The 214,373-nt window shown below is 31.0% G+C and overlaps 34 protein-coding genes and 1 non-coding gene across 58 annotated transcripts in view; 17 read left to right on the forward strand and 18 right to left on the reverse strand.

Annotated features, from left to right (window-relative positions):
* The window catches only part of LOC112718045 (flavin-containing monooxygenase FMO GS-OX-like 2), a 4,766-nt gene extending 1,325 nt beyond the window's left edge, over window positions 1–3,441 (forward strand). Inside the window, exons 2-7 of the mRNA XM_025769953.2 lie at window positions 756–826; window positions 1,180–1,329; window positions 1,422–1,504; window positions 1,927–2,062; window positions 2,630–2,803; window positions 3,111–3,441. Of these exons, the coding sequence (XP_025625738.2) occupies window positions 756–826; window positions 1,180–1,329; window positions 1,422–1,504; window positions 1,927–2,062; window positions 2,630–2,803; window positions 3,111–3,296 (800 nt within the window). The 3' untranslated portion in view covers window positions 3,297–3,441. The remainder of the gene's footprint in view (window positions 1–755; window positions 827–1,179; window positions 1,330–1,421; window positions 1,505–1,926; window positions 2,063–2,629; window positions 2,804–3,110) is intronic.
* A 248-nt stretch (window positions 3,442–3,689) lies between these two features.
* On the reverse strand, window positions 3,690–10,457 carry LOC112717007 (CSC1-like protein At3g54510). Its single transcript, XM_025769097.3, has 10 exons — window positions 10,046–10,457; window positions 9,174–9,314; window positions 8,535–8,598; window positions 8,129–8,341; window positions 7,097–7,291; window positions 6,643–6,941; window positions 5,629–5,908; window positions 5,026–5,304; window positions 4,363–4,596; window positions 3,690–4,174 (listed from the first exon to the last, which is right to left on the reverse strand). The coding sequence occupies exons 1-10, from the start codon at window positions 10,315–10,317 to the stop codon at window positions 4,025–4,027; spliced, it is 2,127 nt and encodes a 708-aa protein (XP_025624882.1). The 5' UTR covers window positions 10,318–10,457; the 3' UTR covers window positions 3,690–4,024.
* Window positions 10,458–11,172: 715 nt separating this feature from the next.
* On the reverse strand, window positions 11,173–15,674 carry LOC112717009 (uncharacterized). Of its 5 annotated transcripts, none has more exons than XM_025769098.3 (5): window positions 15,340–15,650; window positions 15,022–15,140; window positions 12,492–13,732; window positions 12,246–12,362; window positions 11,173–12,159 (listed from the first exon to the last, which is right to left on the reverse strand). In XM_025769098.3, the coding sequence occupies exons 3-5, from the start codon at window positions 13,689–13,691 to the stop codon at window positions 11,404–11,406; spliced, it is 2,073 nt and encodes a 690-aa protein (XP_025624883.1). In that variant the 5' UTR covers window positions 13,692–13,732; window positions 15,022–15,140; window positions 15,340–15,650; the 3' UTR covers window positions 11,173–11,403. The 5 variants fall into 5 exon arrangements, with proteins under 5 accessions (XP_025624883.1, XP_025624884.1, XP_072061843.1 ...); XM_025769099.3 differs by having other exon boundaries at window positions 15,047–15,140; window positions 15,340–15,601; XM_072205742.1 differs by having other exon boundaries at window positions 15,053–15,140; window positions 15,340–15,593.
* A 1,200-nt stretch (window positions 15,675–16,874) lies between these two features.
* Window positions 16,875–21,633, forward strand: LOC112717010 ((+)-borneol dehydrogenase 2). The gene is made up of 2 exons (XM_025769101.3): window positions 16,875–17,066; window positions 20,343–21,633. Exons 1-2 carry the CDS (start codon window positions 17,014–17,016, stop codon window positions 21,142–21,144), a joined length of 855 nt encoding a protein of 284 aa, XP_025624886.1. The 5' UTR covers window positions 16,875–17,013; the 3' UTR covers window positions 21,145–21,633.
* Window positions 21,634–23,518: 1,885 nt separating this feature from the next.
* Window positions 23,519–26,364, forward strand: LOC112717011 (protein TIC 20-IV, chloroplastic). The gene is made up of 4 exons (XM_025769102.3): window positions 23,519–23,651; window positions 24,353–24,460; window positions 25,077–25,156; window positions 25,492–26,364. Exons 2-4 carry the CDS (start codon window positions 24,384–24,386, stop codon window positions 26,205–26,207), a joined length of 873 nt encoding a protein of 290 aa, XP_025624887.1. The 5' UTR covers window positions 23,519–23,651; window positions 24,353–24,383; the 3' UTR covers window positions 26,208–26,364.
* A 4,585-nt stretch (window positions 26,365–30,949) lies between these two features.
* On the reverse strand, window positions 30,950–31,780 carry LOC112718046 (uncharacterized). The gene has a single exon (XM_025769954.1). The coding sequence runs from the start codon at window positions 31,778–31,780 to the stop codon at window positions 30,950–30,952; it is 831 nt and encodes a 276-aa protein (XP_025625739.1).
* Window positions 31,781–33,048: 1,268 nt separating this feature from the next.
* On the forward strand, window positions 33,049–36,526 carry LOC112717012 (uncharacterized). Of its 2 annotated transcripts, XM_025769104.3 has the most exons (5): window positions 33,241–33,348; window positions 33,555–33,625; window positions 34,225–34,512; window positions 35,439–35,702; window positions 36,017–36,526. In XM_025769104.3, exons 3-5 carry the CDS (start codon window positions 34,270–34,272, stop codon window positions 36,347–36,349), a joined length of 840 nt encoding a protein of 279 aa, XP_025624889.1. In that variant the 5' UTR covers window positions 33,241–33,348; window positions 33,555–33,625; window positions 34,225–34,269; the 3' UTR covers window positions 36,350–36,526. The 2 variants fall into 2 exon arrangements, with proteins under 2 accessions (XP_025624888.1, XP_025624889.1); XM_025769103.3 differs by lacking the exon at window positions 33,555–33,625 and having other exon boundaries at window positions 33,049–33,348.
* A 9,251-nt stretch (window positions 36,527–45,777) lies between these two features.
* LOC112717015 (uncharacterized) lies at window positions 45,778–48,717 on the forward strand. Of its 3 annotated transcripts, none has more exons than XM_072205563.1 (6): window positions 45,780–45,909; window positions 46,556–46,674; window positions 46,790–47,259; window positions 47,800–47,883; window positions 47,967–48,056; window positions 48,273–48,717. In XM_072205563.1, the coding sequence occupies exons 3-6, from the start codon at window positions 46,855–46,857 to the stop codon at window positions 48,537–48,539; spliced, it is 846 nt and encodes a 281-aa protein (XP_072061664.1). In that variant the 5' UTR covers window positions 45,780–45,909; window positions 46,556–46,674; window positions 46,790–46,854; the 3' UTR covers window positions 48,540–48,717. The 3 variants fall into 3 exon arrangements, with proteins under 3 accessions (XP_025624891.1, XP_072061664.1, XP_025624892.1); XM_025769107.3 differs by having other exon boundaries at window positions 46,556–46,667; XM_025769106.3 differs by lacking the exon at window positions 46,556–46,674 and having other exon boundaries at window positions 45,778–45,909.
* Window positions 48,718–51,283: 2,566 nt separating this feature from the next.
* Window positions 51,284–53,078, forward strand: LOC112717016 (MLP-like protein 43). The gene is made up of 2 exons (XM_025769109.3): window positions 51,284–51,554; window positions 52,584–53,078. Exons 1-2 carry the CDS (start codon window positions 51,368–51,370, stop codon window positions 52,859–52,861), a joined length of 465 nt encoding a protein of 154 aa, XP_025624894.1. The 5' UTR covers window positions 51,284–51,367; the 3' UTR covers window positions 52,862–53,078.
* A 7,550-nt stretch (window positions 53,079–60,628) lies between these two features.
* On the forward strand, window positions 60,629–65,408 carry LOC112717017 (quinolinate phosphoribosyltransferase [decarboxylating] 1a). 8 transcript variants are annotated; one of them, XR_003811901.2, is made up of 13 exons: window positions 60,629–61,136; window positions 61,309–61,344; window positions 61,539–61,681; window positions 61,874–62,007; window positions 62,093–62,156; window positions 62,257–62,339; window positions 62,630–62,713; window positions 62,807–62,959; window positions 63,239–63,415; window positions 63,908–63,975; window positions 64,075–64,313; window positions 64,525–64,600; window positions 65,053–65,408. XR_003811901.2 is itself a non-coding variant. In XM_025769110.2 (11 exons), the coding sequence occupies exons 1-11, from the start codon at window positions 61,063–61,065 to the stop codon at window positions 64,169–64,171; spliced, it is 1,113 nt and encodes a 370-aa protein (XP_025624895.1). In that variant the 5' UTR covers window positions 60,629–61,062; the 3' UTR covers window positions 64,172–64,615. The 8 variants fall into 8 exon arrangements, 1 of the variants encoding a protein (XP_025624895.1); XR_011867000.1 differs by having other exon boundaries at window positions 64,525–64,593; XR_011867002.1 differs by having other exon boundaries at window positions 64,525–64,593; window positions 65,086–65,408.
* A 1,291-nt stretch (window positions 65,409–66,699) lies between these two features.
* LOC112717018 (uncharacterized protein At1g66480) lies at window positions 66,700–70,537 on the reverse strand. The gene is made up of 2 exons (XM_025769111.3): window positions 69,751–70,537; window positions 66,700–67,002 (listed from the first exon to the last, which is right to left on the reverse strand). Exons 1-2 carry the CDS (start codon window positions 70,399–70,401, stop codon window positions 66,943–66,945), a joined length of 711 nt encoding a protein of 236 aa, XP_025624896.1. The 5' UTR covers window positions 70,402–70,537; the 3' UTR covers window positions 66,700–66,942.
* A 3,452-nt stretch (window positions 70,538–73,989) lies between these two features.
* On the reverse strand, window positions 73,990–79,919 carry LOC112717019 (cationic amino acid transporter 1). Its single transcript, XM_025769112.2, has 4 exons — window positions 79,781–79,919; window positions 79,169–79,572; window positions 77,260–77,965; window positions 73,990–75,003 (listed from the first exon to the last, which is right to left on the reverse strand). The coding sequence occupies exons 2-4, from the start codon at window positions 79,569–79,571 to the stop codon at window positions 74,313–74,315; spliced, it is 1,800 nt and encodes a 599-aa protein (XP_025624897.1). The 5' UTR covers window position 79,572; window positions 79,781–79,919; the 3' UTR covers window positions 73,990–74,312.
* Window positions 79,920–80,652: 733 nt separating this feature from the next.
* LOC112717021 (T-complex protein 1 subunit theta) lies at window positions 80,653–86,545 on the reverse strand. The gene is made up of 13 exons (XM_025769113.3): window positions 86,120–86,545; window positions 85,773–86,035; window positions 85,077–85,223; window positions 84,823–84,984; window positions 84,109–84,186; window positions 83,532–83,665; window positions 83,317–83,389; window positions 83,004–83,081; window positions 82,732–82,854; window positions 82,552–82,646; window positions 81,833–82,042; window positions 81,582–81,639; window positions 80,653–80,923 (listed from the first exon to the last, which is right to left on the reverse strand). Exons 1-13 carry the CDS (start codon window positions 86,271–86,273, stop codon window positions 80,855–80,857), a joined length of 1,644 nt encoding a protein of 547 aa, XP_025624898.1. The 5' UTR covers window positions 86,274–86,545; the 3' UTR covers window positions 80,653–80,854.
* A 594-nt stretch (window positions 86,546–87,139) lies between these two features.
* Window positions 87,140–93,088, reverse strand: LOC112717022 (aladin). 4 transcript variants are annotated; one of them, XM_025769114.3, is made up of 14 exons: window positions 92,801–93,088; window positions 92,649–92,704; window positions 92,333–92,557; window positions 92,109–92,223; window positions 91,684–91,783; window positions 91,407–91,586; window positions 90,815–90,873; window positions 90,133–90,220; window positions 89,968–90,043; window positions 89,480–89,579; window positions 88,314–88,365; window positions 88,075–88,215; window positions 87,866–87,953; window positions 87,140–87,515 (listed from the first exon to the last, which is right to left on the reverse strand). In XM_025769114.3, exons 1-14 carry the CDS (start codon window positions 92,856–92,858, stop codon window positions 87,453–87,455), a joined length of 1,401 nt encoding a protein of 466 aa, XP_025624899.1. In that variant the 5' UTR covers window positions 92,859–93,088; the 3' UTR covers window positions 87,140–87,452. The 4 variants fall into 4 exon arrangements, with proteins under 4 accessions (XP_025624899.1, XP_025624900.1, XP_072061846.1 ...); XM_025769115.3 differs by having other exon boundaries at window positions 88,075–88,212; window positions 92,801–93,080; XM_072205745.1 differs by having other exon boundaries at window positions 88,075–88,212; window positions 90,815–90,870; window positions 91,404–91,586; window positions 92,801–93,080.
* Window positions 93,089–98,822: 5,734 nt separating this feature from the next.
* LOC112717023 (protein sym-1) lies at window positions 98,823–104,767 on the forward strand. 3 transcript variants are annotated; one of them, XM_025769118.2, is made up of 8 exons: window positions 98,832–99,198; window positions 99,871–99,958; window positions 100,197–100,291; window positions 100,416–100,488; window positions 100,605–100,697; window positions 100,810–100,896; window positions 101,916–101,996; window positions 104,348–104,767. In XM_025769118.2, the coding sequence occupies exons 1-7, from the start codon at window positions 98,885–98,887 to the stop codon at window positions 101,994–101,996; spliced, it is 831 nt and encodes a 276-aa protein (XP_025624903.1). In that variant the 5' UTR covers window positions 98,832–98,884; the 3' UTR covers window positions 104,348–104,767. The 3 variants fall into 3 exon arrangements, with proteins under 3 accessions (XP_025624901.1, XP_025624903.1, XP_025624902.1); XM_025769117.3 differs by lacking the exon at window positions 104,348–104,767 and adding an exon at window positions 102,713–103,016; XM_025769116.2 differs by lacking the exon at window positions 104,348–104,767 and having other exon boundaries at window positions 98,823–99,198; window positions 101,916–102,187.
* LOC112718382 (toll/interleukin-1 receptor-like protein) lies at window positions 104,295–108,046 on the forward strand. The gene is made up of 3 exons (XM_072204343.1): window positions 104,295–104,767; window positions 106,495–106,692; window positions 107,803–108,046. The coding sequence occupies exons 1-3, from the start codon at window positions 104,295–104,297 to the stop codon at window positions 107,897–107,899; spliced, it is 768 nt and encodes a 255-aa protein (XP_072060444.1). The 3' UTR covers window positions 107,900–108,046.
* A 718-nt stretch (window positions 108,047–108,764) lies between these two features.
* Window positions 108,765–112,153, forward strand: LOC112717024 (binding partner of ACD11 1). Of its 2 annotated transcripts, XM_025769119.3 has the most exons (6): window positions 108,765–109,020; window positions 110,094–110,177; window positions 110,437–110,540; window positions 110,641–110,716; window positions 110,932–111,015; window positions 111,261–112,153. In XM_025769119.3, exons 1-6 carry the CDS (start codon window positions 109,015–109,017, stop codon window positions 111,828–111,830), a joined length of 924 nt encoding a protein of 307 aa, XP_025624904.1. In that variant the 5' UTR covers window positions 108,765–109,014; the 3' UTR covers window positions 111,831–112,153. The 2 variants fall into 2 exon arrangements, with proteins under 2 accessions (XP_025624904.1, XP_072061665.1); XM_072205564.1 differs by lacking the exon at window positions 108,765–109,020 and having other exon boundaries at window positions 110,088–110,177.
* Window positions 112,154–112,521: 368 nt separating this feature from the next.
* On the reverse strand, window positions 112,522–118,529 carry LOC112717026 (cyclin-SDS-like). The gene is made up of 8 exons (XM_072204344.1): window positions 117,325–118,529; window positions 116,936–117,177; window positions 116,810–116,816; window positions 115,024–115,211; window positions 114,214–114,342; window positions 113,696–113,873; window positions 113,064–113,108; window positions 112,522–112,874 (listed from the first exon to the last, which is right to left on the reverse strand). Exons 1-8 carry the CDS (start codon window positions 118,408–118,410, stop codon window positions 112,845–112,847), a joined length of 1,905 nt encoding a protein of 634 aa, XP_072060445.1. The 5' UTR covers window positions 118,411–118,529; the 3' UTR covers window positions 112,522–112,844.
* Window positions 118,530–119,344: 815 nt separating this feature from the next.
* LOC112717027 (G-type lectin S-receptor-like serine/threonine-protein kinase At1g34300) lies at window positions 119,345–122,859 on the reverse strand. The gene is made up of 3 exons (XM_025769121.2): window positions 121,625–122,859; window positions 120,697–121,341; window positions 119,345–120,464 (listed from the first exon to the last, which is right to left on the reverse strand). Exons 1-3 carry the CDS (start codon window positions 122,443–122,445, stop codon window positions 119,504–119,506), a joined length of 2,427 nt encoding a protein of 808 aa, XP_025624906.1. The 5' UTR covers window positions 122,446–122,859; the 3' UTR covers window positions 119,345–119,503.
* A 3,188-nt stretch (window positions 122,860–126,047) lies between these two features.
* On the forward strand, window positions 126,048–126,523 carry LOC140175781 (uncharacterized mitochondrial protein AtMg00820-like). The gene is made up of 2 exons (XM_072204345.1): window positions 126,048–126,417; window positions 126,510–126,523. The coding sequence occupies exons 1-2, from the start codon at window positions 126,048–126,050 to the stop codon at window positions 126,521–126,523; spliced, it is 384 nt and encodes a 127-aa protein (XP_072060446.1).
* A 4,022-nt stretch (window positions 126,524–130,545) lies between these two features.
* LOC112717028 (receptor protein kinase TMK1) lies at window positions 130,546–134,719 on the reverse strand. The gene is made up of 2 exons (XM_025769122.3): window positions 132,122–134,719; window positions 130,546–131,346 (listed from the first exon to the last, which is right to left on the reverse strand). Exons 1-2 carry the CDS (start codon window positions 134,361–134,363, stop codon window positions 130,802–130,804), a joined length of 2,787 nt encoding a protein of 928 aa, XP_025624907.1. The 5' UTR covers window positions 134,364–134,719; the 3' UTR covers window positions 130,546–130,801.
* A 10,384-nt stretch (window positions 134,720–145,103) lies between these two features.
* LOC112718051 (probable pectinesterase 29) lies at window positions 145,104–149,140 on the forward strand. The gene is made up of 5 exons (XM_025769959.1): window positions 145,104–145,363; window positions 145,531–145,690; window positions 147,241–147,447; window positions 148,197–148,444; window positions 148,981–149,140. Exons 1-5 carry the CDS (start codon window positions 145,104–145,106, stop codon window positions 149,138–149,140), a joined length of 1,035 nt encoding a protein of 344 aa, XP_025625744.1.
* A 3,549-nt stretch (window positions 149,141–152,689) lies between these two features.
* Window positions 152,690–157,906, forward strand: LOC112717029 (probable copper-transporting ATPase HMA5). The gene is made up of 6 exons (XM_025769124.3): window positions 152,690–153,198; window positions 153,588–154,982; window positions 155,092–155,346; window positions 155,729–155,851; window positions 156,039–156,515; window positions 157,086–157,906. The coding sequence occupies exons 1-6, from the start codon at window positions 152,914–152,916 to the stop codon at window positions 157,527–157,529; spliced, it is 2,979 nt and encodes a 992-aa protein (XP_025624909.1). The 5' UTR covers window positions 152,690–152,913; the 3' UTR covers window positions 157,530–157,906.
* Window positions 157,907–159,085: 1,179 nt separating this feature from the next.
* Window positions 159,086–160,562, forward strand: LOC112717030 (small ribosomal subunit protein uS4y). Its single transcript, XM_025769125.3, has 3 exons — window positions 159,086–159,227; window positions 159,318–159,699; window positions 160,175–160,562. Exons 1-3 carry the CDS (start codon window positions 159,200–159,202, stop codon window positions 160,356–160,358), a joined length of 594 nt encoding a protein of 197 aa, XP_025624910.1. The 5' UTR covers window positions 159,086–159,199; the 3' UTR covers window positions 160,359–160,562.
* Window positions 160,563–160,829: 267 nt separating this feature from the next.
* LOC112718053 (wax ester synthase/diacylglycerol acyltransferase 4-like) lies at window positions 160,830–164,759 on the reverse strand. Its single transcript, XM_072205746.1, has 5 exons — window positions 164,564–164,759; window positions 163,652–164,209; window positions 162,410–162,763; window positions 161,376–161,513; window positions 160,830–161,148 (listed from the first exon to the last, which is right to left on the reverse strand). Exons 1-5 carry the CDS (start codon window positions 164,747–164,749, stop codon window positions 161,005–161,007), a joined length of 1,380 nt encoding a protein of 459 aa, XP_072061847.1. The 5' UTR covers window positions 164,750–164,759; the 3' UTR covers window positions 160,830–161,004.
* A 4,525-nt stretch (window positions 164,760–169,284) lies between these two features.
* On the reverse strand, window positions 169,285–173,855 carry LOC112718054 (wax ester synthase/diacylglycerol acyltransferase 4-like). The gene is made up of 5 exons (XM_072205747.1): window positions 173,276–173,855; window positions 172,361–172,918; window positions 171,503–171,856; window positions 170,166–170,303; window positions 169,285–169,483 (listed from the first exon to the last, which is right to left on the reverse strand). Exons 1-5 carry the CDS (start codon window positions 173,459–173,461, stop codon window positions 169,340–169,342), a joined length of 1,380 nt encoding a protein of 459 aa, XP_072061848.1. The 5' UTR covers window positions 173,462–173,855; the 3' UTR covers window positions 169,285–169,339.
* Window positions 173,856–175,682: 1,827 nt separating this feature from the next.
* Window positions 175,683–178,330, reverse strand: LOC112718055 (probable pectinesterase 29). The gene is made up of 6 exons (XM_025769962.2): window positions 178,192–178,330; window positions 177,607–177,854; window positions 176,906–177,065; window positions 176,609–176,815; window positions 176,053–176,300; window positions 175,683–175,869 (listed from the first exon to the last, which is right to left on the reverse strand). Exons 1-6 carry the CDS (start codon window positions 178,216–178,218, stop codon window positions 175,689–175,691), a joined length of 1,071 nt encoding a protein of 356 aa, XP_025625747.2. The 5' UTR covers window positions 178,219–178,330; the 3' UTR covers window positions 175,683–175,688.
* A 4,025-nt stretch (window positions 178,331–182,355) lies between these two features.
* On the forward strand, window positions 182,356–186,351 carry LOC112717032 (wax ester synthase/diacylglycerol acyltransferase 4). 2 transcript variants are annotated; one of them, XM_072205748.1, is made up of 5 exons: window positions 182,356–182,565; window positions 184,338–184,895; window positions 185,001–185,354; window positions 185,612–185,749; window positions 185,921–186,351. In XM_072205748.1, the coding sequence occupies exons 1-5, from the start codon at window positions 182,380–182,382 to the stop codon at window positions 185,999–186,001; spliced, it is 1,317 nt and encodes a 438-aa protein (XP_072061849.1). In that variant the 5' UTR covers window positions 182,356–182,379; the 3' UTR covers window positions 186,002–186,351. The 2 variants fall into 2 exon arrangements, with proteins under 2 accessions (XP_072061849.1, XP_025624911.1); XM_025769126.3 differs by having other exon boundaries at window positions 185,940–186,351.
* A 182-nt stretch (window positions 186,352–186,533) lies between these two features.
* On the reverse strand, window positions 186,534–188,067 carry LOC112717034 (small ribosomal subunit protein uS4y). The gene is made up of 3 exons (XM_025769127.3): window positions 187,938–188,067; window positions 187,468–187,849; window positions 186,534–186,922 (listed from the first exon to the last, which is right to left on the reverse strand). Exons 1-3 carry the CDS (start codon window positions 187,963–187,965, stop codon window positions 186,739–186,741), a joined length of 594 nt encoding a protein of 197 aa, XP_025624912.1. The 5' UTR covers window positions 187,966–188,067; the 3' UTR covers window positions 186,534–186,738.
* Window positions 188,068–188,949: 882 nt separating this feature from the next.
* Window positions 188,950–190,734, reverse strand: LOC112717035 (F-box protein At5g49610). Its single transcript, XM_025769128.3, has 2 exons — window positions 190,583–190,734; window positions 188,950–190,258 (listed from the first exon to the last, which is right to left on the reverse strand). Exons 1-2 carry the CDS (start codon window positions 190,586–190,588, stop codon window positions 189,050–189,052), a joined length of 1,215 nt encoding a protein of 404 aa, XP_025624913.1. The 5' UTR covers window positions 190,589–190,734; the 3' UTR covers window positions 188,950–189,049.
* Window positions 190,735–191,305: 571 nt separating this feature from the next.
* Window positions 191,306–192,967, forward strand: LOC112717038 (CST complex subunit STN1-like). Its single transcript, XM_025769131.3, has 2 exons — window positions 191,306–191,423; window positions 191,605–192,967. The coding sequence occupies exon 2, from the start codon at window positions 192,315–192,317 to the stop codon at window positions 192,861–192,863; it is 549 nt and encodes a 182-aa protein (XP_025624916.2). The 5' UTR covers window positions 191,306–191,423; window positions 191,605–192,314; the 3' UTR covers window positions 192,864–192,967.
* Window positions 192,968–193,158: 191 nt separating this feature from the next.
* LOC112717036 (GTP-binding protein ERG) lies at window positions 193,159–197,783 on the reverse strand. The gene is made up of 8 exons (XM_072205749.1): window positions 197,059–197,783; window positions 196,063–196,152; window positions 195,727–195,872; window positions 195,086–195,244; window positions 194,889–194,959; window positions 194,536–194,639; window positions 193,992–194,131; window positions 193,159–193,684 (listed from the first exon to the last, which is right to left on the reverse strand). Exons 1-8 carry the CDS (start codon window positions 197,527–197,529, stop codon window positions 193,600–193,602), a joined length of 1,266 nt encoding a protein of 421 aa, XP_072061850.1. The 5' UTR covers window positions 197,530–197,783; the 3' UTR covers window positions 193,159–193,599.
* Window positions 197,784–199,307: 1,524 nt separating this feature from the next.
* LOC112717039 (pentatricopeptide repeat-containing protein At1g31430) lies at window positions 199,308–202,393 on the reverse strand. Of its 3 annotated transcripts, none has more exons than XM_025769133.3 (3): window positions 202,266–202,393; window positions 201,931–202,107; window positions 199,308–201,509 (listed from the first exon to the last, which is right to left on the reverse strand). In XM_025769133.3, the coding sequence occupies exon 3, from the start codon at window positions 201,477–201,479 to the stop codon at window positions 199,641–199,643; it is 1,839 nt and encodes a 612-aa protein (XP_025624918.1). In that variant the 5' UTR covers window positions 201,480–201,509; window positions 201,931–202,107; window positions 202,266–202,393; the 3' UTR covers window positions 199,308–199,640. The 3 variants fall into 3 exon arrangements, with proteins under 3 accessions (XP_025624918.1, XP_025624919.1, XP_025624917.1); XM_025769134.3 differs by having other exon boundaries at window positions 201,931–202,102; window positions 202,266–202,347; XM_025769132.3 differs by lacking the exon at window positions 202,266–202,393 and having other exon boundaries at window positions 201,931–202,202.
* A 46-nt stretch (window positions 202,394–202,439) lies between these two features.
* Window positions 202,440–202,511, forward strand: TRNAD-GUC (transfer RNA aspartic acid (anticodon GUC)). Its single transcript has one exon. It is a non-coding gene; the product is annotated as a tRNA-Asp (tRNA).
* A 149-nt stretch (window positions 202,512–202,660) lies between these two features.
* Window positions 202,661–209,035, reverse strand: LOC112717041 (uncharacterized). The gene is made up of 14 exons (XM_025769135.3): window positions 208,667–209,035; window positions 208,505–208,567; window positions 207,309–207,743; window positions 206,822–206,893; window positions 206,538–206,663; window positions 206,202–206,414; window positions 205,940–205,987; window positions 204,928–205,089; window positions 204,507–204,668; window positions 204,163–204,253; window positions 203,944–204,062; window positions 203,774–203,818; window positions 203,286–203,637; window positions 202,661–203,121 (listed from the first exon to the last, which is right to left on the reverse strand). The coding sequence occupies exons 1-13, from the start codon at window positions 208,982–208,984 to the stop codon at window positions 203,404–203,406; spliced, it is 2,088 nt and encodes a 695-aa protein (XP_025624920.1). The 5' UTR covers window positions 208,985–209,035; the 3' UTR covers window positions 202,661–203,121; window positions 203,286–203,403.
* Between the last annotated feature and the right edge of the window lie 5,338 nt (window positions 209,036–214,373).

A 214,373-nucleotide genomic window follows, 5' to 3' on the forward strand; every position in this document is an offset into this window, starting at 1 on the left:
ATGTATGTGTATATAAATACATGTATTATTTAATTTATTTTTATTATATATTTTATATTAATAGTTCATTTTAGTATACACCTAACATAGTTAAAAAATAATATGTAAAGTGCTTTTGAATTCGTAATATCTAAATTAAAATAAATTTTTTTATTAGTCAAATTATATATTTTATCACAAAATAATATTACTTTACTTCATATGAGAATCCAATATTTTTATGTAAAAAGCAAAAGATTATTTTCATTATTTTCTGACTTTAGATGTTTTTACAAAGTATTTTTTATATCTTTATGAGTTTAATTTTGTGTACCTCCAATATAAAGCTATTTTATACATATATTTAATTATTTATTATTATATAAATAACTGTTTTTATTTACTACTTAAACAATTATAAAAAAATAGTAAATTTAATTGAATAATAGTACAAACTATTATATACTATATCAAATGTATCAAATTTTAACTTATTTAAAAACAAAATGAAAACTTTTGCTACACACTTACATTACAATATGTTCTAGCCTTCTACCCTAGCTAGTTATATAATTTTCTATTTTTTGACACTATAATCCAATTGACACTTATCTTTATACTACTACTCTCGAAATAATAAGTAACATTTGAATTGATAAACAAAAGATGAATCATTTTATGAATTTTTTCAACTTGATTTTGAGCAATGGGTGCACCAATGTCTCCACATACTTATAAGATTCATCATTGGTTCCTCATTTTGTATTGTGCTGCAGGGATTGAAAAATGGCCTGGATATCAGATACATAGTCACAACTACAGAGTACCCGAAACATTTCGAGATAAGGTAGTGTTCTAAGAATCATTAAAAAACACTTCTTTTTTCATTTCCCTGTGTGCACTACAAATTTTTTAATTAGTGACAACCCTTAACCAACTTGGGTTGGTCGAGTGGTCTGCTAGGTCATCGGCTTAAGCAAGTGTTAGGATTTCGAATCCTAATTTGTGCATGTAGCAACTTATTGGACAGTGACAAACCCTTAAATGGTACTCATATCCGCGACGGATTAGTCCTTGGCCTGACGGGTTAGGGACCGTAAACAACCAAAAAAAAATTAGTGACAACCCTTCAAATTCTAAGTGATAGTTTTGCATCAAAGCAAATGAGTGCTGAATATTGGTATTTGGCCCTTAACACAGGTAGTAGTTATAATTGGATTTGCAGCTAGTGCTTTTGACATCTCAAGAGATGTTGCAAAAGTAGCTAAAGAGGTTCATGTAGCATCTAGAAGTTCAGAAGTTATGGTTATGAAAGTGCCAAATCATGATAACATATGGCAGCATAAAATGGTACGCTAAAAACATGTCTTGTCTTATTGATTTCTGTTTTTATTTTCTATTTGCATTTCCAGTATTTTCTTACTTGAATAATCTAATTGCAGGTAAAATATGTAACCGAAGAGAGTTTGGTAGCATTTGAGGATGGATCCTCTATTCATGCAGATGTTATGTTCTACTGCACCGGGTTTGTGTTATGATTTTTTTGAAGGATGCTTATCTTGTTAGTTTTGTGTTTTCAAGAAAATCTTTCAACTCTAAAACTTGTCCTGTTTGAAACACTGTTTATTGTTTAAGGTAGTTGTTCTGGAAAACAAGGAAAAAAATCTTAAAAATGGATCACAGTTTTCAATCTTAGCATTGTTTTGGAACAATACTCCAAGCTTTTTTGCTATTTTTTTTTTGTTTTTTATATTGTTTATGTTTCCATTACAGCTGTATTGAATTATAACTTTTAGAATCTAATTTGGTGACTGATGAATGAAATGGAATAGTTAATGGATTATACAAGCATGATGAATTATACTCCAACTATCTTTTGAGTGATGAATTATAACTCCTTTTATTGTTTGTGTTTTCATTCTCGAAGTTAATGCATGATTTTGACAGATACACGTATCACTTTCCATTTCTTGAAACAAATGGAATAGTTACCATTGAAGATAATCGTGTTGGACCATTATACAAGCATGTATTCCCTCCTTCATTGGCTCCCTCCCTCTCTTTTATCGGTCTAACTGAGAAGGTAACTGGTAACTAGTTTTCTTGTGTTGCAAGCTATCATGGTAACTGAGAATAGTCACCAATTTCTCATGATAATAGGTTGCCTTTGCAAATTGGTATCTCATAAAAGGAAAGGGAGAGGAGAGAATGATTTCACTGTTCAAACACTTTCCTTCTCTCTCTTTTCCTAAAAAAATGTGATTAAACGACTATGTTACACTATCAGTATACTAAAATTGAACTTTCTTTTTGAATTTAATCTTGATATATTGTCAGTGTAAAGCAGTATTACACATGCATTCAATTATGTAACAAGCCAACAAAAAAAAATACTTTTTATATTAACTGCGTAAATAGTTATCCGAAAAAACAGATGTAATGGAATGATTGAATAAAACGTTTTACACCAAATTGAACTCTAATTTTTTAATCAAATGTTGTTTTATTGTTTGTACATCATTTTAATTTTGAAGATTAAAGAAATAACCAATAAGCAATCTGTGTGTTATGAGTCTTACCAAATTTAGTGTGCTTAAAAATGTACCATAACTGTACTTCTAAATTCTGTTGAGCTTGGATGTGGTTTCAGGATATCATCTTCCAAATGACGGATTTACAATGCAAGTGGGTAGCTCGTGTTTTATCTGGGAAAGTTCAGTTACCATCTGAAAAGGAAATGATGGCTTCTGTTGAAGAATACTATCAACAGATGGAGAAAAATGGGTATCCCAAGCACACCACTCATCACTTGCATTTCAAAGAGGTTTTTCTCTTTCTCTTGATCTTGATCTTGTTTCTCTGTGACAGTCCCAAAATCATTAAATCCCATATAGATTATAGATTCTCTGTGACATCTATTGTTGGTCTTTTGAAAACTAATGAAGAGTGATTTTGGCATATATTGGTCTAGAATAATTTTATCACCCATCATTTCTCTTTATCATAATGAATTAAATGCTAATGTCACTTTATGATATATGGATAACAATCCACCTAAATGTTCCGTATGAATAAATGATGAAAATTAAGGTATGATTTCCCTTTACCCATTTGCATTTTGCACCATGTAGGTTGAGTACTGCAATTGGCTAGCTGCAGAAGCAGGATTGCCTCCTGTGGAGGATTGGAAGGAGAGAATGTATGTAGAGAGCATTAAAAGTGTATTCAGCATGAAAGACAATTACAGAGACCAATGGGATGATGCTTATTGGGATGCAATCATAAAAGAGGCTTCTCTTTCAAAATGCAGAATCTAGCAGTTCTACTGTTAAGTATTTAGTGCCATTTTTTGAATGTAAGCGAAAGAACATAATCTGTGCCATCTTGATATTGGCCAATATATATATATATATATATATATATATATATATATATATATATATATATATATATATATATATAATTGAATATTATATTCCTCATCTTATTCTCTAATAAAAATTTGGAAAATGTACTTTTTTGCTTATTTAGTTACCAAAATGTTCAGCAAATAATTATACTTGAAGAGATAAATGGCAATCATCATTACCCCAAAATTATTTTGGCAAGCACTTAAGACTTGTGGTCTTGTGGAAAGCACAGTTGGATTGCACAAGCCACTGCATGTGAATGTGAAAGTCAAATGCATAAATAAATAAAATGGAAGATCATCCAAAAGAAAAAACTAGCTAATGTATTGATTATATTCTCGCAGTGAATGAGTAACAGGGGATGCTTCCTGCTAGTTTATACATTCCTTTGATACATCCTTACTACAAGGGTATGTTTAGTTGGGGATAACAATGGGATGGAAATTTCCATAGATGAATTTGACATGTAAAACAAAGCTCATCAATGAAATTTCCTCCCAACCAAAACATACAGTGAATATATCCAATCATATATCTCTCTGTTGGTGTCATAAACCTTATGACTCGTGAGGATGTATCTTGCCTACAGAAAAAGCTTATAGTTTTTTTTACCAGATCAATGAAGCAATCTAAAATCATGGAGAAACTAATGGTGTGGAGCTAGATTCTGATGCCGTAAAATTCACTGGTCGTAGGCCTGGTGGACAGTATGCATTAAATGCGTTCTCATAGTGGAACATCAACTGGCCACTATTCTCATCAAGTTCATCGTTTTCAACAGCATCCTAGTGGTAGAAGTAAATACAGCCTTGGTAAGATATTGCACAGATATGTAACAGAGAAGACAGCAGATGGTAAATCCATCACACTCTACTTTGTAAACATTTACCACCATGTGTTTCTCACTCACTGCATGCATCCATTAAGTCCTTAGAATGAGAACAGATAATATGTTTCTAGCTGTTGAGCTCACCTTGAGAGAATAATGGTGAAAGGAAGGGAGAAATCGCATCTTGCAATACTCATTAAACATCAGAGTGAACAGAAGAAGTGGAATCGATGCTATAGAAGCGGCTGGCTTTGACTTCAGTCCAAATATACCAATCATGGTAATCTGCATGAGAATGATTGCCAGGAGAATATAGTGATGAATGTATGGCCAATATTGTCCGCATGTTTCATATGTTGTTTCATATACATCTTGAATCTGCAAAGTAAAACAACATTAGTAAAATGTACAAATGAGCAATGCCTGGTGGATACTATATATATTTTCATTGGAATTTGTCCATTCCCAAACATGAAATGGTGAAAATACCAAAAGAAGAAACATTGATGTACATCATTCATCCAACATCTCAAACTTTGGTTTAGGAAAAAGGGGAGCCAGATAGACCACACATTCTTATAGGGAGGGGAAAAAACAAAGATAAAGCAGTTTCATTGCTTTTCAGTAGAAAACTTCATTGATGAATAGAGTATAACTATGCTTTAAATCAAAAGGACAAGAAAAGAAATCATAAATAGAAAACAGTGGAAGCAGCTTTTCCACAAAAGGTATCAACTATCAAACCTTCCTATGTTTTCATATTCATGCCAAATAGCATTTTTCTAATAAAGATGCTGAGAAACTCACCTGGTTGATATAAACAACATAGCCTAGACAAAAGTAAACGATAAGAAATGGGAGCAACAATGGTGCCACCACTGCATACACTATCCCAATTAGTACTGAGAGAGAGACCAAAGGGATGATTCTGAAGTAGGGCAATGAATAGAGATAAGGATTTTGTTCTCGTTGATAGCCACGTGTACAAGATCTTAAAGTATCCCAAATCAGTAAGCCAGGCTGGAGAAGTTCCAAGGAAAACCCTGACAAACCATCTGTTAAGATGTATGTCACAAAGAAATCAGCCTGGAACAAACAGCAGAAGTCAAAATCATTACCAGGTTCATCAAAATAAAAATAGGAAAAAAAAAAAAAAAACAAAGCCTTGTCCCACTCCACAGATTCAGCTAAATTGATCCAAGTCAAATGACATCATTCTGCCCTATCACTAATTATATATAAAATGATATAGAAAGTAAAAGCTAATTCTTGAAAGTGTAGTGTCTAGTGTGCCAAATATGCGAAATTCTTTATAGCTTCCAGATTCCTATAAAATATTATCAAAGAAAGATATACAACCAAGAAACATACAGAGATCATGTCAGCACTAACAAAATGAAAACATCGTACTTGGGCAGCGACAGCTCTGGCAAGATGACTAGGAAGATCTTTAGGGTGACTGAGAAATAGTCCAATTTCATCAAGAAGTGATCCTGATAACACACTGAGGAAGAACACATTTCCAACAAGAAAGTAGAAGACCATGTTGCAGGCTTTGATCTCCTCCTTGCTTTTTGAAATACATCCAGATACTTTAGCCATAGCAAACATCGCAAATGGCACAATATATATGAATACTTTGAGTACGACACTTGGAAGATATCCTGTCAATATGGAGCTTACTCCTGGTCTAAAGAATGAACAGTATGTCAGAAAAAAGATAAGTAATTAAACACTTTATATTCTGTACTAGATAATGATTAATTAATTACTAATAATGAAGCTTTCAGTCTTTCTAACATGTCTTTCAAGCGGTGCTTTAGTTACATATTGAATCTGGATTTTTATGATTTGTATCTCTACAGATTTTGGAAGCATTTAGCAAAGAGTAATGCCATGAATCAATATGAAACTTGACAGAACTCAACCAAAATTTCTCAAGATTCAAATATGTTGTTGGATAAGCCAAAACTAGTTAGGACAATTCTCTGTAGATCGTAGATTAAAAAAAAAAGTAAACAAGAAAATGAAGTAAACTTGAACATTTAAAATAAAAAAGTGATCAGCATATTAATGCAACAAAAACGGAGGAATTAAGAGGTAGAAGTTCCACTATTTATTTTAGAGGTTATCCAATTCAACTGTGGGGTCAATAATTCAAAGAAACTTAATTCTCCATTGCTAAGACCTAGTACATAAAAATATGTTCAATATCCATACCTCACCTATCTCATTACAGAGAATCATAGAATTTCTCTATTGTCATAACTGCTTTTGAAATTGCTGAAAATATGGTGAATGGAGGAAAAAAATTGCATGCAATAGGATGATCACTGACATTTAACTAACTGGAAACAGAAGTATGACCCAATCACTTGTAGTTATTAATTATAGAAGTGGCAGGCATAACTGTAAGATTCTCACATCAACTGCATAACCATGGCTGGAGGAAACCATTTCTTCAGCTTCTCATATTTGGCTATTCCTTGAACAGCAGTAACTGGTATGGCAAAGAAAACCGTAAGCAGTGATGCTGCGATAAGAACGCCAAGTCTATAAAGTGGCACTGCTCTGTACGATATTCTCAGATTTCTCCATGAAACATCCCTTGGTTCTGGGGCCTTTTCAGTAATCCAGAGAAGTGGATGTGAATGCTGTTGCAACTCAGCTGCAGTAGCAGCACCCGAACGGGACTTGAATGTAACAAAAGCAGCTGGCAACTCCTAATACATTAGATAAAGCGTGGTAATTGGTCCATTTGTTACCATTTTTATAGAAATAAATAGCCAAAGACATCTGCTCAAAATAATATTCATAAGACTTTGTTTTATATGAACATCAATTAAAGCTTTTCAAACAACTATAATTAAACACATACCTTTTTCTTGATCATGTCTTTGCATTGCATCTTGGGAATCGTGTGACAAAGAGCTTGAAGCTTTTCCTCAAGCAAATCTACTTTTGAAGTCTCTTGTTGTAATGCATCCAAGAGGGGCAACTTATTCTTAGGTTTCTTGGCCATGGAAGTCTCTTTCGAATCCTCTATTTGCCTTGCAAGAGATTTTGCCTGGTTCTACATTTGATAATATCTGTGAGAGGATCCATTGCGAGCTACAGAAATATAAACTAAATTTGTATTCTTTGATGCATTTATGAATATAATAAAAAGAAATTAATTCTGCCATGACTCCAAAAAAGTAGGATACTTTTTTTCCTCATCTTAAACTCGGGTCTATTAAATCTGAAAAATGCTTTCAGGACAATGAATACATTTTATCTCATATAAATATACCATTAGAAAGTTGTAGTAGCCGTTAAAAAAATATGCAACTAAAAAATATAAGAAAATCATAAATAAGATGATTAAACATCAATGCAAATTTGCTTTATGCTAAATACAGGATATAATACTACGTTTAGCATCAACAAATTCCATTTTGGCACCTTTGAACTCAGTAGCCAAATATAAATACTTGCTGTTTTACTAAATTCAAACATGGATTTTGTTTGAAAAAGCTGCTAACCTGTTCCAAGTTATATAAATAGAACTTCAATCATATGAATGTCAAGGGAAGTTTGATTGGAAAACTATCTATCAATGCCATTTTAGCTGCCTATATGCTTAAAGTCAAAATTGAAAGGGAAACAGTCCAGAAGAATTTCAAACTGTTCAGAATTATTGTATTCTACACATTTCCATCCAATATTAAATATGACTAGGATATAAGAGCATCTCATCATTGACAAAATTGTTATCCAATTTTCAAAATTAGCATGCAGAGATTGACTACACTCTCATAAGTCTCATTGCACACCAAATTATACTATGATGATAATTCTGAGTTGTAGTGGGATAGCACATGATGTTTTGTGAAGGGGTATATCTCTCAGAAGTGCAAATAGCTCTTACCACCAGCTCCTGAAGATCTTGAGTGCCATACACCATTTGATGAGAATAGTAAGTACTTGGATAGTGTTTGGAGAAGAAATGATCGACAGAACAGTCACGAGCCTGGTGTTCTGTGCAAAATGGAATTTCACGAACTATGATAGTAAATTGGTCAGGTCTATGTTTTATATTTTGAAGTTGCTGAATCCTTTGAATCAAAATGTCATCAAATTCCTGGAGATGGAATAATGCATAAAAGTAATATCAATATTATATTGAATAAATTTACTAAACAATATGGCTATTCCAATACTTTAAGATCAACTGCACTTCTCTTTGATAATTATTGTTTGTAAGAAGCAATTAATGCTTCCAACAAATGTGTTTTGACAACACTGCAAAAGATATCAAGCTGTGAGAAATTCACCTTATACAGCAGGTACATCCCATAGAAAGATATAAAACACAAGCATGAAAAATGCACCCAAAGCCTGTTAAAAAAAATCATGAAAAGAGATCAGTTTAAAGGCATTGTATATTAATAAGAGCAAGACGGAAATATTAAAAATCTGTAATAGAATTGCTAATATAATGACTCATTGCCTTATGTGGGAACTCATAAGAAGGTATACACAAAGAGACATATATAAAATGAAGCAATAAGTGAGAATTATCTATCTTAATAAGGCATTTCTCCTACACATTCATCAAAGCATGAATGGCAGAGTTACAGATTAGGGTAACTTGATGAATATATTTCATTTTCAGGTAAAAATTAAGTTCAAAAAATGGTTCATTGAGTCAAATGCAATTTGCATTAGCAATCTTCGAATGCTCTATATTCATCATCATTATTATCTTCTCTTCTACAGACCCACGTATATTCTAACAACTGTGATCTGACTTCATTAAAATAAACATGAGTTGAGCACTATTCTCTGCATTAACATAGACAAATAATTACTATGCCCATTTTCCAGAAACAAAGTATCAATGTTTCAGACAAAATATCTTTTTTTTTAAAAAAAAGGTAGCTTATGTGAGGAAGATTCCAGGACAGTCTCACCTTTCAGAACCTCTGCTGACATTAGATATTGTAAACAAATCCGTTGTATAGTAACTGTTATCCGAGGGCTCCTTTTCACCATAATTGATAGGGAGAAGTACCACCAACCCAACAAGAGAACATACTGAAAAGAATTTAATACTGCAAAGTGCAAACCCCCAAGAAAAGTATTAAAATTCAGTCATATATTTTAGGGGGACAAAAGATGGAAATTTGGCGGGAGAGCTGCATGCTACATACAAAATGGTTGAAGCTCAAACTCATTGGATGTTTCATGACCCCACTTAAAGTAAAAAATTTAAAGCAAGTCTTAAGAGTAAGTTTACTTCCATGCTTATGATTAGTCCATGTCATGAGTCTTTGACTACTCTTCTCCTTTTTACCTCTACTTTTCTTTCTTCGACAATTCATTCATGTCTCAATACTTGCTGAAAATGGAGTCTTGTTATACTGATTGGACTAAGAAAAAAGTTCCATTTGAGACTATCTAGTATTGTTGGATTACAATTGAGTGTGTCAATCTCATATACTTCTTTGACTACTGCTTAATTACAAATAAAACATACGTCTTCGACAAACTGAAACTGAAGAATGAACAAGCATAATTACCCTATAGATTTGTGATCTTTCAGCAAACACCATAAACCATATCAACTTTTGTCTTAATCTTAACATCAAATAGCCAAATAAACTCGTCCTCAAAATAACAAATCCATCAATTCAAATTTACTGAATTTTTAACGTATCACTTTATCCAAATTCCCAGTCATTATGAACCAGAGCAAGTAACAACAAATTAGCAATAACATCTAACTTCAACAAAATTCTACACTGCTAATCATTTTGAGCGAGCGAGTGAGTGAGTTAGTTACCCGAACTTGAAGAGCCTGAGGATGTCGAGAGCGTCGAGGCCGTGATTGGAGAGGATCTGGTCCTCGGTGAGGCGGAAGGCGCGTGAAACCCAGGAAACAGAAGGGAGGAAGCGGCGGGAGTGGAGAGGGAGGTTTTGGCGGCGAGAGAGAGTGCGAGCGTAGTAAATTGAAGAATTTGAAGGCTGTTTCTTGAGAACGGAGAAGACTGAAATGATTATGATTGCTAACCCTATGTTTATTCCAGCAGAAGCCAATAGACTGTGAGGGTTCATTCTCGAAGGAAGAAGAAGAAGGAGGAGGAGGAGGAGGAGGACGATGTGGCACCTTACGCGGTTATATATGAATAAGGTGGTTACGTACGTGGCAGCTTATGGCGCCATTTCAGTGTGACACTTAAACTGTTATTTGAAGTAACTGCTAATTGCGGTGTTCTACACTCTCTTTCCATTACTCTGTCTTCTTTTGCATCCATGCAAAAGGAACGTGTAATCCCCATATTTATGACACGTGGAATTTTCAAGTGTCCGTAATATTAGAACTTCGGTAATAAAATTCACGATAAAAAGAAAAATTATTTGTATTTAATTTTGATGTAAAATTAAAATTTTATGTAAAATTAAAAAAGTAAATTAAGTATATAAAATATAAAATTTTAACAAGATTTAAATTGTAAATTCATCAGATTTAATATAAATTTTGTAAAACTAATTTATTTATTTAAAATTATAATATCAACAAATTTTAAAAATTAAATTGAAATTCTAACTACTAAGCTGATATAATAATTTCATCAAATTCAAGCATTCAAACCATTTTTGAAATAATGAATATGTCTATTAATATATTTTGTCTTATGTCGATGAAAATTCTCATTCATACTCTATTATTATTATTATCTGTAATAGCATCACCAAGGTGAGTTCTTCAATTCCCATTTTCCGATTAGAACTGCGTTATGGATGTCATAATATTATTCTAAACAGAGCAGCTTCATAATATTATTCAAAATCAGGCAGGATATCGCACTTAAAGTTTAGCCACATGTAAACATAGCAGCAGAAACTAACTGATAATAAACAAACCATTGTACCAGCATATTAAAATTAGAAATGAACAACAAATTATGATTAAGTTAAAACAACAGCTAATGGTGCCTGCTCCTTGAATTGTCATCAACAATTTCAATTTTGTTCATTTTACAGCTTTCAAATCCCAGACAGAATGTAGAATGCTTTTCTGCAGAAGTTCCACAGAAAAGCAAGTACCATCCAGCATCCATACAAGTTATTAAAGGTGAGGCACTAGATTGGAAGATAATCTTAAGAGTAACATGAGAGTAACATGAGACATTGTTGACTTCAGCGGAGTGAATATGAAGTGCCAGCAAAAGAATAACGAGATGAAACTGGCACAGATGCGGATTCCAAATTCTCTCGGCGGTATTGCTGCATCCGTTCATATTCAGACAAGGCATCGGCGGCAGAATATGTTGAGTAATGCCTGTCATGGACTGTCTCCCTCCTCTGCAAGTCATCAGTCCCAGTCCCAATCAAAGTCCGTCCCCCAACCACATAAGAGCTTCTAGGGATGTCTTCCCTACCTAAAGGTGGCAAATATGGATCTCTTGGTGAACCACCATAGCGATACGCATAATAAGGATCCTCTTTACGATCAGAAATTGCACTGCGATAATAAGGATCTTCAACGCGTGAAGGGACGTTTTCAATGTAGATAGGATCTGGGTGAAGATGGTCCCTCTCATAATCTCTCTTGTAAGGAGGTTCCAGTATAGGGTTAACAAGGGAAGCTGAGGCCACAGACCTTACATCTCCTTGGAGACCATAGGCTCGATAACTCTTCTCTGTAAGAAAGAGATCGCGTGGAATTTCCTCTCGGTGTTCAACTCGAGAATCCCTCTCATGAGGCAGCACATTGTATCTGTTCATATTACTAATGGTATACGGATCCCCAGCAGCACTTTCCCTGTGCCGATGGTACGCCCTACCAACATCGCGATCATCCACATCTCGAATCCTTGCTTTTGGAGGGGAGCGGACTGGCTGTAAGGTTGAACGAGCTTCTACTGTTCGGAAGAGTTCAGTAAGCTTCCTAACCTGAAACAGAACACTTGAATATTATTTAGGACAAATCACTAAAGAAATTGACAAATAGCTGACCGGAAGCAATATGTTATTCTGACTTGTCTGATAGTAAGCTCGGTTTTGAACTTGTTCTTTTCATTGTAATTTTCCTTGATAGCCTTTCTGAAAATGTTCTCTGGTAGCGGGAAACAATCACGAGAAACGGTGAATCGCACCTGAAGACCTCACAACCATCAGCACATAACCCATGAGAGACAAAGATTAGGGCAAGATATAAAAAACTGAAAATCGGATCAAATAAAAGACAATATTGGGACAAACAAAAAAGAAAGAGAGCAAATAACCTGAGCAGGAAAGTTACCACCGAAAGCTCGGGGTTCAAGTTTCATACCACCAGAAGATGAAGCTTTGTAAATCCCATACAGCAGCTTCAGATCAAAATCATAAAGAAAAAGCTTCATCCCAGGCTTGACTCCTAAAACAACATCCTTTTTGCCAGCTGGGACACCCATTACATGATATCGGAAACAATCAGGTTTTGTCTTTCCACTGCACATGAAGATGACACCACCAAGTTTTTCTCTTTTCTTCTCACTTGATCTGGTATTTTCCATGCCACCATGCTTATCTTTATTTGCTCTACTCTTAGAACCCTTGTCTGCCCCTCTATGCTTCTCTTTATTATTCTGTTTTGGCTCACTCTTATTTGACTCAACGATCTTACTTCTTTCAGCTTCATGCTTCTTCTCAATAGGACCTTTGTCACTAGTCCTCTTATTTGGACTTTCTTTCTCTTCACTCTTTTCAACCTCCAAATTCTTCCCTTTAGGTTGCTCATCGGTCTTTCCAACTACCTTCTTGTTCTTCTTCCACTTTCTATCTTTACCATGAATCTGTTGTAAACCGTTTTCCTTAACATTTTTAGATTTCTTAACAATTTTAGCTTTGGCCTTCAATGATCGTGGAGTATTCTTGTCACTTGGCTCTGGTTGAATAGATCCTTGAGGATCTTGCTGATGAGATCCTTGAGGATCTTGCTGACTAGATCCTTGAGGATCTTGCTGACTAGATCCTTGAGGATCTTGCTGACTGGCTCCATCAAGCTCCAATTTAGTAGATCCTTCAGCATCTGGTTTATTAGATCCTTCAACAGGAACTGTCTTATTCTTGCCATCATTTTGCAAGGACTTATTTCCATTTGCCTTTACTTTAGCAGTGTTAACTGATTTCTTGCGGATTCTTTTGACCTTCAACACTCGTTTAGTTTTTTTCTTACCCAACTCTCCTTGACTAGATCCTTTCGGCTCTGGTGCATTAGATCCTTGCAGCTCTGGTTGACTGGATCCCTCAGTCACCAGTTGACCGGATCCATCAGGCTCCAGCTTACCAGATCCTTCTGTCTCTCGTTTATTATATCCTTCAGTCTCTGGTTTATTGGATCCTTCAGGAGGACTTGTCTCATTGCTACTATCTTTTTCTGATGACTGAGGATTTGAAGGCACTTCGAGGGAATTCTCAGTTCCCTTGCTGTCTTCCTGCTCCATATTTATACGTCTCCGCACACAAATTTTAAGAGGAAATGTTACTGCAATCAGCAAGCATGGAATTGGATCAGTTGTTTGAAAAATTGCTTTTTCTTACAACAATGTCATACAGCTCAAATCTTGTCTAGAGAATTTCATCAGATGTTTGAATCAGTTGCACAGCATGGAATTGGATCTAAGCAACCATCGTACCACAAAATGGAAAAAGAAGAAGAAAAGAAACTTATGGTGGTGACGAAATTTTCAATTAATTTAGAAAGACATCTAGCCACAGTTAAGCATAATTCAAATGAAGCCAAAACACCTGAAACTTCAAAGATTGTAAAGTTTTAACAGATTAAGGTTTCATAATAGGATTTCAGCAACAAAATCGCATTATACTCTAACCATAATCTGAGGAAAAATAATTTTCTGGAACCTTTGTTTTCTGATCAGTGAATTTTGGTTTAGACTTGCATCATTTCATACATAATTACGTAAAGATATTGACTTTCAGCAATAACAATATTACGTTCCACACCAAAGGTGATGGATACATGCAAATACCTTTAATTCAAACATATTCTCGGCACTCAAAAATTAGTGGTAACATAAGACATATTCATCATTCATAATACAAAAAACCATAGGTTAAAGACAATCACCAGTAATCAAACAGAGGTGATAGAAGCAGGCAAGCAGGACTTCAAACATGCCATAATAGTAAATAGCAATAGTCTAATATGTAACAAACATAATATTTGAATAGATCAATGTGACAAAGAACACAACAAATCCACTAACTAATGAAGGATAGCGAATTTTTTCTTTTTTCATTCTCTGATGGAATAAAAAAGCAAATGATTCACATTATCACAATCTCGGTTGATGCACAGAGCACACTAGGCTGAGCCGAATGGTCTGAAACTCAAGGGAACGAGGAAAGTGTTAACACGAAGGATGACAATCCATTGTGCAAAATGGTGTTTGTTGATTGTGAAGGAGGTGACTAAAGGTTAAAGGTTAACCTAATGTAACCGTAGCATAAGAGAATTGAACAGCAGAGAACTGCAAATAGAGGCTTTGGCTGCCACAAACCGGCAGCTTAGCTATAGCCAAAGAATGCTGCAGCTCCCAATATATGCAGCAAACCAGATAATGCAATCGACATGATTCTATTCAATGGACAACAGGATTAAACTTCTAGAACAGTTTGGATCCACAAAAAAGGTGAAAAACTGCAAATATTATCCTAAGAATGGGTGTCCATAACATGGATTTTGGTCCAGCTCAGAGTCAATTCAATGATACACCAAAGAGAATGCAAAGCAAAGTCCCCAATTCCATTTACCCAACTATGAATTAGCAATCACTACCACTACCGAATGAGCCCCTCACTCCACCCGATGTCTTTTTGGGATAAATTCCGAGTCTTTGCCAGCTGTGTGAACTCTTCTTAGCAATCACTACCTGAAGGCAAAAGAACCATGAAATGATTCGCCATAAACTAGCATCAAGTCATAACAAGAGTACAAACATCAACCTTTAGTCATAAACACGAACAATTACAACCATCGCAGAAGCTGAATTCCAATAAGATTAAAAATAACAAAAGTAAATTAGAAAAAAAAAACACCAATCCCGAATAAAATTAAAAATTAGAGAATACCAGAAAATGTGCTTTATTGAAAAGAGTGTCCGGCGAGAGCGATTGAGTGAGGGAGAGGGTCCGATTATGGAATTAGGGTTCGAGATAGGGTCATTACGGTGTCATATTGGGGACGCACACAGCGAGAAACACGAAGCAGTAAACAAAAAAAAAATGGGGAGAAAAATAAAAACAAAATACACGAAGGAGAGAGAGAGAGAGAGAGTGACGCAGAATGGAGATAAGTGCCTTAGATTGAGTGCCTGTTTTTCACTGATACGCTGTTCTTTTTCTTTATTTTTGTTTTAGTTTTATTTTCTTTTCAATTTTCTAGAAATTTTATTTTGATGTTAGATAAAAATAAATCGGCTTTAAATAATTTAAATTGTTCGAATGGTCAATTCACTCGTTTACTTAAATAAAAATCAGAAATTCAAATTATATTTTATACATACAAAAATTTATTAATAAACAACAAATCTTAGATATGTAACGAATTAATTTTTGATTTGTCATGTTAGAATAACAAAAAAAATCGGCTTTCTTACATGGATATTAAATCTGGACCGGTAGCTAACCTGTCCAAACTCCAAAGTCCAAACTACGGAGCAGGTGCAATAGTTCTTGATAAATAGTATTAGAGAAAGTAAATATAATTAACTTTTAGTTAATTAATATTAATTAATTTTTTTTTAATTTTAAAATTTATTATTTTGTAAAATATTTAAGATTTAAAATTAATAATTTATTTTAAAATTTAAAAATTATTATAAACAAAATAACAGTAAAAAAAACTGGTTAATATTAATTGAAAAGTTGGTTCTATAATATTATTGCATGCAGAAAATTGGACAAGCTAGATCTGTGTTTTTTTTTATCTATTAAATTTTTACAAAATTTTGAAAATTAAAAAACTGAAAATAAAAACATATATTAAATGAGATTTCTAATTTTTTGATCAGTGATTGTACTGATTTATTTTTAAATTGTTGTTACTTTTATTACCTACAAAAATAAAAAATATTATATATATAAAAAAATTAAGAAAAAAAGATAAATAGGTCATTGGTTTTTCGGCTTACGTACATTTAAATTCTCGAAAATTTAAAAATATATTTAAATTTCTGACTTTTTTAAAATCTAGATGCATCAGTCCTTCTATTCACTTGAATATGTCAGATCCAACGGAAAAATAAAACGTAACTTCTGTTGTAGTGACGTGATCGATATACAGGTACACACATAAAAGAGTTTTTAAAATGGGACAAATTAGATCGAGGGATCGATACGTTCAAATTTTAGAAAAAATTAAAAACTTAAATGTATTTTCAAATTTTTGAGAATTTAAATGTTTGTGAGCCAAAAAGTTAAGGACGTATTTATTTTTTTTTTCTAATTAATTATATTTATTTATATATAAATACATATACTATTTAATTTATATTCGGTGTGTATTTTATATTATAATATATATTTTATATAAATGAATAAGTGAATTACAGCCAAGGATTCCACTGTGAGAAATAAAGAAGTAAGTATTAGAGTAGAAACAAAACATCGTATTCCTATGCATTATTGCTGGACCCAAAACACTATTCTATTTTGTTTATAAAGCTAAAATAATGGAGACCACATGAATTGCATATGGAATATTGAAGGAGAGAGAGAGAGAAAGAAAGAACTTCACTCAACAACATGTCTTCCTCCATCAATAATCATCATCTTCAACCTTCTCTTCCTTCACAAAGGTAATACACTCTTTATATTCTTCATTTATTCCAATCTCTGTTGCTTTGGGTTTTTGGATCTAATTTAACCTAATTATTCTCATTTTATTTATTTATTTTGATGTCATGTCATGCCATCTTATTCTTGTGTCAGGTAGAACTAGCTTATCCTGCTTCTGCCTGTAGATTTTTTTTTTTTGTTGGAAGATTATTAGCAATCTTAATAAAAATTTGTAAAAAAAAGATTTAGGTACATATATACATGAGTTTATCTTAGCTGGTCTTGTGTTTTTTTTCTGCTGCTGGATTTGGTTTGAAATCTTAATTCTTAATTTGTTTGGGTAGTTCAGATTGCTTTTAGTTAAATTAGTTGTTCTAATGAAGCTATGTAAAACTCATTAGTCAGCAAAAATTTCAAATTATTAAGGGAAAAAAACGCTATTTGTTGCAAACTAGAAAATCTAGATAAGGAAAAGATTAAGGTCCAATTTGGATAAACAATTGAATTAAGCTATGTTTGAAAAAAATAGTTTAAACAATAAATAATTATATTAAAAGTAGTTTATAAATAAATTATTTTATATTTAGATTTTTAGTTTTAAAAGTACTTATTTTATATAAATGTGGCAAAAAGTAGTAGTATTATGAGAGAAGTTATTTTTTTTATTTTTCTATAAACTCCTAAATAATTTTCTAAAAAGCTGCAATTTGATTTTAAAAATTACACCAAACATTAATATTACTAGTTTTTATAAGTGAAAAACTCAAAAAAAATATTTTTAAAATTTTCCAAATCAACCTAAATAACACAAAATAATATGGAAGTTTATAGAAAAGGGACACAAATTTTATTATGGCTCAACTCATAGCATTTAGAAAAAATGGTAGAAAGGTTTGACTTATATGGAATTATGTTCATAGGCAAAATTATAATCACAAAAATCACAATCAAATATTTCATTGTAAACATATGAATGATAGGCAAAATAATGAATAGTAATTCAATTTCAAACTATATATCATTAATTTTTTTTATTATTATTTTAGGTATACATTAAAATTAACTATTAGTATACAATACACATTAAAATATAAAATACACATTAAAAATAAATTAAATTATATACATTTATACAAAAATATATAATAATTAATTTTAATGTACAAATAATATTTTTAATTTTTTTTCCAAGGAAGACTCAAAGTCATAACACTATTCAAATTCACTTACTAAATACAAATGTACTTATGTAAAGGAAGAGTGTGTTGGTGGAGTTGTCCTCAAAAAATGAGCATGACCACATGATCATGTGCTTGTTCACATTCACCATTGATTTTATATTTCTAAAAGAACAACATGATAAAAAGATAAGAAACTATAGAGACGTAAGAATAGGAGTTTTTCCTTTTTTTTTTAGCACAATTAATATATGTTCCTAAAATATTTGTAATTACTTATTTAATTTTTATATAAATTTTGTTAATATTTGCCTTAAAAACATATATTAAAGTTATTTTTAATAAAAAATTTTACTCTAAAAGATATTTAATAAATATATTATAAAAACTTTTTTAATTAATCATTTCAATATATATCTAGCCTTAAAACACATGGTAATAAGCAAATCATTTTACATATATATAAAAACATAAACGTCTATAGTTACTACTCAAACATGCATTAAATGTGCCATAGAAGTAAAAAACTTGTTTGAATGAACTTTTATGAAAATCTTTTTTTAAGTTATTTTTTAATTAAAAAAATAATTTTATGTTTAAATATAACAATATAAATATTTTTTATTTATTTATTAGGTTAAAAGTATACCTTTTAAAGTAAAAAATATTTTTTTCAAATATGTAAATTATAATTTTTAAAAAAAGATTTTTTTATTTTTTTAGTATTTTTATTTTTACTATTAAGCCAAAAATACTAAAAAATAAAAAAAATAGATTTTTTTTAACTTAATAACATCTAAACAAACTTATAAATAATTCCGAAGAGATAATTTGTAATTTTTACCAACACTACTTAATTTTTTACAATCTCTCACCACAAAGACATATAAATTAAACAGTGAGAAAAAAAATAAAATATAAAATCCACATTCTTTCATCTCCCATAGTTGTTTCCATCGAAAATTAGACATGGCATTTTGTTTATAGAACTTCATGTTCCTAATATTTCACAACACAATAAATACGATTATGACGTGTTTTTTTTTTTTTTCTACACATATTTCTTCAAAGTTCAAACTTCAATGGTTTAATTTTTTCTCCCCTTCAATAAATAGAGAGTGCACCGAATGGATCAAGCAATGAGTTCCATCACTTGTTGCACAAAATGTCAAATTGCATTCATTTAATTCATTTATTATTATTTATTTATTTTTGTTATCATTCTTTTTCATAGTCGCACGTTTTCAAAGTTAATTAATTTAGAATTTAAGACATATTTATACTAGAAAATTAGAAATTCGTTGATATGAATTAAAGGTTTGGCTAACTTATATTTTACAGACACATGATAAAATTATAAATTAATTTTTTTTATTAAAAATATAAAAATTTAAATTTTTTTGTATTTTTTTAAAATGATATTTAAAATATTTTATTAATAATACCCTTAACATATATGTTTACGAACATGTTAGGTAAATTCATGTATTATTCTATCAATTTTAATTTGTTAACTTATAATTTGCTAAATGATAGAAATATATTAATCATTATCTTTGATGAGGAAAATTCACCAACAATTGTTATTAATATTTATGCTATGGAGCTTGTTATTGTGAAGTAATATTTTTATAATTAATGATAAAATGTCATAATAAACTAATAATAAAAAGTTGCAAATAGTGAATTATTCTTGAATTGGTCGAATTTATTTAAAATATATATTATTAAAAATATTATTTTCATTAGTCAAATTATATTATTTCAATCGTGTATTATTATATTATCAAACAGTAAATAATTTTCAAATTTTAATTAAAAAAATCATATTGTACCATAATCCTGATACCATGTTAAAAACAAGAGACTAAATTAGAAAAAAAAAATTGTATATTATTGAGTATATTCAAGTTGTCTGAAATGATACAATATAAAAATATATTTATAGGTGTTAAAAGAATCATAATAATAAAAATGTAATATTCTATAATAAATATTCAGATATACTAAATAATTCTAATTGATCATAATTAATCCTAATTATATTCTAACACGTATAAAGCACATAGATTTGACATTTCCTTGTTATTTTACTAAATTAAATTCTCTTCTCTCAAGGTTATTAGGCAAAGTAGCACTGGTTACCGGTGGAGCCTGTGGCATTGGAGAAAGCATCACACGCATTTTTCACATCCATGGTGCAAAAATTTGCATAGCTGATATTCAAGATGATATTGGAAAAAAGGTTTGTGAATCCCTTGGTGGTGAAGAAAATGTTTGTTTCTTCCATTGTGACGTGGCATCGGAGGATGACGTCAGCCGTGCGATCGACTTCACCGTCGTGAAATTCGGTACTGTTGACATTGTAGTCAACAATGCCGGAATTTCAGGCTCGCCTTGTCCCGATATCCGCCATGCAGATTTATCAGAATTCGAGAAAGTATTCAACATTAACGTAAAAGGAGTATTCCATGGAATGAAACACGCCGCTAGAATAATGATCCCGCGAAAAACGGGATCAATTATTTCTCTAGCGAGCGTGTCTAGTACTACAGGGGGCCTAGGGCCTCATGCATACACGGGCTCAAAACACGCAGTTTTGGGCCTTACAAAAAACGTTGCGGCCGAATTAGGAAAATTTGGAATAAGAGTGAATTGTGTGTCGCCGTATGGCGTTCTTACAGATCTAGCTCTAGCTCACTTGCCGGAGGAGGAGCGAACGGAGGATGCTAAAACCGGTTTTTGCGCATTTGTTGCGAAAAATGCTAACTTACAAGGAGTGGAATTTACCAAAGATGATGTAGCTAATGCTGTACTCTTCTTGGCTAGTGATGAAGCAAAATATATAAGTGGAGCTAATTTGATGCTTGATGGAGGCTTTACTAGTGTAAATCACTCTCTCAAAGTGTTTAGAAGTTAATATGCTTCACATGTAGTTGTTTTTGTGTGAAATTGTTTGTTGAGAACCGTTAGATAATAATTTAGTCAAACATGTTAAATTATTTAACGATTTTTAACTATCAACTTTATATGAAAATAATTATGCGTGAGTCTTCACTATGTTGTAAACATAGCTATATGCAATGGCAAATGACTCACACAGGTGTAACTGATTTCATACGAAATTGATAACTAAAATTCGTTAAATAATAATTTAGTCAAATATATTAAAGTATCTAACAATTTTCAACTAACAACTTCATATTAAAATAACTGCATATAAATTTTTGCATATAAATTTTTACCTTACATGGCATTTGTTTTTTCCCCTAAAATTTCATGTTTGAATTTCTTTTTGTGCACAAGAAAAAACATGACATTTGTGTTCGAGTATATTTTTAACTAATTAGTTGTTGTATGTAATGATTTAATTGAGATTTTCTAATTGAAGTTACTTATTTTATTCAAATACATAAACTTAAACTTTTTTTTTTGGAATTATTTCGTAAATATTATACCTTTTAAAGAAGGGAAAAATTCAGATGAAGTCGACTTCACGTGAAGTTGATACTTGAGAACCATTAGATGATTTAATTGATTTGACTAAATTTTCATCTAACGACTTTTAGATATCAACTTTACGTACACCTAATAGTTTTCACCTTTAAAAAATTACTTTCTAACTCATTTATATAACTCTATTATAACAGTGTAAAAGTCAATATCAAGCTCTTGCTAATTGTTTTACGTTAGAATACTAGCAACAAATTTAATCCAAATAAATATGGTATTGATTATTAAAATATATTTGTCATTTATGTTTAAATTATATTTTTGAGCCATTTGAATAAACTTCTATGACAGAGGTAGAAATTTTCTAACAAATATAATTTTTATTTTTAATACTCGAATTTTAGATGACTAATTCAAAGACTTGTTTTTTCTCAAATATGTTGGAATAGTTTTTGTATTCAAAACTAAAGGAGAAGGTGATAAGCCATAAGGCAACGCCACAAGCACATGTTTTTAATATTAGTAAACACCATTTGATGATGTCTAAAGTTGTTTTTGCTTGCAATACAACTTTAAATATGAGAAAATGATAATAGATACATGATATTTTATTTCGTAAACATTTAAGTATTTGAAAATTAAATAATATATTTAAGTTTTTTATTTTCTTAAAATTTAAACATTTAAATCTCTCCATTCATTTGGATTGTAAAATTAATGAAAAAATTTGATGTAAACACCATTTTACAGATGTGATCATTACAGTATATGACGTGAATGGTTTAAAAAAAGTCCCTAAACACTAAAATGCCATAATAGTCACATTTGCAAAACAGTGTTTTTTCGTTATATTTCATAAGTTCATATGAAAAGAGAAATTTAGGTATCAAAATTTTGAGAATATTAAGAATTTAAATATATTTTTTTATTTTAAAAAATTTAAATATTTATGAAATAAACTAAGATTTATTTGTCCTTTTTTCTTTAAATATTGACTTTTGTTATATATAGAAAATTATTCGATTAATTATTTTTTTACAAAAACAAAAACTTTGATTTAAAGAAATAGAAATTTAAACTGCACTTATGTATTGTGAAAAAAAAAACATAACATTTATATCTGAAAAGACAAATAAATTTATTTATGTTGGACTATAAAACAAGAGACGAAAAATATTAAAAAATTATTAAAATTTATTATTTTTAATAATTATTTTTAGTTATTAATTTAGTTTTTTTAGTTTAATAATTTAATAATATATTTTATCTTATATTTTTTAAATATTGATAGTTAATAATGACAAAAACAATAAATTATAATACTCCTATAGCATTTTTCACAAAAAAAGGTATACTTTTCAATTACATTAAAATCAAAGATAAAACAAATTTACATAATCTTAAAATGTAGAATCAAAGATAAATTTAAGTTTTTTTTAATTTTTAAAAATAAAAAATACTATTTATATACTAAAATTAATCATTATATATTTTATTTAACTTATTTTTAATGTATATTTTATATAATAAAAAACTTTTTTTTTCTTCTTCGAATAAATTTAAACTCTTTTTAGCAAAACTAATTAACATATATTAAATAAATAAATAACACATATATATAATATTTTTTTATTGTTTACGATATCTTTGACTTAACAAGTTAAAAATTAATTTGTTAATTACTTACTTAAGCCGATAAATAAATTGACTATTCGGCCAGATTTGCCGGCTATGTATCATTATTCTTTCAAGAGAAAATAAATAATTTTTTATTTGTTTGATGGAAGAGTGTAGAAAAAAAAGGTAAAGGTGGTTTGAATGTTTGACTATCCAGATTTTTTTTTTACCAAAGTCCGAACCCGGCCCATTACTGAAAGAGCTTCTTCTCTCTCACTTTATCGTTTTCGTTTCTTTAATCTCTTCCTTCAATTTCCGCTTCCTCTTCTTCTTTCTTCAAACTACCATTACACCAAGGTTTTCTTCTTTCTTTCTTTCTTTCCTTTTTTTACCTTCATAGAAATTTCTCTGCTTCTTGTTTATTGTCTTCATTAGTTAAAATTGTATCGTTGTTTGTTTTTTATTCGTTTTCATCTTCTATATTCTTTATCTGATGCTATCAATTGTAGAAATTTGTTTATCAATGATCAAGGCTTTGATTGCTCCGAATTGTTTTGTTCATTTTACTGATGAATATTTCATTTTTCATAATGTATTTTTTGAGCGAACATTTTGTTTGACGTGCAATTTTACCCGATACAATTTGAGGAATTGCAAATTTATTCGGGTAAGGGTTTGAAGGGAAAGTGTAGGGTTAAGGTTGTGGAAGAAATTGCATAGGTATCATAGAAACAAGGAGCACCATTGCTCAGCTTGTGCCTTGCCTTGGAAAAGAAAATGAAAAGAAAATTTGCAATTAGGTGTAGATATGTTGCTGTAAATATAATGCTATGTGATTGATTGACTTCTTGTTATGCAGAAATTGAAAACGGTTTGTGTTTTCTATTTTACTTTTGTGAAATTTTCAATTTTCTCTTATATATGTGTGTGCTCCTACTCTTATCTTATCTGTGCAACATAGCTTTTAACCCTGTCAATCCGAATTATGAACTTGCTGATAAAGTGAGCTAGGCTGTATCTAGTTCCAGCTCATAATCCATGGTGGTATGTTTTGATAGGTTCTCCTCATCTTGGTAGATACAAAAGGATATGGCACCTCAATTGGTTGCAGCCTCCTGTGGCTTATCTTCTTCACATCTTTGCCATCCTCATGTTCCTCCTATCAGGTATTCCCTTTCCTTCTCCGAAATCCACAGTATCCCCTTGGTGTATTTCTTTTTTAATTACAACAAATCACTATTATTGTTTTTGATGTTTTGTTTGATGATGTTGTTTGTATGTGTCTTTTTTTTTTAAAAAAGTTTAATGGTGTCTTTGGCAATTCTCATGTTTCAAAATCCAATGGAGATAAATCTTTATTGATGAACAACTTTGGAAATAGATTTTTTTAGGAAGTAAAAGGAATTCGATTTCCTAGCCTGAGATATGCCAAATAAAAAGAAACATATCCCAACTTAGTTGCCTCTTCCCGCAGCCACCTATGTATCTGAAAGTCTTGTTCTATCACCATGCCTAACATCAGGAGAACATAGGTTGAGGCTTTGAGTAGATGGGTTTTATTTATCGTTGATGTCATGGAACTTAAAACATATTGGGTTATACTAAGTCCATCTCATTTGCCAGCACTTCTATTGATACTACGGGGCCAAAGGCCTACTATCTCCACGATAAGATAAATTGGTCCTGCCCAGGGTTTTTTGCTCTGATCAGCTAGTAATTAGTATTTAAAAATTCTTCACTGTTTTTGTATGCAAAATTCATGGTTTTGTTGGTTCTATCCAGGAGTAGAGTTTTGAGTCCAAAAGGCACTGCTATCAACTTGAAAAAGAGTCATGGCATGTCTCTTCCAGCCATTTCTTTGGGTAAGTGAGCGCTTCTGTACCCAGCTTTCCTGGTATTTGTTGTGATGTTATGTTTGAACCCAATAATATCAATTCAATGAAATATTACATCTTGTCTAGCTATAGCAACAGTGATATGGGAGGACTTCTGTAACTTCACATTGGTTTTGGCTTAATTAATTATTGCAGGAGCCTTATTATGGTGCAACATTCATTTATCTCAATGTTAAATAATAAATACATAATAGAGGATGTTGGTCTGAAAGTGGTAGTTCTATCACGCGCCTGTGTTTAGTCGCAGATTTGCAATGCTTCTAAAAATACTGAGTATTAAAAATCCCTACTTTTGATTTCAGGAAGAACATATATCCCATTGTTGACTGCTGTTCCAAGGAAAACAGATAAGCCATCACTGATTGCTGCTTTGGGAAAAACATATGCCGCACTGACAGCTGATTCATCCACATATTTTTCCGGTGACCGAGATCATCTCACACTCAAAACTCCTACATCTCGTGGATCCAATTCGAAGATCCGTGGTCAAGCATACATATATCATTCTTCTGGCTTTCGAATCCCTGCAAATGCAGAGAAGCCAGAATGGTGGTGGAGGACACTATGTTGTATTCCCTATCTAATTGCATTGCAGATGTCTGCAACTGGGTTTTATCTTGAACCTTTACTCGAAAAATTCCCACTTTTCCAAAATCTGATCTACTATATCCCCGGAGCCGTCAACAGACTACCAACCTGGTTCCCCATACTCTATTGCTATTTGGCCATCATTGGAGTTGTAAAGAACAGTAGATTTCCCCTTCTCTTCAGGTACCATGTAATGATGGGAATGCTACTCGAAATCGCGCAGCAGATATTCTGGGTCACGTGCAATTTCGTGCCACTTATACACTTCAAAGGGACACTTGGTATGTATTATTGGGGTGGTGTGGCTTTGGCATATATTCTCATATTGGGAGAGTGTATAAGGTGTGCACTTCTGGGTACCTTTGTGAAGATCCCTGTTATTAGTGAATCAGCATTCATTCATTCTCTATATGGTTTAGGATTAAGGTAGTGTTGTGAGTGATCAAGAAAGAGAGAGCATAATGTACTTGTATGTGGATTTTGCAGCTGAAAGCAAGGATGTTATGGTTGGTTTGACTTTCTTCCATTACAGTTACAATATGAATGGTCAAATAGATGAGGGGCTATATATTCTTTCTGATAGAGAATCCAGTTTTCTCTTGTTTTTCTTGCTCTGAGGGACAAGCTCACAAGCCTTTCTTCCCCCTCATTTGAATTTAAATTGAACCTAAATTCAGTTTAGATAAATGATAAGAATATAAGATACCTTAAATGAAGTTGAATGATTGAATTGGCTTGTAAATACATGCTGCTTTGTGCACGTTTCTATTATGGTAATTTCCATATATTTTGGGTGCGTTCGTGAAACTTCATTAAATTAAATTTACCTTAATAATTGTTTATTTGTAGAATTATTTTTGTATAATCAATTAAGAATAAATAATTCTTGTTCAGGTGGTAAGAAAGCAAGTTACTTTGGTATAGTAAAACTACTAAACAAGAAATAAAATATTTTTGTAAATACTAGTGTATTAATTAACAGGTATAATGTATCTGTTAATTTATTATTTTATTTATTAATTTTTATTAAAATAATCTATATATGATAAGGCAAAATGAGAAATACTTTAAATTATAATTGTAATGGAGTGTAGTTTTAGTTTAGGAACAAAAAGGTTGTGTACTAAAATCTTTTTAATTTTCATTGTTAGTATATATATACGACTAAGTGTATTTAATAATTCTTTTTGTATATTTTTAAATTATCTTTCATTTTTATTGTTTTATTTTTCATAAACTTTTTATTAAGAATGATTTGGAAATAACATAAAATAAAAAAGTGAAATTATTAATTAAGGAACGACAAAATTATTCTCCTAATAATTATTAGGGAAAAAGACAGATAAGTCTCTGACTTTTTAAGTTTTTGACAAATACATCCCTGACAAAATTTAAATACAAAAAAGTCCCTGACTTTAACAAACGGAAGACAATTTAGTCATTCCGTCTATTTTCCTCTCACACATCAAACGGAATTGGCTGACATGGCTGTAACGGTGTCCAGGTGTCCGTTACGGTGCCACGCTGGAAGGGAAAAAAAGTTCGAAGGACAAATAGGTCCTTACAGATCAAAACGATGTCGTTTTCATAAGGTAACCCTAATGAGATATAAACTGGGTTTTCTGAAGTAACATACGCAACGGTTGTTCAGATTTGTTCATGGTGGTGTTGCTTAAATTGATGGCAAGTGATGGAAGCTCATCAATCAAGAGACAATGCGGAGGTGGTGGCAGACGACAGGAAGGCTCGATTGTAAATGCTGCTCCATGTTCAGTTCAAGCTGGGGATGAGAAAGATTGCATCGCTCCAAAATGCTTCTGCGGGATGTATGCGATATTTTACATGTCGAAGACAAATACCAACCCAAACAGACTATTCTTCGGATGCCCATTCTTCAAGGTAAGCTCACAATTTTTCATGTATATTGATGAAGTTGAGAGTTTTTTTTTACCAACATATTTTCATACTATCTGAATTGATTTAGGTGAAACAATCATATTGTAAATTCTTTGTGTGGGTTGATGACCATATTGGAAGAATTGGGTGCATGGAGCCAACAAAGGAATTGGGTAACAATCAGAGCTTAAATGTTGAAGAACATTTTGGGAAGATAGAATTGGAGAACAAAATGGCTGATCTAGAGCAAAGGATAATTTACCTAGAGAACAGGAAAAGCAGTAACTTTTGGGTCATAGTACTAAGCTTGATTGTTGTAGTTGTTGGTCTTTGTTTATTTAGGGTATGAAAAATATAAAAAAAATGTGGATTGTAATAAATTATATCTGTTAACTATTTTAGCTAATATAAATGAAAGAAAGAAGATTTTAATTATCCATATCTTGTTGGCTTGATATAGATATAGAATGCGTGTAACATACATGTTTACATGCAAGAGATGAACCTAAACCAGAAACAAGTCATATATAATTCATTCAATCAACAATAATTCATTCATTGAACATAAACCATAATATAGGAATATTGTCATACCACAACATAATAACATCTAGGATAAGTAACTGTAGCAGATATATCAGCCCTCGGATTCCAAAATACTAACTCATAAGCAACTAAATTGGCTAAAAGAAAGTTTGCCAATATGTATTACAACCAACTATTGCAGCAAAAAACTAATTTTTGTTTCCAAAATAAGTCAGGAACAAGCACGTCACTTTTTCTAGTTCTTGAAGCCTGGATTTGGTATAAACTTGAATGGTCCTATTGTGGCAGAACTTGTTGCTGCTAGTGTCTCCTTTGATACTCCTCCACTCAATGTTGTTGTCACACTTGTTGAAGTTGGTGGAGCAACTTGAGTCTGAGTTGTAGTTGGTGCAGGTGGCCTTTTGATTGGTTGCTTTGGCCTAAATTTAGCTGGTGTTTTGGAATGAGTATGTTTTGTTGTCTTGATTGGTGCTTGGCTTAATGGTGCTGCATTTGCTGGAGTGTCCTGTGCTTGTTCAGCTGGAGCTGCCTGTTGTGTATTCTGGCCAGCCTACAACATTTATAATGAAGACACATAAGTCCTTTAACATTTATAATGAAGACACATAAATCCTTTAACTTTTATAATGAAGACACATAAATCCCTTAAATTTTGTATTGAAGACACATAAATCCTTCATCATTCATAGCACGGACAACTAAATCCTCACGTGCTTTGTTACCTCAAGCTCTGGAGCAGATTGGGATAATGGAAGTTCCACTAGTGCTTCACTGCTTGAGCTCTGGTGCTTTGGTTTCCTGGTTTTAGGCTTCCAGTTAGGATTAGATGGTGCTCCCTTGCACGTCTTGTAGTTGTGACCCTTCTCGCCGCACTTGCTACATGTTATGCGAAATGTTTTTCTTACCTTGTCCCCTTGGATCAAATCCTCTATTGGATCCTTCTTTCTTTTATGCACCTTTGGCCTACCAATGGGCCTCTTGATGGGTGGAGGATTTGGCTTGATATAACCTGTTCTATGCCAATATTCTTCACTGGGAACTGGTTGGATTGAGTGTGCATAAGTCAGATGGATGGACTCCATGCAAAGCCATTTGTGCACATAATCTTCTGGTTTGTCATGCTTCTTCCTAATAGCAGCAATCACATGAACACAAGGCATTCCTATAATTCCAAAATCACATAAGCAATCTAGAATACATTACTCAACAAAACAAGTTTTTAATCAAAGAGTAAGTAAGTCAACCTGTTAGTTGCCACATGTTGCATGAACAGGTATGCTTCATCAAATCAACATCAACTCTTGATGTCTTGCGACTCACTTCAAACCGCTTCCTCTCGTTGTCACATGTCCATTCTGCATTCCATCTGTTGCTGGGCTTAATCAATCGGCCAAGTTTTTTGGCTGTACGGGAGCAAGCTTTCCAGGATAATCTGATAGTAGAGTGATATGCTTCGTCATTCTCCTCATGACATAACAGCGCAACTCTTCACACATTGTAAGAATAGGCTTCACTCTGTACTTTCCTATTTTGGCATTCCAGGATTCACACATATTATTTGTCAAAGAATCAACCTTGGGGCCATGGTTAAGGTAAGCCTTCACCCACACCCGAGGATCAAATCTTGTAAGATACTCCCATGCCTCTTCATTAATCTTCTTAAGCTTTTTCATAGTCTCTACAAACTCAGGAGGGGTTGAACAACTTGCACACTCCCAAACCGCATCTCTGACTTGCAGATCCTTAAATCGGTTGATGAAGTTTTTCCACATATGCATCACACAATTACGATGTGGTGCCTCGGGCATCACCTCTTTCATTGCTTCAAGAAGGCCCTAAAAGTAGTAGAATATCATCTCAAAATAAACAAAAAAGCATTAAAAAGTGTGATGTAATCCACATAATGTTAACTAATAAAATACACCAACTTCAACGATAGTGTACAAGGGTATATCAGCAACTGAAAAAATTTTGACAGCAACCCCTGCCTTGGCTAATGAGAGTAAAAGCTTGTTCATTGATTTAAAAACCTTCTAACACATTAGCAAAAGCAATTCACATATGTACAGGTCTAATATAATAAACATTCATCCAAAGACTTTGATAGAACGAACATGGCACTGTCATATGAAGACACTCCTCAATCCAAATTAAAGATTAGCACCAACTATTTAACTAGTTGTAGCTAAAAATTTGGTGTAAGTCTCACTAACTCAAATTTATAAATTTTTGAAAAATTAAATCAAATGCATAAATAAACTAATGTTAATAAACAAATGCTAACTAATGTTGACTAATAAAACTTGAACAAATGCATAAATAAACTAATGTTAATAAATAAATGCTAACTAATGTTGACTAATAAAACTAATGTCAGTTCAGTGCATAAATAAACTAATGTTAATTAAATCTGACACATACCCCTGTTAACTAATATTGGCTAATGTTAACTAATGTTAACTAACGTTAACTAATATTGGCTAATGCTAACTAATGTTAACTAATGTGATAAAACTTAAAGATTGCAATTTAGTAAAAAAAGTTAAAAATAGAACAACACTTAATTTCTGCATAATTTTATAAACCAAAAGTCTCATAATAGAAGCATAATGAACTAGATTTCAGAACATAAAGATAAATAAATATATTACTAACTTTTTGTTGATCTGACATAAAGTTCCATCCATGCACACTTGCATTCCCAAGATCTTCTTGTAAGAGAGTTAAAAATCATTTCCATGACTCCTTTGTTTCTGATCCGACAACAGCATAAGCAATGGTATAGAAATGATTATTGGCATCTTGGGCAATCGCTGAAAGTAACTGTCCACCAAAGTACCCCTTAAGAAAGCATCCGTCCAAATATATTAGAGGTCTACAGCCACTCTTGAAACCTTTTTTGCATGCATCCAGGCATATATATATCATATCAAACACTGGTAGGGATTGTGGAATTGGTATCACTTCTAAGAGTGCAGTAGATCCAGGGTTGCTGCGTAAGAGTTCAAATAGATAATCCCTCGGCTTTCCATATTGCTCACTCTCGCTTTCGACAATTCTGTCTCTTGCCTCCTTTAGTGCCCTGTAAACCATCTTATCATTAGGATGTATCCCAAACTCATCTTTCAGAAAATCACTAGCCTCCTTCCTAGTCATCTGAAGATGGATACCTAGCCTTTTTTCAATTTTGTTGCTCAGCCAGTGTTGGTCAGTAGCATTACTCCCCATGTCCCTTGCACATGTAGGCTCAGATTTAAAAGTCTTAACCTGGAAGCACCTAAGAGAATTATTGTAGGATACATGTACAACCCATGGACATTCTTCTCCTTTGCAGCCTACCCGAACCCTTTCTTTATCATTTTTAATCCATTGAAGCTGCCTACCCTCAGATATGAACAAGTCCTTTACCACTTCTTTAAAATCATCAAGAGTTACAAACTTGGTACCTACTTCAAAGTGGCCTTCTCCAAATCCATACTCATCATTGAACTCAGGCCAGTGTTGCTTTCCAGGTTCTTCATCAGAGGAAACAGGGGTATGCATACTTCTCTTGTAAGTCATACTTCTCTTCTTTTTGGTACAGCCACTTTTTTTCCCTTGTAAGTCATACTTCTCTTCTTTTTGGTACGTTTCTCTTCTCCACTGCTATTCTCATCATCACTATCATTATACTCTGGAGGTGGAGGTTTGTAAGGTTCATCCTCCGTGCTCTCGTAGCCGTCATCAGAGGAGGATGTCATCAGATTATCACAGATGTCATCTAGTTCTATGGACTCAACATTCCCAGTTCCTGCATTCCCGCCTCCTGCTTCTTCTACATACTCAGGTTCATTGACAACATGATCAAAGTAAACATGGAACTCATCTTTTTCTTCATTCCTAATCAAATTGTCACACAATTCACGAATCCCATTATCCCTGTTAAACGATGAAACCCAGATTCTATATCACTGGCTGTACTATCAAACCAGTATATTGCCTTGTAGTCAGGATATCCTAAACCCTCATACAACTTCATCAAATCACCAAAGTTGATAAAATCTATGTCCATCTCTGGAAATTTTTCTACTATCTCATTCACATAAACAAGTCCCCCATCACCATTCCTCACAAACTTTCCTCCATGGTGAAAAACAGGAATTACATATCTATCAGTCATCTGTCATTTTCAAACAAAAACAAAATCAACCCACAATGCATAGAACCTTGAAAAACTTTCAAATGAAGACAAAATAACTTTTTTCAAATATATTGAAACAGAAAGCAACCATAGCAGAATGCATTTGCATGCATCACACCATACACTAAATGGAACCCTAATGCGAATGTGATCATGAACGTTGTGGACTTGCTTACCTTGATTGATGATTGAACTTCTTCAGCATACGAACTAAGTCTCTCCTACTCCACCTTCTTCGATGACGCTTCAGTTTCGAGCCAGAGGGAAGGAAGCTCTGGCTTCATGAAGGGGTCAGGGCAGTATATGGTAATTTCTGTGTTGGCAAAGGATTTTTATTAATAATGGGTTACCTTACTAAAACGACGTCGTTTTGATCTGTAAAGATCTATTTGTCCTTCGAACTTTTTTTCCCTTCTAGCGTGGCACTGTAACGGACACCTGGACACCGTTACAGCCACGTCAGCCAGTTCCGTTTGATGTATGAGAGGAAAATAGACGGAAGGACTAAATTGTCCTCCGTTTATTAAAGTCAAGGACTTTTTTGTATTTAAATTTTGTCAGGGATGTATTTGTCAAAAACTTCATGAATATGTTAAATTGACTACTCTAAAATTTTGTTTATATATGAATTTGTCAATAAATATTGTGTAACTTGCAATTTAGGTACTTGTAAATAGAATTTTAAATTGAGACTTGAGAATATCTAAATTAAAATTCCGATCTAATTCTTAAAACTTTTTTATATCACAATTTTAAAAGTTAAATAATTTATAAAATTTTTAATAAATCAGACGATTTTAATATTAAAATCTTATTATAATTTAATATTTTATATAGTTAATTTATTTTTTCAAACCCTTATCCGAGTGACTCACTCTCTCTGTCTTCCATGGCGGAGAAGAACAGTGAGAATTAGAACTAACCAACGAGGGGGAAAACACATGCAATGGTACACTTCCTTATCCTTCAGCTTCTACTTCTCTTTCCATATTATCGTATATGTTCAAGGCGCAATTCCATTTTTTGTTTTTTGTTTTTTAGTTTTCTTTCTAATACGTTTAATAATTTCCTTGCAATGAATGCTGCGTTTTGGATTAACATTTTATCCACTTTTTTTTGTTTGGTTAAAATTCACTTCCAATGGTTATTCTGTAGAAACTTGGTAGCTGCAATAGTGCATTTGCATTGAGGGGATTTTCAAACTCTGTCTGTATTTGGGAATTAGGGTATGCGCCTTTTGTTGATTGTTCGTTTGTTTTTTTGGTTCGTTGAATTGAATATTGAAGTTTGGATGGATAAAGTATTTGTTAAGCCATGAATTTTGCCTCTTATTTTTCTATTTATTTTTATTTGTTACACTTGCGGTACATAGCCGGTCCCAAGCTCAGGATAAAGGATGGTGGTTGTGTTAGGTTTTCGACAACCAACATAAAAATATAGTCGAATCCCCATGACATGAGTCAGTGCCTGCATTGAAAGAACAAGCTGCACATAGTGGGGTTTTGAGTGACATATGGGTTCTGAATATTTCAATCTTCTAACTCATTTAGATCCTAACTGTGGAACTTTTTTCTATCTCTAATAAATGATTGTTTTTCCCTTGTTTTCTGAGTTTCTTTGTCATTGGAGTTGAAATGTTGAGTGTGGCTGCATTTTGTTTTTAAATTACTGAAGAACATAATCCTTGTGAGTTGTGATATGTTGTCGACTGTCGAGCCTTTTGTTGAGCACGGTCTGAAATTGGCGTGCTTGTATGTACTCTAGTTTGTAGATTTTTGGAGATATGAAACAATCTGACTTGAAGCTTTGTTATGGGAAATGCTAGATTGTAATGTTTGCAGGATAGGGAAGCTGATCCATTTGCGAAAAAATGAGTACTGCACAAGTTACTGCATGCTTTCCTGGGATTTATGTGAAAAATGCATCTCGGTTGCACCAGCTTCATCCTAAACCATGTGTTTTACGGATGAGTCTTGATCCTTGCTCTAGCATATCGCTGAGCCTAAGACCAGAGACTTCATTTGGCTTGAAATATTGGTCAAACTCAAAATCTCGGCAACCTCTTCATATTTGCTTTGCCGGTGGAGAAGGAATGATGCAAAATACTGATGAGGTAATGCACCCTTTTTGGACCTGTTTTTTGAGTTGAATTCAATATGTTATTGCCTGATGAGTGTTTGCAGTAAGCACACTTATAGTTCTTAAATGAAACTCAAATGATAGGGTACCTGATCATTTTGACAAAGACAAATGCACTCTAGTTAATGTATAAGCTCAACATTGCAAATTTGAGGATGCTGCATTGGCTGAGTGGATACACTAGATAGGATAGGTTTAGTAACTAATGCATTAGTGAGAAAGTTGAGATGGCTCTCAAATGTGAAAAGATATAGCATCTAATGTGAAAAAATGTTAAAATATTAGCATAGGTGATTTGGTCATGTTATGAGAAAACCTAGAGAAGCCCTAGTGACAATAGTATATGAAATAAGCTCAATAGACGAACCCATTAAATGTGGCTCAAGTTTTAGTGGCTTGTCTATACTTATAGTACGGTGTGCAGTGTTTGATCAATGTAGCTGATTCTACTTAGTTACTAATGTTTGAGTTGTTGGTTGTTTGGTATTTGGTTTGCTTATTTATCTGTTAAAGTCATTTGTTTTCTGGGCTTGGGTGATCCTATCTCCTTGTGTTATTATTTGGATTTGATTCGTGGATTATCAATCACAGAATATCACAGGCTATAGTTCTCCAGGGGATTAATTGTTAATTTGTTATAACTAGACTAAAAACTGTGGGCATCATGAATGATGAGTCTCAGATTCAGAAGTCATTGTACCAAACATAAGTTTAGCAGTAGTAGATTGAGTAAGTATAATAGGAGCAGCAGTTTTCTGTATCATACTACAAATCTAGCAGGGTGCATTGTTACAAAGTTTTATGTGACATAAGTCTCCTTCAAAGTAATGGAGAACTGCACTTTATTTATATATTTCTTCATGTCGACATTTTACTGATACAATCAATTAATGCAATTAGAGTTCCCCTTGGAAATCTCTTGAGAAAGCTATGGAAAGATTTAAGGGACAGTCAGAGTCGATTGAGGATGTGTTGCGACAACAACTTAACAAAGGAGAATACTACGATGGTGGGGACGGTGGAGCAAAGCCACCAGGAGGAGAAGGAGGAGGAGGTGGTGGCAGTCCGGGTGACTCTGATGGACCAGAAGATGGAAGCTCCGAGGAGGGAACGTTGGGTGATAGTATTGAGTTTGTTTTGGCAACATTTGGCTTTATATTTATGGTACCCTCTCTTTCCATTCATGTGTGAATCTGGTTGAGTACACATAAGTATGTCACTCTCACTACTTTCAAGCTTTCTTAATTATCTTTGAAACTATGAATCGGGAAAACTAAAGTAGAAATGTTCTAAGTAGAAGTAGCTAAACATAATATGGTAATAATGGATATGTTCTTAAGTTAATGGTAATATGTTCTAAATTTAGTATTCCTTGTAATCTAAATTTATTGCTGAAATCGTTAATTGATAGAATATATGCTGTTCTTCATTTCTTAATATTTATGCTTTAACTTTTCTTTTCCTTTTTCTGTTTGCAGTACATTTATATCCTCGCTGGCGCAGAACTCACGAAGCTAGCTAGAGACTATATAAAGTATTTATTCGGCAGAAAGCCTAGTGTTCGACTGAGGAACGCCATGGAAGACTGGGGGGAACTCTACCAGAGCCTGACACAAAAGGTAGACGTTGACGAGTATTGGTTGGAAAAGACTATTCTGGATACCCCAACGATGTGGCACGACCCTGATGATTACCGAGAAGCAATTGACAATTACTTGAGGGAACATCCAGAGGTTAATGTTTATGATTCAGATGATTCAGATGATGATGATGTTAATGAAGCTGGTGATGATAAAGAAGAATCAGATTAGATTATTTATCATCACATATCATGAAAGGATTTCTGGAAATTGTACTATTATGTCTTTGTAGTGTGATGCCCCATTGTTTTTGGCACAAAGCATAATGGAGTCAGGACACAAGTTATGAAATAGTGTAGTTTCTTGTGGTAAGATTATTCAAGTTATTTGCACAGCTCTTGTAAACAACTTAAAAGGTCTGTTTGGTTGTTTTTATTTTCATTGAGAAAAGGACAAATAGGTCTTTGACTTTTTGCCCTGCAGATATTTTCGTCCTTGACCATTAAAAAATACTTTTAAGTCCCTGACCTTCACAAAACTTGGACGGATTAGTTCCTGACGGAGGCATTTGGACGGATCAGTCCCTGACGGAGACATTTAGACGGAGGGACTGATCTGTCCAAATTTTGTAAAGGTCAGGGACTTAAAAGTATTTTTCAATGGTCAGGGACGAAAATGTCCACAGGACAAAAGGTTAGGGACCTATTTGTCCTTTTCTCTTATTTTTTTAAGATTTTAAGGAAAAGTGAAAATAAAAGGAAAAACAAAAAATAGAATTGTATGGTTTTCAATTTTTTTTTACACAATTTTAAAATGAAAAATATTGAAAATAAAATTACAAATCAAATGGTCCTTAAGTTTTTTTTTTTTAAACAAATTGTTTAGATATATGAAACTTTTTTCTTAGAAATCAAAATAACCACTGCTGAAAATAGTTGTCTTCTTTAGAAAAAAAAAAAAAAAAAGAGAATTGTATTGACTGTAAAATGCAATTTATTCTTTTGAGATAATTAAAAGACGAACTACTTTTTATAGCACATGACAAATCATGACTAATACCTTGGAAGATAAGAACATACAAATGGTTGGAACAAATGGAGGTCAAGTTTGATTCCACAAGCATCTTTTATCTAGAATTTAATTTTCCTTGCATTAAAGAACTACTACATAAAGTAAAGGTCTTATGCACCGTTACATAAAAAATAAAATAGTCCAAGCAAGGTTGTGAAAGGTCCATGGTAGGTCCCATTTTGTGACACCAAAGTTGATCTTCTTGGTAGGTCACTTATAATTGACATATTTCATCTCATTCAACTCTTTCACGTCACGCTTCAATTATTTTGGCTACTCCATTTTATACTCACGATAAGAATAAATAAGAATTTGACAAAGTGAATTTTAAAATATTAATTAAAATAAGAAGAATTTGAAGTGTTAAGATCAAGATCATACTAAAATCTATAACAATACAAGAGAATGACATAAAAATCAATAAGAAAATTCTATGATATCTAATGAAGCTCAATATTTCTCTCTTGAATACTATATTTTATGTTTTTAGTATTTTTTTTTTGTCTACGGTCCTATAACCCAATAGATCAAGGACTAATTTGTCGTGGATCTAAACTCTATTTAAAAGTTTGTCATTAGATGCATACATAAAACGAAATTTAAATTACCGACACTTATTTAAACAGACAATTGAATTGATATTTCAACTAATTTAAGTTGGTTATTATTTTATTTTATTTTATTTTGGTTGCCAACAGTATCTCCCAACCTAATAGGTCAAGGACTAATTCGTTGCAGATTAGAGCTCTATTTAAAGGGATGCCGCTGGCCAATGAGTTGCTGCATGTATAAGGCAGAATTTGAACCCCAACACTTATTTAAGCGGACGAATGAGCTGACCACTCGGCCAAAATGATAAGCACTCACTATAATATATGGAGATGAGCCCAAGCTTAATGGTCTTGTCTACTTGACCCACTATAATATATGGCCACACCTAGCTTGAGTAGCATTATCATGAGAAAATGTGGACCCAATAAGAGATAGAAACGTATTTTTCTTTGCTTAAATGAAGACATAAATGAGAAAACAAACTCCCTTAGGTTGTGGTGGATCATCACTCCACTTATACATTCTTGTATATTTTACTATCATAACATAAATTGCAATAATTCAACATATATATATATAGTAGTATTAACTATGTGGAGATGAGCTTTTATTGCAATTGCTCAAATTGCATGCACAATTTACCTACTTTCTATGAACCTTGAATTAGTGAATTTATTATATATCTTTCAATCATATTCTAAAAGTGATTACAACTATATATATAATTATTAAAAAATTGTTTTTATATAAAATTAATAATTAAAAATTATTTAATAATAATTTATTCAAATAATTTATATAATTTTATTGATATAACATTTTTTTAAATCAAACATATATACCCTACTACTTTTTATCTTTTATCTTTATGGCCCAATCCGCCGATTCAACGGCTTTTAACTTTTTGAGAAATTACGTGCAAACTTGATGTTAAAGTACAAAATAAATATACATAAGAAAAGTACAAAAGAATCCAGAAATTCATCACTTTCTTCTTTGGAATTCTTACATAATAATATGAGAAAGCATAGAAATTAAGAACACTACTTGCAAATTGCAAATTTACTATTACAAGATTTCTATATTATTGTTGTTGAACAAATTCAGTTTGGGATCACAAACAATTTTATTAAAGGAATTGAAGATCAAGACAACATGTGTGACCACTAATTTATTTCTCTATCTATAGCAATTTTGGTAAAATCTTGTCCTTATTAACAACCACCATAATACAAAGAAAAATTTTATCTATAAATTAAAATACATTGAGAAATTTAATTTAAAAGTTACCTACCTTAATATAATTACCGTCGGATTAACCAGATCGATTGGTCAAATTCTTTTATCAAAAAGTTGACTTTTTGATAATTTGACTTGGCTCGACTCAACTCGAATTATTGTACCCAAAAGCGCAGAAGATCAAGAAGCCACACAATAATTGTAAGAAAAGATTGAAATCATGGGTATAAGCTCCATTGAAATTCTCATCAACCGGGTACAAGTTCCCGGGTGGACCGGTCATGTATACATATGGTGATGATGGTGAGGAAGGTGTTGATGGTGAATATGGTGGTGGAGGACAATTCTGGGAAGGTGGTTTCTTCGGCGCAGGCGGCGGCGGCGGAGGGTATACTGGCGGCGGTGGTGGAGGGGATGGATATACTATCGGCGGCGGCAGCGACGGCGGCGACGGATTTTCACATGGTGTGCATTTTTGTTGACCATTTGAGGTCTCATCAAGGTTTCTTGATTCCAAAGCTTTGACTTTTAGTATTGGAGAAGTGACACAAAGCAAAAGGATCAAATTGATGAGAAGAATCAATAGTTGTGGCGGTTTTGTTTGGTGAATGGTTTTTGTAAGAATTGACATGTTTATTAGTTATGGTGAGTGATGAAGAATTGGGAAGTATGCAAATGTAAAGTGAAGTGTTGGGTTTGAGTTTTATGTGGGATTATAGATAGATGGGTTTGGAGATGATGGGGATAAAGTATATTTGAATTCTTTGTTGTTAGGTGCATGTATTGGATTGGGAAATGTAAAGTGTAAACTATGGGTAAAAGGGGTGCTTTATTAGTTGCTACCTTGGGAGGAAAATTTGAGTGATTTTTTAATAAAAAATATTATTTATATACTAAAATCATTTATATGTATGAAATGTTTGGTAACTAAAGAAAATTAATCAAAAACAGTTATAATTTGTCTTATTTATCATTCATTAATTGTTACGATAATTAATAAATACTAAATAAGCTAAGTTCCGGATGTTTTTTTGTCTTCCTAACATTACCGGTACGTATAAATGTATATATTATTTAACTTATTTTTAATATATATTTTATATTTTAATATGTATTTTATACTAATAACTGATTTTAATGTACACGTAACATGATTATTTTTTTAATTTTATTATTAAAAGTTTAACTAATTTAGATGAAAGAATTGTGATTGTAAAATGTTGAGACAAAAAGTATTTGTTTTCTGATTGAATATTAGTTATATATATATATATATATATATATATATTTGTTCTTTTATATACAAATATTTTTTTATCATATAAGATTTGAGTGTTTAAATTAATTTGATATTCATCAAATATTTAATTTTTCAATTAAATCCAACTCCTATTTGATTTGTGTTTTTATTTTTATTTTTATTTTTAACAAAATTTTGTAAGAATATAAAAAGTAAAAATAATAAAATTTTATTTTCTAATTTTTATCTCATATTTTTTCCTTTTTTTATAAAAGATATGATAAAAATATAAATTAATTTAATACTCATCAATTGTTAAAATTTCCAATGAATCTAACCTCCTTAGACATTCTTTTATACATTGGATGATTTTGTCTAATAAGCTAAGCTTACTTAAGTATGAGTTTTGAGTTGGTTTATTGTTTATATTTAAAATTATTATCTAATAAATTATTATTCATGGTTAAAAAAATAGTAGTTCATTACTTTATATTTTTTTATATTGAGTTGGCTCATTATACTTTAAATCTTTAATATTAGATATTTGATGGAATTTAAATTATGAATTTATGATGAGTCAATTTTGTGCTTATGGTCGCTTCTAGGAGTGATCTAACTAGTGGAATAAAGGGCTTCAATTAGCATGTGGCCATGTATATTGTGGGCCCCACCATGCTTCTATAATCTATACACATCCTTCTTTGATTCTGCCTAATTTTGTTGAGATTAAATTAAATTAAATTAATGCTCACTTGCACATGGAAGTTTCTTCTTATAATCTACCTCCTTCTAGAGAAGAAATTAAAGTGGTAATAATATGATTTATTTAGCCTTATAAAAGTTTAGGTACATGCCTTTTACAAATAAAAAAAAAATATTTTTAAAATTCTTATAATTTTTGTCTAGATAACGGACTTATTTAGCATTTTTATTTTTTATTTTTTTATTATTTTTTTAGAATATAATTAGGATCAATTAGTATTATTTAATATATCTGAATATTTATTATAAGAGATTACGTCTTTATTATTACGATTCTCTTAGTACCTATAAATACTCGTTCTATATTGTATTATTTTAGCAGACAATTTGAATACACTCAATAATATACAAATTTTTTCTCCAATTTAATCTTTTGTTTCTAACATGACATCAGAGTCATTGTATCATCTTTGAAGAGGATATGTTGTTTTTTTGCAGTGAAATTATCGTAGTTTTTACTTTTTTTTTATGTCATTTTTTTGTCACTCTTTTGATGTTTTTTCACCTTATCGACTAGTCTATTTTTTTTGTTTTGTGTTGTTTTTAGTCGAATGGTTAAACACCATTGTCATCCGCTGCTTACCTATTCTCATAAAAAAATTATATAGTTTTCGCTCTCTTTTGTCAGTTCCGTCTGTATTCTCTCGTGTAGTTACATCGAGTTCCATCGATTTGAATATTTAGATACATATTGTAAAATTGATCTATATAATATTATAGAGTTGTTTGTTTAAGAAGGAGGAACTAATTTATAAAAGCTTTTTGTTTAATTTATCTCTAAATTTGATTTCTTCATGTGGTGTATGTGAATGATGGAGCTTAATTTGTAAAGTTTTGAAGCAAACTAATAAATATTATTAGAAATTTTATATTTTATATTCTTGAAGCTTCACATGATGAAATCTTCTTGAATGGGTTGTGCATGTTACCACATGATTTGCGGGTAAAATTATAATAAAAAAAAACCGATCATTGACCATAGTATCCCAAAAATTCAATAACTTTTTCTTAATCTTTCATTATCAAATCAAAATTTTCTCCATAACTTTTGAGTGGTATTTGAAATGCAAGGTCTATGGTATATGACTATATTATGATATGTTGGCACCAATTAAATACAACAAATTAATACTGGTCCACATGGATATAAATAGCCAAAAAAAAAAGAAAAAGAAAATTGAAAGCAACAATTTCTAGGTATGGGGTTTTTAGCTTGTAACAAATACATCAATATCCATACGAGTTAAATCTTAATTTGATTACTAAAATTTGGTTAGATGTTTAGAATAATTTTCATAATTTTGTTGATTTCAATTAAAATTCTCAAATTTATAATCGTAACGTTGATTTGCTTTTGTGATCATTTCTGTCATTAAAATGCTGATCTGACACAATCGTATAATTAGTGGACACTATTTAAACGACGACACATTAGTTTCGCGTCCAAACCCTTTAGAAATCACATGGTGAAAGAATTTTCTTAATTTTTTACAACTTATGATCGTCGTAGTAAAAAAACAGTTTTAACCCACAAAAAATTGAAATGATGCGTTTTTTGAAAAATTTGGACACAAAACCAATACGCCATCGTTTAAGTAATGTCCACTGTGTTATGCAATTGCGTCAGATCAGTATTCCGATGACAGAGATGATCGCATGAGCAAGTCGAAGCCACAATTATAAATTTGGAAATTCTAATTGGGACCAACAAAATTATAAAGGTCATTCTTAGCATCAGACTAAATTTTAGAGACCAAATTGAGATTTAACTCATATTTATACATGTATTTTTTTTATTATAATAATAGTAGTAGATAGAATTGACGTGTAATTAAGATGGATGCTATTTAAGTAGCTATAAATTGGAACAAACACACACACGTTGAAGCTTAACAACTCCATTTCTAGACACCTTTCTTTTTTTATGAAAATAAAATAAAATAAAATAATCATAGAGGGGCAAAGTGGTCATTATGCACACTATTTGTTTGGATCTTTTTTGAGTCATCAAATTAAAGTCACACTCACACCGCACTTATTGATTTTGTTTTGTTCTTCCTTTCAATCTTATCCTTTGAGAAATGTTATATTATTATTATTATTATTATTATTATTATTATTATTATTATTATTATTATTATTATTATTACACGGAAACTATACTACTCTACTATCCAAAAAAATATAAATTGTGTAAGTATAGTGCTATTTTGACATAGAAAATTTATTTGGCTAGTAAAAACAGTGTCTTTAAGTTGCTACTAATTAGTGTATATATATTAAAGGTTATAAAATCTCAGTTTTTAAATATTTAGAATAGTTTTTATAAAATTTTGTAAAATATAAAAAAGCACATACACTATTGTTATGTTCCATTTTAATTCTCATTACATATATGTTTTGTTTTATTTGTTTGTAAATCGGCGGCTATATAAATGGTTCTAACCTATCATAATTTATGAGTATTAACAAATGTATATAAATTGTGACAAATAAATTACTATGGTTTATTTTTTGGTGACTAATTACTATGGTTTATGATTCAACAAATTTGATTTCAATAAATCTTTAACTAACTTTTTAATATTTCAGTAGTTAATGGTTTAACAATTCAACAACTAAAAATAATTCTGCGGGATAATTCTAATCCCATTTCATTTTTTTATTAAGGTGGTGACTTCTGTCTCCATTCCCATAAAAATAAAATTCTCTATCTATCTTAAAATTTTTATTTTCATATGGGTAATATTATAATAAAGAATGAAATTATAGTGAAGATTATTTTTTTAATAAAAAAATCCATCAAAAATATATATCAATTGCAAATTGCAATGCATATATTTTTATAAATTTAATAAAAATTTTCACTCTTGACCTCTTCAAAAAAAAAAAAAAAAATCTCTTTTCATATACCTCACAAGTGTCCAATTTGCAACCCTTATAATATAAAACTTTGGTAATAAATTATGAATTTAATTTTATATATCAACAGTATAAAAAAAGTTATATATAAATAATTATTAGTTATATATTAACATATCAGTAAAAATAATTAATTATTTTTAAACTTGCTAGTGTAAAAATTATCTAAAAATCTAACTGAATAATAGTATAAAATTCTTTATATTATTAATATATTAAAATTAAATTTATAAATGATATACAAATTAATAAATTTTTTTTGTAATAAATATTTATAAAAACTTTTTTATGCAAAATAATAATTAAAAATTATTATAAAACTTAATATATTTAACTAAACTAATTAATGTATATATATTAACCTCTTCATTATCATATTCATATAAAAATATTTTTACCTAAATAATCATTATTTTTTTAGAAGAAAACAAAATAAGTTTTTATTTTTTTTTAATTCGAAGACATATAAATTTTTGAATAATTAAAAATACAAAAATATTTTAATTTTTTTAAATACAAGATATTTAAATCTTTTCGTATAAAATATATAAGAATAAATCGATTTTTCAAAAGAATTTAAATATCTTAAAATTTAAAAAATAAAAAATATTTTTATATTTTTAATTAATCAATAATTTATTTATTTTTGAGATAAGAAGCCACCAATCTACTTATTTTTTAATTTTTTTTTAAGTTACACATGGTTGATAGAGTGCATTAATTATTTTGTAAAGCCCTGTCCAGCAGGGATGAGAGAATCAGCTTAGAATAAAGAAAAAGAAAGAAAAAAGAAAAGTAGAAAGTTGATGAAAAGGTATCTGGAGTGGGAATGGCTCCATGATTAAGACACAATGGAATTTGGAAACATCCACCCTTCCATTTTGCAGCTTACGTGTTGGATCCACAACCTTTGATCATCATTTTCATTTCATTTCTCAACAATCATCTTCTCTTCTCTTCAACCATCCTACAAACAAAGACTTCTAAAATAAATGTTACACTCTTTTATTTGGTTCCATCTAAAAAGGAATAAAAAATGGTTTACTATATGAAAGTGGTAGCAGCCCATGCTTCTTAGCTTAAAATAAAATCAATCCTACAATTAGTAATATTGGTTTCTATCATGGTGAAAATTCAGGTCAATTTTACGTAAAATTGATAGTTGAGAGTCGTTAGATGATTTGACTAAATTTTCATCTAACGATTCTCAGCTATCATCTTCACGAAAAGTCAACTGCACCTGAATTTTCATCTTCTATCATTCTCTTATTTATTATCAGTAATATTTGTCTGTAATATTATTTTTTCTAATTTCATATATTTAAATTTTTAATGCATGTGAGTAATATTTAATTTTATGATTAATATGTGTTTATGGATATTTATAAGAAAAAAGTTTAAACATCCACTAAAATTTATTATTTTTTACTAATATTTTTAGTTATTAGTCTAATTTTTAAGTATAATAATCCAGTAGTATATATTTAGTCTATATTTTTAAATATTATTAACTAACTGATAATTAAAAATAATAAATTCTGTTAGTTTTTTAATATTTTTTATTTATAATTATGTTAAATGTTATGTGATATTAATTAAATTAAAATTTAAAAAATTATATAAGTTGATCTAGCAAGACTGAAATCAACATCTTAATTAAGGATTTAAGGTATCCTATGATGAATCAATAGGCAATATTCACAAGAATTTTTTTAGGTCATGACAATATTCACAAGGAAGTTTTTTTTTGGTCATGACAATATTCACAAGGTTACAGAAATACAAATCAATGGGCTTTGGTTAACTAATAATTTGTTTTTGGGCCGAAAGGCCCATCGGCCCAAATTTAAAGAAAGTGGAGATTACGGCCCAAGAGGGTTTTTGTCGAAACCTCTCTTCTCTTCCATTTCTCAGCCTTAAGCCTGCTCTTCGTGCCTTCGTCTCTCGCCGCTCACCGTCGTCCAACCGCCACACCTTCCTCACCGTCGCCGTTTTTGTCTGACAGGTGCGCCATGGTTTTCCATTTTTTTTGCTTTGATTTAACTGTGAAATGTGAATTATGGATTAAAGAAGAAAAAAAAAACTGAGATTGTGACTATTCAATATTTGCGTCTGTGACTGTTTATTTGGGAGCGATGGTTGTGTGAAGGTTGCACTCTTATTAATTATTTTGGCTTGATGCTAGTTTGTTAACATCATTTCATGGATCTTTTGGTTTGAGGTAGTGAGTAGTGACTTCTAATTCATAGTTTGGTGAATTGAATTGGGGGCTTTGCTCTGCATTCTCTCCATTCGTATTATTGCATTGGTGCCAAATCTTTTTTGTTCTTCTATGGTGTATACATTGCATTTGTGCTAGGATTTATGTAAAAACAATACTGAGCTCCCTTCTTTATAATTCAAAGCAGCACAAAAATGCTATGTACACCAAAAAAATCCACCATTATGTATTTGTGTATAAATACATGTGCTGTTTAACTTATTTTTAATGTGTATTTTGTATTTCAACATGGATCCTATACGGATGGCGGATTTGGTGACTGATTTTTAGTGTATAGGTAGCATAGTTGCAAATAGAAAATATGTATTTGTTACTTCCAATCTGTGTTCTGTTAGGTGTAATTCTAAAGCTTTTTTTTTCCTTCAATTAGGGGATTTGAATTTAGAAATACTTCAATTTGGATTGGAACTGTTGGATTCTACTTGATGTTGGTTTCGTGAAGTTGCTGTGTGCGCTAAAGTTTGTTCAGTGTTGGAAGTGTGGTGTGTGGTATTATGGTTATGTTTCTATTATGATGGAATTCATTCTCATGCTTGAAAACATAAGTGGCGTTGTTCATTTGATTTTCTGACATCATCTTTTGTTCTGTTTTGCTTGATCTTAGGTTAGAAGTAGTTACCGCCCGAATTGTCACTCTTTTCGTGGGTGAAAGATTAGAGGAAAAAAAAGATGCTCAGAAGAAGGCTCTCTGTTCTCTCGACATCAATTATCAGAAGCTCAGTTTGGGGCAAACCTAGTCCCACTTGTCCATTGGTCCAATATCCTCATCCCTCAAAGCTCCTTCAATATTCCAAGTCTCATGCAACAGTTTACCCCAAAGTACGCCCAGAATTTCAAGGTTTTAGAGCCTACAGTCTTCTAGCCTTGAATGATCTGAGAGATAATGTGCCGAGAAAACAGAAGACAAGAAAGGGCCGTGGGATTGGGTCTGGAAAGGGAAAGACTGCTGGGAGGGGTCATAAGGGTCAGAGAGCCAGAAAAGGATCGAAATTAGGTTTTGAAGGAGGTCAAACTCCACTTCGTCGAAGAATGCCCAAACGTGGTTTCAAGAACCCATTTAGTTTCACTTTTCAGGTATATTTTCTTGTTTGTATATGTTTTCTCTTTTTGTCTGATACTAATACTACAAAGAATAGGAATTCTAACTATAAAGATTGCATCTGCTGCACCCAGATAATTTCTTTTGTTTAGGTATTTTAATTGGATTGGATTGTCAGTGCAACTGGGAAAGTTTCTCCACTTGATGAACTATCGAGGGAAAGTGAAGTTTTTTGCTGCACATGACTATTTCAAATGCTTATTTTGGGTAGTAATCGTTTATATGCTATTGTTGAAAAGAAACAGGTCTAACCAACATTTAGTTCCCTCTGGTTGATATATTTCAGCCATGGATTTACAAGCAGCAGCTTCGTCAATTGATTTCTATATGCATATTTCAATTCTGTAACTTCTGTTATTTAGATGTCTTAATATGTTTTATTCGATGGTGAAAACATGACCATGGGTTCAGCTTGTATTATTGAACCTCTGCTTTGTTTCAATCCGTACCATTTCTTTCTCAATCTATAAGCTATCTACAACCTATATTCTTACCCTTTATTTCTTTTATTACAGCCAGTAGGTTTGGGAAAAATTGCGAAGCTTATAAATGCAGGGAAGATAGATTCTTCTGAATTGATTACAATGAAAACACTCAAGGTTTTTTTACTGTTACCTCGCTTCAAGTAGATGTTCTTTGCTTCATGTGTTTCCCCTTAATCTGGTCGCTATTGTTACCATAGGATACAGGAGCAATTGGGAAGCAAATAAAAGATGGAGTAAGATTGATGGGGCGTGGCGCTGATCAGATCAAGTGGCCAATTCATCTAGAGGTAGAGTCTGATTTGGATGTTTTATAAGTGTTTCGAGGATCTTAATCATGCATTTTTATTATCAACTAGTTAGAATTAACATTCTATTATCTCTATTTCTTTTTCCCTGTTCTTCTTAATGCCATAACTCTAGTTGGGGTTTGATTTTTTAATACTCAAGTTGCAAATTTATTAGATATAGAACAAGTGGTTGTTTTTAACATAATGAGTTTGCAGGTATCAAGGGTTACCGTGAGGGCTAAGGAAGCAGTTGAAGCAGCTGGTGGTTCTGTAAGAAGAGTGTATTATAACAAGCTGGGCTTGCGGGCACTGCTGAAGCCGGAGTGGTTCGAAAAGAAGGGAAGGTTGCTGCCAAAAGCAGCTAGACCTCCGCCGAAACTGAAGGATAAAGTCGATAGCATTGGCCGGTTGCCAGCGCCGACTAAACCGATCCCGTTTTTAGTTGAAGGTAGCAATGATATTACACCTCCTCAGCTTAGTTAAACTGAGATCATGGCATTATTTGTAGAATTTTTAGCTAATTCAGAACGAGAGATAAATGAATTTCCATTGGAAAAAAATGGAATGAGAAATTTTCTTGTGATTTGTTTTTTCTTTTTGTATCAATTTTGTTTTAAGGAACTGAGATTGGTTACCTAAGAGAGCCTTGTTTTGATGTGTATGTGGATAGGATCTTTGCTTAATTCAGTCGATTAGGGACCTAAACCTTGATTAAGTGTACCAATTACACGAATTGATTTTCCATTCCATTAACCATAGGTCAACTTAAAAGGTTGACTTTTTACCAAAATACTTTTTAGGGTTTTAACCTTATGAAGCCAAGAATAACATCTATAGGAGTGGATTTTTATTCACTTGTTTTTCAGTGCCAATTTAATTACCTGTTTTACCGAGTAAATTAGAGACTACAAACAAGAACTTTGATGCGTGCTTTCGATCATATTTTGAATTTCAAAAATGTTATAAATTATGCATTAAAAATTAGTCCTAGTTATTGTATATTTGTTTATAAATATATTTTTATTTTATATATTCCTAATATGTATTTTATATTTTAAAATGTTCGAGATAGATAGTTAATTTAGTGTCTAATATTTGTTAAATTTGTAGTACTATTAACAGAGAGTGATTTTTGAGCTGTCTTAGTAAGTTTTTATTTTTTCATGAAATTATACAATTTATAATCATTCTTAATTTCAAAGAATATTGTTTAATTTGTTTACGCTAAAACAATTTCGTCAATCACATAAATATACAAGAAAACATAAATGGTCACAGAATTTTTATTATTTTTCTTTTTGTTGTTTACAGTATCTCTCAATTCAATAAGTCAAAGACTAATTTGTCGTAGATCTCTGGCTAATGAATTACAACATGTATAAGACGGAATTCAAACTCCACACTTATTTAAGTAGACGATTGAGCTGACTACTTGATCAACCTAAATTAGTTTTCTAAATCCTATTGATTACAAGAAAATCAGATTTTGCCACGTAGAGAATCTTGAAGAGGTAAGATTTTGTATCCGAATCTCATTCATTCTAATTCCAACGGATTGAAAGATTTGAAGACAGCTCAGAATCCACACGATTGCATTATTGATAGTCACTTGAGACAGCAAAATCAAATTCCATTAGTCTTTTAAGAAAGTTCCAATTATCTCTACTCATGTCATTTTTCTTCCTGTGTACCAAATTTTCGAACCATGCAAAACACGTTTAAAAGCTTTTATATATTACTATTAAGGGGAAAATTTTTTGACTATATGTGCCAAAAAAATTAACTATTTAAAATAGTTTTTATATTCATATTTATCATCAAACTTTATAAATAATATAATTAAATTAGATTTATATTTATAATAAAATTTTACAAATAATACAAGTCAAATTTGATTTACATTTATAATCAAAATAAAAAAAAAATAAAATGATAACTTATTTTTTTAAGAATTTGATTATTTGTATACAAAAATTTAAAATTTTATATCTTTTTGATAAAAAATTTTCAATTGACAACTTTAACATATTTTTTCATATATTTATATATATTAAGATATAACACACTACTCTTTTGAAATAAATGATATTATCATATTATATATTAGGTAGATTCTAGTATATTTATACTTTTGATAGTTATACTGGTTATATAAATGTTGTCAAAATTAAAAATATTTTTTTAAATATTTTTAAATAATAAAAAATATTATTTTAATTTTAAGACACTTTTTAAAATGCCATATATAATCACCCTAGTTACTATAGCATAAATATACTAGAATGCACCTATATATTATCATCACATACTATACAGTTTTTAATAATAGCTACGATGGATAGACATTGACACGGATATGGAACACGACATGATATGGGATATGTCAACACATGAATTTTAAAATTTTATAAAATACGGGATATACATATATATAAAATATAAATTATTTTTTAGATAAATCGTAATGGTTTTTTGATATTTTATTGATATTAATATTAAAATATATATTAATTTTTTAATTTTTTAATGTATTATTTTAATTATATAAAGTATTTAAAATATTTTTTATTTTAATAAATAATAATATATACTATTTCTAAATTTATGTTAACAATATACGTTAAAAATAAGGTTGGACACGCTTACACGTGATGATATTTAGCGTGTTTGGAGAAGAGTTCTTATTTTTTATTAAGATATGGTTGGACACAACAAACACGCGTATCAAACGAGTGTCGATGAGTATTGTATTTAAAATGTGTCCAACACGTAGACACGATAATTTAACGAAGTGTCTGTACTTTATAGAATAATAGTAAACATATTTTTCTTAGATATAAATGATTAATACACTCAGCTCATGGATTATGTATTGTGCAAATAAAATAACTCTTTTCAATTTTCATTGATCCCGCGAAGAACCTTAAATAACTATTTTTGTAGCAATACCATGTAATCAAATAAGTGCTGGTACAACACTATATTCATATTTTAATACCAATGCAAAATCTTAGGATTTGGAAATTGGATTCTTTTATGCTAATTAATTAGCTGTCAACTTTTAAGTCATTTTCTCATTCTATAATTTTATTTGTCCATACATTACACAATATAATTAATAATAATATAACGACAATAATAATAACCTACTATTTGATAGAGTAGTTGAACAAGCAATAATAAAGTCAAATAATCCATAGTAGTTCTCTCTATATATAAGGGTAAGCATGCATTTCCTAATTGTGTCACATAATATACATATATAAAAGTCTCCTTATAAATTTGTTAATTACTATTAATTATTATTAGCCATGAGTCTAAGTGGGAAAGTGGAGAGTGAAATAGAGATTGAAGCAAATGCTTCTGAATTCTACAAAGTTTTCAGAAAGCAACTTTATGACATACCAAAGATCTCTTCAGACAAGGTTCATGGAGCTCAAGTGCATCAAGGAGACTGGGAGAATCTTGGTTCTGTCAAGCACTGGGATTATACGATAGGTAATAAGGTTTTTTCTTTTATTTTTTTTTCTTATAAGTTTGCCTGAAAATTATTCCAAGCTAGTGTATACAATTTTATTTTGGAGCAGTTATTTAACCGTCGCTATTTGTTTTGGTGACAGTTAAAAACCGTCGCTATCTAGTTCTAAAACCGTCGCAATATATCCGAATTTTTGTTTAGCATGTATATACATAAAGTTAGGGTTAAGACTACTACATACCAAAATTCATGCAAAACCCTAAATATCCCTGCAAATTTTGTATCTGATAAATTCGTTTTTCATAAACTTTTATTATATTTGATTATTCTTTAATAATTTAAATTGTCGACAAAATAGGTTTTTTCAGGATTTGAAAATAATAGATTTATCTCTCGTCATTGTCTTATTAGATAAATTTGTCTATCATTACTTAAAAAATAGATATATCATATTTTGATCGATTATGTAATTATAAAAAAAGTAATTAATCTTGTAGTCTAATTATTTTGAACGGTGAAAAAATCTATTATCATTTCAAATTCTAGTAATATATATTATGTCCAATGATTTGCATGATTAAAGATTTTAAATATTTTTCAAAAGAAATAGAAGATTATCCTACACAAAATTATTAAATACCCAATAACTTGGGGGTTTATTGAATTAACCACCATAATCATAAATAAATGAATAAATGCTCTTTCCGTTCTTAACCATTTGTTTGATGTCCAAATCGGTTCCTATCTACTTTGATATATGTACGTTTCATTCCCTATCTACTTTGAGTAAATACCCTTTTTCGGTCCCTAACTAGGGACTAGAACGTACATATATCAAAGTAGATAGAAACCGATTTAGGTTTTTAGATTTTTTAAGAGGTGAAAAATCTATCAGACAAATGGTTAGTGACCGAAAACGACATTTACTTTAAATAAATTAGTACTAAAACAAAACAAAGAGTAGTATTAAAATTTTAATTTAATTTTTTTTTTTGGGGTCATGGCTTATATTATTTCCTATAATGAAATAAAATGATTGGATCCTACAGAAGGAAAGAAAACAAGTGCAAAGGAAAAGATTGAAGCCATAGATGATGAGAACAAGACAATCACATATAGCCTCTTTGGTGAAAAAATCAGTAATGATTACAAGACTTTCAAGGGCACCATAAAAGTTTCAGATAAGGGAAGTGGTGGTGGAATTGTGAAATGGATCTTTGAATATGAAAAGCATAAGGAGAATATCACTGCTGCTTCTCCTCAATCTTATTTGGACTTTGCTATTAAGGTCACTCAAGACATTGATGCTCATCTTATCAAGCCATAATTAATTAATTAATTATGATGTGTAATTGGATATTGAAGTGTGTGTTTTGGCTTAAATTAATGAATAATGGTGCTTGTATATGTAATGTGTGTAATAATAAGAATAATCATAGTAATGTGTGTGTGTATAATAAAAATAATTAATGGTACTTAGTGTTTGCTTGTAAAAAATATATATTTATTTGCCTTAAATCTAAATAAGAGACTCGTTTTGTTGAGTTTTTTTTTTTTTGTTATTTCTCTTTTGGTCTCCATGCATATTTGTAATAAGTAAAAATTTAAAAAGCTCTTAAATCAGTTCAAATTTTTAAAAAGAATGGTATCATAATAAACATATTTAAAAAACTTCCGACCTAAAATGAGAATTGTTTATAGATTTTTAACAACTAAAATAGCTAAAACTAATAAGATGCAATTAGGATTCAAAAAATTTTGTACCTCACTGTTACTAAATTACCACCGCTCCAATTCAAATTGGTGCTTTGGAAACTCTTATTTAATTTGAAATTAAAAAGTAAAAAAATAGAAAAAAAGTATTTTGGAAAAAAAAAAAGAGTGATTCTAGTTATAATAAAATCATAGATACCACACAACATATCCACCTATTTACCAAATTTTTTCTCCTAAATTGCACTTGGTAAGATTTGAGGATATTTCCTATTGGCCCATTTTATAGAGTTTCAAGGCCCATGTTCCAAGTTTTGGGCCAGCCCAAAGCGTTTCAAGGCCCATATTCCCGTCACAGCAGTCAGTTCTCTCCGCCGGCGTGGCCTCTCCTAGCTGACTTTTGCGTGCTCTACTTCATCTCGCTGCTCTTCTTGTGCTTAACTTTGAACCGGTTCGCTAATGAGCCATAGTTCACACGGCATTCCGTCCCCTCTCCATTTCAAAGATTTCGGGTTTGAGTCCTACCAGCTGCAACTGAGAAGAAAAAATTAGTAAGTATGTAAGGAGTGTGTGAGTGTGTAGTGTGTACCTAGATGTATTGTGTACTTAGAATTGGAAAAAAAAAACTTTGAACCGGTTCCAAATTCCAACCTGTTTAAAACCCGGTTTAACTATAAATCCAACCAGAAAAAACAAAACCATCTCCTTTTCAATTTCAGAATCCCCAAAAGTCCAAAACCAAGTTGCTTCGCTTTTTTTCTCCTCTCTCAGTCTCTACTTTCATTCAATCAAGATAAGTCGGTAAAAAGTGGGGAATAAAGCAATAATAATAGCCTACTAGTTGATACAATACTTGATACTTTTTGTTAGTGTTGCAAGTGTGAGGAGTGTTAAAATTAGTCCCACATCAAAAAAAGCATGGAAGAGTAAGGAGTTTATAAGATAAGAGACCTATTAATTTGACACCTTAAGATTTTGAGTTGGATGTAGTGTATTTTCATTTTATGTTCTCTTGCTTAATTCCTCTCCAAAGTTAACACTTCTCTCTCTATATATATATTGAGGAAGCAACTTTATGAGGTAGCTCAAGTGCATCAAGGAGACTGGCAAAACGTTGGTTCTGTCCAGCACTGGGATTATACCATAGGTAACCATTTTTTTTAAACATTATATTATGCAACTTAATTTATTAACATTGTCATATAATTAAGTTAATTGATTATTCGACAAAGTCAATCACTAAATTCAATTAAATATATATTATTTAATTTATTTTTAATATGTATTTATATTTATATTTTATAGGGTAAAGTATACTTTTTATCCCTAAAGTTTGGCAAAAGTTTCAAAAATACCCCTAAGTTTTATTTTGTTTTAATTTTATCCCAAAAGTTTTCGATTTGCATCAAATATACCATCGACAACTAAATTTTCAAAAAAATTTAAGACCAATCTAACAATAATGCATGAAAATTATGCTTAATTTGCTTGTATTGATGGTTGTTCTTATGAAATTGTTATTGAATTGGTCTTAAATTTTTTGAAAAATTAGCCGTCAGGAGTATATTTGATGCAAATCGAAAACTTTTGGGACAAAGTTAAAACAAAATAAAACTTAGGGATATTTTTAAAATTTTTGTCAAATTTTAAGAACAAAAAATATATTTCACCCTATTTTATATTAGTGGTTTATGATTTTACACTTAACATACTTGTTCGAAGTTAGTAGTTTGTATATACAGTTTGGGGGGAGGGGTGTTTTAAACTACTGCTTAACAAAATTCATGCAAATGAGTAAAGAGTAAAACCCTAATTACTTATCCATATAAATTTTGCGTTTTCTAATTAGAATTTGATTCAAATATTAGAGACTAAAATAGTACTTTATCTAATTTTTTTAGATTTAAAAATAATATATTCATCCCTTATTAATATCTGATTGATAAAAATTTAAATCTTTTAAAGTAAAAAAGTTAATAAAGTAATAATGTGATAAATAAGTAATTATTATTAAATTTATAATTATTATAAAATATCTGTCTCACTATCTTAATTTAAGAGTAATTATTTATTTATTATTATTAAAAAACATAGATATATAAATCTTTTGATCGATTTATTTATAAAAAAACTAATTAGTCTCACTACAACATAATTATTTATTTATAAAAGAAGTAAATAAAAGATCTTGTTACTATAATCTCTTTTGATGGTGGAAAAAATTAATCATTATAAATTCTAACTAACTATATATTTTGTTTAATGATTCGAATGATTTAAAATTTTAGAAATATTTTTCTAAAAAAATGTATTATATATCCTACAAAATTATTATTAGATACCCAATAACTTGGGGGGTTTGACAGCCATAATCATAATAAATTAGTACTAATTAAAACAAAAACATTGAGACTAATTACATTTTAATCTTTAATTTTGTCCTGGCTAGCTTATGTTATTTGACATAATGAAAAATACAATAATTGGAACCTGCAGAAGGGAAGAAAACAAGTGCAAAGGACAAAATTGAAGCCATTGATGATGAGAACAAGACAATCACTTATAGCCTCTTTGGTGAAGAAATCAGTAATGATTACAAGACTTTTAAGGGTACCATAAAAGTTTCAGATAAGGGAAGTGGTGGTGGAATTGTGAAATGGACCTTTGAATATGAAAAGAATAAGAAGAATATGAGTGCTGCTTCTCCTCAATCTTATTTGGACTTTGCTATTAAGGTCACTCGAGACATTGATGCTCATGTTTCCAAATGCCTTAGCCATAATTAATTAATTAAGATGGATATTCAAGTGTGTGTTTTGGCTTAAATTAATAAATAATGGTGCTTGTATATATTTAATGCATGGGCATAATAATAATAATAATAATAATAATAATAATAATAATAATAATAATAATAATAATGTGTGTTTGCTAAGTTACTCTATCTATTGCACACAATAAAAATAATTAATGGTACTTAGTGTGGGTTGTAAAATATGTGTGTGTATGTATTTGCTTTAAGTCTAAATAAGAGAACTCGATTGTTCTGCTTTATTTTAATTTCTCTTTTGCTCTTCATGCATATTGATATATACTACTATAGTACAAAGAATTATTTAGTGTTTATTTTGTTAATGTTGCAAATGTGAGGAGCTATTGAAGTTAGTCTCACATCAAAGAAAACAAGAAAGAGTGACGAATTTATAAGATGAGAAACCCATTAACTTAACACCTTAAAGTTTTGAATTAGATGTGGTATCTTCTCATCTTATGTTATCTCATTTGATTTCTCTTTGAAATCTCTCCGGTGGTCGAGAGCTCCTTATAAAAAATAGGGCATTAGAATTGATACTTAAGTTTAAGGGTATGTAATTGAATAGATTTATGTTTGCATGAGGTATATATGCAAAAAAAAAAAAATATGTGTCACGTTTTCACTTTTTTTTTTAAACTTTATATTTAATTAAAGTTTATTATTTTATTATCATAAAATAGTGTATGGACTCTATTTAAAATACGAGTCATATTACATATTGTAATAATAGAGTGATAAATCCTAAATATAGTACATACAATTTTATGTACTAAACAATATTGTGATGGTTTAAAATAGTTACTAAAATATAAAAAAAATTGTCATAAAATTTAGTAATTTAATGACGGTTTCAAATCATTACAAAATATAATATAAAAAACACTTTAATAAATAATAAGTGTTAAAAATTAGTAACGATCTTATACTTTAAAATAATCACAAACAATTTAATAACGCTTTTTATTATCAGTGATCCAAAATTGTCATTATGTTACTTGGCAACTCTTAAATTTGTAATTTTCTTTTAATACCACGAAAAAATTTAATGACAGTTAAAATCGTCGTCAAATAGTAAAAGAAAGCATCGCAAAAATGTTGTTTTATTGTAACGAAAGATATGTTTTTAAGAATAGGAGATTTAGTTTAGTATATATATAGAAAAACTATTTTCATTTCAAGCTTATATAGAAGATAATAAATAAGCTCCTTTTTTTATTTTGGCCATGGCCCATGGGGATAATTATTAAGGTTTTGAAAGGATGGATATATAATAATGCACCCTAGCTAGACTCAAAAAGCCCATGAATAATAGGTACATGAGATAGGGTAAATTAGGACTTTTTTTTGGACTAAGGTAAATTAGGACTTTAAACAAGGATTTGTCATTGTGAATTAAATTTTGTAAAAATGATCCAATAGTATGTCAATTATTCAAAAGAATTGTGGCGTTTGGTATCTGGGCTTCAAAATATTCCTGTACCATCATACAATAAAAGCTTGGATGATAAAAGTTATCCAAGAAAAAAAAAAAATGTTCGTATATTTTTGTGTACATTTCTTCTCTGTTCTTTATTTTTATTTTTTTGATTTAGTTAACATGTGCTTTTATAATACATGTTAAAATTATTAATTAAAAAATTTATTATAAAAAATTGTGTAAAGTTTGATTTTTATATAATTATTGTACATCTATTAAAATAAGACATTTAAAATTTTCTATTAACAGTGATCTTAACAATCGTCTTAAATCTTTTTTTTATGATATATAAAATTGGGAACAGAGTTAAAATTTTTGTTTGGAAGAGACCAACATAAAAAAAAATATAATCAGATAATAGGTCAAAACATAAAAAAAAAGAAATCATAAAAATAAAAAAACTTTACATGTAATTCTTATATGTTTTATGACATTCATTGTTTGACATGTTAGTAATATAAAAAATCAATAAATTCACATTGCTAATATATCAAATAATGAATGACATAGATTAAACGACTTGATTTACTTTTAGAGTGTATAAGAATTTTTTTTAAGAAAATAAATTTTTCATTAATTTTTACTTCTTATTAATTATTTTTAATAATAAAAATAGAATGCATAAAAAAATACATATACAAAGTTTGATACGATGCAGGCAACATATCATCCAAATTCCAAAGTTTGATCAATGTAACATCCAAGTATTTAATCTTTGAACAAATACCACAACCTATTACAACTAAAAAAATTAACATATGCTTAATAAGCTGATTATTTTCCCTTAAATTAACATATATGATCTAAGAAATAAAGGGGAAGAAATAGTAAAATTATTTTTGGTATTTTTTGTTTTCATTTCATTTGTACTTTTTTTTCTTACAAAATTCTGAATATAAAAAACGGTGGAAACTCAAGTGCAGTCGACTACACATAAAGTTGATAACTAAGAGTCGTTAGATGATTTGACTGATTTAATTAAATTTTCATCTAACGGCTCTCAACTATCAACTTCACGTGAAGTCGACTGCACCTGAATTTTTACCGTAAAAAACACATAACAAATAAATTCTTACATTCCACACAGATATATGTTTCCACATCTTTGATAAGATGCTATGGACAAATAATATAGTAATCATTTGGAAAAGAAGCAGCTTCAACATTATTGTATTTGTAAGGACCAAGCTTATTGTGGCATGCTGAAGGTCCTGATGGTGGAACTGGCCCTTTTGGTAATTGACTTTCAAATGTGTATTTAAAGTTCCTTAAGTCTCTAATGGACTCGCCTCTTGAAATCATTCCCATCACCACTACAACAACAAGAACAACCAAACCGAATCGCGGCATGATTGTCTTCTGGGCCTGCAAGAAGAAGATTGAACGTGCTTTCTGTGTTTCAAACGCTAAATCAAACACACTCTTAGACTTTTCTATCTAGTGACGAATGAATATTCTACTGTGTACTAAAAAAAATTAGAGAAGACAACAATTAAAGCTATGAATGATTTTATGATGAATGTTGTTAGAATGAATGTTTGATTGTATATATATTGTTTTGATGATGAGTGACCATGAAAGTAGGGCATTGACTTTTTTTGCATCCATCAAAGAAAATGTGAATGATGCTTCATATTTTCAACTCACATGATGTATGAATTAGATAATATATGTAAAACATTAAAAGCTACTTTGTGTATAGTGGGAATTAATTAGCATCTTTTGATGAACAAGGTGTTTGAAAAATGTTGGTTCCATCTTTTATGAGTTATTTTTATTTTTATTTTTATTTTTTTATCACGGTATCCTCCAATTTGACCGTTAAGAACTAATTTGTCGCGGATCTGAGCTCCATTTAAGGGTCTGTTGTTGGCCAATGGATTGCTGCATGCACAAGGCAGGATTCGAACTTCCGACACTTACTTAAACGAGCGAGTGAACTAACCACTCGACCAATCCAAGTTGGTTATCTTTCATGAGTTGAATATATGAATTGGAGCAGCCAGCCAATTTAGACACAACATAGTAAGAACAAACAAAATGGGATTTTTTGAATCTTAGGGAAGAAGTCCACCAAATTATACATTTTTATTATTATGGGGCATTGAAAATTTTAATACTTTAATCATTGAACCTTGTTGGTTATGTCCAACTCTATGACTTTCTCTATTAAGTGTAATATTAAGTTGATCGGCATCTTTTAGTACATTATTAGATGAAGTTTGAACACGTAGACTTTATTATACATATATTATCTACACTTTTTTAAGTATGTTTTGATCATTATTTAAGAAAATTTTACTTTTTTTTAATCCACAAAAATGTTATTGAAAGATTAAAAAAAGTAAATTAAAATAGTTACTAAAATAAAAAATTTCTTAAATTTTTTTTAAATATTTAAATTTTATTTTATTTACAGAGTTGACAATTCTCAATAATATGTGTGTGAATTTGGATTCAATTGTGAAACATAAATAATGAAAAAAAATTGCATACCATAAAGAGTAATAACTGAAAAAATTTTATATTTCTTTTTTTTTGTGATAAAAATATTCTACATATTTTTTTATGGTATCGCTTAATTTGATAAGTTAAAGATTAATTTGTTGTGGATCAGAGTTTTATTTGAGAGTTTTTCACTGACCAATAAATTATTGCATACCTATAATGTACGAACACTGAGACGGACACAATACAACACAACACGGGATACACCAACACGCAAATTTTAAAATCTTATAAAATACGAAAACACGTGTACATATAAAATATAAAGTATTTTTTAGATAAATTGTAATAATATTTTGATATTTTATTGATATTAAAATATAAATTAATTTATTTAATTATTTTTAATATCTTATTTTAATTATATCAAGTATTTAAAATATTTTTTATTTTAATAAATAATAATATATACTATATCTAAATTTATTTCAAGAATATATGTTAAGAATAAAACTAGATATACTGACATGTGGCAATTTTAGGGGTCTAATATTAACTATGCCCATATTTAACGAAATCCCCCGTTAGGCCCATTTTGTAGAATTTTGGTGATTTAAGGCCCATATTCCCAGTATTGGGCCAGCCCAAAACGATGGTGTCCAAAAAAAAAAACGTCAGCGCCACTTCTCTGGTGGCCTCACACCAGTCAGTTCTCTCCGCCGTTCCCCTCTGCAGCGTTCGCCTCCTGCTCTCCCTGCTCTTCTTGTGCTTAACTTTGAACCGGTTCGAACCTGTTTTAAACCGGTTATAACAAAACCCGATTTGAATAACTCGAACCAGGACTTCTGGTTTTATTTCTCAGAAAAACCACTTCCTTTTCGTTAGGCGCGTCACTGCAACTTCGTGAACCTTATTCAATTTCAGAATCCCCAAAACCAACTTGCTTCGCTTTTTTGCTTCTCTCTCCTTTTTCAACGAAGATAAGTCGGTGAAAATTGAGGAATAAAGCAAAAAATTCTGAACTCTAATTGATTGATTCCCTCAAAGTTGAAGCAACTCAACGTTTTTCGAATTTATGGCTATGAACTCCAGATTGAGTTGCTTGCCACAAGCTTTTCACATCACAAGGTCTTCTAAGCCTTTCCTCAGGTCTTTAACTTCGAACTCTCACTTTTCTTTGGCTTCGTAAGCATCGGTTCAAGTGTTTATTTCATTTACTTAAATGTGTGAGAAAAATTAAATTTAATTAAATCATTTAGTTTTTGCAATGTTTCTGATATACAAAGCATTCTAACAATGTTGTAATTTGAATCTCATGCAGCTTCTCAGTTAAACTCCAAGGACAATCAGAAGTCAGGTATTTTTAGTTTCAACTCATTCATGATTCTCTGACAGTTATGTCAATAATTTACATTAACTAGTCTGAATTATGAATTGTTGTTCTTTAATTTAATTTTAGCATGTTGGAGAAAGAACTTAAGGTTAATAATAGTTCTGTATTTTTTTTTTCTGGTTAATTTTGTGTTGTATTGTATTGTTTTGCAATTGCAGGAGGGTTGTGAAAATGTCTGCTACAGAAACCACAAACTCTAGGATATCGTACGAGTCCTTTGCAATAAAGCCTCCTTCACACCCAACGTATGATTTGAAGGGCATTATCAAGTTAGCCCTTGCAGAAGATGCCGGAGATCGAGGTTTATGCCTGAACTTTTGCTTCTCTAAGTTTTGTTGTACTAGCTGTCTTTTTCTTACTGTAGTGCACTCTGAGCAAAAAGATTTGGTTTTCTCTTGTTGAGCTTATCTAGATAAACGAATGTAAATAGTAGTGATATTTTGATACATGTAGTGCATATGTAACTTTTAATAATAGAGGTCTTTTACTGTAGGTGATATAACGTGCATGGCCACCATTCCATTTGACATGGAGGTTGAAGCTTATTTTTTGGCAAAGGAGGATGGCATCATCGCAGGGATTGCACTTGCAGAGATGATATTTTATGAAGTTGATCCTTCCTTGAAGGTATGAAAGCAATGAACAGATTTCCTTTACCGTATGCATCGTTAATACTTGGCTGAGTTGTTGTATAATTACTTTCAAATATCAGGTGGAGTGGTCTAAAAAGGATGGCGATGATATACATAAAGGTGTACAGTTCGGAAAAGTTCATGGTAAGATAGTGACATAATTAAGCAAGGGGGAAAAGTACATCATTTATTTGTGAATGATTTCTTGAAAGTCTGCTATCAATCCTCAGTAATTTAAGTGTAGGACGGGCACATAACATTGTTGTGGCCGAGAGGGTAGTGCTAAACTTTATGCAGAGGATGAGTGGCATTGCAACTTTAACAAAGGTAGGATTGTTTTTTCAATTCCGTTTTTTTTGCCACCAGATTGTTATGGAATTAGTTAGCTGGCTTTAACTCCCGCTTTTAAAAGACCCCTATTCCCTGGAATGTTATTTATGTCAATTACAGGCAATGTGGGGAATATTCGATCAAAATTGTCAATTGGCTGATGTTATTTGATTTAATTTCTTAAGCTGGATTACTAGAGTTTGTGTTATCCTAATGGTCAGTAAAAAATTATCATATTATCCTAGTTATATTTCTAACTTCATTACATATTTCATGTTCTTTCACAGGCAATGGCTGATGCAGCATACCCTGCATATATGTTGGAGACTAGAAAAACTGCTCCATGTTTACGTTTATTGGATAAGTGGGCGGTCTGGACTTTCAATCACTTCCTTTCTGTTATTAATGGGCATTTGTACTTTGACAAATAATTTTTATAAAGGAGTGTACATCTGTTTCTATAGGTATTAATTGGTGGAGGTCGGAATCATAGGATGGGTTTGTTCGATATGGTGATGATAAAAGATAATCATATATCAGCAGCTGGAGGTGTTTCAAATGCCCTTGAAGCTGTTGACCTGTATTTAGAGCAAAGAAACCTAAAAGTGGAGGTTGAGGTAGTTGTGGTCTGATTCATTTTTTTTTTTATATATGCAGTTCTTTTTCTTGTTATCAGAAACATTTTGGTCTTCAATCAACTTTTTAAAGCTAATGATAATTGTGATGCCTGCCAAATGCCACGCACTAACTGACTTGTGTTTGCAGTTAATGTGATTTAGAGCTATTAACCATTTGCGTAAATAGAACATGTACTGGTAGTAACTATGCAGCATGTAATAGAGGACAAAATCTGGTTGAGACCATGGTTTTTGATATGTTTGTTTCATTTCTACCAGGTTGAGACCAGAACTCTTGAGGAAGTTAAAGAAGTATTACATTATGCTTCCCAAACGAACACCTCTTTGACCCGGATAATGTTGGATAATATGGTTTTACCTCTACCGAACGGGGATGTGGACATATCAATGCTGAAAGAAGCTGTGCAGTTAGTCAATGGAAAATTTGAGACTGAGGTATTCATGACTAAAATTTGTTTAGTTCAATCATGCCATATGTTTTGAATTATTTTTTAAATAAATGCTTTAGAATATTTGCTACTGATTTACTATTTTTTATATATGAATGGTTTACTTGTTCTGTTTGAGAAACTAGCTTATCTTCTCAATCATTTATTCTTGAAAGAGGTGGATGTAAAATTCAAAATTGTCGAACAGTGTGTAAGTTTTGGGTCCAATGTTTTACACGTTATGTATTGAGGTCACTATTTTCCAATGAACATGAAGCATGATATTAAAGATTGGTGGTGTAATGGTTTTGTTGTGGTCAGTTTGGTACTGGTGGAGGTTATCATATTCTGTTAAGGCGAATACCATTTTTTGTTTGGACTTGTTAGCTTTGCATTCATTATTGTAGATAATAGTAAATTGTGGCCATTGATGTGGATATCTTGGAATTGTTCCTTCAAGTTCACAACTAGCATGCTGTTTTCCTTTTTATAATGGCAGGCATCAGGCAATGTTACTCTTGATACCGTACATAAAATCGGACAAAGTGGAGTAACCTACATTTCCAGGTAAAATTATGTTTTGCGTCGCTCCGTATTAATATCCTTCTGTCTCTTCCTGCATTGTTATATGTGCACTAATGAAAATTTGTGTGTCCTGCTTTGCAGCGGTTCGCTGACTCATTCTGTGAAGGCACTTGACATCTCCCTCAAGATTGATACTGAATTGGCACTCAAAGTCGGAAGGCGTACCGGACGAGCCTGATTATCCCTACCTAAAAAATAATAATGTCCAAGCACTCAAATCCTTTCTTCTAGTTGGTGCTTACTATGCTGCATTTTAAAACTCAAATCAAACATATAAAGCAGTTCCAGAATGGTTGGATGATAGAATTATAATCTAAAGAGTAAGCTCTCACTATCAGATTAATATGTTGTTTAAGGTTCTAGAGTAATAAAGTAATAATGTGAATTCTTTTACTAGCTTAGTCTAGCAAAATTGTATAGATTAAGCTTATTACAGATTGAAGGTTTTTTCCTTTTCTACATAGGCGTTGGTCAAATAATGCCATATGCTGAAGTTCATTTTATCTTCTGATTTTGTTTTCCCTTTTATAGTTGAAAAATGGTAGCTAGCAAGGGAAAATCTTGTCCAAGAAAAGCTTCATTTGCACAGTATATCTAATGGTATAAGGTCAATTTATTATAAGCTTCATTTACATACACATTGCATTGGTGCCTATATAACAAAAACTATCGCCTGTTATTTTAAGTAATAGTGCAGCCATCTAGGATCAAATGTATGTATCATCATCATCATCATCATCATCATCCTTCTAAATGGATAAGCCAATCCTAAATAGCATCTTTAGATTAAACGACTGGCTATGTTTTCTTGATAATGTGGACTAATGAACTAACCATAATAGTGGCTTGCTTATTATATAGGGGAGTTTGTTTGATCCTTAGCCTCTTAGCCTTAGGGAATCTATTCAACACTTGTTGGTTGCTAAATTGTTTTTATTTGTGTTTTTTTAAAATGTTTTTTAGGCTCATAGGGCCATTGATTGAAAAAGTTAAACCCCATCAAATAATTGTGTTATTTTATAGTATATTTTATTTACTTTATTTCTCCTTCTTAAATAGTGTTTGTGGCTGTTTTGGCTGCCAACTCTTCAGCTAATAAGGACCTCGTTGATATATGATTTCAAATGTGGTGAGAGTGATCATGACCTGCTACCATCTATGACCTTTCGATCGATCAAGAATTATTCAGAAAATAAGTAGATAATCGTGTTTATTTTATCTTCTATTTGTTGCTAATCCTAGATGCCAAGTTCAAGTTTTTAATATTCATAGGAAACAACAACAATTTTTATGGCAATCATGGTTCGTAATACTAAAAATCGATTATCAATTGGCCACCACTTATAGGAATTTCATTTGAAATCTTATGAAAAATATTTGTTGTATTATTATAAATAAATTTGATTATTCATTTATTGTAATTTTGATTATTTTACTGGTTTATTATTTAGTTAAAAAAATATGTGAATTGATATATAAATATATAATAATCAGTGATTAATTTAGTAGTTAATTTTTTTTTATTTTTATATATATAAATTTTGTATTTAACTTTATCTCCCACTTTCAAACATTTTCTATAAGCAATTTATTTCTAGCTTTACTATTTTTATTAATAATAATATTGGATATATAAATACTCAGCCATGTTGAAAATGACCTACTTCTTGTCATAAATCAAATGATTCGGAAACAATAAAAATATTTTGTGGATTATTTATTAAGTTTTATACATCAGACTGAGCCGATCAAGATATATTTTTATTATTATGAGTCGCATTTCACCTGATGATGATAAAAAAAAAAGTGCATAAACTAGGTATATAAAACAGTTTACATTTATTTCTAGAGTTCCTACTAAATCAGTATTTAAAAAATTTAGATACTAAAAAAATAATCTTAAAAGATATTAATTACAAAAAACGTTTGATAAATTTTAAAATTTAACAAGTGTGAGCTTCCGTTTGTTAGAGTTTATTTTCAATAAGCATAATACTAAAACGACGATCAAAATTACACGATCTTACTAATTCTAAACCTAAATTAGTTATGTGACATTTTAAATTAATTTTTCAATAATTGAGTTAGAAATAAAAACCCTAGATCAATTGACTCATATCTTAAATATTCATTGATTAACATAACTAGTAATGTTTAAAATATAAGTCAATTGATTTGAGACTTTTATTTTTAATTCAACCATCGTAAAAATTAATTTAAAAAATATCACATAAGTAATTTTTGTGGCCACCTATCAAAAATGGGCTCCAATAAAGGATGAACATGTTTGTCAATTTTAAAATTTTTTAAGAATTTTTTTATCGTTAACATCTTTTAAGATTGTTTTTATTTGCGTTTAAATTTTCCGGATACTGATTTAGTAGTAAACTCCTATTTTTATTATAAGTATTATACTTAAATATAGGAAGTTAAATTTTACTAATTTGAATAAAAACTCTACAATTATTATTATTATTATTATTATTATTATTATTATTATTATTACTTTTTGATAATAATTTAATTTTAATATACTATTAATATAAAATAGTTTTACATGTACATTTAATTATATAATATCACATCACATTAATAAAAAAATTATTTTTTACATTAATCAACTAATAGCATGAATTATTATTAAAAAATATGATTGAACGATTATGTAAAAATATTTTATGCCGTCAATACATTAAAATTAAACTCTTTCCATAATAGCTTTCTATCATGCATTATAAATTTATAATATTATATATTGTTTTCTTCGGAATAATATACATATTATATTTTTATCACTTCATTATATATAACGCTGTTGAACGAAACCATTATAGGTTTACAGTTATTGATGACAACTATAAGGGTTCCATACACACATAAAAACTAATACAAAAACGCCCTTTTATATATATATATAACTAATTAAACTCCTTCATTCACCTTTTTCAGCTATGAAGCCACTGCTAGTGGAGTCCTTGCTTCACTGATTGGCATGAAACTCACTCTTTTCTGCAAGTGTTGTTAATCCAAAGAAAAAGGAAAATTAGTGCTTACAAACTTTATATTATTATATTTTAAGCATTCATATAAATCTAGTTTAATGTTATTAGACACAAAGTCGTTAGATAATGCATCCAATTGTTCCTAAAAGAATATAGTTTCTTCTAACAACTTCTTCATAAATTAATGGTTATAGCTATATAGATTCTCATCACGTACAAAAGATTGTAGTTTTTTTCTTTTAAGATGCTTTGCTTTAAGTAATGTGAAGGATAATCATTATTTAGAGCAGAACCAACAAAAATTGAAAAGGACATTGTAACAGGGCTCGAATCTTAATGGCGTAATTAATTCATTTGAATTGAATAATTGATTAATATGAATTATTGTTTAAATAGTTAGTCTTTATAATTTTTCTAAATTTGTAATTAATTTTTTATAATTTTTTAATTAAGTTTTTATATTATTTTTAATTTTATAATTAGATTATTACCAGGTTAAAAATATTCGAGTTAATGGAATATTTCTCTACAAAATGAAGGTATTTGCAATTAAGAATCTAATTAGATATTTATTCATTTGTATTTTAAGAAAAATATTATGTTAATTTTAACGCTTTTAACATAAAAATAATCTAATTATAAAAGTAAAAACAGTATAAGAACCTAATTAAAAAATATATATCAAGATCTAATTATAAATTTTCTAAAATAATAGTAACTGATGGAGTGATAGATTAAATGAAGGGTTTAATTTGAATGGTTATTGATGCAATGTAAAACAGTGAAGGATAAGATCTACATACAAGCTACTTAATTACTTACAATTAAAAAAAATTAAAGAATAATTGAATTGTAATGTTAAAAAATGGTTGATCTTGTTTGATTCAAATAAACTATTCTTTAAAAATAAACTAAATCTTTAAGTTGAATCCTAAGGTAATTTTTAGAAATAGAAATTGAAATTAGAAATGTATTTAATGATCTAATATTAAAATTAAAATTTTAGTCTCGTAGCATAATATTTTAACTTTTTTAGTATTTTTAGAAACTAAAGATACAGATAATTAAAATTTTAAAAAATAGAGACTAAAATTTTTATAATATTTTTTAAAAATATTTTTATTTAATTTTTTAAATTTTAAATTTATCTCTCGGTCTTTATATTTATCTTAGATCAAATATGATACTAAAATATAACTCAATTAAATATATTTTACAACAAATACAATATAAAAACTTAATTTAATCTATATCTTCTAATTTCAGTCTCAATTTCTGTCTCTCAATAATATAACATGTGTGGTGAAAATTAAAATGCAGTCAACTTCACATGAATTTGATAGTTGAGAGCTGTTAGATGAAAATTTAGTCAAATCAATCAAATCATCTAACAGCTCTCAGTTATCAACTTCAGGTGAAGTTAGCTCAGTTCACCAACATGTGTTAGTCGTTAAACCTGCATCTTCATGTGAAGATGACTAGTCTTCACGTGAGTTATTCCCATATGTAACATTATAATAGTGCAAATTATTATTGATTGACGATGAATAATAATATTAAGTAATTTTTTGTCGTGTTACTTAGGAAAATACAATTCGTTTTGAAATTTTGCTAAAACAAGAGAGACCTATATAAGTACCTAACCCTCTTACCAAACGAGCTTATTAGGATAAATAATAATGTTTAAGAAGAAAAAGAAAGTACACTACTATCATCTACGATACGTGCTATTCAGTATGCACACTCCTCTTAGGAAATAATTTATTATTGTTATACTCATAAACTACTAAAAAAATTAGGACTCCCTTGTTTAATAATTACTATAATTTTGATTAATAATCAAAGTTATTGCTGGCTAATTAAAATTAGACATAACATGAATGATAGCATGAGATAATAATAAATTTGTGCACTGTGTTTTCACTTCTCACTAACTCATCAATTTATTAGTCTCTAAATTAGTGAAACTAAATTGATTGTTATCTCCATTATTAATAACTTAGATCATTCATTCAAAAGTCACATTTTATGAGTAGTAATCTTGCCAACTTTTTTTTATCTTTACTTTTACCTTAAGAGTTTAATTACTTTAAGTATAAAATTTTTTCATCAAACGTATCAAACAACTCATATATGTATGTATACCAAACATAAAACTCAAGGTGGAAACTCAGGTGCATCGACTTCACGTGAAGTTGATAGTTGAGAGCCGTTAGATGATTTGAGTGATTTGACTAAATTTTCATCTAACCGCTCTCAACCATCAACTTCACGCAAAGTCGATTGCAGCTAAATTTTCACCAAAATTCAAATATCATTTCTACTTCTAAGACATGGTGAATCAACATGCATACACATTTTTCAATGACAACAAAAGTGGTTATTATTGTATGTCTTAGCTATATATAAATCAATAAATATAAAGATAATTCTTAATATTTGCAAAAAGAGAAAAGTCATATCTACTTTTACTTTTTTATTACTATCTTTCAGAAGGAGAATTGATGATAGGTATACTCACCTTCAAAATGATAAGTAATCACACACATGCATTAACAAATTGTTGAGTAAATTACAAAAATCTTATCAACATTTTTATGTATTAATGAATTTTGTCATTAATTCTTATAAAACAAGAACACCAATTTTAAGTAATATTCATTAAGAAAGTAAGTAAGTAAATATTAAGATATAGAAAGAAAAAACCAATGTTAAATTTTATGATTATTAGTTTAGTATAAAGTATAAACCGTACCTGCTGACGTGTCTTTGGATTGTCACCAACTCTGTTTCTTGCAACCTTCCAACGAACATGGTGGTCCAACATCATCACTTCCTCATCATTTTCCTCAATAATCTCATCTATGTTTTTGTTCTTGTTGATGTCACCATTGCCAATGCACAAACCCATGATCCTCTCTCCTGCTTCTACCTCATCTTTGCTCTCTTTGATAAGCTTCTCCACCTCTGCCTTTGGGAGCCTCAGCTTTAGCCTCAAAGGCTGCAATTGTGATTGTGGCTGTGACTGTGGCTGTGGCTGTGATATTATTTTGGTCTGTTTCATGATCGTGAGATCAGAAGCAGACCTTCTAGAAAGAGCTAGGCTTTCTAGCCTGTCCCTTGCACTCATGTTGATGACTCCAGAGCGCACCCTTCTAGGTGCTACTGAGGACTCCTTTGGAAGTTCGACCAAGAAATACAGTCTTTTCGGCTGTAATTCTTGGTTTGCTTCCAAAGGCTTCGCCCTTACGCCGTAATGCTTTACTGCCTCTGACTCAAGAAGAACAAGACCTGCAGGGTGGTTCTTAAGAACTTCACTTGCTCTCACCGGTGCCTTGATCTTGAAGGTTTCTCCATCAATTTTCATCACCTTTGTGGTTTTCTTCCCACCCAAGCTATTTCCCATTGTTGAATTTTGTGTTTGTGTTTGGGTTTGGATTTTTTTCAGCAATGATGAGAGTTTGTGACTGAGGCACTCCCAAAGAGCAAGCAAAGTTGGTCTTTAAGGGTTGATAATATAATGATTATGATGATCTAATAAAAAAAATGATTATGATAATCATACTATTCCTACATACTATTACTGCCACTAATAATAATAATAATACAACAACAATATTATTTTTATATTTAAATCATTGATTAATGTCTATATTTTAGATAACGGATGCTAATAATAATGATTAGCAGGTTATTATTTTTAATTTAAACTATTGATATAAAATATAAAAAATATTTAAAAATGAGTCATATCTAGTTCAAATTTAATACAAAAATATGCTAGATAAATAAAAATAGATAAAAATCACAATCTAGCTAATGGTTGTAGATAAGATAGATCGATGAAAGTGAGAAATTTATTTAGATGCATAATAATAATAATAATAATAATAATAATAATAATAATAATAATAATAATAATAAGGTAAAGACTCACATGCAATTGTCTGAAGTTGATAATTGAAAAGAATTGATAGACAATAATTTAATCAGACTTATAAAATTATCACATAATTTTTAAATATTAACTTTATACGAAGATAACTACGTATAAATTTTTACTTAATAATAATAACCAAATTTCTATTTGTTCCCGAGAATGCTCACAAGACACCAAAAGGTGTAGGGTTTCACGTGAGAAATGGTGGTTGTGAGATAATGACATTGTTGTGTTGTGAGGATGGTTGTGGATTTTGGGATCATTAATTAGTCAAGAAAGAAGGCACACTTTAATTTGAAAATAGGACAAAGTTTTTGACAACACGTACCGGTACATAAATCTCCAAACTAAGTTGAATTTCATCAATTAATTAATGTTTTATAAAGAAGAGGAAGAAAATAAAATATTGCTATAGTATAGTGCTGTATTTAGGGGACTTGTCTTTGCTTATTTGTTTCTGTTTTTCAACCACCATGCCATCATCTTCAACGTCAAGCCCCAGTTGGTAGATTTTAATAACAAGATATAAATATTTTAGAGAAATCATATACATAGAGAATCCAAAAATTATCAAGTATAAATATAGACATTATTTTTAAATTAATTCACATGCAAAACTACTCTAATTTGTTCTCTTCTTTTATTTTTGTTTTTCTAATTTGTTCTTTTTTTTTAAGTCATAACTCGATTTGATCAATTACTTAAGACAAAAATAATTCGATTTTTATTATATATAATCAGTAATAATTTATCTTTTTTACTTTGATTCTGAGTTTGTAACTGTCGAGCTTAATGATCGATAAGAAAAAAGGAATTTAATCGTTTCAAGAATTGAAATATATATCCGACAAAATTACCACAAAAAAGTATAAATAACTTATATAAATATGTATTAATTTATGAGAGTCACTCAAATAAAGACATTTAAAATGTCACGTTTAAAACGTATTTTTTAAAAATATTTTTTAATAATTAAAATTTAACATATATAATTGATTAAATCGTATTATTTTAATTAAAATTAGAGTTTTTAAAATTAATATAAAAATTAATATATATTTCCGGTTTAATTTTAATAAAAATAGTATAATTTAATTGATTATATATTTTAAATTTTAATTCTTAAAAAATATTTAAAAAAACTATTTTAACATCTTTATGTGAGTAACTCCTTTAATTTATATATAAGATAAAAATAGAACAACTAACATTATTTTCTTAATTTAAAAAGGTTGGTTTGGTTTTTGTCATGTCTTCAAAGATGTGTGACTAACGGTAATCACGGCGCGGATTAAAGGGTTGATCAAGTATTTATTATGTCAAAGTTTGGCATTTATTGTGTGGATTATGTGAGTTGATGATGATTTTGACTTTTCCTTGTAAGGTGTATATGGAACAAGAACTCTCTATTCCCCCATCAAGTCCATCTTTTGGGTAGTTAAAAAGCTATTAACAGAGTTGTTGAAAAGTGATTTATTTCTTAGCTTCAAATAATTATTTCATTATTTGGTCCACTAATTTGTACCCATATATATTAATTAATTAATTCTTCCAATAAAGAATAATAATAGAATATGTGCTGAAGTTGTTTGTGTTGTTATTGGTTATTTTCTTCAAAGCCCATAAAGGTGGAGACTATATAGTCAACAAATGTGAAATGTATGAAGTTTAATTTAATGAGAGGTTAAAGTCCAAAACTATAGTCCAAAATGACAATAGGATGATCCAATAATTAGAAGTGGTAGCATGTCAAAATTGATGCTGTAGAAAAGAGGTTAATTTTTCTTGTTTTCTCACTCTGTTTGAAGTTATGTCTGATTATTCCATGAATGATTAATGCATGGCCATAATAATTGATGTTACATGAATTTAATTCGTCGGCGGAAGCTTATTACAAAAGGAACAAATTGCCCTCCATGGCCACAAAATCAGAAAGAAGAAAAAATGACAAATCGATCCCTGATTTTTGAGTTTGCAGACATTTAAGTTTTTAAAAATTTAAAAATATATTTAAGCTTTTAACTTTTTTCAAAATCTAGACACATCGATCTCTGATAAGGGTGTTAAAATTTTTCGAAGTGCAGAGATCCTGCGAGGACTATCCCAAATGAGGACTCGAAGGCGAGAAATTTTTTCCGTGGGGATAGGGATGGATACTAAAATCCTCCCGAGACAGGCACGAGACCCGAGTGGGGATCCTCGTCCCGTCCCCGATAATTCCCCGAATTCTTGAGTTTATTTAAATACCCTGAATTTATTTCTAATATAGAGACTTTTTAGTGATTTCACCTATTGAAAATCCTAACCCTACCTTATTGAATGCCTTCCATTCTCTCTTGCTATTCCATTTAGCGCCGTTTGAAGCCCCAACTCTCCAGAAAAGTTTAAAACTCCCAATCTCCCATAGTTGTGTCCACAGTCATAGCCATAGCAACATACTCCCTCGTCAGTCGTTACCGGCCACTTTTCCTGTTTAATGCTTACCCCCTTATGGACTATGATTTGTTAGGTTGTATTTCTGGACTTATAATTTTGGATAAGATATGTTTGTAATAATTTTTTGTAATTTGTTTTTTTTTTTACTATAATTATCATATAAATGTTCAACATAGGAAGATAGAGAATGAGGCCTCGCGGAGAATGTGAGAAATGGGAATGAAGACGATTATCCCCCATGACGGAGATCAGGCGAGAATGGAGATCAATTTTGGGAGCGAAAATAGAGAGCAAAGAGACATCCCCGTCTCCGCCCCCGCCCCGCTCCATTGACATCCATAATCTCTGAGTCTAACTTGTCACATTTTAAAAATTCTCACATGTTTACATCCGTAATAATCATGTCAGTATAATTGAAAACTGAGTTTCATCAGCACCTGCAGAAAAATTGAATCGCACTCCAAAAAGCACTAGAATTTAGTTTTAAAACTCACTTAACATAAAGTATAAAACTCAAACTTCATATAATTAGTGACAAAACAAAACCTAGTCCTTATTTCAGAGCAAATACATACAAGGTGAAAATCAGGTAGAGTTAATTTTACCTGAAGTTAATAGTTGAGAGCCGTTAAATGATTTGACTAATTTGATTAAATTTTTCTTCAACAACTTTAAGTTATCAATTTCAGTTGAAATTGACTGCACTTGAATTTCCACCAACATACAAAGTGAATAATAAACAAGAAACTATTACATACATTATCATCACATATCATTCATTATTCATTTAAGGTGAAAACTTAAGTGTAGTCGAATTCACGTGAAATTGATAGTTGAGAGTCGTTAGATGATTTGAGTGATTTGACTAAATTTTCATCTAACCGCTCTCAACCATCAACTTCACGTGAAGTCGACTGCAGCTGAGTTTTCACCTTTGTTGTTTAATTTCCACTACTTTGTGGCAATGCTAGAACACCATTATTTTGATTTTCTTCATCCAAATTCAATTGGTTCTCCTTCTCCTTATTATTATTATGATCACGTAGCTTTGCAATGTCATAAGAAGCATGCAATCCCACAAGCAAGTAATACACAACCAAAATCAGAGTCCAATATCCAAATCTCTTAAACGAAGCCACATCCAAAGAACCAAGAAGGAAAATGTTGATTCCAACAGAAGCTGATGGCAACAATGGAACCCATGGAACACCCCAAATCTTTGCCTTCTTTGCAATGGGAACCAAGATCCAAATCCCCATTGTTCCAACCAACCAGAGAGGAAACGTTATGGCATAACCAAACCACCCTTCAGTGCGAGTCCAGTAAACCGCAGAGGCAACAGAGGAACCCACAATGAGACTAATGCAGACACAGAATTTTGCCACGTCGGATTTCTTCGTGGCTCCGTCGGCGTAGTGGCGGCGAACCAAGAGGGCTATTGCCACCAGAGAGAAGAGGAAGAGAGTTGAGATTGAGAGGAGGTTTGCGAGGACATCGAGGCTTGTGAAGAAGGCGATAATGGCGGTGGCGAAAAGCATGATGGTTGTTGCATTGATTGGTGTCCCGGTTCTGGGATTCACCCGAGCCAACCATGATGGTAACAAATGAGATCTTGCAATGTGTGTGAGGTACCTGATGATGACAAAGAAAGGATACTGTAAATTTGATGATGTAGTAATAAAATGTAACATGCATGCAAAAACAAGTAATTTAATGAGTTCTAACACATTGGAAAAACTATTATTACAAAGCTAGTTATTACTAGTGAAAATTCGCATGTTATTATTTCTTATGTGAAGTTGATACTGGATAACTTTTAGATAATTTAATTAATGAAAAGTATACCTAAATAATGAAAATATTAAATAATGTGAATAATGGATATATGATTGTTTAATTCAATAGGTATTTAGATGATTATGTTTATTATTTTTAATTGGATGGTTATTTTTTTATTCGATTTATTCATGTACAGTTAATAATGGCTGGATGTTCAATTCAGTACGTGTGCAGATGATTATTCTAATGTTAATAAGGTTTATAAAATAATTTAAGGGTGAAATATTTTTTTTACTTTATTAGATCAATTCTAGAGTCCATTATTCACATTATTTATAAAAGTCATTGTCTACCTAATAAAACCTTCCGTTTATATTTTATAAAACTCTTTTTCCGTTTTGGCCTCTTGACTTGATATTATATTTTTTTATCAATATGTAATTAACACTTAGGTTGTATTTGTTTATAAGGACAGAATATTAAGACAGAAATATATGAGACATAAACAGAAATATTATGTATAGAGATAATGAACTAATGTATTTTGTATTCATCCTGACATGAAGAACACAGAAACACTAACAAATATCACAATTTATTTATTATATTTTTTTTATTATTCTTGTTAATTTTTTATAATTATGTTTTTCTTCTCAAATTTTTTGGATAAAAAAAATAAAAATAAATTAAATTTTTATAGTTTGTTCTAGTTTATCATCAAACTAAATATAAGAACATAAAATTTTATATTTCTATTTTTTATATCTTATTTTCAATGTCTTATTTTATCCTATTTTCAGAAACAAATACAACCTTAAAAATACCCTCAAGACTTCGAACACCAATACAATCAGAGAAAACAATAGCCTAAGAAAAAAAAATTCAAGCACAAATTACAGTTATTACAATTATTATTCATATAAAAATATATTTTCATATAAATAATAGTTAAAATTTTTTAGATTATTTCACATATTTAATTAAATTATTTAATATAATACTTGCACTATCATTGATATAAAAATATCTTTATGTTAAAAATAATAATTAATAATATGTAAATAATTTAATATATTTAACTAAATTTTTTAATATAATGTGTTCTAAAAGAGGAAGACTCAATGATTATTCCTTCTACGGAATAAAAAATAAAGATTTTAGTAAATAAAAATTCAATCAAAACTTCTTTTAAGAAATGTGTAAAATTCGTTCATTTCTCAAGAACAATAATTAAGAAACCCATACAGCTATTTGGATTTAGAACCTACATACTGATGTTTATGATTTTGATAGCTATACTAGTAATTTATTTAGAAAGATTTTTCCACAAATATTTAGTGTCCATTTCAATTAACTCTTGGTAATCTCTTTTTTTTTTAGCTATCATCTTTAAATGAAAACATATTTATATATATAAGTAGATGAAAACACATATTTGCAAGTATATATGTAGAAACAAATAAATTTTTGCTGCACAATAATAAATTGGGAGCCACTTAGATAAATACGTTAAAAATGTCGTTTTATAAAGATGTTATTTAATAATTAAAATTTAATACATATAATTGATTAAATCGTATTATTTTTATCAAAATTAGGTTAGATAAATTGATTTGACAGACAAATCGTGAATCAAATCTTGAACTAGTCTAAATTAATATTATTTTTAATAGAAAATAACTATAATACCCTATTATAAAAAATGATTAAAATACTTTTATTATATATATTAATTTTGAGAATTTTAAATTTTAGTCTTTTATTTTTTTATGTAGGGTTAGAATTTAGAATTTTTAAAATTAATATATATATATATATATATAATAAGAGTATTTTAATTATTCTCTATAATAAAAAATAATATTAATTTAGATCAATTCAAAATTTAATTCACTATTTTTTCGGTTAAATCAATTTATCTAGTTTAATTTTGATAAAAATAACATAATTTAATTAATTATATATGTTAATTTTTAATTATTAAAAAATATTTAAAAAAAACGGTTCTAAGTATCTTTATTTGAGTGACTCCTAATAAATTAGGATATGAAAAGTAAAAGATTTTTTCATTTTTTGTAAGTAGAGAAATGAGAGTATCCATAAGAGTACCTTGCTTGTCCCACAGCACCAACAAGAAGAACACTGGTCATCCCTTTCAAGGCTCCAAGGGCAACAATGTACTTTCCCCATCTCAGCCCCGCCGCTTCGAACGCCACGGAAAACGCAGCGTTCTCATCAACTTTGCTATAGTTCTGCATCAGGCACAGTGTAACCGCCATCATGCAGTATATCAATGTCGTCATCACCATGGATCCAATTAGCCCAATCGGTATGTCCCTTCCTGGATTCTTCGTTTCCTCCGCCATGGTGGAAACGGCGTCGAATCCCACATAAGCGAAGAACAAAACCGCCGCGGATTGGAAGATGCCGCGAGCTCCGAAAGGGGCAAAATCGGAATAATTTTTTGCATCGGCTTTGGTCAAGCCTGCAACTATGATGAAGAGAATGACGATGACGTGGACGAAGGAGGCGATGTAGTTTAAGCGGGAAGATGCCTTGGTGCTCAAGATTGCGAAGATGGAGACGGCGATGAGGACGAGAACGGCGAGAGGGTCGAGCTGGTTGTAGTTGTGAGGGAGGGTTTTGACTTGGATGAGGAACTTGTCGGAATCTTGGTTGCATAGGGTGGCGAAGTAAGATGTCCAGGAGCGCGCCACGGCGGCGCCGCCGATCACATATTCAAGGAGGATGTTTCCGGCTGCTATGAAGGATATGAAGTCGCCAAGCTCTACTCTCAGGTATGCAAAGGAACCACCTGATGATAATTAAGGAACCAAATTAGAATGGAAAAGTATAAGTAGATAATAAAAATATTAACTAATGTAAATAATAAATATATGAGATGTTCATTTCACTAGATATACATATGGTTATTCTAATACTAAAATTTAAATAGATAATTTAAAGGTGTAGTGTATTTTTATTTAATTGGTAATTCAGAAAAGTCATAGGTTACCTAGCATGAATTTAATCAAAATATTAGAATATGTTTAATTAGGATAAAAGTGAGTGCAAATTTTTTGTGAAAAATAATTTATTAAGAGAATGAATGAATTTTTATTTAAATTTAGAAATTAATTTTAATAATAAAAAAACAAATTTTTATTCGATTAAATTTATGTTTATAGACTTTAGATAATTATTTAAGTATGAGTTTGATTTGAAAAGTAATCATTTTTATAGGCATGACAATATTGTTTAAAATTTTCTTACATTAGCTTTAATTATTTTGTTGGTCCTTTACGAAATTTTTAATTAGGTCTTTATATTTTTTTATCTTTTAGTTGGGTCCTGCACCAATTTTTTTTTCAATTGAGTTTCTATACTTTTTTTTTTTATTGAGTTTCTGCACAAATTTTTTTTTAGTTGGGTCCCTATATAATTAAGTCAATTACTACTAAAAAGGATCTAATTGAAAAAAAAATTGGTGCAGAAACCCAATTAAAAGGAAAAAAATATAAAAACCTAATTGAAAATTTCGCAAAATTATAGGGATCAACAGAGTAATCAAACCTATAGATAAAACATAAATTGAGAGGGTTTTAGTCTATAATTTATTTTTTTTTCCCTAAGATATTCCTCTTCAAATATTATATGGAATTCATTAAAAACTTTTTTTATTTTTAAACTTGACTCAAAATCATTCACTAAAAAAATAAAAAATTTACGGTGCTTTTAAGTTTAATTTGGATGTTCTTAGTTATTTATAAAGCATTATTAGCTGCTAGAACACTCTAATAGCCAAAAGAAGTTGAATAATATATAAAATCACATTCAAACAACATTGTTGTTAACCTAAAAAGAAATATAACAATAAGAATTGCCTTTAGACCTTTAAATATTCTTTCTTTGTTCTATTTTTTGGATACCATCTCTTTAATTTTGTTCCCAACATGCTGAATTGTAAGCTAATATCAAATAAGAAAATTCCTTTTGTATCCTAATAATAGAAGCTTACCTGCGACAGGAATTTCAACAGCAAATTCAGTGTAGCATAAGACAGACAACATGGCTGAAATGCCAGAGATAACATAGGACAACACAACAGCGGGGCCCACATGGTTCTTAACCTCAAGCCCTGTTAGCACAAAGATTCCTGACCCAATCACACTTCCCATTCCGAACCACATCAGGTCCCACCAAGATAGTGTTCTCTTCATCTCATGCTGGCTCTGTTTCTTTGCCTCAACTAACTCCACTTCATCCATGGACCGAGCCATGACCCGGTTCACTAATCTTGATGGGGTGTTCATGATTGCTCTTCCGTAGTTGTAAAAACTCTCAAATGACTCTAGCTTTATTGAAGGAGGACCATGATTTTCTGCTGCTGACCTTGAGTTATTGTTTACGTTTTCATCCATACTAATTGAGACATGATCCAAAGTTTAGAAAAAAAAAAAAGTTCTCATGCAATGGATATTATTATTACGAATTCTAAGAATTTTTCTACAGACTACTATGTGATACAAAAAATATTTCTAATTTATGAACCTACCAACCCGTTTTTCAGCCTAACAACCTAATATAAAGTAGCAAAACATACTAATAAACATAAGCATATATTATTTACCTCTTTATTATGCGACTTTGCACCAAAAGATGAAAGCCCCAACAGGCCACAACCTTTGATCTATTTGGATTGAAGAAATGGAGAAGGCAAACCAAAATTTTTATTTCTGTTTTTTTCACTTCATTCAATGTAGAACTGCAAATACATTAAAGAGGAATGCTCTATTGTCCGGCAATAAGAAACTAACAAACAAAGGGACGACAACAATTTCTTATGCATTTATTATACAATTGGCAACAAAGTGCACATCGACACAAAATAAGCATTCGTCAAAGTGAAAGGAATATTCTGGCGCATTCCATAAACGTAGAGCCAAAGGGGATGCAACATAAATTTGATAATTTTCAATCCAAGTCCGAATGAAAACACTAGCTTGAGGAATAATAAAATTTTGTAGTTTAAAACAGAATGAATGAGCTGCCAAGATACTTATGAAATGGACATTTAGAAAATGAAAGCAATTAATCAGAAAGCGTCTGTTTTAGTTGCAAATTAATATGGGTCCTTTTCTTGTGTTCGTCACTCTTCAGACTTACAGGTAATATTTTGTTTTATAATTGATGGAGTATTGTGAAACCAGTTCTTAAATTGAGATTTTAAAAGGAGCAATGAGATTTTCGGAGCCAAATCCTAAATTAAGTTCATTCCAAAATTTTATTTGATGAAATATATATAAAAGAGAGGCTCTAGTCTTTGATGCTCCAAGTAAATTATTCAGGTTTTGCAAGTTATGAGGGAAAAACAAATGTGGATAAGGTTGACAATGATGCTTAGCATAGCATGCAAAAAATAATGTAACTAATTAAGATCAAATACGTCCCACAAAGCACAAAGCAATAATGCTCACAGCAAGAAAACGAAACAACACCATCTGACAGTAAGAACTAAATTTACAGAACCCCATTTCTTGTAAGCTTGTATTGTATTCCTTAGACAATCAAAATTCAAAATTTGTAACATCCCATTACTGACATCAGAAGAAAACAAGATGCCCTATAATCCAAGCTGCCAAGGAAATCATGTCACAATGAAACACAAAATGGATCAAAGAAACATAGTCAAATTCTCATTAATTTAATCATCATCCATGCCAGCAGCAGGTTGCTCTCTCCTTGGTCCACCAGCTGGTTTTGCCATAATGATCTAAAAACATCAAAAGATTCAGTCTCCATAAATTTTCGGCTAGAGAAAAAGGGATGGAACATACATATTCACATAAAATTGTTGATAAATTGCAATCTGGAACAATCAACAGTCATAATGGATTGGAGTAACTACAGTATTTTACTTCCAATTAACTACTTAGAACTAAATATTCATGTTTAATGACAGTGTAAAATTCTTGAAAACAAACAAGTTTCTGGGCTAAAATATCTGTGCACGGAAGCAGTGATCCTTAGGGCCTTGAAGAGACTACAGATAGCTCCAAATCTCAAATTACTAGATCCCAATTCCCATTTGGCAAAACAATATCAACACACATACTCTTTGGAATCCACATCATCAATGATACTGAGCCAGATTTTTTAAGATAGATCATGCTTCATAATATACTCTCATCAACTATCATTAAAAGAGAAAAATTGAATTAAATTGATTGTACATAATTACCAGTGTTAACTGTTCTCATCTTCCTATATTTACTCTCACTCCATTTATTTTTTTTCATTCATTTAATAGGGTTACAAGTAGAAAAATATAGTTGATATTGCCTAAGTTTTCTAAATAAACACTTAATTTGTGCTGCAGGGGTTTAAGGTGGCAAACTGAAACCAACAGAAAACTGAATATAACTTATTACCTGATCCACCCGTAGTACAGTGCATGCAGCATCAGCAGCGTATTTAAGAGCAAAGAACCTGAGCAGCCAAAAAAAATGATGAATTTTTTCCTCCAAATGGTAGAAGATAAATTCAAGTCTAATTCAACATCAAGTCTAAGCAGTTCAAAGAAAGCTACATCAATTAACCCTTCATACCATTTTTCACAATTTTACATTAAAAAATTTAAGGTTTATAATGAAGAAAAGATGCATGTCAGGAAGAAACTTACTTAGTCACATGTAGATCCCAAACCCCTATGGTTGACACATCCTTACAAACACCCTCTTCCAGATCAATGCCAACTTTGGTATTTCCTGAGGCATGTTCCGCATACAGAGAAGATATGATCTCCATTGCATTTAGCCCAGCATTCTCAGACAAAGTTCTTGGAACCATTTCAAAACTTTCAGCAAATTTTGCTATGGCGTACTGATCCAATCTGCAAAGCCATTTTGCAAATGTTTATCCCATCCGTAATACAATTACCGAATAAGCATCACATTACACAAAGAAAACAAGTCTTGAAGCATTGAGATGGAGGCTATTTCTCCCGAGCATTAAATAAACAAATAATGGAATCCTTTGACTATTAATCAGGTCTGAATTTCCAAACATTTACATCCGAAGTCACAACTCAATTGATTATTAAAACATCTAGTGATAAGATGACCCAACATAAAAACTGCAGCATATACATGATCAGAAGTTACTTTTGTAACAAAAGATACACAGGACAAGACAAGATAAAAGAATCTACCAATAACATGTTTAAGTCAAAAGATCAAAGTGCAAGTAACAAGACAGATTGAAACTCAAAAATGTAGATTGAATGCATGTTGAAGCATGTCACTTGTTAAACAGCGGAATTAATAGCAGCACATTGATGAATCCACAAAATGCAAACCCATGTCCTACATATTTAAGACATAAGAGGAAAACATAAGATACCCTGTCTCCTTGAAAGAAAATTCCTTCACCCTTTTAGCCAATTCAATTTCAGTTGCTGCAGCTCCAGGTACAGTTCGGCTATCCCTGCACATGGCCTGACAAATAATTGCACAAAAATCCCAACTTTAAACAAGAATGATGGGATTCAACTTAGGATTGTATGCAGCATCCAGAAAATACCTTGTAAGTGTTCACCCCATCATCAACTGCTCTTTCGAGATCATCTAGAATACTGTCGGTACTGCCTCGTAAAACAACAGTGGCCACAGAATTTCCACCCTCTTCGTTTTTCACTATGGTTACCTACATACCATGGTAAGAGAAAGGGTAAAATCAGAAATTTGGAAAGGGGGGGGGGGGTAAAAGAGGCAACAAAAAAAGCTTATACAGAGAAACATAAGCAAGAAAAGGCAAACATGACAATTCAGAATGCAAACAATTCCTTCACATACCCTGACACCACCAATTTCCTCAACTGAAACAGAATCAACATATCCAAGATCATCTGGGTTTGGTTGCCCAAGTTTTAACTGTTGCAGGTAAACAGAATGGGTTAGAAAGACTATGCAAAAGCTTTTTTCTTTTCGTTGTTTTTGCTCTTGCATACAGGAACTCTCATCTTTTTTTTTTCCTTGTGTAATTCTTATGTATGTCTTAATGATATTCTCTTTTTTTATCAAAAATAAATATATGAATGTAAAGAAAAATTTCGGCCATAAAATAATCAAAAGCTTCTCTCTACATAGCCAAGGAAAGAATACATACCATTGCAACAGCACCCGTTGTCCGGCAAAATCGACGTAGCTCAAACTTAGAACTGATTTTCAAAACCATGAGCCTATAGATCAAGAATTTATAGTTAGAAAACAATCTACACTTGGCATGATTTCAAATTGATGCAATCACAAAGTTCTTATTTTTTTTATGAATCAAAACATGAAACAACTTAAAAAACTAAAAGAGGATATGTCTTGACACACTTATAACGCTCACAAAAATGCAAAGCCATCTCTCCTACTGATCCTCCACTGACAACCACTTTGGCACCAGACTCTGCAACCGCCTTAATGAGCTCCTCTACTTTGGCCTCTTCAGTTTTTGAATAATTTTCCAGCTATGAAAATCAAAATGAAGATAACAAATCTGATTAGCAAAAGAATCAAGCACAGAATTCATATCTACAAATAAAAATGCAAATCACAAGAAAATTGTCATGAAGCATATTTATGATAAGAAACTTTTGTACATCCAATTTAAATACATCGACATCAGGTGATTAATGAAGACATTGCCTTAACCAGCAAGAAAGAGTTAAAAAGTTGAAGACAAAAGTAGTTAGAATATAATTTCCAAAGAAAAGCTCCGACAACAAAAACAGCAAAAGAACATCATCCGCTGCTTTGGTAAATTTACAGGAAATAGCCATTATGCAAAGTACGGCAAAACCCAACATTAGTTTATATATAGTTTTTATCATAACACAAATAAAGAATTAAATACTGCAACCCCACAAAAATGAGAAATGATGTTCAGCAAAAAATAGTCACTTTGACAAACCTGCTCTGCTGTATGTATGAGGACAGTTCCTTTGGTTTCGGTTGCAGATGTATCAACACCACCAGCAAAGACAGCAACCTATAACAGCAATGACATGAGAGATCAGCACTTATGTAAGAATTGAGTCAATAGCATATTGATGCTATATTAGGGAAGACAAAAACAACTTTATGTAGATTTCCTAGAAAATTGGATCAAAATTGCATATCCTTCGTGATGATGGGATATTTGCATAATATATATATAGCATAATTAGAAAACGAGTGTGCAAGAGAATGATTCTTCTTTGAAACTACTTGAGAGCTTAAAAAATGAACAATAATGTGCCAACATGCAAGATAGAAACATAATTATACATTTATACTACAGCAGCAGTGAAGAGTGAGTTCAATACATCTCAAAATCCAGCATGCCTTGCAATAAAATATTTGGCTTTTCATGGGCAGTATGTTAGTATGTATATATATTTGTTGTTTGTTTTCATGTACTTTACTGATTATTGATTGCTTTTCTAGTACAAGTTTCAGCTGGGACAATGTCTTAGCCTCTTAGGTTCATAAGATAGACAAAAACAAAAGGAACAGTCTCCATATTAGACAAAAAATTGAATATATATATATATATATATATATATATATATATATATATATATATATATATATATTACATAATCCACTCTTAAACTGTAAGTCCCAAAACGCATGGAACACTAACCTTTGCCTTCTCGATTCGCTTTATGGTCCCAACGGTATCACTTTTCAAAACCATTCCCCGAACAACAGTACTATTATGCAAGCCCCCTCCGAGTAGCTTTGCAACACGGACGTTGTCCACATTAAAGTTCGCAGGATTTTTGGGACACACTTGTATACATGCCTACATTTTCCAATTAGAAATCAGAATTCCGAGCGTCATGCAAATAAAAACATTGTGTCATAGTAAAAGAAAGGTAATCAAGATATACTCACATCAGCAACAAGCGAGCATATAGTGTCTTCCTGACCAAATTGCTTGCTAGCAACAGCTGCTCTCATTCTAGAAATAACTTGCTCCTTATCACGGACATCCATAGTCTCCGAACCCTTCTCGACCAATTCATCCAATATTTCAATAGTCTGAAATAGCATAGCATTTAGAAATGAGTCAGTTAACGGCCTCACAAGAGCAAAGTAGGGATTTGTGGAGTGTTTGCATGGATCAAAATAAGAGATCTCCATCAACTCATCATGTTTCTATTCAAACCATTATCAAGTTTCATAAACATTTAACAACTCGCTCAATTTAGAAACAAAGAAGGTTATACCAATGCTGTCCATCCAAATCCCAAATACGCCCTACAAGGGATATGACAGCACACTAAGACAGTGATACTAGGGTCCTTCCTTCTAAGATGAACACTTAGGCAGCGAATATTTCAGTGCCATCCATTGCGTCTCTCTATGTCTATGTCTCTCTCTAATGCAATCAAACATGATGTTGCCTTCACGTGAAGATGATAACTATCAAATCTAACTGTTTTCAACTTCACGCGACGTGAGTTTCCACCTCAAACATATGTATCCTACAGCATCCATGTATTTTGCGTCTATAGACACTAACCAAACACAACCTAATCTCTCCCTCTCTCTTCTCTCACTCTCTCGTCAGAGAAATAAGAGACAAACCTTATTAATTGCTTTCGTATATCCACTGATGATCTCGCTCGGGTGCAGACCCATCCGAATAAGTTCCTCAGCGCCCTGCAGGATCTCGCCGGCAAAGGAAATCGTCAAATTGGCACCGTCACCGATCTCCTCCTGCTGAGCCTTCCCAGCCAAAACCAAAACCTTAGCAGCAGGATGCTGGACCTCAAGCTCGTTGACAATGGTGGCCGCATCGTTAGTGACAAAGAGCTTGTCCAAATGATTTATAACCATCTTATTCATACCTAAAGAAACAAGACACAAAACATGGATGTAATGGAAGCGAATCTGAAGAAAATGAACAAGTTAGAAGCGGTTAGAGAGGTTACCGTTAGGGCCGAGGGAGGTGCGGGTGATGGTGGAGAGCTGCTTGCAGGCGTCGATGTTCTTGAGGACGGCTTCGTCGAGGCCGGAGAGGTGCTTGTGACCTTCCTTCAGCATCGACTGAATGCCGTACGGCTGAATGTTGAAACCCGGCGCCATTGTTTCTTGCTTGCGAGTGAGAGTGTGAGAGTGTTTAAAACCCTAAACCCGTGAAATGGTGGCAACTTCTCTTTTTCTCTGGATTTCAATTTTAAGCGCAAGGCAACCCAGAAAGCCCTAGAGAGAACTTGGAACTAAATAAAAATCAAATGAGTGGAAAAGCTACTTTGTTGCTTACAAATGAATACTTAGAAAAAAAGATTATATATAATATATCATGGTAATAAAGAGAAAATAAATGCAAAAATACTATATGTACGGAAAATTTGAGTATTGAGTCACTGTATATTTTTGTATGTAAATATATATTGTTTAGAGGAGGTATAGTTTAAATGGCATAATCTTTTTATACTTACTTATAAATTTCAGATTCAAGTATATATATATATATATATATATATATATATATATATATATATATATATTGTGTAATTTATTTTTATATATTTTATATTTATTTTTGTATTACTTATTTTCTATCACTGTCATTCTAAATTTTGGTATCTGTAACCATTTTAAAATATATGTTTATTCCTTAAGAAAATTGAAAATATTGATTTTGTAATTATAGATATTTTCTTTTTCTAAGATTTTACTTCCTATCGCCTACGTTTAATGTTGAGTTATGAGTTATGACGTTGTAAAATTTTATATAGATTTATAAAATTTCAAAAGATATTCGTAAGGACAAATTAAATAAAAATTTTAAAAATATAAATCATCAGAGTTTGAAGGCATAAGTGCATAACATTGTCTTAATGGCTTTAGCAGATATAGCCCTAGATATTTTAATGATTGATCTTGAAATTTGTATCGTCATAAATTGAGGAGTAAGACATGCAAAAAATGATTATAAGTTCCGGGAATAAACAAGACCTCATATTCATATTCATCATCATTCATCATAATATAATGTGTTTTTTCATGGTTGCTAAGCTTACACTTCCAATTTTTTACCTGTGGTTGATATACATCAGAATTATCAACTAAATCGCCAAACAAATACACCACTACTCCACTGGCCTTCTCTTTTGCTACTATTTAAACACTGAAGAAGGATAGTTGCATTGCATTTAAAAAATACCAAAACATTGAACAAATGAACTTGACATCAAAGTCAGCTTCTTGCTCTTGCTCCAAAATTTGTATACAGCCGCCGGAGGATTACAGAATTTCTCTTCACGGAAGCATATGAGAGCGAAATAGCAGAGGATAAGTGCAACAAAATCCAGTGCTCCAACACTGCAAAACAAAAAGTAAGAAAAGGGAAAGAATCTCAGATTTTTGCGGAAAGAAATTATGCAAGCATAGGGAATCTAAGACCTGTACAATTGAAACCATGCACTGTACTGGAGAATTTTCAATGATTCAATATTTCAATTGGATGCTCATTGTATTTGCACCATTAATATGATATCACCGCCACGAACAAATGCTCCTTGAATATAAGTTATAATATTATATTATATAAATATAGCACATGAACATGAACGAACAAAAACCTTTTCCTACTGAGCAGACTCTTATATAGAATATTGGTTTCAAAAGCACAGATGGAAACAAAAGCGCAGCAAAATTCAAAGCATACTTACCACAGAAAGCAATGGTCCCTGCTTAAACTTCCCATGAAATGAAAAAGAAATTGGTCTTGGATTTTCTCCAGGTCCCCTTATAAATCCACTAACATGTACAATGGGAAATCAATAAATTAAGCATCCAAATATATATATATATATATATATATATAACAATTGACAATTTGACATGCAAGTAATTGGAGCATAATGAAGCATGAACTCACATTAATGATGTAGATATAAGAGGAGTCCTTCTAGTATCATATATGGCAATCAGACCCCTGTAAATATCCTCTCCGTCTTTAAATGACAAAGCTAATCGCTCCCCAGAATCATCCCATGCTATCTTTTCAATTCCCTTACTTCTTGAGATAAATATAAGATAACCAACATAAGGCTTTAGGACCAAATCACAACCATAAAAAAAATATTATTGAAATAAATAAATAAAATTCATCTATACCTTCTTATCAATGATAATATCTCTGGCAAATCTACAGGTAACAAATGCGCATCTGGAAAAGGCCAATAATAGTTAGCTCTCAATATATCAAATATATGTCAGGGAAATAAAATAAAACAACATTTTACAATTATGCTTATAGATTGATGCTATGAATAAACAAGGCAACCATGATTTGAGGTTAGAAGACACTGAATCACAACCACCAATGTCTAAATATTTCATTGCATGTACTTCCAACAAAAAATAACATTGATGGCATGCTACATGCAAATTACTTAATATCCTCAACTCCTTGCAATACAGTTTCTGGAATGGCTGCAAGTGGCTTCCTAGGCTCATTGTAGTGATGTAACATGAACAACATAAAACTTTCACTCTTTTATCGAGGCTAATGCAAGACCAGGATAATATATTTTGCTTTTAACTTTTCTACTACATGTATCCCTAAGTATACAACAGTATAAATCACCGTCTCCAATATCACCAATCTTCTAATTCCATCAACTTACTAAAAAGTGCCTGTTGAGAAATGTAAATGTGTTTAGCGAAAAATTAAGTATACATTACATGTAATGCAGCCAAAGTAGAGAGCATGTGTTTCGTCTTAGACATATTTTAACATGATTGATGTTTGGAAGCATTGATATTCCTTAAATAAACAGACATCTTGGTAATTGGGATATGAATATATCAAATACACTTGCCATAGTCAATACTTAAACTTAAGGAATCCAATGCTCTGCATAACTTGTCTATAAATATGGTTTGCTTTAAGGAGAAATAGTGATGTTTCATCCATTTAGCCACCCCTACCTACAGTGAATTAGATAATGTTGTGTGTTATAAAACATTGACTGAAGGGGATTCTCGCCAGTCACTCATTAAGATATCAATAACTTCCACCAAAAGATGTGTTAGATTCATGTACAGAGCCAAAGTTATTGAGGTCTAAAAATATAATGCATAATGTTTTCCCTCTTTATCTTTCTTTACGCTTTTCCATCTATTCCTTAAACTTCAATGCCACACATATCAATTTTCCCAGTATTAATTAAGCATGGTAATCCAGCCTAGCTGAACAAAACTTAGTAATTGTTGGTGTAACATGGAAAAATACATATAACTGAATTAACATAAAAACTTTTAAAGCCAAGGTCAGATACCTAAGGAGGGAGGCTTTGATGCAAAGTGAACAGATCCCAAAGTCGAGGAATCAGAAAATGCAAGCAGTATCATTCGCCCATCTGGATCCCATGTTGCACCCTGATTTTATATAGTAAAAAAATGACCATCAGCCTAATAACACAAGCATGTACAATATTAAATGGGGGAGGAAATTTAGATGGGGCTGCAATACCCTGAAAGTTTAGATGTCAGTTGTATTCCTTTTTGTTTTGGGCTCTGCCCTCTTTATGTACCCAAAAAAAAAAGTGGGGCGGAAAAAAAGGTCATTATAGAAGGCCTGAAGTTTCATGAGCACCAAGTGAAGGCTTTATATTTTATACAGTTGAAGATAATTCATTTTACAGTGTCTATATATTTTTTCAACACTTCAATTGGCCAACACACAAAGAAAGGTTAGCAACCATATGCTGCATCACAGCACACGAGTCATTATAGAGCATCAAAACATTAATTTATAATTCCATACCTTGACAAAACCACTAGTTGATGACCATTGTTCTGATGTCCAGGTATTTGTTTCCCAAAGATAAAATGTGCCATCACTGTGCAAGAACATAATAATGAGGTTATGAAGCTATGATCAATAAAAGTTCCAGAGTGTAAAGAAGACACGTTTAGTTTGTTCCACTACAATTTTGATGCAAAGAAGTAATCTCCAGTAGGTGACCACTTCAACGTTGATATGCCTCCTAATCCCCGACGAATTGGCGTCCCCATACCTACAAATAATATGGAGAATAACTAAATCAGAAAGCAGAGACAAACTTTCATGTGTGAGGTTTTTATACCTCTCATAATGACAATCAAAATACAGATTAAAGGTTAAACTAGTTTTGGTCCCAACATTACATACATACGTTTTTTGGCTTGTCTCTAATCCCTATACTAAATAAAAGTTTAAGTCCCCATAAGCTGAATAAATTTTGGTTTACATCTCTTTATGCTAAAAGATATTTTCTACAAGTCCCTTTAGTGAACAGGAAAGTGGTTTGGTGAATATTAGTTCACTAAGGTGTTGAACAGTATTCTTTTTTATAACTGTGGAGCAAGCTTCATTTATGGTTTACCAGGTTCAATCTTCTGTAATAGTAATGTGATGTTCAGGTCACAAGTCTTACAGAAAAATATATGAAGTTTACAGTATGCTTTATATCACCTTAAAATAGAGAAACAATTTAGGAAGAAGATGAAAAAGAAAATTTATTGAATGACTTTTTAAGCTTATTTGGCACAATATTAATAGATCACCATGCTTAAAGTATGCTTCAAGGTAAAACATTAGGCAACCTAAGGAGGCAAAAATTTTCACGCACCTTGAGCAACATCCCACACAGTGAATGCGGAGCTCTCATATGAAGCAGAAGCTAAGTATGTGAATATAGGTTAAGTAACAAATGGTCAAGTACAAATAATTTTAAATAAAATTTATTGAAAAGGGAAAATTCTGTTCAAATTGGTCATGAATAAACATTGTTTGTACTAAATAATACAGTTCTATAGATGTCCAAAACATCTGAAAACTTATATAACAAGCGAATTAAGGCTGTTAACTCACAAGTTCAAGTAAAACTGGAAAAAAGTGAACTGAACAGCATTTCTTGCAAAAAGTTACACGAGAAAAGTCATAATCATATGTGGGTTTGTTTCTGATTTTCAAAAATTTACTTTATACCTTGAATTTTTTTTCCGCATAGTTGAAAAGGCCGAAAACTAGCTTTTCTTACAAGGTATTCTAGTTAGGTTTTTTTATTCTAATTATTTTATAAAATTTGAGCAAGTATTAAGTGAAAAGTAATTATGTCTATAAACTGAAGTGATTTTCCATCCCCCCAAAAAAAAAAAAGATTGAAACAAACACTTTGAAAAACCTGTGGCAAAAACTTTTTAATATTATTTTGAGGATATCTTCCATCTGGACTCCAAGTAAGTGCGCTAACATGTTCATCATTCTGACTGCGAAGAAAATCAACCAAGATATACCGGATTCCTGAGCCTCTAGACAAACTTCCCAAAAATGAAACAGTGCCGGATCTGACAGATGCTGCATTTCCAGGATAAGAAGCTGCCCAAATGCATATCCCACTCCTGCAACAGTGATTCCAGTAAGCAAGAAAGAACATTTTGTATCAATTGGCATTGTAGAGTAGACACCATAATAAACATGTATAAGACAGAGTCTCACTTGCAACCAACAGCTAGCATCCTTCCACCATTGGGCCTCCACTCTAGTACTCTAACATCTCTCTGTGATTCGTTGGTCAAGATAGTTGGCTCCTTCCCCTCTACTCACAATGTCAAAATCACCACAATTTATCATCAAAAGAAAATTTCCATCATAACAAACATCTTAATGTGATTACAATAACAACAAAAATAAGCTACTAACAGAATCAATGCATCAGCTATATTTAGCAACTAAAACAAGTTGCAAACAGTATAAAGTACATTTGTTTGTGGATATTATCTTTCTTTAACAGGAAAACGCCATTCTTCAAATAGAAAAGCACTTCTTAAGTTGGTATAAGCATGTTTGCATAAGCTTCTTAAAATATAGGCAAGTAGATAGTGAAATTGCTTCCGCATTCATGATCATGTTAAATTAAGCACCTGAATCTTCATAATCGCGGATGATGACCTGTGTCCGCCCTGATATAAACGCAACTATATGCTTATTCAGGTGCCAGCTCACTCCTTTTAGATCAACCTCTGGCAACAAATGCACCTAACATTGCATGGAATTCACATCACAACTCAGTCTAATGAATTATCCAAACAAGCAACACGGGACAAATCAGAGCTCGAAAATTGAATCGAAAAAATCAAGAACATACATCATTAGGGTAAAATAGGCGTCTGAGACACCCGCTTACAAAGCCTTCCAAGACTGCCACAAGACTTTTCTTCTGAACAACCTCAACTGCCATTGCCGCCGCCGCCGCCGCTGCCGGTGTTCCTTCTTGTTCGCCAGTATCACTTTCTAGAGGCGGCGGAGAAGGGGATGGCGACCTCTCCAGCTCCTGCTCCAACTGAAATGGCACAGGGCTGAACACCATTCCCTAATAATACCCGAAAAAATATAATCAAATAAAGTTAAATTAAATCCAAGTAAAATGGAATGTGGAAGGAGTGTAAATGATTGGGGATTACAAGAATCTTTCCATAGGTTGCATTGGCTCGGTCGTCGGAGAGTTCGTTGGCGGTAACTACACATTTGAAAAGCAAAATTCATTCATTCATTCAATCACAGTTTTAAACACATATACAGAGAGAGAGAGAGAGAGAGAAAGAGAGAGAGTAACTGAGTTCACGGTTGACTTCGCAGATTGTGACGGAACCAAGAGGAGGGAAGGAAGCCATGGCTGCGATGTAGGGTTTTAGAAAGAATAAGTTAGGAAAGCTTCTGAATGAGAGAATCGAATGGATTAATGGTTGCACCGTTGCGGTGGCAGATGTGGCCGTCTGGATGAGTGGTCTCGCGTTACGACTTATTCCGGCGACTTCGAATGCAACTTCACAGCTTCCGCGAGCTGCGGCGGTGGCTGGTGGTGTTTTGAGTGTGATTGTTTGAGAGCCAGAGTTTTAACTTTAAAATGGGTTTTCAAATATTAAGTTTTAAATCCTTCAACTTTTACGAAATTGCAATCCAAACCCTAACTCATTAACAAATGACAAAACGAGTACAACTAGAGCTGAAAATGAATCAAATCAGCTTGAGGGACTTGTTAACTCACTCAATAGTCAATAAGCTGAGGTTGTGAGCATGATAGTCAAATTTGAGTTCATATATTAAATAAATTGAGTTTGAATTTACATCCTACCAATTCATTAGCTTGTTCGATTATAGATGACTATGACTAGCTTAGTTAGTGATGACTATGAGTAGTTAGGAATGGACATACCAATAAAAAAATTGACAATTGTCGTAGTTTAAAGTAGATTATATTTTCAATTATAAAGCTAAGTCTGGTTATTATTAATTCAATAGAGATAATTAAAAATATTTTGCCATAGAAAAAATTTAAAAAAGACATAAGACTATAATTATAGAAAAAATTTAAAAAGGATATAAGACTAGAATTATTTTTTTGTTTGTTTAGGCGCTATTATTTTAATAAAAAAAGATTTTTTAATAAAATATTTTATTTTTTAGCGTGTTTGTCAAATTTCTAATAGTAGAAGTAAAAATACTAAAAAAATAAAAAAAATATCTTTTTTAAGAATATGTAATTTATATCTGTTGAGTTAAAAAATTAACTAAATTAATTAGTAATGACAAACATTATTTTTGGGTAAAATAAATAATTAGTATTGATGAGTATATGTTGTTAATTATTCATTGATGCAAGCCAAAACCAAAATAAAAGCAAGTAGCCCAAACTGAATGGAATCAAGATACAAGGCTGGCGGGCTATAAAGCAATGAAAGCCCAAAAGAAAAACAAAGAAAGAAGACAGATGGGCCAAACGGGTTGCTTAATGGATATCCGATCCAAACCCAAGTTGATTTCAAATCCTTCCAACTTGATCTCACTTCCAAAGCAACGTCCCTCTTTTCCTCTGTTTTAGTTAAAGCACAGAATTCAGAAAAAAGTAAGAAAGAGAGCTTAGATCCTAAGCTAGCCATGAAAGAAGAAGGAAAGAGAAGGTTAAGCAAATAAGGGTAAGGTCTAATCAACCATTTCAAACCATATCAAGAAAAGATCAGAAGGTTAAAGGTAGGGGTGTAATCGGCTCGGTTCGGTTCGGTTTTGGACCGAAAACCAACCGAACCGACCTGATCGGTTCTTCAAAGAGACCAACCGTTCGGTTGGCTGCAGTTTGAGCAACCGAACCGAACCGAACCGAACCAACAGCGATTTGGTTCGGTCGATTTTTTCGGTTTTTTTACACCTACTTATCTGAATTTAAAATGCCATAAAATAAAATTTAAAACCTTCAATAAACTAGAAAAACAAGAATTTATCACATCCAAATCCAATACAAATTCAACTTAATTAAACATAAAACAAAGACAATTAAAAATGTCTAGCAAAACAACAAGGTTAAAGGGTAAATGTGTAAAAATAAGGTTTCTTAACCAATATTTTGGTTCGGTTCGATTTTTACTGAGCCAACCGAAAACCGAACCGAACCGATCGGTTTAATTCGAAAAAACAAAAAAACCAATTTTTTCGGTTTTCCTTTCGGTTGTTGTAAATTTCGGTTCGGTTTTGCGGTAAAATTCGGTCCGGTTCGGTAACTTACACCCCTAGTTAAAGGTAACCAATTTTCTCATACATGCAATACAATTTCTTTTCTTCATCTTCAACTATCTGCCACTCCATTTTGAGCTATACGGAAAAGAAGATTTATGTTCCTCATTGTTGTATATCTACGGTCACAAGTGATACTTGGAGACCAAGTTCTGTTTCAATGGTCAAGATCTGAGTTTACCATTGAAGAAATCTTTTTCTGTTGATAATGTGGCTTTCGGTCAAGATAAGAAGTCAGAAACAAAGTTTCCATTGTGAGGATTAATGAGAAAAAGTGAGACAGTGGATTGGTGAAGCTCAAGGCTCAAGAAGTTGACCTAGGAAGAGCAACCAAGCAACATTCAAGTAGATAAAAGAGGTTTGCTGTTCATTCAGAAGCCAATGAGAGAAAACCAGAGTTTGGTGAGTTGTGTAAAGAAGTTCCTCTACTTGGATAATGCTTTCTTTCAAAGAAGCATTCGGCCAATATTGAATAACTGAATTTGAGGTTTGCAACTCTGGTTTATCACATAGCAAAGAGGCTGTTGATGAAGTCAATCTCCTTCATGTTTTACAGATTGTAATGTACTTTTCTATGTTTATCTTTCTGTAATTTCTTGTATGAAAATACATATTGAGAGAGTTCAAGTAAAAGTCATGAGTGGAAAAAAAGTTGAGTGATACACTTGAGAGAAAAGCCTATAGTTATTTTCAGATTTCTTTAGTATGCCTGTGTCTTGTATCTTGTACCTGTAAGGTATCACTTTCTTAGTTGGGTTAGCACTAAGAGTGAAGAGTTAGGTATTAACATAGCCAATGTCAAGTTAGGTTAGAACTTGAGTGTGAAAGGATTGTATAGTGAAATTGGTGTATGTAATACTTTTAACTATAGTAGAAATTCCTCCATTGTTGTAGAGGAGACTGGACGTAGGTTGCATTGCACAAGGCAACCGAACCAGGATATATGCTGATGTTAGCTTTTCTCTTCTCTACTATGTTCTGTTTTCTGATATTCATGAGACAAAAATAAATTATCTCATAAATTTTTGCTGCTGAGTACAAATAGAATCAAAATTAAAAGTTTGTTTAAAAGGGTCATAACAGCAACAGAAAAGGAAGGCATAGTTAATGACATGAAAATCTGAAACCCTTTATTATTAGTGAAATATAATTAACCATTTGAAATGGCATTGTACTCGGACTAGAGAAGAGATCATCGCTTAGAAAGGAAGCAGAATACTAACAAATTCCAGGATTAGAGTATAATTAGGTGACAGAAATAGAGAAAGAAGAAATGAAGAGACAATCAGAAGGAGACTATGAAGCACTACGAGCTAATCTGATGGGTGATTAAAAATATCTACCGTGGATGTTTAGAAATTTTACTGCGTTTTGAGAAATAGAAATAGCAAAATTCTTTGAGATCCAATGATTTTGTGGGAATTATTTCGAATGGAGATATGACTGTGGTAAAAATTTTTTGTGGGAATGAGAATGGAGAAAAATTCCCCATATGCAAATGCGAAGACTCGAGCGGGGATTTCCGCTCCATTTCCACTAATCTCCAAAATTTATAAATATACTTAATTGTCATTAGTAGTTTATTTTTCATATATGTTTTTTTTGTCATTTTACATGCTATATATTCTAAATTTTTAATCCTCATTTGCATAACTCTTTTTCAATTCAGAGATTCCTAACGTTATTCATACTCCATCTAATCTCTCTGCAGCTACCTCCCCGCTACTCTCTCTTCTCACCGAACTGTCACCTCTTACCACGTCGTCAATCCTCATCGTGTTGTTCTTTCTGTTCACGGCGTTCTTTATCTTCTTCGAAGACGCATTCGTTCTCCTCTCCGCAATTCTATCGTTGTATTCATTCTCCTTTTTGCTGTCGGTCTCCCACCTCATTTCTTGCTCTGTGCTCTGTCTCTCTGTCGCATCTCCCATCGCAACAGTTCAAAAGAAGTCATTGTCTGATGTTTAATATTTTTGTATAAAATTTTGTTATTTTTATATAGGATGGAGACTTACAATTTTACTTTTATAAAAATAATGATCAATTAGAATTATTGAAAAAATAGAGAATAGAACCTTGTGAAAATGGAGCCCAACAAAAAATGAGAAGAGGGATAATATTTTCCTACCATAAAGATCAGTGATGGAGACGGTAAACAAATATTGTAATATGTCATGATATCATATTTATTCATAATATTATACAATTCAGATTTGTTATACATTTAAGTAATATTGTCATTTAAGTCCAACCAAGTAGACTCAACACCAACAAAAACAACTCTCATTAAAGAGCATCATTACACTCACACACACCATTTATGTTATCGTCGTCGTCTTCTTCTTCACATTCCTCCTCCTCTTACTTTTTCTCTTTCTCCTTCTCCTTGTGCTCTTTCTCTTTCTCATTCTCCTTCTCCTTTTCCATTTCCTTCTCGTTTTCTTTTTTCTTCTTCGCGTCTTTTTTTTTATTGTCATTCTTTTGTTACTGCTGTATGTTATTGCGGTAGAAAGTGAAGAAAAAAGAGGAGAAATAATTTTACATTGTGCACCTTAATTCACTTAGAAATAAACCGAAATTACATAATGATTGCCATAAAATTAATTAAAAAATGAACCGAAATTACATAATGATTGCGACACATAAATTCAGTTCGAAAATAAGCACACAAACAAGACGATAACGATAACAACGATATGTAAGAAGAAGAAGAAGAAGACGAACCTGCATGTGCGAATTTGAAAGAAGAGTAAGGAAGAAGAAGAAGAAGTGCTTGTTTGGACGCCATTAAATCGATAAAAAATATATTTTTTTTTATTTTTTAGTGTGTTTATCAAATTTCTAATAATAAAAGTAAAAGCACTCGAAAAATAAAAACAAACATCTTTTTTGAGAAGTTACAATTTATATTTTTTTAAAGATATTTTTTCTTTAAAAATATTTTCACATAATAAATGAACAAAAAATACTTTTATCTTATTTTACCCAAACATAATTGATAGATAATTTTTTTTACATGAAATATCCAAACATAAAATTACTTTTACTTTTATAAAATATTTAAAAAAAAATATCATTTAAATTTTTTTCAAAAATCAAGCCCAAATAAGCCCGAAGAAAAAAAAAATAACGCATGCGTGAATTTGAAATAAGAAAAAGAAGAAGCAGTAACGCGTAATGCAGGGAAGAAGAAAAAAGAAATGTGTAATCTAAAATTACTTGAATGAACTTAAATGTTAAATTATTGGATGCGAAAAATAATTCCATATTTATATAATAATTCATCGAGAATGAGTCTTTTAATTTTTTTTGTTTAATTTATTTGTGAAGTATAATTTTTTATCATTTAATATTTTTTATTCCATTTAAAAAATATACAATGAAAAATAATTACACTTAAGGAAGGAAAAGAAAATGAGAATCCATACCCTTTTTGGTGAACCACCTCCAATGAATGTCTGTAAAGTGAATTGTGATGTAAACGTTTTTGAAAATGAACAATTAGCTGGTTTTGGATGTATTATTAGAGATAGCATGAGAATTTGGATAAAAGGTTGTTTTGCCAATATACCTCTTTCTAGTGTTCTTTGCTGTGAGCTTTATGCTATTTGGAGAGGATTTGTTATGGCTTGGGATTGCGAGTGCAAATAGGTCATATGTGAAACTGATAATCTTGATGCATTTCTTCTTGTTTCGCGAGGCACAATCAGCATGATTAGGAATGACTCTGATTTTCTTGACAAAATCAAAGAGATGCTCCAGCACACAATTGGACAGCTACTTTAGTGCTCATCCAACGAACATCAAACAGAACGACTGATTTAATGGCTAAGACTGCTGTTTTAAACAAGCAGGTGTATCTAGAGTGGTTACTGCCTCCTAATAATTTAGATATTATTATTAGAGAAGAGTACTACTCTTTTTCTTAGGTATTTTTGTTTGTGTCAGTCACAAAAAAATACCTTTTTGATGAGACTCAACTTAGGCTCATCTCAGCTCAGCTCAGCTCAGCTCTCGGCTTACTCATTCGTGAATCAGTGACAGTGTCCAGTGTGTTGTGTTATAAATATAAGAGGAAACGCAGCAAAACCCGCTAAAAGTCTAAAACCGTGTCTCCGAGGGGCGTTGAAAAATGGCGTCAATGGCACACAAGTCGCTGCTCTTGAGGCGTGCCTTCACCACTCTCTCATCTCGACCGCCACAACCACCTCCTCTTCCTTCTCGAATATTCCTTCAACCAACCCAATCTCTCACCTCCACCTGCTCCCTCCCTCACTTCAAACCTCAATTCCGCTTCTGCACTTCTCCCCTCTCTGCGTTACCCGACAACGCTTCCGGCGGACCACGTGGCCCTCGCGGCCCCAATTCCGGCTCCGGCGGAGGTGGCGGAGGAGGAGAAGGAGGAGAAGGAGCAGGTGGTGAAGATAAGTGGTCCTTCTTGTCATGGTAAATCAAACACGAGGATCGTTATTCTTTGCCTAGTTAATTTTTTCTCTGAAATGTTTTTGTTTGTAACTTCTGGATTGGATTAGTTTCTTCTTTCTAGAGATGAAAAAAGAGGAGAAGAAGAAGAAGAAGATTTTGATTCTAAACTGTTTTGGATGCAAAACAAGTTAAACAAAATATGAACTGAGTGACTGAAAATTGGAACGAATTGCAGTTCAGAATATTGACTTGACTGATAATTGTTATCGTAGTGTGGTAGTGGATTTTATTTCATTTTATTTTTCATGTTCATGAATTTATGCTAGTTGGTAGCGTGGATGTATGGTCTTCATGATTAGTGACTGTGGCTTCATCTTTTAAATTTATATATAGATAGCTACTACATTGTTAGTGTTTTGATTGTATTAGATAGCTTGAGTGTAGTAGATTAAGAAATGCATATTTCATGTTCATTAGGGGATCTAACAGAGAAAATATGAATCTTATCCCGCTCTGTATTGGGCATAAATTGTTAAAATTATTGTCATTTACATTTATAAGGTTAATTACATCAGTTGAATAATAAAAGAAGTTTCGGAATATTGCCACCCTTTCCTAAGTAGCTTTATTCTTGGTGTTTCGGCATATACAGATCTTGGTCGTTTCACAAATTCTAACATGACTTTGGCACAGGTATTTGGCTCTTCTTGAAAAATACCCTGTTGCAGTAAAAGCTATAACATCTGCAATTTTGACATTAATTGGAGATTTGATTTGCCAGGTAAATATACAACAATGTTCATCTGCATTTGCTCAAACCTTTTGTGAAATTGATGAGATATATAAGATAAGTTATCAGAATTCAAAGCATGTGATTAAGCTCGAATTCACGTAATCCTAATGCATGATAGGTGACAACATTGTTAAAGTATTAGAAAAAGCAAAAGAAATCCCTAATTTACTTTTTGAAATCTCGTAATCTATGTACTGTCTAAATATATTCATTTTATTTGCTGCAGCTTGTAATAGACCAATCGCAGTCTATAGACTTGAAGAGGACATTCACTTTCACTCTGCTTGGTTTTATCTTAGTAGGTCCAACACTGCATTTCTGGTAATGTTATCATGCCCAAAATTCGACTCTCTCCTTAAAGTCTTTTGAATGTGATGATTTTTTAAATAATGCTCAGAAATAACAATTCATCATTCTTTCTGGACATTTGCTGTGAGATCTTTAGGTACTTGTATCTGAGTAAACTGGTTACACTACCTGGAGCATCAGGTGTACTATTGCGGCTTGTAATTGATCAGGTGGGATATTTCCATTAGTGCCCCCAACCTACTGTCTATTACGACTTTGTATCAAATGTTAACTATTTTGCTCAATTCGCTATTTTAATTTTGAGCTTGGTGAAATATGATTGCAGTTCTTATTTGCTCCCACATTTATTGGGGTTTTCTTAGCTACATTGGTGACACTTGAGGGAGGGCCATCACAAGCTGTACCCAAACTTAAACAGGTGCTGTTATTGGTTTTTACTTGAATATTCGTGGAAAAAACATGTATACAAAGAGGTGTATTTCATTGTTATTTTGAATAGTGCTTACTCGTCCTCGAATTTCATGCTGCAGGAGTGGTTTTCATCTGTTGTGGCAAATTGGCAATTATGGATACCTTTTCAATTTCTCAACTTCAGTTTTGTTCCACAGCAATTCCAGGTTAGGCTTACAAACCAGACCATATATGCAAATTGAGATTTTGACAATTTGTTCATCACTTTGAAACGTGTTAGAGTTAACAATATAGGCAACCAGCCGATGAATGCTAGTTTTCTACCCTTTTTTCCCTTCAACTTCAGTTGAATGCATCATCCTTTTTTGTTTAGTCAATTGCATCGAATAAATATCGGGATTCTCAGAATAGGTATTTTCTAGCCATTTGACATGCCGAACTCACATCCTTTACCCTTTTATTCGCTGAACAATAATATACAATTGTACATGAGAAACACAGGCATAGATCAAACTTTTTGTCCTTTTATTAGTTGAACAGTAATAGACAATAGTACATGAGGAAGACATGTTTGTTTTACATTTCTTTCTTCATATCTTGCAACATGTTTGGATATTTGGGATGCATCTTGTTGGTCCCTTCATTTTAAAAGTATTCTGGTAAGACTGGAATCAGAAAATAAGAGGAAACTGAATAAATTTTGTTTATTCTTATCATCTCTCCTCACACAATCCACTAACAACATGCCAACTGAATTTCCCTCCTCCACTCTGTAGCTTCTATTCTGACCTTTCTGTTATTTCAGTATGGTACTGATTTCAATTGAACTTAAGCTGGCTCAATACTCCTTTCATGTATAAAACAATTCTGCCTTAATAATGGCTTTGTATCAAGTATACACATGACTTGATATCCCATTTGTCATTTTCAAAGTTTGCATTTGAATTTTGTGTCAATGGTTTGTGTATTTCTCTCTCAGAAATAGTATCCAAATGCAGTCTAAGCGAGTAGATGGCATGTTAGTCATATTCCAATATTTACTGTGTGAACTTGGAATTATTTTCGAAGTAGGCCCATTGAGAAGTTATCATGTGTGTGAATGGAGTTATCAAAGGCATTTTCTAGTCTTCCATATATCTATAATTTTCTTCAGTGTTCTTCTCTCTAGTCCTCCATTTTCTAGTGATACTGCTGAGTTTAAAGAAACTTGTGGAAATAATTTCAGGTTCTTGCTGCTAATGTTGTATCTTTGGTATGGAACGTTATTCTCTCATTTAAGGCACACAAAGAAGTTCCTACAAAATAGGTAAGTTTAAGAATGCAAAGGACCTAAATGTAACTGCCTTTATTATACTTAGGAGCTCAAAATTCAAATGCATATGAGCATGACTGCGTGAATGTTACTGTAAACAAGCATGTTCCATAAACTCGAATTTAGATCGTTTGTAATCTGATTATTGCCATATTCAATGCTAGATTTACAACGTACTACCTCAATCATAGGATTTGTTTATTTATTCATTTTTTAAGGTTTGTTACTCATGTTGCATTTTTATATTAAGAATTAATTTTAACCAACCAAAAATATTTCTATCACTAATTGTGTGCTAATGTGTTATTTTAAAACTTTTATTAAATTGTAATTTATTTATCTACTTAATTAAATTTTAGTAATGTGAAATATTATTTATATCACTCAATAATAATAATAATAATAATAATAATAATAATAATAATAATAATAATAATAATAATAATAGTTTCACTTTATATTGAATTACTTTCTAAATAAAGATTTCAATTAATTTTACATTTCATCAAAAATACTTTATTAGTAAATGCTCTCTTGTTATAAGAAAAAATAATTAAAACATGATTTTGTTAAAACAGTTTTAGATTTCTACTATGTAATGTATATGTTTATTATTGTTTGTGTTTTAAATTTAATTATTATGATTATGGACAATTTTAAATTGTAAATTATCATTTGTATATTTATTTTTGTATGTATTGGGAGAATAGTTTGATATATGTGGGGATCATTCCAATTCGAGAAGGTGACAAAATAATTCAACTCCGTGCAATTGACGGCTGTGGGAGGAATGATCTAAGTTATCCATACCATATAATATATTATAAGATGCCAAAATATGAGACAATTGTTGTTAATAATTATAATTATAGTAATCATTACAAACATGGCTACTTTGGCAGTTTGGCTATCGGGTTTTAATGTTTGATAACAAATTTAACTGTTTTTCAAGCATCATTAATTCTTATCTGAAGAAAAATGACATAAGAATGAATTATTACTATTACCATCTTATACTGCCATCTTGACGAAATGAAGTATTGTAACTTACATGCGTTTTCTTTTCTAGAATATATTTGATAAAAAACAAGAAACAAAATAGATGACAAAATGCACTTTTGTTAAATTTCTGCCGACTTTTTATACGTTATAAACATTTCCTGGAAATTTTCCAAGAAACTGATCCGCCGGCAAAACTTATGTAGTTATGTGAGAACTACTGCTATGTTTTTAATTCTCATATTATTTGTATATTATATTGAATGCATGTTTCAGAAAAAAAAAATCAATAATTTTGGAAAAAGTAATAAAAATATTAAACTCACTCTGAATATTTGAATATTCTTTAAGATTGATTTTGTCTTTTAGGTAGCATACAAAAGCTAGCGAAACTAGAAATATAATAGAATAAAATATTAAGTAAATGGCTAGAACCAGTTTCTGTCTCTAAGACAACAAAAGAAAATGTTTATTTATCTTAATCTTCGTTAACAAATAGGTTTTTAAGAAATACTATACATATACTAAAAGTTAACTACTAAATTAATTATTATATATTATTTATATATAATTATACATATTATTTTACATAACTTTAATATATATTTTATACAAATAATTAATTTAATAATTAATTTTTGTATATAGGTTGAATAACTATAAATTTTTATATACAACTATTTTAAATATATATTAAAATTAATTATTAGTATAAAATATATATATTAAAATATAAAATATTTATTAAAAATTAATTAAACAACACATATTTTTATATACAAATATATGATAACTAATTTTGATATACTAATAATATTTTTTTTAGATAACACCTGGCTTATATATATCAATATTTATATCTAAATACATAGTTAAGAATAAAGTAGAAATTCACATAAATTATTCTTATATAAAATTAATAGTTAAAAAATTATTAAATAATAATTTAATCAAACTATTTAAATCATCTAATCATATTTAACTACAAACTTCATATGAAAATAACTTTCTCCGAGTTTTCACTTAAGAATAAATAAGAATTTACTCTTATGTAGACGGCCATAAGAGTTCAACTTAGGCCGAATAATTAGCTAGTAGCTACAAGATATATATATTTTTCACACTCACTCAAACTCACCTTAAGAAACGTTCCTCAAATCAACATATATTTCCAGGTTTTCTAACACTCAAGACTCTCACACACACCTTAAAAGTGAAGAAACCTTCCTCTCATAAACACAGTATACAAAAATGTGTAACTTATGTTCTCGTCTTTCTCTTTTTATCACTGCCATGGCCACAACCGCCACTAATAACACTGATGAAAATTATGATGTGTTCCTTAGCTTTGGTGGCGACACTCGCTACAATTTTTCTAGTCACCTTCTTGGGGCAATCAAAAGGCAACATGTTAATACCTACGTTGATTTCAATCTGGAAAGAGGCAGTGAGATCTCATCGGCACTTGTTTCCGCAATCCGAAAAGCCCCGGTTGCGGTCGTCATTCTAACGGACCACACAGCTTCGTCCAAGTGGTGCTTGGACGAAGCTACGGAGATAATGGAATGCAAGAGGACAAGAAATCAGATTGTGCTTCCAATATTTTATCATCTGGACCCCTCTGATGTTAGGAATCAAAGTGGATGTTATGGTGTGGCTTTTGAAGAGCATATGAAAAAGGAGGACTGCATTGAAAAAGTTCCAACATGGAGGGAGGCCTTGAAACAAATGGCCAACCTGTCAGGTTGGCACTGCGTCGCCAACATGTAAGTGTTAAAAGGACTTGAACTCACGAACTCCAAGTGAGTATAGAAAGATTATGTTATATAGAAAGATTATGTTATTTGAGTTATGTAAGTATTAGATTTTTTAAAATGTTTGATAATAAAAAAAAAATTTAGTAAGTAGATAATGACTTTTGTGAATAATTTAAACAATGTGCTCTAAAATTGATTCAATAAAGTAAAAACATATTACACCTCAACTTACTCATTTAAATCTTAATATTATAATAACTATCTGCACACCTAGTAAATTAAACATTCGATATATCCATGGTTCACATTATTTAATATTTTCATTGTCTACCTATGTTTTTTTTAAAAAATAGTCAAAAATAAAATAAGTTTTGGTTGTATTTTTTTTCACTCTAACACTATTGTTAAATTTATTTGACTACTAACTTATAGATTTTGGTTATTACTTGCGATAATAATAGTGAAATAATTTGAATGTTTGACTATAATTTTTATGTGAATTTTACCGAACTTTTTATAAAATAATATGTAATTTATTTTTCGTGATATTTTAATCTTATTACTAACTATATTAGTAAATTGAGTTGTTTAATTAATATTTAACTATAATAAAATCAGTTTTGACTAATTTATTGTTCAAAATAAATCATTGAATAATTTTTAAAAGTATTAACAAACAAATCCTTCTCCATCTCCCTCTCCCAAATCTTTATCTCCGTCGTTGAACAAAACAATTAAACAAAAAAGAAGAAAACTCTTAATGAGTTCTTTCTTCTACTAGTTCAGGTTCAATAACTCCCTTCTTCTCATGGTTTTCACTCCATTTTAAGGGAGAGAGTATATAATCAGATTTGGTGGAAAATAAAATTTTTTTGTGCAATAATAAAGAAGATTTAGAATACGGGTTTTGTTTATTAATGTTTTTAAAAATTATATAATGATCTATTTTGACAATAAATTAATTACAATGCAAATTGACTCTATGATGATTAAAATTTGAATTCTGATTAAATTTAAGCAACTCAAGTTATTAGTATAGTTAAAAACCAAATTAAAATATCCACTAATTAAAATTTGACACATCATAAAAAAATAAATCATATATTATTTTTATATCAAAACAATATGTCATGTGAATAGCATAAACGTTTTTTCATGTTAAAATAATAGTTAAAATGTAAATATATATTATATTAAATAATTCAGTTAAATACCGTTTAATGATTTCCTGGACAACCTTTATAGGAAGCTAAGAGATTATTAAGTGATTAATCACTGTAATATTTATATATGTGTAACCATTTTATTTAACAATATAATTAATATGAATAAGTTAGAATTAGCATACAGTTAACATGAAACAAATAATCTAGCCACTAATTGTCAAGAAAATATTTGATTATGTTACATTACTAGTAAATCAAAATAAAATTGGCTTTAAAATGTCAAACTATATGTAAGATTCACATTTCATATTATTTTACCATTCAAACTAAAGATCAAATATTTTTTCCGGTAAAGATTAAAATCGTAATATGGACTTTCAAGGTAAATTATACCATAATTTTGAAGTTAAGAAATAAACATTAGTAACTCTTATTTTGATAATGATACTTGTTTTTAAGTCAAACAAAAAAAAAAACAGTTCTTTTTAAATTCATACAAATAAACAATAAAAAATATCTTCTGACCAATATTTTGGGTTCATATTTCCTTATGTTGGGTCCATGTGACAGGAATGAATATGAACTGGTTGAGAATATTGCTGAAGATGTGAGAAAGATAGTCCACAGTAACTGTTTGAATGTAAACAGAGCAAAAGACGAATTTGAAAGACAAAAGGACATGCTTCGACAGCTTTACAAGAAAAATCAAATAACTTCGGATCAAACTTTACAAGTATGGGAGATGGCAAAAATTGCAAACTTGACCAAGTAAGTTATAATTTACTAATTTGTTCTATATAATCAGAAGAATAAAGTATTATTTCGATTCTCAACGTTTCGGTCGAATATTAATTTGGTTTTAAACATTTCAAACGTTCTATTTTAATCTCAAAAATTTTCTAACGTCATATTTCAATCCTAAAAAAGTTTTAAGTGGGTTTAATATTGTCCCACTATTAAATTTGACACAAACAATTTACATTGAAAAACTAATAGTATTCGATTTCAATATATAAGTAAAATTAATCTATTAACAATCACTAATATATAAAATTTTTCTTTGATTTTGAAGTGCTAATGATTGATTGTTATGATTTAGAGTTTTATATAAAAAATTTGAGGAAAAAGTGTTACAAGAAGGTTTTGGTTATGTTTTTCTACCACATGGAAGAAGATATAACCTAACTAATGACGTTATTAATTTATATGTCACTCATTCTGATCAAATTGTGAAAGAATAGAAAAAGAAAAAAAATTATTGATTGTTGATTAATTGAATTGTATTAAATTATAAATTATGAAGGTAAAACTAAATATATATAGAGCATTGGCCTAAGAAAAATAAAAACAAATAAAGATAAGATAAGAACAATTAACGATAAGATAAAATAATAAAGACTAAAATTGTAACTGAATTTATATATTCTGTTAGGTTGAATTTGTGGGTTACGAGACTTCTTTATTGTTGTCATGTGTTAAGGTGAAAGAATATTTTAATACATTTCGTTAACTATTAGTGTCAATTTTAAGGATAGAATAATGTTAAACTTATTTAAAATTTTTTACAACAAAAATAAAACGAATAAAACGCTAGGGACCAAATTAAAATTTAGCCTTGAGAATCAAAATAATACTTTATCCTAATAAGAATTGAAGAGAGATTTAATGTATAATAATTTTTCTTTGTTCTTAAAATATTTTTTTTATCGTACATAATTTATATAAAAATGTATATTTAACTATGTCTAAGATTTAAATTTAAGACTTCTTTATACCTAATTCAATATTTCAACTTGTGTTTTTCCTCTTTAGAATTTAGAATTTTCTTTGGTCATTTTTTACTTGTTGATGTAAATCAAATTTGCAAATTTTAAGCAGGGACATTGGAAAGGCTTCAAAGCTGAGTGAAGAGATCAAGAAGGTCATTGAAGAGGGAAAAACTAGTAGGAAAGTGATGTTAGTCCAAAATAAATAAGCATTTTTGTATGAGAAATTCTTATATAAGCTTGTACTCTCATTTGAGGGTAGGGGATTAATTGGCACATTGATTACATTTACAATTATCTGTGAAATACTTTTTCATAATTTCTTTGTGTTTAGAGTAAATTGACTAAATTCTCAATTCAATTCTTATACATTTTCGATTCTAAAAAAGAAAGAGATATTGCAATATATATGGATACTATAAAATGGATTGATCTTTTTGTTAAACTATTTCGTCCAACAATAATTAAATAAATTCTGAATGAATATAAACAAATTTTTGTTTTATTTTTTTTTTAACAGAAACAATTTTTTGTTAAACAAATCTCTTATTTATTCCGTTTTTTTTGGGTCTGGAACTCTTATTTATTTTCGTTAAAACATTATCTAACGACTATCAACTATCAACTTTACTTGAAATTAACTACACGTCTGCACCTAAATTTCTACAACTATTAATCATATTTGTTCTTTGTATTATTATTTACTATATTGGTGTAATATTATGTGTATAAAATTATTTTGTATTACATCAAAATTAAATTTTTTATTATTTAAATATTAAAAAATAATTTTATAATTTTATAAATTATTTAATTTATTTATTTTTTGATAATAATAATTTATTCCAAACATATAAAAATTAATTATTTTTATTTTGCATATGAAAACTGCTTTATTGTTATGTTTAATTGTTTATAAGCCTAAAGAAAATGAAAAAGAGGAGTGCTAGTTAACAAATTTTGTGTAACTATAAATTAGTTATTATTAATATTTTTAATTATAAAATTATATTTAATAATATAAGATTGTTCATTTTTTTTTTTGATTAAATACCGACAAATTTTAATAAAAATACCGACGTCTAAACTTTCTATACAGAGAAAAACTGCCGCTAAAAAGAAGAGAAATGGTGGCAATAACAAGATTGACGTCATGACAGTTAGTTCTAACTTCTAACGCGATATCGTGCTGGATCAGCCCGGTTTCGTTATTACGAAACTACCCCTCTGCCATTTTCATCTACCTTCCTCCCCGGCATTGCTCTCACCATTGTTTCACAAACCAAAAGAAGAAACAAGATACGAAGGCTTTGTATCGTCCGAAATGTCGGTGAGTTTCAAACTTTTTCTCAGATCTGCTTCGTTTCGTGGCACATTTTCCCTTTCAATTTTATGTACCAGTAATTTTGCTTAACATTGCTCGTTGAACTTTTCAGATCCTATATGGATCTCTTCTCTTGTTGTTATATTTGTTTGCGGTGCATTGTGTTGTTTGTGCTTGGAATTTGGATGCAGAGAAAACAGAAAAGACGTAAGAAAATCGATGTGATTTTGTTGTATGGGAATGAGGAACTAAAAATGTTGTAATAACTTGCAATGTCTTTGTTAATTATCCTTCAAAAAACTGTGTTAAACCGTTTGATATACACTTTTTTTTCTTTTGAATATGTAAGTGCTACTTTGGATCTTAAATGTTCACCAGTGACATGTTCGGTTTGTTTGCAAGTTTCAAAGAGGATAGAACATTGAAGGGAGTATTTACTGCAATGGTTGAGTATAGGCAACTCTATTGTTAGTAAGTTTTAGCAGTAGGGATTAGTCTGGCAATCCTAGGATCGTAGTAGCTAGAATCTCGAGTTAGCTCTTAAAATCTTTTGATATTAGGATTTTCAATGAGTCAACCGATTCTACAAAATTTCAACTCGATCGAACGATTTTTTCGTATTTAACACACATAATTATTCTTTCCAAAAATGTGGTTCTAAACCTGCTGTTGTTTTGTGATTCCTTCTGGGTATCTCACATCTATTGGTGGTACATGATTGTTCTTCTCTCATTGAAATTATTCATTTTGAGGACTTTTTATTTGGGCAATGCTCACTAGTGGTTGTAATTTGTAAAGTCATGAAATTGCATTAGTTAAATTAATGATGAATGATGACAAGGCCTCATGCAAAAGGGACATTCTGTTGCTGATATTGTGTCTTGGTAACTTGAGATAAAATTTCCTCTTGGCTTCATGACTCTTGTTCTGTTGCTTTGTCTTCTGAGCTGATAAAGCTTGTTTTCTGTTTGACTAGATTGTGCTACATTATATCCATTTGAGCATGTAATGTTTCTTTAGCTCCTAATTTTTGTGGAGCATCGTCCTAAAAGTATTTCAATTTAAAATTTCACATGCAGGCCCCTGTGGACCATACCAATGAAAAAGTTGAAGCGGTTCCCTCCTCTACATCTCCACATAATTGGAGTCCTCATTTTTCAAACGTGAGTACGAAATTTTCACATAGCAATTTTGTTAGCATCAAAATTGTAGAATACATAATCTTGTATCAAATAGCAGTTTTGTTTTGCAAATTGTATTTCTGGTCATTATAATATTGGTTTCTTAGGGTAATCCTTGCAAACATTTCCTGTTTATGCCCCACTATCCTTTTATATTTTGGCTGTGCCAATTTTTTTGTTGGATTTCAATTATCCCTTGTTGCAGTAATTTCCAAGTTCACTCCATTTTGCCTTATTACAGGTACGAACAGTTAAGGTTAGCAACATATCACTAACTACTAGCACAAAGGATATAGGAGAATTCTTCTCATTTTCAGGTGAAATTCAATATATAGAGATGCAAAGGTGAGAGTACTTCTAATGCAGAATTTTGTTCATTTCTTATGATTTTCAATGTTTAAACTTGTCCACTAAGTGTCACTCTTACCTTTGATGATCACTGCAGGGAAAATGATCATACCCAGGTTGCTTATGTTACCTTTATGGAGACACAGGGAGCAGAAACAGCAGTTCTCTTGACGGTATGTTTATATCAAAATGACTTTCATATTGAAAACATAACAATACATTTCATAATTACGTTTATGTGTGAGTTGAACCATTTCCCAATTAATACTTTCCTATTTAATCACTAAAGCTCATGAAAGATAAGATAAGATACGATAAAATGAAACAGGTACTTGTAATTGATTTTCTTTGCCTAAATCATGCACTTATTCTCCTGTTTCTAGTATAGGGTTCCAAGATTGGTGATCTATATGTCACAATCACACCGGTGGAAAACTATCAGCTGCCCCCTGAAGCTCTTACCTCAACTGTGGTAAGTACTTAATTTTCTAAGTTACTTTATTGTGTGATTGAAGTAATGGTGCATCTTGTGCTGCTACAAGTATTTTTATGTAATCAAATGCACGAAATATGAACACTTTTGCTTAACATATGTTTGTGCCATCTGCCAAAAGATAGCACTGTCAAAATAACATGCTAAGTGTTTGTAAACTTTTTCCTTACTGATAAACTCTCAAGTATCATGAAGTTTCTAATGTACAATGCTCTTCTCAACAGACAGACCAAACTCCTACCACAGTTATGAAGGCTGAAGACGTGATGAGCACGATGCTTGCCAAGGGCTTCATCTTAGGAAAGGATGCAATCACGAAGGCAAAAGCCTTCGATGAACGTCATAACTTGTCCTCAAATGCTTCTTCCACTGTTGCTTCCATTGATCGTAAGATTGGTCTAAGTGATAAATTAAGCATTGGAACAGCTATTGTAAATGAAAAGATGAGAGATCTGGACGAAAGATATCGCGTCTCTGAAAAGACAAAGTCTGCTTATGCTGTTGCTGAGCAAAAGGCTAGTGTTGCTGGATCTGCTATCATGAGCAACCATTATGTATTAACTGGAGCTTCATGGTTCTCAAGTGCCTTTTCTGCTATAGCCAAGGCAGCAGAGGATGTTAGCACAAAGACCAAAGAGAAGGTTGAGCAAGCCGAGGTGCAAAAGAAAGAAGCCATTATCAATGAAAGGAAAGGAACTGTTGATGAATTTGCAAAGATGCACTTGGAGTCGGATGCTGGCCCTGCAATAGTTCCTGTTAATTCTGGTGATGACAGTAAGCACAGGGTTCTATAATATGAGCTGATTCACAATGCCTTACCTTCACACGAGTCACACGACCACAGTTGGATTGATCTAGCACAGTTATATATTGTCAGTCTTCAATGCAAGTCTGTTGTATGATGATAAGTCTTGTTGATTGTTTTTATTGATGTAAAGGCTTATCTGATAGATGTCATTCTTAAATATGATCGATATTCATAATAAATGATTAAGTGTTACTATCTTTGGATTGTTTCTCAATTCATTTCTCCTCTGTGATTTTGGTGAGGGTTTAATGTAAACATTATCATCACTTCATCAATATAATTCTTCTCAGAACGTTAGCATTTTACGAAGACAGATAGTTTTACTTTTAGTGTGTATCTTACTGTTCTCTTTTTCCTTTTAATCCCAGGAGAGAAAAGGACGGATAATGTATATCACACATTTGACTGTCTTAAATACATTGGGCAGGTTTTAAGTCAAATTACATGTTCCTATTGGCAGCTGGTGATATCTTAAACAATGGAAGAAATTCACTTTGATGTTCCTCTCTTCATTTACCTCATTTTGGAGACAGTAGTGCTTTACTGGAATTACTGCAGTGTAATTAAAATTCAAGTGAACATATAAAATATTGCAAAGGAAGCGGCAAAAAAGTCAATCTTCTCTTATAAAAGAATGGTCCAGTGGTTCATTGGTTCTATAATGCAAGGAGATAAACTTCTGTATAACTGTAATATATCTTTTAAGCCATCAATAGTTAGGAGCAGGGTATTCTCTCCCGTTGCTAGGTTTTCACAGCTTAAAAAAAAATGTGTGTATGATTTGTCATTACACCTATTAGCACTTTTGAACAATCAATATAGTTACATGGGAAAAATAATGGAGTTCCCTTCCTCTCAGGTAGGGATACAAATGAATTTATTTAATACTGATTAAGAATCAACCCGGTATCTGAATGCCATTTTTCTTCAGATGGGTAGGGAACAATCGTAAAAAACTGAATTGTTCAGCAGATGTTGCTCCATGCCAGTTAGAATGTTGTCATAGATAGCGTATTAACCACTGTAGGCTCTGTAGAGAAGTGAAGATAACACTAAGTTTCTTGTTAAGGACATCAAGGAATACCAAAAAATCAACAATAGGAGAAATCAAATGTTAGTAAATGAAATTATTAATTTCAAACTGATTGCTGTCTGGGCTTAATTTCTTGCCATATGAAATTAAGTGACTAACAGAATATAACAAACCGGGTTACCATACCTGCATGCATTCGTGCAAATTCTCATCTTTTGATCTTACGTGGATCTGCAAAATCATAAGAATAATTACTTACATGACATTCTATTCACAATTTCTCTACTTGATGGCGGCTTCTATGGAAAACAATACAGCCAAAAGAAAAGATGAAACATTTAACTTTCACAAATAATAATAATAAATAAATAAATTTTGCGAGTTAACGATTTGGAAGTCAAAGGAGATAGGGAAATAAATTCAGATACACTCCTAGTCCTTCTCTTTCTTTCCAGAATTTTGACTCAACATACACCCTGAACTAAAATTATGAAAAGCAAAATATATATGATTCCGAATTCAACCAGCAAAACCAAATCAAATTGAAACGAAAATATAATGACAAAAAAAGTATAAAAACCAAATTACAAATTTATATAGATTGTAAAGACTATACTGTAAACCGCTAAAAGAAAAATGACCAAATAAAACAGGAATTCATGATAGCGTATCTGCCCTTAGCATATATGTATAAAATTAAACATGCCGTGTGGCATATACGATATAACGTTAAAAACTTAAAATTCATTCGGCGACTATATTGACGCATTAAAGATTCAAATAAAGAAAGCCTAGAGTTCTGTAGCAATAGTGATTACCCCTATGACTGTGTGGAAGGCATTTTGATCCACTTCGAGACAAGCCAGGATTACAATTGCTGCAGCAACTGTTGAGGGCCAGTAGCATAGCTGCTCCTCAGCTGATAGTACCAGAACTGCCAGCGACTTGACCCTCCTCTCCACAGCTGCATTAGCTTTAGCAGCTTTTAAGTAGAACCTGTAGAATTTAACAACCTTGGGTAAAATAACTATGATAAACGACCAAGTGGAACTCTAGTCTCTATTTCCTTCTGAAGTTGCTGGGAGTTACAATTTTTAAGACGGTGTAAGTTCTTAGGACCAATATTTGCAGCTTTATTGGTGAATAATACACTAAAAGGAAACAGAAAAGAATTGGAGTTATAATTACATATGCATAATGTTTCACGGAAATTTTCTTCATTTTTGGCTTTGTTCAAACCCTGAAACTAATAATCTCCAAATTATTTTAACTTTTATACAAAATAGTATATAATACACCTGCTGTGATAATATAAAGAAAAAGTTATATGTTTTACCACAAGAAATTGTAGATGGTCGGAATGAAACACTGGAACTTAAGCACTTCCTGCACCACCCATTCCATAGCAACCACCTCGCATCTACTGTACACATTACTTCCAATATAAAAATTCTTTTGCTCCACTCTGTAATGTCCACACAAAGTTGAAGTTATCATTGTAGACTAGAAACGGAACAAAAGACTTCGCAGTTAAATGAACTCAAGGACAGGCTAGCCAAAAGGAAAAGAATAAAAAAAAAAGTAATTTGAGCAGGAGAAACTAATGGGTTGCAATCTGCTTGAAGAGGAGACACATCAATCACGACTAACCCTGCTGATGTAGCAGAGCCAAGCTACTGAGCTAGTGTCTGTTATCTATATCCGTTCCAATTTGAGCCAACTAATTAATCCAGTTTAGTTTCCATTAAATTTTTTGTGTGGAATACTATACTCATATCATGTAGTCATATATTACAAATAATTATTAGCTTGGTATAGAACAAAGTATGCAATCGAATATTTGATCTAGGACAAGAAAGAATTCCCGTATATTCTTCGATAATAGTACTATCATGACTAAATTATTCAAAATTATGACACAGTTCATGATTTGTGATAGTATTAATGCATACACTTAAAAATTATATTGAAAATTTATGTAGTTTTGCTCATGTAATTTAAAAAAGAAAATGTGACGAAAACTATTATACTGGATTAAATCCTGGTTCAATCACTTCACCTGCGTGCAGCTCAGAAACAGTCACAGAGACAAATTAACACGACTCGTGTCCCCAGAAAGAAAATAGAAAAGGACTCAATGATGAACCTGCTATATTGCTGGTTTTCTTCAATCCTCGTGGCTAACGTGAGGCAAGCGATCCCAACAATCTGAAGGTTTCTCTTGACTTTAAAATATCCTTTGCTTAAGAAACGGTCAAGGAGGCTGACTCCAAGAAACATCGTCTCTTGCCGAAGCTGTTTTCGATAAGATTGCTGCCCATTTATGGAAAATTTCTTAGTTAACGTATTTCAAACAAAATGAACCAGCAATTCAAAGCCCAACAACGTTTCCATAAAGCTATGCTTTTTGGTTTTTTTTTTCTATCCATATAGAGTAAACTCTTTAGAGTGCCAAGTATGAAGAAAATTAAGTGTTCTCAATCTTCTCTAACACAACAATTCCAGTAACCACTTTTGTTCTCTCTCAATCTTCTCTAACAGAACAATTCTTTAACCCCATTATTCTTTTTTTTTTTGTGAGCCAAAAATTAATTACACAAAAAATATATTATTACATTTATAAAGTAATAAATAGTTAAATACCTAAAATACAAAAAGCACCAATAAATATTTAAAATGCATTCACGATAATAATAATAACAACGACAATCTTACATGTACACTAATAAATAACACATGTATTTATATATAAGTATACCTATTTTTGTAATAATAATAATAATAATAATAAACTTGTTTTCTACTATAAAATTTCTATCGCTATTCTTTTGGTCACAAAAGAAATTGCATAATTTTTGTAGTTTACAAGCACACATGCACTATCATCTTTTTTTTCTTTTTTATCATTTTAACTAATTTTTTTTATAAATATAAATATATCTAAATGTAAATTCATAATATTAACTTAAAAAAAATACAATTTGAAGCGCTAGTAAATAATTTATATATTTATACATATATAATGAACATAATATTTTATATCTATTTTATATATATCCACAGACCATATAATAAGAAATGACTTTTGTAAAATTATTATTTTTCTAAATTAATATCTATACGGCTATACCAATATATTATCGAACTTGGTAATTTTCATAGAGGGATGACGCATGTTAAATGTAGTAACTCCATTCATAAATAATAACTAGTTACACTATTTTTCAATTATGTATCATTATTATATCATACAAATTAAAATATGTATGAACTTAAACTCAATAATAAAATGATATAATTAAATTATGGTGACGCCAAATTATAATTCATTTACAATTTTTTTTTTCAATGCGTTTTCAACTTTTTCAGTACTATTAATTCTTCTCTCTTTCTCTTCTTCTTGACCTAATAACGCCTTTGGGTCGATTACTAGCTAGCTAGAGTTTGACCGTTAAGGAAGTACGGTTGCTCCTGCTATATATACGGTTGATATTTCTACTTCAACAACCATATATAGCCATAGCTACAAGCTAAACGCAAAACTGTCTTAGGAGTTGGAAGAACCCAAACCGCCCACATGCATGCACGAATACGAGAAAAGTGGATGCATGCATTAAACCAGAATCTGACGTGTCACGAGACGATTGGATTATACTGATGCGGTTCTCCAATGCTCTTACCGTGCAGAATGTTCACTCTAACTGAATCAAGTTTAGAGTCTTCACCTTTCCATCGTGTTCTTTAATTTTTCGCAACCGAAAATACAGTGTAACAAAATAAAAAGCACGACAGAAACAAACAAACAAGAAGCAAATAATAAAAAAAGCATGAGCAGTTCTTAACTTCTTTTCAAAGGCAATTCATTAATTTGTTGAGGAAAAAATAGAAATAAAAACGATAACGTACAGAATTAAGAACATAATGATCATCACCAGGGAACTGTTTTTCAAATATATACTAAATTTAGTTGAATACTACATTATTAAACTATATATATCCAGGTGCTATATTTAGATTAACAAGACGAAGATGATAGCGTTCTATTTAATATAATTTACTTTTCAGATATGATGTTCAAAACTTCAAATAACATAAGTGTAATACCAAAAGCCAAAACAAAAAAAAAACTAACCTCAACGATCCAGTGTACCATTTGAGAGCGTTGCTGAATCACGAGGTCCCCGAATTCAGTGGTAGAAAAATAGCTATCTGTATAATTCCACAGAAGAACTTGCTTCCTCTCCCTCTCTCTCAGCATCAGGTAGCTTTCTTCTTCGTCCAAATCATCGAACTTCACAAACTAAATTCAGAAAATCAAGACACAAGAAAAAATAAATAATTAAGAACTTCTCATATGACTAGAACAGAACAGAACATTAAAAAATATAATAACTGACGAGTTTGAGCTCTGAAGAAGCTGAAACACGCAAACATTTATTATTACTACCTTGGAATGAATAGGAACGACCTCATCTTTGACGCTGGAAGAATTATTGTTGAATGGAGAAGTTATAATTAGCGTGGTGAACTCGTTACGGAACTGAAGAAATAACGAGTGAGTTGGAGAAGGAGTTTCACCAACGGATCCCTGCGAGAATTGGCTTCCTGAATCAATGAATAGCGACGGAGTGTAATCAGAAAGCTCAAGTTCCGAACACTCAGGGAAGCTGAACATCTCTGAGCGAAGATCAGAGAGCACAGTTCCCTGACTCGAATAGTACTCTGACTCATCGTCTTCGTCATCTTCGTCTTCGTTGGAATATGAGAATCGCAATTGCTCCGTGCAATTGAGATCGGAGCTATTCGTACTTTGATTGATCTTCGATTTTGCTATCAAATCAACAGAGTTACTATCATCCTCGCGGTGGTTTCTCGAACCTTGAGAGAATTCTAATTCCGATTCTCTGTTTATCTTGCAGATTGATATGCTCTTTCCCTCCTCAAACGACGTCGCACGAGCACCAGAGGAGCTAAACGAAACGACGTCGTGATTGTTCTTCGTTTCCGACGACGCTTTCAAATTTCGGTTACCGGACTTTGCATCCTCGCAAGTGATCTCAGATTTCGTGCATGCTTCGGAGAATTCATCGTTTCGTCTCTCCTTTTCGCTTCTGAACTTCAGAATCAAGCTCCTGCTCCGTTCGCGAACTCTGTCATTGGAGTCCACACACGAAGACTCCGACACTTCACTTTCATTTTGCTTCCCGAATCTTCGATTTCTCGATATTTCGCATTGCAATTTCTCGCTCGATTTGGAGCAACCTCCATTTCCGGCGAAAACAGCGGAAGCTCTGCTCGAGTTACACGAAGCTTCGCCGCCGGCAAAGTCGTCAGAGCAAGAATCAGAATCCATTGATTTTCCAGAGAAATGAGGATTTTCTCTGGAAGCATTGAATCTAGTGGAAACAATAACCACCGGTGAGATCTGGCACCGTCGCCGGCGAGGGAGGTTTGACCGAAGCTTCTTTCCAGTGATTTTTGGTGCTGGCTCAAGATTATGCTTACGCTTCGATCTTCTGAGTGTGGTTGTCATTGGTGTTTGGTTACTGAGAAAACGCAGAGAAACTGAAATTTGATTGTTAGTTGTTGACTGGAGAGGGAGAGTGAAGGAACGGTTATGGAAGTTCGTGGGAGAAAGGGATGAAAGAAAGTGAGAGTGAGTATTTATATGGTGCGGTCCTACATAATGCGTTTTCCGTGCACCACGTCCATACATGCCAAGTGACGTGACTGAATTAACACTTGTATTTACGATACCCTTTGAACAAAATCTATTTATTTAAACGAAGGCAGCAAGAATAAAACAAATGAAATCCAACAGCAAACACTATATATAGACAAAATAGATCAAATTACTTGAACACACAATTATTAATAAAATGGCATATTAATAGATATTTGCATTATTAATTTTTTTTATTTCTCATAGTATCTACAGCCCAATAGATCAATAATTAATCTGTCGGTAAATAAATTACTACATGCCCAACAAGAAATTCGAACTTCTTAATTAAAGAGAGATGCATGACTAATGTTGTTGCTAATGGATTGCACAGGAGGATTTGTTGTTATTGTTGGTTTGTACTTTTGTAGAGATGTATGACTAATTGATTGTGTACCAAACCACTTTTTAATCTTCATATTTTAATCTATTTAGCTCCACCATTGTAAGGGAGTGTTGACCATTTTTCACTCAAAGATTAAGAAAAGAAAAACAAAGACATGCTTAGATTTTCACTACATGTATATTTATTGTATATATATATGATTAACTAATCAAATTCTATAGTTGAAATAACTATTTAAGTATTGGATAAAAAGTTGTTGCACAGTTTATTTATTTAAAGCTAGATCTAAATTGTCATATTCCCGTGGGGAAAAAAGCATTATTATTAATTTATTATGCTTGCATAAAACATAAATAGCCATGCCCATGAAAGATGTAAAAAAGACAAACATTTGACGAGTTTTAGAAAATACAATCATTTCGGAAATAGATTAAATCTCCAGTTTTTTTAACATTTGAAGAGATGAAGTGTGAGAGAAAACAATAAAGGGTGAGAGATTACAATTGAAACTATCTAGTTTTTTCTTCGTTAGAAAGGATCCACCCCCAATCATCCTATCTACTCTTCCCCAAGGAAGAACACGGTGGGCTTCTTGGGATCAGTAATCTCCACAGTTCCTTCCAACATCTTAGCCACTTTCCCCATTGTAGGCCTCAACTCAGGCCTATCCTGAAGGCACCACATAGCAGTCTTCACCATCCTATTAACCATTTCAAAATGGGCCCTTGTATCATACATTTCCCTAATATGACCATCAAGAATGTCCTCAACCCTCATTTCCTTGAACATCTTATCGAAAGCCCAACCTGGAAAGTACCACTCATCACTTCTAACCATAGACTGAGGACTCTCAAAGTTTCTAACTCCACTCACAAGCTCCAACAACACCATTCCAAAACTATATACATCAGCCTTTGATGTTATTGGATCCGCAGTAATCCATTCAGGAGCCATGTATCCCGGAGTACCCCTCCTCTTGGACATTGTTACCATATCCTCTTTTTTCCTTAACTTAGCGAGTCCAAAATCCGATATCTTAGGACAAAAGTCATCGCCTAGAAGAATATTTTCGGGTTTGATGTCGCAGTGTAGAACCCATTCCAAACACTCTTCATGCAAATATGCAATAGCTCTGGCTACACCAAGAGCAATTCTATACCTCATATTCCAATCTAAAATAGGCTTCTCTTGCTGTGTATTTGAGTCGCCTTTTCTAGAATTGTTCAACCTGAAGAGGTACTTGTCCAATGAGCCACCAGGGATGTACTCGTACACGAGAATTCTTTGTCCTTTCTCTGCACAGAATCCCCATAGTCGAACCAAATTGAGGTGGTGCATTCTGGCAATGATGGTCACCTCGGCCCAGAACTCCGCATCGCCACCTGAAACGTTTTTCAAGACCTTGACAGCGACAACGCGGTGGTCTGGCAACTCGCCTCTGTAAACCGCCCCAAATCCACCTCTTCCAATGAGGTTGGAAAAATCATTGGTTGCGGCCTTGAGCTCAGAGTAAGTGAACCTATTGTCCATTGATACAATAAATTAATATACAGCCATGGTAATATATTAAACAGTTAGAATTTGACTTATTTAACTTTGGTTAATAAGACAAATTCTCTCGCTATTTTTCGTTATTTTTTCTTTCACCAAATATTTTCGTACCTGAAAACTCAGGTTAAGTCGACTTCAAGTGAAATTGATAATTGAGAGCCATTAGATGAAAATTTAGTCAATGCAGCGAAAAAATATACCTTTTGGGGCCACCAGCAGGTAAGAGTTCAAGGCCTAAAGTAGTGGCCATGTCCCTGTATTTGATGTATCTCTTTAAGAAAGACCAGAAGAAAGCCACACCAGAAATAAGCTCTGCCGCAAATAGCGTGCAGATTATGATGATGTTCCTCGTGGTGGCGTTCGAGTCCTTCGGTGGCTGCGGCAGGCTTATCCTCACCGGACAACTCGTTTGCATAACCTCAGTCAGCCCAATGAAATTGGAGCTTTCTTCTGATTCTGATTCATCTACTTTGATGAACAACGCGGTCTCGGTGCCCGGTGACCAGTAACCGTATTGAAGCTCTTTACCGATTAACGGAACGCAGAAACCCGATCCGTCGTACTTGAATCCGAATCCCAAGCAGTTGGGGTTTGTTTTGCAGGTGGCTTCGCAGACAGAGAAATTCTGGGAGCCGCTTAACTGGTTCATGGTGCTGCCGTCGCCGGAGACGGTGTAGTTCACGTAATCGAGCCTGATGAAGCCGGTGTTCTTGGAGAGTGGTTTCTTCCGTGTGCAGCCACGATCGGGAACACCGTTGTTTGCGGTGAACCCGGTGGGGCAAAAACAAGAAGTGGTAGTCACGTTCAAATCATCGCTTGGTACGCAAATAGCATAAGAACCGCACCTATATTAAAAATAATCAATAAAAAAATATTTTTTATATCACAAAAATTTTTAAAAAATGTACACAAAATAATATAAACTGATACAAACATTATTTCCCTATCTATATGATGTATATGAACTCTTTTTTTTTGTGTCTAATTTTAATAAATTTTTTTTTAAATAATTTACTTTTGACAATCATGTAACTAATTGTTTATTTGTGAGTATTTAAGGAGTACACATCACATATATTAATCAAAGTCAACTATTTGTGAATAGAGTCATAGAAAGTAGAAACGCACCTTCCTTTGACTCTGCACATTTCCCATATGGCTCTCCACACAACCTTCCACTGATTCTTCTCTTCAGGATAGAAGCTATAGATCTTTAGATTCCCATCGTCATCGAGCACCAGTTTCCGGAACCTGTTGTCACCGTAATCCGAGGTGAGGAACGAGTTACCTTGCATATTCATCATCCCCAAATTATCCATGTTCAAGAACGGACTCGGCGTCGTGTAGTATTGCTCGTTGTTCGAAGCAAGAACAAGAAACGAAGAGTTAACGAACTTGAATCTCCCGTTGTTAGATACAAGCTCGGTTGAGTTGACGTCTTGATTGGGAAGGATAGTGTTGGTAGCGTCATCGAAGCTGTTCGAATCTCCGAATTTCAAGTTTCCGTCGTCGGTGAGAACGAGTTGGATCGTTGATGCGTTGTTCGATTGGGAAGAAGATGAGCGGTTAGGGTTAACAAATAATGGGAGACCGTTGAGGAGGATTTGATTATTGGTGGTGATTTGAAGCGAAGATTTGGAGGTGAGGTTCGTGGATGTGGCATTCCAAACGATAGGGTTTGAAGATTGGGGAACTTTGGCGAACGAAACGGAGAAGGTGAAGTGGTTTGGGGAATTTGGAAGGGGGAAGAAGCCAGCAGTGAAGTTTCTGTTTGGTGAGATAAGGAATTTGTTCTGAGTTGGAAGCCATGGAGAGTCTGAGCTGTTGAATGAAGAGAAGGTTACTCGTTGCTTTTGGCTTTGTGCAATTGAATGGTGAAGATTGAAGAGGAAGATGAAATTGATGAAGAAGAAGAAGGAGGAGGAGAAGGTGGTTAGAGTTAGAGACATGGTGGTTGGTTTTGTTTTGTGGGTTTGTGAAGTTGTGAGATGGAAATCAATTATATCAATTCTCTAGTTTTTGATTGGTTGGATAATGAATTATTGAATGGCGGCTTTGTGTGTGTTTGTTTTTGTGTTGACTGTGGAAGGTTGACTTGCAAATTGCTGGTGTCACTGCTTTTATGGTCTTCTTCTTTCTTTCTTTCTTTTTTCTTCTATCACGGTATCACCCACTTGTATCTCATCTTTCCACACCTTAACCCATCATTTGTTCAAAGAAATGAAAGGGAAAAAAGTGTGTGTCAAGAAAATGGAGAAGAAAATTGGTTTGGTTGACAAGGAAAATGGAGAGAAAGAAAAAATGTATATACTATATAGATCTCAGATTTAAAATTTTCTCACCTCAATTATTGAACTGAGAGTGGGACGAATGCATCAAAGTAAATTATAATTATATCCTTTATTAAAAGACAAAATTTTCACATAAAAAAAGGTCAATATTTTTTATTAAATACTTCCACCTTCGTTCATGACAACAATAAAAAATAATCCATAAATTTAATTTATATAAATTCAATTATAACTTTAGTCTTTATCTTATTTTTATCTTTATCTTATCTTTATTTATTTTTATCTTTCATAATCCAATGCTCTATATATATTTAGTTTTACATTCATATTTCAATACAATTCAATCAATCAATCAACAATTAATAAAAAAATTTCATCTTTTCTTTTCTTTTCCTATTCTTTCACAATTTTATTAAAGAAGAAGAAAAAGAACGTGTAGCAAGAGAATTGCGTTGTGAACAACTTCTTAAAAATGAGTGACATTGAAGCAGTTGCATCTCTCAAGAGAGGAGAAGAGGGTATAGAGTGCCGAAAGAAAAAGAAGCAGAAGATGAGGAGGACCATGGATTTAAAAGCATCTCGCCAATGTTCTACCATTCTCAATGTTTTGTCCTCTCACAAACATGGATGGCTTTTCAATCAGCCAGTGGATCCTATTTTGCTCCAAATCCCTGATTATTTTGATATCATAACACATCCCATGGATTTAGGTACAATTAAATACAAGCTCGAGTCAAATAGCTATCCTTTCATGGAGGATTTTGTGGCTGATGTCAGATTGACCTTCTGTAACTCCATGATATACTATGCCCGTGGTGATGAAGTTTATAAAATTGCAATGGAGCTCAGCCAAATATTTGAGGGTAAATGGGAAGAGTTTGAGAGAAGTTTGAAGTGTGAACAAGATCCTGAAAAAAGTATGAATCAAGAAAATGATACCTTGTCCAACAAACCACCTCAAAGACTTGCAAGAATTTGTTACACACCAACTTTTATGGCTACGTTCAGAGTGATTCCAAGAGACATACACAAAGAATCAAGAGGACATGTACACAAATCTGGTGCTAATAAATTGGAAAGACGAGGCCATCGCAACTCACATTTGCAAAAGAAATCTGATGCTGATTTTGTTGAGAGAGCTAGGATTGAGGCCCAAACTAAAGCTGCTGAGAAAGAACATAAGAGACAGGAAAATATAGAAAGAGAAGTTGTCATTGGATTAGAAAATATTAAGATAACTGCTGATGATCGGTTACATTTTTCATATGATCTCATCTCCTCTTCTATTATGGATAGACTAATTTTCTTTCTATGATTCCGAATTTGTTTTATTTAGAATTTTATTAATAATATTTATATATTAGTGTTAGTGGTCGATCAATTGGATTACAAAATTTCCCATAAAAATCATATTTTTTAGCTAGTTTTTTTTTCAATTGCAAAATCTCTAGTTGTTTTCTTTTAATAAATAAACACTTTCTAAAAGGATTTCCTAATAATATAATAATAAAAGATAAAAGCCTGAAGGAACTTGAAATACTATCTTCTCAATCCCCAGGCAGTAAAATTACACCGAGATTGGACCAGCTTAGTTTATTTTACAAAGATTATAATAATATGCAGATGACCACATTTTGAATGTAAGAAAGAGATGATCCTTAGTTGAAGTACTTTTTAGCCATTTTATTTATTTGTATATTTTTTTTATAGTTTAAATTTGAAGATTGGTGGATTTGTATGTCTATAAATATGAGTAAAGCATATGCAAGCTCTCATATGTGACTTGCATCTAAATGCATCTTAATCAAATGCCTACTTTTCTTTCCTTTTTTTGGATACCTCAATTTTTTATTTGGTAGAATACACAAATTCAATTATAATTTTAGTCTTTATCTTTATCTTTATCTTATCTTTATTTGCTTTTATATTTCATAGGCCAGTGCTCTATATATATTTAGTTTTACCTTCATAATTCAATACAATTCAATCAATCAATCAACAATCAATAAAAATTTCTTCATCTTTTTTTCTTTTTCTATTCGTTCAAAATTTTATTATGGTATCAGAGCCTTAGTATCCAGGATACATAAGCTATCATCTTTTCGGTGAGAAATCACCTTACTTCTTTTTCAATCTCCTCTTACGATGAATAATCAATCTTTTAATTTAGCTCAGAATCCAACCAATCTCTATTACATTCATCCAAGTAAAAATTCAATATCACTCATGGTTACACCTATTCTAACAAGAAACAACTATCATTCATGGAGTAGTCACTATAGCATGTCTGCACCTTCTTCCGGCAGTTTCATCTGTACTCTTTTGGGAGTTTTGTCTGCATTCTGTTTCAGCAGTCATGTCTGCATTCTGTTTCAACAGTTCAATCTGCATCTATTTTAGCAGTTTCATCTGCACTCTTGTTGCGCTCCACGAGTCCTCTTTTATTGCGCTCTATGCGCCCTTTGAAAACCAATCTTATTGCGCCATACACACCCTCTAAAGATCAATCTCATTGTGCTCTACGCGCATATTTTTTATTTCTTCTTTTTTTATTAAAGATCGCTGCTCAAACAAAGCATCTCCTTTTATATTTTTGCCGTTTGTAGCTGTAGCTCCGCCGCACGCATTTTTCTCTGCGTCACCACGTCAGATGGGTCTTCCTCAACAATTTTATCGGAACTTATTCAGGCTGGTGAATGGAAGATGTCAATAATCTTGCCCTTAGCCACCAAAAATGTCCAATTTCATACACTCATCCCAACATTGCCAAACACGCATTCTCAAAAATAAGATTCAGTTAGTCTTTCAGTTGAACCCTCACCTGTACCCATTGACCCAACTCCATCTAATTCTTTCTTTTCTCCAACAACCTCTCTTTCTTCCTCACTGTCGTTTCCTAACCAAGTTGAACACATGACCACCGAATCTCTTTCAACACATACACCCATCTCTCCTTCTACACTAAACACCAGTCCACCATCACGTCCTCATCCCCTATCACCCTCTTCACCACCTGAGCAACCCCATCCTCGTCATTCCGACCGGCCTCACCGACCCCAGCATATCTCTCTGATTACTTGTGTAATTTCTCTCTCATCTCTACAAATCAATCTCCCTCAAAGTGTAAGTATCCTTTATCTTCAGTCATATCTTTTTCTTCTCTTTCATCTTCACATAAAAAGTTTCTTTTATCTCTACATTTTGACGTTGAGGCAAAGTCTTTTAAAGACGCCAATCAACGCTCTAATTAGCGTAGTGCTATGAAAGATGAGTTGGATGCTCTTGAGTTGAACAAAACTGTGCGTCTTGTTGATTGCCCTGCAGGGGTTAAGCTGGTTGGCTGTAAATGGGTCTATCGCATCAAACGCAAACCTGATGGTTCAGTTGATCGATATAAAGCACGCCTTGTGGCTAAAGGGTTCACTCAAACTGAAGGTGTTAATTTCTTGAAAACTTTCTCCCCTGTTGTCAAGCCTGACACCATTAGATTAGTTTTGGCATTGACCTCTACGAAGCATTGTCCCATACATCAGTTGGATATGAATAATGCTTTCTTACATATGGATCTTTCTGAGGATGTTTATATGACTTTGCCACCCGGATTTACATCCCCTCAACCGAATCAATGCTGTAAACTGCTAAAGTTACTGTATGGTTTGCGACAATCTAGTCATATGTTGTATGACAAACTTTTTCATCTTTTGCTATCTCATGGATATCAGCAGACCTCATCTGATTATAGTCTATTTGTTAAATTCATTGGTGATCAATTTTCTATTCTTTTAGTCTATGTTGATGACATTGTTCACACTGAAAATTCTATTTCTGAACTTGCTGCCATTAAGTCTATTTTGCACCAACACTTTCAAATTAAAGACTTGGGCCCATTAAAATATTTTTTGGGCCCATTAAAGACTTGGGAATTTGCTTATCTCAGAGAAAATATTGTCTTGATCTTTTGGAGAATTCTGGTTTATTAGGTGCTAAACCTACCTCTGTTTTAATAGATAGTACCACAAGACTATATCAAGACAAAAGTCTCCTGCTATCTTACCCTTTTGTATATCGCGGTTTGGTTGGCCGTCTTATATATCTCACCACTACTCGACCAGACATCATGTATGCCACTCAACAATTAAGTCAATTAATGGCATCTCCTACTGAATCTCATCTTCAAGCTGCCAAGCATGTGTTACGATATCTGAAAATTAGAAATTTAACTTCTCGACTTCAGTGACTCTGATTGGGCCGGATGTCCTAACACTCGGCGATCTTTAGCAGGTTATTGTTTCTTCTTAGGCAGTTCTTTAGTCTCTTGAAAGACCAAGAAACAAACCACCATTGCCCGCTCATCCACGGAACCAGAATATCGTGCACTTGCGAACATAACTTGTGAACTTCAATGGATGCTAAATGTGTTATAATTTTTACGCATCTCTCCTATCCGCCCACCAGTTTTATATTGTGATAATTAGAGTGCTCTTCATATTGCTACTAACCCAATTTTTCATGAACGGACTAAACATTTAGAAGTTGATTGTCACTTGGTTCGACAAAAAGCTCAAGATGGAGTGATAAAACTTCTCCCAATTTCTTCTTATGTGCAACTAGTTGACATCTTCACTAAGCCTTTGTCTTCTAGACCCTTCCATCTTAATCTGAATAAGCTTAGTGTTCTTGATATCTTTCATCCTCTAGCTTGCGGGGGCGTATTAAACCACTCTTCCACTTTAGTCCATGACAACAATAAACACGTCTCACGACCCACAAATTCAGCCCAAAAGAATACACAAATTCAATTGTAATTTTAGTCTTTATCTTATCTTTATCTTTATCTTGTCTTTATTGCCCTATTTAGTTTTACCTTCATGATTCAATACAATTCAATCAATCAATTAACAATCAATAAAATTCTTTTCATATTTTCTTTTCCTTTTCTATTCTTTCACAATTTTATTATTTTTTAAAATAAAAATGTTGATAAAATAATAAAGTGAAATAGTATGACATATATTTTGTAAAATTTATAAAAGTAATTAAGTAATAGTGATTAACCCTCTTTATCATTTTATTAAATTTTTTATTTCATAGGATCAAAATTCAAAAAAATAATTCATATATAAATATATCATAAATTATATTTATATTTAATTAATTATTATTTTAATAATTTATATTACATTTTGTTTTGATTATTAAACTTAAATTTAGTAAAATTATTTTATTAAATTCCTTTTTATTTTTATTTAAAATAATTAAAGAAAGTATGTTTATATATATTATCATAACATGGATATATATGACATTCCAAACTTTTTCTATTTATTTTATTAGATATTTAAATATATGTTTAGTACTTTTTTTATTTTTTCTTCAAACAAACATATAAAAAAGAAATTTTTTAAAAATATTTTTCTTCTTTTTATTTTCTTTAATTTCTTTCTTTTTTCTTTCTTTTCATTTTCTTCTTTCAACCAAACAAAGCATTAAAATTCATAATGAATTTATTTTTTATAACCAAGCAAAGGATTAAATTTCTTTTCGTTTCTATAAGCTACCTGCATGCTATAAAGTTTTTTTTTCCCTTATATATAATGAAGTTGATTAAAATCATACCTATTATATGTCAAGTGATAAAAATTTAGAAGGGAACTCAAATTTAAACAATCCTTTTTGAGAGACTTAATGCTCCTTTTACAATTTCTACATCTCAAGCCGATTAGTTATGCTAGATTTGTGAAAAGGTGAATTTCATTAAAGAAATGAAAATTAATTAAATAAATTATTGCCCATTAAAAATTCTAAAAAATATATAATTAATTATTGTAAAAATATTCCTTTTATTCTTGAAAGTATTGTCAATTTTGATTTTTGTAATGAGTCTTCTACCAAAGATTTTCTATATTCCTCAATTTTTAGAACCCCCCACGAAACAGAAATGGTTTTTAGAAAAAAATCACGAAATATTATTTAAAACATTATTTACATAAAAAAATAAAAATAGACTGATTTTTTTTGCCTTGAAAAATACATACGTTGGGAATGAAAATCTCTTATTCTTATAGGCCGTGTTATTTGGTCACATTAAGTTACTACTAATAACGACCAAGACTATTGAATGTAATCATACACTATCCCTTTCAAAGTCGAATGTCTAATTTTGAATTTAGATTTTTTATTCATTAATGTGTAGTTATATAATTTTGTTTTATTCTAGTTGACAAAGTTTATAACTAAAACTTTAGGTGTACAAGCACCAATATAAATTATTACTAGAGAATGTTTTGTCATCTTTATTTATTTCGTTAAAGTTTTGCATAGTTTTTTGGTAAAAATAAATAGGATTAGATTGGTTATTTACTCAAAAACCTTTTTTTAAACAAGCTTTTACAAATGAAGGTGTGTTATTGTTAAACTTAAACTTAAACCATTTTTTTTTTTTTGTTCATTTTCCTATTTTGTTAAACTTAAACCAGTTTTGGAGAACTGAATATTCAGTTGACACATTTGGTTTTGGTCCAAGCTATTCATTGGGGATGGTGTTGTGATAAGAATGAATTGAATGTCATTTATAAAGTTGGGCGGTTTATATTTTCTATACTGAAGGAATAATTTTTTAAGATAAGATTAAAATTAATGAAAGTTGAAATCAAAAGCTTGTCACCTATATAAATAGTAGAAGCAACCATTGAAACAACACACAACAATAATAATCAATATTCAATAATAATATTTTTTCTCTCTTTACTCTTCTCTCTCTTTACATACTAGTTATATTAGTAATACTAGTTATACTAGAATTATATATATATATATATCACTTTTATTATATCAAAATAATTATATTAGTGAACAATAATATTAGAATTTTATATTTTTTTATTTTTTTATTTTACAACAGATGAGATATTTTAGGGATTTATTTTATTAGGGTGATAGAAAAAATTTTCTCTTCATTTTTCTTATATATAAAATTAAATCCGTTGGCATGCTTGACAGCTTGAGTAGTTATTCTATTATTTCTTAAAGTTAGGTGATATATCTTTCTCTTAATACGTAAGACAGAGGTATATATAATTTGTATATATCCTATAACTATATATACCCTTTAGTATATATACTTATAAATTAAATAATAATTATATACTCACGTTTTTGTATTGTCTTGATGTCGTAGTCAGAAAATGAGACTTATATACTTTTATTTTATATCTTAGAATTAGAATCAAATTAGCATTACTCTAATTTTTTTATTTTTTTAAGGAATTGAAATTGTCTCTAATCCTAGATAATACTATATTCTTTTATTTGGACTGGCTTATATAATATTGTTTGAGCGCCAGCATGCTTTAGTTGGATTGTCACTATTGTAGGTTTATAGTATTTTGTGATATCACTTGGTGAGAAAAAACATTTATAGAATGCTAAGAATGCTATCTTGATAAAAAAAATTTCTCTCATTTTTTGTTCATACATTGTCAAATAGCAAAGTGAATGCGCAGCGAATCCACTGAGATTCGCTTGAAAGCAAACAGAATAACAACAAACATTAAAAAGGAGAAAAAGACAAGACAGAATATCAAAAAGTTGGAGCTGCATAGTTTGAGTTCTTTGTTCTTCAGGAACAATGGATTTCAAACTTTTAAAATATCAATTAAGAGCATGTTCTGTTCATAAAAGTAAAAATAAATAGGAAAAGATTTATTAAACAAAATATCTGCAAAAGCAACAAACCCACTTATAAATAATAGAGAAAGATGGTGGAAAATAATATCATAATCATGATCATCTAAATTCTTCAAGAGTGCGACCCAGTTTAAACCTAAGTCTTCTATATCTGTACTGTATCTTTTTATGATATATCATAGCAGAATCTTATAAAATACATGGAAACTTGGAAAAATAACACAGAAGGGACTTGAAAAATTTGGATCCTGAAAAAAAGTAATGTAAAGAACAGCAAAGAACAGAGTGATGTGTACATGTATGTGTATGTATGTGAATATGTCGATCTTTATCGTCCATCGTAAGATGTAAAGGTTTCTGCAAATCCAACAGGGCGATTAGGAATGCTTGATTGTGTATTGTCTCGGCTGGTAAGCATTGATGTAGATGAAGATGAAGATGAGATATCCATGGTGCTTGTTCCTTCATAGGCCTGCCACTTGCTCAATGCTTCTGGCAAACTCTCGTCGAAATTTATGGCAAACGTGTCTTCGCCCCTTGGTTCCGTGGGCTTCCACACCTCAACAAGAGGCGCTAACACGTTCACCACATGGCCCATATCCGGCCGCTGATACGGCTCCCTTGCGCAGCAGTGGCCAGCCAAGTCTGAAACAGTGATAACACTGGCTAAGGTTTCTTCATCCACAGTATCAATTGCTGGGTCGATGGCCTTCCGAAACGAATCTTTGTTCAGCAGCATCCTCCGGAACCATGTAACAAGGTGGATGTTCTCTTCCTGCTGGCTGTTATCTATAGCTTTCCTTCCAGTTATCATCTCCATAAGAACCACCCCAAAGCTATATACATCAACCTTTGTTGTAACTCGTCCGGTTACTGCAAATCAAAACCATTATTAAGTTGAACCAGTGCATGTAGATCACATATTTATTTTTATTTTTTTTTTCTTTCTTGGATTGTCCCTCAATTATTCTTCTTGTATCTTGTGCAGTGTTATTTACTTGTTCCAACTTTCAAAGCATGCATCTCTCTTTTCTGATAGATGCATGCTTTGGAAATTGGAACAAGTAAATAACATTCCACAAGATACAAGAAGAATAATTGAGGGACAATCCAAGAAAGACAAAAAAGAAAAAGAAAAAATAAATATGTGGTCTACATGCACTGGTTTATTATGGCAATACTTAACTACATGTCATAAGAAATTATAGATGGAATTCAATTATTTTTTATGAGAAATGCTAGGAGCATCCTAGGACCAAAACTTCTTTCTAATCAATCAACAAAGACTGAATGGCATTTGGAAACATGCTGAAAAAAATCCAAATGTCTAGAAGGCAATTTTTATTTGCATGGTAAACTTAATATAAAAGCTATCATATTTATTTCTCAATAAAGTTTCTTCAAGATTAAATTTGTGGAACAGAGTAAAGTTAGTATACTGCTTAGACAGATGCAATCATATTTTTCTTTTTCTCAGCATAAGAGTTGGCAGCATTTGGTTTCTTCATTTCTTTGTGGAGCCTATTTTGATCATCTAGCCAGTGGTAAATAATATATTTTCAAACATCCAGATCAAATGATACACAAGCATAACGAATTCTGGTTATAACAAAAAGAAAAGGAAATAGGCAACAATTTAAGTGTGTACCAGCATACTCCGGAGCTAGGTACCCAAAAGTTCCGGCAAGTCTAGTCTCGAACGATGTCTGTCCTTCAGGGGCAAGCCGGACCAATCCAAAATCCGAAACTTTAGCTCGCAAATCATGCCCAAGCAAGATGTTTGATGGCTTCAAATCCCTATGGATGAAGATCTGTTGTGCCAAATTATGAAGGTATTCAACACCTCTAGCAACATCCAAAGCTATAATAAGCCTTTGCTTCCACTCCAAAGGCTTTATCCCTTCATCCTTCCAATCAAACAAATGCCTGCTAAGCGGCCCTTGAGGCATGTATTCATAGACAAGAAGCCCCTCATGTCCGTCCAAGCAATGGCCAATGAGTTCTACCAAATGCCTGTGTCTAACCTTAGTAAGCACCGCAATTTCTGAATTGAATTCGGTTAGCCCCTTCTCTCCCTCACCCACCACTCCAGACTCCATTCTCTTCACCGCTATCTGGGTTCCATCAGGTAACTCCCCTTTGTACACAGTGCCAAAACCACCTTTCCCCAATATATTCTCTTGGCTAAAATTGTTCGTCACTTGTCTCAAGACTTGAATGGAGATTACAAAATTGCTTGCTTCCACATGATGAACATCACTTTTTGGACTACTGGCAGAAGCCGAAGCAGCAGCAGCAGCAGCAGTAGCATCCGCAACACTTATCTTCAGAGCATCTCCTTCTCCGGAACGGCGAGGATGTACGACGATAGCATTTGGTGGTTGAGCTTTACCACCACCCTTATTCTTCCCACAATACTTATACAGCAATATCCCAGCAACAAGTAAAACAAGAATCCCCACCACAACACCAACAATGACTCCAGTATGACCACTTACACCTCCCGAAGAACTACCACCTCCTCCACTAGGCTTATCCTTTCCAATATCAGGATTCCCACTGGTGTTAACCTTCACGCCTTCGCGAAACTTCGGAACCTTTCCATACAATTGGTTATTGGAGACATCCAGCACCATCAAATTAGGCATAGTGGTAAGTTCCTCAGGTATGGTACCAGTGAGACGGTTATTATTAAGAAGCAACCTTGTCACATTAGTAAGCTTGGCAAAACTAGGAGATATAGTCCCAGAGAAGCCCTTGTTTTGAAAATTTATCCCCCTAACAATTCCACCGTCACAATCAATCCCCATCCAGCCATTACCACCACAAGGATCATTGCCACTCCAACTCTCAGCAAGCATTAGAGGATAACCCAAAGGCTCAACCACTTTCAGCAAAATATCAACAATTTCACTACACTTCCCACCTATCACGTTGGTGCAGAACTGATTCCCCTGATTAATGACATCATCAACCCTAACCCCGTCCCTAAACTTGGGAGGAGGACCTTGAAGACGATTATTAGTCAAATTAACTACCTTAAGCGATGGAAGATTAACAAGAGATTCCGGTACTACACCTGTTAGCTTATTATCCCTCAAACTCACATCATAAAGAGAATCATGGTTCGAAAAATCAGGTATAGGACCAGTGAAATTGTTTCCATGAACCCAAATTTGCCTAAGCGAAGTCATATTCTGTAAAACTGAAAGAGTTCCGCTGAGTTTGTTGTTACCTGGAAGAACATTCACCCACAGATGCTGTATTCCGCTTCCGGAAAACGAATCAGGCAAACCGCCATCGAAGTTGTTAAAACTCAAAGAAAGATTCTGCAAACTGCCGAACGGACCAGTGCTCCCGAAGAATTCAGGAATCTTGCCGGAAAAGTTGGCGCCGATCGCGGAGAAGCTCGTCAACGAAACACAGTCTTTGAGACTTTCTGGAACTTTCCACTGCGAGAAAGAATTAGCACCGATGCTAACAACTTGCAAGCTACTCATGCCTTCAAAGAAATCTTCAGGGAACGACGTGAATCCGTTGTTGTTGATATTCAGCGTCTGCAGGGTGGTGGCCAAGTGAGGAAATGCACCGGTGAAGTTGTTTGCTCTGCAGTCGAAATGCTGAAGCTGACCGAGCTGCCCGAGATCCTTGGGCAGAGTGCCCGCCAGGTTGAGGTTTGGGATTTGTATGGCGGTTACTCTCCCCGGACCGTTATCGCAACGAACGTTACTCCAACTGCACACGTCAGCACTCGTCCAGTTCAGACCGGGTGACGTTATCGAACCCCTCAGAGCCTTCATGACAGCCGCGTCGTCTGACATAGAAAACGGCATCAATGATAAAACAAGAACTACACCTACAAGAACCACGAACCGCTCATCCGAACCCATTGAAACAGGTGAGAAAAATAACGAATCCAAAAGAGAAAGAGAAAGAGAAAGAAAAGAAGATTGATTTTGATGAGTGATCAGTATGGCATTGGAGTTGATACTTGATAAGGATTATGATTTTATGATTTATGATTTATGAATTATGATTATGATTATTCCACTGCCGCCCAGAAAAGGAAAGAAAAGAAAGGGGAATTACTTTTCCTTTATTTATTTTTTTTAAAGGAGGGAATAAAATAGAAATGAATGTAATAAGATTCGGTATCTGAGTGGGAAAAGAAAGGAATCTGACGCGGCGATGAAAGAGGAAGAAAAAGAGAAGACGCGGAGTGAGTGTAATGAGGAGGAGACTGGGCGAAGAGAAGGAAGGGAAACTCGAAAAAACTGAACGACGTTTTGGAAGGGGGGAAATGGGTTTAGCATGGGTGTGGGGCCTACTTTGTTTAATTAACGGCTTACAATGAATCATGCACTGTTGCGCGTAACTTCTTTTCAGTTACACTAACGTACCCTAACTAACTCTGTTGAGGCCGTTACAAAATATAACTAGTTTCATTTTAATCCTATACTCCTACTATTTTACTAATGCCTATCAACAATTACGTATATCAGATGAGGGAAAAAAAATAAATGAATATTTGTAGAATATTTTCTGTTTTTTAATTATATGTAGAATATTGAAACAGATTTTTTTTTTACAATTAATTTTGGATTTAAAATAGCTGGCATATAGTTTTATTATATAGAAAAATGATGTATTCTTGTAATAAATATAATCATCTTAGATATCTTGTCAATTATTAAACGAAAAATCATTCTAGGACAACACTAATATTTTCTTTCTTCTAATTAAAATGTTCAAAAGAACAACTATGATAACTTTTAAGATAAAATTATATTTGTCAATTTAGACAATAAAAATAGCTACTGGTTGGAGTGTGGTAAGTGGTAACTAATAAGTAATAAGTGTGAGTAAGTGAGGGGTTTTTATTGGGTGATCTGTGTGGGTGATGTGTGAGTTGGAAATTTTTATTAGCTGTTATGGAATTGGTGCCAACTATCAGTGAACACTGAACAACTGTTCTTTACTTCTTTTTACCCTATTTTATTACGTGCATCATCAATTTATGCTGAGGTATAAATTTACATTGACTTTGACAGATATTCTCCAGTCTAAATTTTGGTATAATTGGTGAAAACAATGACTAATTTTTCGTTTATAAATAATCTACTATGTATACTTTTCCTTTTTTGTTGACTAAGATTTACTATGTATAATTGAATATAGGAAAGACTTGATATACAATATTTCAAATATATACATATTATTGACTATGTTTATACTTATTAATCTATTATCTAATGAGAAGATAAGAAAGAGTTAGTACACTCCCAGGCATACAGAAAATTACAGCGGTTTATTTTGATGATAATATCAATTTTAAATTAAAATCGTCTTAAAACACTATCAGAAACACAAAAATTTATCATGAGAAAATACCTAGGAATGAGAAACAGTAGTGACAAATTTCCATAATCGTAATAATCACGTGCAATGTCTTGTATCTCCGTAGTCAAATTATGCGGAGATTTCTCACATTTTTATTTGTCTTAGCCAACTGGAGCTGCACGTTCTCGATTGCCACAGATCGAATGTTCACAGTGGCGAAATCAAACTATCTCTACTTCTAAATTTCGCGTTTCCCTTTCAAAAATTTTATATGCAGCTTTTACTTTTCTCATATTTAAACTAATAATAAATTTATTTTTTTAGGGTACAGGCTTATCCAATTTGTCAATTGTTGGTTTTTTCTTTCTCCTTTACAGTGCTGCCATCTTCAATTGATAAGGTATGCATTAGTTGAAATAGTATAAAAATAATACATGCTTATAACTCTAACTAATTGAGAATGAATGTTAAAAGTATAAAATTCATGTGAATTAAACACTGAAACAGTATAAAATTTATGATAAAAAAGAGTACATTTTTTATTTGTATTCTTTCCGTCAAGATGTAGTTACAGTGCCTAATTTACAATATACATTAGTTTCCCTAAATTTTATTTTTCTATTTTTTAGTATCTTTATATTAATTTAGTTAAAAAAAATATGCAACATAAATTAACGTAAGTTTATTTTTGAAACAGTTACAAAATTTTAATATTTTCTTTCTCCAGCAATTCTTTTTGTTTTTAAATCCAACGAGCCAAAATTTATAATCCTAATTGTTAAAAAAAATCCGACCTGACTAATTTTGTCACGGATAAAATGTGGCAGAAACAATTATTTCGTTATGCATCCTTTTATTTTGTCACGGAAAAAAGTGTGTCTAAACGTGCCAGAATTGTGATTAACAAAATGTATCTACGGGTGTTAAGACTGTGGCTAATGGAGTAAAAAGCATGGCTAATTAAAAATGCGTCGTCCTCTTTAGCCAAAGATGTTCATTTGTTGCCAAAGCATAATTGGCATAGTTTTTTAGAGTTTAGCCACAGATTTTTCCATGGCTAAATCCCTTGTTTTTGGTAGTGAAATCACATTTTAACAGTAGATTAACCAACATAGTTTGTTGTGTAGAGATTCAGTTTTACGGTAGTTTTTAAAAACTGTTAGTATAATCGCTACTAATACAATATATTATGTCAGATAATTAGGTATTGATTTGAATCTGCCATAACATGACCAGACAGAATTAGTCTCATGTTTTTCGACGGACAAAACTGCTGCAATTTGAAATAATTAATTTTTTAATAATAAAATCGAGGCGGTCACTAACTGCCACAATTAAATAGCATAGTTTTTAAACTTATTTTCGACGGTTTTATAACCGCCACTATTTCTAGCATAAAATGCCACAAAAATGTTGTATCGTGCCCTCCAAGTCGTCGCTGTTCTTTTTTAAATATCTACTTAATATACTAAAACTGGGTTTTCCCCCAGCTAATAAGGGTGACGTGTCACTCTCTCGTGAGTCTGTTTTCCCTCCAAAACGAATAAAATTTTTCATCTATTCTAAATTATTTATTATAATTATATTATTATATTATATTTAATATTTAATGAACAATATATAATTATACTAATTTAAGAACATATCTTCATTATAATTATATCAAATCAATCTTTAATGCACTATTAAACTACTTATCAATTATAATGCGTAATTACTGTACATAATAACAAATTGCCTTAATAGTAATTAATTTACCTATTTATTTTTGTTTTACTAAGGTCTATAAATAGTGTTTTTCTGTCGTACATACATCTAAATTTGAGAGTTAGCTCATAATTTTATATTTAGTATTTTTTTTACTACTTCATAGAATAAGAATGTATTCTTCATTTTTTATTGAAGTTGATCCTTTTAAGGTACAATTTATAATTTTTTATAATATTTTTCATATACTCATTCTATTATATTATTCTTTTAATAATTTATTAATTGTTGTTACTCTAAGTTGTTCTTATCGTCTAATGTTCCAATTCAATTGTCTTTTACCACAATCGTTTACAATGCATCACATCTATAAAATACCTCATCGAGTTGTCTTCACTGATTCGGATTCCAACTACATGGATGTAAGCGTTCAAAGAAGGGACAATAATTTCTACTTTACCGAATGATTGTTGGATCTACTCACCTATTATGACCAACCTAATGGAATGTGGTTAAAAGAGGATGAATAAATTATTATAATTTTAATTATTCGATTAAAATTGTAATATCAGTTGTGATATTTTAATTATTAATGCATTATTAAACTACTTATCAATAATTTTAATTATCTAACATTTGTAATTTATTTTTATAATTAAAATAATTAAAATTAAGTAGATCGTTATTAAACTACTTATCAATAATTTTAATTATCTAACATTTATAATTTACTCATCCTCCTTTTTTATCAAATTATTATAATTATTCGATTGCATAATTTCTCATTAGATTCACCATCCTAAATTAGTCAATTTGGTTCAAATTCAGATTTTGTTTTTCTTTTTTTTTTAAATTGCTCTTATTGCAGCAAGTGTCCTCAGATTTTTATTGTGAGCTGCAAAATAAATGTCCCAAACTCTCAATACTTTTGTCATCCTTTTCGTTGTGTTTTTAACTCTGTTGATGTACTATTAATTTTAAATTTGTACGAATTTTAAATGTTGATACTTACGATATTATTTCAGTTGGTTGTCGTTACGAGAATGACTTTATACTATACGTGACTAAAGACTAGAATAGATTCAATATTGTTTAAGTAATTTTGGTTTTAATATTAGTATTTGATTAAATTATAATTAGAGAATTTTAAATTATTGCCTCAATTTATATATTATGATTATTTTTCGTGGATTTACTGTTTTTAAATAATTTAATAATTAATAAAATAAAGTGGTGTCAAGTATATTATTTAAGTTTATTTTTATTCTTTATTTTTTTATTGGTATTTTCATTATATTTGACAAAAAAAACTCTACCTAAATATATAGTTTTTCGTTGTCCTAAGCACAATTTAGTTGTCAATAAAAACTGATTTTATCTATAAAAAATAATGAAACATGTATCTTTTGATATTATATTAATATAGTAAGTAGACATTATGATATAATAATATCTTTAATTGCATTATAATTGTCTCATAAATAATATATGATTATATTATTTTAGAAAAAAATTTTCATTATAATTATATCAGATCAATATTTAATTATGATAAAGTATGTTAATTATAATTATATCATAAAATTATAATAATTACGATAGTTATGTTATATATTTTAATCATTTATGTAAGTAAATAAATTAGAAAACAATCAAATCAAATCATGACGGTAAATAAATAATATAGAATATTATTATATATTTAATTGTATTATAATTAGCTCATGAATAATGTATGATTATATTATTTTAGAAAAATATTTTTATTATAATTATATCAAATCAATATTTAATATATTATTTAAATCTAACTTTTATATAACAATAATATTATATATATTTATATATCACTTTTTAAACTCATTCTTACAAATATATATTGGCATATAATTAATATAGATAACACATATACTTAATAAATATCTTTATTAAATTAATTATAACGATTAATACAAGATAATCTCATAAGTATAACCTGATTATAGCAAGAATTTTCATAAAAATAATTGACTACTAATTTTAATATAATTGATATAGTTAAATTGATACAACCTATAAGATTGAGAATATGTAGCAATTATAGCAATTATTATATCAATTATAATAATCATTCACGTGACTTCATATACAGTAATTTTTGAATTATAATTGTTACATAATTACTGTTGAATATTATTTAATTTTAGATATTTTATAGGTAATATTCATTATCACATGAATTATCATCATTATTCAATAATAATAATAATAATTTTAAATTTATATAATTGGTAAAATTCTAATTCTCATTCGTGTGTAATAATTTTATTAGTATGTATTCACAGTTTTAGTCAATATATAATAATAATAATAATAATAATAATAATATTATTATTATTATATGGACATCAAATTAATTAGTTAACAAATTGAATTTAGCTTATGGAGTTTTATTTTCTACTCAAATTTTTAATCATTAGTGATTTTATTTTTAATATTTACAGTAAATTTTGACTATAAAAAGAAAAAAATTAGTATTGATTGTTTTCTATTTTATTTATTTACAGTCATAATTAAATTTGATATAATTATAATAAGTCTCTATAATTATAGTAATATAAAACTGCTTCATATATAACAATAATATTATACATATTTATATATCTCCACTTTTATCTCTTTTTTCAGAATTTTGACATATAATTAATATAGATAAAATATAATATTAAACTGCTTTGTTATACATATATATATGAAGTTATAAAATAACCCGTATAATTTATACGTATGGCATAATACGTATGCCAAAAAAAGATTCTATAGTTTTTGTTAACCATTGTTTTGTCATACGAAATTGATTGAATAATTTCTATTTATATAATTTTTTTCTATTAGTAGCAATTAGTATCTGCATTAAAAATTCATACCGTTTGTAATTATATATATATATATATATATATATATATATATATATATATATATATATATATATATATATATATATATATACTTAATATACTAAAATTGGGTTTTCTTCCAACTAATGAAAGTGAGGTGTCGATTCCTCGTGAATCTATTTTCCCGCCAAAATTAATACAGTATTTTCTCTTCTAAGTTTATTTTATAAAAATATCTTTATTATAATTATACTATAATTAGTATTTAAGCAATAATACATAATTATACTAATTTAAGAAAATATCTTTATTACAGTTATATGAAATCAATATTTAATACATTATTAAACTACTTATCAATTATCAATCGAAAATATTTTTGATCATTTTAATTATATTGATAATAATAATGATAATTATATGATAATGGCACCGGCCATTAATAACCAATTTATATTTCTCTAAATAAATTTATTTTATAAAAATATTTTTATTATAATTATATTATAATATTATAATAAATATTTAATGAATAATGTATAATTACACTAATTTAAGAAAATATCTTTATTATCTATCTATTCTATTCTATTCTATTCTATTATATAAAAATAGAATTTTTGTATTTAATAATGGAACTGATGTGGCATGCTCTTGAGGTGTTTCCAAATCTATTTCATTTAATTCGTCAAAGCAAATCAATTATAATTAATTAATTATATCAATTAATTAATTTGATTAGCCATTCAAATCTCACAATTTATTATAATTTATATAAATTAATTAATTATAATCAATATTCAATGCGTTATTAAACTACGTATCAATTATCGATATTTTTAATCATTCTAATTATATCAATTGATATAGTTTTAATCTGCATTTAAGTATAATAATTTTATTAGAAGATAGTTGATGCACATATTAATAGTGACCTATTTAATTTGATATCAATTAGTGGATAATAATAATAATAATAATAATAATAATAATAATAATAATAGGTCTACATGGTACATGCATTATATTTTAAAAAAGGTAAAATATATTTAAAAAAATAGGATATCAATAATTAATTGTGATTAATATCAACATCAATAATTAATTCTTATAATTATTTTTGTACGACTAAAAGTTTCGTATAGTGTTTTTTTATGTAGAATAAAAAAGTTTGTGATTCATAACATTTTTATAAAGTTTTATCGTATGGACACAAGATTAATTAGATAACAAATTGAATTTTGATTAATATATTTTATTTTCTGTTCATATTTTTTCATTAATTATCTTACTTTTTATATTTACAGTAAATATTGAATGTAAAAAGAAAAAAATAATATTGAATGTTATATATTTTATTTATTTAGAGTCATAATTAAATTTGATATAATTATAGCAAATATCTAGAATTAATAATAACATGATACTACAATTTTAAGTTGTATAATATAATAAAAAAAATGTATCAATTTATGTATGCCTCCTATTAGAACCGTCAAAATTGGCTAAACTCATCGGACCAATCCATTTACCCATTTAAATGGACGGACTTTATCTCTAAAATTAAACCCGTTTAAATTTCGGGCTAGCTTGTGTGCTAAATGGGTGGCCCGTTTATTTTTTTTACATTTTTTTCAAAAAAATCAGTACTTTTAGTTGATATTTCTCTCGATTCGACTTGAAAACCAGACCTATCAGCTAAAAAAATATTATTTTTAAAGATTTTTGACCTAAAAGTGGTATTTTTTGTCAAAATATTTTTCAAAAAATAAAATTAAATGATAAACGGACTGGCCCGTTTAATCCATTGGACTGACCATAAACGGTCCGAGCTAGAAATTAAAATTCTAGCCTGCAAATAAAGTGGGCTTAAACGGGCCAGCCCATTTAACCCACTGGCTTAATGGGTTGGGCCTAAATGGACCGGACTAGCCCGTTTGACAGCCCTACTTCCTATATAGCAATGATATTATATATATTTATATATCTCCTCTTTTAGCTCTTTTCTAAAAATATTGGCATATAATTAATGTAGATAACATATATATTGAGTAAGTATCTCTATTGAATTAATCATAAAGGTTAATAAAATATAATGAAATAAATTTCACCTAACTGTAGTAAGTATCTCCATTGAAGATATTTGCTAATTATTACCGTGTATAATTAGTGTATATATATATAGAGAGAAGGAGTAATAGTGAATTGTTACAATTATTTAATTTATCATTTAAAAAATTCGTACCTCGGACATAAATTTTCTTCTGTTTATTATTTTTCATACCTAAGGGCTACTAATTACGATTCTATCAACAGTGTTACCTATGGTATGGTAGATTATGTAATGAAAAAGTTTGAAAAATAAAGGCAAGAATTATAAGGTTATGGAAAGTCCCATACAAATTTGACAAGAACAAGACGACTTATGTAGAAATGGTTCTCATGGATGATAAGATAAGTTGATTATTTTCCATGATTCTTTCAAGTGATGCTAGGTCCATCTTATAAATATTTTTTGTTTATATTTTAAATTTATTTGACAAGTAAACCCTCGCACGAATCAAAGAAAGTACGATTTTATAAATTTATAAGTGTTAATAGTCTTTATATTTAATTTTTTAATAGTGTGATAATATAGCTAATATATTTGTTGGTGGATTTAACTATTATTACTATATTATTTATGATCACATTCAGTATACATGTGTGATTTATTGAAAAAAGTACATTATTAAAACCGATTAATAACTATTTTAAAATAAATCCAATTAACACCGAATTAAAAAAAAACAATGCATAATATGTTACTTTTTTATTAATCAAATTATTATAATTTAAATTAATTTCAAAAAAATAATTTAAAATTATAATTTCAATCTTCTCACGTGCATGGCACGGGTAATTATACTTGTTCTAGATATATTTGTTGGCATTTTTTAAATTTTTTTAATATTATAATTTTTTTTCATCTAAAAATCTAAATTGATGATAAAACAACAAATGAAAATATAACTCCAAACAAATTAATATTTTTATAAAATTATCAATAAAATATATCTCTTGTTATTATTATAATTATATTTTAAAAATACATTAAAATTATCATCATCATTATTATTATATGGCTTTGTTAAGCACTAGGTGTACAATTATTATAAATATAATTAAGGTTTAATTATCATATACTCTAATAATACATATTAATATTGTTATTAGTAAAAAATTTTAAATTTTTATTTTGATAAATACATTAAAAATTAAACTTTACAATATTTAAAAAAATATTTTAATTGATAACTTTATAACTTTCTTAATTGATAACTAAACATATGTTAACTTTGGAAAAAAAAACTATACATATGTTAACTAAACCTTTATAATTATATCATAGTAGGAGAAGCCGTTAATAACAATGTCAATATACTTCACATACTTGGAGCACTTTGAACTAATTCCGTAATAAAATAGAATAAAATAAAAATGCATATAGGAAGTTAGGAACTATTTTGAGGTCCAATAATATGACACTAATTTCTCGCCAATAGCATTAATTCTGGAAACATATTTTGAACACTATTTATTGAGAATTGCAAAGGATGGACTATGGAGTTATGGAGTATATGTTTGCATGGTCTTCAATTCATTCCTTATTTAATATTTAATTTTGTAGACCATTGACTTTCCTCACTTTCCCAGTAAAATACACACCTTTTCATATTTCTCCTATGAAAATTTATTATTATTGATTAATTTCTCATTCGTTCATTATTACTAATTATTATTAGGGTAAACTATTAAAAACTTTATCTGAGTTTTGAATATGCTCAAAAAAATATTTTTTATTTTTTTATGGTAATAAATATATTTTTTAAAAAAATATTTGAAAAATTAAATTTTGATGTAATTTGTTTAAAAAATAATTAAAAATAAAAAATATTTTTATTCTCAAAATTTAGTAATTTTATGCTAGATAAATTTTTTTAAATTTTTTATTAATAGTAAAAAATATTTTTAAAAAATTAAAAAAAGTCTAAAGGTCAAAATTTGGTACTATTTATTTATTTTTTAAATAATTATCTAAATATTTATATAAATTTCTTTTTTTTGTTATCTATAGTATATTCTAAGAATTAATTCTATGCGAATTTGAGTTTCATTTAAAAATTTGGTATTGGATTATAAATTGTTGCTATGGGTATTTGTTGTACGGTTTAAATTAATTTTGAGTAAAAAATTTATGAACACTAATTTTACCTGTTATGTGGTTTGGATTGGATGATTTCTTTTGAAAAATACGATTCTATCCAATTTCAAGCGGTTTGAATTGGATTGGATTTACGATTTTGTAAATTAAAAAAATTAAAAACATATAACAAGTTTTAACATCATATTTTAAATAATCAATAATGACAAAACAATCAAGTCTCAATAATTTGAATCGGTTTGAATTTAAATACTGCTAATTTCTGCATATATAAAATAGAATTGGAACCATCGATACTTGTTTGAGTGAACTAGTGATAACTACTAGACCAACCTATATATATTCATACAAAATTTTGGAACATATACAAAGTTGGGGTTATTTTTGTGGTCATGTTCAAAGGTAGGGGCAATTTTAGTAGTTCAGTGTTATTATCATTGGGTATATATATTGAATTGAAGGAATCAAATTAAAATAAAGATTCCAGTATTCTCTGAATCACAATGTGTCTTCCCTCCCTTTCATATCTCTGTAAAATAGCAATAGTATTGTTGGTGGGAGGTTTAGGAGAAGAAGAAATAGCAAAAGCTCAGTTTCACCAAAGAAATCATGGAGATATCCATAACAAACTCCTTCCTTATTTGACAGTTTCTGTTGACCAATCTGGCCATGCTAACTTCTCTACAATTCAATCTGCAATTGATTCAGTCCCTTCCAACAATAAGCATTGGGTTTTAATCAATGTTAAGGCTGGTATTTACAGGTAACACTAAAACTTATATATTTAAGGTTGAAATTTAGCTGCAATCGACTTCACATAGCTGAGAGCCGTGAAGTCCACTGCATCTAACTTTCTACCTTTATATTTAATTTATAATTTCTAAGTTTTTGTTTTGTGTGTGTTTGTTGAGGGTTGGATTTGGTTTGCAGGGAAAAGTTGAAGATTCCATATGAGAAGCCATATATAATTTTGAAAGGAGAGGGAAAAAGGAACACTCTTGTTGACTGGGATGACCATGCTACCACCTCACAGAGCCCTACATTCTCAACAATGGCTGACAATGTTGTTGTCAAGTCCATCAGTTTTAGGGTTAGAATCAACCACTTAACCTTCCCCTGTTTTCATTTCCGTTATTGCTTCTCTTATTTACCTTCAACTATTATTATTAATTATTTATTTAATGAGATAAATCATAAATTTTTAGTTTCCAATGTAGTATCTGTTCTGAGAGAGGAAAAAGTATTATTTGATAGTTTAAGACTGGAATTAAAATTTTAATAATATTCTTTTTAAAAATATTTTATTTAATTTTTTAAATTTAAATTTATCTTCAATTTTTATATTTATGTTAAACTATATAATATTTAGATATAATTTAATTTAATATATTTTACATTAAATATAATATAAAAATTTAATTTAATCTTAGTCTCTGACTTATAGTTTTTGCTTGTTTCTGAATTTTAGTCTCTCTCTTCTAAACATAACCTAATTGTGCCAGGTTGCTTATCTGCCTGTTGTTAGAATACTTAGTTATTTAGTAATTTTTATATTTTAATTTTTTTTGTACATTTAAATATATTGAAGTTTTTACTTTTTAATATACTAACATTTTAAACTAATTCATATTTTAAAAGAGTTAGTAGTAATCAGTGTTAATTTTTTTTTAAATATTTGTTATGCTTTTTATTTTGTTTTTTCAAATCAAAGATGATATGATATATATATCAAATAGTAATGTTTAGAATTAAAAAGAGAATTGAGTTCATCTCCTTTTCTCTTTGTTTTACTTTACTATTATGTATTGAGGAGTGTTAGAAGATCAATAAATTTTGTGATTTGTAGCTATAAATATTAAAATTTGAAGAATTTGAATAGTAGTAGTCTTTTACTATTTACTTGATGTCTTGATCGTTTATTTTCTAATGAATTTGAATGGAATTGAATTGAAGCACGTTTGTCGATGACGATATGCTGCTTCTCTTAGGAAAATGGTTTGTTAGTTATTATTTGTGCTGTTGGCATTGGTACATGCTACGTTGACTGCTGTTATGCCTATGTATGTGCCTTTCTAGTTTCACCCATTCATTTTGTTTCAATACATTTTTTAGGGTTTAATTTCAATTAGCTGTGCTCAAGATTCGGTCCGATCTGAAATTTGATTTAAATTTAAAACATATTTTGATGGGTTCGAATTTATTATTTTTATTTGATGTTAATTTCGAGTCGACTTCAAATTATGTTTTACGTTATTTGATTCAATTTAAAATTATTTTTTATAATAAACAAATATTTTTAAATGAAACTAATAGTATTATATTATATTTTTATATTTTAATAAATATTTTTTATATTATATCATATTATTTTTTATTTTAAAATAATTTATTTTAATATAAAATATGATATAATATTTATTAAATTTAATTTTTAAAAATAAAATTTTGTTATTTTAGTATATAAAATTTATAATGTTGTATATATTAATTTTATATCGAATCGACTTGGTTTAATTCAGGCTATTGCAAATGACTTTCGTATCGAGTCAAAACAATATGTTATCTAATTTAATTTATTTTTCATGAGTGAAAGGAAGCTTTTTGAAATGTGGTTTTTGTTTGGTTTTATAATTGGTACAGAATTCATACAATAATCCAAGGAATAGTAATCCAATTGAACCTGCAGTAGCTGCAATGGTAAGTGGGGATAAATCATATTTCTATGATGTTGGCTTTTATGGTCTTCAAGATACTTTGTGGGATGACCAAAGAAGACATTACTATAAGTTTTGCACTATTCAAGGTGCTGTTGATTTTATTTTTGGTGCTGGCCAATCTTTATATGAGGTACTAATTAAACTTCATATTTAATAAGAAATGCCAATGGAATAGCAAAGATCATAAGATAACAATGGTGATGACTGATGAATATATATTCTTGGGTAATTTACAGAAACAAATTAAATAAAAAAAACATTATATCAATGTCCTAAAATAAAAAAATTTAGATGAATCTTTTGAAATAAATTTATGTAAATCGGAACAACTAAATTTGATTTACATGTTTTTAATGTAAATATAATCATAATATAATAAATCGAATTCAATTGATTCGATTTACATTGAAAATATATAAACCGAGTTTAATTATTTTAATTTACATAAATCTACTTTATGATATGCAGGTAAGCTTTTTCATTTTATGACATTGATGTAATATTATTTTTCGTTTGATTTGTTTTGTGGATTACCCTATATTTTTAATAACAACATTATATTATTAAAATTTTTTATCATTTTAAATAAACATTTGGTCAATAATAATTTATTTGTATATTTATAAAAATTTATATACCTAAAACATATAGTTTATACTTATATTTATTAAAATTTATGCACGAATTAATATAATTTGTAAGTATATTTATTTTTAGACCTTAAACACTAAATCTTAGAATTGCCAAAATCTGTGGGTCTCAAAAACTTTCTGTATCTTTAATATCAATTTATTAGAGTAATTTCTTTTCATTATATACGAATATATGCTAATCAAAACAATTATAGCTATTTATTTAATCAAGTTCAATTTTTGATAGGGATGTAGCATATCTGTTGTTGGAGCGTCCCTAGATCCTGGTTATGTTGGTTTTATCACAGCACAAGGAAGAACAAATTTAAATGATGCAAATGGGTTTGTATTCAAAAATTGTAAAATATTTGGAAATGGAACCACATTCTTAGGAAGACCATGGAGAGGTTACGCAAGAGTTCTTTTTTATAACACAAGCATGTCTAACGTTATACTACCAACAGGTTGGGATCCATGGAATTTCAATCATCATGAGTAAGATCTCATCCTATTTTAACTCACTAATTTTGCACTAACATATCTAATTTAATGGTATTATGTGCGTAAAAAAAAAAGCCACTAAATAAGTTATTTTATATATAGATATTTTAACAATGATTTTATTAGGTATACAATGAGTTTCGTAAATAATATGAATAATAAACTTTAAAAAAATTGGTCCAATAAAATAAAAAATACACTACATTCTTACAAAAATTACAAATAAAAAAGAGAGGTTACCGTATGCGTAACGGTATTATTCACTAATTCCTTATCTATGTATACTTTTTTTTTAACAAAAGTTTTATAATTATCTTTATATAAAAATATTTTTTTCACTGTTAGATAATAAATTATAAGATTACATTTTAATATATTATGAAAATGTTGTTTTTATTTAAAATAATCACACTTTTAAATAAAATATTTTTATAAAAATATATTTTTGATATTTTTATTTGAATAAATACCTATTTTATATTCTATTATTATGAATGGTTGATTACTAATTTTTTTTTTTAACAATTCAGGAATCGCGTAACTTTCGCAGAGTATAAGAATTTTGGACCCGGTTCTAACATTTCATTGCGAGTGAAGTGGAGTAAGAAGCTTAGTTTAGCAACAATTAAATCAATGATTAGCACTAAGTTCATTGACAATGAAGGTTGGCTTAAGGCACAAGACTTCTAACTCTTGTTTTAGAGGAAAAATTCTTCAATTTTTTATGATTTAATAATTGTTATTTTGTTAAGACAAATTCATGAGTATTTTGAAGTATTTTTTATAATCAAAATTTCGATTTTGAGAAAAGAAAAACTTATACTCCTCTTCCTATTTTGGGTTTAAGTTGGGCTTAAATATTTTCCGTATAGCACCAGTTTCATAAGCTTACGTCAGAAATAAGGCTCAAAAAGTTAAACTGCCTCCATATTTTCTTTAAACAGAAATTTGAATGGGCTTACATTATATTATCAAAGTCAACTTTGGTGGGCCTGTTAACAAACGTAATTGATTACGTTTTACTGGCCCAATACATAAGGCCCACACCATTGAAATTAATCAATTTGGATTGACTGAATGGTCAACTCACTTATCCGTCTTAACTAAATGTCGGAAGTTTGAATCATGTCTTTTACATACAATAATTTATTTTAATCAGCGACAAATTCTTAAATAAAACTCAAATATGCAACAGATTAATTATTGACCTGTCAAAAAAATATATTTTATGTCATCTTGTAATCCTTCTATTTTAACTTAACGTGGGATTTAACAAAATGTAAATTTAATGTAACCATCCTATATGTATTTAACACATTGAGGAGTCATGCTATGCTATGATTTGCAAGTCTATGTTAATATAAATTGATAAATGTCCTTTTCTAGTTTAGTTGAGTATATCATGAAGGGTCTCCTATTATTATCATTTTTTTTTTGTGAATAGGTTTCCTATTATTATTAGGAATAATGTCTTTGAATTTGGAAATTGGCATAGAGTATAGACTTTAAGGCATCAAAGAAAGCAAAGTCTACATAGCCATCATATATATATATATATGGGCACCTTTTTTCTTTGTTATGACCTAATATTCTATTCTAATTGAAAGTTGACCACACAATTTTTTACCCTTTAAGCTTTATCGCACTATTAGAGGTTCCATGTACACAAATTAATAGTTTCCACAACATTCAAGATGCTTCTTTGTGACGTGAACACCAAGCAAGCAACATGTTGGACCAGAGCTCTAAGAAGAGGTTGGTCAATCATCGTTGAGAAAACATTCCAGCTCATAAACCCTAATTCTGCTACAAATTTTAATTTGGTGTATTGAGAAATTTGTGTAGAATAGCAAGAAAATTTGTTGGTTTTTACATGATGAATTTGTATACGAGCAAAATACTTTTTATTATTTTGATATAAAAAATTATATTTATATAAAATTATAAGCAAATATATATCTTGGATCAAATTCTGATGCTCATATTTTTTACTACTCTTCTTGGTTCACTGAATAGTGTGCGTATATATTTGCGCTTTTGTGCCTCTATCCCGTCAAAGAAAATCAGAATGCACCTTTATCTATTCGGTTCCGCTACGTTACCAACAGCATATCTGCCAACTTCTGCCAACTCTTATTTATAATTGTGTTTCATGGAAGTGTGTTCATGGATGTGTCTAATAAAAATATCTTTTTTATAACTGTGTTTAATAGAAGTGTCTTTATAGATATATTTTCTGGATGTGTCTCTTTATATATGTATTTAAAATATATTTATAGACAATTTTGTTCCATTATCAACGCTTGACAACTCCTGCAACACGGGAAGTGAAAGCTTTTTTTTTATACAGATGTTTATTATATTAGGTCGGCGGATGGTTATGTTTATGTCTAATTCGGTTAGTTATTTATGTAAGTATAATTAAAATAAGGGTTAAGTATGATTTTTGTTCCTAACGTAGAGACCGAAAATTTATTTCGTCATCGACTTTTTTTTCGCTACAAAATAGTCTCAAAGGTTTTAGTTTGTTTTTAAGTCGTCCTTTTAACCAAATCTTTTATTTTTATTACCATTTTATCCCTAATTAAAAAGTTATAAAATAAAAAAAAGAAAGAAAGAAAGAAAGAAAGGGAACGAAGGGGGAAGAAAGAGAATGGGGCTGGGGAGAAAGAGAAGGGGGTAAGAAAGAGAGTCGCGGGGAGGGGGTGGGAAGGTGGCCGTCGCGTCGCCGCCTGTGATGGAGAGTGGGGAATCTCCATGCTGCCGCCGCCACCGCTGCTTCCTCGCCACTGCTTCCTCGTCGTTCTCGTTGCAATTCACGGCGTTGCCGCCACTGCCGCCGTCCTTTCTACGCGACCCGCCACCACCACCGCATCTCTCCTCTCCTCGCGATTTGCAGTTTATCGACACAGCCCCCCTCTCCCACTACTGTCGCAACCCTTTTTTCTTTAATTTTTCTGTTTCTGCTTCTACTTCTGGTTTTGCTTTTGTTGTTGTTTTGATTTCATTATCTATTGTTGTTGTTAGTGTTGTTCTTCTAATTGTTGTTGTTGTTTCACTGCTTATGCTTCTTGCTTCTGCATTCTGCTTCTGTTTCTGCATTTTGGGTAAGATGGGGGAAGGGCATTGTCGTACGAAGGACGATTTTTAAACAAACAAAAACCTTAGGGACCATTTTGTAGCAAAAAAAGGTCGGAGACGAAATAAATTTTCGGCCTCTACGTTAAGGACCAAAATCTTACTTAACTCTTAAAATAATCTGAATGTTCAATGTAGTCGACATGCATATGGTTGTTTTAATGAGCATTTGGATGATTAGTTTATTGAATTTGGTTGAAGCACAAAGACTTAACATTTTCAAGGGTGATCAATTTTATATGTAACCGGATGGTTATTTTAATTGGGAGAGTCACGACGCTGTTGGAGCTGCTGGGTGAGTGACGGCACTACTAGAGTTGCTAGATGGGAGGTTACAGCGCTGTTAGGGGGTCAGGCGCTGCTAGATTTTGGTAGTGAGTAGGAGATGGTTAAAATTTGAAATTTGAGATAAAAAATTTTTGTTACTAAAGTTTAGGGGTGTTTTTTTATTTTTTAATGCACCGTGAACCAATAAATCAATCCAAATAAAATAATAAAGAGTACCACTAGAAAGGTAAAAAAATTTTGTTACTAGAGTTTAGGGGTGTTTTTTATTTTTTAATCCACCGTGAACCAATAAATTAATCCAAATAAAATAATAAAGAGTATTGCTAGAAAATTAATTGTTTAAGTGTACAATGTGTTAAATCTTTGTTCCAATATGAATAAAATGAACATCACTCATACATCAAGGATCGAACTCTTGACTTTTTGGATCTAAAATTCTGATACCATGTCATGAAACCACTCATCCCAAAAATTTAACTTGACAGAAAAAAATAGCACTAATGTTTATATCTCTAATACTGAATAAACCTCCATTATACACATTATACAAAATTTTCATTGACTCCTATACTTTCTCAATAATAAAAACTGTGAATATGAGAAATCACTTTTGAAAAATAATTCAAATTTTACCTATTAACTAACAATATTAAATTTTTTACCTAGTTTTACTTTTTTTTTTTTTTTTTTGGGTTTTGTCAGTTGAACGAAGCCAGGTTGCGTTGCTTAAAAGCCCACGTAAGTAATAACGCAATAGAATTTCGGCCCACACGGCAACACTTTAACTTGCACTTTGCCTCCTTTTTGTTTATTATAAATTTAAAATTTAAAAATCCAACGCTCAGCATCATTTAAAGTCAGAACTCACAATCACATTCAAACAGATCATTATTAATTCACAAGAAATTGAAGAAGACCCTGTTTTGCGCTTCTCTCCTTTCCTCCATTTTCAAACAACAAAAAAGGTGTAACAGAAAATTAAAGTAGTTGGAGTGGTTAGAGTTTGTTGGCGCCATAAGGCGGATTCAGTTATTCACATGGCAAAGTTGTTGGCATTATCGTGCCTCCGGAACGACAGATGGGGACAGCTGTCACCGCGCCCGCACTACCCGTCCATGCCCAGCTACCCCAAGGGAGTCAGCCTCCAGAAGCCGGATTCCGAGCCGGAGAGCACGGCGGTCTTCTCGGTCGTCGGAATGACTTGCGCCGCCTGTGCCGGCTCCGTCGAGAAGGCCGTCAAGCGCCTCCCTGGCATCCGAGAGGCTCTCGTCGATGTCCTCAACAACCGTGCTCAAGTCTTCTTCTTCCCATCCTTCGTTAATGTAAGTTTTTCTCTTCGCCTTTGAAGTTTGTAGCCGACATCAAATTTTTATTTGAAAACCTTATGTGATGGATTTCTCAGAGAATTTCCGAAGCTTCACGATGGATTTCTCCTTAATTTGCATTCAGATTGTTAACCTAAATTAGCTGAAAAAAATTAGAAATTTTGGTTTTGATCTTTATGTTTCCTTTAAATGTTGATATGGAAAAGTTTAGTTAGATTAGTATTTAGATAATTCGCCTATTTTTCTTTCAATTTAGATAATTCATTATTGCGTGCATTTGTCAATTTTACTTTCTGCTGATGCTTGACATAGAACATACAATTCATTGATTTTTGTAGTTGAATTTTATTTCCATCTTATTGTTATACATATGTGTGTTTTCTTAGGAGGAGACTATTCGAGAGGCAATTGAAGATTGCGGGTTTGAAGCAGCGTTACTACCAGATGATGTGAACGACAAATCTGTTCAAGTATGCCGCATACAGATTAAAGGAATGACTTGCACATCTTGCTCCTCGACTGTTGAATCTGCACTGCAAGCCCTTCAAGGAGTGATCAAAGCTCAAGTGGCCTTAGCAACTGAAGAAGCTGGAGTTCAGTTCAATCCAAATGTTATTACCTATGAACAAATCATGGATGCCATAGAGGACACCGGCTTTGAAGCAGTACTCATCAGTTCAGGTGAAGACTTGAGCAAGATAGACCTCCAAGTCAAAGGCGCATCGGCCGATCGTTCGATTACACTGCTTGAGGAATCTCTTCAGGCACTCCCCGGGGTCCTAGCAGTAGACATACACCCAGAAGTGAATAAAGTTTCAATCTCTTATAAGCCAGACATGACAGGACCAAGGAATTTCATTAAAGTGATTGAGGAAACCGGGTCCGGCCATTTCAAGGCAGAGATATTTCCTCAAGAAGGAGGCCGAAGGGATACTCATAGAAAAAAGGAAATTGATCAGTATTACAGATCTTTCTTGTGGAGTTTGTTGTTTACTATTCCCATCTTTCTAACCTCAATGGTTCTTATGTATATCCCTGGAATTAAGGATGTGCTTGATGCCAAAGTTGTCAATATGCTTACAGTGGGGGAGGTTGCAAGATTGGTGCTCGCGACGCCAGTTCAATTTGTTATAGGCCGGCGATTTTACTCTGGTTCCTACAAATCATTGCGTCGTGGCTCTGCTAACATGGACGTTTTGATTGCATTGGGAACAAATGCGGCATACTTCTATTCGGTCTACACTGTTGCTAGAGCAGCCACCTCTAAGGATTTCAAGGGTACTGATTTCTTTGAGACTAGTGCTATGCTTATCTCATTCATTCTGCTTGGGAAGTATCTTGAGATTTTGGCTAAGGGAAAGACATCAAATGCGATTGCGAAGCTCATGAACTTGACACCAGATACAGCTATATTGCTGACATTGGACAATGAAGGAAATGTCATTAGCGAGGAAGAAATCGACAGCAGGTTAGTTCAGAAGAACGATGTGATCAAAATCATCCCTGGTGCTAAGGTAGCTTCGGATGGATTTGTAATATGGGGCCAGAGTCATGTGAATGAGAGCATGATAACGGGCGAGGCACAGCCTGTGGCAAAGAGGAAAGGGGATACTGTTATTGGAGGAACTGTGAATGAGAATGGAGTCTTGCATATCAAGGCAACACGAGTCGGATCAGAAAGTGCACTTTCGCAGATTGTTCGACTAGTTGAGTCAGCTCAAATGGCCAAGGCACCTGTGCAGAAACTTGCAGACCGCATTTCAAAGTATTTTGTGCCTCTGGTAAGTATATGATCCAAGAATTCTTACTTGGGAAGAAAACAAGTGATGTAACACTTATGCTTATATAAAATTAAAGGCTAAATTTTAAACTGATATCTTCTTATTTCAGGTCATCTTGATCTCATTTACAACATGGTTTGCTTGGTTTTTGGCTGGAAGATTCAATGCTTACCCAAAGTCTTGGATACCATCTTCTATGGATAGCTTTCAGCTTGCTTTACAGTTTGGGATCTCTGTCATGGTCATAGCTTGCCCTTGTGCTTTAGGCTTAGCAACGCCAACCGCAGTTATGGTTGGCACTGGAGTTGGTGCTTCTCAGGGTGTGCTAATTAAAGGAGGACAAGCATTAGAAAGTGCTCATAAGGTATGTCATGTGTGATCGACTAGCTCCTTGAATTATGGATTTGCTTTTTAGATGCTGTTAGCCTTTGAAAACTGAATTGTGATTGGTTCAGTCATAAAATAGTGAGAAGCAAATATGCATAGGATGGGAAATTAAACTGTATGACGTGTTCTTTTCATATGTTACTTAATGAATAAATAAAACCAGAATTAAGAATGTTTTAGGAGCATTAAGTAATATATCGTTCTTTTGTTCTTCATATTTAGTATTGGTATTTGTTAAGCATGTGCTGGTTGATGAGGAATGCTGTTGTATGTAACCCAATATATATATATATCAATATGATTCATGTTTCTCACTACCCATACTTGAATATCCTTAAGATTGTCTTGTTCTTTTGTAGGTGAATTGCATTGTTTTTGACAAGACAGGTACTCTCACTGTTGGGAAACCTGTGGTAGTTAACACAAAACTATTCACAAATATGGTACTCCGAGATTTCTACGAACTTGTAGCAGCAGCTGAGGTAAGGAGACAAACAACATTCAATTTCAGAAAACTTGTTTTATAACTATAATACCAATCTAATTTGATATTTATTGTTTAAGTACCAATCTAATTTGATATTTATTGTTTAAGTTGTTCTAAAGTTCATATAATAGATGTTTATGCATATAGTAATGATTGCCAACAATGTTATTTGTCTATCTCAGGTGAATAGTGAGCATCCGCTGGCCAAGGCCGTTGTTGAATATGCGAAAAAATTTAAAGATGAAGAGAATCCTTCATGGCTGGAAGCACAAGATTTTGTTTCTATTACAGGACATGGAGTGAAGGCCACAGTACGAAACCAAGAAATAATTGTTGGTAACAAGAGTTTAATGACAAGTCACAGTATTGCAGTTCCTAGTGATGCTGAAGATATACTTGCTGAAGCTGAAGCAATGGCTCAAACTGGGATTTTAGTATCTATCAATAGGGAAGTAATTGGGGTTTTAGCAATATCCGATCCACTGAAACCAGGTGCCGAAGAAGTCATTTCTATTCTAAAGTCCATGAAAATTAGGAGCGTTATGGTGACAGGGGACAATTGGGGCACTGCTAATTCTATTGCAAGGGAGGTTGGAATAGAGACTGTAATTGCTGAGGCCAAACCAGAGCAAAAAGCAGAGAAAGTGAAGGAATTTCAGGTACTTGTTATGACTAATGATCACAACCTAGTATGTTTCAACTTAATTTCAAGAATTTGAAAGGGATCATTCATGCCTTTAACCTAAATATCACAACATTTGTGTGAAAGGTGGAGACTAATTAATCCTAAATCACTAAGTTTTAATTAAGAAAATCCTGATTCCACAGCCTCTATTTCTCTAATTTCATCATATATTAGGTTATTTTGTCAAACAATGGACACTTTTTTAGGGGTCACGAGTCAATTTTATTCTTTGGAGGAGTATTTTGTTAAAAGAATTATCACCTGTTGCAGGTCACAAACTAGTTTTATACTTTCAAGTGTCATTTTGTCAGCAAAAAGGTCTTTCTTATTTTGGTGATTTATCTATCTTTGAGAAGAAAGTAACTATGAAGCCCATATATTTCTTCTGCTTAGTATTTATCACTCAAATTTGAGCCTCTTTTTTAATTCTACATCAATGTCATATCCATTAAGCTTGAGTCTAACTTCTGGGTCTATATTGCTGAGTTTAGTATTATATTTGGAGCTGTGATGTATGCATTGCTTTTTTTTCTTCCGTGATCAGGCATCTGGCAAAACAGTGGCTATGGTAGGGGATGGCATCAACGATTCGCCTGCGCTTGTGGCAGCTGACGTGGGAATGGCGATAGGTGCTGGAACAGACATTGCCATTGAGGCAGCGGACATTGTCCTAATGAAGAGCAACTTGGAGGATGTCATAACTGCCATTGATCTTTCTAGAAAAACATTTTCGCGTATTCGCTTGAATTACTTTTGGGCTTTGGGCTATAATCTGCTTGGCATACCAATAGCTGCTGGAGCTCTATTCCCTTCTACAAGATTTCGGTTGCCACCATGGATCGCCGGGGCTGCTATGGCTGCATCCTCTGTTAGTGTTGTTTGTTGTTCTCTGTTGCTTAAATATTACAAGAGACCAAAGAAGCTAGATAACCTTGAGATAAGAAGCATAAGGATCGAGTCATCAAGTGATACCATGCATGGCAATTGAGGGTTCTGCTTCCTTTAGTTGGTCAAATATTATGTGTTTGCATATTGTCTTTGAAATAGAATATAGAGACATGATATATAGAAACCAGTTTGATTATTAGACAAGAACAGAAACACAATTTATGTTCCATAGACAACAAGTTCTGATATCTTTCTCTTTTTAAAATTAGGGACAAAAAAGATATCTATTTTCGTCTTGGTGCTTCTGTGTTTCTGTCTTACACAAAAAATCCATATGCAATCTATATGCCAGAGTTGGCTAATTTATAGGTTTGGGATGAAAATTTGGTTAGGGCAAAGTAATGAGTGTAAATATTGTGATATTTATGTACACATACCATAACATTATCAATGAATATCGTGTATGATCGTATGAAACAGAAGTAAGAGGTGGAGAAGGGGGGGGGGGGGGGGGGGGGAACTGCTTATGATGACAGATTTGTGAAGAGAGATTTTTAGGCATATGAATGATTTTTCTGTTGTATACTTCTGATAAATGATGTGATTCGGAATAGGTTGCTGAGTATTTCTCCTTGTAAATATAACAAAAATAAATAAATATGTAAACAAATATATAAAAAAAATATGATATAATATATATATTCTTTTGTTCAGATGGGTTAATTTTAGATATTTATCCACTAAACAATTTACTTTTATATCAAATTTTAATAAAAAGAAGATAAATTTAAAATTGCATCGAGGTCAAGATTTAAATCTGAATGTCACCACTTAATCAATTGATAACAAACTTTGATTCATAATAATAATAAAAAACGATAATATTTTAATCTAATAATTTCCTAGAATGAAAAGATAATAAGAAGTATATGTGAGAAGCTACTCACTTGTGTATATATGTAAAAACAAAATGATACGTTTAAGTAGAAAGTCAACCATGAAAATTTGGTTGGTGCTTAACTTGCAAGTGTTCAAACATAAAATGATCCTATGCGTTAAAGTTGTCAAAGAAGCCAGAAAGTTTATGGAGAATTTTTTCTCCAACACAGACTTCGTTTTTAATTCTCTTTTCTTCTTAATGTTATTTTTTTTTATTTATTTCTTTCTTAAAATTAATTTTATCTCATATCAATCAATGTAATTGGTGGAATTACCTTCTCCTAGTGTTGTCCTATTTTAAACCGTCAATTTCAACAAATCAATAAAATCTTTCATTTGATAAAAAAAAAAACCTTTTAATGTTGTCCTATTTTAAGTAGTCTATTTCAACAAATCAATAAAATTCTTCGTTTAATAAAAAAAAAAAGTAGAAAGTCAACCATTATATGTATGTATAAATATATTTATATTTATAATATATATTTTATATTTATGTGCTCCAATAATTTATTTTTGGGAGAAAAATAATCCTAACAGGTTTTTTTTGGGACCAACCTAATAGTTAATATTCTTGTATTTTTTTTTTGTTGATCACTCGACCAAGCAAGTTAGTTTATTCTTCTTGGGTTTTTTGGTGTAATGGATATTCATGTTTGTATAGCTGGGCTACCTCACGAAAGTCATACTCCAGTCCATTCCGGCCCATATCGGCCCAGACCGGCCCATCCTCTATTAGGGTTTAGAACATGTTAAAAGGGAAAACTGAGGAAATCTTTCGTCTCCAACTTCAAACCCTAGGCTGCAACCAGAGCCAGAGCTCCTGCAGCAACCATGGTGCACGTTTCGTTTTACCGCAACTGTGAGTCTCCCTCCTTTCTCGTTCTGTGATCCCTTTTTAATCGATTTAGGTTTTGTTTTTGTTCTCTAACAATGAATGTATGAAACTCAGATGGGAAGACGTTCAAGAAGCCTCGTCGTCCGTACGAGAAGGAGAGGCTGGACGCGGAGCTGAAGCTGGTGGGAGAGTACGGACTCCGATGCAAGAGGGAGTTGTGGAGGGTGCAGTACGCACTCAGCAGGATCCGCAACAACGCTAGAACTCTCCTTACTCTCGACGAGAAGAACCCTCGCCGGATCTTCGAAGGTGAGGCTCTCCTCCGAAGGATGTTCCGTTACGGCCTCCTCGACGAGACTCAGAACAAGCTCGATTACGTCCTCGCTCTCACCGTCGAGAACTTCCTCGAGCGCCGCCTCCAGACTCTCGTCTTCAAGTCCGGCATGGCCAAGTCCATCCACCACGCCAGGGTCCTCATCCGCCAGCGCCACATTAGGTCTTCCTTTCTTCTTTTCACTTTTTTTTTCTTTCCAAAATTTAGGGTTTTAAATTCCTAATTTTCTATCACTCGCTGTTTGTTTGTTTGTGCTTATTGTCAAATTAAGAATCTGATTCTCCAAACATTCAAATAGCTCAAAATTATAGTCTGATCTCTTCATAGGATTCTAGCTTGATAAAATTGTTTTGGGTCAGATTAACCTCTCAGTAGAATTGATCTTAGATATATAATTAGGATCATCATAATTATAGAATGGTTTAGTTGTTAAAAAAATTCACTCGAAAATCTCACCAGGATGCCTTATTAGCTTAAAAACATTTTGAAAGTATTATTTAATAATATGATTATTAAAGATCTGTGAAATATATATTTAGATGACAGGGAACTTGATGTGATTGGGTATTTGAAGAGGAACTTGTTTGCACTTTTGATGAATGGGTTTTATAATGTTGTGTTTTTTTCTGGTTGGCAGGGTTGGAAGGCAGGTGGTGAACATCCCTTCATTCATGGTCAGGGTTGATTCCCAGAAGCACATTGACTTCTCGCTCACAAGTCCGCTTGGCGGTGGCCGTCCTGGAAGAGTGAAGCGAAGGAACCAGAGGGCTGCTGCTAAGAAGGCTTCTGGTGGAGATGGTGATGAGGAAGATGAAGATTAAGTTATATGGATATATCTGTTCTCCCTACTTAGATCTTTTTCAAGCATTTCATTTTCTGTTTCTCTAGACTTGTTAGTTTCCTGCCATGGTTAACTCTTATAATTTTGCAGTCTCTGTTTTTGTTTGAGGAAAAGCCGTGCTGAAAAAGGTTGAGACATTTTTTTTAAATTGTTTTTATTAATACTATTTAAGTTTTGTCCCAAATATCTGTGCTGTGTTCTTTGATTCTCCGTTATGCTTTGATCTCTTGTTTTTTCTAGGATTTTGATAAAGTTTTCTTACTTCAGATTAACCACTCATTATGATTGTTCTTATATATATATATATATATATATATATATATATATATATATTGTCAGGATTACATTAGCCATAGGATGGATCATCATAATTAGAGTTGGTTAGTCTGATTCTCTTCAATGTATAATAAGTCCTTCCCGCCATAAAGAATTATAGGATGATTTAGACATTTATATCAATAGGAAGGTACAAGCAAGAAGATGGTAATTTTGTCAGAACAAAATGCCAGCCATTGACAATGATTTATGAAAACCATTTGTGCAAACCTAAGCCTTTGAATGTGATTTTTATTTCAGTCTCTCGGGTGAATTAGGTTCAAACAAAGAGAGCATAATGTAAAACAAAATCATGTTTTATTTGCTGCATTGAAAATCATCTCCTTAGCAGTTTCAAAACATGAAAGCAGTTGTTGTTCATCTATGACTCCTTTCTCCACTCCAAATGCAATGTGTAAGTTCCCCATGTAACTTAATATTGTTACCAACACGCTCTGCATAAGTTTTTTTGAAACAATGTCATTTACCATTTATTTATAATACGTACTAAAAAATTATATAATATTATACTTTAATGGCCCTACTCACTTGTCTGCATATTATTTTTATCTGTTTAATTTGAACCTTGTACTCCTAAATCTATATTTTGGGTTGTGGGTTCTCATTAAAAATTTTCAGGATTTTTATTTTCAATTTATTTTTAAGATGAACAAGAGAGCACCTGAGGTACACCAATTGACATAAAATAAAATCCTTTGATGGGATGATTAGCAAAAGCCACTTGTTCCACAGGTCCAACCACATTTGAGATGCTAACACTTGAATTTTCTATTGTCTTGTACACATGTTTTGCTGCAGCCTGAAATAAATTGAATAACATTAAATAACTACAAATGTTGTTTATCATTTTCATGCCATTTATCCTTCTATATTCTATTTTCTTTAATAAAATAATTAATGTCAATTATGGAGTGCAATTCTTCTATTATAAACTATGATAACATATTGTAAGCCTGTTCAAAAAAAGATAGTGAAGAAACTAAGAAAAGAAAACATTAGAGTTTATTACTTGCTATAGTAGACTTTTAACAGTGAAAAAGTTGATATATTAATCATCTCGGACAAATTTTGCATATACAATATTTAAATTTTGAAGAATTGATTTGTCTCCAACCATTTGTAAAAGGGTGATAACTGATGTGAAGTCGACTTTACGTGAAATTGATATCTGAGAGCCGTAAGATGAAAATTTAGTCAAATTAAGTTGATATCTGAGTCGTTAGATGAAAATTTAGTCAAATTAGTCAAATCATCTAACGGCTCTCAGGTATCAACTTCACGTGAAGTCGACTGCACATGAATTTTCACCTTTTGTAAAAACCAAAATAGATATGTATTCCCTTTTTTTCCTTTGGTGAATTAACACATTACTTGGTTAAGGAATTAATTAAGGAAAGTTTGCCTTGATTAGTATTCATGCTTATATTTTTAATGTATTGATTAAGTGAAAAGAAAAGCAAAACTTTCCTTTTCTTCTTGGTGGAAACTCATGTGAAATCGACTTCACATAAAGTTGATATCCGATAGCTGTTCAATGAAAATTTAGTCAAATCAGTCAAATCATCTAACGGCTTTCGGATAAAAATTTCACGTGAAGTCGACTCACCTAACTTTCTTCTTTTGTTTGTAGTTCTTGGTTATAAAAAAACTAATTTTTTTTCCGACAAGAAATGCTAAAGTTGAGCGACAACAAACCTCTGGGCCTTTGATTTTATCCAGCAAGCCCAAAAACATACTACTCAAAGGTAGCGCCAAAGAAATTCTGAGCCCACTAATGATTTTATGGGCTTCCAGAACAAAGTCAAATGGGTTGGATGTATTGGCATCGTTTAAATCAGGTATTGGAAGGTGCAGGTAATGAAATCGATTCCCCCATGAAGACTCTGAATTAGTTTGAAGCATCTCCTCCACTGATTTGTAAGATCTAATTTTTCTTGTATTAATCAACACTAATGCTGTTGTTTTTGCTTTTCTTGATTCATAACTCTTTGCTTCCATGTATAACCTTATGCCCAGGAAGATCATGCCCACTAGGGTATCATTTGTGGTCTGGATCATTACCAATATAAAGAGTTATATTTATTTATTGTCATTTTGGAAAATTTATACAACCTTAACCTTTTTTAAGGGAAAAAAAATAATATACTGGGTTAAATAAATTAGTGAAATATAAATAAATTATTTATTCACAAGTATGTGTTCATTGTTCAACATAATAATAATATTAATGATAATACATAGTAATTAAGTATTTAATTTATTCAACGCTTTAGATTATCTTAAATTTTATTAAAAGAAATAAATAATAGTTTTAAAAATAAAGTTAAATAATAAAATTTTGACTCAGTTTTTAATAAAAAAATATTAAACTACAATCATTTTGACAAACAACAGCATTTTAAATTACAAATCGCCACTAAACTAATTTACAGCTATTTCATATTGTTATAAAAAGGTTTAATTACTCTGTTAGTCCCTATAGTTTTGCGAAATTTTCAATTAGGTCCCTATACTTTTTTTCCTTTTAATTGAGTCCTTGCACCAAATTTTTTTTTTAATTAGATCCCTACACTTTTTTTCCTTTTATTTAGGTTCCTATACCAATTCTTTTTTTTAGTTGGATCCCTATAAAATTAAGCTAATTATTACTAAGAAAGACTTAATTGAAAAAAAAAATTAGTGCAGGGACTCAATTAAAAAAAAATATAAGAATCTAAGTGAAAATTTCATGAAATTATAAGGATCAATAGAGTAGTTAAATCTTATAAAAACTCTTTTGTGACAATTTTGAACAACCACATATGTTACAAGTGCAATTTGGGAAGCAAGTTTTTTTCTTTTTTCTTTTTTAAAGATACTATAGTTATTAGAAAATAGGATACATAAGTGTTTAATTTGCAAATCACAATTTCTCTTCAGGGAAAAAAAAACACTTACCACTTTGAGCTTACTTTTGACCACTTTAAAGCTATCCAAAGAGAGAGTGACATTTGAGATACCAAAACCATGTTTGAATTCTTTATTCTCTGGCTTTATTGGTGATTGATCATCAACAATGAAATTTGAACCTCTTAATATATTCCATCCAAAATCAGATGCACTTTTAAACATTGAAAAGATGGATTGAGGTAAAGTCTTAATAGATGATGTTGTTGCATGGCTTGAAGGAAATGTTATGGGAATTGAAGGATCATCAACTCTTTTCACACATGAAAGCAATGATCCCATTAGGGTGTAACCATCTCCTAAGGAATGGTGTAACTTAACTACCGATGTACCCGCAGCATTGTTTTTTCTTGTTGGATACTTAATTAGATGCACTTCCCAAAGTGGTTTATCTTCTGCTAACTTTTCACCTCCTATTTTTGACACGTATTCATCAAATTCTTCATCATAGAATTTCATACCCTTCTTTGCAAATATTGGAATCTTGATGTGTTCCTTTATATTCACATCAACTTGTTTCCATTGCTTCTTTCCTTTTTTGTCTTCAATCTGGCAAATTTATTACTCCATTAAAAATACTACTACTATAACTCGATTTAATTTTTCACAAATAACTGTTGAATTTAATCTTTACTTTTACGCACAATCAATCATATATATACTACCACATAAACAAAAATAATTAAATTTCAAACCCTCTAATTTAAATTCTTTATACTGAGTGTATTAAAATTAAACTTATATCTATTGACGAAAAAATTTTAGATAAAAATAGTATAATATATTTAGAAAAAACATAATCATGTTATGTGCACACATAAAATATTATTAGTCACTAAATTAATTATCTGTAATTTTGTATATAATATATATATATACACTAAAGTTGACATGAGATTTTACCATGATAGAAGAGAAACGTTTGTTGAGGGGAACAAACACGTCTCCAAGCACTTGCATGATCTTTGATTCATCAATTGGAATCTCCAACTCAAAAACCACCATTATAAATACGTTCAAGGCAGAGGTGTTGAGGTAACTCGACATTGGACTCACCGCCATTGGAGCATCTTTCTCAAACTCACTCATTTTTTGTATTTTTTTAATATAAACTGTTTTGAAGATAAGGAAGACACACACATGTATTTATATCGAGAAGTTTAGTTTGTTAGTTTCTCATGTGGTAGGTAAATACATCACGTTTAATGTGTCTATCTTTATTTTATTTCTAATATTTTTTAATATATTTTTTTTAAAATTAGAAATAACACTGGAATCCAAATTCTAAACGAAGATGGGAAAATTATGTCATTTGAATTATAAATCTTTGATATTTTTTAATAATGTATTTTAGTAGTAAGATTACATAAATAGAAAATATTATTATTTTAAATCGATAATTAGCCAGCAATAGTTTATATCTATAGTTATCGAAGACATATGAAACACATAATTTGTATATATATTTATCAGAATTTACACACATAAATTAACATAATTTATACTCATTTACCAGAGTTTATACACACAAATTCATAAAATTTATTTGTTGAAAACAATTTAATGTTTATACTAGCCAATTGCTCACCAAAACTGTTAGCTCTTAAAATTTTTTTTATATTTTAATTTTATCTTTTTTAGATAAAGACTTACATACATTTGTGTTTATGTAAAGTTGATAGTTAAAAATTATTAAATAATTTAATAAATTTAACTAAATTATTATTTAACAATTTTTAACTATCAATTTCAAATAAAAAAATGGTACATAATTTTTTTTATTTTATTTAATCACTTGACTATGTCATACTTTTAGAGCCACGCTCAACTAAAATAAATAATACAATTAAAATAATACGATTAAATTTTAAAAAATAAAATTAGTATATGAATTAAATTTGAGATACCATTTTATAAATTTAATCTGGCAATAGTTATTGAATATTTTTCTTCACTCTTATGAAAAACTACTCGTCGTCAATATCAACATCGTTATCTAAATCTGTTTTAGATAGATTTAGGGGAACTTATTTAAATATGCATGAATTCTAAACTCTTTAATCGGTGGAAACAAATTAGTTTGAGTTATTTAATTTGTAAAAGTTTAGAATTTTGATTGTTTTAAAATTTAGTATCTCTAGGGTTTTTGAAATTATTCATATATATATATATATATATATATATATATATATATATATATATATATATATATATATATATATATATAATTAAAGTTTATATTATGATGACTATTAGTCATATAGTATAATTTAAGGTATAGGAAATTGAAAAAGGTTTATTACCTTGTTTCACTTTATCTAGTTCATAAAATTTATAAGCCAAACATACTAATTTTCTTTATTTTCCATTCTTAGTGGGATGGCATATTGGTTGATCATCAATTGAATCTATAATTCTTTTATGACAAATTATTAAGTTTATTGGTGAATGAATTTTGAGTAAGGATTATAAAGCTGTATGCTCTTTGTTAAATTTTCTTTGTTATTTTCTACATACATAAATCTCTATGTTACATAGCTGGCACATTATTTATATGTCAAGACTAAGAAATCACTCTCATTATTAAAGATATAAATATATGTTGGCTACTTGTAAATTTTAGGTATATATCCCTTTAGTTTTATAAATACAAAGAGTTTAAAGATGGAAAAAATCCTGTTAAATGGACCAACAAGAATACAAAAGCTAGGATGAAGCACAAGACAAACCAATAACAATAGTAACAATAATTCATATATTAATTTTAATACTTTAAAGTCTCTATTCCCTGTTAAACAGGTTAATTCAACCCATATTCTCAGTCAAATTTTTAATATAAGTGTTGAATAAATAAAATTTAAAAAAATTTAACTATAAGACAATTAAGTAAAAAAGTATCATTATAAAACAAAATTTTCTTCTTTCAAAATAATAGAAGAATAATTTGTTCAATGGGAGTAATGTTTAAAAAATTTTAAAGTAATATATATTTTTTTAGAATAAAATAATTTATCTGAAATTCAATTTAGTGTTTACTCTAAAAATCACTTATATGTAAAGATCAAACCATGTCTATCAACATTAAAAATATGTTGGCTATTTATACATTTTGGGTATATGTCTCTCCTCACGTTTTAAGTATGTTTTATGACTCAAGATAACTAACATGGCCAAGTGAGATACAAATACACTAAAAAGTATAAAAAAAATTATTAAAATAGTATTTAAAAGTTTATATCGTTAATAAAAAAAATTCTAAAAAATACTAATAACAAATAAGTTTTTAAAAGATTTAAAAATGCGATAAAAAAAACTAGTTATTAAATATAAATTCTAAAAAAAAATTTAGAGATCAAATTTTGATATAAATTTTTGCAATTATTATTAAAAAATAAGATATTTTTATCCTTAAAATTTAATAATTTTTTGTCAAGTGATTTTTTTTTAAAAAATATTATTGTGAATAACCATATTTTTTGTGAAAAATAAAAAAAATCTAAAATTCAAATTTTACTTCAAATTTTTTTACACTTTCTAAATATTTATTTAAATATTATCACAAAATAGATCAAATAGATAAGTTGTTTGTTAAATATAATTTTTTTATTACTTATAAAAAAATATAATATTTATTAGTTTTTCTTGTCATATTTTCAAATCATACTTCAAGAATTATTTTGTCAATTTTTTTTGTCAACGGTTGAATCTTTTGAGTACCAAATTAGTAGTCAATGTTATAAATAAAGACTAAGTACAATTTTGGCCTATATAATTTTGACCGAAAATAAAAATTTTTTTCAAAAATATTTTTGTATTTACAATCGACTCAAACATTGAATTTTATTTAAAATCGTCTTTTTTCTATTTTCTCGACAAAACTACCTTCATCTTCCCAACTCAATGTTAATCAAATTTTCTATGTCCAAACCAAATTCATCGAGACTCTTCTTCATTTTATTTTTTTTTCAGATAATTTATCCTCATAAAAGCTAAAAAAAAGGTGAAGTTATCAACACAATAGCATAATAGGGTTAATATTAAAAAAAAAAACAAAAGAAAAGCTACTGTTAGGGACATAAACATGCATTTTACTCGTGGGTATCTAATCCGACCCCATTTAGTCGAATAGAGTAGGGATGTCAAAAATCTCCAGAAGGCGGGGGATCCCTGCGGAGACCGCCCTGAATGGGGCTCCAATAATGGAGAATTTTTCCTGTAGAAATAGGGATGGGGAGCAAAATTTCTCCGAGACAGGCACGGAGACCTGAGAGGGGATTCCCGTCCCATCTCCAATAATTCTCCGAATGTTTGAAATTTCTTAAATAACTTTACTTTATTTCTAACATAGGGTTTTTTAGTAATTTCACCAATTAAAAAACTATAACCCTGTTATTCAGTCTTCCTTACTCACTGTATTGTTTTCTGCGCCATCTACTCTCTATTCCCAGTCTCAACTCTCTTCTATCTCCACTTTGTTCAAACTCCAACATTTCCACAACACTATACGTTGTTCTCTCCCACAACCCCAACTCTCTCCAGTTTCCACTTGATATTAAAGACTATATCTTATTTTTTTTTATTAGAATGAAAATTGTATTTTAAGATTTTATTTTATAAACTATAATTTACTATGTTGTATTTGTGAACTTATAATATTGGATAAGATATGTTTGTGTGTTTGAAATAGTATTTTCTAGTTTGTTTTTTATTTTTTTTATATTTTTTACTATAATTTTCATATATGAATATTAAACATAAGGGGATGAGGAATGAGGCCCCGCGGAGAATACGGAAAACGCGGGGAATGGAGATGGGAACAATTATCCTCCCACAGCGGGGATCGGATCGGGAATGAGAATTAATTCTGGGGGCGGGGACGGGAGCAGGGAGGCATTCTCCGCCCCTGCCCCACCTCATTGACATCCCTAAATAGAGTTGCCAACTCGATCCGCAGCAAATAAGATAAGGTGTGGGTAGAGTTTTTGTGCAGGTCAAGTAGGGTACGGTAAGAGTGCACATGGGATTGGGTGAAACCGAGTTTGTCTTGACCCAAATTCGACCCTAAATAATGACCGAGTCTATTTTTAAAATCCTTACCCGACCTTAGATCCGATGAAATCACACTACTTTCGCGGTACACTAAAACCGTATCTCAACCAGGTGAAGTCCGGGTCTTGATAAATGTTATGCCAAAAAATTATGATATATTCATTTATAAAAAAGAAAAAAAATACTTGTTACAGAGAAGTTAACAACCATACTTGAACTTGTATTTGTTCATAAATTCTAATTTTATGCTTCTTTGATCTATTTCTTAATTTAACAAATGTGATTAGAAACAAAATAATAAATTTATAATTAATATAACAAAATATTGTAATTAATTTAAAACATATATACTTGTTTTAGTTCTCTTAAGATGTACATAGGTCGAATGAAATCGGATTTACTTTTACCCGAATCTGACCCTAAACAATGATTAGATCTATTTTTAAGACCTGGATAAATTATCCATCGATCCCTTCAAAAAAATATCACACCCAATAAATTAAATGCTGTCACTTGTATAAATTAAAGTTTTGCTCAATATTTTATTGTAAAATTAGAATAGACTTATACAATAAGAGAGCATAATGCATTTCCAATTTTGTAAACCAACAAAATATGTGTAAAACAAAATCATATTTTATTTGCTGCATTGAAAATCATCTCCTTAGCAGTTTCAAAACATGAAAGGAGTTGGTGTTCATCTATGACTCCTTTATCCACTCCAAATGCAATGTGTATGTTCCCCATGTAACTTAATATTGTCACACTCAGGCTCTGCATGTGTTTTTCGAAACAATATCATTTATCATGTTAGTATTTTATAACACGTACTAAAAAATTATATAATATAATATTTTAATGTCCTACTCATTTCTTTAAAAAATTTGCATATCATTTTTATCTATTTAATTTGAGCCTTATACTCCTAAATTCTTATTTTGAGTTGTGGATTTTCATTAAAGTTTTTTAGAAAATATACTTTTTATTCTTTAAATTAAAAAAATGTTTAAAATATTTTTAAATTTTATTTTATTTTATTTTAATTTCAACAAAAAAATATTATTTATATTAAACATACTTATGTCAGCTAATTTTTTAAAAAATTTAGAATCAATATAACAATAAACCAACAACTTTCCAAAAATAACCTTTAGTCCAAACAAACTAGATATAAAGTAATATTATTTACTCCTAGTTAGTAGTTATCAAGTATTATTATTAAATTAGTCCTAACTTCTTGATAATTTAACTGTCAAAAATATATTTCATATAAATAAAAAAATTTTAGAATAAAATTAAAATAAAATAAAATTTAAGAGTGTTTTAAAATTTTTGACAAATTTTAAATAAAAAATATACCTTATTGTTTTAACTTTGTTTTATTGTAGTCCATTTTATCTTTATTTTATGTATAGTTTAAGGTGAAGAAGAGATTTGAACTTAGAAGTGAACGCACAATAGGTAGACCAATTGCTGTAAAATAAAATCGTTTAATAGGATGATTAGCCAAAGCCACTTGTTCCACAGGTCCAACCACATTTGAGATTATAACACTTGAATTTGCCACTGTCTTGTACGCATGTTTTGCTGCAGCCTGAAAATTATTCAATAACATTACACAATTTGACCAGTTAAGGATAATCATTTAAGGATTTATTGTTGGTTAATAGATTGTTGTATGAGTAAAATATTATTTTTGTCTTCAACGATTTGGAGTAAATCTCAAAGTTATCCCTAATGTTTCAATCGTTCTATTTAAGTCCTTAACGTTTCAAAATTGACTCAATGTTGTTAATAGAATTGACGGCGGGACAAAATTGAAAAGATTTTGAAACATTAGGGACTTAAATAAGACGAAAAAATTGGGGACAAAAATGATACATAGAATTAAATTTTAATTTTATCCTTTAATAATATCAATTTTTTATTATACATAGTATTCAATTATTTTTTAATCACATTTAAGTAAATTACACTTAATTATATTACTTTCATTTTAAATAAATTATTTTTTTATAATTTTACTCTTAAAGATTTTTAGTTATCATGAAATGTTTGTAGAATTACTAGTATATAAACTTGTAGAAAAGAAAAAAAATATATACAATAAAATATAAATTATATCTTTTCTCTCTAATGTATCAAAATTCTTTAAAATTATAAAAAAATAAATTTATTTAAAATGAAAGTAATGTGATTAAGTGTAATTTATTTAAATGTAATTAAAAAATAATTGAGTATTATGTACAATAAAAAATTAATATTATTGAAAGATAAAATTAAATTAAAATTTATTTTTATGTATTGTTTTTTCCTAACGTTTTCGTCCTATTTAAATTCCTAAAGTTTTAAAATCGTCTTAATTTTGTCCCGCCGTCAATTCTATTAACGGATCTCTACCAACAGGACAACATTGAGTCAATTTTAAAACGTTAAGGACTTAAATAGGATGATTGAAATGTTCGGGACAACTTTAGGACTTATCCCAAACGTTGGAGACAAAAACGATACTTTACTCTTGCAGTATTTATAAGGTGCGATTCGAACTCCAACACTTAATTAAACAGATAAGTGAGTTGACTATTCGATCAAAAGTTGGTTGGATTTGGATCCCCTAAAGTTTGAATTTCACTTTAGAGAGTAAAATGTGATCTCTCATTATTTATTATATAGGTGGGACCAAGAATAAATATGAAAGAGATACTATTCAAAAATAGAAGATCACACTTTATTCTCTAAAGTAAAATTCAAATTTTAGAATTTTGGGTCAAGAAATGTTGAGCTACAACAAACCTCTGTGCCTTTAATTTTGTCCAGCATCCCCAAAATCAAACCACTGAAAGGAAATACCAAAGAATTTCTGAGCCCAATAATGATTTTGTGGGCTTCCAAAACAAAGTCAAGTGGGTTGGATGTATTGGCATCGCTTAATTTTGGTATTGGAAGGTAAAGGGAATGAAATCGATTCCCCCATGAAGTGTCTGAATTAGTTTGAAGCATCTCCTCCACTGATTTGTAAGCTCTAATTTTTCTTGCATTAAGCATCACTATTGCTGTTGTTTGTGTTTTTCTTGATTCATAACTCTTTGCTTCCATGTATAACCTTATTCCCAGGAATATCATCCCCACTAGGGTATCATTTGTGGTCTGGATCATTAACAATATAAGCTTTTCTTAAGGAAAAAATAATATACTTTGTTAAATAAATTACCGTAATATAAATAAATTATTTTTTCACAAGTATGTGTTCAACATAATAACAATAACAATAATAATAATAATACATAGTAATTAAGTATTTAATTTATTTAAAATAATAATTTTTCAAATGAATGTTAACAACTTTGTCTCAATTTTTCTAGTAAAAAATATTGCACTAACAAGTCTACAACAATTTTGACAAACAACAGCATTTTGGATTACAAATTGCCACTAAACTAATTTACAGCTATTTTATATTGCCATGAAAACTCTTTTGCGACAGTTTTGAACAACTACCTATGTTATGAGTGTAATTTGGGAAGCAAGTATTTTTTTATTAAAAAAATATTATAGTTATTAGAAAATAGAATATATAAGTGTTTGCAAACCACAATTTCTCTTCAAAAAAAAAAAAAAAAAACAAAAGAAAAAAGAAAGAAAAACACTTACCACTTTGAGCTTATTTTTGACCACTTTAAAGCTATCCAAAGAGAGAGTCACATTTGAGATACCAAAACCATGTTTGAATTCCTTATTCTCTGTCCTTATTGGTGATTGTTCATCAACAATGAAATTTGAACCTCTTAATATGTTCCATCCAAAATGAGATGCACTTTTGAACATTGAAAAGATGGATTGAGGTAATGTCTTAATAGATGATGTTGTTGCATGGCTTGAAGGAAAGGTTATGGGAATTGAAGGATCATCAACTCTTTTCACACATGAAAGCAATGACCCCATTAGGGTGTAACCATCTCCTAAGGAATGGTGTAACTTAACTACCGATGTACCCGCAGCATTGTTTTTTCTTGTTGGATACTTAATTAGATGCACTTCCCAAAGTGGTTTATCTTGTGCTAACTTTTCACCTCCTATTTTTGACATGTATTCATCAAATTCTTTATCATAGAATTTCACACCCTTCTTTGCAAATATTGGAATCTTGATATGTTCTTTTAGATTCACATCAACTTGTTTCCATTGCTTCTTTCCTTTTTTGTCTTCAATCTGATAAATTTATTACTCCGTTCAAAATAGGATAAATAGTCAAATTTGTCCTTAGAAAATTATTCGTTTTCCAAATAATAATAGTTAGAAACTCAAGTGCAGTCGACTTGAGTTTCTAGCTAAAGAGTTATTTTTTTAAAATAACTCTTTAGGGATATATACCTAAAATTTAAAAGAAGCCCACATTTTTTTAGCTATTTTTTATTCACGTGAAATTGATAACTGAAAGCGGTTAGATGATTTGACTAATTTGACTAAATTTTCATCTAACGGCTCACAGCTATCAACTTCACCTGAAATCGACTGCACATGAGTTTTCACCGTAATAATAATAATAATAATAATAATAGAATTTACCATGATAGAAGAGAAACGTTTGTTGAGGGGAACAAACACGTCTCCAAGCACTTGCATGACCTTTGATTCATCAATTGGAATCTCAGACTCAAAAACCACCATTATAGATACGTTATAGGCAGAGGTGTTGAGGTAACTCGATATTGGACTCACCGCCATTGGAGCATCTTTCTCAAACTCACTCATTTTTTTATGTTTTTATTTCAATCCAAATTATTTTGAAGAAAAAGAAGACAAACATGTATTTATATCGAGAAGGTTTCTCATGTTGGTAAATACCTCACGTTTAATATGTTTTTATTTTTGTTTCCAATATTTTTCAATAGAATCCTGCTAAAAAGCCAATAGAGTATTTGTATAATGTGTATAATTTATTTGGCCTAATATGAGTTAAAAAATAAACATCCAAAGTAAAATATTACTAATTTTTCAAACACAATACACTCATACTATCCAGAATAACCATCCGATACCAAGGATAATAAACATCTGATATCCTACTGAATCGAACATCCTTAACCCTCCATTGTATATATTGTACATATACTTCATTAGCTCTCTATACTTCTTCTTTTTAATATATTTTAAATTTATCTCTATTATTAATATTTTAAGTAAAGAGTTGAGACTTATATATAATTATTTTTATTAATATATAGATTTTTGTAGATTTAGGCTTTATCTATTTTTAGGTTTGGTTTTAAATTGTGGGCCAAAATATTAACGGTGCCTTCATTATTAAAGCTATAAAAAATGTGGGCTTCTTTTAAATTTTAGGTATATATCCCTTTAGTTCTATAAATACAAATAGTGTTCCAAGATAAAAAAAGATTCCTCTTAATGGACCAACAAGAATACAAACGCAACCAATAACAATAATAACAATTCATATATAAATTCTACTTATCTTTTCAATCAAATTTTTAATATAATTATTGAATAAATAAAATTTTAAAAAAATTAATACGCTGAAATGGCTATTTATATACTTCTTAATATACTGCACTTGGATTTGAACCTTAGTAAATACATTAAGTATTGAAAAAAACACTTCTTAGTATTATGTGAATGAATATGTAGTATAAATGTATTGTGATATTTAAAAATAAAGATTGTTCAATCTATTTGACAAAAAAAAAATAATTATAAGATAATTAATAAAAAAATACCAGTATAAAACAAAGCTTTTCCCTTTCAAAATAATAGAGGAACAATTTGTTTCACGGGAGTACTGTTTAAAAATATTTAAAGTAATAAAACATTTTTTGGAAACAAAATATTCTATCTAAAATTTAACTTTTGTGTTTGTTCTAAAAATTACTTACGTGTAAAGATAAAGTAATATCTACTTGTCTGTGAACATTAAAAATATGTTGGCTACTTATAAATTTTAGGTATATATTTTTTCTCTCATTTTAAGTATGTTTATAAATAAGGAGCGAAGAAAAAGAGTTTTAACCCACAAAAACTAAAACGATGTGATTTTTATAGGGTTTTGATACAAAATCAATACGCTATCGTTTAAATAATGTCCATCGTCATGTAATTGCGCCAGATCAGCATTCTAGTGACGGAAATGATTGCAGGGACAAGACAGAATCACAATTATAAATTTAAATTTTTTAATTGGGGCCAACGAAATTATGTGAATCATTTTAAATATCAAGCCAAATTTCAGGAATCAAATTGATATTTAACTCCACCGTGAGGCGTGGGAAGAGAATACTAAAAAACAAAGCCACATAAAAAAAACCAATAGAATGAAGTAGCAGTTAAAAAAAAATAAAGGAAAGCACACGCAAGCAAGATATATAACTTGATTCAATTTTATTTTCACCCTGTTTTGTAAGTTTGTAATACCCATGCAGTAACATATATTCTATTATATGATACCCTCTGTATAATTTTTCCTTCCTTAGAATTATAGAATATGTATCAATTTAGAGCTTCTTTTACTCAACACACTTTGTGTAATATACTTAATTAGTTTTTCTTACATATAACATAGAATTATAATGCCTAACAGATTCTAATGCAGTGAAGTTTATCATACTTAATATATATTTTATATATGGTGTAAAAAATTTAAAATAAAAAATTTAAAATTTAATTACTTTTGTTAACGTGATAATATATGATTTGTTGCATGTAAATTGAAAATTAAATTAAACAATTATCTATGATATATTTAAGTTTTATTTAAGTGCATTTATTAACAAGGGCATTGTTATTAGAACGACGGCTCTATATAATGATATATTTAATAATTAAAATATAAAGATAAAAAATATAAAAAAATAAAGATAAAAAATATAATTTTCAATAACAAAGTATTTTTAATTTTAATTTTTTTATAATCTAATTAAAGAATAAAATAATAAAGAGTTATATTCTATCTAAACTGATGTTAAAACTATTGATAATGTTTTTTTTTAAATCGTTGGCTCTTCTGAATCCATCCTTCAGAGTCTATGAAAGTTATATTTGTCATCGTATTAACCGTCTCTAAATCCAATTTTGTAATCCAATTTACTCGATTGGAGGTATCAGAACCTGGTCCAAAATTGTTATACTCTGCAAACATAATATTATCCCTACAAAAAAAATATATATTTTATATGATGGTCCAATCAAAATCATGTATTTACATAATATTTAATACATAACTATAATTCTTAAAATATTATGAACTAAGTCACATTAATATTTTTGCTTTGTATTTAACATGAATTAATAATGTTGTTAATAAGATGATTAGTATAGTAATAGAGTCTTACTCATATTGAGAGGAATCCCATGGATCCCAACCAGCGGGTTGAATAATGTTGGCCATACTTGTATTGTAGAAAAGAACGCTGGCGTAAGGTCTCCAAGGTCTTCCCAAAAAAGTAGAACCATCTCCAAAGACATTACAATTTTTAAATACAAATCCATTTGAATCTTTTGGATTTTCTCTTCCTTGTGCTGTTATATATCCTATAAAACCTTCTTCTAATGCCCTTCCAATCACATTTATGCCACATCTCTGCCATTACCAACACAATAATACATTTAATTAATCATCAAATCTCATTCAATCCATTTTTATGTTACTGTTGTTAAACAATTTTAACATTATTTAAAAAATATTATTAAAATTAGATTCATATATATATCAAATTAATTTTTATGATATATAATTCTACAAATATTTATGTAGCATTCATAAGACTTAAAATAAAATTAAACTAAAATTAAGTATTAAAGATACTCTTCCTACTAAAAAATGTTATTTTAATGATAATAATAAATACGATAGCATGCACCTTTTATATTTTAATGAAATTCAATTACCTCAAATAATGACTGGCCAGCACCGAAGATAAAATCAACCGCCCCTTGAATAGTACAAAGTTTATAATAATGTTTTCCATAATTATCCCACAAAGTATCTTGCAAACCAAAAAATCCAACTCTATAAAAATAAGATTTATCTCCGCTTATCATTGCAGCTACTGCAGGAACCCTAGGGTTCGTATTTATGGGATTGTTGTATGTATTCTGTTAAAAAAATAGATGAATTAATTAAAACAGGCAAAAAATGATATAATAATTAATTGATTAATTGATTAATTAATTATGGTTAGTTACCCTAAAAGAGATGGATTTGACGACGATATTATCAGCATTGGATTGGAAGGTGGGGCTCTGAGCAGTTGTATTATGGTCATCCCATTCAACCCACGTTTTCATCTTTCCACTTCCCTTCAATATTATGTATGGTTTATCAATTGGAATTGTCACTTTTTCCCTGTAACACCAAATTTTTTAAGTCAAATTAAATAAAAGAGTTACATGCCACAACTCAAAATAATAGTAAATAGTGAATTAAGTAGTAAATTTCATTATGATTATCATCACTGCATATTAGTTCATCTCATATTTTTTCTAATTATTATTTATCAGACCATTCTGTTGGACAGTTTTTCGAAGATGCAAGGCAAGCTACAACATCTATTCTTCACAAAGGTATGCCTTTTTCTGCCGCCTATGTGTCAACTAATTATCGTCTCAAATGGAAGTGTTTAATTGTAATATGTATTATGTATTAAACAATTTTTTTACCTTAGCCCATGACAACAACAAAAAAGTCTTACAGTCCACAAATTTAGTCCAACAAAATACTTAAATTCAATTACTAAAAATGAGACAAGGCAATATGAAAGCATAAATTAAAAATGAGACACTTTTCTTATTTTGCAACCTGCTGAATGAAGGCAATAAATGTTCATATATGGAAAGCCGGAAATTGCATCCAAAGTACATTTAGAGTTGAGTATTGAATTTATTACCTGTAAATACCAGCCTTCACATTGATTAAAATCCAATATTTATTGTTGGAAGGGACTGAATCAATGGCAGATTGAATTGTAAAGAAGTTGCCATGTCCCAAAGAATCCACAATAATTTTGTTATATGGAAGGATTTTGTCTCCAACAGTTCGATAATACTGACCATTAACAGCTCCTGAATTTAACACCACAAACACACAAATCCACCAACGAACAAGAAATAGCAACATCTTCAATGAATTCAACACCTGTATTAATAGCTGGGATTAAATTTAAGTTTTTTGTATATAGATATAAGAAGCAGAGAAGAAGAGGTGACAACAATATATTTGGTAGTGGAATTGAGGAATGAAATCATGATAGTGTGTTTAATATTTATGAATTTTGGAGGAAACTTTTTATTTTTCAATTTAAGATGTAAGTTTTTTGTATTAGAAACAATTTTATTCCAAGTGTATGAGATTTTATAGGAGATATGATAAAGAAGTTATTGAAAGTTTAGGAGGTTTAATAAATTTAAAGCATTAGTTTTAATGAAAGGGTTGGAAAGGAAATAAGAAAAAGAATGACACAAAAAGATTATACCTTTAAAGAACTTGTCTTTGCCAACATAAATCAAAGGAATGAAAATTGAAAGAGATTAGCACACAGAATTATCCTAGTGTTGAATACTCCAGTCTTCTTTATGCAACAAGTGAAAGCAAATCACTCACCTCACTTTTTCACACTAAGAAAATGTGCATAAAACAAATGAACTAAACGTGTTTAAATAGGCTCATAAAAAATTAAATAAAAGATAAGATAACTTAATTTAACTCTTCTAAAGATAAGATAAGATAATTTAATTTAACTCTTCTAAAGATAAAATAACTAATTTAAATCATATTTGATCTTATTGGATTAAATTATATTTGATCTAAATATTAAAATTTTAAAGATATGATAACTAATTTAAAATTAAATTTAATCTCATTATATTAGATCATATTTAATTTAAATTTAAAATTCTTAAAAATACTACTAAGTAAATCAGAATTAAATTAAATCTTTTAACAAATCTTAAAAATAAAACAAACTATAGACTTAATAATTTCGAAAATTAATAATAAACTTATACCTTAACCATAATTTTTTAACTTAAGAAAAAAGAAGTATTTGTGGCTTTAGTCAAAATTTTCTTTTGTTTTTATTAAAAAGTGTTAGGATTTAGGAAAAGTCAAAATAAATTTGTATTTTAGTTGGTTGAAATAATTAAGAGATGGGAGAGAGGGTGGCACAATCAGATGATATTATGGTATTTTACCAATTTTAGTATTGTAGACTATGACATGTGATGATATTCCATATTTAATTTACTAAAAATTGAAACATACATATGATGTTATGGTACTTTACCGAAATTGTGCATTAGGTATAATTGGTTTTTAGCTTACCCTAATGAGTAATGTGTTCACATTCTCATTCAATGATAGTGATAGATTTTTTAAAGCAAAATTTGGGCCGGCAATATTCAACTTAAGAGGTAAATTTTTAAATAAAATTTAAATTTACAATAAATTAATTTTTAATTTATTAAATTAAAAAACATTATGAACAATTAAAAAAAAGAGAGAATCTTAGTTATGTTAGGTTATTTTCGCATAATTGACTTTCATATTTGAAAAAGGAGGATAATTGGTTTGAATCAAGTAAGAACATTGACTTAGAAATAAAATAAAATAAAAATAAAATTTTGGAGTGCTTTTTGACTTGGCTAATTAAAATTTTCATGAGACACTTGCATCAATTGTGTGAGAATGACCATTATAATACCTGAAAGGTTGGCATATATGTGGGAAGTGGGAACTGAACTGAAGCGACTTTTACTTTCAAGGTTTTTATTTTTTATTTTTCTTGTTTTCTTTTCTGAAAGAATTTTTGTGATCTAATATAGAATAAGTTTAGTTAATTCCCCGTTCTTAAATTATAATTGTTTTATTTACGATTTATTTTTCGACGAGAGAATGAAAAAGTGAAATTCATTTCACACTACTTTCTGTGTGTTTAAATTACAGTTTACCAATGAGAATTTGCATAAAAGTGATTTTGCAAATTTAATTTTGATAAAAAGTAAGTTTGTGTTAAAGTAATTTATATTTGACAATTTTTATAACAAAATAGATTATAATAAAATAAATGTTATTTGACTTATATTATTCAAAATCATCTCTAGATAGAAAATTATTAAAATAGACATCAACTTAAATAATTGTTTATATGATCCTATCATTTTAATTTGGATATTTAAATAGATCTGATTAATTAATTTTATAATAAAATTAATATTTATTTACTAAAATAAAAATAACATATAAAAATAGACAAAATATATTTTTAAATATATATATATATATATATATATATATATATATATATATATATATAATCAAATATGTTACATTTTTTAAGTATTGATTTGAGAATGTTAATTTAGTAGTTTTTTTACATTGTACTTTCATTCTATTACTCTTAATAATCTTATTTTTAATATTATTGATATTTAACGTTTATGATTTTATTATTATCTATGATTAATTTTTTATTTAATATATCTTTTTTAATAGAATTATAATCTATATTATAAAAAAATTTCACTAAAACATAATATACAAGAATTACAATTATAAAAGAGAGTACTAAAAATAATAAAAAATTAAAATTTACTTTATAGTGATTGAAATAAATTTAAAATTTTTTTATAATATTTTTTATATAGTATATTTTTAGTACTCTTTCTTAATATGCTATAATTTTTTACTATTATTATTATTTAGGTTTAATTTTTTGTTTAATTTACTTTACCTAATAGGATCAATAAATCATATTATAAAAAGATAATAACAAACACAATACATAAAAATCATAATTATAAAAGTATAAAATGTCAAACAAACTGTTAATAAAAAAATAATAATAAATAATAAAAAATTGAGCTCATAGGCTTATGTAAATACAAATAACAAGAATTTTATAAATAATACAATAACATACATAAAGAATAAGATTGGTAAAAGATAAATAAATGTTTAGTATTTATGACTAACAGCCCGTTAAGAAAATGCAGAAGTTAGAAATTGTTGCTTCTTATAAACATGATTTTGGTAACAAAATCACTTCTGCGTTTATGAAAAAAAATGTCAAACCAAAAGTTGAAGTTTTCAAGAACCTTAAACTGCTTCTTCCCTTTTAACGCGTTTGTCAAATATATTCGAAATTGTACAATAAATTAAATTTGTAATTTTATGGTTTAATTACTCTTGGTCCCTATAATTTTGTAAAAAATAAACACACCTCTCATTTAATACGCGAACTAGCTCGTTTAACCCGTGAATTTTTTTATTTATGGAGATTCAGTCTATTTAACTTGAAATTTAAACAAACTTAATTTTAAAAATAAATTTTGTCAATTTAAATGAATAAACAGACTCACTCGATATATTTGGTCCATTTTAACAACTCTACATAAAGCTGACACTTAGAACATACTGGAATGAACTAACAACTAACAACTAAGGAGTGATATACAATAACCAACAAAGTTAGATAAATGAGGTAGTTGTACTGATGTTAAATAACAACAAAGTTAGTTATTGGTTTTTTGGTGCTGTTTTTGTTTTTTCTCTTTTATGGACTAGATCTAGTGGGCAAGGTAATAAATCTTACCTTTCTTAAATTATACTATAGTAGAACTTTAAAATAGAGAAAAATATAGATAGATGAATTAGTTCAAAAAATTATTAAAACAGAGATATTAAAATTTAGAAAAATTGAAAATTTATAACTTTTACTAAATAATTAAAATAAGTTTGTTCTCCCAAATTAAAGAATTTAGACTAAGAATAGTTTTTATAAAGAGGAGAAACAATATTGTTGGAAAAACTGGAACGTACCTAGTTATGTGAAAATAATGAAGTAAAAATTCAAGAAGTGATACATAATAAACAACAAAGTTAGAAAAATAGGTGACTGTACTATTGTTAATTAATGGTTTGTTTTTTTGTTTTTGTCTTTTCTCTTTTATGGACGAGATGACTAGATCTAATATTCTAATGGAACAGGATAATAAATAATAAATCTTAGCTTTTTCAATTACCTATACCATAAATTATACTCATAGGTAAACTTTTAATATATATTTATAAATGATTTCAATAATTTATTAAAACAGAGTTACTAAAATTTAGAAGCATTGAAAATTCATAACATTTATTGTTATTTTAAATATATTTGTTTTAACAAATTAAAAAAAATTAAAATTTAGACTTAAAAAATCGCTAAATTTATCTAAAATGGATTTAGATAATAATGATAATTATTAAAATATTATTAGAGTTGTTAGTAGTTGGAAGTTGAATTAGTAATAGTTAGTAAGTAATAGATAGATATTTATAAAATTAGTTGGTAATGTTCATATAAATAGGGTAACTCTAGCTAATATCATGTAACAACAATTTTAATACAATAATTTTACATATAATATTATCTTTTTATTATGCTCTTTTCCAAAAATTTAACAATAATAATGACAATTAACAGTTTTTGCAAGAGTGAAATTAAAAAATAAAATATTCAGTAACTATTGAAATATTAGAGATAAAATAAAAACAAATTAAGAAATTGAGGTATTTACCATTTTACCTGGATGAGAAAAGTAACTAACTAACCTTGTCTATATAAATGCAGGTCTGTGTCTTCCTTATCTTCAAAACAGTTTATATTAAAAAAATACAAAAAATGAGTGAGTTTGAGAAAGATGCTCCAATGGCGGTGAGTCCAATGTCGAGTTACCTCAACACCTCTGCCTTGAACGTATTTATAATGGTGGTTTTTGAGTTGGAGATTCCAATTGATGAATCAAAGATCATGCAAGTGCTTGGAGACGTGTTTGTTCCCCTCAACAAACGTTTCTCTTCTATCATGGTAAAATCTAACCTCATTTTTAGTTCATAAATTAAATAAGATTTCTTCACTTGTTATTAGAAAGACGGCTCTATCGTTATATATTTAATAAGAGATATATTATGTGTACATCAAAATCAGTTATTAAAGTCAGTTATTAGTATAAAATATATATACTAAATATAAAAGGGATGTTCTCATAAAGACGCATAAAACGTCTTTTTGTAAAGATGCTTACGTGTCGCATTATTATTGGACGTATTAATAAATTGGTTATTTTTTAATTTCTTTACAAATTAGAATAAAACTGATTTTTTATAACAATAACAATAAATCTAATTTTTTTTAGAAATTTAATTGTATATTTAAATTTTTAGGGATTTAAATGTTCGCAAAACAAGAAGTTAGGGATATATTTGTCTTTTTATCAAAAAAATTAAAGATATTCGATTTAGATTGTGTAATTCGATCGGATTAAATCGGGTCTAATAATTATAATACAGACAATTGGGTTTATTATTGTTGCTAAAATAAATCGATTTTATTCTGATTTATTAAAAAATAAATTATTAACCGGTTTAATAAAGATGTCCAATAATAACATGACATATGTAAACGTCTTTAAAAAAAAGACATTTTTAATATATTTATTTAAGTGGTTTCCAAATATAAATACACATTGAAAATAAATTAAATCATACATGTAGTTATACACAAATATATTGATGGCTGATTTTAGTGGCTGATTTTAGTGTATAAATAATATTTTTGATTTAATAATTATTGATTCTAGTTTTTCTCAAAAATATTATGTGTATACTAAATTTAGTTATTAAATTAATTATTATATATTTTTATATAAAAATAAATATGATATTTAATTTATTCATAATTTATATTTTATATGGGTGGTTGATTTTTTATGCACTCTTAATATAATTATAGTTTTTTTTCTCTTTTTTTATTTAAATTTTATTAAATTAAATACAACATAATTGGATAATTATTAATTTCTAAAAACATTGAAACTACTATTGTCTAGATTTTTTTATAAATAATTATAATTTTAATTTTGATACATTATTATTTAATTAAATTTATATGTTTATATAAATTTTTAAATAGAACATATGGAATTAAGTTACTTTGAGTTTTATATTAATGTTGCATGAAAATTAAATTTAACAGTTATATGTGAAAATTAAATTTTCTGTTCGTGGTACAGAGGTAGTATTTTTAATGAGTAAACGGTTAAATTAGTTTTTGAAAGATTATTCATTTTTTAATAATTCATAAAAGATTTTTTTAATTAAATTCGTCTTTCAAAGATTTTAAATTAGTCATTTTAGTCCTTCCATCACTTCCGTTGCTAATAGCGTCAAAGTTTGTTGATGTGAGATATTAAGTGAGACCACAATGCATACCTAATAGTCCTAATTGGCGGCTAACATAATGAGTTTATGAAATTATATCAAATAAATTCCAAATTGAAAAATTTCAATACCTCAAGTTTTTTCCTTAATTAAATTTTGATTTGATCTAATTTCATAAACTTATCAGGTTAATAGTTAATTAAGACTCTTATATGTGTGCAGTAGTATCACTTAACATGTCACATTAACAAATTTTAGCATTGTGAAAAAATGATAGAAGAACTAACGCGATTAATTTAAAATTTTTAAAAGATGAATTTAATTAAAAAAATCTTCCGAAAATTAATTTAGAGAACGAATAAATTTTAAGGATAAATTGAATTATTTACTCTATTTTTTATGGAGTAACAAATTTTTCAGATTGAAGACAAAAAAGGAAAGAAGCAATGGAAAAAAGTTGATGTGAATCTAAAAGAACATATCAAGATTCCAATATTTGCAAAGAAGGGTGTGAAATTCTATGATAAAGAATTTGATGAATACATGTCAAAAATTGCTGGTGAAAAGTTAGCACAAGATAAACCACTTTGGGAAGTGCATCTAATTAAGTATCCAACAAGAAAAAACAATGCTGCGGGTACATCGGTAGTTAAGTTACACCATTCCTTAGGAGATGGCTACACCCTAATGGGCTCATTGCTTTCATGTGTGAAAAGAGTTGATGATCCTTCAATTCCCATAACCTTTCCTTCAAGCCATGCAACAACATCATCTATTAAGACATTACCTCAATCCATCTTTTCAATGTTTAAAAGTGCATCTGATTTTGGATGGAATATATTAAGAGGTTCAAATTTCATTGTTGATGATCAATCACCAATAAGGACAGAGAATAAGGAATTCAAACATGGTTTTGGTATCTCAAATGTGACTCTCTCTTTGGATAGCTTTAAAGTGGTCAAAAATAAGCTCAAAGTGGTAAGTGTTTTTTTTTTTTTTTCTCTGAAGAAAAATTGTGATTTGCAAACACTTATATGTTCCAAATATATATATATATAACTCTTTATATTGTTAATGATGCAGACCACAAATGATACCCTAGTGGGCATGATCTTCCTGGGAATAAGATTATACATGGAAGCAAAGAGTTATGAATCAAGAAAAACACAAACAACAGCAATAGTGATGCTTAATGCAAGAAAAATTAGAGCTTACAAATCAGTGGAGGAGATGCTTCAAAGTAATTCAGAATCCTCATGGGGGAATCGATTTCATTTCCTCCACCTTCCAATACCCAAATTAAGCGATGCCAATACATCCAACCCACTTGACTTTGTTTTGGAGGCCCACAAAATCATTATTGGGCTCAGATATTCTTTGGCCCTTCCTCTCAGCGGTGTCATTTTGGGGATGCTGGATAAAATTCAAGGCACAGAGGTTTGTTGTAGCTCAATTTCAGCAGTTGAATATTAATTTTGATTTCCATATAGAAATTATACATTTTTTAAATATTGTATATACAAATAAGTAATAAACTCTCCAATGCTTTCTTTTCCTCATTTCTTCACACTCTTTCTTTCTAATAGGCTTACACTATATTATCATATTTTATAATAGAAGAATTACACTCCATAATTGGCATGAGAATGATAAGCAACATTTGTAGTTGTTTAATGTGATTGAATAAATTTCAGGCTGCAGCAAAACATGTGTACAAGACAGTGGCAAATTCAAGTGCTATCATCTCACATGTGGTTGGACCTGTGGAACAAGTGGCTTTTGCTAATCATCCCATCAAAGGATTTTATTTTACAGCAATTGGTCCACCTACTGTGCGTGCACTTCTCTACTCTCTTCTTCATCTTGAATAAAAATAGATAAATAAAATAAAAGATTTATGAAAGATAAAAATGATATGTAGAGTTTTCAAAGAAGTTAGTATTAAAATATAATGTTATCTTTTTTAATACGTGTTGTAAATACTAACATGGAAAATGATATAGTTTCAAAAAACTTATGCAGAGCCTGACGGTGACAATATTAAGTTACATGGGGAACTTACGCATTGGATTTGGAGTGGATAAAGGATGCATAGATGAACACCACCTCCTTTCATGTTTTGAAACTGCTAAGGAGATGATTTTCAATGCAGCAAATAAAATATGATTTTGTTTTACCAAAGTGGAAGTGCATTATCCTCTCTTATTGTCCAAGTCTTTGTTGCTGTGTATCCTTTCTTTTTTGTACGAGTCTAGTTTTATTTTACAATAAAAGGTTGAGTTGCAAAATGTTTTCATGTAATTGTGCGTATGGATGTGACTGTAACTTCATTGTTCTTTCTGCTTATACGTTTATGCTCCCCGGCCAGATTCTCATCTTCCTAGGTTACTGATATTGATATAAATGTCTAAATCATACGTGACTCTTTCTGGCATGAAGGAATTCCTCAAAGATAATGAGTGGTTTATCTGAAGTAAGAAAATTTATCAAAAGGCTAGAAACCAAAGAGATCAAATCATAATTGAGCTATTTGTATCTTTGAGAAAATTGCTTTTGTTAACTTTTAAGAGATTGTTATTATTTGCAAACGCCCACAATCAAAGAACACAGGAGATATTTGGCGCAAAACTTTGTATTAATAAGAACAATTTTAAACAAAAAATGTCCGAACGTTTCTTAGCAAAGCTTTTCCTCAAACAAAAACATAGATTGCAAAATTATAAGAGTTAATCATGGCAGAAAACTAACAAGTCTAGAGAGAAACAGAAAATGAAATGCTTGAAAAAGTTCTAAGTAGGGAGAAGAGATATATCCATATAGTTTAATCTTCATCTTCCTCGTCACCATCTCCACCAGAAGCCTTCTTGGCAGCAGCCCTCTGGTTCCTTCGCTTCACTCTTCCAGGACGGCCACCACCGAGCGGACTTGTGAGCGAGAAGTCAATGTGTTTCTGGGAATCAACCCTAACCATGAATGATGGGATGTTCACCACCTGCCTTCCAACCCTGCCAACCAGAAAAAATACAAAGATTCTAAAAACTATTCATCAAAGGCACAAACAAGTTCCTCTCCAATTACCCAATCACATGTTCCCTATCATCTAAATATATTGCTCCAGATTCAATTTTGCAGCAATACATTTACCGTTTATAGTGCATTAAATAAACTTATATGCCTAATTTAAATTGAACAGATCTTTTACAATCATATTATTAAATAATACTTTCAAAAGGTTTTTAAGCTAATAAGGTATTCTGGTGAGATCTCCAGTGAATTCTTTGAACATCTTCGACTAAACCACTCTATAATTATGATGATCCTAATTATATATCTAAGATCAATTCTACTGAGAGGTTAATCTGACGTAAAATAATTTTATCAAGCTAGAATCCTATGAAGAGATTAGACTATAATTTTGAGCTATTTGAATGTTTGGAGAATCAGATTCTTAATTTGACAATAAGTACAAACGAACAAACAGTGAGTGATAGAAAATTAGGAATTTAAAACCCTAAATTTCGGAAAGAAGTGAAAAGGAAGAAAGGAAGACCTAATGTGGCGCTGGCGGATGAGGACCCTGGCGTGGTGGATGGACTTGGCCATGCCGGACTTGAAGACGAGAGTCTGGAGGCGGCGCTCGAGGAAGTTCTCGACGGTGAGAGCGAGGACGTAATCGAGCTTGTTCTGAGTCTCGTCGAGGAGGCCGTAACGGAACATCCTTCGGAGGAGAGCCTCACCTTCGAAGATCCGGCGAGGGTTCTTCTCGTCGAGAGTAAGGAGAGTTCTAGCGTTGTTGCGGATCCTGCTGAGTGCGTACTGCACCCTCCACAACTCCCTCTTGCATCGGAGTCCGTACTCTCCCACCAGCTTCAGCTCCGCGTCCAGCCTCTCCTTCTCGTACGGACGACGAGGCTTCTTGAACGTCTTCCCATCTAAGTTTCATTCATTCATTGTTAGAGAACAAAACAAGACAAAATTTGATTAATTGAAATGGATCAGAGAGAGAAAAGAGAAGCTCACAATTGCGATAAAACGAGACGTGCACCATGGTTGCTGCTGCAGCGCGCGCTCTCTGTCTCTCTCACTCTCTCACAATAGGGTTTCTTCAACTTCGAGAAGTATAACTTCATGCTCCACTTTTCCCTTTTAAGTGTTGTTCTAAACCCTAATGGCTTGCTGGACTGGACTTGGTTGGGCTATGGCCCAATAAGAGGATTATTATATGGTTTTTTTAAACTTTTTATTCTTTGGTTTGTTTAGTACAAATAAAGTTAGAAATCTATGGCCCAATATCAAGTTCTATTTAACATCTTGAACCTAATAAAAATAAAAATAAAAAAATTGCTATCTAATTAATTCAAGTATGAAAATTTCAGTCTTGAACCTAATAAGCAAAAGGAAGACTTGAAAACCGGTAGAACCACATTTGTTTAAAATTGAATAAGGATCCAGTTCCTCCAAAGTTATACTGTTACTTTAGAAAAAAAAATACACAATTAATCACTCTTATATTAAAATAGTAAGACTCACAAATAATAAATATTACAAATTTAAAAAATGATTAAAATATCACTTTACTACTTTATTAGCATTGTCACTTTAGAGTATCTTTTTTCATTGAATAATTACACAAGTAAATAGAAAGTAAGTAGTAACCATCAATTAGTAACTCTTTCTATTTAATTATTATTATTATCACAAAGTGCTATTATTTTCATTTCAGACATGGTACCAATATTCTAATCTATGAGCACCAAATCTGATTTTGCATTATGCTAAAAAAGATCATGCTTGAATAAATGATGTTAACGATACCAAATTTCCTATATTCCTGTCATGTATCTTTAGTTTTGCTACTAACCGTGATCAATTAAAACAATGTTAAAACGCAGAAAACACACATCACAATTCACAAAGACAAAGATGTTATAAAGACTGTACATAAACAAAATAAAACTAAACACAAATTGATTTGTATAACCCAAAACAGTAGTATGTTCTGTTTAGACAAAACTTTCTCACTTTCAACTCAGTCAACTAGTCATATGATAAACCTGAAGCAAAAAAAAAAAGTACATAATGAAGTAACCATGTACCAATTTCATCCCTAGAGAGAGAAAAAAAGACACCTTCTATGCAAGTTTTAGTGGGAACAAGCTCAAGCAATGAGGAAACACTGTAGGATCATGCATTGATTTTGGGCTAAGATCCTGAACATAGCAAGCATGAGAGATCTTATTATTGTCAATGTCATATAGGTATAGAGTTGCACACACCTTCAGCAACAACACCCCATCCTTAAATCCAAGAGGGTTCATCCATGGGCTACTCTCCATGCTCACTCTCTGCGAAACATGATTCTTCAAATTTAAGAAGAATTGAGGGTATTCCCTTTCAATCTCATCCAAATCCTTAAAATGCTTGAGTGTCCACTTAAACTCATAGTAATCTTCAAGGTACCAAACATGAAGGCCTATTTCAGAAACCAGAACATAGTGAAGCTTTCCATTGTGATCTCCAATGCAAGCTTCAGGCACAGTGCTGAACTCGAAAGCCGGCACCGGAACAGAAATCAACAATGCTAGCTCCTTCTCAACATCAAAACTCAGCACTTGATCACCATCTGTAAGCCAGTGCAGAACACCACCTATATGCACACCTTTGTTCTTGATCAAATTGTGATCACAATGGCAAACTTCAGAGGATACCTTCCATTCTTTTGTTTCTGATGAGTACACATGAAATTCAATGTACCATTCCTCGTCATCATCCTCATCCTCATCCTCATACTCATCTAAGCAGAACTGAAGCTTCACAAGCTTGAATTTCACAAAGATTTCATTGCATTCTTTCCTCGAATCGCTGTCGAAATCGAATGCTATTCCTATGCTTTCATTCCTGCTAGGCTTTAGCTTATGCCACGGCCACTGGATTCTAATCCATTCCTTATTGGAAGGGTTGCAGAGATAAACAGAGGGATCTGAGCAGGGGAAACAGCTTCGGCAGCACACGAGTCCGTCGCAGGAGGCCAAGATTACAACGTATTCTGGAAGGAAATCGAAGACGTTGTGAAGAACTTTCTTGGAAGATTGTGAATCAAGAGCGATGTGACTAACTGTCTTGATGTCATCACTGCACCATTGGAACTTCTCTTGGAAAATGAAACCTGTTAGGGACAATCCTGTCTTTTCCATTTGCGATTTGATGAACGGGAAGCTGGAAATCATGGCGCGCCAACCTCGTGAAACGCGCTTCATTCCCAGCAATGGCTTCACTGGAAGCCTGGACAGAATGTCAAACATGATGTCACCATTCAGAGAACTCTTCAACTTCTTCATTTTCTGAAAAAACGAAAATACACAGAAATCAATCACGTTGCTTAAGAACAAGATCAGAATGTTAGGGATTTCTAATCCATCATGTGCAACAAATAGAACAGTGTACAGAAACAGCTCTCTTGGATCAAAGTATCAACAAAAACAAAGGGGAAAAACCGAAAAGGTATTGAACTGTGAACAACGGAAGATTAAAAAAAAGAAAAGTTCATTCTGCATAAATTTGAGCTGAACCTTGGAAGTTGAAGCTGTTTTAACTAAAAACAGAAATTTAAAGAAGAAGAAGAAAGGATGAAGAAAATGAAAAGCGTTAATAAAAAAGATAGTGACCTGCATTACGATTGCTATGAGGAGTGAGAGAGAATTCGAACCGTCATGAAACAAAAATGGAAAGAATGGTGAAAAGAAGAGAGAGCGTTTTATGAGTGAATGAGTGAGTGGTAAAACTTTCAAAACAGAAACGCACTACTCAGTACTGCTACTCACACAGCAACGAACAGCACATGGAGAGAGAGAGAGAGAGAGGAAATAAACGGTTTCTGGGCAAAGGAATTTTGTTTTGTCTAAAATCGGACGGCTGAGATTAGAGAAAGGAGCTCAGGGGTGCTATGATCAGGAACACGTGGCGTGCAGGAAGAATAGATTTTTCATCATTAAGAAATACCAAGAGTTTTTCTAGAAATTATTTTTAATATGAAAATGAAAATAGTATTTTTGTTGAAAATTTATATTTAAAATATATTACAGTATTATAAAGTGCAAAAAAAAGTGTCCAACACGTATAAATTCACCTAAATATAATTATACTAAATAATCATATTTTCAACAAAAACACTAATATTTTTTTCTATAAAAAAATTAGCCGAATTTTTTATTTTTTTATTTTTTTTTTCGTCCGAAAATAAAATCAAAGAAATGAAAAGGAATCAAGGAAATGATTTGAAGAAGTAATAACTAATAACAATAAAGGAATCAAGATGGTTAGCAAAGTGAAGCAAAAGGATTCCTTTGAAGAAAGTGATTTAAATACTTGTCCTTTAATTTCATTCATTCAATCCATTACCATAAGGAGAAGCTACTACTAACCAAAACATGGAAGCCAAAGAGGCAAGAGCTAATGGCATGCAGTTAGATGAAGATTTTGATCAGATTCTTCAGATTGATCTCAACGGTAGTATATTATATTATTTCTTGCTTGTACATTTTATTTATTTGGTTAGTTTTTGCGCAAAGGTGATGATTAGCAAGAAATTAATGACCTCTTAGAAATAGAATTGAGTATATGACCTTGAAGATTTTAAAAAATCTATACTAGATATTATAATAAGCATTGTTGTTTCTCAACTTTACAGGTTTTAAAAGGGAGCAGCTTAAGGTCAAAACAAAGAGAGGGATCCTAACAATATTTGGAGAAAGACCATTGAGTGCATCAAACTATAAATTAAAATGTTTTAGGAAGGAATTCAAGCTTTCTAAAGATTGTGATGTGACTGAAATTCGCGCAAATTTTTCTGGTGACGTTCTTTCAATAGTACTGCCTAAAAAGCTTGAATCACTGGAAAAACAAACAGGTAATAAAAATAAGAATTCAATTTGGGGAGTGAAGATAAGAAAGGGAACAGCTATTAAGGTTGCAACGATGGTGGTGATTTTGGTGGTGATGACTTCAATTGGTAATCAAATAGCTCAATTAGTAAATAGACACCCTCGTCATAACAAGGATGATACTAAGATTATTTCAAATTCTCATGCAATATGTTAAGATTAATAAACATGAGAAAAACGTTATAATTTTAAAGTATATTCATTTAATAATAGTTATGAAAAACAAGATAGATTGTGAATATATATACACTTTTTTAAAACTTTGGATGTACAATTTTTTTATTAATTAATTTTTATTGTCTTTCTAACAAATCATTGCGTAGTAAAACAGTGTAATACCCAAGGTTAAAAATGGCAATAGAAACAACAAATTGGATAGGTTGCAAAAGTATTAAAATTTCAAGCGTAGTCAACAAGCCACCCTCCCAAAAAAACGAGAGAAAAAAAAAATCAGAAAATGCAAAACCAAGTGTACAACAGCTACGTGAAGCTGCTCGCATTCGATCTTCTCTCTCTCACCCAAACCCCTTCTTCTTCTTCGTCGGTTTCAGAACCTACGTTCTCCCGCAGAGGCATCCCTCTCTCTCGTGCAGAGACACTTGGGACTGTTACATTCCGTGACCACAAGCCACATAAGTTCCTCCGCTTTCTCATCGACGACGGCACCGCCTCCGTCCCCTGCATCCTCTGGCTCAACCACATGACTTCACCCTACCTTGCTCGCCGCCGCCGCCCCGACGACCTCCGCCTCATCGCAGATTCGTCCGCCAGGTTTGCCGCTGAGGTTAGGGTTGGGGTGGTGGCGAGGGTGAGGGGCAGGATCGGGTGCTACAACGGGAAGGTGCAGCTCACGGTTTCCGATGTTGTGGTTGAGAGGGATCCCAATGCTGAGATACTCCACTGGCTCGACTGTATCAACCTTGCTCGTAACTGCTACAACGTTTTGCCTGGACCCGGGCCCGGGCCCGGCCCGTCTTCGGCATGCAAGGAGAATCAAGCAGAATGACGCACCGCAGCATAGTTCTTAACTTGTTATCACTGAACTATTTTTTAAGGTGGGGTTTAATGTAAAGAGGTGAATGACTGAATGAGAATATAATTGTTACAAAACTAAGAGTGCATTAGAATTTGGGTTCATTTTCTACATTATTATAACGTAGTATATTTTATATTTGTAAATTTCAAATCGAAAACCAAAATTAAATTTATAATTTGGTTAGATTGGATTTTCTCATATAAACAAACTGCGATTTCCCTTATCAAGAACTACAGAGGGAAATATGACATGGACAACCAAAAAATTATCATCAAAATTTCTGTACAAATCATTATTATACAATAAAACAGTGCTGTCTCACAAAGTGGATAGGGTAAATAAAAGGGGCATTGGAGGGTACCCAAAGGCCACAGTACAACTAGACCAAATACCCTAGTTGTATTTTTGAGATGAAACATGTATACAATAAACGATGAAAGATGGACATTTCTTTTTAAATTCCTGACTCATGAGCACTACAAACATAATAATGAATTGGCAGCCGTATATAATGTCATACACAGTTTGTGCATGATCACCATTTTGCTTCTCAATTTCTCATCCTGTTTCTCCATGGCAATGGTTTTGTAAGCTCTGTACTTCGAAAGTCAGGGTAAGGCAACTCCTTCCGCATTTTACAAGCGGCATAGAATGATGTGGCAGTTAAGGCAGAGTTTCAACATCAAATCTATTTATGTCTGGTTCATTATTTAAGCTTAACCTGGAGAATTAGATGCACCTGCTTTTTGAAAATGGACCTTAGCTCTTCATTGGCCTCAATTCCTATTCTCCTGTATCAAAGAAACATGAATAAGCATCTAAAAAGAAGTTTGCAGCTTTTAATGATGCTCAAATTTTTAATGGAAATTCAACAAGGAAGAAGCAGGGAGGAGAAACAAATTTCGAGCATGCATTTGCACAAGGAGAATAGGTGCCTGAAAGCAGAGATTAAATTGGGAACCAGTTTTTGCCATATGCCCATATGCTTTGATTGAACTAGAATCACTACATTTAGTGGTTCTACAATAAGAAACTTGTAAATTGATAATATTGAAATTTGTAAAGTTACATGAAAGAAAGGGTGACAAAAGAATTTACCCAATCTTTGAGCCATTCTTCCCCACGAGAATCTTGCGTTGGCTTAGTTTGTTAGTAATGAAGTGTTGCTCGATCCTGAGAGAACCATCTCGTAACTCTTTCCAGTCAATCAAATGATGTTCAATATCGTACGGAATTTCCTATCATTGAGAGAAGGTTTTAATCAATATCTAAGATTCTAACAACACTACCTGACTCTATATGGTACTTTACTACTTTAGTCTTTAGAATATGAGATTAGTTTGAGGGTTTTTTTTTAACTGTTATTTTATGTGTTGGGTCCATGTTATGGCACTAATGTTTAATAAGCATAAAGGAATGGAGCTACAGACCAGCCAGCAGATGGACCTAGGAAAACTTCTATGCGTTAAATATCATGGTCCGAATGGGTCATCTTTTTTTACTCCGGCCTCACCAAACTTTTGTGAGGAAAGAGGCCAGCTACAAATTTTAAATGTTCTGAACCCACCCACAAAGAAAAAAAGGTTGTTTTGCTCCAGACTCCAGAGGCAGCAAAACACATATATAGGAATCCAATAATTACCTGATGTACATGGTCCAATAATCTTTCACGCACAACTTCTAAAGCTATCATCTTCATAACTTCCTCACTCATGGTGAAAGGATCTTCATCCCAGGGTCGTTCAACTGCCTAAGCAAAGGAAACAATTAAAAACTCAGTAAGGTTTTGAAGCGTCATATCAAAGAGAGATCACTAGAAATTCTAAAAGTGTTTTCAGAAGAAACAAGAATGCATATACAATAAAATTAACAAAATTTTATCCAAGTGCAGCAATCTTGCCTTTCATACTCCAAAATTAATTTCCAAAAATGGAACGAAGGAAATCATTTGATATGGTTAACAACTTAATATATAGCAGATGTAGAGAAAAATACATGCCTGCTCCATCAGGTATTGAGTTAAATCTTTTACTCCAGCCCCCTTCAGTCCGGATATCATAAAATGCCTAAATAATAGAGAAGTGAAATTAGACGCTAGCTTGAGGACGAAAGTCAATTTGCATAAAATGTAGAAACGCTACTATGATACTAAAACCCAACATCTCCTCTAGTCTTTATACAAAAATCTGTACCTCTCATATCCAGGAAGATCTTTAAATTCTTCCACAACCTTCAACAAGTCTTTCTTTTTCTCTACTAAATCAATCTTGTTCATACACAAAACACGCCTTTGATTTGGAACCATTCGAGCTCCCATACGCTTAATTAATTTTACTACTCTTGTATCAGGCCTGCATTGATAGAATATCAAAAGGAAAGGGATGAAGTCTTCGACAACAAAAGTAACAAAACAAAATATGCACTTTAGAACATGAACCTAATGAGAAAAATGTGAAGAGGCATAAATATGAAAGCAGATTGCATTTGTATTGTTAGTTCAATAAAGCAACAATGTATAGAAGACTTCCAGGGTTGAGATTGGAAGAGCCGTATATCCCATGTGGAACTATATATAGAGTATTTTGTGGGTTTGCTTGGTTCATAATAGAAACTGATGATAGACTTCCTGGTTCATTTATATGAAGATAAAAATATATATAGTGAATCTATGGCTAAGACTAACTACAGGATATATTAATATAATAACAAGACAAGATACTATTAATATCATAACTTTCTGAGATTCAAGGCTATATCTTATCTCTAATTGTGTATTAATTAGGGCACACAGCCTGACATCCTCCAACATCAATAAAATGGTAAGAGTTATTACCTGGTAATATGTCTGTGAACATCAAAAATAACTATGAGAACTTCATAGAGATTGACTGAACTCCATGCACTTTCCACCCGAACCTTGACATCCCTATAAGGATATCCACTGCAATTTAACATAAGCCCTGGTGTATCAAAAAAGCACTGCAAATAAAATATGATATGACTATGAGTACCCGATAAAAAGAAAAAATGCATTAAGAAATGAAACTCATCAAAATATATATATGTTCTAGAGTATAATAACCCATCCCTTCATGCAACATGCTGGATAGTAACCTCACTTATCCCTTTCACAACATCCAAGCAGAAACTAATCAGGTAAGCTACTCACAATTTGGGTATCCCCTTTTGTCAACACTCCGACAACTTCATGAGTTGTTGTGTTTGTCTTCCGTGACACAGCTGCAACCTTTGTCCCAACCTACAATAAATGAGCAAAACAATACAACACATTCAGAAATCTTTTGCTGAGATTGCTGACATGGAAGATGCTAGAAGCAATTCTAAAACAATCCAATATGTATCAACAACTACTTTTTGAAAAAACTAGACTAGCAGTTCAAACCCAGTAAATGGGCTACTTACTATACTAATATGGCAACATAAGCTTAACTAAAGGCAAATGATAACCAATGGTTTGCAACATTGCTTTAGCGACGTAAATTGAAATTTGAATAGTGTAATCAAACCAGACTAGGGTAATTAACAAAATTACCGACGACTCTCTCCTTTGCTAGAGTAATTCAGTCATAGCATAGAATCGCAGAAATTGATAAGCACATCTTCAAATAAAAGAAAGATTGTAAGTTTGAAAAGACATCTCAATAATCATAAACAGGCATGCTTGTCCCTTTATGCACCTCCAAACAGCTCAAGTCCACGTGCTATGCATTTTATTTCAGCCAACAACATCCCCGTTACCAAAACAAATACTGGCTGTATACAATACTATCAATATATATCGATATATCACAGTATCACACTATATGTGCCAAAAAATGAACTGGACTTCAATTAACTAACCAACTCCTTGACTGATAAAACTAACCAACTCCTTCACATCATAATGATTTTCTGAGAAAACTCTCAAACTTCTTTGGTAAGAATACAACTTATTAGAGCATATTACTCCCTAGTCATGAGAAATGAAATCCCTAAACATGACCCGTAAAATCTACATATATCTCTTAAAATTAGTCTCCAGTAACCAGCCACATAAATCCATAGATGACCTATACTCTTTTTCTTCACCCTAATTTCCAACTAATTTGAATTCAACAAATACAAAGAATTACGAAAAAGATTAAAAGAAAATTAGAAAACGAACCATATAATTAGTGAGTGCAGACTTGCCGGCATTGGGGGCACCAATGATTCCAACCGATAACGATTTCTGGTCCTCTTCCTTCACCACTCCCAAACCCTTGGAATCTTCTTCCTCATCGTCTCTTCTTCCATCGACAGCCGCCTCGAGCAGAACCTTCGCGAGAACCCTGCGCCGCCTCTCGTCCTCCTCTTCCTTGAGCTTAAGCTTGCCCTTGGGGCCTTCTCCGCCGAACACCAACTGGTCCGCACGTGTCCTGTACTTGTGGTCCCACGTGGGCCCACTCTCACGCTCTGTCTTCTCCTGTGGGAGGTCGAAGTGGGAACTGTCGAAGACCGAGTTGGAATCGGTTTCAGTTTCGGTTTCGGCGTGCGGTTGCGCGGAGAAGAAGCGATGGAAGACGGTTATTGATGGCGGTTGTGGTGACTGTAGGGTTCTTCTCATGGATCTGAGTGTTGAAGTGAAGGCTTTCATTGTTTTTGGTGAATGGAGATTGGAGGGAACTGACTCTGTATTTGGCTGCGTCTTGTGTTGTATCAACTGGGGTTTAATTCAGGGGTTAAGCTCTTGCAAACGAAACGCACCTTCAACCTGCGTTTTGATGGAGCCATTTCTACTCCCCTTAAATAAAGAGTATGATAACCAACTTGGTTGGTCGAGTGGTCAGCTCACTTGTCAATTTAAGCAAGTATCGGGGTTCAAATCTCATCTTGTGTATGCAGCAAGCCAGCAATTCATTAGCGACAGACCCTTAAATAGAACTCAAATTCAATTTGTATGTAACAATTTTTTGCAAATTGCAGTCAGATACACATTAATTTTAAAATTAATTAATTATTTATTTTTATAATAAAAAATTCGTTTCATAATAAAATAAAGGTGCAAACTCAGGTGCAGTCGACTTTATATGAAGTTGATATTTAAGAGCCGTTAGATGATTTGACTGATTTGACTAAATTTTCATCTAACGGCTCTCAGACATCAACTTCACGTGAAGTCGACTTCACCTGAGTTTTCACCTAAAATAAATTAGTTGCTAGCATTTTAAAAAATAAAAATTTATCTTTAATCTTTTCAAAAAAATAAAAAATAATTCATCTAAAAATACTATTTGTATACTCAAAATTAGTCGATTTAAATATTGTATATCTATATCTAAATACATATATTATTTAACTCATTTTAATTTATATTTTATATAGATAAATAATTTTTAATATACACGTAATATTGTTATAATTTATCTATTTATTTCTTAGGCACTAATTTTTTTTAATACTCTAAAAGTAATGTACAATGTTAAATTGATCATGTGTGAAAATTATACACGATGAATTATTACACGTGTTAAAATATGGCTGTATTTTTTTATTTTAAGAATTTTAATTAAATATATTTGTTAGAAGACAAACAGAAAAGAGGAACACATTTTAAAACATTCCATTATGTCTATGGATGTCTTTTCAGGGTCATATTCAATCTTTTTCTTACCATTCAATTCGATAGAATCCAGTAAAACTTTGTTTTTTGTCCTTGTTATGATATTTTTTGTTTTAGTAATCCAATTCTCTATGTACTAAAAGCAACTTTAGATTCGTAGACAGATCTCTGCATCAAACAAGTTCCTAATTCAAAACAAATTCTGCAGAAGCATTCATTCACATTAAAGTTTCTATTTGTGACAACAACAAGAATAATATCCCTAACTTCTATACATATAAAGCAAGCATACTTTATCAATGTTAACTCAATAATGAGTAAATGACATCATTGGTAGTTGTGTGCATCTTCACAATAAAATTCACAGAAGCAAATAAGAGTTCATGCAATCCTTCTAATTTTGATTATATTTTATTACACCTGTGGATCTTCCTGTCTATATATAATTGACTCCATCTGGTATGAAGGCCAGCTTAGAAAATAAAATAAATAAGAGATTTGAAAAACCTTAGAAAAAGCATCAACTACCCTCAAGGCATGCATACACAGCACTCTTATGCATAATATACTTCAACACCAAAAAAGAATAGCATCTTTCAGATTCAAATGCAGATTTAAGAAAATTATGAGATTCTGAAAGATCATTTGAATATCTAGTTTACTTAGATCAACTAACTACTCTGACATGAGCACATTCATTACAGAACAGAGAAGATGATGAAAATATGCCTGACAATCAATCGATATAGTCTGATTAAAGAGAGGACTCTTGGATATCTGTCTGATAAAGCCAAAGAGGAACTGGGGATGAATTTAGCTGATTCTATGACCTTATATTTGGAAATGGGGTGATCCATGAAAGAAGAGTGATATATAGAAAAAGCCAACATTAAAACCTGGCACTTTTCCGACATGATCAGATTTTCCTATGACTTTAAGCATTGTTTTAGCACTCCATACACAGAATGCAGACAAGAGCTTACATAATTGCATATTTTTGTAGCATTATATGAATTCAATATTCAATGTGCAACTCACTTGTGGGATTTAAGAGCAAAAAATTTAACAATTTTACACATGAAGATCATTTGAGCAAAATTACCCACACGTTTATAGGTTATCAGACGAATTGCTGATTAGCTATCTCATGTAGGAAGACCACTATTGGCTGTAAAATGGGAAAGCGACCACGCTGTACCCTTGTTCCCATTGACCTCAATAGCACTACATCCTGGAACCTTCTTTATTCCCATGTCTTTCATCTTACTTCTCACCTTGCTCACATCTTCCCATTTGTCAGCATAAGCATAAATGTTAGCAAGAAGTGTATGAAGACTCGAATCACTAGATTTAACTTTTGCTAGTGCCATAGCAAGCCTTTCACCCATATCGATATTGCCATGAAGTCTGCAGGCACTTAGCAAAGCACCATAAAGTGGAGCTATCATCTCACTGTTTTGATCTGGAAACTTCTTTATCAACTCCTCCGCTTCATCTAATAGTCCAGCTCTACCAAGAAGGTCAACGAAACACCCGTAGTGTACTAATTTTGGCTCAACAAGATATATTCTTTTCATGGAATGAAAATATTTACGGCCTTCTTCTACCAATCCTCCATGACAACATGCACTCAACACAGCAATAAAGGTAATCCCATCCGGTCTTGCCCCAAATGTTACCATTGCTTCAAATAGCTCAAGAGCTTTGCTTGCCCTACCATTCATGGCAAGCCCATAAATAATTGAAGTCCATGTCGCAGTATCCTTTTGCCTCAATCCGTAAAAAACCTCCAAAGATTTCTCTATATAACCACATTTAGCATACATTTCAATCAGTGCAGTACCAACCACGGCATCGACTTTGATTCTGCTCTCATCTATGTAATTATGAATCCACTTGCCTTGCTCTAGAGCCCCCAATTGAGCACAACCAGTAAGGAGACTGACCAAAATGAACTTGTCTGGGTTGATTCCTATGTTTTGCATCTCCTGAAATAATGCAATTGCCTCGTCAAAACGATTAAATTGCACATACCCATTAATCATAGCAGTCCAAAGAACAATATCCCGAGAGGGGCTTCTCTCAAACAAAGCTCGAGCTTCATCCAGCTGACCGCAATTTACATACCCAGCTACCATAGTAGTCCAGCAATTCACATTTTTTCCTGGCATCTCATAAAAAATTTTCTGTGCTTCACTCAAACACCCACACTTACAATACATATCTAACAATGCATTCCCTATTTTGGCCGTTAAATCTAGTTCTTTTTTAATATAATTATGAGTTTCCATGCCAACTTTGATATTTTTCAATGCTGAACAAGCTGCCAGAGTACCTACAACTGTGGCTTCATTAGGCTTCTCATTGCTTTCTTTTTGCATTTGCTGAAAAACATCAATAGCATCTTGGAATTTCCCACACCTTGCATATCCTGCAATCATGATGTTCCAAGAAACTGTGTCTCTCTCAAGCATTTCATCAAATAGCTGTTTGAAACAACCAACTTTACCCAATTCAGCATACATATCCATCAGTGAGTTACAAACATATGGATCAGACTCCAGTTCAGTCTTGACCACAAAGGCATGAACCTTCTCCCCTTCATGAACCTCTCCAATGCAACCAATAGCCTTCAAAACATAAGGATACGTATAATTATCCGGTGACATGGCATCATACCTCATTCGCCCAAAGAGAGATACGGCCTCTCTAAAACTACCCCTTTTCACAAGTGCTTTGATCATGATATTGTATACAAACAAACTAGGCTCGTGGATATGGTTGAAGATTCTGTGTGCATAGTGAAAGTCTCCAACAGATGAGTGGACGCAAAAGGCCATGAGCTTGTTCAGGGTGTGCCTGTCTTGCTGTAAACCCACAGTACATATCGGGGTCTGTATTTGCTTGAGCTGGGACATACTTTTACAGCATTTGAGAAGGGAAATACATATTCCCTTCATTAGTTTTGCTGCATTGTTTAACATGACTTGGGCAAGTAGCAACACATTGAGTTACTGCACCATATATATAACTAAAGTTAAGCACATCAATCAATTATTTAAAAAAATTGAAAAGTGTCCTATTCTTGATTCTTCTCCACTTTACAAAATAGCCGAAATGACCTATGTGCATGCTTAATTATAGAGTTTGTGTCATGTTTATTTGGGTGAGAATCATATACTGCAAGACACCGTGCAACGCAATAAAATAGCTCCTTGAAATGAATTATAAAATCTAATCAATATAAGCAATTTTCTACTCATAACTCATAAGGCCTGCAGTTAATTCAGCAAATTCAACAAATAAACATAACATCAAGTCATAATGAACCTATGTAAATTGAAATAAGGGATGGAAGAAGAGAGGTTCATAATTTCAGAGAAAGGAAGAAACTAACAAACTGAGAGACAAAAAAGAAGAAAGAAAGGAACGAACCAGAAAAAAGGGAACAGACTGGAGCCGCGTAGGAGATGGCGCGTCCGTCTCGGCGATAGCTTCGAACTGCGCCTCCAGCAGCAGAGAGAACGGGAGAGTTGGAGCCGGATGGTGGCGCGCCGCCGGTGGTTCTTCCAGCAGCGCCACAGGGGATTCTGTGAAAAGGTGATATCTGTTCTGGGTTTTCCAAATTACCAAAATAACCCTCAAATTTTAAAAAACAAAAAAATGCAACCTAAACCTGCCATTACCGCCATGGCATTGCCGCAATTGCATGATTGAAAATCTTCAAACAGAAATTAGAATGAAACATTTGAGAGCATGAATGAGCTCACCTCAGCACAGGCATACTACTTGTCCTTGTTCTTCTTAGCGTCCTTTGAAGGCTTCCTTACAGTCGCAACTCGCAAGTGTAGTGTGTGAGTGGAAAGGAGGAGTCTGAAATTGAAATGGGGATGGAAACAGAAATAGCATTCATATATCACAAATAAGAACACTATCTCAATAAAGTCGTTGTAGTATAGTGGTGAGTATTCCCGCCTGTCACGCGGGTGACCCGGGTTCGATCCCCGGCAACGGCGCTTTTTACTTTTTTTATCCTTCCCCTGGCGTAGTAGCGTTGCTTGTTTATTGTTTTATATATACGGAAAAGTCAACTCTCAAAATTATGAGTTGTAGACTAGTTTTGGGAACTTTTTGGATAACCCCATGAGATTTTGTAACAAAAATGTAGCCAATCTTTCATCGTTTATTTTTTATTTAAAAAGAGGTTTTGACCGAACCATAAGTTATCATCTTCAACGGTTAAGAGTTAAGACATCACAGGACATTCAATGTTCTTATTTTAAAAGCTCCATCAACTCACTGCTTTCTTTTGGTTCCGTAAGGACATAAAAGATAAAAAACCAAAATACAACTTTCAATCACTTTTACTACCATCACTGTATCCTTTTCTTCCTCATTCTATGGCGAAGGTAAGCAGTGAAAGCTCTGCAACTTCCAATGGCCGTGGCGGCAGACAAGTAGAGTCAGCACCGTCTCTGAATATCATTTACACATTCTATGTTTCTAGCTACATAAATGTTTTGTGAAGCTTGTGATCACCAAAATGCAGTTCCTTGTTAAAAGCTCCAACCTCAAAGCACCATTTGAACATGTATGGTGCCCAACTCATGATCACTGTGGAGAAAACTGCAAGTGCAAATTTGCAATGAACACTGAAAGTTACCATCCCTGGTAGATGAGAAATTTTAATGAAATGTGCAAGTAATCTCATGCATCTTCCATGGCAAACTAAAAACACTGAAAGGAGATGAAAACAAAAGGGAGAGTTAAACTGTTAAAGCACCGCATACCTCTTCTACTTCCACCATCCACAGCAAGCAAGCACAACCAACAAGAAACAGAATACGCATTTCGAGACAGTGTCGCTGCCATGAAGAATAGTTAAATCCTCAAAAAGTTGGATCTATTCTAGTACTTGACAAACCCAAAACTCTGAGTCTTTCCGAGAACAGACTCGAGATCACCGTGAAATAAGCTTAATTGTTTTGCTACAGCGAAACCAGCATGCATTCCATCAACTGCTGCACTAACAATTCCACCGGCATAACCTGCTCCTTCACCGACCGGATACAGTCCTTTTACTGAAGTGCTTTCATAAGAGAGAATATCACGAGGAATCTGAATCGGAGAACTGGTCCTAGTCTGGAATGAAACATTGTTCAGCGCAAATCAGCAACAATTATATAAAATCACAACAGTAATGGGCTTCATACAGAAGGTTTAATTAATGGTTGCAGAATGAAGTAGGAGTTAGGGAATATCATAAGAATTTTATTACCTCTACACCATGAAGTAGAGCCTCCTTGCAGATAAATCCTGGTAACTGAAAGGTTTGGAAATTTGAAAAATTAAATTAACTAAATGAATATCATGGAATAAGTAATGCTGTTAGATAATTTTATTAAATCCAGTGGATACTAGATTAGTAAGAGCATGAAAGTCACAAACCTCATTGTCAAATTTCGCTAGTGAATTTTGCAAAGCTTCAGTTATATGATCCGGAAATAGCTGATGAAGATTTGCTGCCTTCACACCCAAACGATAACTTGATGGGGGTAGAGAAGATCCTGGCACAAAAGTAATTCTAAGCTAAGCTAATTTAATAGCTGAAAACCTGAGAGAGTAAGAGTTAAAAAAAAGGTAGTAAATATAATCGATCATTTTTACCTGACAACTTGTTGAGAAAGTCTGTAGCTGTCTGCACGGGCACTATAAAATTTCCTCCGCCCATCATAGCAGCTTTGCGTTCAAACTCTCTCTAAATAATAGAAATATTAGATAAAAATAGATGCCGCCAAATTTCTAGATATGCAGACTATAGATATTCTGTACTTAACTGATTAAATAGTTAAAACTTTGCACTAGGGATTATATTTATTATAAACAATAGGCAAGAAAGTTGTTTTTGATAATTAAAAATACCTGAAAAATTATAATGAAACAAACTTTTTGTTTAAGTATTTAAAAGAATAAGAAGAAAAAACTCAGATTACATAAATAGATATAACTACCTGAAATTCTACCCCTGCAAGAGGACCATAGTAATTCAAAGCTTCAAAATCCTTCATTGTGACTGTCACCACAAGTGCAGCATTTGCCCACCTAGATGCCCGCCGAGAGAATGACATGCCATTGATGCACATTTCTGATGGATCTGTGCTGGTGAGAACAACCTATAAGTTCCAACATTTCACAGTTTACTAAGTCTGCTACATACATTATACCCTATTGTTAAGTGCTCCAAACAACTAATGCATCCATTACAACCAAATATGCTATCCCCTATTGTTTGAAAATAATTAACTAATTTTTGTCATGCCATCACTAGATAGGAACAAACATGACATGCCATGCACCTTTATTTGCATGGAATCAATGCAGAAAAGAAATCATACTCCAAGTAATATGATAGAAGTAAAGGAGAATGCATACCTGCCCACCGGGACACATGCAGAAAGAGTAGCAACTACGATTTGCTACCATTGGATCATATGATTCACGTAAATCCTCTTTCTCAATATAGTTGGCAACTTTGTAATCAGCCACAGGAACTTTACCACGTCCACGAGCAACCTCAGATGCCAATTCAGAATACTACAAATTTAAATGGATAAATTTGCATGGATCATAATCTTGATAAATAAATAAATTAGTTGTAATAAACAGTTTCAAATGTAAACAAATAAAATAAATATTTACCATCTCATTTTTCCACCAATTAATAGTTCTAAAGTACTATATATTACTTTGTATGGATTTTTTGTTTAATTTTATTCATTAGGATCCAAAAGGACATATATCTTATCAGTACTTGTAGCTAAGTATGGGTATAAAATAAAAAAAAATGCAATAATTAATTAATTACCAATCATTTAGTAATAACTAATAAGAGTTCCTTGTCATAGAGATTTGGCCAAGTTTTTACATTGGTTGTTGACAACCTAAAACAACCGTTCTATTTCATTCGGATTTGGGAATTGAGACCGACTATGTAACACTTTGCAATAAATTTAACATAGACGAGTTTAGCATAAGTTTGATGTGGCAAAGAAGAGAATGCTTCGATGGATGATCTGTCAAACTCTAGACAGAATCAAGGAAGACATAGAGAGTTGCATGTAATATGGAATATTTATAAACATGTAAACTGGTTATTTTTACTTTTTTAAAAAAAGTAGAATTCAGTTCCGCTGATTTCCACCCATAATTTTTTTGGGGGAAGAGAAAATGGCTTTTTAGGGAGAATCTGGTGAATCATACCATCAATTGAGATGTCATAGTTTGGCAAACTTGTTAAACCTATTTCACTAGACCAAATTAATGTAAATTATCTTGCAAATTCATCTGACATGCCATTGCAAAGGAATTCAACCAAAAAAATTTAAAATATAAATAAATTTAAAAAAACACAAGGGCGCCAAAACAATTTTGACTAGATTCAAACCTGAATGCTATTTATTAGTTCTTGAGGATGCTCAATCCGTAGCCCAACCTGTAAGGAATCATGACGATAACAATCGTAAAAGCAAACACCAAAATATAAGATGATTTTATTCTTCTAGAAAGACGCCTCAAATTTGCCAGAAGGGCATATAATGTTACAGATGGATAAGAAAACAGAGAAGCATCGGGAATATAACAAAGTCGTATCAAAATTTTAATAAATTGAAATATATACTTATAAGAAGATGTCTACAGAAACTCACAGCAAAATCTTTTGGTATCAATTCCACGTTATGGGAAAGAAGCATTTGATATATATCACGAGCAGAATGACCAACAGCCAGAACAACTGCATCATATTCCATCTTCTGGCTTCTTAACCGTAATTTATCAGCTGATTCTGACACTGTAACCCCCTGAGCATGTCCGTCTTTTATAACTATATCATCTACCCTTGTCCCAAACTTGATGGTGACCTGAAACAAAAAGGCAGCAGTTGACCAAAATGAAGACAACTTCAGAAAGGGAACCTGGGAAAGTACATCTACATAATTTACATAAGAGTTTATTCTCAATCGAAAGAAGTGGTTGGAACTCACACCCAAATCTTGCAGATGTCTCCTAAAGTTGCGAAGTAATGGAACCAGCCTATCTGTTCCCAAATGAGGCTTTCCATCGATCAATATCTGTTCTGGAGCTCCAAAATGCACTAGAGTTCTCATAATCTAAAATGGAAAAAACCTTTCAACTATTGAGTAACTAATGGCATAGAAGTTGGAAAAATAAAAAAATTAAAATAATGAGACAGAAAGAATTCAAAGATTTATCCCAAATTAAGAGAGCGTGCATAACGAGTTTACAAGTGCACAGCATGGGAACTAACCGCAAGAACACTGCCAGTGTTACGTCCTATTCTAGTTACCAATTTTCCATCACTCCAAGTACCTGCACCACCCTGCCAAACATAAGTGCTTAATAAATGAAAAGGTAAAACACACAATAAATCACATAGTAGAAAGACTAGTTGAATAATGAAAAAAATGCAAGAATCACGGAAAATTAACAGAGATAACCAAATACCAGTAGTTATATCCCACTTATGATTTTCAGATGTATTGTTTAATCTCTTACAAGTTGCGACCAACATGAGCATTACAAGGGTGCACATAATTTCCAAAAACACTAGTAACATGTCAGGATAAAATTCCTGCCTATTGGCTGTCATGAAAAACAATCAAATTGTAGCAACAAGACTGTGCAAGAATATAACCAAGTAAAATGTGATCAATGGAGCAATCATGAATGAAATATCTATTTACTGAGATAATAAACCATCATTTAAAGAAATAAATAAAAATGCATAGAACAACCTCTCCGAAGCAGAAGTTACTTTCCAACTCTAGAATTCGACGAACTACAAGAGCACCAATATCACGCCCTCTTTTTTCTACTGGTTGCCCTCTTTCTATTAGAGTAACATCTGCACCGAGCTCTGCAAGAACAAGAGTAGCAAATAGGCCAGAAGGCCCACCACCCACTACCGCAATTTTAGGCTTTCTAGAAACTTTGATCTGGTGCAACTCCCCTGATAAAATGCTATGTCCATTTTCCCCTTTCACTGCAGTCTCTTTATAGTCACGTACGATACTTATCAAATCACCACAATCTTTTCGGTCTTGCATGTGTTCCACAAGGCCGACCTTGGGCTCCAACCGAGAGATGAAGTCGCGAGTTCGAGGTTGCAGGCTGATGAGTCTTTCAACATCCACATCAACAGTATGCACAAATTTGGGCTCCTTGACTCTCTGAAAGAGCATCAACAAAACAAATAAGATGATGAAGTGATAGCTTCTAAAGCAATTTTAAAAACCTTGTTTTACTTGTAACATGCAAAAGTATGAGCAATGAACTACTTCAAAAGTTATGAACATCACATATGCACGGATGAATTCCACGTACACACTATCCAGCATACATATAATTACATGTCAAAACCAAATAATTGAAACTTAAACCAACGAATTTACCTATCTAATTTTTTAATGTAATTCAAGATTGTACTCAGTCACACCAGACATAGATTAAAGGGGCCTTTGGTTTGCTTCTTTTCACAAAAACTCAGCTTTTCTTTTTTCTTTTAACTGACAAAAAAAAATCAGTTCTCACTTCTCACATTTTTGTGTAAATTTTATATGAAGCAAGGCAACTTGAGCCAGCGGTAGCAGAAACAACGAAACTGGACTACAACCAATAATCAAAATCTTAATTCTGAGAAATCTAAGCATTTCTAAGGACACGAGTTTAATGTAAAATTGCTTTCCGAATAATCAGAATCAAGCGCACCCTAAATAAGTCTAAGAGTGGTTTCATATCATGCACCAAAGCCTCCATAACCAAAAGTTCTAAATTAGCACAAGACAAATAAATTTAAAAAAAAAATGAACAAAAAGCTATGCAAACTTCAGGTAAAAAGAAAAATATTCCTCCTAATTTTAAAATCAATCATGCAAAGTGTACACCACAAATCATAACTGTGATGAGGCAGATGAATGTTACCGTTACATACCTTGCGAGCATCAAAGGACTTCCTAACAACCGAGAAAGCTTCTCGTGGCAACAACGAAGCAACCTGACACACCATTCGAAAAAAAAATAAACACTCCACAGAAAAATTAAAAAAAATGTTGCGGAATTGAAAGAGAAGTAAAAAGAGTAGTTAGTTAATTACCGGGAACTTGAGAACCTTAGCAATTTGTTGGAGAAGGGCATCGGAAATGTCTAAAAAGTCCTTGCCAGGGTCTTGATCGAGTGGAACGAGGAGCTTGAATAGCCTCCATGTGCCCTCGAACTTGTTAGTGACCTTGGAACCGGAAAGGAGGTGTTTGTGCTTGGTTCTGAGCTGCTTCTTCTCGGAAGGGTACCGCTGTTTGCCGGTTCTCTTGCTACAGAAGATGCGGACTCTGCCTTGATAACTGGGAAGGTTGTTAAAGCAGAAAGCAGTGTGGATCTTGGGAAAAGCGCAGGAAGAAGAGGGAATGAGCGCCATGGTCAGTGTGCAGTGGTAAACTGGTAATACTCATTTAGATAAGCCCCGCTCTCAAAGTATTCAGGGCTTGTTTGAATATCTTTTTTTGAGTTATTTTGTTTTAAAAAATATTTTAAAAAAAAAATAAAAATAATTTTATATTTAAATATAATATAAAAATATTTTTTATTTATTAATTATGTAAAAAATATATTTTTTTTAAAAAGATGTAGATTATAATTTTTTAAAAAAGATTTTTTTTGTTTTTTTAATATTTTTATTTTTATTATTAAAAATTTGTTAAATGTATTAAAAATAAAAAATGAAAAAATTTATTAAATTTTTTTTATTGACTTAATGATGCTCAAATAAATACTCTGTTAATGTTTATATATCATTTTGCAAATTCGCTCAATTTAATCACTAAACTTTTACTCATCTCGCAATTTATTTATTGAAATTTCAATTAGTTTAATTTAGTCTCTAAAATTCACAAACATACTTACATTAATTTATAAAATAGTAATTATATTTTGATCATTAAAATATGAATAAATTATATAGATAAATTAATTGAAAATTAAAATTATGTAAATATCTTAAATTAAATTTAATACATAAATGTCTTGTTTGACCTTTTTTGTAAATTGAATCAATTTTTCAATGTAATTACTGGTATAATTAGGGCTGGAAATGAATTAAACCCGCTCATGAGCCAGCTCGAGCTCAATTTATTAATAGTTTGATAAGCTGAATTCATGAGCTAGTGAGCTGAGCTTGAACTTGAATTTGAGCTCATAAATTAAATGAGACGAGTTTGAGTTTGGATAAATTCAGCTCATTAACTCGTGAGCTGGCTCAATTATATATATAATATTAAAAGTATAGATTAAATGCATATAGGATACGTATATTAATAATTTAATATATATGTATACATATAAAATAGTAATATATAATTTTACATATATATTAATGTTCTTAATTGTTTAAAATTTTATAGTCATTTTTTATATATAATTTTGATGTAGCACAAGTAAAAAATTTATAATTGATAGATAGACAATATATTATTTTGTTTTAATATTTTTTAATATATATAACTTATAATTTATTGATATAAAATTATAGATTATGTTCCTATTATTTGAGCTAACTCGTGAGCTCGAGCCAACTCGTGAACTTTTGTTGAGTCGAGTTTGAGCTTACGAAATAGACTCGATTGTTAATGAGTCAAATCGTGAGCCAAACTTAATTTTCGTGAACCAAGCTTGAGCTTTGTCTAGCTGGAATCAGCTCGACTCACTTCCAATCCTAAATACAATATATACATACTAAAACAAATCTAATTAATTTGATTTACATTAAAAAAAATTAAAAATAAATAATGAGTCAAACAAAAATGCATGTAATCAAATTTAATTTATGACATTTACATAATTTTAATTTTTAATTAATTTATCTATGAATGTGAACAGCCCGGATTAACTCACATCTAACAATTCAGATTAAGTATTTTTTTAAGTAAAAAATTAAATTAATTGTCTGTCCAAAAATTCTGAGCATTTTCTTTTTCTCCCATGTTAATATCCGTTGTCCATCTCAATTTTTTCTTTTTTCAGCTTATAACTCCAATAAAATTCCATATATTTGAATTATGGATGGTAAAAAAAAAAAAGAATAATGTACTTGAGATTTTTTGGTGGAAGGAACATGAGCAATCAAAATGAACTTATTGATATTAGGGCAATAGAATTTCAAATTAAATTGACAAAAAGTAATTATTGTAACCTATTTATGAATATCTAGGAAGAATTCTAGAAAGGGCAACAAAGACAGAAAATAGGAAGAGTAGTAGGCCAGTGAAGTTGACTATTAATGCTTCTTGGCTGCGAAAAAGTCCCAGAAACTGAAAATATTGAGTCAAACCCAATAGAGCTGTGCCAACTGAAAGCAAGAAGATGACCATTCCAATAAACCTGTGCCATGGTAATAGTGATGCTCTTGTGTACATTTCTGCTCCAGGGAAGAAGTAGGCAAAGAATCCCAAAATATACTGAAATAAAAAAGAATTTATGTTTATTTTGAGGTATTGAAATAGAGATTGAAAGAGTGAAACTCAGTATCATATTTGTTGGTTATAGTATTAAAATTTCTGTCTATATCTCTAAAATTTTTGTCTATATCATATATTGGTACTAAAATTTTTGTTTATATTTTTAAAATTTCAATATTTTAGTACTTTCAAAATATAAAAATATAGGAGACTGAAATTTTTAGAGACAGAGGTTGAAACTTTAATAATATTTTATACCTAAAATACTCTCATTTCAATTAATTAATTCCAACTTTATCCATTGTACAAATTAAATTAGAATTTCATTCTTGTTTCAATTTCTCTCTCCCACTTTACACCAAACAAAATACTCAGTCTCTGTCTCTTTTGTTTTTCAGTGTCAGTCTTTTAATTTCTATCTCTCTTCGAAACGCTATCTTAAAAGTGTTTATAATTAATTAGTTCACTAATAAATAGTTGTATTCGAAATCAATTTTTGAATATTTTTTAGTTGAACTTTTTTATTTTTAAAAATTTATGAAAGAGAAAAACCATTGAAAATAATAGGCTCTTTTACTTTATTTTTTTTTTTTTACAAAACTTTGAACAGAAAATAATGAAAATAAAAAAAAATACAAATACAAATCAAACATACTTTTAGTTTTTTAACAAACAATTTCGCTAACCTATATTCTAAGAGCACACTTTAAAAGTATTATAAAAAAAATGTTTTGGCTACCAGTTAATCAACAATTATTGAAAATGAAGTTTTTCTACATTTCCAATGCACTTGATATATTAAAAACTTAAAAGCTTTCCATTGTTACACTTTTTAGCTAAATCCTTTAACAAAATTTAATTATCAAATTAGTCAGATTTTTATAGACAAATTATATTACAAAGTTTACATCTTTTAAAGATATAATCTCTAAATAATTTATAAATATAAAACAACTCTCACCTCTTAAGTTAATTTTTTTTTAGTTACATCTATTCAATCTCAATTCACATATAATATCGAAGTTTATTCGATCTAATATTATTGGATTACTAGATCATTGGCAGATTTTATAAGTTTAAATGAAGCCTAACTGAGTAAAAAGTTAAAAATTAATCTGATAATTAAAATTGTTAAATATCTTTGGTGAAAAATAAAATTTACCATAAATAAATTTATATATTTATTATTATTACCTGCAAACCGAAAGAGCAGATAGCTGAGATGCCTAGCCATGAGTGTAATGTATACATGTTAGGAAGGCCCTCCTCTTTCTTGAATTTGAAAACTGTGACAATTCCTAAAATTCCAGTTGCTAGAGCTACCAGATGCAATAATAAGTGAACCACCTTCAATGATCTTTGTTTTCCAGGTGCAGATTTGTATATCATGATAGCTGTTGCAAGTAATAATATAAATGTATCACAATAATAATAAAGGTTAAATTACACAGTTGGTCCTACACTTTCAATAATAAAATTGTAAATTAGTCCCTACACTTTAAAAGTTTGTAATTCTTAAAGATAATTAAAATTTGCAATTTAGTCTCCGTTGTTCAAAAAGTATTTGATTTAACAGAATATTCTTAACATATTTTCTATCTTAACAGAATGTTCTTAGCATATTTTAAGAATATTCTGTTAAATCAACACTTTTTGACAGGCAGGGACTAAATTATAAATTTTAATTCTTTTTAGGGACTCAACTACAAATTTTTAAAGTGTAGGGACCAATTTATAATTTCACTAAAAGTGTAGGGATCAACTGTGTAATTTAACCTAATAATAATAATAATAATAATAATAATAATAATAAGTTATAGGCTAAAAGGTTTTTTTTCTAAATTATTAGTTATAATATAGAAAATAATCAAAATATAGCTTTGCTTACCTTCTCCACTAACTAAAACAAATCCAATTGTCATTAGAAGTGGATGTAGCTACACATTTTAAAGACCAAAAAAAAAATAAAAAAAGGAATTATTAGTCAGACATATGCATGCATTAATTCAAATAAAAAATCATATAAATAAATAAATACATAAACAAAAATTGATCATTGCTTGAATTGAACAAACTCACATTAAAAATCTTGGCTTTGTTTGAAGAATTGAAAGCAACACCTTCACGGAAGTGTAGCAACCAAACTAACACAAGTGTTGTTATTGCTATGAACAACAAATGTACAAGAATGCTAACATGGAAGCTACCAACCATTCTTGCCTAACTCAAAATCAGAATTTAGAGACCTTTAAAATTATTATTATTATTATAATTAGAATGCCAAATGATATATAAGAGACTAAGAAATGGCTTCAAATTGGTTCTGCATATATAGATGAGGGTCAAACCAAAGAATAGAACTAAGCATATATTTGTACGAAGATGCTAACAAAAAAGTGACATAGAGAAAAACGTTATGCCGGCAGGTAATTAAATTGGTTTGATCATTTTCATGAATGGAGATGGCATTGATCAATGCTTATTAGTTGGCTATTACAAAGTTAGAATTTTAAGATTATAAAAGTTATAACAAGATCAATGCAAGGTTTTAATTTTCTTTGAGTATATGACATCATAGTAATGGTTAATTACTTAACCTTTTTCGATTTGATGACTTGATTTCTTATAATTAAGTCAAAGACTATATATTTATAGAGCATGGCTTAGACAATGTTTCGGAAAATAAAGTCAGCAACAAATTACATTAGTAGCTCACAGTTAAAGGACAAAAAATGCTCATAAATAAACGATAATAACACATAATTTATTCATTGTTTTATATTTGCACGTTTCTGGATTTCAGATATTTTTGCAAACTCCTTTTTCTTTCTTTTTTTTTTTTTTTTCTTTGGCCTTGTTCTATAAGAGGTGGTGAGAATTCTATTAAAATATTTGTGGCTAGTTAACAAACTACACAATAAACAAAACTCAAACACTTGTTTTTTTTAAGCAAAGTAATAAGTTAGACTAATCCAACTTAGTTTAGTAAATGAATGTTATTTGAGTGTATTTTTTTATTTTTAGGTACATAATCCAACCCACAAAATAATGGATTTCAACCCAACTTAATTCATAAAATTGGGTTGGGCTTGGTTGATGAATTGATTAACTTCATTTTTAAATAATTGGATAAATACAATTTTATTAAAAAATAAAAAATAAATAACATAAGTACCTTAGTCTTTAAATTTTAAATCTTAAAATTAAGAAAAACTTTAAAGGATTCAAAATTTTTAATTTAATATTGATTTAATTTAATTTCATAACTTATTATATTAATAGTCAATTAACAACAAAAATAAAAAAAAGCAAATACTATTCACTTAAAATTTTAAAATTAGAAAAAAATGGACA

The sequence above is a fragment of the Arachis hypogaea genome, chromosome 10 (genome assembly GCF_003086295.3).
Source record: "Arachis hypogaea cultivar Tifrunner chromosome 10, arahy.Tifrunner.gnm2.J5K5, whole genome shotgun sequence".
NCBI lineage: Eukaryota > Viridiplantae > Streptophyta > Magnoliopsida > Fabales > Fabaceae > Arachis > Arachis hypogaea.

Bases quoted from the DNA above. Each gene is read 5' to 3' on its own strand.
- LOC112717021 (XM_025769113.3), bottom strand. From the start codon at position 86,273: ATGGCGCCGGGTTTCAACATTCAGCCGTACGGCATTCAGTCGATGCTG. The intron at 84,985-85,076 runs GTGAGTATATCT...TGGAAAATGTAG, and splicing joins TATGCTCGCTTGTTGCTGAT to GCATGTATACAAGTGTGTCC. The intron at 83,666-84,108 runs GTTTGTCAAAGT...TGATTTTCATAG, and splicing joins TCATACATACAGCAGAGCAG to CTGGAAAATTATTCAAAAAC.
- LOC112717016 (XM_025769109.3), top strand. From the start codon at position 51,368: ATGAGTCTAAGTGGGAAAGTGGAGAGTGAAATAGAGATTGAAGCAAAT. The intron at 51,555-52,583 runs GTAATAAGGTTT...TGGATCCTACAG, and splicing joins GCACTGGGATTATACGATAG to AAGGAAAGAAAACAAGTGCA.
- LOC112717027 (XM_025769121.2), bottom strand. From the start codon at position 122,445: ATGTCTCTAACTCTAACCACCTTCTCCTCCTCCTTCTTCTTCTTCATC. The intron at 121,342-121,624 runs GTGCGTTTCTAC...TTTTTAATATAG, and splicing joins ATGTGCAGAGTCAAAGGAAG to GTGCGGTTCTTATGCTATTT. The intron at 120,465-120,696 runs GTATATTTTTTC...AATGGACAATAG, and splicing joins CCTGCTGGTGGCCCCAAAAG to GTTCACTTACTCTGAGCTCA.
- LOC112717011 (XM_025769102.3), top strand. From the start codon at position 24,384: ATGGCACCTCAATTGGTTGCAGCCTCCTGTGGCTTATCTTCTTCACAT. The intron at 24,461-25,076 runs GTATTCCCTTTC...GGTTCTATCCAG, and splicing joins CCTCATGTTCCTCCTATCAG to GAGTAGAGTTTTGAGTCCAA. The intron at 25,157-25,491 runs GTAAGTGAGCGC...TTTTGATTTCAG, and splicing joins TCTTCCAGCCATTTCTTTGG to GAAGAACATATATCCCATTG.
- LOC112717041 (XM_025769135.3), bottom strand. From the start codon at position 208,984: ATGGCGCTCATTCCCTCTTCTTCCTGCGCTTTTCCCAAGATCCACACT. The intron at 207,744-208,504 runs GTATGTAACGGT...ATGCTCTTTCAG, and splicing joins AGTCCTTTGATGCTCGCAAG to AGAGTCAAGGAGCCCAAATT. The intron at 203,638-203,773 runs GTAATAAAATTC...GTTTCATTCCAG, and splicing joins CTCTACTTCATGGTGTAGAG to ACTAGGACCAGTTCTCCGAT.
- LOC112717028 (XM_025769122.3), bottom strand. From the start codon at position 134,363: ATGGGTTCGGATGAGCGGTTCGTGGTTCTTGTAGGTGTAGTTCTTGTT. The intron at 131,347-132,121 runs GTACACACTTAA...TTTGATTTGCAG, and splicing joins CCTAGCTCCGGAGTATGCTG to TAACCGGACGAGTTACAACA.
- LOC112718053 (XM_072205746.1), bottom strand. From the start codon at position 164,749: ATGAGTGAGTTTGAGAAAGATGCTCCAATGGCGGTGAGTCCAATGTCG. The intron at 161,514-162,409 runs GTTTGTTGTCGC...AATTTATTTCAG, and splicing joins ATAAAATCAAAGGCCCAGAG to GCTGCAGCAAAACATGTGTA. The intron at 161,149-161,375 runs GTGCTCTCTTGT...AAACTTATGCAG, and splicing joins TGTCAATTGGTGTACCTCAG to AGCGTGTTGGTAACAATATT.
- LOC112718054 (XM_072205747.1), bottom strand. From the start codon at position 173,461: ATGAGTGAGTTTGAGAAAGATGCTCCAATGGCGGTGAGTCCAATATCG. The intron at 170,304-171,502 runs GTTTGTTGTAGC...AATAATTTTCAG, and splicing joins ACAAAATTAAAGGCACAGAG to GCTGCAGCAAAACATGCGTA. The intron at 169,484-170,165 runs GTGCGTTCACTT...AAACACATGCAG, and splicing joins CAGCAATTGGTCTACCTATT to AGCCTGAGTGTGACAATATT.
- LOC112717036 (XM_072205749.1), bottom strand. From the start codon at position 197,529: ATGAAAGCCTTCACTTCAACACTCAGATCCATGAGAAGAACCCTACAG. The intron at 194,132-194,535 runs GTAATTATTGGA...TCTCAATGATAG, and splicing joins TATTGGACCATGTACATCAG to GAAATTCCGTACGATATTGA. The intron at 193,685-193,991 runs GTAAATTCTTTT...TCTTTGATACAG, and splicing joins AAGAATGGCTCAAAGATTGG to GAGAATAGGAATTGAGGCCA.
- LOC112717024 (XM_025769119.3), top strand. The intron at 110,717-110,931 runs GTATGTTTATAT...TTTCTAGTATAG, and splicing joins AAACAGCAGTTCTCTTGACG to GGTTCCAAGATTGGTGATCT. The intron at 111,016-111,260 runs GTAAGTACTTAA...TCTTCTCAACAG, and splicing joins AAGCTCTTACCTCAACTGTG to ACAGACCAAACTCCTACCAC.
- LOC140175781 (XM_072204345.1), top strand. From the start codon at position 126,048: ATGAAAGATGAGTTGGATGCTCTTGAGTTGAACAAAACTGTGCGTCTT.
- LOC112717030 (XM_025769125.3), top strand. From the start codon at position 159,200: ATGGTGCACGTTTCGTTTTACCGCAACT. The intron at 159,228-159,317 runs GTGAGTCTCCCT...TATGAAACTCAG, and splicing joins CGTTTCGTTTTACCGCAACT to ATGGGAAGACGTTCAAGAAG. The intron at 159,700-160,174 runs GTCTTCCTTTCT...TCTGGTTGGCAG, and splicing joins ATCCGCCAGCGCCACATTAG to GGTTGGAAGGCAGGTGGTGA.
- LOC112717029 (XM_025769124.3), top strand. From the start codon at position 152,914: ATGGCAAAGTTGTTGGCATTATCGTGCCTCCGGAACGACAGATGGGGA. The intron at 154,983-155,091 runs GTAAGTATATGA...TTCTTATTTCAG, and splicing joins CAAAGTATTTTGTGCCTCTG to GTCATCTTGATCTCATTTAC. The intron at 155,347-155,728 runs GTATGTCATGTG...GTTCTTTTGTAG, and splicing joins CATTAGAAAGTGCTCATAAG to GTGAATTGCATTGTTTTTGA.
- LOC112717032 (XM_025769126.3), top strand. From the start codon at position 182,380: ATGAGTGAGTTTGAGAAAGATGCTCCAATGGCGGTGAGTCCAATGTCG. The intron at 185,355-185,611 runs GTTTGTTGTAGC...AATAAATTTCAG, and splicing joins ATAAAATTCAAGGCACAGAG to GCTGCAGCAAAACATGTGTA. The intron at 185,750-185,939 runs GTGCGTGCACTT...AAACTTATGCAG, and splicing joins CAGCAATTGGTCCACCTACT to AGCCTGACGGTGACAATATT.
- LOC112717012 (XM_025769103.3), top strand. From the start codon at position 34,270: ATGAGTACTGCACAAGTTACTGCATGCTTTCCTGGGATTTATGTGAAA. The intron at 34,513-35,438 runs GTAATGCACCCT...TAATGCAATTAG, and splicing joins TGATGCAAAATACTGATGAG to AGTTCCCCTTGGAAATCTCT. The intron at 35,703-36,016 runs GTACCCTCTCTT...TTCTGTTTGCAG, and splicing joins CATTTGGCTTTATATTTATG to TACATTTATATCCTCGCTGG.
- LOC112718382 (XM_072204343.1), top strand. From the start codon at position 104,295: ATGGCCACAACCGCCACTAATAACACTGATGAAAATTATGATGTGTTC. The intron at 104,768-106,494 runs GTAAGTGTTAAA...TCCATGTGACAG, and splicing joins TGGCACTGCGTCGCCAACAT to GAATGAATATGAACTGGTTG. The intron at 106,693-107,802 runs GTAAGTTATAAT...AATTTTAAGCAG, and splicing joins AAAATTGCAAACTTGACCAA to GGACATTGGAAAGGCTTCAA.
- LOC112717022 (XM_025769114.3), bottom strand. From the start codon at position 92,858: ATGGCTTCCTTCCCTCCTCTTGGTTCCGTCACAATCTGCGAAGTCAAC. The intron at 92,705-92,800 runs GTTACTCTCTCT...TCAAATGTGTAG, and splicing joins CGAAGTCAACCGTGAACTCA to TTACCGCCAACGAACTCTCC. The intron at 88,216-88,313 runs GTATAGATGAAT...ATTTATCTCAAG, and splicing joins ATATTATCATTGATAAGAAG to AAGTAAGGGAATTGAAAAGA.
- LOC112717017 (XM_025769110.2), top strand. From the start codon at position 61,063: ATGGCTATGAACTCCAGATTGAGTTGCTTGCCACAAGCTTTTCACATC. The intron at 62,340-62,629 runs GTAGGATTGTTT...GTTCTTTCACAG, and splicing joins GCATTGCAACTTTAACAAAG to GCAATGGCTGATGCAGCATA. The intron at 62,960-63,238 runs GTAGTTGTGGTC...CATTTCTACCAG, and splicing joins ACCTAAAAGTGGAGGTTGAG to GTTGAGACCAGAACTCTTGA.
- LOC112717007 (XM_025769097.3), bottom strand. From the start codon at position 10,317: ATGAACCCTCACAGTCTATTGGCTTCTGCTGGAATAAACATAGGGTTA. The intron at 9,315-10,045 runs GTAACTAACTCA...TGCACTTTGCAG, and splicing joins CTCAGGCTCTTCAAGTTCGG to TATTAAATTCTTTTCAGTAT. The intron at 7,292-8,128 runs GTAAGAGCTATT...TATCAAATGTAG, and splicing joins AAGATCTTCAGGAGCTGGTG to AACCAGGCAAAATCTCTTGC.
- LOC112717015 (XM_025769106.3), top strand. From the start codon at position 46,855: ATGCTCAGAAGAAGGCTCTCTGTTCTCTCGACATCAATTATCAGAAGC. The intron at 47,260-47,799 runs GTATATTTTCTT...CTTTTATTACAG, and splicing joins CATTTAGTTTCACTTTTCAG to CCAGTAGGTTTGGGAAAAAT. The intron at 47,884-47,966 runs GTTTTTTTACTG...TTGTTACCATAG, and splicing joins TTACAATGAAAACACTCAAG to GATACAGGAGCAATTGGGAA.
- LOC112718051 (XM_025769959.1), top strand. From the start codon at position 145,104: ATGTGTCTTCCCTCCCTTTCATATCTCTGTAAAATAGCAATAGTATTG. The intron at 145,364-145,530 runs GTAACACTAAAA...TTTGGTTTGCAG, and splicing joins GTTAAGGCTGGTATTTACAG to GGAAAAGTTGAAGATTCCAT. The intron at 145,691-147,240 runs GTTAGAATCAAC...TAATTGGTACAG, and splicing joins TCAAGTCCATCAGTTTTAGG to AATTCATACAATAATCCAAG.
- LOC112717038 (XM_025769131.3), top strand. From the start codon at position 192,315: ATGCAAAACCAAGTGTACAACAGCTACGTGAAGCTGCTCGCATTCGAT.
- LOC112717039 (XM_025769133.3), bottom strand. From the start codon at position 201,479: ATGTTAAACAATGCAGCAAAACTAATGAAGGGAATATGTATTTCCCTT.
- LOC112717034 (XM_025769127.3), bottom strand. From the start codon at position 187,965: ATGGTGCACGTCTCGTTTTATCGCAATT. The intron at 187,850-187,937 runs GTGAGCTTCTCT...AATGAAACTTAG, and splicing joins CGTCTCGTTTTATCGCAATT to ATGGGAAGACGTTCAAGAAG. The intron at 186,923-187,467 runs GTCTTCCTTTCT...TCTGGTTGGCAG, and splicing joins ATCCGCCAGCGCCACATTAG to GGTTGGAAGGCAGGTGGTGA.
- LOC112718055 (XM_025769962.2), bottom strand. From the start codon at position 178,218: ATGTTGGCAAAGACAAGTTCTTTAAAG. The intron at 177,855-178,191 runs GTATAATCTTTT...CTATTAATACAG, and splicing joins CAAAGACAAGTTCTTTAAAG to GTGTTGAATTCATTGAAGAT. The intron at 177,066-177,606 runs GTAATAAATTCA...TTGGTGTTACAG, and splicing joins GTGAAGGCTGGTATTTACAG to GGAAAAAGTGACAATTCCAA.
- LOC112717023 (XM_025769116.2), top strand. From the start codon at position 98,885: ATGGCGTCAATGGCACACAAGTCGCTGCTCTTGAGGCGTGCCTTCACC. The intron at 99,959-100,196 runs GTAAATATACAA...TATTTGCTGCAG, and splicing joins TTGGAGATTTGATTTGCCAG to CTTGTAATAGACCAATCGCA. The intron at 100,489-100,604 runs GTGGGATATTTC...ATATGATTGCAG, and splicing joins TGCGGCTTGTAATTGATCAG to TTCTTATTTGCTCCCACATT.
- LOC112717018 (XM_025769111.3), bottom strand. From the start codon at position 70,401: ATGGGAAATAGCTTGGGTGGGAAGAAAACCACAAAGGTGATGAAAATT. The intron at 67,003-69,750 runs GTACGGTTTATA...CAACACTTGCAG, and splicing joins ATCCAAAGACACGTCAGCAG to AAAAGAGTGAGTTTCATGCC.
- LOC112718046 (XM_025769954.1), bottom strand. From the start codon at position 31,780: ATGACTTACAAGAGAAGTATGCATACCCCTGTTTCCTCTGATGAAGAA.
- LOC112717009 (XM_025769100.3), bottom strand. From the start codon at position 13,691: ATGGAGCAGGAAGACAGCAAGGGAACTGAGAATTCCCTCGAAGTGCCT. The intron at 12,363-12,491 runs GTTATTTGCTCT...TGAGGTCTTCAG, and splicing joins GTGGTAACTTTCCTGCTCAG to GTGCGATTCACCGTTTCTCG. The intron at 12,160-12,245 runs GTCAGAATAACA...GTTCTGTTTCAG, and splicing joins CCGAGCTTACTATCAGACAA to GTTAGGAAGCTTACTGAACT.
- LOC112717010 (XM_025769101.3), top strand. From the start codon at position 17,014: ATGTCTTCCTCCATCAATAATCATCATCTTCAACCTTCTCTTCCTTCA. The intron at 17,067-20,342 runs GTAATACACTCT...TCTTCTCTCAAG, and splicing joins CCTTCTCTTCCTTCACAAAG to GTTATTAGGCAAAGTAGCAC.
- LOC112717019 (XM_025769112.2), bottom strand. From the start codon at position 79,571: ATGGATGAAAACGTAAACAATAACTCAAGGTCAGCAGCAGAAAATCAT. The intron at 77,966-79,168 runs GTAAGCTTCTAT...AATTATCATCAG, and splicing joins TGTTGAAATTCCTGTCGCAG to GTGGTTCCTTTGCATACCTG. The intron at 75,004-77,259 runs GTACTCTTATGG...TGTCATCATCAG, and splicing joins GGTGCTGTGGGACAAGCAAG to GTACCTCACACACATTGCAA.
- LOC112717026 (XM_072204344.1), bottom strand. From the start codon at position 118,410: ATGACAACCACACTCAGAAGATCGAAGCGTAAGCATAATCTTGAGCCA. The intron at 114,343-115,023 runs GTTCATCATTGA...TGGACATTACAG, and splicing joins GAAAACCAGCAATATAGCAG to AGTGGAGCAAAAGAATTTTT. The intron at 112,875-113,063 runs GTATGGTAACCC...ACTTCTCTACAG, and splicing joins ATTTGCACGAATGCATGCAG to AGCCTACAGTGGTTAATACG.